General features: G+C 41.0%; 6 protein-coding genes across 14 annotated transcripts in view; 4 read left to right on the forward strand and 2 right to left on the reverse strand.

Moving 5' to 3' along the window:
• The window catches only part of LOC123017676 (lysosomal acid phosphatase-like), a 25,642-nt gene extending 11,961 nt beyond the window's left edge, over window positions 1-13,681 (forward strand). The window contains exons 5-11 of the mRNA XM_044419166.1: window positions 1,591-1,689; window positions 3,351-3,455; window positions 5,570-5,702; window positions 7,808-7,890; window positions 11,030-11,136; window positions 12,474-12,652; window positions 13,555-13,681. Of these exons, the coding sequence (XP_044275101.1) occupies window positions 1,591-1,689; window positions 3,351-3,455; window positions 5,570-5,702; window positions 7,808-7,890; window positions 11,030-11,136; window positions 12,474-12,630 (684 nt within the window). The 3' untranslated portion in view covers window positions 12,631-12,652; window positions 13,555-13,681. The remainder of the gene's footprint in view (window positions 1-1,590; window positions 1,690-3,350; window positions 3,456-5,569; window positions 5,703-7,807; window positions 7,891-11,029; window positions 11,137-12,473; window positions 12,653-13,554) is intronic.
• An 18,163-nt stretch (window positions 13,682-31,844) lies between these two features.
• On the forward strand, window positions 31,845-92,554 carry DNAJC13 (DnaJ heat shock protein family (Hsp40) member C13). 4 transcript variants are annotated; one of them, XR_006417166.1, is made up of 58 exons: window positions 31,851-32,042; window positions 37,201-37,281; window positions 40,593-40,668; window positions 42,625-42,774; window positions 43,348-43,389; window positions 46,495-46,695; window positions 47,172-47,378; window positions 50,333-50,428; window positions 50,709-50,800; window positions 51,616-51,782; window positions 51,900-51,979; window positions 52,062-52,231; window positions 53,351-53,450; window positions 54,008-54,115; window positions 54,417-54,572; window positions 54,985-55,041; window positions 55,932-56,053; window positions 56,538-56,613; window positions 61,316-61,411; window positions 61,583-61,726; window positions 63,097-63,111; window positions 66,546-66,628; window positions 66,779-66,932; window positions 67,684-67,787; window positions 67,872-68,031; window positions 69,060-69,122; window positions 71,254-71,355; window positions 72,108-72,212; window positions 73,786-73,988; window positions 74,367-74,451; window positions 74,624-74,778; window positions 75,577-75,622; window positions 76,233-76,387; window positions 76,586-76,787; window positions 77,105-77,220; window positions 77,709-77,787; window positions 78,424-78,559; window positions 79,109-79,293; window positions 80,035-80,109; window positions 80,687-80,806; window positions 80,998-81,177; window positions 82,169-82,336; window positions 83,125-83,238; window positions 84,194-84,310; window positions 84,772-84,949; window positions 85,199-85,290; window positions 85,778-85,877; window positions 86,318-86,392; window positions 86,511-86,623; window positions 87,192-87,361; window positions 87,570-87,612; window positions 87,881-88,054; window positions 88,625-88,804; window positions 89,429-89,569; window positions 90,196-90,339; window positions 90,574-90,673; window positions 91,137-91,251; window positions 91,707-92,554. XR_006417166.1 is itself a non-coding variant. In XM_044455905.1 (57 exons), the coding sequence occupies exons 2-57, from the start codon at window positions 37,214-37,216 to the stop codon at window positions 91,802-91,804; spliced, it is 6,738 nt and encodes a 2,245-aa protein (XP_044311840.1). In that variant the 5' UTR covers window positions 31,845-31,969; window positions 37,201-37,213; the 3' UTR covers window positions 91,805-92,554. The 4 variants fall into 4 exon arrangements, 3 of the variants coding, with proteins under 3 accessions (XP_044311840.1, XP_044311832.1, XP_044311848.1); XM_044455905.1 differs by lacking the exon at window positions 91,137-91,251 and having other exon boundaries at window positions 31,845-31,969; XM_044455897.1 differs by lacking the exon at window positions 91,137-91,251 and having other exon boundaries at window positions 31,852-32,042.
• A 418-nt stretch (window positions 92,555-92,972) lies between these two features.
• On the reverse strand, window positions 92,973-135,152 carry ACAD11 (acyl-CoA dehydrogenase family member 11). Of its 3 annotated transcripts, none has more exons than XM_044455958.1 (20): window positions 134,285-134,489; window positions 130,896-130,995; window positions 129,774-129,899; window positions 128,221-128,382; window positions 123,994-124,158; window positions 120,839-120,983; window positions 119,762-119,883; window positions 119,200-119,306; window positions 117,665-117,791; window positions 116,083-116,160; window positions 115,050-115,188; window positions 114,697-114,804; window positions 113,601-113,699; window positions 101,352-101,418; window positions 100,722-100,807; window positions 99,490-99,561; window positions 97,389-97,543; window positions 96,562-96,678; window positions 95,494-95,603; window positions 92,973-94,637 (listed from the first exon to the last, which is right to left on the reverse strand). In XM_044455958.1, exons 1-20 carry the CDS (start codon window positions 134,419-134,421, stop codon window positions 94,523-94,525), a joined length of 2,337 nt encoding a protein of 778 aa, XP_044311893.1. In that variant the 5' UTR covers window positions 134,422-134,489; the 3' UTR covers window positions 92,973-94,522. The 3 variants fall into 3 exon arrangements, with proteins under 3 accessions (XP_044311893.1, XP_044311884.1, XP_044311901.1); XM_044455949.1 differs by having other exon boundaries at window positions 117,665-117,830; XM_044455966.1 differs by lacking the exons at window positions 130,896-130,995; window positions 134,285-134,489 and adding an exon at window positions 135,044-135,152 and having other exon boundaries at window positions 117,665-117,830.
• ACKR4 (atypical chemokine receptor 4) lies at window positions 108,204-109,271 on the forward strand. The gene has a single exon (XM_044419015.1). It carries the CDS (start codon window positions 108,204-108,206, stop codon window positions 109,266-109,268), a length of 1,065 nt encoding a protein of 354 aa, XP_044274950.1. The 3' UTR covers window positions 109,269-109,271.
• Window positions 135,153-135,322: 170 nt separating the features above from the next.
• UBA5 (ubiquitin like modifier activating enzyme 5) lies at window positions 135,323-148,260 on the forward strand. Of its 3 annotated transcripts, XM_044455976.1 has the most exons (12): window positions 135,323-135,551; window positions 136,555-136,600; window positions 136,686-136,775; window positions 140,817-140,926; window positions 141,184-141,270; window positions 141,419-141,503; window positions 142,512-142,616; window positions 142,787-142,914; window positions 143,204-143,339; window positions 144,019-144,094; window positions 145,442-145,548; window positions 145,987-148,260. In XM_044455976.1, exons 1-12 carry the CDS (start codon window positions 135,400-135,402, stop codon window positions 146,068-146,070), a joined length of 1,206 nt encoding a protein of 401 aa, XP_044311911.1. In that variant the 5' UTR covers window positions 135,323-135,399; the 3' UTR covers window positions 146,071-148,260. The 3 variants fall into 3 exon arrangements, with proteins under 3 accessions (XP_044311911.1, XP_044311921.1, XP_044311931.1); XM_044455986.1 differs by lacking the exon at window positions 136,555-136,600 and having other exon boundaries at window positions 135,352-135,551; XM_044455996.1 differs by lacking the exon at window positions 136,555-136,600 and having other exon boundaries at window positions 135,487-135,551; window positions 136,686-136,770.
• Window positions 148,261-150,384: 2,124 nt separating this feature from the next.
• On the reverse strand, window positions 150,385-189,493 carry NPHP3 (nephrocystin 3). Of its 2 annotated transcripts, none has more exons than XM_044455930.1 (27): window positions 188,992-189,493; window positions 188,661-188,786; window positions 187,911-188,061; window positions 186,726-186,878; window positions 185,605-185,738; window positions 180,944-181,104; window positions 179,071-179,218; window positions 176,986-177,060; window positions 176,431-176,610; window positions 174,607-174,710; window positions 173,586-173,700; window positions 171,901-172,044; window positions 171,078-171,175; window positions 168,732-168,834; window positions 167,388-167,470; window positions 165,104-165,242; window positions 162,770-162,934; window positions 162,040-162,137; window positions 160,641-160,763; window positions 159,021-159,210; window positions 158,435-158,676; window positions 157,397-157,472; window positions 156,299-156,426; window positions 155,015-155,255; window positions 153,898-154,023; window positions 152,061-152,176; window positions 150,385-150,755 (listed from the first exon to the last, which is right to left on the reverse strand). In XM_044455930.1, exons 1-27 carry the CDS (start codon window positions 189,343-189,345, stop codon window positions 150,575-150,577), a joined length of 3,954 nt encoding a protein of 1,317 aa, XP_044311865.1. In that variant the 5' UTR covers window positions 189,346-189,493; the 3' UTR covers window positions 150,385-150,574. The 2 variants fall into 2 exon arrangements, with proteins under 2 accessions (XP_044311865.1, XP_044311872.1); XM_044455937.1 differs by having other exon boundaries at window positions 188,661-188,803; window positions 188,992-189,050.
• Window positions 189,494-229,430: the final 39,937 nt, after the last annotated feature.

Consider the following 229,430-nt stretch of genomic DNA (forward strand, 5'->3'; position numbering starts at 1 on the left):
TCAGATATGCAGATGATACCACTCTCATGGCAGAAAGTGAAGAAGAACTAAAGAGCCTCTTGATGCAGGTGAAGGAAGAGAGTGCAAAAGTTGGCTTGAAACTCAACATTAAGAAAACTAAGATCATGGCATCCAGTCCTCTCACTTCCTGGCAAATAGATGGGGAAGAAATGGAGGTAGTGACAGATTTTATCAAGGCGATCAAACCGGTCAATCCTAGAGGAGATCAACCCTGACTGCTCTTTAGAAGGTCATATAGTGAAGATGAAACTCAAATACTTTGACTACCTACTGAGAAGGAAGGACTCTCTGGAGAAGAGCCTAATGCTGGGGAAAATAGCCAAAAGAAGAAGGGGACGGCAGAGAATGAGGTGGCTAGATGGAGTCACTGAAGCAGTCAGTGTGAGCTTAAGTGGACTCCAGGGGATGGTGGAAGACAGGAAGGCCTGGAGGAATGTTGTCCATGGGATCGTGATGGGTTGGACACGACTTCATGACTAACAACAACAACAAATGGCAGGGAAGGGATGGGATAGATAGAGAGAAGCTAACAAATGGCAGGGAGGGGACAGGAATGAGTCCATTACCTGTTCTGAAGGGTAGATGTTTGGCAGTAGTCTCTTAAAGGGCAGGAAGGACACCAGAGGTCCACAGGCTGGAGTGCCAGGCCTACATTCAGAGCTCCCCCCCCGCCACTTCCATTTTTAATATCCCTGATCTTGATCTTCTTACTGTTTCCCTCTGACCTTGTCTCTATGGGAAATGTGGGATGTTCTCCTTGTTTCCTAGCCTACACTAATTGCTGGATAGGTGCTTGATTGCTGTTGATTACCTTATCTATTGTTATTTGCTACATGACCATGTCTATTTTAGTTCTTTGTGTTTGCTGGCTGCTGTTGCTGGGGCAATTTCCAGGTGTCTCTCTCACCTTTGGGTGACTCATGGGGCTCTCTGAAGACAGTGGTCATCTTCCTTGAAGGGTGGTTTGGCTTAATCTTTTAGGGGGAAATGTCTTATGTCTCAAGATCTGTGATCAAATGAATGGCCCCAAAACAATTAGATGCCCTTGAGGCATCTTGATATAACCCCATGCAGTTCCAATGCACTTCAGCCTTTTTTGATCCTGAAGAGAGAGAAGTGGTGATTCAGAGGGAGGCTCTGAGAGGAATGAGAAAACGGGGGAGAGAGACTGTGAAGAAAGATTCAAAAAGACAGACATACCCTTCACTGTTCCCAGTCAGTGGATGCTTACCTAACTGAAATTAAGTTATTTCAGAGTCCTGAACTCTGCAGTCAGAGGGAAATTGTATTTAAGAAATAACTTACCTTTAGAGAACTTATCACTATGAGACACTTGCCCCTCCATTTTATTTCCTTGTTTAAGGGCTTATTGCTCATTTGTTCATTCAAATGTTTGTTTTGCTTCCTCCTCCACTGTCCACTTCTTGTTAAATAAATTCTAGACCTTGATTTATAAGTTGTTCTTTGGTTTCCCCCTTCCCCCATAAAGTACATTATGGTCAGGGGACAGGTAGCAGAAAGTATTCAACAGTGTTTTGGATTAATGAATTTGCTTTATTTGTATTTTAGCTGTTATCATATCCTATTGAAGGATGTCCACGTTTTTATAAACTTCTAAAGGAAAGCATGGCAGAACCGTCTTTCCAGGCCACAGTGAAGAAGCAATTGGTAAGAAATGGAAAAACCTAATTTAAACATGTGATTGTATAACAAATGTATAAAAGACAGAGAAAGGAAAATCCATAAAAACCCATATGTAAGGAGCCAATTACACTCCCTCAATGACCCAGAAGTTTTGGTAATTTGGTGGGTTAAAAGCCTCATGCAGAGAAACCCTTTAGCTTTTTTCTTCTTCAATTTATATCCTGCCTTTTTCCTACAAAGGGCTCAAGGCAGCTTACATCATTCTCCTCCTCCATCTTATCCCCACAACAACAACCCTGTGAGGTAGATTGGGCTGAGAGTCTGTGACTGGCCCAAAGTCACCCAGTTGGCTCCATGGCTGAGCAGGAACTAGAACCCAGATCGTCTGAGTCCCAGTCCCATGCTCTTAACCACTACACCACACTGGCTCTCTCTCTTTAATACAAACAAGCCCCTCCATATGAGTTGAACTTCAACTCCCATCATCCCCACTGTGTTGCCTGGTGATGACAGAACTTATGTGGGATCCCACAAACACTGCAGCTCAACTTTGTTAGCAGAGTTTCCTGATATTCCTGGTTCACAGTTAATGCTAACCTCTGGTTTATTTAACCAATGGATAATTGAATGCTGGTTGTCAAGAAGTGTGAACCCAGCCACACTAAGCTATGATTTATTAATGATGAACAGGTGGGGAGAACTGTGAGATGGAGGGAGAGAGAGAGAACTACTGTTACTTAGAGCTGGATTCAAGATTGAGAGAGCAGAAGTAATACAACATTGCACTTAGTCTAATGTCATTGTTCCCATATTGTAGGCATGGTCAAATGAGACTAAAATATCATATCCTATAGTGTGGCTCAGTTTCATTATCAATTGGTAGTATATACCTAACAGCATCTAAGGCACCACAGTCACTTTTTTGTACAACGGTCAGACAACATACGATGCCATGAGGTCCATGAACAATTCCTGGCAAGTGTGTGTGTGTATGGGCAGTACAAGTTTGGACTGGAGAGCGACATTGCTAAGTTGATTGCAGAAGTGCTAGAGAAGGGGGTGATTTTGTGACCAAATTGTACCCCAGCTCCTCTTGAACTCACAGAGATACTCCTTGCCCCCAGTAGACAGGGGCATGGGGCAGGAGATTTCCACTCTTGAGAAAGGAAAGAGTGCTTTCCACTCTTAAGCACCCCTTCTCTCAGTGCCATTGCTGGAGCTAACTTTCTAACTCCTCACCCATTCCTAGTCTTACTTGTCTTACCTCCCACAAATAGCCCCACCAGGATATTGATTATGGATCTGTAGCAGCAAGGGAAGTGCTGAAGCTCATCCATTACATTTGCGGTTACCACAGCAGGTCTTGCATTATAGAATCAGTTACTCTTGGAATTTGGCCAGCTTTGCAACTGTGTTCAAGACAGATGTGTCTATTAAGTTCTTTCGTGGTTCATTCTTTGAGATGATTTTATTGCTTGTTATACACTACTGATCCTTTTATTCAGTTTATTTATACTGGCATTGCTTTCTATGTTGCTTCTTTCTTTGAGAATCCAGTACTGGAGAGCAGATTAAAAATATGCTAAATAAATAGCACATCAACTAATGCAGGAAAGGACCCTATATGTCCCTGCATATTGATTTGCATGTATAGACTATTTGATCCTATTGCTTTTATCTTTCAGAAATTCCTTTCTCGGTTGTCACTCAACCTGGGATATGACATGAAGACTCTGATGGATTTTAACAATCACAAACTCTGGAATGCATATGATGCTTTACGAGTTCAGGTACTCTAAGGAAACCATCACGACACATCCAGCACCAACAAAAAGTCATTTAAAATAATTGGCTCTTTCAGATGAGAGGCCTTCTTTGTGCAGTTCTCTGGTTTCTTTCACAGATTTTTATGAGGTGTCCTCGTGGCATCTTCCATCTATAACACTCCAGTGGTCTTCCATCTTGCATGTTACTACAAAAGATCCATTAAGGACAGATACACAGAATAACCATGCAATGCTTTTTGTTTGGTAATGGTAGGAGCCATTGGTCTGCGAAGACCATATGTCACATGATCACCCCCCCCCCAATAATGTTGATGACAACAGCTCATGTGGCATAGTGATTGGCTGGTTCCTCTGTCCCTTAGGCAAGTTGCATTAAACCACCTGCTTTGTGGCCTTCCAGGTAGATGGACTTTGAAGATAATTTGTCCTTTTTGCAGCCCACCCCTTGGTTCTGCTGTCCAGCAACACACAACAGCATAACCGGAATGCTTCTTTATTACTTCGAAACATAAGAAACAGTAACTTTTGAAAAACGCACTGAAGGGTAGAGCACACTGCCTCACCCTTCACTGAGAGATCTGCCTGTGCCTTGGCCAAATTGACCTTACTTCACTGCAATTCCATCTACATGGACTGTCCCTGAAACTTTCTGCAAATTCCCATTGCTGCAAAATTGTGTTATCTGAGGCTTGTTTTTCAAAACATGTAACTCTGGTTTTGTACTGTTTCCATACACAATGCTCTAAAATGGTCTGGGACCAGCACAACTGAAGGACTGTTTTTTACCCACACAGGTTGTCTTTTCCACTGCAATCTTGATGTAATTTTCAGTTGTAGTATATTTATTATTATCATTACATACAGATATAAAATACCCCCCAAAACATCTATGTTTCTTATACCATTCTTTAAAATAAATCAAAAGAAAACCTGATAAATTATTAAGCTTTATGAAAGGAATCTCTAAGCTTTGGGGGCAGTTTTGTAAATCGAAGAAGTTCTCCCAGGCACTACTACAACATGACTGCCACTGAGCCTGTTCACCAAGGACAAGTAATTTCCTCAAAAAACTAAATTCAAGGCAGAAGTTTTGTCTGAACCCAAATAGCAAGTCACTCATCTACCTTCACAAGTAGCTCCAGCTGCTTTTCCCAGACTCCTGTCAAAGATTACACCTTACCTCATCTTTACCAGACAGAGGCAGGGGGCCATTATCTTTCAATTAAAAAAAAGTTCTAGCTAGCTGGGCTTGGCAGAAAGCAGAGCTCTGGTCTCCAGCTGCCCTTTCTTCTTCCTTTGGTCTCTCGAGAATTCTCTGAGCCTGTTTGGCCCAAAGGCTTTCTGCAGTGAGGAAAGAAGAGGACAGGATGGCTGGACATCAGAGTTCTACTTTGCAGCCAACCAACATACTAAGAAAAATATTTTGTTAATTTGGAAAAAAAAAACCAATAGGGGCAAGAACACTCCTGTCTGGTTGGCACCATATTGCCAGCTGTAGAGTAAAAGCCTTACAGAAGTCAATCAAGGGATTCCATTCTATTACAAGCCGCTATTTACCGTCTCATACTTAGCTGTATGAACTCACTGGTTTTTGTTCAGTCTGCACTGGTTACTGATGTATTTCCATACAAACAAAACACTAAATTATTTACAGCACTAGGTTATTTGAAGGGCTTGTTCCTTCAGACAAGCTGGCTTAATCCCTCTCCTTCCTTCCTCAACCAAGGCCTTGGTCTTCTTGCCATCCAGAGATCAGCTCTGATGTGGAACTGCCTTTCTCTCTCAGGATGCCTGCCTGGGTTTTAATGTGCAATGAAGACTTTCTAATTTCACTGTGTTTGGGATTGATCTGAGACTTCCTTCATGGCTATTGTATGTTTTAACTGGCTCAGGTTTTAGCTCCTCCCTCCCTTTTTTACTTGCTTTCTTGCATTGTACTTTTTATTCATGCTTGGAGCTACTTGCTGGGCCCCATGTAAACCCCTAAAATGGGATAGAAAGGTGTTTGCATGTGTTCTGATATACAAATAAATGATGCAGTCTGGAAAGCAGTAGGAGAGAGGAATGAGGAGAAAGGGCATACCTTACAGAGTTCTCTTTCTTTCATTTTACTGTAGAAAATTCACAAGCAACCTGTACCATCCTGGGCTGGTATGCATCTCATGATGAGGCTTGGACAGCTTTTGGAGTATTCCTTAAATGTCTTGTTTGGAGGACCCAAAAGAGTAGAGAAATCACGATTACAAGGAGGTAAGCCAGCAAAACCAGAATGGCATCTTTCATGAAATGTATGTTTGTTTCTCTAAAACAATTTTCAGAAGCTTGCAATAAATGCATATTGGAGGGTATATTATCAATATAGCTTCATGCATTACACTTGACCTGTGTATATTTGAAAAGACATTCACTCAGTCCTACAAAAGGTATTTTTGTTGTTGTTTTCAAACATAGTTTTTTAACGTATATCATCTGAGTTAGAGAATCAAGGTGGGGTACAGCAGAAATAAATCTTTCATCCCAGAGACCATATCTATCTTGCCCACTGTAAAAGAACCTATCTTGAGCAATTAGCCAGTAAAAAAGAAGACATGACCAGCAGAAATGGCTGCCTGTAACATCTGTATGGCTTCTCTGTAGGTTTTTAAAAGTCTTCCATTTACATGAATAGTCTCTGGCATTCTGCGGTTGTGAACAGAAATGTGATTATCTGGGGCACAAATTCAATTCACATTTGTGTGGCCAGTTGCACATCCTCAAAAAGAGAGGCCAAAAGAGAATGCATATTTGAATATGCAAATACATATGTGTACAGATACAAATTCAGAAATAATTATTATAATTTAGAGTGTGTGTGTTCCAGGTCCTAAGGGTTAACGAGCCACTGCAAGGTCCAGCTCTCCTTTCATGGCATTCTTTTTCTCTAAATTGCACTTGGACTTGGCGGCCCTTCACAGAGTGGCCACCTGCAGACAGAGGACTGTGTTCCTCTGCAAGTAAGACACATGGCTTACTACCCTAACTCACAAGCCTTCCATTGCAGCATTACAGCCTAGAATGTATTTATTTCTTAAAAGAGAAAATTCTCAGATGAAAATAATTCACACTTACAAGGTGTTATTACAATATACACAATGATCTGACTTAGCCTATCCTCACACCTGCTTTTCAGCTCTGTGGCTATGAATGGACATAACAGATACGGATGATTATGATGACAATGACATAACATTTCTATACTGCCTATAGCCAAAGTTCTGGGAGGGGGGTGGTTCACAACATTTAAGTCATCCATCCAGCTTTCAACCAGACCAAAACCCAACTCTGCTTAGTTTCCAAGATTAGGCAGGATCAGGCACTTCATGCTATACAGAAACTAGACAGAGAATATATTTGCCTTAAGTCCTTATTTTTGCTGAATCTGAAAAGGGGATGGTGATAATAGGGCATGAAAATGTGCTGTTACCATGACCCTGGACACATACATCTCACTGAAATTGTTGTGACCTATGACCAGATTAAGTGTGCTTAAGATCACGGCCCTATACATTTAGGAACTGAAATTTAAGGCAAAAGCTTATTTATTTATTTATTAAAACATTTCTATGCCGCCCCTTGCCGAAGCCTCGGGGCGGCTCACAGCACAAAATAAAATACAATAAAATACAAAAATAACAATATAAAATTAACAATATAAAATAAACAACAATGTAAAAGCTGACAGAAAGCAAGCATTGCAACAACAGTTTCTGTTAGACAAGGGGAAGCCTCTGAACCAAACCAGCAGCTGCTCCTATTTCTCTAGCTAGAAAGGGTTAGCAACATTTAAAAGAGCCATCGGAACTGGAATTGCCAATTCCCAAAGCCCTACATCCGTCAGAGCTGGTGTTACCATGAGGGAGAGAAATAGCTGCCTCTGGCAGTGGCTGTTGGGAAGCAGCATTGAGGGGAAGAGTAGCAGTGAGGTGCTAGGAGGCCATAGCAGAGCAGGCCACCTGGTCTGATTTGGTAACCTATCCACAGCTGCAATCAGGTGTCCAATTCTAAGGTAAGCTTCAGCTGTCAACCCACTGAGTTCCTGCCTGTGGCACAGGCTGCAAATGACCTTGGGCCAGCATTGGCATTTACTGTTCATACTATTCTTTTTGACAGGCTGGTTATGATTGAAAGGTACTGTTCAAATTCAGCATTACTTTGATTTTTTTTAAAAGTTAGAACTTCTCAATCCTAGCTGCAGATTAAATTTTTCATTTCTGTAAGGGTTGTTGGATGAAATTGGAATATTCCAGTATGTTTTGAAATACATCTTGTTCTTGCCAGTATTCGTGTTCTGTATTTTTATATTTGTATCTATTAAGGTGTCCTTGTGAAGGCTATTCTGGATAAACTCACAAAAGCTGCTGAATCTGCTGATGCAACCAAAATGATAATGTATTCAGCAGTAAGTACTAATATTTTAAATTGTCCAACCTGCCACAGCTCCTGTCAATTTTTTGCCTCTCTACCCAAATTGGCCAATACAGGTTGTGGGAATTCTCCTTGTCAGTTTAGAACCAGTCAACATGGTATGTTAATCAGACATTTTACAGAAAGACAGCATGCTTAACTCTGCCATTTTTACATCCAAGGAAAAGCAAAGCACACACAGTACTGTGAGTGAGGAATGCAAGGAAGGCCTGCTTTCATTTGATTACATTTCTATACTGGCTGATAGCCAAAGCTCTCTGCATACCATGTCAGCTAGGGCTGGACCTTGGGGCTGAAATCCAGGGACCCACAGTGCAGGGGTGCTCAAACAACCAGGCAGGGAGCAGCGGTGAAGATGCCATACCAAGCCCTGCATCAACAGCTGGGGTACCCAGCAAAAGATGAAAAGAAGAAAACAGAACTAAAACCAGGCTGGTAAATCAAGGAAGGTTTGCTGAAATAATCTTTTCACAATGCTGTTAAAGCAGCACACCATCAGAGCCTGTCTGATCTCCAGAGGAAGGGCATTCCAAAGAAATGGAACCCCCAGCACTAAAGTCTCTTCTCCAGGTGGACTCCAATCAGGCCATAGGTGCATGTGGAACCACCAAGAGAATGACCTATAATGATCTCAGTGAGCAGGCAGGTTGGTAAGGGAGAAGGTGCTTTCTTGGGTATTCTGGTCCCAGGTTGTTTAGGGTTTTGTGTGTTAGTATCAAAACCTTAAACCTGTCCCAGTAGAAAATAGACTGCTAATGGAGTTCCCTCTTCGAAGGGGTTGGATGTCAAAAAAAAGGAGCAAATCCTTTTGTAAGCAATCCAGAGACTTTTCTAGTAATGGGATGGCATAGAAAAACTTTAAATAAATGAATAAATAAATTCCTCACAACAGCTGGGTAGCTGCATTCCTCATGAGCTCTGCCTTCTAAATCAGCCTTAAAGGGGAAGCCCCATTAGAGTCTAAGTAGGGCTTTCACAGCCCAAGGAAGGGTTTAGCACCTGGACATTGGACATTGGAAGTCTCCATTTTATTCTTGAAGACAGGATAATGCCAGGATTTTAAGTGAGTTTAAAATGCAAACAGACACATGTTTACAGTATTTTATTATTTCTCTTTTTAAAATCTAGGTTGAGTATAATTATGATTATATTAAAGCCACCTTTCTTTTCATGGCAAATAGGTTTTTAGTCTTTGGTGCTTTGCTGTAACTTATCGGGGATGCAAAATGAGTTGTGAGGTTTGGAATGGTGGGGAAGGGAAAAGAGAAATGTTTGTAATACTGACGTAATATGCATGGCCATCTGAAGGTTTTAAAGTCCGGGTTCAAAAAACTGCCTGGCTATACTACCGACTATGCTCTTGATCGCCATTGGAGCCCTGCACCAAAAACATGGTTGGGAGCAAACAGAAGCTGGAGAGCGGTTTTAGCAGGGAATTGATATGGTCCTCTGATGTAGACTGGGTGTGCAGATTGTGGCCCCACATAATTGCTTTTCATAAAAAGACAGACAATAAAATGGCAGCATTAAATGTTTTTTTCCCAAGTGGAATCAACATAACATGCATTTTATCTCTGGTTCCCAAGGTAATTGAAAGCAGCCTCAGTGCAATTCTCAAGTCACATGAGTATAGCTTTAGAAAACACAAAAGTACAGGATTCATAGTCAGGGTGAATGAAACCAGTAAACGCAAAACGACATATCAAAATATGTATTTTGACTTAAGATGTCCTTAGATATGTGTGTTTTGCAATTAAACACATTTAGAAATGTGTTTGTGAGAGAATGAATAAAAACACATATTTAAATACATATTAAATAATTATTGTCATGGAAGTTTTGTTTTTTAAGCATAAATTCATGTGGAAACAGAAGCAAAGGAGTTATGAATGAAAACTTGATACAGACTGAAATAGCCTGATCTGCTTCCTCTTGGACTCTTGGGTGCTGAACTTCCAAGAAATTTGCAGGGTTGCATTTTGGTGATTCATGGGGCTAAAAGCTACATACTATAGCATAAAACTCTTACTGCCAATAGCTAAGCCTAGAGAGGCATATTGATATTTCGGGATGGAGAAAAACTGGACAAAATCTAGGAAAGGGCCAAATGATGAGTGGTTGGGGGCGAATGGGGTAGAGCCACGGGAAGGGTCCTCAGCCTTTGCAATGTTGGCCTACAGTTGCTCTCCATGGTTACAATCAGAGCCTTTCCCAGTCCTGTCTGAAGGTCCCAGGGGCTCATCCAGTTAGCAGCATTGCTGTGTGCCAAGTGCATGTACACCTGAATGAATATAGATCCCATCTGTGCAAGCCATGCCTGGTTTTAATGGCAGATGAATTGTGTGAATGGGGTTCATTTTGTGTACAATGCACAAACACAGTCCTTGGTTCATACAGAGAAATGTGAGCAGCTATAATTGTTTTGTTGGGAAGCATGCACAGTGAATGAGCTACAAATGCTCAGAAACTACTTGTTAATTGCTGGATACTAAGACTAAAGGAACCCACCCTAACGAACTTATATTTGCATGGTCGTATGTTCCTCATTCAGTTCCTTCCTTAGATAATCTTTAAAAGTGATCTCCTTATTTAGATAGCAATGCTATGTTCTTATGGAAAGTGATTTTGGGGTCAACACATAGTGGGGATTTTCCTTTCTGAGGATGCAGATTTAGCTTCAGTCTCTGAGAGGAAAATCCATGTGTTAGTCTCCCCACTGAACCATCTCTATGATGCCTTCCTTTCCAAGGACAGAACGTCAACCTCAGCAAAGGAGCATGTTGGCAAAGAGGCATGCTGGAGATTTACCTATGGGTATGGAAGGAGGCTAGGATCTCCCTTGCAGCCCCCACTCCCTCAGCAACAGTGGGAACACTTAGCCCAAGCGTGGAACTAAATTCTAAATGAATTCATGCAATAGAAGAGGGGGCGGTTTTCCTATCCTTCCACGCTTGCAATCTCATAAGCTCCTGTCTGAGAGCATAAGAGATGGTTCTTCTACACATGCATACCAGGGAGTTAGTCTTCCACTAACTGAGTAATGCTTAAACATGCATGGCATTGCACGTGTCCTGTCATGAGAGCTTATAGTCTTATTTTCTTTCTTTTTACAGCATGATATCACAATAGTTGCCCTCCAGATAGCACTCAATGTTTTCAATTTAAAACTACCTCCCTACGCCGCTTGCCAATTTTTTGAGCTATACAAAGAAGATAGTGGGCAAGTATTAATTCCTAGATGTGATATTATTAGCAACTATTTATTGCAGGGGTGGGCACTCTCCAGGGCCCACAGCACAGCATGAGACCCCTGGAACCAGTGGGGCTGCAATCCTCCAAAGTGCATGGGGAGCATGTGCCTTACTTTACAGCAGAATTAGGCTCCTGATACTGGTAGACTGTCAAGATCCTCATTCTTCAGAGGCATAGTGTGTGATGGAAACTACCCCTGCACACCTTGTTTCTCTGCACAAACAGCAATTCTGCTTGGAAGTGGGGACCAGGCACCGTTTCCCAACTGGAATATTTGGTGTGGGGGTGGTAATAACCATGATAGGGACTAGGTGAGGGTCATGGAAATGGTCTGTAATGAATAGATCATATATTGCCTACCCCTGATTTCTTGCATGAACTTTGCAAGCCATTACTCTTCTCAAACTAGACAGAGCACTACATTTCCACCCATAGGTTGTGAGTGGCTCAAATAAAAACAAAGACATATTTCAGCTGAGTTTGAAATAAGGCCCAGTTGTTCAAAGTGCTTTTGCAAGTGTGTGTGCATGTGCCTTTGCAAGAGAGTAGATGCCTGAGACAGTTGATCAATGCTTCAGGAGCACTTGTATTTTACTGTTCAGAGTTTGGGCTCTGCCATAGAAAGTCTACCATCAATAGATGTGCAAAAGTCACCTGAGGTGGCAGGTGGGACTATTGCAAAACAGATATACCAGTTGCTGAGGAACTTGGGCAGGAGGGTGCTTTGTCCCATGGGCTGGAGGTTGGCTACTAGTTGAGAAGAATGCTGGACTAGTTAGACCCTTGGTCTGATCATGTATGGCTCTTCTTATGTTTTATGTCTTCAGATAGGAATATGTACTTTCAGTCTGTAGCACAGAGGATCATAGCAGAAATTTTGCCTCCATAGATGCAATGTACATTTGTATGTACTATATATGGGTTCATACTCCGTTTTGGCTCAGTTCATACAGTATCTGTTCCTGCAAGGACCATCATAATATGTGACAAACCATTGGGTGTTCTTCTTTTAAGTAAATTCAAGTAAAGTAAATAAGGTATTCAACTGAATCCCTGCAAGATTACTTGCATTTTATCAAAAAGATCAGAAAATCATCTTGAGCCTTCCTTTAGTTAGCAACATAGATTTCCACACATTTTACTCAGAGTTCTCAAAACCTTTTATTTCAAAATAAATATATGCTAACTAGCTCTCCTTAATATAAAGCTGCATTTATGCCAATTATTGTTCTGATAAGACCATGACCTAAGTGTCTTTTTTCTTTTCTTTTTTTCTTTTTTTGCGGGGGGGTGTCATGAAATCAGTGAATACACTGTGGAGATGCACTACCAGAATAGCACGTTTGCTGAACCATATTCACTCATTTTGCCTGGCTGCTCAAACGCTTGCCCACTGGAACAGTTTAGAAAACTGGTTTCTCCAGTCATAGCAGATGACTGGGACCAAGAATGTAAAATTTAAAGGGGCACAGGAATACCTTAAGGTGAGTGACAAAAAACAGAAATGATAAAGTTGTGCCATTACAGGCAGCAAAGTTCTATTGCTGAAACTACACCAGTTGAGTGAATAATTTCCACGTTCTACATATTGATATCTACAGTTATGCCGAATTTCAAACTGTTCTGATAAAAATGCAAATTACAGCTGGCAGTCCCCAGGTTACGAACATCCAAGTTATGAACATTTGTACTTTTGAAAAAACTTTCAATTTTTTTAAAAAAATGAGTTAACAACAAATGGTTCATAGTAACAAACAGAAACTATGGAAGTTTTGCAATCTTTTGAGTTTGGGGCTTAAAAGAATATAGTTCTACCTCTCACTTTGCCCCACCCTTGACAATCTAGAGGAGCACTGGCCTTCCCTGCACCTTTGCCTATCAACCCACTGGTCCTGGGTGGGTTGATGAGCAACAGACTACCCATGCGGTTCACAAGTAATCACAAGGCTTCAAACACATTGGAGGGGGGCCTATTTTCTCCTCTGTTGTGCCTGCAATCTTGTCACTCCACTCTGAGGAAGTTGTGGGGGGGTGGGGGAGGGAGTGAGGCAAAGCAGACAAGTTTCAGGTTTCTTCCAGCCTGCAAGTCTGCTTGGAAGTGAATGCCAGTTTGTTCGATGAGGCATCCTCCCAGCGCAGCAGGCACTGGGTTGTTCTTTAAAGTTTCTCCTCTTCTTTCAGTTCCACCACTTTAACAACCAGGGCGTTCTTTTTCTCTTTAAATGCCACATTCCTTCCAAAGTAATTTGTCACTCAGATACACCAAACTTTGGAACATAAGTCTAACAAGGATGCAAATACAAATATTTCTCAAAGATATATTCCAAAATGTTGACAGTACTTCTGGCCTACTGACATGTTGTTGTTGTGTTTCATCATCTCTCAGAATGAAGACCAAAGTCGAAGGAAGGTCAGAGTAGCAAGTCAGCACCAGGAGTGGAACAGGATGGCAAATGAAACGTAAAACACCAGGGGCACTCGATGGCACTTTCATGTGATCCTCACTATCACAACAGTCTTCCTCCCAACCAAATAAAAATATAAAAATCAAGAAAAAATGCAATAGCTGTTCTGGGGCTACACTATAGTGCAAACTCTTAAAAAGCTTGGGTGCATTTGGTCAAATTGTATAGCCTTCTTGATTTAAAATAGACTTTTAAAAATAAAATCTCCTGATCTATTGCTTATCTCAGGGTGGAATCCTATGCATATTTTGACCAAAATAAAAAATAATAATCCTACAGCTCCTAGCATCTCTACGTCAGCCATTTTAGTAACAGGTAGCATAGTAGGGCTAGCTCAGGGATGTTGCGAGTTGTAGGACCTTTTTTTTTTTGGTCAAAATATGCTTAGGACAGCACCCTTGATCACTCTGGTAGCTCCATTTATCCAAAATGTTTAGCATATTTCCCACTTTTCTTTTTCTAGCCATTAGAATATTCAGATGCTTTCACATCCCACAGTCCATCACAACATAATGAGAGTCACTTGTGTAGTGCATGTTGATCACTTGTAAAAGGTCCTCACATCTGAAAAAAAAATCAGACAAATAGCAAAAAATAGGAAAGGAAGAACACAAGGAAGGAAAGGTACTATAGCAACCACACTGGTTGCCTTGCTCAGACAATTTGTGCCCAATCTCAGGGTAACACTGCAGCTTCTGTTCCAAACAGTCCAAGCAGAATATCTAGTAAAAAGGTTATCCAATGCACCCTTCATAAATGAGGATGCTTTACCTGTGGGGTGGAGGAACCTTTTTTGTGCTAGAAAAGATGTAGGGATTTTCTACACAAGGCATTTCTCATCATACCCTACTCACGGTTGTGCATGGGATCTTTAGACAATGTTGTGACCAACCAGTTTTGCTTCTATGCTTAACCAGGACTTTAAGTGAGTTTTTTTCCAGAGCAGGGAAAATGCATGTAATTGTGAAAACAAAAGAAGTATGATTTCTTCATGTGCATTGGTGCTATTCTACTATACCAAAGTACCACCTAGTGGTTGTGTACTGGAAAAGCTGGAAAGGACAAGCTTATGTAGACCTGAAGATTCCATTTTATTTATTTATTTACATATATTTATAGGCCGCCTATAATTGCCGAGGCCTGCCTAGGTGGCTTACAATGCTTACAATTATACAAGGAAAGCAAAAGCAGATACAGTGGAGTAATAACCATTTTACAGACTTTTGTAGAAAAGCTCTGCATCCATCAACATCATTGGATTCACGGATCAGCAAGCTTATCACTATGACACTTTTTTATTTAAACACTTATAAACATTCAGAATTTAAAGCCTGAATCTAGAAGAACTTTTAAGACTATTTTTTAAATATAAGAAAAAAGGAACATTTTTCTTTAGTTTGAGGCTGTAATCCTATACATACTTTAGGATGTGTGAGGAATCCAGTTTGGAGGTGGGAATTCATCAGATTTCTTCAGCTGTGGTCCTCAGCCTGCTTCTTCTCTGCCCTAAGTCTGCTTCATGCCAAGAGTTCCTGTGGCATCCAGCAGGAAGCAACTTCAAGCGGAGATTTGGGCTTCTGCCTACTAACAGCCTTTGCATACTTTGCATATTACATGCAAAGAACTACATAATTTGTGTACTTTGTCCAGAGAATTAAGTATTTTGCATATTTTCTGCAAGAATTGCTTGTTTTGTGTGCTTTGCCTAAAGAGAGAGCAAGTCAGTGTGGCGTAGTGGTTACGAGCGTGGGACTGGGGCTCCCCACTAGTGTGTCTCTGGGTAGGTCAGGTGGCCATGGAGAATTGGCAGAAGGGGTTCTTTCTGAGCAGGCTGAGAGTGGGAGAAAGGGGATAAGAGCACAGATCTTTAGTTGTGAGGTCAGAGTGATTTTCCAATGTTGTAGTTAGGAACAGAAAAAAATCCTATGGCCATCCAGATGCCATCTAGTGGCCACAGGACTGCACTGTCAGTTCTGTTTAATTTCAGCTTTGTCATACTTAGTTTAGCTTTACTGGACAATTTTACACTTGTCACATCTATTTAGTGCTACATGTCCTCTCCCCAACATTCCAGATCTTTTTTAAACTTGACCCAGATTTAAATGATTTTAGAAATTTGAACTGAAGGGATCATTCAAAGAAATACTGTGAAAAATGTACCTATACCAGATTATACTAGCTCTGTCTCTACTCATGACCTTTTACTGAAACATCCTTTGGCTACAAGAGAAAATTTATCCCTTTTCTTCCTGTTGGAGCTGAAAATAAATCATGATCTAATAGGGCACTCATCTTCCATAACATTCTCCATTAACTGAGAGGGAGATCTTGCATATCAAGCATCCATTTCTATGCAGCTTTGCTATATGAAGAACAGTGCCAGGATGCTTGTATTGGCACCAGTAACACTTAGTGGCATCCAAGGCAGTTTCCTGGATCTCTTCTATGGCTGAGTTAGCTTTGGAGGCGGAGGCCTTGTGCATCTGACAGTCTCCTACCACAAGTGTTTCAGTACCACCCTGCTACCCCAGGATTTGATGTCTGTGACCACTATACCTTCAGCCATGTTCTAATACCAGATCTTGTTATATGAATGTACAACTTGGGATATTCTGATCCTTTCCACTGAGCAGAAACTGAATGGACAGAACTTCATCAGGAAAACCTACCTTACCCCACCTGCATTCATGCACACACAGAGAAAGTGGACTAACATGTCACAACAAGCATTTCTGGGTTTTTCCCATTCTGGACTTGTCGTGATACCATGGTATATCACCACAGCTTGTTTTGGGCCCAGATACCATGAAAAGAAACAATGTGTACGGTTTCTGCTTATTGCAATTATCTGTCATAACATTCTGATCCAGGTGCTCCAATTTTTCCATCTGTGGTGAAAAATACCATCAAGTCCCAAGGAAAGAGTGGCAACAGAAGGGGCAGCTCTAGGCATCCAATCTCTACTACTCATGGCATCCTAGCAACACATAAAATCACTTGTTTTGTTCCTGTTGGCTAAGTCTTGGGCCAATCACTGTTTACTTTCTGAAACAGGGAGAGAGCAGAAGAATGCATGGAGGGAGAAGGGGGAATTGCAGCAACAGCTGTTATTTTAATGTTAAAAAACATTTCTGGGGCTGGGTTTGCTAGGAAGTATTAAAGAGATGGAGAGTTTCTCAAGAGAGGAAACATGGGCAGCCTACCTCAAAATTGCTATAGACGAGTTAGGTAGATGGAGTACAATATATTAATGGTTTATTAGTATAGGCAGATGGGAAATGCTTCGTACTAATGAAGGGGATTTTGCTCTCGGGGGCTGCTAGGAAGTATGGCACAAACAGGAGGATGGGGGAGGAGTGCAGAATACTTCAGCTCCTGCCAGAATTTGTGAGTGTCTGTTGGGGGAAGTGTGCTAAGTTATCACCAGTCATGACACACCCCAGCCTTGCTTGTTGTGACATGTGAACCCACCCATTCACACACACAACTTCATGGAAGAAGAGGCTTTCAGTTGCAAAAGTTCTGGGAAAAGGCTGGCAACTGACAAGAGCTCCCTGCATTTGCGTTTCTTCTCTTCTTCACCGCTGCAGGCCGCCTGTTCACCTACCCAGACAATGGTGCTGGCAAGAAAGAGCAGAGGTTGAGGATAACACCGCTGCCTACATGCTCCAAGCCTGTCAAGAGAAGAAGCAATGCTGAGGAATATGGGGAGAAATGAGGGCAGGTGGGGACATAGGTGGTGCAAAGGTAGACTCCCTGAAGGGAGGGGCTTGTTGAGTGCCTTTTTGGAGGAGAAAGCAGAATATAAGTCAAAGCCAAGAAGAGGTGTTTTGCCTCAAGTGCACTCAAAAACCCGGTGCCAGCACTGACAGAGTTGGCCACTCTTGAGCCCCCAGCTGCTGTTGACCTGTCACTCCAATCATAAATGCAAACTGGTCGTGCTGGTTGTGGATGATGGGAACTGTAGCCCAACAATGCTTGGAGCTGCCAGGGTGGGAAAGGCTGTGAACAGGAGCAAGGCCAGCAAAAGTTCTGGCCACTAGGGGGCAGCAGGCACTCGTGGAAAAGCCTTAAGGGATGCCCTGTTCATGAGTTCTGAGATCCCAGATCCCCAAGGATTCATCAGGGGCTGTGCTTCTTTATTAATTACATTTGTACATCTCACCTCACCAAGAAAAATAGTGTTTCAGGCAGCTAATGTCAATAACCATCTAGATAAAATAGAACACCATAATGAAAACACAAAAGCAAATCAATTAAAAACACAAGTATAGTGCAAAAATGAACCTATCAGTTAAAACCTGCTTTAGCAGACTTCAGCAGAATAGTCAAAAGTCTGCCTGAAATGAAAATGTCTTTGCCTGGCAGTTAAAGGACAACAGAGGTAAAAACTCCCCGGCTTCCCTTGGCAGGGAGCCCTTTTGTGCGCATTAGGATAGCCAGGTTTTCTTTTGGTCTGATTTCAAGGCGATTGTTTTTCCCTGGCATTTAGCATAAGAAGCTTTTTCTTGAATGGAAAGCAGCAATAAGAAAATATTAAATTTCAGTATGTTGGATTGCTGTTAAAAACCTAGGAGCAGAACCAATAGAAAAGCTGGCAATCATGAGCATGCACTCACAACTTCACACAATACACAACAGGCCTCATGAAGTCAATTGATTACTGAGCATGCCTGGATAACACACAGCAGATTATGTTTTAAAAATATTACCTAAGCCAATTAGTTCCTGCCAGGGTTTCTCCCTCACCCGACCTTGACCTGTTAAAGTCATAGTCCAAAGTTCAACATCTACTGCTTTCCCCACTGTGAAAACATAGTGACATTTCACTTGCTGAATTTCCTGCTAGGAGAAGAAAACTATATATCTTTCCTCTTATTCAAATGCACTGAATATACAGCTGCAGGAAAAGTGATAGTGGGAGGAGAAAAGTTAACTGATCACAACTGCAGAGAAGTTTCTAATTCAAAGCATTATCTCAACCTTCCCCAACCTGGTGGCCTTCAGAAGTGTTTGGACTGCAACTCCCAGAATTCCCATCCAGCAGACCCATTCATTGGGAATTCTGGGTGTTGTAATCCAAATGTGTCTGGAAGACACAAGGTTGGGGAAAGCTGTATGATTATCTCAACAATCTGTAGCCCATGTTGTCTTGGGAGCAGAGCCTATGGGTTCAAGAGGCCCTACTCTGAAGCAAATGTAAAAGGGATTGCAGCCTTATTCCTTCATGTGTCATGGCCCAGGTGAAGTTGGTTCTCTTGGAGTCCACTTTACTTAAAATGCTTTTGTAGCAGGTGAATTGACAGGGACTGTCAGTGGTTTTCTATGAGTGAGTTTATAGAGAACTTATCACAGGCAAGAAAAAGGCTAGAGTGCATATATTAAAAGGCCAGTGTTTGTTATTTTGCTGTATGAGAGAATTAAAGCAAGCAGAATGTGGTGATCAAAGGAACTAGTGTTGCCCTTGTGATATCTGATTACTTTGGTGACATATGTTTATCTCTTGGATTTTTTCGAAGTATGCTCCAATAACTAGACAGCTGCAAAATTGAGTTATTCCTCCTGTAGGGCCATTTGATCCATCATCCTCCTGACTGCACTTATCTTGGTTCATGCCCACTTCTTTGCAATCTGTCACTGTGCAATGCCTTGAAGGTGAAATGGTAATAGCAGTCCATAGGGATTTGTGTGGAACTAGTCACTTGATCCAATCAACTGATCTCAGCCTTGGCCTACAAGCCTGCCTAGGGAAAGCTTTATTCTCTTTGAAGTAGAGACCCATGAGTATGGCAGCCATTTTCAGGTAATGTTGGACCCTTGTGCAAATGAGGTCTATTTGAGTTTCTTATTGGGGAATGTTTGGAACTATGTATAGGAAGGAGATCTCTTCCTATAAGCTTTAGCTGTGCTGTTGAATTAAAGCACACACTGGAGTTTTTTCTACTGTAAGAAGATAGAATATACTGTTGGGGTGGTTATGCCTTGCGCTGGTTAATACTAAGATCCTTGATTTTTTTAAATTTGTAATTTAAAACTGAGACTTCTTTTTATATAAATACTGATTATGTTAACTGTTTCTTTTATGGTCAAAATAGGAGATTTTATTATGAAATATGAGTTGGAATACAAAAGAGCTGTACAAGATGAGGCCAAAGTTCTATCTTGACCAGCACTGTTCACACAGTGGCAGGCATGCCAGCCACAAGTTGGATATGACAAATATAGTGCCTCTGATACTGGAAGTAGCATAAAGCCATCAGGACTAGTAGCTACCCATTGCCTTCTCTAGCAATTTGTCTAATTGCTTTTCAAAGCTATCCAAATTGATGGCCATCACTACATCATCTGTTAGTGAGTTCCATGGTTTAACTATGTACTGTGTGAAGAATCACTTCCACCTTCAGTCTCCTACCACTGGGGTGACTTTTGGCAGAAAATTGTCATAAGGCCCTGCAGCTGCTGCCTCTCCAAAACAAAAGTGGCCAGGTTAAGCAGATTTGTTTAAAGATGAGATTAACATCAGATGAGATCTAGCTCTGGAATGTAACACTTTTGTAACTGGAGGTATGTAATAGTAAGACTGAAGCCTTAACAATCTCTTTCAAAAATGGACTGATTCAAGGTAATGCTCCTTCCCCTGGTTCTTTCTTTTAACAGCCAGTTAAGAGCCTCTCAGAAATGTATTGAACCCAGTGCAAAATGAAGGACCAACAGCTAACATGCAACTTCAGATCCACTTTAACCTGCCTAAATATGACAATGCTTTATCCTTCCAGACAACACCGGATTCCCTGCATTACCCCAATAGCCAATATTTTAAAAAAAGACCCTGAAAACAACCCAATTGCTGTAAGAAACACAATAGTGGAGATCCCTATTGAGTGTCATTATTCCAGGTGAACTATAACTTGAGTACTGTCCAGTTACTCATTTACATATTTATTTAAATTGTTGTATCCTGCTCTCTACAGTGCCTCAGGGTGGTGATAGCATAAATAAGACACAGCATCAGAATAATATATAAAATCAATTTTAAAAACAATACTAACTTTTAAAATGCTGAGAAAATAAAAAGGTGTTGGCTTTAAGGAGCAAACTTCCTTAGTACTCTAAATATAGATATATGGATATATTTTTAAAAAATGCAGGAAGAGTGTCAATCCAGGCAACAGAGACACTTCAGGCATGGAACTACAGTTTTGAGCAACACATGCTGAACTATGAAACATGTAGTCAGCTTGCAGAGGCCATTATCCTTGAGGAATCTAACATGTATCATACAAAGTTAATAATACTCATAGTGAAGGCTGAAGTAGGAACATGTCTGTTTTGCAACCACTGTTTTCTTGAAGGAAGAGCAAATGGGGGCTTGTTGAAAGCTAAGAGGAAGTGTAGTAATTCAGAGACTACCTAAAATACAGCTCTGCCAGTCATATGTTCTCAGTGCAACCTAAGTGTGAAATCGTATGAGTAGCCACAAGGTCTGTAAATGCTAGCTGCCCTCTTGGTCCTGAAAGACCAAGTGTTCATACATCTCTTGCAATGCCTCTTTTCAAGTCAAATCTCCTGTGATAGAAGCTGTGGCTGATTCTGCAGTTGCATATCCATTTATCCTCAAAGCAGATGAAGAATTAAGATGGCTCTTGGGTTCTAATGAGGCTCTGATCTCCAATGGTAGGATTGCTTTGGAAGCTTTCTAATCAGCTACCTCTAAACTACCATTCACCTCAACTTTGCTGTAAAAAGTTAGCTTCAGAATCTACCATAACTAGTCAATATGGTATCCTAAAATGCTACACTTAGATATGGCATCCTGGGAGCTGTAATGCCTACGAGTGCTAAGGATATATACAAGCAGGTGTGGGAGTCAGTCTATGCTAGTTGTCGTAGGTCAACTATAGCCAACACTGTTTCCATATCCATTCACAAGCAGGGATGGACGAAGCTGTACATTTACATTTGTCTCAGTTTCTCATTTTTCAAATCTCAAGCTCAGGTTGCCTGATCTTTACAAATTTCTCTCTTCAAGGTTCTTCAAGTTTTAATTTTGGTTTATCATAGAATGGGAAAATTAAGTTTGCATTAAAATGTCAAAATTTGTGCAAATTCATTCTAACATAACATAGTCTTGGACTTTATTTCCCTTCTCTACACATGTAGTGCATTTTTTTTCTTGGAGAAATTCATTGAAAAATATGGAAAACAAAAATTGAGCTTTGGTTCACATGATGGTCAGAAAGTATGAATTTTGGGTAAATCTGCATTAAAATGAGATTTTTTTCCCATCCAAGATGCCCTTTGAAGGGAATGCTAGCATAAATCTGAATGATAAATATTACGTAGTCTCAGGAACTTTTTAATGAAAATAGTGACTTTGTTTTTAAAGATTCCCAAAGTGTTTCAGAAAGCCATTTTAAGCTTGCAGAGTTGTAATGTCAGAACTCCCTTGACTCTAGATGAGGTATTACACACGACATCTAGAGTTTGCAAGTGCCAAACTCCATTCTGATGGTGAAGAAAGTTCAGGTGATTCAATAGCATCTGTAGGAGTGGCCAATATGTTATTGCAAGGTATGGACATAGCTGCATGGAAAAGAAGAAAATGGGTGGCAGTATATCAGGAAGGATGGATGTTTTTGACTTCCCTTGAATTTTCTTCATTTTTAAGTATCGCTTCAGAAAAGGGTACTGTCCTAGGACTGCTCCTTACCATAGTGGCTGGAATTGGAATATATATGATACTTAACTTCATCTCTTAGTTAAATTAAATGTGCCTGTCTCCCAGCTTGTGTGTGTAAAGATAAAATACAAAAAAAAGCAAGTGCAAGCCTTTTCATCTAGGAAATTTTACTAGATAAATGCAGCCCTAGAGGAGCTGTAGTGTTTGTTGCATTAGCAAAGGCCAAGACCAGGTGGGTCATTCTGTAGATGCTATGAAGATTAACGATGATTCAAACAGTAAGTGACACAGTGGCATACTGGCTATCAAAATTCCAAGTCCATTCACTTTGATCTATCAAGTAATAGAAATAAAGCTATGCGGTATGAGGACAGGCTTCAAGAACAAGGTTAATTTGGACCAAATTGTTGTAGGCTTTAAAGGCACAAACACAATGTGTGTTTTATGTGGCATGCTTGTATCAGAATGTATCCTGTTTCTACCAAATGTCAGTTTTGCCTTGCCCTTTATGGGCACACATCCTTGGGCAGATTTTCACTGAGATAATATAGTCCTCAGGCCAAAAAAGGCTCTCACCTATACTAGGTTATCACTCCTTTGTGCTAACTTACTCTGGTCAATGAGGTTGCTGTACAGAAAACATCTCTCTTAAATTTAGAAAGTTTCTGCTACAATAAAGTTTAATACAGAGACTAAACTGTAGAGCTAGGATATTAACTAAATGGCTAAGGATGCAATCCTATGTGTGTTTGGACAGAAATAAGCCCTATAACTCTCAGCCATCCCCAGATACTGTAAAGGGTTTTTTCTTATCTATCTGGATGGTGCTGATGAACCTATAACTCCAGGACATGAACTGAAGGTTCAGCCACTGTCTGAAATTAATCCAGGCTAGATCTGGATGGGACATAGGCTGGGGAGCTTATCTACATTGTGTTCAGTTCCACTGTGGAAGGAAGATGCTAAAGCCAAGGCAGTATTTGGTATTTTGGGGGGATAGTGAAGGAGAGAGCTAGAGAAGGGTGCTAAATTCACTGTAGAACATGTTTTCTTTTTCATATAAACTATGTTGGGAAATCACGTCTATTCTGAATAAGAATCTCGTCCTTTGGTAAGTGCCTCTTGGGCAACATGTCAGCGCTTATACCTGAAAACAGGCAGAAGGTCTCCTTCAGTGCAACTTATGCCCTAAGTTGAGTGTTTGGGCTAGTTAATGGGAGATTTTTGGTACTGCTGTTGTGCAGGTGGGTTTGCAGCTGGGGTGGAAGGCTTAAATCTCCCACGCCATGCATTGTGATCTTATGAAAGATCTTAGAAAGACTTCTATGAAAGAAACACAACAGGAGCTGCACCCTACCCATTGAACCTAATTTGACATAATATTCAAATTATGGGAAAGTCTGACTTCCAGTGGAGGGATTGTTCTGCTCTACTTGTATAATTCTGAGACAGTCAAAAACCCTGCAGGAAAACCTCAGATGTGTCAATCCCTACCCCTACCCCTACCCCTTTTAATGGCTTTTAGTTGCTTGAGCAGCTGAGATTCTCAGCCTCAAGCCTAAACAGGAAAATAATGATGATAATCTGACAAGATTAAGTATATCTTGTACTGTGCTATTGTAACTTACAGTTAAAGCCAGCATAATTACTGTGTGTTGATAAGTTATCCCTGGGGCCTTTTTGGTTCATACAAATGTGTGCAATAAAAATTCAATGAATGAAGATTTCAATGTTTAAAGACTTATTTTCATAAATTCTAAGGAGCACTGAAATTTTCATTTTCCCCTTTCTCATGGACACTCATGTAAGAAAGTAACAATGGAATCCTCATATTTTGTACACTTGCTTGGAATCCACAATTATTAGAGTTCCACAATTTCTTTACTATTCTTCTGTTGGTATTTGAATAAATTATAGCTATTGATTGCAATGCAATGTATGGTACAGCAGATGCCCCTACTTCTAGTTGATTGGATTCTAGGATACTGCAGAAGCCAAGGACACCTGGATGTTGTATGCTCTGTACACTAAACAGTGTAAGAATTTTACATTGGCAATATTGTACTTATAGCTTTTAGATACTGACTGATGTTAAGTTAAATTCTCACTTTCTAATTAATCTGGAGATGGATTTCTAAGCCCCATCTTGTTGTAATTAACAAGAATACTTTAAAATATTAACATTTCACTCTCATCTTCTGGACTGAGAGAACTTGCTGATCATGAAAAGCATGCCAACTTTCAATACTGGAGCAGGGAAAGGATTATGAATCCTAATAGATGTGTAGTTGGTGCAAGCTAATAGCTATTTTCTTGCCAGTCCACAGATCTTAGAAAAGGGAAGATGAAAGGATGTTAGTCTATGCGTCTGATGCACTGGACAGCTGCCCAGTACTGAAGGAAACGGCATTACATGTGACCTTTTCATCTGAACTTGGAACTTTGGCAAGCTCTGGTTTCAATTCTGAGTCTGATCAGCAGAGTTTGTCTTTTGCCATTGTGTGAGAGCTAAACTGAAGAATCTGGAATTTGTTTGCTGACTCACCATTCCAAGCCACTGTAACATCCTGCATTCTAAGCTTCCTGCAGCTGCTTTGAACTGAAGTTGGAACAGCAAGCTTGACTTCATCTTTGCTTCTTATCCTTATCAAAAAGACCACATTTCCAGTGACCATTCTAATACTACTACTTTGTATGAAAATAACTTAAACTAAAACATTTCTCCTATCTTAGACCTGTCTTTGTTATTTTTAAAGTTCCATTCCATTTTCTTTTTTCTTTTTGCTGCCTTATTACCATAATAGGTAAGATTTTAATGGAGGATTTTGTAAGATTTGCTTAGACTATCCGTACAGAAGGTCAAAAACTTATCCTAAAATTTAGAGATGTTTTGAGTAACTCCCATATTCTGGTCATTTTGATGGGAGTTGTAGTCCATAGCACCTGGAAGGCACCAGCTTGCTATCCATGTTTTTACATGATAGGTCCACTGAGCTGTATTTAGAATAGATCCACTGAAATCAATGGGAGTTAAATTACTCATGGCACATTTAAGTCCCATTAATGTCAATTGATTTATTTAAGTATGACAAGTCTAGATCCATGCGACATACGTTTCCTTCAAAATAGCCTCCCTCAATGTGTTGCTTTTCAAATGTTTGGAGTACCACTTCCAATATTCTTGCTGGCTAGATGTGATTGGAGTAGGGGCCCAAATTATCTAGTGGGTACCAGTTTGATGAAAGCTGTTTGACCAGATCTTGGTACACCTAATGCTTAAGAAGAATGTTCAGCATTGTAATGCAGAGAGAAGTCCTCCTTACAGGACAAGAAAAGGAAGAAACTCCTTGGGAGGTAAACAAGTCATTACTTGTATAGTTAACTGTAGAACATTTTCCCTTACACTCATTTAAGGAAGAAAACTAGTTAGTACATCTTCTCCCTGCTTCCTTCCTCTTTTGTTTAGGAGGAATGGCCTCTCCTGTTTCACCTCCAAGCAGGAATTGGTTGGTAGGAAGCCAAGCACCACTCAGGAAACAGAAAGCAAATGGCATGTTCTGCATAATACTTCCGCACAGTCCATAATGTGGCAGTGTTTGCTCTTCCAGGGCCAGAGGCATGTGTTCACAAGATGCCAAAGTCTCCCATCCTCCCCATGTGCAAACTTCTAGTATCTTACTGATCTTCTCCCTTCCCCTTTCCATTTAATGCTCCTCCCTCTTTCTCTTTGATCATTGTTGTTTTACTGTACAGAACAAATAGTGCTGTTTTGGAATTAAGTGATGAGAGAGGATGCCTGTATCTTGTAAAATCCTCAGGGACTTGATTATCATATTAGACTCTTAGCTGCCACTGAGCAAGCCACTGTTCTGTCATTTGCTTACAGCTGAATGAAAACTGCTTCCATATGACATAATATGCTCCACAGAAAAGAAATAGGAGGATTAACAATGTTTGGTACCTATAAGTGTCTGGCATGTGGTTGTTCAGGAACATATTTTATAATGGGTGCAGGAGAAAGGATGGGTTTGTCATAACAAAAACAAAGTGCCTGTAGTTGGTCTTGCTTTTTGTTTTTAAGGAGAACTGAACAGAGTGAATCTACATAGGGTGCATTTCTTTAAAAATATTTAGCAGTAGGCATATTTTGAAATCATTCTGGGCTTTCTCACAAATGGTTGGATTACTTGAAGTGTGCAGTCACAACAAGCAGACCCATACCCTTTCAGCAAAGGTAGGAATATTGGTTTCATAATCCTGCCAGCTTTTCTCTCCACCTGTCTTAGCCTCTGCTATCAGCCTCCTTGCCACCTCATCAGCTTCTCTCTATTGGCTGATATTGTTACTGGCTGGATTGAGGCTTTGCTGAAAGAAGCCTCAGCTGTTCCTCTTCTGTGAAGAGGAGAGAAACTCCCCCAGGCCTGCCTGTAAATGTCTCCCAGCTGGGGTGGATGCCCAGCAGTCCTGTATCTTGCTGGATGAGGGGTGAGAAATTGAAACTCAGTCCAGACAAGACTGAGAGGCTGTCAGTGGACAATTCTGCTGATAGATGGAAGACACTCCACCTATTCTAGATGGGGCAGTAATGCCTTGGAAGGAGGTTTGTAGCTTCAGGGTGTTCCTTGAGTCATCTTAAATACCTGAAGCCCAGCTGGATCCAGTGGCACAAAGTGCCTTCTGCCTGTGTTGGCTGGTGGCCCAGCTATGCCCCAACCTGGACAGGGATAGCCTGGCTTCAGTGTTCTACAGCAGATTACTACAGTACACTCTATGTTGGGCTGCCCTTGAAGATTGTTCAGAAGCTGCAGCTTGTCAAAATGTGATAGCCAGATTAAAAATGGGGACAAGCTAGTCCAAGCATGTACCACCTGCCTGCATTGAATGCCTATGTGCAGGTTTTAACTTGCACACATTGAGACCACAATATCTGATGGAATGTTTCTCCCATCCTCTATCTATCCAGCCTGAACTTACAGGATTTGAGGCTAGCCTCTACCAGCTGAAAGGTATGGAGGAAGAGGAAGAGGGACTTTTCAGTGGTGGCTCCCCACTTATGGAGCAAGATCCTCACTGAGGCCTGCCTGTTGCAGAGTTTAAAATATTTGTGTCAGTTTAAGAGTATTTTCTACCACAGGGCATTTAATCAGTTCACTGTTAAATTGGAGCTTTGCCAGTTGCTTAAACAGGTCTTACAATTTAATTTATATAAGCTATTGCAGCTGCTTGCATTTATATTTGTTTTAAATTTTGCATGATTTTTAGGATGTTTTATTGTTGCCTTTATTTTTATTGTATTTTACTTGTTGTAAGTCACCCAGAATGCTTCAGCTATTGGGTGGCACAGAAATGAGCTTAATAACGATGATTACTTTGGCACTCTGGCATTTTAGGGCTAAATCATGCCTGATAAAAACATTTCACTTGGAGAGCATGGAACTTTTTAAAAATTGTAAACAGTAGCAACTGAGTTCCCCATGCATTGTGAAGGAGGACAGTGCATGCGCAGGGGATCAACACTTTCTTTCCGTGCCACAGTCCCAGTGAAAATGGCTCTTAAAACATTTAGGAAAACAGCAGTTTTGGGGGAAAGGGGAGATTTGTGGGGATTCTGAGGCAAAAGCAATGTAAGTCACCTCCAGCTGGACTGTAGTCCTGATCTCATACAGTGGACGTCAGCACTGATCATTTACAACTGAAAAAAGTTTTCAAGTAGCTTTCAAGTACCTTGTTTAACATCATGTGTACTCTGGACCACATGCAAAGCTCTTTCCTCTAGATTGTTGCTGCACCCTTCTAACTGGAGATGCCATGATGGAGATTAAACCTGGGACCGCCTGCATGCAATGTATGTGTGCCACTGAGCTAGGATACCACTACATAACTTTAAGAGCAGAACTTTTTCTGATAAATGAGAAATATTTGGTGCACAGCTGAAATCCCTCTGTATCCCCAGTAGTGAAGAAAAGAATGTACCACTGTAATCCCATGCTGTAATTCTATCCAGAAAAGCTATAAATCAATTTCAAACAATGGATTTCAAAGTGCACACAGAAATATGGACCATAGCATTACTCTAAAGCTGCAAATTCTGCAGCAGTGTTATGTTTACTGTTCACAGGAGCTTATGCAGGTAAGCTCAAATTTATCAATGATACAAAGTGAACTGACAGGATCATAAACAGTTGGCAACCATGTTAGTAAGGTGAGAACTAAAAATAATGCAACATACCTGCTTGCTATTGCACTAACCACTTGTTTATAATTTTTGCCAAATGAGAGAAAAATTAGTACCTTTTCCCTTACTCAAATTCAAACTATCAGTGCAACAACAGCTGTCAACAAATTCAGTGAAAGTAACAGTTAAGTAAAAGCCAACTTTACTGATTGCTCTGAATATTTTTTATTTTTAGAAAACTAAGATATTTTCTATATTTCTAAATCACCTGCAGAGATCTGACCTGCAGAACGGAGAACCAATGCCCAACAAAGGCAAGACATTAATCTTGTATGTGGAATCCAATTTGGAATCCATTAATCACTTCTCCAAAATTATTGGAAACAAATGGGAATTGCTGTGAGAAATCATCTCTCCAACTAGGGCCACAAGAAGACATGCTAGGGTTAGACACATTATGAAAGTTATTCTGCATGTGTTGATTTGCCGTTAACTGGTGAATGCTGCAGTTTTGCAACAGAAATGAATGCTATTAACTACAGGACTGGAACTAGAGACCCATGTTCAAATCCCAGTTATAAAGCTCACATAGGCCAGGCATTTGCTCTCAGCTCCTCCAAGGTCACAGGCTTGTTATGATGGGGGAGAAGAACTGTGTGCACCAGGCTGAGTTCCCTTAAGGAAGGGTGTGGTAAAAATGTTATAATACTTGCTCTGTTCCAGTAATTTTGTGTGCCTCTATCTCAGTAAGATGCTTCTGGATTGAGAATTAGAGATATTGTGTTGCAGCCTTTTTGCTCCTACTTGATGGATTTGAATTAAAGGAACTACAAGGTGAAGGATGGGTTCTTTAGATACTAAGGATGCAATGCTATACCCTGATGCACATAAGCTTCTGAACGCCGAGGCTTAAGTGCCCAGAAAACAGTGTGGCAGATTGTCACTGCTGTTGTGCCTTGCACTGAGTATTTTATCTAGGCAGCTGTTTTCAGCTGTAAGGAGGGGTCGGGAAGGGGGCTTGGACACCAATAAAAATCAGTGTCTATCCTCACTCTCAGCATGCCCCTTCCTCATCTTCTAGAGCTCAGTTGCAATTCTGGAACAGCTGGCATGGTTCTTTCCATGCTAGCTGCAAGGGAGAAGGTATGGAGGGTTAGCCTTTACAGATCTCAGGATCTTGGAGCTGGGATCCTGAATAATCTTATGGTATCCCAGATAATGTCAGAAGGCTGCACCTGAATGTCAGGATCAGAGGGTTGGACAGAGATTCAGGTAGGAAAATTCCCTTTGCTCACAGATTGGTAAAGCAGAATAAACATAGAAAATGTTTATTGCTCTTCCCATTGGATTCCTACCCCCGTCCAATGCATTAGGCCTTAATTTCCTGCTAAACAGGAAACTTTACACCACTTGATCTATCCAATATAAGTACTCAAATGACATTCTCCAAACAAATCCCACCAATTGTGCTGATATTGAAGATTATGGTTCCTTATTGTCACAAAGATTTACCCATAATCTACAAAATGTTCTGAATGTTTACAAACCAAAGAAGGAATAAATTAACATTGACTAGCAACTTCCAGTTATGGGATGACTTAATGGGAATTCTGGTCATATGCTCCTAGTGTATCTTAAAGAGTGCCTATGAGTAACCATTTCTACTGAAGGGTCTATGTGATAATTCATCATTTACTGCCTGATGAGTGTTCATATTTTCAGAAACCCCTCCCAAGCTTTGCTCAGACAGCAGTTTTCTGCCTTGCTGGCAGTATAAATTAGCATTAAGGAAGTACATGACCTTGAAGCAACACAAGAAAAAAGACAAAGAGTTCTTGTGGAACATTAAAGACGAAACAATTTATTCTAGCATAAGCTTTCTTGGACAGCATCCATTTCATTGATGGACACGCCATCATGGAGAAAGTCCACAAAACTGGCAGTGCTCAGTGCCAAAATGATCAGGCCCACAGGCCAAAAACAAAAAATGCATATGCCAATCACTTTTCTACTATATAGGCTCAATTTGTAAAAAGGAAAGGGTGGACAGGGGAGCGGAGGGCATTGACTTCAGAGGAAAACCTCAAGCAGGAAGATGGAGGGAGCAAAACACATATGGGCAAAAGGGAGATGAGATGCAACAAAAATAATCAGGGCTCTTGTACCTTTATTTTAGCAAGTGCTCAGAGACAGCAGCATGGTGGGCCAAATGGCCTCCCAGAAATTTGGGGCTTCAGCCCAAGTGTAACAACTGCTCTGTCATAATGCCAGAATAAGTGTGTTAATTTGTTTTGCTACAACACAGTAATGCAGCTGCGCCTCTGGAAAGGAAAAGAAAGCAGTGGAGCTCCAGCTTTTGGATTGCGCCAGTCTCTTAAGGTGCATGCCTATGCGTATGTTTGGACTACAACTCCCAGCGTTCCACAGGCAGCTATGCCTAAACATGCGCCCTTAGGCCACACTTTTACCGGTTCACTTCAGAGCACGCCCCACTGCATTCTATGTAGACAGGTAAACAATGGCCCTATTTTTTCTCCCAGGTCCTGCGTCTGGAGCAACGGGGATTCACTAATAGATTGCCCCAGGCGCGTTGAACATTGCAGAATGTGCCTACTCAGAGTGAACCCAAATACAAATTTCCCCCCATTGGTAATACTCAGATAATCCTGCGGGACTCCTGCTTATAATTTGCAGGAGTGTCGTCTGCGCACAAGTAGTAATATCTAGAAAATACTTCTGTGTGCGCTTTTTAAGCCTGCGACTCGGACAAGAGCATAAATATTAGCTCTAATCCTTACACAGACTCTATCCTGGCACGCTGATTTTCCTCAAGGAGAAGAATCTAAGCCTCCTCCGCAGCCTGCAATAGTACAGCCCAGAATTCTACCACGTCCTCTCTGTCTCCCGCTTCGTTCCACCAAGTGCCTCCACATGGCGTAGCGATGATATTAGTATTACTACTAGTAGTAGTACTACTACTATTATTATAGGTGGTGCTCGCAGAAGGATCGTACCCCGCGGTTTGCCCTCTCCGTCCTTCCCCTAAAAGCGATCTCTCCCTCAGAGATACGGGAGCCTCTTTCCCACTTCCCAAAGCATTTGTATCTCACCTTTTCCACCCCCGCCTCCCGCCTTTAGTACGTGGGCGTTCCCTCCCTGTCAGGAAGCCGTCGCCCTCTGCCTCTTCCCGGCTGCCTGCTCTGCGCATGTCCCCGTCGCTCAATAGGGAAGCGAGGTGAGGAAAAGCAGCGGAGGGAGGAGAGCGACGGCCGCAGCAGCGACAGATCAAATCAGCTGAGCCCGTCGCGTGACGCGCTGGGCAGCGGCGGCGGCTGCGCGTGCGCGCCGTGGGTGGCTTCCCTGGCCGAGCGAAGATGGCGGCCTCCAGAGCCAGCCTCTGAGGGAGGCAGGAGAGTTTGAGAGGGAGCGGCTCCAGCCCAGCCCGGGAGAACCCGCTTGGCAGCGACTGAAGCAGCTCCAGGTGCTGCTGCTGGCTCGTGGCGTGTCTTTGCAGCGAGGTTTGGGGGGGCTGGTTAGCGCTGCTCCCCGGGCAGGTAAACTGGTGGGATCGCCCCCCAGGGGGAGGGAGGGAGGGAGGGAGGCTGAGGGGAAAACGCCGCCGCTTTGCTAGCAGTGGGGGTGGGAAGGGGAAGCTACGGTGGGTGGGGATAGCCTTCCCCCATTGTCAGCTGATCCGGTGTCCCCCCCCCCCATTGATTCATCACACACGCGCGAGTTACACGCTCTCACCCGCCCTCACCTTGGAGGCTGAGAAGTGGGAAAAGGCAGCTATCGCTCTCCTCTGCGCTTTTCCCTCAGCCTTGTCTACGGAAGCTGTAGCTGAACTTGCAAAAGCCCTACTCTTTTGTTTCGCTTTCTTTTCCGTGCTCAAAGCAACAGGAAAAACATTTTCAGCAAGTTTCTTTTCAAGCATAAAAACATGCATGTTCTGTTCTTATACGCACCCATAAATGCATATTGGATTGGGGTTGGGACAAATTCGGAGTTGTCTTCTCCCGCTGCTCCTGCTCCGTTAAGCTGGCTCTAACCTTTCCCGAAAACTTTTGCATCTGTTATGCAGACATACAAAGCATCTCTTGCATGCTGTGTTTGGTTCTTGTGTATCGGACGCACTATGCATACGCCCTGTCTTGATGAAAATGACTTAACAGAGACGCTGAAACCTTTAAAATTGATAACATCTAGGCGTTTGCCTTGGAAATGTGCTGGAGTATGTAGTAGAAAATGTATTGAACAATGTGCATTATCCTCTACCTTTGTGTTTTCATATTAATGATGAATGGAATCTTTGCACAAGTGTCCCTGAATTTCAAGATGCTGTGATTGAGAAATCATATTCTGTTTAATTCTAGATGACAGTACCTTGTAGTGCAGTATGCATTTTGAGTCCTGGGCTGCTTCTAGAAAGGGATTTATGCCATTCCTCTCCTTTGATCCCTCCCCCGGTGGGAAACAGAACTTATTCTTGTTCACTGGAGGCTGTGACTTTTACAAAGAGAGCCTATTTAAGAGCTTCTGTTCTCACACAGAGGCAGAATGGAGAAAGAAGCTCTTTAGCAAGGTGTTAATGCATGTGGTTGTCTTTGGCATGAAAGAGTCTGTACAAAGAACCCTACAGCCCATCTGGGGTGTTTTGTATTGGCCTTGGAGATATATGGGAATAGAAGTTTTACATGTATAAGGAGGAGCTAAGTAATTTTTTTTTACTTGCCATCATTTAATCATTAACATCCAGAAATATACTGTCTTTTGTTTTAGGCCTTGCAAACTCTTATCTCTAAGTTGTACATTTTTCTGCTGTTGTTACTTTTTATGGTGGGGGTGGCAAATAAGTATGTTATCTTTAGAAATTAAACTATTTAGAATAGCAGTGAAATTTTCTATACACAATTTTGTGAATGCAAGTTCAGGAATGCCTATCTTCCCCCTAAGAAAGCATGCCAATTAACAAGTAAGAATTATAAGAGAAAGCACATGAAGTTCTGAATGCTGGATATTGATAAGCAAAATATTCCTTATGTATGCTCTGCCTTGAAGCTGTCAGTTAGATTAACAACTGTGTTGTTCAAGGACAGCAGAGCAAATGCAACTTACCAAAAACATTAGTTTTTCTACTTTTTCTTTATATTAGTGTTGACGGATTTTAACATCTTGTTGGAAGTGTGATTCTTGTAATGTGTAGTGCATTTCCATAAATGTCTACTAAGAAATTAGCCCATTGAATTCAGTGGAACTGACTGCCATGTAAATGTTTATGGAATTGCAGCCTTAATATCTATTGTTTTGAAACTAATAAGTGAAGAAATACAGTGTGAGAGAATCTTTTCATATACACTTCCCCCATAAATTCTCATCCTTGGTTTTGCAATTAGAGAGATAAATGTTACACATCTTGAATAGAATAATAATTTACTGATTTTCTAACTAATTAAATCAATAGACACTTGATAGCATCAATGAAACACAATAGCAAGATGTTTTACATGACATTTGTGACTTTGCAGTGAATGAATTTAACAAATTGTCCATTCTGAGGTGATAATTTTAAGTTTGAAAAAGCACACAATAGGTAAGTTATATAACTATGCATTATGAGGACAGTGATGGATCAAGAAATGAGTAAAAATCTGCACGTATTCCACTGTGCTTAAATATGATACATGATAATGTTCAAATACAGTTTCTAGGTGCTTGTTATTTGTACTGTAGAATTTTGTGAGTTGTCCTGGAAATATCTGGAAGAACAGTATGTTCATTCATAAAATAACAGTTTATTAAGGCCCAAAGCAAAGTTTTTTTTTAAGTTAATCAGCTCTTATGAGGGTCTTCAGTAGTGCCGGTGTCTTTCCATGGCTGTAGGTGCACCATGCACCTACTAATGGCAGTGTTTGAAGTATGCAGAACAAACCTGTTTTGATATCTACCAATAGATAAATAATGTATTAAGCTTAAATTTAAGTACAAGCTGAAGCATATTTTTTTAAATCACTGTTTTCTGACTTCACATGTTTACATATTGAGTCACGGCAGTTATTTTAGTATTTACTAAAGCTATCTATTAAAAGAACCTATAAAAAAGGACAAGATTACAGTAAAAATAGGGTCCAAAGGAGATTGTTTAGCACATATGTGATGCAAAGAATTCCATGAAGTAAGCAAAGAGATACTAGAACTAAAATTATTAATGTATGGATACATGCCTGTGGCTATGTTTTAGTATGTACAGTCCAAAGGAAAATTAATACGATTTTTTGTTATTAGATTACCTTTTGGCTTAATAACATTAGGATGAAAATCAGACAAGTCATTTAAAAATGATGAAAAATCATTATATTCCCCATGTCTAACAATGATTATACTGCAAAGCTTGGCTGGCTGTTTTACAAACAAGATTCTCTAAACAATAAACAATGAAGAATGCAGCATCTTGGAAGTTGAGGACTTGCAATAATTTGCTTTATCTAGTGCTGAGAAAAGATAGTATGAAAAGGGTGAAGCTTGTCTGTGGCAACAGACTGTATTTAACAGTACCTTCAGTAACTTAAGGTGCCATCCTATGTAAGTTTACATATTAAAAAGCCTACAGCTCCCAGAAATCCCTAGCCAGGATTCTAGTGGTTATGATTTACTCCCATATTAGCTGTATTCCTTATAGCTTCTATTTCTAAGCAATTTGCTTATTTAATTGTGCTAAAAAATCAGTCCAAGTTCGCACTTTGCCAAATGCATACCCCAGTGTGAGTTGAGTTTGCGTATAGAAAGGATATGAACTTGTAGGGTTTGAACAGAGCTGGCTTGTCTGGGAATATAACTTTATTTCTTGTAGAAAAGGGTGGTAGTTCTTGAAGCTTTGTGTAATCACAAAATAAGGATTGAATTTTGTTTACTATATGTCTTTCCTTCCTGTTTTCCTGTAAGGAACTCAAGGTGGCTTGTATAATTTCTCCTCTATTTTGTCCTCACACCAGTTCTATGAGGTAGGTCAGGCTGCTTCATGGCCAAACAGGAATCAGAACCTGGATCTCCTGAGTTCCAGTTCTGCACCCTAAGTGTTTTTATCACACATGTGGTCAAATCTAATCTACATAATCAGCAGAATGAGGTAATAGGATCGAGCTGGGGTAAGCCACATGGCAACTAGAGACACCAGCCCACCTTAGGACTCCTTCCATGACCAGGGCATCATATCTATTTCACTGATTTTATTTATTTATTTATTATTTAAAACATTTTTATGCCGCCCCCATCACAACGAAGCCTCGGGGGGGCTCACAGCAGGATGCAAAGTACATAAATACATTAATAGTAATAATAATAATATAACAATTTTTTAAAAATTGTTTAAAAGCCCCCGGTGCATCTCGGCTAAAAATTTAAAATCCTGTTAATTCAAATAATTTAAATTATTTAATTATTTTAAATTTATTTTAAATAAGTAAATAAATAAAATTTTATTTAATTATTTTAAATTAATTATTATTTAATTATTAAATAATTAAAATAAGTTTTAAATAAAAAGGTCTTAGCCTGGCGCCGAAAAACAAATAAAGATGGCGCCAGGCGGACCTCTCTGGGGAGCGCATTCCGTAGATGGGGCGCCACCACAGAGAAAGCCCTCCTCCGGGTACTCACCCTTCCTAATATTCACAGAGGGTTCCCGGAGAAGGGCATCTGTTGCCGATCTCAAGGGGTGGGAGGGCATATATGGACGCAAGCGTTCCTTTAGATATCCAGGTCCCAAGCCGTTTAGGGCTTTATAGATCATAACCAACACCTTGAATTGGGCCTGGACTTCATTCGGGAGCCAGTGGAGCTGACGGAGAACTGGGGTTATATGAGAACAACGCCCAGTCCCCATCAGCAGCCTGGCAGCTCTATTCTGCACCAATTGAAGTATCTGGACCGTCTTCAAGGGTAGCCCCACGTAGAGCGCGTTACAGAAATCTAATCGGGAAGTTACCAGCGCGTGTGTCACTGTTGCCAGGCAGTTGTTCTCCAGGAATTCATTTTAATGAATGCTTTCTCTGGAATTGCTTTGGAATGAATTTCTGTTGTTGCTGAAATCTGTGGGTTCAAAGGAAATGTTCAGTGTGTTGGAGTTCATACTCCTGCATTGCCTTGCTCAGTCTTTTGAGCAGGTTATTGCTATGCTTCTCATGGCACCTGTTTCATGTTGAAGCCCAAGAAAGTTTATCAAAGCATAAAATTTATCTAGTCCAAAAGGTCTGTGTACCCCTGAAATAGATTGAGTTAGATTGTGACTAGATGGCAAGTTATGCATACTTTTTAATCAGGATTTATTGTAAGTGGAAATCCAATGCAGGGGTCAAAGGGCTGAGAGAGAACCTTCCCTTTTGATAATGTTAGTTCTTAATTGCTATTTCTAGGGTTTTTTTTTTTAAATAAGGGGAAAAAGACAAAAGTGATAAGTCTGAAGTGATACAGTCTCTTGTAACACCTCATTCTACATCCTGTTGGCTCTGTAGACACAAATGTAGCTGCTGAAATGAAAGTGAGAGCAGTTCTAAAGTATAGCTGAAAGTCAGCATCTCTTAGTTTACTTGTAATATTTGGTAACTGCTTTAGCAAACCTGCACTAGCATACTCCTGTGTACAGAATATATTGATGCTTAGCAGCAGAATATGTTAAAGATAATAACTCTTATTAATGCAGAGCTTTTTTTGTTACAGATTCTGGCACAAAATGAATATCATTAGGGAAAATAAAGATTTGGCCTGTTTCTACACAACAAAACATTCATGGAGGGGAAAGTAAGTAGCCTGGCTTATTTTATTCTCCAATTTGAGGATAATTGTGGCATATTAAAACCTATCTCCAAAATCCAGCTGTGAACTCTCAATTTATTCAATTACAGTTTCTTTGGACTTGAATACTCTAATCATCCTACAGGCCCCCTATGTTTATTCATAATTTCCTTAATTGTTAGTCTGTTGCAACAAAAGTAGCAAAGCATCTTGTTGTACTTTCAAGACAAACACATTCATTATGGCATAGTATTTTGTGGACCGGGCCTATTCCATCAGATGCATGAAGTCTTATTGTCAAAATTGGCACATTTATACACACATGCTGACAAGGTAGGGGATATAAACTATGTGGTTAGAGGGAACTGAAATGCAAAACAGACAGTGGTAATTATATCAGATGTCATTTACAGCATGGTGTTAGTTGATAGAACCAACATAATTGCAAATGTGAACAGATTAACATGTAATTTGATTAAAAGCCCAACTCCTTTCCTTGTTCAAACCACAAAAATACTGCTGAGTCACTTGATGAACTGTACTTAAGAAATTTTGCATTGAAAGCTATCTTTGAAATTCATTTTTCAAGAATGTCTCTGTTAAGGTTATTTACAGTGTCTGAACAGAGTGAAGTGTTGATATTAACAAGCATTGGTATTGAATTACCAAAAAACAGCCTGCTTTCATGTAAAAAATATTTTGGCTGATTTCTTAGTTTGAGGACTAAGAAATGCAGTCTGTTATGTTGAATGGTCTGTTATATATTCTAAACTAGAAAAGTGACTATCCTGTATACTAAAAGCAAACTTATTTTATGGGCATGAATCCTTATATAACCAAAATGGCGGTATCCATGCAGAAAAGGTATCAGCAGACTTGTGGAGAATGCAAGGTTTGCATATGTGGAAAAAATCTTGAGCAAAAAAAAGTGAAAACAAAACAAAAACTCTGCTAAGGAAGAAAATTCCCAACAGCACAAAAAGGGGGATCTGAGCACGGTTGTAAAAATGCTAGTTGGCTGTTGAAGTGAGAGGATGGGGAGCAAAACTGGAATGGAATTTCCTGAAAGTGGACAGAACTGCCTGGCATTCTACACAGGAATATTGACACTACAGCATTTTGTTGCAGGACTCTTAGTAGGCAATTCCTTCTTATTTTTTCCTGATACATGTAATGTATAACTACATCTTATTCATATATAATTTCAGTAATGTGAGTTATAACATTGCAGTGATACAGCAGATTATGCAGGTCACTTCAATAATAATAATGATAATAATTCTATACCACCCATAGCTGAAGCTCACTGGGTGGTTTACAAAAGGTATAAAACAGTAAAATACAATTTTGATTGATTAATTGCAACATTTGTATACTGTTCATCAGCCAAAGCAGGCTTCCTGGAGAGTTCACAACATCAAAATATATACCAACAATCAGTAACATATACAATTATAAAATAGTACATCAGATAGAACAAAAAGGACAAGTGTAGGCAACTGGGTTTCCTCCAGATGTTTGGGGTTACAACTTCTGACCCTAGTTATGCTCCTTAGGGCTTATGGGAGTTGTGCAAAAAGCTGGAATGCACTAACATACTTACTTGAAACATGCTCAGGTGCACAGAGGAAACTTTCCTTACTCCAGTTAAAGGAGGGTCATGTGTATAATTCATATGAAAGAAGCTGTATGAGGATTCATGGGTTATTTGTAAAACAAAAATAATTTCCTCTACAGTTTCAGTTTTCTGATAGTGTAATTCTTGATAAAGTGTGGCTTCTAGTTTATCTTTCCTTTATGACATTATTGTGATCAAAATCAATTATTTTGTTATACCAAGCTGCATATATTACTAATCCATACAATAATTAGATTTCCATAACTTTTCAAACTATTTTGTTTGCTTTAATTTGTTTCATTGTTTTTTGATCTCCAAAACAATTTATATTGCATGTGATCGGCATTACTCAATTCAGTATTAATTAAATAATATAAATTATGTTATTTTGATATTTAATTATATTAGATAAAATTATAATTTAGCACTATGTGCATGAGAAAAAGGAAATCCTTACTACTTCCTTCTTCATTCCTGATTGTGGTTTAAAATAAACTGTAGTTTATTTAACAAATCAGCAAAACAATCCAGTGTTTATTGTTTGATTGTTTAACAATTGGCTAGAGTATTTTTTCAATCATAATTTCTGGGGCTAGGTCAAAACAGGAATCTGCTAAAATGAAACAGAATTCTAGTTTATTCCTCTTCCCAGTGATCGAAGAAGAAAAGAGAGTGATGAACACAAGAATCTGAAGCTTTGCTTGGGCTCTTTTCAGTCTGTGCACATAGTGCTAATCTATAGTTTAGCATGACATGCAAACACACCTATTGTCTTACTGCTGTTATCTTCAGGTTCTGTATTAAATTCCTTTTAAGTAAGGCATTTAATTGTTCCAATCATGCATACTGTTGGTTTATAACTTCACCTAAGATTTCATTTGGGATATTCTGGGAAAAAACTTGATGAGCTTGGCTTGTTTGGCTGTTCATTTTTGCCACTGAGTCAAAGGACAAATCTAATAGTTTTTTTAAATAATGTTTAGCAGATTTATTTCTTTATAGATAAATAATTGATTAGTCTTTTCTGACCTTAAGTGATATTACATACTCTTAATTCTTGCTTTACTTGCCTATAATACATGTAAACCAGTTATTTCCACTCTGGTCATATTGAATTGTGTAGCTAAATTATTAATTTAACTGCTTTCAGTAATTTCCATTGATGGGACAAAATTTAATGTATGTATAAATATTATAATATCAGTGCAGAAACTCAGTTTAATAATCCTGATTCTTTGCTCAGATTCTTCAGGTGCTTCAGTCATTTCTTTTCTCTGAACCCAGGAGTTCAGAAAAGATGGCAAGAGTGCAAAGTGGGACATATGTGTCTAATACCTCCATGTAGTAATGTTTAGATTAAATACAGCATTGTATATTGATATGACTTGTGTTCTTTCAAAAACTTTTCCGTTTTCCCCTCCCCACATACCAGATTTTCTACTTAACCATGGTTACATTATATTGTGTACTCTTTTACTGTAAATCTGTTTAATAATATTAATGTAGGATTGTGTAATAGCAGAAGCTTCAGGTTACCAATGAGATCTCAAAATTTGCATGTTAGAATTTTCCATCTGAGGATGAAACTCAAAGTTGGTAGTCCAGTAAAATTGACCTCTAATGTACAAATGTGCAGATGTTTTATTGGACTTTCAGCCAAGTGCTTAATTTTACATCCTTTTTTCTTGTCATGGTTTAGGTATAAACGAGTATTTTCAGTTGGAACTCATGCCATCACAACATACAACCCTAACACATTAGATGTTACAAATCAGGTAATAATATTTGCAGACTATTTTATATATTAACATAAAAAATAAATGTCTTATATGGCAGGTGCTGTTGGGAGAGAGAAAACTCAGAGAACTGGTATCAGTTGTGTAAAAAATAGCTGTTGGCAGCAGTTAAATTGCAATTAGCTTTATGTTTGCATAATCTGTAGAAGCTTTGCAGATTATATTGCAACTTAATGGAGGGGGAGAATAACATTTTAAAAGATAGCTAGAGTAGTCAGTTTCCTTGTGTCCGTACTGAGTTAATTAGCATCCCTGCCTGGCAACTATTGTTGTTAAGGAGACTGAAATCTGAAGGACTCCAGATTTAATTACAATATGTAGCTCTTGAATCTCTGATCTCCATATTTCACCTGAATGCCTGCACATTACTGATTGCTCTTTTTTGATGTCATGGCTTTAAGAATATAAGGAAGCCAGGCTGGCTCAGACCAAAGGTCTATCCAGTCCAGCATTCTGTACACATGGCGGCATACAAGCTGCCCACGGGATCCCTCAAGCAGGTTGGATGCAAGACCATCTCCTGCCGAGGCTCCTAAGCAACTAGTGTATGTAGGCATTCCACCTCTAATAAAGGAGGTGCCACATAGCCAGCAAAGCTAATAGCCATTGATAGCCACCTCCTCCATGAATCTGTCTGATCTCTTTTTAAAGCCATCCAGATTGGTGGTCATCACCACTTTCTGTGGCAGCAAATTCTATAGTTTAACTGTACTCTGTGTGAAGAAATAATTTTATCTGTCGCAAACCACCTACCAATTACTTTCATGGGATGACCCTGGGAGAAAAATTTCTCCCTCTCTGCTTTTACCACAGCATACTTTATTTTAAACACTTCTATCATGTCTCCCCTTACTTGCCTTTTTTCTAAGCTGAACAGTCTTAAGTTAGCTGTTAGAGGAGTAACCACTCCTCATAGGGGAGCTGCTCCAGCCCTCTGATCATTTTTGTTGTCCTTCTCTGTACTTTTTCCAACTCTCCAATGTACTTTTTCAGGTAAGGCAATCAGAACTGAACACAATACTCCAAGTGTAGTCGCACCAAAGATTTGTATAAGGGAAGTAAGATTTTGGCAGTTTTATCTGTCAGTTCCATTCCTGATTATGCGTAGCATGGTGATTGCCTTCTTCACAGCAGCTGAACACTGGACCAGCATTATCATCAAGCTGCCTACCACTACCTGAAGATCCCTTTCTTGTTTAGTCACTGCTAGTTCAGATCCATCAGTGTGTACTTGAAATTGGGATTTTTTGGCCCAACATGCATTACTCTACACTTGCTTATATTGAACTGTATTTGTCATTTTGATACCCATTCTGTACAGAGCAAATGGCCAGTATGAAATACCTAGGACTGCTGATGTCAGAAGGCCCTAATGTTCATAAATGAAAAATGTGAATCTTAATTTTGGAATTTTGCATGCTGTGCTCAAACACTTAGGGCACTGCTATGATATATTCAACAAATACAGATGGATGGATGGATGGATAGCACTATGGAAGGCATTGCAGAGGTTTTATTTGGCTTGTTTTTCTGTGTCTTGTGATTTTAGAATCAGTTAAGGCTGTAAATTTCAGAATACTGTTGGGAAAATGGAATTTGATGGACATTCCATTAGTGTAATTCCCCATCCTGCTGACTATTAATTTATCTATCTGGCTGTAAATCCTGTTACAAATGTCTTTTACAAGCAGTTTCAGTGTTTTTCAGTGTTTTCAGTGTTTTAATATACTGATTCCTAAGGCTAGCAGCCTAACCTTTCTTGTTTGTCACACCCTACATGTAGGGTGTCGAGACATAATTTAAGTTACAATTTATAATAAACTTTTAGTAATGTACCACCTGACTAAAATATTTCTAATAGTTTATCTCGGTAGAGGTATTCCTTTTTTATGGTGATAAAATGAAATATTCTCTGATTCTAATTTTTTGGTTTAGTGGCCTTATGGAGACATCTGTAGCATCAGCCCTGTTGGAAAAGGTCAAGGAGCAGAATTCAACCTAACATTTCGAAAGGGAAGTGGGAAAAAGTCTGAAACACTCAAGTTTTCTACTGAACACAGAACAGAACTCCTTACAGAAGCCCTGGTAGGATCTTTCTGAATAAAAAATTCAGAAATTCTTTGTTACATTACAGACTCTTCTGCTAACCATAGGGAAATAAGAAATGTGCATTTTCTGCTGAATGGCATACTTTACATTAAAATGTAACATAGTGTCATTTTTAACTAGCTATGGTTGGGGGCCAGACTGCAAAATGTAAAATAGCTATTTGGCACTCTTCTGCAGTCATTGAAGAGTTTTCTCGGCACCGCCCTTCTGCTTGTGCAACTGCTTGCACATGCAGAACATTAGAATTAGTTTGACTTTTCTTGTGCAGTGCTCTAATACAACTTTATTCAACCTAGTGCCCTTCAAATCTGTTGGACAAAAAGTCTCATAATCTTCAGCCTAAGTATTGTGGGAATCGTAGTCAACATATTTAAAGAGTAATGAGTTGAGAAAGACGTAAAATGGCCTTTTCTGCTAATGGGTGGTTCCTTCTATGAGTTGAAGGGAACCTTTGCATCCCATCCAACATGACTTGTAGTTGTCTTGTAGATACTAGAAACATAAATTGTTGGTACAATTAACATTAATTCTTTTTTTCTTTCATCCCAGAGATTCAGAACTGATTTTGCTGAAGGAAAAATCACAGGAAGGGCAAGTATTTTTCATCCCAATTGTTTAAGTCTCCCTGACTATTAGAAGCTTTCCCTTGTGTGCTGAACCTTGTACAGGTCACTTTGTGGGAGCTGGGAAATACCTTTTAGCCCAGTCAGATTGGCTGGCAAATATGTTGTTTGTGGTTTCTGTCTAATCAGCATGTCTCTCTTGACTGAATACTGCAGAAGGAGGATGTGTAAAGACACTCAACTTTGTGCCAACAGCCTGTGAAACCAGGACCACAGGGTAGCAATGTGTGAGGAATTTGGTTTGGGAATTCATCAGATTTCCTTAGCTTGGTTCCTCGGAACCAAGGAACCTGCTTTCTCTCTGCTCATGTCAAGCCTTCATGTGAATGTACAGGAGGAAGTGAGTCCAAGTACATCCCTGAGGCCAGCTTGTGAACACAGCACCTGTGGAGCTGCCGTGCAAGCAGAGTTCTGCTTCTGCTGAAATGACTTGCAGGCTTTACATAGTTACTGTTCTTCACCCAAAGAATTGTGTACTTTTCATACTTTGTGCAAAGAATAGCATACTTTCATGCAAAGAAATGGTTAGCATTCCCAAGTGATCACAGACTCTGTCTCAGTTTGGCTTACTTCCTGACTAGGGCTGAGTGCAGGAAATAAGTCTGGCAAGCACAAGATAGCTGTAATTCGACTTTGATTTTTTCAGCCCTATCATGAGGAAGTTTACTCCTCTCTCCTGAGAAGAACACTATGATAAGGTGAAGATCAGCCTGGCCCCAGTCATTGGCCAGAGAAGGAACAGCTACAGAGAGTTTGCATTACATCTACCTGCTCTAACTTTCAATTGCTCTGGGATGTCAGTATTGAGGGAAAAGGTGGTTCTTCCTGCTAGAACAGCCTTCACCAGCCAGAAGCCTAAGGGTAGCCTTTATATTGTTTTATTGTGTTATAAATTGCATTCAGCATTGTTGAATCAAAAAGACAAGATTTAAATATTAAACAATTTTCTTAACCCATAGTTATTCATTCATTTATTACATTTATGTACTGCCCAGTAGCAAAAGTTCTTTGAGCAGCTTACAAAGATCAAAAAGCTTAAAATATAGAATTTTGTATAATTTAAATGCCATTTACATAGAAACATATAATAAACACAGGCACAGACTGGGGTGGGCAGCCTCAGACTTGTAGAATCTACCTTAAATTTTACTTGAACCTTCAGACAAAATAATGACTAGGACAGGTGGGCATATGCTAAGATGTTTAGGAGCTGGCTCATTAATTCACAAAGGTTTAGCTACTGTGATGTAGTAATTAGAGTGTTGGACTGGGACTTGGTAGACCTGAGTTCTAGTTCCTGCTTGGCCATGAAGCCAACTGAGCAACTTTGGATCAGTCACTGACTCTTAGCCTAACCTATTTCACCCAGCTGCAAAGATAAAATGGAAAGCAGGATTAGTTAAACTGCCTTGGATTCCATGTAAGAGGAAAAGGCAGTATATAAATGTAATATAATAATTATTATCCCTGGGCACATGCTTTAAAACAGGAAGTTATGGTCCTGCTTTTACAAAACCTCAGTTCCTGGCATTTCTCAACACATTCATTTCAGAAACTTTTTTTGTGCTGGGTGGAGAGCTCACTGAAGCTCCTCCTTTGTTTCTGAGCTTCCTTCAGTTCCTTGCCCTTTATTCTCCCTGTGGTTACCCAGAAACTTCCTGGTTAATTTTTAAGCCAGCTGGTATAGGGACTATTCCTGGTAGCAAATCATAGAAAACAGTCCAGAAATCCAGGGTTTTGGTGTAGCTGTGATTGGACAGTAGTCTTTTCACCCCAAAGCAGAAATTAATGATCCTTCTAAGTTGAGAATTGCACACCCCACATTTGTAACCATTATTTTTTTCCCCTGCCGGTGCTGGTAAAGTTCATGGATACCCGTGTTACAGAGAGCAGAGCTATGGCTGAGAGAGCGTGACGTATGACATCCCTGCAGAGTAGCTCAGGATTAAATTCATTTTGCTGGAGGTAGAGGAAACAGAGAGATTTGTGACAACCCTGCAGTATAGACTACTGTTATTCAAACTCTTGGAATGTAGGGCTTTTCTTAGGGGTGATGGTGTTGATTTGTAGTGGCTGTGCAGTTAAGAGATGGACAGGTTAAACTTTGCTAGGGAAAGAACTGAAGGTCTTGGTTGTGGATGGCAAGGGATTTGGACATCCAGTTTACTCATTGATGGATGTCAGGTCCTCCCACTGAGAAGCAGTGAAGAGGCAAACCTCTATAAAAGTTTATGAAGGGCCAGGTCTACCAACTCAGACTTGATGCAAAGTGTTGCTCATTGAGCAGATCTTCCAGACGCAAGAGACCTGTATTCTGCATATACATATGTTTCCTCCTCAGTGCAAAAATCTACTGGGTGCCCATGTTTAAGCATGCTATCAGCTGAACTTACAGTAACGGAAACCATCAGTGGCTTTTGTGTTATTTGGCTTACATCCAGCTTTATTGAGCCATAAGCCACACGTATGTGAGAGAAAGGGGAAATGAGAACCTAGTCTGTTGAATTTTATGATCTGTACTCGTATACATGTATTTCACAGCGTTTAAATCTTGCTGTAAACTGCTTTTTTTCTTCACATAGAACCTAATTAATCCAACCTAACTATGACCAGCTTCAAGTTATATATTCCTATACAGAAAGCACATGTGTAGGAAATTATGTGAAACACATGATTGTTGAATTTGACGACTACAAATACAAGTATTTCAGAACTTGTACCTACTTTGAGAAATCCTTTTGATTTTCCAGAATGTACACATTTGATGTAGATGGAGTCCAATAAGTCTTGTGAGTTCATCATGCTACCAAATGCACACAATTTGAGCATTGCTTCCTATGCAGATGACAACTCTTTGGGGAAGAAAAAGCAGAGCCTTGGCTATTGGACAGTATAAATATGTAATAAATGAAAATATGCCCAGATATGTTTGTTAGATCCTGAAGCACTGAAAATATACTCAACTATAAAATCAGCCCTGTTGGAAAAACATGTTCAGACTTTTCACGTTAAACAACTTATATACTAAGGGGCGGAACTGGATGAATGATTTTTGAAAATATTGTTTTCACAGAGATACAACTGTTATAAGCACCACTGGAGTGATTCAAGAAAACCTGTAATCCTAGAAGTAACTCCTGGAGGCGTAGACCAAATTAATCCTGTAACAAATAAAGTCCTGTGTTCATATGACTACAGAAATATTGAAGGATTTGTTGATTTGTCTGATTATCCAGGAGGTTTCTGTATACTTTATGGAGGATTTAGTAGGCTAGTAAGTATTATAACACAATACTTCTCAAGCCTGCATCTAGAATCCTGTGGATTTCCTAGAATGTATTGTTTTGGTCTATTGAGAAAACTGCCTAGCAGTTGTTTGAGCTAGAAAATATAATTGATTATTGGTACTATATAATTACAACCTTTTATCTTGTAGTTGTATGGATGTTGGTTTAATTTTAGATAGAAAATGTAATTGCTTTTATTGTTTTTATTTTAGTATTTTATTAAATAAAAATGTTGAATAATTACATAATTTATAATTTATTAATTATTATTTTCCTAGTGATTATTCTTGGGTATGTTGACTCTGTTGTTCATCAAGCAGATGAGAGAAGAAGCTTGTTTCATTTAACAGATTTCAGTTTTACTGAATTCTGTTTTAGTCAAGATTATGAATTCTTGTATTTTTGCTGTTGTTCTTACTACATTCATGCCAAGAAATTTATGGAAGTCTCTTGAAATTTACAGCATTTATTTGCTTCTGAACAAAGGGAAGACATTATCAAAAGTGCAATAGACCATGCTGGCAATTATGTTGGCATTTCCTTGAGGATAAGGAAAGAACCATTAGAATTTGAGCAATATTTGACTCTTCGCTTTGGGAAATACAGCAATGATGAATCTATTACATCTTTAGCAGAGTTTGTGGTCCAAAAAATATCTCCTAGGCATTCGGTAAGAGCTAAACATTTAAATGTGTTGCTTGTGCCTTGAATTTGGCAGTGCTCCTTTTGTGCATGTGCTTCTCTACTACCACTTTATCCTACCCTGCCCAGAATTTTGATAATTGAATCAGGTGTGTTCATTATGTCACTATTTATGGTTTCTATAAAGTGGAAAGGACTCTGTAGTTAATGTGCACCCTTGTATTGTACATTAAATCTTTTTAGAATATACTTTGACATTTCACTGGTGCATGAAATGGCTAGGAACCAGTGAACAGAAACTGGTTGTGTGTGCCCATTTGAACAGTGGTCATCTATGTTACCCAGTATATAGAAAAGCAAATCCAAAGTTGTTTGTCATGTCTTCTAATCACAAGGAGATACAGAGTTACCCAAATGTACTTTATATTACACGATGTACACAGTAGCAGGCCAAAAGCCCAATTGTCCCATAATGCTGCTGTGTACTTTCACCAGCACACCATACCCAGATTTCATCCACAACTTATTTCTGGAAACATTAACATCTGCAACACAAAATAAGTTTATTTTGTTTATTTCAGTTCAGTAGCTGAAGCTCTTTGTCTGGATGATTTACAAGAGAAACTTTAAGCCTATTGAATAAATAACATAGTAAAATATAATATAAAATGATAATTTAGAATAAAGCCAAAGTATTAAACAATAAAAGCCAGCAGCAGTGCAAAAATCTAAAAATATACATTTGAAGAACTGAATGGCTAAATCCTCTCTAGGGTGGATTTCAGAGTCAGGGTGTCACCATTGAAAACACAGTTTCCTTTGTAGCCACTTTCCTCACCTCATTTGGTGAGGACATCTGAAGAAGAGTCTCCAAAGATGTGTTTGGCATCTGGGGGAGGTATATATTGGAAGGAGACAATTTTCCAGTTTTGTAAGTTAATAGCAAAACTTTGAATTTGGCTGGAACTGGACAAGCAGGCAGTGCATCTCAAAAAGCACTGGAATAAAGTGATCATATGGGCCAATCTCTATTAATGATCTTGCTGACCTATTTTGGACCAGCTGAAGTTTCTGAACTGTTTTCAAAGGTAGTTGCATGTATAAGACAATGCAGTAATCCAAAAGAAGTTACCAGAGTGCAGAGATCTAACTGGGCTCTCACTTTCCATTTAGGATTGTAGTTTGTATATCAGCCTAAGTTTCTTCTGGCAGTTTTGGATCCAAGAGCACCCCCAGACTACAAACCTTATCCCTTAGAAAAAAGCACAACCCATTTCAGAACAGGTTGAATATTATTATATTTGCATGCAACACCATATCCCAGGGAATCTCTGGGTGGCTCACAGGAAAACAGGATAACAACATCATAAAACCATAGTCAAAATTAAAATGATCACATCTAAAACCTCATAAGGTCCAATAGTATGTAAAATTCAAACCAGGGAAACAGATTACCAACAATAGAACATGCAGCAAATAACATAAATCATTCCTATCACTCTTCCAGGTGGAAGAGCCAGCCACTAACAGCATCTCCATCTTATCAGGATTGAGTCGTAGTTTATTGTCTCTTATCCAGACTTACTACAAGCAGGCCCTGGTTTAGTACACCCACTGCTGTCTCTGGACTCAGTGAAAAAGAGTAATAAGAGCTCAGTGCTATCCTCATACTGGTGGCACTTAAGTCTATGTCTCTGGATAACCACCTCTAGTGGTTTTATGTAAATGCTAAACAGCATGGAGGATGATGCAGTCTGTGGCATAACTACCAAAGGACAGAGCAATAATTCCCCTGCACCATCTTCAGCAATCAGGCCTCCAAGTGGGAGCAGAACTACTGTAGTATAGTGCTTTCAACTTCTACCCCAAAAGTGAGTGTAATGAAAACCAAGAAGTCTGGGAAAATCAACAGGGTCACATTCCCTCTGTCATCAGCCTTTCCTTGGCAAGCAACCAAGGCAATTTCCTTTGCAAAACCAGATCTTCAAGCTTGGTTGAAATGAATCTAAATCAGCTTCATTCAAGAGTGTCTGCAGTTGACTGGCAGTCACCTGCTCAATCAGCTTGGCCAGGAGGAGGACATTAGTAACCAGCCTGTGGATGTGAATATCTTCAGGGTCCCTGTTAGGATTTTTCAGGAGTTGCTCCTTTAAAAGCAGCCAGCAGCTGTACCTAAAATCTCTTGGTTTTGCCATTGGAATATCTTTATGATTTCAGGCTTTTTACCATTCCAAGTATATACTGGAAAATGGCTTGGGGTAGTAAATGCTCTTCAAAACATTGATGTGCTTTTTATGCATTTTGGATGGAGAGCAGGAGTCAAAATTGCACTAATTTCATGAGCTTATGTCAAACCTGGATCACAGCCTAGATTTAAAAGCGGATTGTCCAACAGAAGAATAATTTGGGCAGCAGGCAATACCTAAATGAATAAGGGCAGCAGAAATGCATAGTATAGAATGCACTTAAATTCTGTGTATTGTCCTTGTTGAAATGCTAGCTTTGGTTATGGTCTCTATTTATCATATATTTTAAAATTTAGCAATATTTAAACATGTAAAAATAGTCTTTACTGTTTTAAGGTAATAATACATAAATTTTGATCATTCACTTTTTATAGTTTTCCCCATGTACATTTACCTTTTTCCCCAAAGTGAAAGCATAAATATTTCTTTAATATTATACAATAGATTCATAATAATCATAATGCTTTCCCTAGGATATTATATTTTTATACTTTTATAATCAACTTTATCTAACTTGCCTCTGTCATAATAAAAATGTTGCAGTTTATGGACTATTACCTACTCTTCAAAATAATCTAGAAGCAGAATTACTGTCATTAGATTTTACAGTTGCAGCAAAGTTTATTTGACTTGCTTTTGAAGACTTTGTAGTGGGAAATTTCTCCTAAATATCTATATTCTTTTTTGTTTGTGTAACTCAAGGCACTAGAATATAATACCCTTTCCTGTTTTTAAGGAACCAATGAAAAGGATATTGGCTCTTACAGAAACTTGTTTAGTGGAACGTGATCCAGCTACATACAATATTACAACATTGAAACCCTTAGGAGAGGTAAGAGAAAAGCTTGCTCAGAGCTTTTGGGTCAGGATAAATATTAAAGGATACCAATCAAAGTAGAATTTGGAAGACTAAAGTCCCTGAATCAATTCATATTCCATCTTTAGGTAATGATTTTAAAAATGGGAGCACTGTTAAGCTTTTGGTTCGTATGTAACAAAAGGATTTGGAAAACATGGTTATGCTGAGGGTTGTAATCTCTCATATAAAATATAATGTGCAGAATGATACTAGGATTAGTGCAACTCCTATTTGACACACTCTTTCTTTAAAGGTATTTGCGCTAGTGTGTGATTCTGAAAACCCACAACTTTTTACCATAGAATTTATCAAGGGACAAATCCGAAAATATTCTTCAACAGAGAGGTAAATGTTCCTGAACTGTAAATTGCTTCATTGGGATGTCAGTTTAGATGTAATCTTAGTTAAACCTTGCAGCATTTCTATAGATGAACTTAATCTTTGTAACCAAGTCAACAATGCCTGTATTTCTGTTTGATTCGTTTGACAGGAATTGTAAGCTTTTGCCACATCAGAGGAGAAAGTGCAGTAGGTTCTTAAGTCTGCCATCAAGTCCTGCACAAATTAGTATTTGAACAGAATTTCAAAATAAGTTCCCCTACAGGGTGATTATTAGCTAGGTAGAAGAATTGCCCGTAGTGTTTATTTTCTAGAACCCAGTAGCACTATCAAAAAGGAAAAGTAGCCATTTGCACACAATCTGCAAAATGACTTTGCTGAAGTCCTTGAACCAGGTCTATGACCAGTGAAATAAATAACCCAATTTAATATTATTTACTCTAGTAAGTGAGTGCAGATGATGAAGAAATGCATGATGTTCTGGTTATGTCTGTCACTGCTGTGCAATAAGCTATTAAGTATATTACTAGTTTCTCTTCCATTATTTCACAAGCTATTTATCAAGCCTCCATAAGTCTTAATCAAGAATGCACACTTTCCTTCACCCCATTCCCTGGTATACTGTCATGCAGATTATGGTGTGATCTGCAGCACAAAGAAGTTGAAACTTTCTGTTATGAAGCTTTAAAAAAATGGCTCCATTGCACCAAAAGTGTTCCTTCTACATGCACTTAACTAGAATGAAAGATGATCGTTCAGGACTTCTTATGAGCATGTTTAGCTTTTATGGGCTGGAAGAACTGATTTACCATTTTTCCTAGGGATTCACTGTTAGCCAGTTTGCTGGATGGTGTGAGAGCCTCTGGCAATAGAGACGTCTGTGTGAAAATGACACCAACAGACAAAGGCCAGCGGTGGGGCCTTTTGAGCATGCCAGTGGATGAGGAAGTTGAAAGCCTGCATCTAAGGTTCTTGGCAGCACCTCCAAGTAAGTCTTCTCTTAAGTTGTAACAAGTGGAGTGCTTTCTAAGATCTCTGCAAAGAAATCCAAGTTGTGCTGATATCGTATCTGTATTTGACATATTTATCCATGCTCCCATTGCAGATGGGAACTTTGCAGATGCTGTCTTTAGGTTCAATTCTAACATATCATACAGTGGAGTTCTGCATGCAGTGACACAAGACGTAAGTTAAAAAGTCGGTCTTCTATCCGTTCTTCTAATGTGCTATCACTGACAAAAAGGCTAACATCTTTCCTCCTTTTTAGGGTCTGTTTTCAGAAAACAAAGAAAAGCTCATAAATAATGCCATAACTGCATTACTTTCTCAAGAAGGTGACCTTACAGCATCTACTGCAGAACTTGAAAGCCAGTTCCAAGCTGTTAGAAGATTAGTTGCCTCCAAAGCTGGATTCCTTGCTTTCACTCAACTTCCAAAGTAAGTCTTCAGCTTCCAACAGCACCCTTGTAATACTCCATGGATTGTTTACTTTCTGGCCTGGATTGTACATAATCAATGAGCTGTTTGGGGGTTCCTGGGAGCAGGTTAGCATGCTGCCTTCCATCCACTCACCACTTCCACTTCATTAGATGCAGACCCAGAACTCACCCCCCCCCCAAATAAAAAAGTTAAAGAAGAAACAACCCAAAATTTGAAACCATGATTTGTTGTTGGGCTTCTCATTCAACAGCCTAGAGTTCCGAGCTTGCACACTGGGTGTTCCTGGATTGTTTATAAACCAGAAACAAAGTGGAAGTGGTGAGCAGGCTGGAGACAGCACTAACGTCTTTATGGCCCTGAGTAACCATGGCTTAAACAACCCATTGTTAGTTTTGTATGCAACCTGGGTTGATATTTTTATCCGTAAACATGTGCACAAGTCAGAAAGCGGTTTGTTTGAGTATTAATAGTTGTTGCAACATAAAAATGTCTTGAAAATAAGCTTTTATGTCAAAATTTCCTGTGAATGATGGTAATGCTAGTTTTTAGGCTTCTGTTCAGTATGCAACAGAGCCATTCCACCTCTATTGGTTCTGTTCTTCTCTGCTTGTGGGACCCCACTTTCGCAACAAGGCTTTTGTGGTTTTCCCTATAGGATTCCCCCCATACCTCCTACCCAGTCCACACTCCACACTCACTCAGGTTCAGTAATGCTACAGCTTCTGTTTTCCCATACCATCCACTTAAACCTAACTTGAGTACTGCCTTGTCTTTGGCTCTTCAAAAATAATTTGGCAACTCAGTTGTATTGGTGAAAATGCTCTAGTTGTATCTTTTTGACCAGAAAGCATTTTATTTTACTGGCAGTCCATAACAACTATGCCATATTGTTAGACTTCTGTGGAGAATTTGAAATTTGCAAATAGAAAGTGGTGAATTGACTGATTTTAATAACATTCATATTTGCTGTTCTAAAAATATGCTAACAGGTCAGTTCATTGAACACCCTGTTTGAACTGAGCATCTGACACTGATGGGACAGTTTTAATTTTGCACTTTAATACTGGCTCATGTTACTGTTATTTGTTTTGATGTATTGCTATGTTCTTTTGAAAGATTCCGAGAGCGCCTGGGTGTGAAGGTAGTGAAGGCTCTTAAGAAGAACAATGATGGAGTAACTCATGCTTCCATTGATATGCTTTGTGCCCTCATGTGTGTAAGTACTTAAGTAACTAATAATGCTTGAATAGCATATTTATTTTTAGGGTTTCATAAGTTATAGCCAGTGATTCCTGTACTGAAGTATCTCCGTAGGAAAAGACCAAGCTATGGACCAAAGTGGAAGGCTGTTCATCATTCCTCATTTTGAATGGTGACTCTGCATCTTCCCATTTTCCTTTTTATGGTTGGAACAGGAGGGAGGAGTAAGGAAGTGAAAGAAAGGCACTGAAGGAAGCACTTAAGGAAACTTGTAGAACTTTTTTTTATCCTAAGAAGGCTCACTGACATCTTAAATCTCCTTTAGTTGAAAGAAATTGCAGTGTGTGTGCTTGTCAGTTTGGGTGTTGTCTGTACTTGTGACATTCAAGTAGACAACTTATCTTCAGTACTTTGGAAACAGTAAGAAAAGCTATGATCTTGAATCCTTTAATTTTTATCATGGGTGTCCAACTATCATGGATACAGTTTTAGCCTTAAGATCTGTTTCAAAGAAAGCTTTTTAAAGTTGTTTGGGGAAACTTAATTCTAATCAAATGCTGTCTTTATCCATAGCCTATGCATGATGACTATGACCTGAGGCAAGAACAGCTAAACAAAGCATCCCTTCTTTCTTCAAAGAAGTTCTTAGAAAACTTACTGGAGAAATTTAATTTGCATGTGGTAAGACATATCATTCAAATATTAAAAGATTCTGTTTTTGAGAGGGGACAAAGGGAATATTCTACTGCTTAGATAATTTAGAAGGACTTTTAGTTTTATCTCTTGGTTTTTAGTGGGCTAAGGATGTTGTTGCATCTTTGATCACATTACTTTGTTGACTATTATACATGTAGTGGCAGTTGTTTGAAGACAAAGTGTCATGGGCGTGTCACTTAATAGTTAAGAGCCATGGAAGATGTTTCTGCAAAGGCTTTGAAGAGAAATATGTTACTGTATCTGAAACCAATCTTTTTACTTTTAGGAATATGGAACAGGTGCCCTTGTTATAAGTTCACTGCTGGACTTCCTTACTTTTGCCCTTTGTGCTCCGTATAGTGAGACGACAGAAGGACAACAGTTTGATATGTTACTGGAGATGGTTGCATCTAATGGGAGAACCCTCTTCAAGCTCTTTCAGGTGAACTCGGTGTCAAGGAATACTAAGATTACAGAGAACAAAAGTTATATTAATGCTGTCTTAAAACCACACACACATCAGCAATGATCATTTGCCATAACTTGTGACCGTGTGCAGGCTTTCCTACATGCTTTTACAGTGTCTTGTTCTAAAAGAAATAATCTTAACCTGCTTATGAACTAGAAATATGCATTGTATAGGAAAAAGTGCAACTACAAAGCTAAGAGGCCCTTATGAGCTGAAACACCTATTAAAATGTTTAACCATCATTGAGATCCAGAATAGCAACTACACTTTTAGATTGGTCTGTTCATCCTGTCTTAGTACCAGAGATTCTTTCTGTTTGGAGAGGTCACTTAATGTTGTACTAGGAAACACTGACATGCTGCTTTCTTTAAATTGGTTTCTGCAGCACCCTTCCATGGCCATTGTGAAAGGTGCTGGTTTGGTTATGAAGGCAATAATAGAGGTAAGGCTTATGATGATTTTGTAATATTTCATATACTTTTTCTGTATGAATTTAGTGCTAACTTTTGAAGTCAATACTTTGCATAAAAGAGGCATCCAGAGAAGCTTTCTTTTTTCTTTTTGGAGGGGGGAACATTTTTCTAATTTGTCACAGCTGTTTTTCATGATTGCATCAAGCTGTTTCAAATGAAACAGGCCCATGAGCTAGGTTAGTCTTCTGTGCAGCTATAATTTAGTAATATGTAAAAACTTTATTCAAAAATGCACTTCTTTGGTGGGTGTTCCATCTGAAGTGAATAAAACTAATGTATAAGAAGATGTATTTTAGCATAGGGCTTCAGTTGACAATTTTTGTAAAAATCCAAAGGAAAGGAGTAACATAACCATGATCAGGATCAGTTAAACATCACAAAGCAATGAGCTGCTCTCCAGGTTTTCAGAATCCTTTCAGGCTTGATGGTAAGCAAAAAATATTAGGGAAGGGGATGGAAATTGCTACTAAGAAGCCTGGTATTTCTTTTGCAGTATGTTAGTCTCAAGATGGTGTTCCAGGAAACCCTTTCAGTAATTTGGTTAGATTGTGTACTATGTAATAGTTTGTATCAAACTATCCTAGTGGGAAAATACCATTTGCTTCTTGAAAATAGAAAACCAGCAGTTACTCAGATATGTCTGTAGCAGCGATAAGTGCTCTTGAGTGTTTTGCCCCAACAAAAAACAAAAGCAAGCAAAAATATTGTTCAGTGATGTATCTCAGTTTTACTTTCAAGAGCAAACTGTACTATGGGTGCAGCTGTGTTTCTACACATCCATATGCTTCAGTTAGTATTGTAAGCTGAGGAAGAGTAGTTTGACTTCTTTCACAGTTATTTTCTTGCCCTATTTCCAAAGGAGGGGGATAAAGAGATAGCAACCAAAATGCAAGACCTTGCCCTGAGTGAAGGTGCCTTACCTCGTCATTTGCACACTGCTATGTTTACAATAAGCACTGATCAAAGAATGCTTACAAATAGGTAAGTTTAGAATTATACTGCTTATCATCCTACTCACCTAATAGCCTCTTAATATCAGACCTCCCCATTTCTCTCTTGTACAGTACAGTACGATACAGGCTACTTGTAATATGTGGGCTTTCATCCCTGCTTCTTGCTTGCAGCCCTTCCACTACTGAATAGACTACCTAAATTGAAACTGACAAGGACACAGGTAGCAGCCTGGGAACTGAGAGGCAAAAGTATCAGCAAAAATATGCTGGAAACAGCTAGTCTATATTAATAACAATTGGAAAGATAACTAGCATATACTTTTACAGGTTACATATCTCTGTCTTTTGGGTTTTCAGTTCAGTATCATTGCCGTACCCTGAGACATTGGGGGATAAATTGTAGATGCCTAACACAAACTGAGCAAAAGTACTGCTCCAGAACAGTGACATGTTTTTTCATGAGTTAATTTTAGGAAAGTGGTAACACATTTCTCAGTCTTTTTATTTCTCAGACAGCTGAGCAGACATCTAGTGGGCCTTTGGACAGCTGAAAATATAACTGCTTTAAACTTGTTGAAGCGTATTTTGGTAAGTGGAAGTCTGGTTCAAGTATTGATCTAAATTGTATTAAATTATTATTATTATTATTATTATTATAACATTTCTATGCCGCCCCTTGCCGAAACCTCGGGGCGGCTTACAACACGATAAAATACATTGAAATACAATAGTACATAATAAATTACCATTAAATATAACAATACAAAAATACATTGATTTACAAATACAAAATTAAAATTATCAGTATAAAATAAAAATATAGGAGGAGAAAGAGAAGGAAGAAGAAGTTGCCCAGGCCAGATCATATGTTTTAACAATTGAAATGATGTTTAAATAAAAAGGTCTTTACCTGGCGCCGAAAAACCAGTAACGACGGTGCCAGGTGGACCTCTTTGGGGAGTGAATTCCATAGGTTGGGCGCCACCGCAGAGAAAGCCCTCCTCCGGGTACTTACTCTCCTAATTTCTTTCATGGAGGGTTCCCGGAGAAGGGACTCTCCCGCAGATCTCAAAGGGCGGTCGGGCATATACGGACGTAAGCGCTCGTTCAGGTAGCCAGGACCCAAGCCGTTTAGGGCTTTGTAGGTCATAATCAACACCTTGAATTGGGCCCGGGCTTCAATGGGAAGCCAGTGAAGCTGATGGAGGACTGGAGTCATGTGAGCATAACGCCCCGTCCCCGTCAGCAACCTGGCAGCTCTATTTTGCACCAATTGAAGTGTTCGGACTGTCTTCAGGGGAAGCCCCACGTAAAGCGCGTTACAGAAGTCTAGGCGGGAAGTCACCAGCGCGTGTGTCACCGTCGCCAGGCAGTCATATTCCAGGTAGGGGCGCAGCTGATTAATCAGCCGAAGCTGAAGGAAGGCGTTCTTCGCTACCGCTGTCACCTGAGCTTCCAAAGAAAGCTCCGGGTCGAGGAGTACACCTAAGCTGCGGACCTTATCCCTAAGAGGGAGTGTTGCACCATTCAGGACCAGGTCAAATCCACCCTCTCCGAAACCCGATCCGCCAACCAACAGGACCTCCGTCTTGTCTGGGTTGAGTTTCAGTTTATTGGCCCTCATCCATTCCCTTACCTCGGCCAAGCACCGGTTCAGCACAGCCACTGCCTCACCTGGATTAGTGGAGAATGAGAGGTAAAGCTGGGTATCATCAGCGTATTGATGATTCCGCAGCCCACACCTCCTGATGACCTCTCCCAGCGGTTTCATATAGATGTTAAATAGCAGAGGGGATAGAATGGAGCCCTGTGGTACCCCATGGCATAGCTGCCATGACGTAGAGACATGGTCCCCCAGCACTACCTTCTGGAATCGACCGTCGAGATAGGAGCGGAACCACTGCAAAGCAGTGCCTCCAACCCCCAATCCCGCAAGTCTATCCAGAAGGATACCATGGTCGATGGTATCGAAAGCCGCCGAGAGGTCCAGAAGAACCAACAGGGATGTACTCCCCCTGTCCTTCTCCCTGCACAGGTCGTCGTACAGGGCGACCAAGGCAGATTCAGTACTGTACCCGGGTCTGAAGCCGGACTGAAAAGGATCCAGATAATCAGTTTCCTCCAAGAGTGCTTGGAGTTGTCCCGCCACCACTCGCTCCAGCACCTTGCCCAGAAACGGGATGTTGGCCACAGGTCTATAGTTAGTGGCCATCTCTGGATCCAGTGACGCTTTCTTCAGGACCGGTCGTATTACCGCCTCCTTTAAAGGGGCAGGCACTCGACCCTCCCTCAGAGAAGCGTTAACCACTTCCAAAATCCAGGTCCCAATCCCGTGCTTGGAGTTATTTATTAACCAAGACGGGCAAGGATCCAATAGGCAAGTGGTGGGACGTACTCTTCCAAGCACCTTGTCCACATCATTGGGCCGCAATAATTGAAATTCCTCCAGTAATTTTGGACCAGACGGTGGCATTGGCGACTCCTCAGAGACCTCTGATTCATTAGTGGAGTCCAGCTCGTGACGAATCTGAGCGATTTTCTCCCTGAAATGCCTGGCAAAGTCGTCACAGTGGGCCTTTGAGGGTGGCATCGGATCTTCCTTAGGACCCAGGCGAACCAGGCCTTGCACCACTCGAAAAAGCTCCGCTGGACGGCATTGTGAGGAGGCAATGGAAGCAGAAAAAAACTTCTTTTTCGCCGCCTTCACCGCCACAGCATAGGCCCGATAGTGGGCTCTCAAGTGTGTTCGGTCAGATTCATCCCGTGATTTCCTCCACCTACGCTCTAGCCGTCTCCCAACTCGCTTCATTGCCCGTAATTCAGGTGTATACCAAGGGGAAGAGCGGACTCTGCCCGGTGGGAGAGGACGCTTAGGAGCGATTGTGTCCACAGCCCTGGTCATCTCTCCATTCCACAGTTCGACCAGAGCCTCGACAGGAGCACCAGTCTTGTCAGCCGGAAATTCCCCCAGGGCCCCCAGGAATCCATCCGGATCCATCCGGCTCCGGGGGCGGGCCCATACAATCGGGTCCGCACTCTTACAGAGGGAGAGGCCGCTCTCGAGCACAAACCTCACCAGGAGGTGATCTGACCATGACAGGGGAGTCAAACATAAGTTCTTCACCCTCAGGTCATCCTCTACCTGCCCCGTCGTGAATACCAGGTCCAGAGTGTGTCCACGTTCATGGGTAGGGCCAGTGACGTGTTGAGACAGGCCCATGGCCGTCATAGAGGCCATGAAGTCCTGAGCCGCCCCGGTCAGTCCAGACTCGGCATGGAGATTGAAGTCCCCCAGAACCAACATCCTGGGGGTCCTCAACACCAGATCCGAGACGGTCTCTGTCAGCTCAGATAGGGAGACTGCTGGGCAGAAAGGTGCACGGTACACCAATAGAATCCCCAATCTGTCTCGTTCGCCCAACACCAAGTAGAGGCACTCCAGCCCTGGTCTCAAAGGGACCGGAAGACCCGTGAGAGAGATGGAGGCTCTGTAAACCAACGCGACTCCCCCTCCCCTCCCTTCTGGGCGTGAACAGTGTTGAACCAGATACCCGGGCGGGCACAACTGGGAGAGGGCAACATCCCCTCCCTCTCCCGCCCAGGTCTCCGTTATGCAAGCCAGGTCAGCCCCCTCATCCACAATCAAGTCATGGATGAGGGAAGATTTATTATTGATCGACCTGGCATTGAGCAGCAGCACCGTCAGACCCGAGGGGTGGTTGACAAGGCTACCTGGCGCCCTCTGGTTGGGGGCAGGATCAGAAGGAGGGACAGGTGTCAGCCATCTGTCCATCCTTCTTCTACGTGGACACGTTAAGCCCCTATTGTTGTAACGACCATTGCCCGTGACCACGCCAATAGCAGCCCCCGTGGGTTCCCCAGGATATATAAACGTCGACATGGCCAGGAATGACTCAAAGCACTAATTAAAGCAGGGTAAGATTATAAAGTAGGTCGGAGGAGGAGAAAAAGAACGATAAAAAGAAAAAAAAGAAAAAGGGGATCCTTCCTCTTCCCTGAGAATCAGCAGTAGGCAAGCCTATTTCAACAAGAGTCCATGGCCATGATACTTTATATTTGATTCAGTAGGAAAACAAGTGAGTGTTGAGTAAATATGACACTTGGGTTCAAACAGACTAATCAGCTGTTGAGATCTAGAGTGCCCCTTAGGAGACATGCATGCACTTTGGCACAAAGTAGAACTTCAGGTGGCAGCTCTTTGCACTAACAAAAACCAGAGGCAGGTTGCAGGGACCTGAAGGGTTGTCTTTAGTATGGGAAATGCTTTTGAGTTCCCATTGCCTATATGAAATTACCCATTGAGCGATGATTTTCTCTAGCCCAAATATTGAGAAAATATCATGAACTTTGAGGAGTTTTGAATGTTTTTCTCAAGCAGCTGTTTGCTACACTGGAGGGGAATGCACTTTTGAATCGTCAGGTACTTTAAAACCCTGTTTGCCATATAGCACAGGGCCTGCTACACAAAGGAGTGGTGGTGGAGCATTCCCAAACCATGGACCTCTTTGACTTATTCTTTAAGATAAAGAACAAATATTTATTTATTTGGGATATTTCTAACCCGTCCAATCACTATGTGTGTCTGGATAGTTTACAGCTACATAGGAAGAATTATATAAAAGTATGCCGTATGAATGTAAGGGCCATTTCACTCCTGACAATCCTATATACACAGTCATGTTTGGAAAACAAAATGATATAGTGGTTAGAATGGACTGGATACCTGAGAGATCTGGAGTCACTGAGTGACCTTGTGTCAGTCACAAAGCCTAAGGTACCTTACAGGGTGGTTATTGTGAGGATGAAATAGAGTGAAGGAGAACCTTGGGAGACATCTTGAATTCCTTCCAAGAGGAATAAAGGTGGGGCAAAAATTTAATGTGGTGGTGATGATGATGATGTTTGAAGATATCATGAGCATCTATATTAAAGCCTTGTCGTAGAGGCATTAGGGAGAAAATAAGAAAGTCCTACATTCCATGTCATAAAAATATAGAAAAAGTACTGGAGCAATGAAGTGAAGACGGTGAGGGATATCTAAAAGGTAGAGAACTGTAGCAAATCTTGATTTATTACAGTATCTTGTAACAGTATGTACTGATCAAACTACAGGCTGAGCATAAGTCTCCTGAGGTTTCTGTTAAAAGAAGATTAAGCCTGTATATATTTGATTCAATAGGATTCAGTTCCCACCTTGTGATTTAGTTCTTCAGTTACATTCTACTTTGCTTTTGAATTCAAGGAACTTAAAACTTTTTTGTGGCTTTAGCCAGCAGGCTTGCTTTTATTCCTGGACAGTGATGAACCTGTTCCTGAAAAGGATTCTGATCGGATGCATATTAGGGATAACTTAAAAATTGCAAATGTAAGTATGATATTTTTTCCACCTTTATCTGGTCATGAATTCTGTTGTTGTACATTGTTGCTACTTAGTTCATGGTGCATGATTTTAGGGAAACAAATTGTGGAATGTACTAATTTAAACATTGTTCATGATTGCTTTTTACATTTCCATGAAATGAATTTTGTTCTACAGGATCAATATGGCAAATTTAATAAAGTACCAGAGTGGCAAAGACTTGCAGGAAAAGCTGCAAAAGAAGTTGAAAAATTTGCGAAAGAGAAAGTGGATTTGGTTTTGATGCACTGGAGAGACAAAATGGGAATAGCACAGAAAGAGGTAAGATATTCTGCTTAGTCTTCTGTCTTTCTGCTTTATGTATGAGTACAATTTCTTCTAAGTACTTCCCTGTAATTCAAGCTGACCTCAGTACTTCCCACAATTGAAGCCTACTTCAGTCTCTTCTTGAATTTTATCTATGTCATTATGTGTTAACTGGGTTTTGCATGTGTCCTTATACAAGGAGAAATTGGATGTAGCTTGGAGCTTATTGGTCTTGCCTAATGCACATCAGTATTCTCTGTAGCATCTAAACAGGGCATGCAACTGTGTAAGTGATACGGAATTCCTGCCCTGTCTGCTAATTTCCCCCTGCAGTTTAGGCACCTGGCATGTTCCACTTACAGGAATTTTGAATTTGAATGTGTGAATTGGAACCTTTCCTTCTAATATTTTCCTTATTGTTGTATCAAGAGTATTGCAATGATCTGTTCACTTTTGCTCTTTCCTACCTTTAATTTTATAGCAGTTGCAGAGTGTACTAGTTTTCTGTACTTCTGCGTGATGGGAAAATTTGCTGCTCTTTGTATATGCTGGGAAATTGTTTTTTTAACTGTTGTTTGCAATGGTGGTTCTGGAACAGTTGGATCTGTCTGAAGCAGCAACTGTATTTATGACAATAAATTTGTGCATATGCATTTTACATTAGCACATTTTACCAAAGTACATTGGTACATTTTACATCACGTTATTTTCTTGTGATGTGGTTCCTTTCGCTCTCTTCCACTTGCCCATGCTCTAACCTTTCATGTGTATAGTTTGCTTATGGCTGTCTTCTGACATTCAGCAATTCAGGGTGTTAAAGGAACCAAGCCTAAACTGAAATGACCTATCTGAAAACTATGCTGTCCTTTAGTGTGTGAGGATCTATCACTTTATTTGCAGTTGACTTAATCTCTGCAGTTCAAAATATTCAGTGGATCAAACAAATGAATGCAAAAGACATTCAGCTTCATATTGAATTATACTTACTATATGAAGACTTTAGAATTTTTTATAGGACAGGTAAAATGAGAAATGTTTTCTGTTTTGTTTTATAGGTATAGGAGTTGTGTATAGGAGTTTAGTTACAATCAATCAATCCTTTATTCGGTCATTGACCAGCCAGAGTTTAGTTACATTTTCGTGAACTAAGTATTTTACATTAGGGTGAACCAGTAATGTACTCCTGAATTAGTCTCTGTTTAGCTACCAAGAGCATACTGGATTTGGAGCTGTGGTTTAGATTTTTGCCTTTTCCAGTAATGATTGTTATTTTGAAAGCCTTGCTGTATGAGATTATTTTGGGTATTCAAACATTTGGGAGGCACTTCTGTTAAATGTTCAATTTTGTTTTGTTTTGTTTTTCCCTACTTTCCAAACACTACCAGGACAGAAACAATATGGTGAGTCTGAGTCCTTATTCCTTTCTGTAGACTGTCTTGGATTATAACTAGTATGTAGTGACATCTGTCAGTATACAGTAGTTTAGAACTATTGCTTGGCCAAGTTTTGCTTGTTATTTAATGTTTCAGCTTTGCAGGAAAGTATCAGTCTTCACTCATTAACTTTTAAACCCCAGTTCTGTTAAAGTGTGTGTTCCATTCCCGATTAACAGGTGCGATTTTCTGATACATCATAGACAACTATGGTAACACCTTAAAGAGGTTTCTTTTCTGCCCATAAGTTTGTATATAACTCAATAGGAACTTATGGTATTGCTACCTCTGTGCCTGGTAAACACTCTGGTAGTGAACTGGCATCAGTTTGAATATCAGTTTAGTAAAAGAAATAACTAGGGCAAAGGCAAATGCATAACTTCTATACATTTGGTTCATATCAATACAGTAGCTTTTTCTGGCTCTTTAATGTCCCTTCCCTGCATTCTAGTCCTGTTGCTTTAGCAAGGGGAAAATGTACCCGAGGTTTGTTTTTTGTTTTGTTGTTGTTTTTTGGGAGTGCAAACAGCTTCATCTTTGAAAGAAGACTATATAATCAAATGTAATTTTCCTTTTCAAAGTATTCTAAACACTCTTTTCCAACCATAATTTAGACTAAAGGCAATTTTCCCCTCTGCCTAGAATGGGTGACTTATTAAAAATAGTCCACCTATGAAGGCTGATGGAGTGCCCTTGGAGTTTTTCAAGCTGATATGGCTGGTGGTCCTGTCAAACCTGTGGTCAATTTCTGAAGTACAGGGATGGCCGGGGTGGTTGACAAACTCACTCTTGAGCACCCTGTTTGTAGTAGAGCTTGTACAGTTCTCCTTCGTGATCTCTGTGCATCACACATGTGGGCTGTTTCCATAGTATACTCTGGAGTGGTCAAACAACACAGGATATAGCCTGAGAGCAGATGGACAAAAACTATTAGTTAGCACAGTTGAGCTGAAATATAAGCCTATAGTCAGGTTGAGGGTGGCAAAAAAACAACACTTCAAGACCTTTATTCAGTCTTTTTTGCCATCCAGCAGAGCTGTTTAGGATAGTTCTGGGCCTATTATATGCTCACATAGAAACAAAGACGTAGAAACAAAGTGAGTCAGAAGGTGCCTCCCAGGCCATCTAGTCCAATCCCCAGCTCCGCTCATGTTATCCCCAACATGCGGTTGTCCAATCTTTCCTTAAATGCCCTCACTGATGGGACCTCAACCACCTCCCATGGAAGCCCATTCCATATCCTAGGGGGTCCTAACTGTCAGGAAGTACTTCCTGACATCCAGCCTGAAGCCTGGTTCCTTGAGCTTTGCCCCACTGGAATGTGTCCTGCCCTCCACCGCTGGAAGAACAGGTCATGGTCCTCTTCCATATGACATCCCTTCACATACCTATAAGTCGCTAAAAGATCCCTTCAGAGTCTCCTATTCTCCATGCTGTGAAAAGACCTAGTTCTCTTAAATCTCTCTTCGTATGTCATCCCTGGTTACCATTCTTGTTAGATCTTACTGAGGCCTACTGCAATAGATTTGCTTGGCACTTCCAGGATAAAATCTCTGATATCTACTAGGACTTAGATGCCATTATTATAGCAGTTGAATCAATGAGGCATCCACAGCACAGCCTAACCAGGTTTTACCAGATGAATTTCAGTTGTTACAGCTCTAGGAAGCTGACAAAGTGCTCAGAGATGTTTGTGCAATCATGGCTACACAGGATCCTTGTTCCTTCCTGGCTTGTAAAAACCAGCATGGAGGGAACAGCAGGATGGGCTAGGGGAAAAACTGTGTCTCCTTGCCAGACGGAGTGTTCCCATGCTGCCTGAAATGGGTGGCAGTGAGTCTACTCCTGAGGAAACCCTCTTTGGATATGGAAATTCTCAACAACCTTAGGCTGCTGGCAAAGGTTCTTTTCCTGGGCAAGGTTCTTGAGAAGGTTGTGGCCAGCTTGTTCTAGACTCTCTTGAATGTGACTGATTGCATCGATTCATTTCAGTCAGAGTTGAGGCTGGGTTTTGGCATGAGAAATGCTCTGGTTGCCTTGTATGGTGAACTGTGCTGGGAGAAAGACAAGGGCTTGCGCCCCTGTTGATACTCCTGGGTCTCAGTAGATTTCATCCATGATACCCTGCTGGGGCTGCGGACTGAATTGAAAGTAAGGGAGTACTACATTGCTGTGATTGTACTCATACTGGCTGGCCAGTTCCAGTGATGCTTGGAGAAATACTGCTCAGTTCTGTGGACCTTTTCAGTATGGGGTTACTCAGGGGTCAGCTTTGACCCCCAAGCTATTCAGCATCTACATGAAACTGCTGCTGAGAGAGGTCATCTGGAGTTTTGGAGTGTGTTGTCATCAGTATGCTGATGACACACAGCTCCGTTTCTTATTTTCATCTCAGTCAGGTGGGGCCATGAATGTGCTAAACTGGTGCCTGACTACAAAACTGGACCGGATGAGGGTTAAAAAACTGAAGCTCAATCCAGACAAGACTGAGATGCTGTTGATGGGTGGCTCGTCTTTACAGTATGGAGGGCGCTCAATTTGTTCTAGATGGCTCTCCACTCTCTTTGAAGGTTAATAGCTTGAGGGGTCCCCCTTGAGTCATTTTTGTTCATTGAGGTACAGCTTTGCCTCACTGCCATGGAGTACCTTCTGACAGCTCTGTCTAGTGGCCCAGCTATCTTAGCAAGGATAATCTGGTTTTCAGTACTCTATGCCCTGCTAGATTACTGTAGTGAGAGGCTCCCCTTGAATTCTTTTCAGAAGAATTTGCAGTTTGTGCAAAACATGGCAGCCAAACTAACAATTCGGACCAGAAGGTCCAAACATATAACACCAGTTCTGGCCAGCTCACACTGGCTGCAGATATGCTTTTGAACACAGTTCAGTGTGGTTATTTTAGGGTTAAAGGCCTACATGGACTGGGACTATAATACGTGATGGAAAGCTTCTCTCTATCGCAATCTGTCCAAACACCACACTCAAAATCTGAGGCCTTCGCTTGACTGTCTCTTCTGATGGAGGCTCAGTTTATGGTAACAAGGAAGAGGGTCTTCTCAGTGGCAGCTCCCCCAGCTCTATTATCCTTTTCATCCCTGGCAAAGACTGTTCTCTGTCCCAAGGCATTTAATAGATTACATGTGTGGGTTATGTCAGATCTTTCAAGATATCTATCTTTGTACTAACCTGTCTTGAATTTGGTTGTATTCTATAAAACTTCTATTAAATTTTATAGTTATTAAATTGTTTGTATTTTATACTGTATTTTATAAATGGCTGTAAACCACCCAGACACCTTTGGTTATTGGGCAATATAGAAATAAATAAAATTAAATTCTATATAATCTCATTACACATGTTGTGTTACTGATCTGGACTCAAATTTTGCTAATCTGCCTTTGCAGAATATTAATCAAAAGCCAGTAATACTGAGGAAACGAAGGCAGAGAATAAAAATAAAAGCAAATTGGGATCTCTTCTATTACAGGTAAATATTTGGGAGTGGGGAAGTGTTTGTGATGCTTTATCATTTTTCTTGATTAGACTGTTTTATGAGAACTGCTTGTATAACAAAATTTGTAGTTTCTAAACTGTCAGCAGACTATTGTGTAAAATCTTCTTCTCATTTTTTGCATAGATTTCTTCAAGATCATGCTAGATCTAATTTGATTTGGAATTTCAAAACACGGGAAGAGTTAAGAGATACCTTGGAGTCTGAAATGCGAGCCTTTCAGATTGATAGAGAACTTGGCAGTGCAAATGTCATTTCCTGGAATCACCATGAATTTGAGGTTTGCCTTCACCAATGTTTGTGCTTTGTCCTAAATGCAAATGGTTCCATTGATTTTGAACATACCTATATTGATATATGAGAGAAATACACCATAGTAGAAAAAGCAAGCTTCTGAATTACCTTGTGCTGTTATAGATCGTGTCCTTTAAATGCCCTTTCTAACTCTGGATGTTCCTATTAGCATTATTGGTTACTGGAGGAATCTAATAATTAAATTAAAGAAATCTAGTAATTGCTTGGGTTACTATTCTTGTCTTAAAGAAGGCCCATTCAGTGCAGTGCAGCTTCAGTGATCATAGCACTGCAGTCCCGCTCAATTAATGGCAAATTAACGTAATAGTTCTAAAGGAGGGAAAAGCAGACTTTGCTTTTAAAGATGCATGTATGTAGCTGAGGAAGTATCATCCTAGAAGATCCCTCTTTAATCTTTCTCATCATAAAACAGACCATGGGTTATGCAGGGGTTGTTTGACTCTCACACAGCCCACCCTCACCAGGTTCAGGTTACACAACAAGCTGCAGTGATGGCTTGAATATTGAAAATGGCAGTGCATGGACAGTGCAGTCTGCTATGACTTAAATAAGGTACAGTGGGCTTTTTGCCTTTGCAAACAAATCCATCATAAGAGGTTCTTTATAATATCTTTTTTGATTCGAAAACCTCATTCAAATGTTATGTTTTCCATTATGTTTTCCACTTAGCAATTATATGAGAAACTTCTGTTTTTTCCTATTTTCTTATGCAAAAGGTGAAGTATGAGTGCCTGTCAGAGGAAATAAAAATAGGGGATTATTACTTGAGATTGCTGTTGGAAGAAGATGAAAATGAAGAAAGTGGAGCAATAAAAAAATCGTGAGTTGCTATTATCCTAATATTTATTTCAATTCAATATCTAATCTGCACCACAAACAGCTGTGCTACCTTATCTTCCCACAGGTATGAATTTTTCAATGAACTGTACCATCGTTTCTTGCTGACTCCTAAAATAAACATGAAATGCCTTTGCTTGCAAGCCCTGGCCATTGTTTATGGAAGATGCTATGAAGAGATAGGTCCCTTTGGTGACACTAGATATATTGTAGGGATGTTGGAAAGGGTAAGCGATATCTTTAGTTTCAACACTTAATGTGGAGAAATTAACTTCAAGAGTATCTCCTAAGTGTAAATGCATTACTGTATCAGTCTGCCATAGTATTTACATTACTAAGTAATCTGATAATCACAAACTGTAGAACAGTTTTCTCTGAGCTGGTCTTCAGATGTTTGGGAGTACAAGTCCCAGAATAAATATATAAATTCTTGGCCATTTTATGGGTTGGCTAGGGCTTATAAGAGTTGAAAGTCCTAGACATAGTGAAGATACCAGCTTGTAGAAGATGATACACATAGCTATCAGAATAGCTAATATGTTTAAGAGAATTGTTACTGTTGGTTGCTATGTATCAGTTATATTTTATTTATTAATTTTTGTTTACCATGTTATATTTTGCTGTTCTAGATGCTCCACAGAGATCAGATATGTACATTGTGCTTGGTTTTATATGGTTATTATCTTGTGCACCCATTCTGAAAGCTTTTGCTAATTGAACAGTTTATGAAAACCATGAATAAATAAATGGTATAGAAACTGGATCTTTTTGATCTTTCTGTATAAAAATGATAATAAACTTGCCCTGGCCATAGGAACAGCTCTATCAGTGGACTGTAACCTAAGGCCCATGTTGATCAGTTTTTGAGAGCGTTTATTACCCTTCTGGCTGATAGGAGACTTTCAGGTGGGCAAATAGGGAAGCTAATACAGTGATATATACTTAGGGGCAACCCTCATGACTGTTTCAGCAGTGAAATATGGTTTGAGCCCAACCCTGTCTTTGTTCTAGTGCAGCCACATTTTACTATGCCATTGTACAAGTTATTTTCCAACACTTGTTCAGTAGCTATAAATGAAAGCTTCAGTTTTTATTATAACACAGAATTTAAGGATATAGGATACTTGTGATTATACAAAAAACATGTCTGTAACTGTTAGGCTAACCTATAGAAAAGCATAACGTGCTTAATAATGCATAGCACATTTCTCAGTCATATTTCCTATTAAAATCAGTTCATTCCACTTTTCTGCAGTGTGCTGATAGAGTTGAGCGGGACCGACTGATTCTGTTCCTTAACAAACTGATTCTTAACAAGGTGAGTCACCTTTTGTTGCAAGGTCTGTGGTTTTATGTAGTTTCAGTCCATGTAGAGCAGCTGTTACAGCAGCTGGAATGATCAGAAAAAAACATATTTTCTCCAAACAGCTCTTTATTAGAGTCTCATTAAACTCATTTTCACTTTAGGGATAGAGGTAGAGATACTGCTGTTTGGATTAGCAGTGACATTATTAGGTACAGCACAGGGAGTATATTGCATGTTTTATGAGGTGACACAATCTGGCAGAGTTAGTAGCTGCTGAGACATTTTGTTGTGGGGAACCTCTAGAACAAAAATAGAGTTTTTGCCCTTTGTATTTTTTTATTGTTGAACACAAATTATAAGGTGTTTATCCCATGCATTTATTTGTTGACACTAAATGAACGGAAATGGATTTAGAGCCAGATTTGTGGACTATTCCGTAACAACCTAGGTGTAGTAAAATACATTTACACAGTGATCTGCGTTTTCTCCCTGTGTTAATAAAAAGATTTATTATAAAAGATTTTATTGATGCTGTATGTCTCATAAAGTTGAATTTATGTGAATGAGAAATTCCAATTCTATTCATGATTCTGTGCATATTTGGAAGTGTTCAATTATCATTCTGAGAGGAACAAAATAAATTCTGTAAATTCCATACAGATTACTCAGTGCAATTTAGCTGTAGATCCACACGTCTGTCTAAATTAGGGTCTGTTGACAAGCAAGAAGACTCAAAGAAAAGATACTGTAGATTTGGAAAAAGTGCAGGAAAGGGCATTTGATATGATGAAGAAGCTAGAGTAACTCCCCTATGAAGAAAGGTTACAATATTTTTAGTAGAGTAATAGTAAGAGGAGACATCATAGTTCTATAGAATTATGCAGAGGGTAGAGAAAGTAGATAGCCATTTTAATCCCTTTCTCATAATATTAGAACCTGATGTAATCCCATGTAGCTGGCTAGTAGGAGATTCAGGATGAGTTAAAGGAAGTACATGATACAGTGCAGAATTAAGCTATGGAATTCACTTCCACAAGATATATATATACAGACAGACAGACAGAGACAGAAGCAGAGAGACACTGTGGTGTAGTAGTTAAGAGTGCTGGGCTGGGACTTAGGAGATCTGGGTTCTTAGTCTCCACTTAGCAGTGGAGTTCAGTGGATGACTTTGGGCCAGTCATACCAGTTACAGGATTGTTGTTGTGAGGATAAGATGGAGAGGAAGAAGAGAATTATATAAGCCACCTTAAGTTCCTTGGAAGGAAAAAGGGTGAGATACAAATATAATGAATACATTTATAAGTAAGCTATAGTGTTGGCCTCCCTACCAATTTGAAGGGAGATTTTTCAGAGGTTCCAGGTGCTGGAACATGGGTGGGAGGGTACTGCTGTGCACATATCTTACTTGTGGATTTCCCATGGCAGCTGTTTGGCTACTCTGTGAATAGCATGCTGGACCAAATGAAGCTTGGTCTGATTCAGCCCATCTTTTCTTATGGTCTAATAATCTTAAGAGAAAACTCAAATAAAATTATTTTTATTAATAGCAGCAAAACATACAGTAAAGACAATCTGGAATTAAGACGCTACCTAGTAATAGCTGTTATTCTATTAGATGGAAAACATTGAAAGCAAGCAAAAGCGTCAAAGTTTAAGTGAATGAATCATTAAAATCTGTTATATAGTAAGAACAAAATTGTTAAATCATATATGTGCAATTTATTTTACTACTAAATGAAAACAATGCATACAAATCTGTAATTAAAAATCTTTATTTCCTGGTCTGCCTTGCTATTTTAAACTATCATGTTTATGTTAGTTTGTGATATACTATACAGTATATACTGTACAGAATGTTAATTTGTGATATACTATACAGTATATACTGTACAGAATGTTAATTTGTGATATACTATACAATTAAGCCAGAAAGAAAGGAAGAAAGATTCTCCAGCAAAAATAGATTCTCTGACATGAATTGTTTCATGCCTTATGAATTACAAATGGTGTATTTTCTTTCATTAAGTGGTTAAGACATAAATGGTGCAGTGTGTTTATAATCATAAGTATTTTAAGTTATTTTAAAACTGCCTTTAAGTATAAAACTCTTGCTGTAAAAGTAGTTGTATGGTTCTTACAGAAAAATGTCAAGGAGCTCATGGATTCAAATGGCATCAAAATCCTTGTGGACCTTCTCACTCTGGCCCATCTGCACATGAGCAGGGCAACTGTACCACTGCAAGTATGAGTCCTTTTGTTTCTTACCACTTTTGAGCTGTATACAATAAAAAGGGTCTGTTAGGATATTGGTCCCTCATATTTAAAAGCTGCTTAGCCACTTTGGAGTTGTATGAAATAAACTTCATATTGAGCCAGCTCATATTTAGAGGTATTGGCACAGTTTGTACATAATGGTGACAAATCATGGATTAACTAATTCAAGCTCCAATCTTAGGTTGCTGTGTGCGTTCAGAACACTTTCAGTGGCTATTTGACCTTTGATTATGCTGATCAAGAATTACTACCTGACATCCAAACCCAGACTTGTGAATTCTGGATTAAACAGCTCATAGTTAACCTACAATTAGTAAATAGCTAAATGTGAGTTGTTTAACCCATGCTTTAATTTAACTAAGATGAAAAGTAGATAGCTACCTTCCATTGAGGTTGAATTTTCAAAAAGGCTAGGGAATGCACCTGGTATGCACTGTGGCAAATCGTGTTTTTTAACTCAGTTTACCTCCCTTGCATGTGAATGGGCCCATTGTGCAACTCCACACCTGTAGTCAAGGCATCTGCTCTTTCCTGTGTGGCCAAATGACACTCTTTGTGTCAAATTCTGGAAAAGGTTTCCAAGCCTTAGACACATGCAACTGTGTTTGCAAGGAATTGTACTTTACATTTAAGAGATACCTGCTTAACACTATTTTGAAAAGTCTGTTTTTCTTTACTGATTAATGTAATGATTAAGTTTGCTTTGATGTTCTTTTAAAGAGCAATGTCATTGAAGCAGCGCCTGATATGAAGAGGGAGAGTGAAAAAGAGTGGTATTTTGGCAATGCAGACAAAGAGAGGAGTGGTCCTTACAGTTTTAATGAGGTAACATTCAAGAAATTTTATCTGAGATTTAAGAGTAGTTCAGATTAAACTACAGTGCATTCGAGTATGTTCATGTAACACAGGCAAGGATGTGCATGTGGTGTGTTTGCTTCCCCCATGTTTGTGACCAGAAGCTTGAACATACGCAATTCATAGGCATGATTGTGGATTTCTCATGGCTGGATTTCTAATGTTTTGATTTTGGCATCCCTGCATACATGACTATGGGAATGTAAAAAGCCACCTTGAGTCAGACCCGTAGTCCGCCTACCACAGTATTACTGATTACTAGCAGCTCTCCAAGGTTTCAGCCACTTTTTCCATCCCTACTTGGAGATGCTGGGAATCAAACCTGGACCTTCTACATGCAAAGTATGTGCTCTGCTATTGAACTGTGGCCCTTGTTTGTTTGCTTAGGCATGAGAAACTGATAGAACCAGACACACAGTGACTGGCCAGGAGTTATACCCAGTTTTTCCACTGAGTAAGTGGGTGTGGGAAATGTAATTTTCCTTAGATCAGATTCAATAGTGACTTTGGGATGATGGTTTAATTCGTTTGATTTGTCCCTCTAGACCAGGGGTCGGCAACCTTAAACACTCAAAGAGCCATTTGGACCCGCTTCCTACAGAAAAGAAAACACTGGAAGCCACAAAACTCTTTTGACATCTAAAATGAAGATAACACTGCATATATCATTTTTTACCTTTATGTTATATATAAAAAACTATAATGTGTTGCATTTATGAAATCAATGAATGATACTTTTATATAATCTCCATCTGTGAATGGCTTCCTGTGCCTGACTATTTCATGAGCGGCCACAAAACTAGCATATGTAGTTGAATTTGCAGGCTTAATCCATTTCTTGCATGTGTTTTGCTCAGGTCACCCTGCCGCATCAGTTCCGAAATGGCTTTTTTTCTCTCATCTCCATCCAGATATTTTTCCGCAAAGGCTGTGTGTTTATTCTGGAAATGTCTTGCAACATTTGACTTTTTGTTGTTTGCCAATTTCTCACCACATATTAAGCATACTGGTAAACCGGTCTCATCAGCAGTGAAAGCAAATGAATCTGCCCACGTACCATTAAACGTTCTGTTTTCTTCTGAAACTTTCTTTTCTTGGATTCATGCATGGTTGGCCTACTGGGGGTCAAAAAGCTCAATAAATCCCATGCCGATGGGTGTCGCACATTGGCGGTTGTGATGCATATTTTGAGCAACAGAGCCACAGCAGAGGTATGAAAGAACCACATGCAGCTCCGGAGCCACGGGTTGCTGACCCCTGTTCTAGACCAATTGCTGGAATTATCAGGTGCTATTTGCATTGCAGGGATCTTCCCCTTGAGACACATTGGTCATGGATCTTTGGGCTGCTTGATGGGTTGTTTTTGCTTGAATATGAGGCTGTTAGGTTTTCTGGTTGTTTTAAAATCATTATTGCTAGAATGATTATTTTTAAGTGTGAGGTCGCCTCGTCTAGCACAACTGGTCAAAAACTCCATATTCCTCATGATGATTTTCTTCTTCTTTTCTTTCTTTTCCACTATGATAATCAATTTTTAATCTAGATGCAAGAATTGTGGACTGAAGGGAAGCTGACTTCAAAAACGCGCTGCTGGGCACAGGGCATGGATGGGTGGCGCCCTTTGCAGGCTATTCCCCAGCTAAAGTGGTGTCTGCTGGCCACTGGACAGGCAGTGCTTAATGAGACTGATCTTGCTACCCTTATTCTCAACATGCTGGTCACAATGTGTAGCTACTTCCCCAGCAGGTAAGGAATCAAGATCCCTTAGCCATTTATTTCTTCTGGTCGAATGATTTTACACACAAATCTTTATCTGGATACCTACATTGGCCCTGTCTTGATATGAGCACAGCAGAAACCTGTTCTTAAAACTACTTTGGGAAAATACAGTCTATCCCTCAAGGTCAAAGGTAGCAAAAGGTCCCAAAATCAGAAGCCAGAGGGCAATACTTTTCTTAATGACCTGATGTAGCAATTTAAACAGACAAATGGATACTAGACTGAAACTGCAAATGGTACATTAAACCAAACTGATAATTACGACTATAGAATAAGAAATGCTTGGGGTGAAAGTAGGTATGCATATGCTGTTCACACTGATTAGGAAAATATATTTCATTTTAGAGATCAGGATAATGCCATCATTAGGCCTTTACCCAGAGTAAAGAGGCTTCTTTCTGACAGCACCTGCCTTCCTCATATAATCCAGGTAAGGAGATCTGCTACATGATCTTTGAGAACCAGACTTACAACTTCCCCTGCAATGTATTTTATGCTCCTTTTGTTAACCTGGAAAGCTTGAGTTTAACTGGGTGGCAGGGAAGCACTGTAACTTTGAAATGCACAGTTTAACCAATGTTAGTTTTTTAATTCTTTTGCAGCTGTTGCTGACTTTTGACCCCATTCTTGTTGAGAAAGTTGCCATATTGCTTTTCTACATCATGCAAGACAACCCTCAGCTACCTCGTCTTTATCTCAGTGGAGTATTTTTCTTCATTATGATGTACACTGGTTCCAATGTACTCCCTGTTGCAAGGTGAAAACAAAAAGAATGTGTAGCATCTGTTCTGTATTTATAAAAAAAAAAAAAACAGCAGGGTAACTGGGAAGAGGTGCCGAGTCTTGGGGACTTGAAGGAATGGAATTGATTCTGGTGCTGCGATCACTGTTGGCTGAGAAAACAAGCTAGGAAGGCTTTCTGCTTAAGGTTTTTCCTGGTACTGAGACAAAACTTTGCTGAAAAAATGGTGCAATAAGTAGCCAAAAGCCACCAGCCATTTTAGGAATCTTAGACTAGCTGTTCATTCTGTAAATTCTTCTCCCTTTCCATTCTTGTGCTGTTGGTCTTATCTAGAGAGCTGAAATTGTTACAGTGTATAGAAAAAGACCACTCATGTGCTTTCAGTCCACTTGACAGAGAAAGAGTCTGCCTTGTGGTAGAAGTTCTGAGTGTTTCTGTGCATGTACTGATACGTGTGTGGGAAGATTGTGCACATTCATGTACAGCTCCTACCCACCAATGCCAGATGAGACCTTGGAGCTGAAATGGTTGTGCATCCCTAACTTGTATAGTGTATTAATGCTAGCTAACCTATTTGCATTATTTCTGAGATACCTGGGTTTAAATCCCGTTGCTATGGAGCCAGCTAATGGCAGTATTGTGGGATAGTACTAGTCAGGAAATCCATAAAAGATGCGACACTAGACTGCTGGTGAGACCCTTGAGATGTAACAGAGAACCCTTGAATTATTCTAGTATATTAATTTCTATGCCAAATGCATGCCACTGAATTGAAAACATTTCTTAACGGAATACATTGACCTTATCTTTTAGATTTCTGAAGTATACACATTCGAAACAGGCTTTCAAGGCTGAGGAGGTAAGGAGTACTTAATAATACAAAACAAATTTGTGTATTTTTGAATGTGGGCCAGTTCTCATTATTACCTCTAAGCATGTTATCTTTTTTTCCTTGCTGGTCTTGTTTGCTTAAGGTAGCCTATAAAACAACCTCTCTAAGTAATCTTTCCTTTTTTTCTTTTTTCTTTTTTTGTTAAATGACATTAGATAAAACAATATTTAGAGAGAACATTATTCTAGAGTCTAACATAACTGGAAATAAGTAGCTAATTTTAGTTTTGATGGGTAAGAGTTTGAAGATGCTCTTAAACATAAAATGCCTTATTGTGTGTTGTACATTGGTAATGGAGGAAGTCTCTAGCATGAGCTCAAGTATACGCCGCAATCCTATCCCCACTTATTTAGGAGTAAGTCCCATTCATCATATATACTAACCTAGGAGTAAGTTCAGTTGAACTTACTTCTGATCAGACTTGTGCAAGAGTGTACTGTATTACTGGCAAACATTCATAATCCAGCTTTCAGAAACTAAAAAACACTATCATTTACATGAAACACAATATATACAAACATGCTTATGTAGTATACACATATGTATGACTTGAATGGTTCCTTTTTTCTCATTTTAGACAAAAGGACAAGATATAGTTCAAAGAAGTATTCTTGGACACATCTTACCAGAAGCTATGGTGTGCTATTTAGAAAACTATGAATCAGAAAAATTTTCTGAAATATTTTTGGGTGAATTTGATACTCCAGAAGCTATTTGGAGCAATGAAATGAGGTGATTACTGTATATACTTTATGTAAAACAAATGGTTTGTATTACTCTATTGGCATGCATTTCTTTCTGTACATTTCTGTCTGATGAATCAGATGTCATCAGATGTCTTTGTGCCTTGCTGCAAATAACTGGATTTAACAATCTGGTGTCTTGGAAGAACTTTAGTATTTGTTTGAAGAACCCTTTTGCAATTCACAGGCGCCTTATGATAGAGAAGATAGCTGCTCATCTTGCTGACTTCACTCCTCGTCTTCAGAGTAATACAAGGGCACTTTACCAGTACTGCCCCATACCAATTATAAACTACCCTCAACTGGAAAATGAGCTGTTTTGTAACATTTATTACCTCAGACATCTTTGTGACAAGCTTCGGTTTCCTGACTGGCCAATTAAAGATCCTGTAAGTTAAGCTTCTTGTATTCTTCTCAATTTCTAATGCAATACAATTGAGAAATAAATGGGAAATGTCAAGAATCATTAGAGATGTGATTGCTTGGCTTCCATGCTGAGTATTGCCAAGGTAACAAGCTTAATTTAAATTTACACAATTTAAACTACTTAAACTATTGCTTGTTTAAAATTTGCTTAAAATAAGAAATGGGGAGGGGTTAGTCCAGATGAGGAGGTAGATGTCTCAGTAATAGCAGCTCCCATATTTTTTCCCCTAAGAGCCAAAAGTGACTCTGGAAGAACTCATTAGAAATTTTCTGTATTCAGGTTAAGCTCCTTAAAGACACTCTAGAAGCTTGGAAGAAGGAAGTGGAGAAGAAAGCACCTACCATGTCAATAGATGATGCATATGAAGTCCTCCATCTTCCAAAGGGACAAGGACAGTAAGTGATCTGTACCTTATTACAATGGAAGCTGACATCTAAAATGAAGACGCCTTTTTCATTCATGTTGTCTCAGACTGGATTGACTTCTGATTAATTCCAAAATCTAGAAGAGGAGCTAACATGGTACAGCCAGATTGTGGATTAACATAATTCATCTTAAATAGCTTACACTGGACTTCTTGCAGTGCTGAAGGACTTAGGGGTCTATTGTGAGTAGTTTCTAGTACATATATTGGAAATAGCCTGCTCAATCCCATTGGAATTGTGCCATTGCTGCTGCCGCCTGTATTCAGCATTTCATAAGAAACAGACAGATGCTATGCATCATATCTTTAGCAATTCAATACACTTATCCAAGTCCCCAGTGCTGCCTCTAAAATCTGCAATTCAAAATTTCTGTTGTTGGAGTGCAAAATATTTATTATTGTATAAACAGCTAAATTATATTGAATCCTAGATAAGCAAATGCTTTCTCTACCTGACAGGCATGATGAAAGCAAGATCAGAAAAGCTTATTTCAGACTGGCTCAAAAGTATCACCCTGACAAGAATCCAGAAGGTCGAGTAAGTACTATATATTAAATCCGTGTTATGCCCATAGGATGTGTCCTGCTGTCATCCAGTTGATGGATTATGAATAGAATTCTCAGTGTATACAGGGAGTTGCCTGAGCTGATCCATTGATGTGACCAGTCAGGAACTCCTGCATAATAAAAATATAATTTTCTATGGTGTTAACTTCCTCTATGGATCTATTAAACTAAATAGTTATTGGTCAGGTACTTGAAGTAGTGCTGTTTAGACTTTAGCTAAGATTGTACTTAGCTTTGATGTTAATGGTATAGACTTGCATGTGGATTTGTTGCAGGGATTTCCAAGAAAGATACATTGTAAAATGTAGTGGGGAAAGACCATGATCTCAAAAATAGAAAAGTGCCTCTGAAGATTATATAACAGAAAACAGCCGTTCTTTTAGCCAGACTTCCCCAACCTAGTACTTCCAGTTGTTCCAGACTACAGCTCCTAAGATTCCTGACTACCAGCAGTGCTGGCTGGGTTGGTGGACATTGTAGCCCTATGCATCTGGAGGGCACCAGGTTAGGGAAGACTTTCTATTATAGCCTGTTCCTTTGGCAACATTAACTAATTGAATTTGAGAGGAGATTCATATATACTCCTTCATATATATTTTATCTGCAGGATATGTTTGAAAAAGTGAATAAAGCATATGAATTTCTGTGTACAAAGTCAGCTAAAATAGTGGATGGCCCAGATCCTGAGAATATAATTTTGATTTTGAAAGCTCAAAGCATCCTTTTCAACAGACACAAAGAAGGTAATTACACTTAACATATATCTGAACGTATATTTTATTGCTTACTGCTTTACAAAAGAAACCTCTGTCATACTGAACACTGGTACAGTTCTGTAAAAATGTCCAAGACTGTCACTACTTTCTCTAACTCCATGTGACAAGGGAGCAATGGGTATGGAGGAACATAGCTCCTTCCATATGTTGCAAGAGGTTTCCAGATTGCACTTTGTTGAACAACTGTTGCTTAGCAGCTGTTGCTGGTGGCAGTATTTTTAATTCTGTTCTGAGAGAGAAGTTGGACTATCCTGAAAGTGGTGCTGGTTGCCTCATTTATGTTACGAAATAGAATATACTAAATGAACTAGTTACCTGTTTGTTTGTTTTTTAAAAGGCTTCCTTTATGGCTAGAACCTTCTAGGTTTCTTTTCTTAGACATTTGCTTGCTTGCTTCTCATATTCTATTGACCTTAGAAATAGCATATCTATTATGATTTAGCATTGAAGCATCTGTAAGTTTCTCATGATCAAGGTGATTCCTGTGTTGATTTCTGCCATTCTTTTTTTCCCAAGATTTGAAGCCTTATAAATATGCAGGTTATCCTATGTTGATTAAGACAATCACAATAGAAACCTCAGATGACCTTTTGTTCTCCAAAGAGTCTCCTCTGTTGCCGGCTGCTACTGAATTAGCTTTCCACACTGTCAACTGTTCAGCTCTTAATGCAGAAGAACTAAGAAGAGAAAATGGAATAGAGGTAGACTTTGAACCTTAAGAAGTACTTGGATTGTATTTTGCAAAGACTGAGCGTGCACACTCTATTTGCATCCTGCTGAATTCTTAATTTGCAAGATGCATCGGGCTTATTAGCTTTATAACTGACATCTCAACTACCGTTGTTGGCTGTTGTATAAACTACATCTGCATTTATCATGTATTCTACTTACTTTCCAAAAGAATAAACTAGAAACTTATTGGAAAGGAAAACCATGAATGTGTTTTTAAACATAAAATTATCACTGAATTTGTTCCAAGCTGAAAAGCTGATAAGTATGCTTATAAGAAAGCCAATGTGTTTTAGTCGTTAGCATTGGACTGGGACTTGAGAGATCAGGATTATAGTCCCTTACTGGGTAGCTTGGGCCCAATCTTTCGCTCTCAGCCTAATCTATGTCACAGGGTTGTTGCTGCTAGGATAAAATGAAGAGAACTTTAAGTCATCTACCTTGGGTTGCTTGCAAGTGGCAGAAAAGTGGGATATAAATGTAATAGTAATAGTGAAAAGAAATGCTAGTTTATATTGCTCTAACTTCCACATCATTGGTAGTCTAAGAATATTTGAACATCTGTTTACACAGCAAAGAAGCATTTTGAATATTACATTTTGGCTTGAAAATAGTTTTAATGGTTATAGAGAGAAACTTTTGCTGTGTGATACAGGTTTTGAGAACTTACCTGTTGACACTCTACAGAAAAAATATTTTATCCACCTCCACAGATTTTGCAAGAGGCTTTCAATCGATGTGTTGCAGTCCTGACACGTTCTAGTAAGCCAGATGACATGTCAGTCCAGGTAAGTATTTAGTGACACAAAGGACTGACCTCTGTGTTCTTCAGCTCAAATGTGAACTTTTGTTATACACTGAAGAAGCTGCCATGAATGGAATCAGTTCAGTGCTCTTATCTGGTCAGGTGCTGTCTTTATTGACCAGCTGTAGCATTCTGGAGTTTTAGGCAGGAGTCTTTCGCAGCTCTCCCTGAAGATCTTTACGATTGAATCAGCTGACTTCCTCATGCAAAGCATGTGCTCAACCACTGAGCAACACGGTCGCCTGCTCGGCCAGAAACCTGCAAGGTGACATTCAGCTTATTGCGTTGTGGGCCTCAGTCATACATCTGTGGGAACATACTAGCTGCTTTCCTGATGCAACATGAAATAATAAATAGTAATTGCATTTCACCATGTGGAGGACGGATGGATGGACGGCTTAAATACTTAGCAAGTGGCAGTGCTGTCTGTGCCTTCATGTAGCCATTTGCCATTCTCTTTAACTTCTTAAGAAAGCAAATTTGTTCTTTCAAGATAGCTTCTGTTATACACTGTCCCAGCTGCTTGTGGTTTATAGGAATTTGTTTTTCCCTATTTATAGGTGTGTGGACATATAAGTAAATGTTATAGCGTGGCTGCTCAGTTTGAGGATTGCAGAGAGAAAATAACTGAAATGCCAAATATCATCAAGGACCTCTGTAGAGTGCTGTACCATGGCAAGGTAAGTCCTTCTTTGGCTGTTGTATTATGCTTTGTTCCAGCTTCCTACATTCCAGAACTGAAAAACAATGCACTTACCTTGAGAAATATGTTTAGTTTGCATTCTTTGGTGTGTTACATCAGTACTTCCCTGCTGGAACCCATCATTCCTCTGTTGTCAACCAAAGCAAATAACTGTTCATTCCTCCTTAGAACCTTCCACGTGTGGCTTCCCTGGGAGTAGAATGTGTCAGCTCATTTGCCGTGGATTTCTGGCTACAGACACATCTGTTCCAAGCTGGAGTTCTGTGGCATTTACTAGGCTACCTCTTCAATTATGATTACACACTGGAAGAGAGTGGTATTCAGAAGAGTGAAGATTCCAATCAGCAGGTAATCATTAGGGACTGTTAATCGACGGCTATATTTTAAATGTATTCTGAACAGCATGTCTAAGATGAAGTTAGGAACACATACTTGCTATTTTAAAATCAAACACAGTACTTTAGGTAAAGCCTTGTAGCCTCAGAAGAAGCAACCGCTTATTCACTCGAGTCGCAGTGTTGCTGCAGAGGAGCCCTGGTGTAGCCTACCTCTGTGTTACTGCTCTCCATGCCAAGGCACAAGCCTACCCAGCCACACTGCCATCTCCTGTGCCTCCCTTGCTCCAGTTGTGTCCATGCTTCCCTGTGCGCAGGACTCACGCACACTGGAAGGGGCACTCCCCCCCTGCAGCCATGCACACGAAGGACATCAGACTGTGCCTCCCCCACCTCAGTCTCTGTCATCATGGGCAGAGGCAGCTGGCCCTGATCCCTCTCTCCCATGCCATGCCACGCCATGCCACACCACATTGTGGACAGGCTCATCTGGCACTGCCCGACGTCTATCTCCACCCACTCCTCAGTGAGCCCGTTCCGCCCAGTTGCAAAACATGCCTTTACTTCTACAACATCATGGGGCCTTGGGAACAGTGAGTGCAAGAGGGGAAAGCATTAGATGTTAACATATCTATTTTTTTTCCTTTGGTGCACAAACTCTGCTTTGCTACAGCTATGTCCATATATTTTGCCCCATGGCACCCCACTCACACTAATGTGCACCCACCTGCTTAGGTACCTACCAGGCTCTTCACTACACCTGGTACTGCCAAGTCACTGACTGCATGGCCATATGCCTACATGTCAACACTCATAGATAGCTTTCAGAAATGCAGTAGGGGCTCCAACAGCTGCTCACACAGCTTTGTTGTGGGAGGACAGCTACACTGTGACCTCATCCACCACCCCCACGTGTCTCTTTGGAGTAGGCAGGAGTATTCTCGTGCTTGTTTTCTTCCTGATTAACCTAAATGTACAACTGATTTACTATTTTATATTAATAGGAAGTAGCCAATACCCTTGCCAAACTCAGCCTCCTGGCTTTGAGCCGCCTGGGTGGATACCGTCTTGGAGAACAAGCTACACCTGAAAACCCAACCATCAGAAAAAGCCTTGCAGGCATGCTGACCCCTTATATTGCAAGGAAACTTGCTGTGATTAATCCTACTGAGGTATGAGAACGTTATAATATTCATATTAATGTTTCTTCTTCACTTCATGAATATCATTTAACAAATTACTACAGAGCATTTAAGGTTGGTATAGGATGCAATAGTGGAAAGGAAGAAAGTGGTTCGCACTGGAAAATTTTGAAGGAGGCACTTGAAAGTGGCTTACTTCTCCATGTTGTGGAGTGTTGTGAATCTCTTCTGTAGCCATCCTGCCATTTCCAACTTAGCACATACTTCTTCTGGCCATGGGCTAATAGATGTATAATAGGCCATTAGAGGCCCTTTATGCATATCACTTCCATGTGAAGCTGCTTGAAGGAACTCTGCATGTTGAATGGTGCATGTGGTAGACCATTGCATGTACCACAGATTAGCTCTCTCTTGTGTGTACATGTGATGCCTTCACACCTGTTTCTCTCTCTCTCTCTCACTTACTCTCCTAGTTGTGGCTTGAAGCACAGGATATAAAGAATTAGTCTGTGCAGCAAGACAGTAAGAACGTGTGTTTACTCACTCACTCTTACTTGCTATGAGCTACTGAATAGAGGCAGTTCTCGGGGGCTTCTGTTGTAGCCATATCACAAATATACCAGGCAAACCTGGTTAACTGGAGCTTGCCTTCTACAAGCAGAAAGACTCCAAATAGACATCTTTACTGAAGAGGAAAGTAACTTAGATGAGGAGGACTAGAAACCTCTCAGTGGTGTTAAGAACATCTTAAACTTATCAGAAGTAGAAGGAAGCAGTGCTGCAATAATTTTTTTTTGTTGTAACCATTTCTGATCTAGATTCTGAAAATGCTCAACAGCAACACTGAGAACCCTTATCTGATTTGGAACAATCGGACGAGAGCTGAACTCCTTGAATTCTTGGAATCTCAGCAGGAAAGCATGATTAAAAGAGTAAGGCATTTCTTCATATTGTTACCTTGGCTGTTTTGAGTGCGGGAAGCAGATGCTGAAAGAAGCAGCATGCAAACACAGTTGCTGCATTTTTTGCAATCTTAAGTAGATGTGTACAAAGGCTGTGTGGTTAACTTGGAGAGTTGTTTTCTCCAAACTGGGCCTTCAAGATACGTTGTACCATTGGCCATGTAGTCTTGGGGGTGCTACGAATTACAGTCTGGCACATCTGTTTGGTGCCACATTGGAGAACAGCTTACAAACTTTAATCCATTGAAAGTATATATTGACTCATGTTTCTTTTATTATCAAGTGTCTCTTCATGTTTGCATGTATTGTAATTCTTACTATACCAAACTAATTCTTCTGTTGGAACTCTTTGAGCTTGACTATTCTTAGTTAATTTGTTTTTCTCAAATATTTCTAATCAAATGATAGAGACTTATACAGTCCAGGATTTGGATCACTTTTCAGATATTTTTGTTGTTTCCCCCCACCCCCACCCAGCATTTTGTATGATACAAATTCAAATTCTTTACTTGCAATTTTAAAATTATTCAAAATGGCCTGCCTTTAGTGCAACACCATCTGTATCACAAGAACAAGGAAAGTGAAACTGTGGCTTGGAAGAAATAGCAACTAACAGTTCTAGGAAAAGAGAAATGTAACATTAAGTAACAGCCAGATCTTCTTCTGATGTCATTTGTTGGTACCTTGAGCCTTCTGTTGTGCCTAAAGTAAATGAGAGCTGAAATTCTTAAAAGTCCAATGACAGTGTCAACTTCATGGCTCCAAATTGTAAAAGTTTTAAAAAATATAAAACTTGCATTGGGGGTTGTACTTGTTTCATGTTTAGTCAGTAAATGTTGTTTCTTAGCATTGCAAGCTGCAGATGATTGTTTCAATCTGTGATTCATTGAAGGCAGATTATCAACTTAAATTTTACTTTCTAAAGGGCGACTGTGATAAAAGCTATGGATCAGAATTTGTCTTCAGTGATCATGCAAAAGAACTTATTGTAGGAGAAATTTTTGTTAGAGTTTACAATGAAGTCCCCACATTCCAGCTAGAGGTGAGATTCTGCTTTTGCTATGAGTGAATCTGTCTTGTTCATGTGGATGTGATATACGCATGTTTTTTTTAGCTGAAAAAGGAAGTGTACCAATTTGACCTCAGTAAATCATTAGCATAGCATTTTCTGGAGGTTTGCCTTAATCTCCTCTTACCTTTGCAGAATGTTTATCTCTTTGTTAAAGATTCAAAAGTTGGCAAAAGAATATTCAGACTGGAGTAATCACATTCTATAGAATTCCTTATGCTGTTTATGGAATATGGCCCTTATTATAATCTCCTACGGAATGTCTATCTAGTGAAGTTCAAAAACTATTGGTCGCCTATCCTGATCCGGGTTTTGATAGTAAATAATTATAATTCATTATGATTATAAACAGTAATGTGCTGATAGATTGTATTCTGTACAAATAGCTTTCTTCATATGGATCTCTTCTTATGGAGTATATTTGTTTTATGCAGCTTCCAAAAGCATTTGCTGCAAGTCTTTTGGATTATATCGGCTCACAGGCACAGTACCTTCATACACTGATGGCCATGACTCAGACAGGAAAAGTTGAGTCTAACCAACATGGAGAAAGACTCAGAAGAGTTGAAATGGCTTTGGAGGCTCTGAGGAATGTAATAAAACACAATCCAGGTAAGTGAGGCCTATCATGCAACTTAAAATATGCCTGCTGAAGTTCAGCATTAGATTCTGGATGTCTAGATGAAAATTCGGTTGTACAGCTTACCAAGGTACCTCAAGGAATATATAATTTTAATAGTGGGGGTAATATTCTACCCTAATAATAGTTCTAGAAAAATAAGGTGCTGTTTTCTTCAGCTTGCTCTGCTATTGTCTGCTTTAATGCTTTAGTAACTATAGTAGTTTTACTTCCTTGTGTAGGTTCAGAATGCGAATGCATAGGTCACTTTAAGTTAATATTCTCCCTTCTGCGCGTCCATGGGGCTGGTCAGGTGCAACAACTGGCTTTGGAGGTAAATAAATACATTAAGTAAATTGAATCAATTTGTTAAATGTTGCTTGATATAACAGCTAGCTTTGGGGGTAAATAAATGTGTTAAATATTGATGGATGTCATGTTGCCTGATGGAACAAAAAGTCCTTGACTTTGTGATTTCCTTGTTCTAGCTCTTTATGATTGATGTAAGTACATTATTTTACACTAAGACAGTAATGCTTGTTTTTGGTTTTGTGGTGGATATGGAGGATGTGGTGCGAGACAGCAAATAATGAATGCAGATTATTTTAATTTCCAATTGCTGGTTCATAGGGTTTATAAATAGGAGCTGTTAGGTATATACTTACAGAAGAATATGTGTCCACCAGGGGCTTGCTTTGCGCATGGCCTCTTTCTCACATGCACATCCTCCCCTTCCTCCATCCCATATTGAATGAATTGAATTGACAGCTAACTGCTCTTGTAGCGTTTAGCTAGTAATGTTGCTTTTTTTTCTTTAACAGGTGGTGAACATAGTGACTAGCAACCAGGAATGTGTAAATAATATTGCAGAAGCAATGGTTCTTTCCAACTTATTAGCTCTCCTGCATTCTCTACCTTCAAGTACGTAGAACACATGTCAGCTTATTCAGTGACTCAAGAATCAAAAGGAAACCTATAGTCCTTTTTATTCCCCATAGTTGCCATTGCCAAAATTGCCACTGCATATTGGCAATGCAATGGCAAAATAGTCACATTTTCACTTTGAAACAAGGGGCATGAGGCATGTGCCCTTTGGTTTAATACAAATTTGACTATTCCAGAAGTGCAATTTTACATTAAACAAGACATGTGCTCCCTGAGTGCCATGCTTTAAAGTGCAAAGGCATCTTCTTTGCTGCCACCATATTGCTGTTGAGAATTGGACCTTTCTGAAGTTGTCTGTTCTGACCTAGAAAATTTTACACATCCTATGTACACATGCACTGTTGTGTTTTATGTAGTATTTGTCAAATATCTTGTTATGAAAGCTGTGTTTTACTAACATTTAATAATCTTGGCAGGTCGGCAGCTTGTGCTTGAAACATTATATGCTTTGACATCCAGTACCAAGATAGTTAAGGAGGCCATGGCAAAAGGTACAGTTACCTGCATTGCTTTTGGCTGTCTTTGAATTGTAAGATTCTTGATGGGCCCAAAAGAAATGGCTTCAGATTGGCTGTGATTAGAGGCACCAACAGTTCTGTCCTTTCTTAGGTGCTTTAATCTACTTACTGGATATGTTCTGCAACTCAACACATCCACAAGTTCGATCTCAGACAGCAGAGCTTTTTGCTAAAATGACAGCGGACAAGCTGGTTGGTCCAAAGGTAAACAAAAACAGCTTCAAGGATTGTATAGGCATTTAACAGACACTAGAAAAGCGCCAAAGCATGGGAGGCTGCATTATTTTCTGTAGCATGCACTAAAATGGCAGAGCCTCAGGCCTTGCTTGACTAAGGCAATACGCTTCTTAAAAATGCTCTCCCTCCCTGTGCAAGGAGGTGGTACAGCCTCACTGTGGCTGCAAATAAAAAGCCCTCACATGGTGTCAGCTTTAAGTTATACATTATGGAAGCCATCACTTACCTGGAAAAACTTGCTGCTTGGAGAAACCTACTTTCACAAGCACCCACTCACCTCCCACCTATAAACTCCAATGTAGGTCTGAGGTCCTTTTCACAAGATTGGACAGTTCTGAAATAATGGCTAGCCACATGGGCACAGCCTGCACACAGTGGATTTAAAAACATTTCTGTGGAGACATGAAATTGCTTTCCAGAAATGTTTCTTAGTGCTTTGCTTGAATCATGATACAAGCTGTTTGTTTAATTCACTGGGACATGATCTGATAGCTCAACTGTGATGAAATGTTGTAACCTGTGTGTTGCTTTCCAGGTTAGAATTATCCTAATGAAGTTTCTACCTGGTGTCTTTATGGATGCCATGAGAGATAATCCTGAAGCTGCTGTTCACATTTTTGAAGGAACACATGAAAATCCAGAGTTAATATGGAATGACAGTTCCAGAGAGAAAGTGTCAACAACTGTTCGTGAAATGATGCTAGAGTAAGTCAAAATAATAAAATACTTGCTTACTTATATAATCATAGTCATGGTAAAATTATGCAGAATTTAAAAGCCAGGATGGGATTCAGTGTGGAATTCTGTGGAATTGCAGCATCGGGTCAGTTTCAGAGCATAACTAATACTGTTGTTGTATTAGCAGAAGAATTTGATGATGCTTTTCTTTCTTTTTTCTTTTCTTTTTTTAAAGGCACTTTAAACTACAGAGGGACAATCCTGACATTAACTGGAAGGTAAATAAACTATAATGATTTTATAAATTAGAGGAAATACTTGGTTTGCTTTAGTGTTTCTAATTGATTTATTTTTGCATTTTTTCTAATGCAGATTTTTTCAAATGTATAGTCTCCCTTCATTGCTTTCCATTACTGTAATGCCCAGAACTACAGTGTAGAATATTTTGAATTGACATGCTCAGAATACATGTTACTCATAGATGTAAAAAATGTAACTTTTTGATGAATGAACAATGATACATTTTCCCCTTTCTGATTGATCCAGTTGCCTGAGGACTTTGCTGTGGTATATGGTGAAGCTGAGGGTGAACTTTCTGTAGGAGGCGTTTTCCTAAGAATCTTTATTGCCCAGCCGGCCTGGGTCCTACGGAAACCTAGAGAATTTCTTATTGCACTATTAGAAAAATTCACTGAACTACTGGAAAAGAACAACCCCCGTGTAAGTGAAGCTCACTGATTTTATGTTAGGCTTGTGTTACTGTCAGTCTGAACTTTTGAAAGTGGGCACAGGGTCATTGAAAGCTGTATAAAAGTCTTAAAGAGGATATGAATTCTGGTTCTTTTTCAGTGTGTATTTGTTGAAGTAAAGGTGGCAATCACTCACTGTTACAGATGTTCACTGAAGCCAACATGATGCAAACTTGCATAGGATTAAGTTCTATTTATAGTCAAACTTACTTTGGAGTAACCTTGCATGAAGTTGTGCTGTTACGCTGTTCAGTGAAATTTCTTTGAGTACAGTGAAATGTTTTGTGTGTAATAGAAGTAAATTTCTCCCATACAAGATTCTTGTCCTGGAAAACCAGTATGGCAATGAGGTTCTTGGGGTTGTGGTCCTTATACTTTCAAAGGAATAGGGTAGGCCTGTACTGACACTAAATGAGTTTAAGACGTTCCATATACTCAACTTGTGTATCAGTAAATATTGTCTTGTAAACTGACTTCAAATGGTGACCTGTTTTAGATCTGGAAAGTTCACCGACTCCTCTGTGTGTTGTGTTTGAAACAGGGAGAAACATTAGAAACGGTAACGACAGCAACCGTGTGCCTCTTTAGTGCTCAGCCTCAGCTAGCAGACCAAGTCCCCCCACTTGGCCACCTTCCCAAGATTCTCCAGGCCATGAATCACAGAAATAATGCCATCCCTAAAAGTGCCATTCGTGTCATACACATACTTTCTGATAATGAGGTAAGCAGACTTAAGTTTCTCTAAACAACTGTATCTTTGCTAAGTAAACAGGTCTTGCTTACTGTTTGGCTGAAAATGCCAAGAGTTTCCTGGAACGCTTTGCATCTGATTTATAGGCTGCCTTGTCAGAGACAGGGTTAAGCTCTTTGGACTAGTAATCCTGGTTGGATTCAGCATAAATCAGTTTTCAGTTTAAGCACATGCACCCCCAGATTAACTTGCCTCCTGTTGTCCACTTAATGGCAGTTGAGGACAGATCTGTACATGCTTCTGCCCTTGTTCATTCCACATAGACTTTTTCTTCTTGTCTCACACTGTGATGCAAGCAAACCTGCTCTGGCTGTTAATAAGAAACTTTCCTCCACACTGGGCAAGCCAAGAACCACAAACATAATGTACTAAAACAAACCCTCTAATGAGACCTGAAGCACATTGCATAGCTGATAGTCTGAATTAATCCTGAGTATGGGTGATAAGTAGCCATTAACATTAAGGGATGCTATCTACTGTGTCTTTGTTTGTAGCATGCATAGCAATAAAGTTCTTGGTATCTTACGTAGAAATCCCTGTGACGTTAACAGTTAGACATGAATCTTCAACAGAACTGCCTTTTCCTTTACACAGCTTTGTGTACGTTCAATGGCTGCACTAGAGACTATCTGTCCTCTGATGAACGGAATGAAGAAACGACCAGATACTATTGGAATAGCTTGTGAAGCACTTAATCGGATGTTTCAGAAAGAACAGAATGATCTAGTGGTCCAAGTAAGCAAATTTTACAAGTGTTTCACAGCATGGTTTTTCAGGAAAGCTAGTATACAGTTACATTCCAATATAGTTGTGCTTGTTTCTTACTGTTAGGGAGTAAACAGTTTCCTACTGTTGCCAGAGTAATTTTCCCTCTGGCATATTAGGCCAAAAGGCAGCTTGGCAGAGCTATGTATAGGGAGATCATCCCTGTGTGATAGAATATAGCCCTATTTTCATTATAATATGGCTCTTTTAGTTTTTATGGATCCATTCTAATTTAACTAAAATTTTATTTTTAACCTGCATCTTGTTAGACGTTTGGGTGCCATTTTTTGTTGAAAGGTAGGCTATAAATACATACAGAATAGCTTGTGCAAATACTGTCTTGTTGAATAAATGATGAATTTATCCTTCAGCATTTGTGCTGCATCTCCAGATTGCCAATCATAAGCAATAACTTTTAAGGACAAGCTGTATCTCTGCATGTATGTTACTGAAATATTATCATTTTAAATTTGAATTGAAAGGTAATATATTCTTTCAGTGCTCCTGTAAGTCAAAAGTAACAGTGGAGTAAGATGTAATGGCCCACAATAGAATCTCCGGTTGCCTTTTAAGCATTTTACAAACTTGTCTTGTAGGCTTTGAAAGCAGATTTGGTCCCATATCTCCTAAAGTTGCTTGAAGGTGTTGGCCTTGAGAATCTGGAAAGCCCTTCAGCCACAAAAGCTCAGATTGTTAAAGCCTTGAAATCAATGACTCGTAGTCTTCAGCATGGAGAACAGGTAAGCATCCTATAATTGTCGCAAATTCCTTTATAAAGCATTTAAAGTAAGGTCTTGAAAAACCAGTGCTTCAGGATTATGCCATTTTAAAAACTGCAGCTAAAGGGAGCCATTCTTTAAAAAATGAAAATAGCTCTGGGCTGACCTTTACAACGACAATGTTTCTGTCACAACTGAGATAGATACAGCAAGTGAAAAGGACCATACAGTCCTTGGGCTTCCTTACTTTTTCAGGTGAATGAAATCTTGTCTCGTTCCTCTGTGTGGAGTGCCTTCAAAGATCAGAAACATGACTTGTTCATTTCTGAGACCCAAACAGCAGGATACCTCACAGGTCAGTGAACATCCTCAATTAAGCCATTTCAGTCATTATTTCCTTGTTTTGTGCATCAATTGGCTTGTTTTTCTTGGGGTAGCATCTTAATTCACTGCTATGTTTGGTTTGTTGATGTGTTCATAGTTGTTAACTAAAGGGTTAACAGGCTGCAATGACTCCTGGTAAATGAGAACTGTCTGTTCTGCTTCACTTCTGAAGAAATGGTGGCCAAAAGTAACAATTAGTTGTGAATTCAATTGAAAATCAATTGAAATGAATTCCCCTTTAAAAAAAACACCTAGCTTTAATTCTGAATTTGTAAGGTACATCCAGTCCTTCAGAACGGTAGCATAAGCTCATGGTTGTAAGTGATCCACTTCTCACCTCAAGCCTTCTCAAGAATTTGTGGAGTTGTGCTTCACTCTTGCTTTGAAGTGCTTTGCTCTGTACTTCCCTTGCTTCTGGTTTCTTTCTCCCTCAGGTATCTCCTCTCCTTCCCTTCTCTCTGGTAGCAGTCCCCTTCATCTCAGAAGTGGGCTTTAGATCTACTTTGGCAGGCAGCTTGCTAAACTTCTCTCTAGCACTCTCTAAAGCAGGTAGATACTATTTTGCTAAGTGCATGTTGCATCTGCGCTGTTCTTAGACTAGTTGCTTACTCCGTGCATGGCATACACTTGTAACAAACCATGTGGCTGTTGTAGAACATTGTGCAATGCTCTTTTCTGGCATTCAGCACATTTTTCAACAGGGACTTCAGGGTTCTAAATGATAGCAATGTAAATAAGTATGTAATTGTCTTTGTGGTTGACTTAAAACTTGTATCCTAGACAGCATGTTGGTACAGTGACTGATGATGGTGGAATAGAAACCTGATCCCCAGTAGTTTATAATCTGCCTAACTAGAAAGATGTATAAATGCGCACACGTGTCTGGCCATAGATAAGGCAAATCATCTTGGCCTGAGCTGAATTAACAAGCATTCATGAAGCTTAAAAGAAAAAAACAAACAAACAAACCCAAATCACCCCTCCCATTTTCTTCCTTGAAACAGGTCCTGGAGTTGCTGGCTACCTTACTGCAGGGCAGTCTTCGTCTGTTCTGCCCAGTGTCCCACCGCCAGTAGACCACGAAGCTGGTGATACTGGCTAAAAGATATGAAACGCCTGTGCAAGAGACTCCAAGGCAGATTGGCCAGTGATGAAGGAGCCCATTCCTTGGCTTCAAACCATTGGAACGAGATCTGCCTGCCTTTCCAATTTCATGACAGTGTTATTCCTTTTTCTATGAATATATTTTTTTTAGAAAAAAGTTCACAATTCTATCACATTGTAACATATGAAGAAAGTACTTTGTGGATCAGCCTAAAGGGTACACAAGAGTTTTTTCTTGCTGTACGTAAGCACATTTTGTTCCTTTATATTTTTGTTTACAAGACTGTGAATCAAAACTCTTTTCCTAGTTTTTATATTTTATGAACTAGCATGACTGAAGTTGAACTGCAGTCTCGAAGAATTGGGCTAAATCACTTGATCCTCTCAACTTTCGCTAGAAGATTCCCCCTTCTATTCTCCAAGTTGGACATGATCATTCTCCTTGAACTTGACAGACTTGGTGTTTGCCTATGTCCTCAATCATTAATGTTACCTTCACGAGACCTAACAAGATATTTGTATGTATAACTGGCTTTACCAAATTGAAAAATTAAAATGCAGCAAAAAACTATTTAAAAATGATGTTAACATGTTATATAAAAACATAGTGTAATTGTGATATGTTCTATACATTATCCAGTATATAAAACTTTCTATATTGAATGTACATTACACAGATCATTCATATGTACATAAAATTTTAAAAAATAAAGGGAACTGAAAGCCTTGTTGATGAGAAAGACGTGAACTTGTGCTGTGCTGTTCCTTTGTGAACCTGGAAAGAAAATTAGGATATTGTACTGCCTCATTTATTCTATTATGTCTTCTGCTGAAAAAGAACAGCTTGCTTTCTTTTGGGAGGAAACAGCTGAAATCTATTTCAGCAAGAAGGTCCTGCATAACACAACAACATTCCAGGGGTCTGATTAGTGTGTGACCTGCCTGCATCTCTCCAAGTCAGAGCTACTGGGAAAACATGCCACGTGTGTTTTAGCAGAGATTTTTGGGAATGATATCAAGTAAGATTATACATTTCTCAGAATAAGGAATGTATCAATTCGGCTTCCATCCTCATAATGGCAGGAAGCCTTACTTTTTACCACTAAATACTTAGAGCAGGACTCCAGATAGCAAAATAAAAAAAAAAGACACAGGAAAAGAGAAGGTACTCAGACTAACAAAAAGTTTAATGAGAGACTTTGCATTTTTAAAGCTTCGTTCGTTTTTAGGCAACAGAGTGGCCAAGAATTGGCACTGGCAAGAGAAAAATAAATCAAGTTAAAAATGGAATTTATTAAACAAAGTCCATTGGAAATACTTTAAAATGAACAGCTTTGATATTTATACATGAGCATACTTTGCATTCCTGTTCAATTAGCTATCCCCCACTGCTAGTAGGTTAAGAAAACTCTTCGTTTTAAACAGAATTTTCTTTAAAAAATAACATTTTAAATGCTAATAATGATGTCACTTCTGCCTAGATTATACTTGGTTTTTTGTCAATTAACTTCTGTAGTGGGGTATTCCAGTTAGTGTACTGAGCAAGATGTGAGCCTTCTGAAAGCTTGCAGCTGCATCTAACACTTTTAATTGCATGTCCCACCCACAGTAATTAAAACATTGCACTGGGACACAGTGAGATCTGGGTTTTACCCCATAATCCTATTCAGCCATGAAGTTTACTGGTGACTCTAACCCACTCATTTCTCTCAGCCTGAGCCACCTCACAGGGTTGTTGTAAGAATAAAATGGAAAGGAGGTGAAGCTTATTAGCCACTTGGTTCCTTGCAGGAGGAAAAAATGGTGAAATATCAATGTGATGTTGTCTTAATAGTGATCGTGCCAGTCTGGTTGGCATTAAAAGGGAATTAGACAAATTCATAGATTATAACTAGTCATTATACCTATACATCATTTCCAGCATCAGCAGCAGTATCCATGTTCAGAAACACAGGCAGGAGTGCTATTGCATTTATATCCTGCTTGTGGGTTTCCAGCCAACATCTGATTGGCTATCATATAAACACAATATTAAACTAGACAGACTCTGAGGCTGATCCAGTCTAGCTCTTAGGTTAACTTGAAATCAAGCCATCCAAATAGGTTTGGCACTGTAGCTTTTTGGGTAGTAATAAAATGGAATGTTCCTGTTAATGGAATCCTTTAATACATTTCAAATGAGATCAGCATTGTGATACAGTGGAAGCACACCTGTGCCTTTATCTTACTGAAAGCTGGTTAAACAAGTTACTTCACATTTACTGAAGCTTTAAACAGGCTTCAGTAAATAAACAGCTTTAAACAGCTTCTTTCATGTCAGACAAGATTTTTTTGAGTGTTGCAAATGGTCCACAAACCCCCAACTGGAGTATCTCATTCCTATAGGGTGAGTTACATAATATGCCCTCTCTTAGGTCAATTTTGGGATTATGATAATCAAGCTACATGGTTGTATTTTCTCTGTTCTTGGCCAAGCCATTTGGATAAATCAACACACTTAAGAGAACTAGCTGAGATGGTGGCTGAGTATTTAGTCAAATGAAAGCTCAGCAAAAGAATCAGTGCTTAGGTACTAGGATTAGTCAAGTTTATTCAAGCTATGGAGAAACAGAGAATAGTATTGGAACTTGAGCAATTTCCATTCTATTAGTTTTGTCATCTTCCGCTCTTTAGGCCTGAGCATGTGATGCCCTCATGAGTAAGCAGAAAAATAATATTAAAGATGTGCATTCAGTGCCTTTGCTTGGTCAAGCAATTCTAATTTTGCAATATTTGAGAGGTGTACTTCATCAGGTCCATCTGCTACCCGCAAGGTCCGAATATAGGCAAACCTGTGCAAGAGTTGGAAGATCAGTTATGGATGAGCGTGCCATTGCCGCACCACCAAAGAAATGCTCTTTAAGTTTGTTCCTTAATTCTGTTCTTAATAAGATTTCCTAACAAGATTTCCTAATTATTTCACTTTCCATTTCACTGAACATTTCAACAGAATGGCCAAAGTTCAGTTCGTTTAAGCTTCTTGGTTTTAACAGCACGTTTACTCCTTTACAGCAGTTGATAGTTTTAACAAATGTGTAACTTTGGCAAAATCACACTGCACATGCTTGTATGCAAGCACAAGTAGTTGGGTGCTATTATATGAAATTCTGACTGAGACAAGGTTTTCACACTAGAAATGTTCGCAAAGACTTCAGCATTGTGAAAAATAAAAATGGCAGTTCTGGGAGCTACCATTAGGGTTTCTCAAAATTCACTGGAGCAATAGCACACGGGTAGTAGCATCAAAATGAAGATAGCTACTGCCATTGCCAGCAGTCAGTAATCCTGCTGGGGTGAACAAATGTTAAGAATGGCTCAGAGGGGCTGTCAAATTAAGGACCAGCACAGATACTGTTAGCATTCAAGGAATTTGAATGTGATTCGCCAACAGAATGTGGTTCCATATTGTGGTCTTTTGCCTACTGGTGGTCTTGAGGTTCCAGGGAAGCAACAACAAACCAGAAGCTTAAAACGCAATCGCAGGAGTAAGCAATTGTAACCCTCTGGGTATTGTAGCTTACAACCCCCAGCAGCCCTGGCCCACATAACCAATGGCCAGGGATGATGAGCACTGAAAGTAAAACCATCTGGGCAGCCTCATGGGACGTGCTTGACCTGGTGCATCCTGTACCAATATCTTTTACTCACATTTCAGCCAATGGAAAGTCTTCAGAGAATCCAGCACCTCCACACACTTGAATGGCACAATCAATCACTTTAAGGACTGCTCGGGGTGCCACCACTTTGATCATAGCAACCTGTATAGAGAAGTGAGCATTTTTAAAGATTTGTATGGGAACAAAAGATGCTTCCCAAAAATCAAAATTCTGAATGCCCAATAAATAGGAAGATTGCCACAGCTGCACATGAATTTGCTGCTTGTAAGTGCCTCTCCCAGAGCTATTCTGGGTAAAAAGCAAAATGTGTAGCAACACTCAGCTGACTTCTTGGCGCAGCTGGCTAATGATATGTCTACTGTGTTTACAAAAGCTGACTTCTAAAAACATGAAAGAAAAATCCCAGTCATGAACCAAATCATAATGAGTCATGAGAAGCCAACTCAAACAAGAAGGTTTAAATAACGATTTCTAAAACACGCAACCTTTCTATTTGTAACTCTTCAGGAGTTCCACCGTAGAGGCAGCCACAAAGAACCTCTATAAAATTATATAGAGTGACTGGCTAGAGTGTTTAGCCCAGGACCAGAACGATTTGGGTTCAAATCCCCACTCTGCCATGAAGTTCACCTTTGGCCAGTCATTATCTTTCTTGGACTAGCCTACTTCACGGGGTTGTTGTAAGGGCAGGATGCATAGGTGTGAGCCATGTATGTTTCCTTGGGCATTGTGGAAGAAAGAAATTGCTAGATAGATCTTACTGCTCGAGTTTTCTTTGTTTCTTTAACCATTTCTTTGCAGGTGCAGCACTGTACCAATCTGCCAAGTGTATAAACTTACCGTGAAAATCACAGAGAGTTACTTTGTTTGATCCAGACTGTCCTACTTGCAATAGATGATCCAGACTTGGTTATAGTTAGAGTACACCCACTGAAATTTATGGGACTTGAGTTTCTTATGACTACAGTTACCAAAATACACCAAGATGGTTATAAAAATGTGCCTTTTTATTATCCGAAGGAGCAAGGAGTTTCTGATAAGTATATATCTTGGCAAGCTGTTCTCTTTCCCCATCTTTTGTACTAGTTCGTCCCATTACCTCTTTCCTGGCCTCCTTGTTGCCCAGTGTGTCTATTCTGCTGGCTGCTTTCAGTGTAAGCAGTCTTGCCTGCTCAATAGCAATGCGGCTTTCAGCAATCCAGTGAGCAACAACTTCCTGTAGAACCATAAGGTGCAAAGACAAAACAAAACAAAGGCAATGAAAACAGCCAATTACTGCAACTCTACTAGTGGTCTCACTGAAAGCTAGTAGGTTCCCTAAATCACTGATCTAAATAGCTACAAAATCCCCCACTACATTTGGAGATGCTTTGAATGACTGAAATAAGCCAACATATCAAAACAAAACAAAACCAAGCACCTTAGCTACAAGCAGCAAAACCAAGAAGGCTTGTTCAAAGGGCTCTTCTATGTTTACAGTTTCTTCTGCTATCAAATAGTTATGTTCATAAGGGTTACAGATCCTTAGAAAGGCAAACCACATTACACATGGGAACCCGGGACTCCCCTCATTGCAGGCACAGCTATAGCTTAATGGGGTGGCAACACCTTCATGAATGGAACTCTGCCCTGCAGGTCAACCCAATTCCAATCTGGTACTCAGAAAATATCCTCCCACTACCCAGGGCAGGCAAGGAACATGTAAGCAGGCTTTTGCCCTGTTCCTGCCTCCATGGCAACTCCAAACTAGTCTCCAACTTTATAGTCTCCTTGTACGAGGGTTTCAGGTACTCCATTGCTCAGAAGCCATCCAGCTTCCTCTTGTGGTACTGAAGTCCACCATCCAGGATCTGATGCACCCTTGAGCCAGAAAAAAGGGGATTATGCATTCGGAGGGCAATATAATGTGAGAAAGAGAGAAATCACATGATGGTACAGCTTCTTCCCAAATGCCACTCGCTGAGCTGAACGCTCACACAGGATCTGTAGAGCAGTTTCCGCTGCCCCTATTGATCTCATGCAGTGATGAATGCGGCCTGGTCCAAGTCTTCCTTGAGCAATTTCAAATCCTCTTCCTTCTCCTGTATTATGAAATGAGAGCACTCAGATCTTCCATATTTATTGTTTACCTTTCTGGAAAGAGGTTTTGCTTGAGTGCTGATAATTCTAGTATGTAACAGTCAGCACTGTTCCATGGGCAAGCACATTGGAATTTTACTGGGAACACCAAAAGCTGCTGTATACCCAGCCTTTCCCATTTCTTGCTACCTTTCCCCTTTAGAAGCCAATCCTATGCATATTTAGATAGACAAGAGATCCTACACTGTTCCCAGCATTCCTCAGCCAGCATAGTTGGCTAGGGAATGCTGGGAATTGTAGGATTTTTTCTGTCTAAATATGCATAGGATTATATTGAAAGATCAGCTATGCAACTTATGGCACTCCAGTTGTTTTGGGCATATTGCACAAATGGCTAGAACTGCCAAAACATCTGAAGGATGGTAAGTGCTCACTTTGGCTTTAGATGGAGATGCTTGGAGCTCAACCGACAATATTCTGCATGCAAACTTTTACACTGCGATAATGGGGTCTATTCAGACGTAGGCCTAATTGTGTTCAAGTGGGTCTTGCACCTCTGTCCTGATAAATTTGCTCCAAGCTTCACTGACCTCACAAACCTGGGTAGACAAATATAGGAATGCACTATCAGTCTATATCTTATACATTAGGCCAAATGACGGGACTGCTGAGCTCCCTCCGACTGCACTGCTAGAGTGAGCATTCCCACATCTTCCAAAAAGGGCTTAGTGTAACGGAGATGAGCTAGAATGGCAATGGATGCAAAATAAGGCAAAAAGGAGATCATGCCCACATTAGGATTACAACTCTTGCTGTTGCCTTTACAGATGAACTTCTCTCTTCCGTATTCAGAAAGGAATTTACAGCTTTATATGTTTGAAATTCCAGTTCACTTCATCCATTTCTAACATCTATAAGCATCATGCATCAGGACTTCTACTTAGTGTGCAAATCCACAGTGAAGGAAGTAGTTAAGTGATTGAGAAACAAAGAAGCCGATAACCAAGCCAAGAAGCCTGTTTGAAGGAATGTGGAGGAGAAAAAAAGATAATTGGCTTGAAAGAAAGTTTGCTACTTCCTGTCTCATCCTCCCAGTAGTTTTATGAGACATGGGGTCACAGGGCAAGGTGAAGTTAGAGAGGAGTGAACTTGTAGTTATAAGCACACAGACATAATAAGTTGATGAATAATAACTCACACAACCTGAATAGACAATGGGCTAATTATAATGCACATGTGATGTATGTACATAGATGTATATAGTGGGATGAGCTGGGAGATATGTAGTATTTGATGGAAAGACTGTAACCTCCTACTACCTTACCCAATGAGGGAAAAGGGAAGGACTTTGGCAGACGGCTTGAGGGGTAAAGGAGCTGTTTTGTGTGTTTGTACTTTGGAGAGATTCCGATACAGCAGGCTCTCCCTGTCTATTGCAATAAATGAAGGAATCGCCTCACTCTGTTGGCCATCTTGGTTGTTTAACTCGAGAAGTATTTTCGCAGCTTTTTGCATAACAGCAGCCAGAACGGCCCTTCATTGCCTTTAAACTGTTCCATGCCACCAGGATAGCAAATTGAGCCCCGCCTCCCCATTGAGAGGGTCAACCTGCCGAAGCTCTTCTGCCATGGCTGTGGTAGAGGGCTGGCCTAAGATGCTTTGCTGTCTGAGGCAAAGGACAGGATGGTGCCCTCCATCCAGAACGGGGCTGAACAGTGGCCACTGCTTTCCATTTGGCAGTCATAACTGTGTCATCAGCAGGAAGGAATTGCTGGCGGCCTCCAGGGGAATGACTGGGGGAGGGGGGGCTACAGTTTGCTCCCCACCACTGGGGGTGGTTTGTTCATTCTACCTAATGGTTGGCACTGTGAGCTAAGCTAGGCAATCGCACCAGCGAATGTTTGCAGGGCTCCTGGGGGTTGCCAGAGAACCCAAAGTTGTGACTCACCAAGTATTAGATTGGAGGCAGGCACTTGAACATTGTAAAAATGCACTTCAAAATGTCCACCATGAAAATAATCTGTAGAGCAATGAAAACAAGAGGGGGGCTTGTTAATGAGAGGCACAGTCAGCAACAATCATGAGAAAAAATACAGGATCTTTGCCAGCAGCAGCCTATTCTCTCCGTATAGGGTTAGAGCCAGACTTAGTCATGCTTGGAGTAGACCCAGTGGAATCAATGGGAATCTATCATGCCTAACTTAAGCTCCATTCCTTTCAGTGGGTCTCCTGTAAGCATCAGACAGATTGGGTCCAGCCCATGATGCACAGCAAGCAAACATCACAAAAGTAGGTATCTAATGTTAATCCTATTTAGAGGAGTCCTATTGAAATGAATGGTGTTTAAATTAGCCCAGTACTAGATACAGCCCCAAGTTGGGTGGTGGTGGTGGTGGGGAAATCTATGCTGATTGCCATCCTATGGGCAAACAGACAAAATGCAGTAAACAAAAAAACCACTACAGAGCACTGATGACTTTATTACAGTTTTTGACCTTAGGATGGCAATGAGCATTGATTTCTCTCCTCCTCCTCCTCTACCTCCTCCTTCCTCTGCTCTACCAGCCATGTTGCCAACAGAAGGCTAAGTTCCTCTTGCTAGAGGTCTGATCACTTGTAGAGGACTTTTGAAATTGGGCCAAGCGAAACCTAAAATTACACTGAAGGCTGTAGGCAGCCTACCCCTGTATTCGGCATCCGCAGGAAGCTACCCCTACAGTGAAGTGACGCGGTCTCACATTGCTAGAACCAGAAGTGCTGCCTTGCCTTTATAACCACCAAGGGGCTTAGGGGAGATTACCCATCCCAGGTGTTTTGCAGAACATTCTTTGTGGTTGTCTGTTTTTGTTGTTTTAACAAAACAACAAAATGCTTTTAATGCTTTTGCTGTTGTTTTTATATTTTATTGCATTTCAGTGGCTTGTTTAACTGCCCAGAGAGCTTCAGCTGTGGGGCTGCACAGAAATGAAATAATAATACCACCAATGGAGTTGCCCATTTTAAACTTTTGTTTTCTTTCTCTCTTTAAATATACAACACAGGGTTGGGATGGAACCTGGCAGCTCAAGGTGCAGGCCCAGTAACAGAAATGCTGCTTGGTCCAGCTCTAGGGAAGATGCCAGGCTCCCCTTTCAACAAGTCTGGCCAGTCAAAGGAGGCGTGTTCAGCACCCCAACTTACGAAAGTATCCAAAGACTGAAAGAGGCCTTATCAGTTGGACTCCTGGTGTATCCATCGGCACTATGATCATACTGTGCTGTTTGTACCTAATCCAAACAAAACAACAAAAAGGTGATGCTGAATGTCAAGTTTTCTTTTAAAACAGCACCTGAAAATAGAACAGCTATTGTCAAAAGGGACTTCCAGCAAGAGGAAGCCTTGTACTCCCCCCACACTACTGTATACCACATTCAGCAAGGTCTTCCAACTCTTTCTATAAAGGGGACTGAAGGGGCTCCTGTGGGGAGGAAGGCAAGGGAAAATCCAGTTCTATGCATTCATTTGACCCAGAGTAAATCTGGATCCAAACCCCTTCCATCTAGTCTGTTCTTGTTGCCCCACAGAGGCTGCCCAACTGCTTTAGGGCCGTTGAACCGAAGCAGTAGGATCCCACTCAACCCAGAATGCCGGTGGTGTAGGAGCAGGGTGGAGCATTCTACAAGATCTTGCCCTGCAGGCTGCCCTGATGCCATGGATGAAAGAGCACAGGTTGTAAAAGGCCATTTTAGGTGAAATAACATCGTGTAAGATTTCTCTGTTACTCTGTGCACTTTGTGCCACAGATTCCAAATACCACAGTTTGCTTTTTACCTGGATGCAGAGGCATTTTTATGTCTGGCCATCACAATAGCAAATTTGCAATCTGGACTACCGGCTCCTAAAAGATGAACACAAATGAGACATTTTGGTAAAAGGTTATAGCACTGGGGAAGATGGCTGACTTGGCAATCAGTATCAATCAGTAGAACTTGCTTCCAAGTCAGTGAGAATATTCTGTTTAAAAAAGCAGGTAGCAAAGTGATGTAAAAGATAATGGGTTGAATCCAAAATTATCCATAGTAGGAAATGATCCAATTAAATCATAGTTGGCTTAAATCCTATCCATTTCAATGGGTCTACAAGCCTCTAAGAACATAAGAACAGCCCTGCTATGTAAATCAAATGGATCAGACAAAAGGTCCATCTAATCCAGCACACTGCACGCATGGTGACAAACCAGCTGCCCATAGGATCCCTCAAGCAGGATGGGTGCAAGACCTCTTCCTGTCCAAGCTCCTCAGCAACTGGTGCATGCAGCCAGGCCACCTCTGGTGAAGTTGGTGGCACACAGCCAGCAAGTCAGCTGCTCTTCCTGAAACCTAGAAAACAGCTACTAATCAGGATAGATGATCCTGGGGGAGACCCTAACCTTGTGTATGGAAACTTCTTGTGAAGCCAGAAATCCACCAGATTTTCCTGCCTGGCACTGATACAGAGGGCCAAACTACTTGAATTGGCTTGAGTGAGTAGCCACTGGATTTGACAACTGGCACATGTGAACCTGGTGCTAATTTGAGACACACTTGTAAATACTGATAGCAGCTGGTTCAGCAAGGCTGGCATTGCAGCAATGGCAAGATGGGGTGCCCAATCATCGGGGAGCACATGTCAGGAAGAAAGACAGGTAGCATGGAGCAGCACCTCACTGCCAACAGCTCAGCAGTTGCTAGGCAGAAAGGGTCAGCACAAAATGGTGTCAGCGGCTGCTCCTGACTCACCATTGGAAACGGAAACTTTCATTTGTAAATGAAATCACTTATAATGACAAACCATGTTGAAGTGAGGAAACCTTACAGCAGACTGTTGGTTCTCCATGGGGATTCACAGTAACCAAATATGCTGCCCTTATCCATGCTGGCTGAATTCAAATGTAACAACAAACCACCCCAGCATGGCTTGTCATTATGTGTGAACAAACTCACTGTGATGCCTGAAGGCAGCCAAGTTAACAGACCATGGTGGACAACTCATAGTTCACAACCCAGCAACGATCAATAACTAGGCTCAGACAATACAGCTGCCCACGCTGAAAGGCTGAGTGTGGCTTGACATGGAACCATGGGTTATCAGGCTGTCCAAACCCAGTCATGCTAATAAACCATGGCTGGTTAAATACAAACTGTCCTGCACCACCTAGATAGTTTCAATTGTTTGGCAGTACAGAACTATAATAAATAAATAAATACTCATGGTTTACTAGCATGGCTGTAGTCAGATAACGTAAGCCGTACTTCAGAACAACCCACAGTTCAATGACACCCCTTGCTCCATACATACTCAACCATGAGTTTGGGTTATCCTGTATGAACCTGGGAGGGACATTTCATAATTTGCTTAAATTAAAAATTAGTGATACAGCACGGGAATGATCTGGGTTCGAGTCCCCGCTCGGCCATGGAGCCAACTGGGTGACTTTGGGCCAGTCACAGACTCTCAGCCCAACCCACCTCACAGGGTTGTTGTTGTGGGGATAAGATGGAGGAGGAGAACCATGTAAGCTGCCTTGAGCCCTTTGTAGGAAAAAGGCAGGATATAAATCGCAATATAAATAAATATAAATAAATAAATAAGGCAGTTGGACTTGCACTGCAGACTTCACTGATGTAAATGGTCATGCAGGGGACACGTCGAGGGGAGGCTTATGTGTGCAGCCACTCCACCTGAGAGCCAAACCAGTCCACACAGAGCAGCAGCACCTTGTTTTTTCCTGTAATTTTTACTCTAGAGAAGCAGGGAGGCCATCCAGTTTGGGATCCTAATATGGGGGTAGGAATCAGGATCAGGCCTGCTGTGCCTGCTCTGGAAAGAAAAAGACACAGGTAGCTCCTGGAGTGCTTTTAAGAAACGCCTTAATGGTCATTATGGGATTTCACAGGAGCTCCAGATGACAGTGCCTTCAGTTTGTAGAAATCTGTTTTCCCAGTGCTTTGTGCATCAATTTTAATGAAAAAAATTGCCATGGATGAAAAGATGGAATAGAGACACAATGCCTTTTGATTGCAAGAACAGTTAGAAAGCAGATCTCCCAAAGTTTTGAACTAGCTAAATTGCCAATTTTAATTATAAGGTTTCACTGTACTGTATTAATTGAAGTAAAACTGAACGTGTTAATCATGTCCTAGCACGTGATAAGCGAATTGTCACTTTCCACCTCTAATTTTAGCTCACAGATTTTAATTTATTTAGAAATGTGTAAAAACAACAATAAAAACCCATTCCAAATCAAATGTTCCAAAACTGCTTACACAAGTTACACTAGTAAAATAAACCAGAAGCCTAAAAGACACAAACATACAATGTAGCTATAAATTTTTTAAAAAGAGACTGAATTTCAGGGCTGAAACTCAAGGGTTTTCATGAACATCTGGGATGTGATTAAGAAAGTCAGTTTTAGTTTTGCCTAACTCCAAAAAGAGTCCTGTGTGCATGCTAGGTGAGCTTTCTGGGGAAGGCATTTCACTAATGGTGTCCCACCACTGAGAAAGCTGCTCCCAGTGGGCAGAAGCACCCAGAAAGATGTCCTCAGTCAGTGGGCAAGGCTGATGCTTTTTCATTAACAGAAAAACATCGCTATGTAAATCAAATGGAGTAGGAAGAAGGGAAACAACCAAGTGCTGCAATTCCATGCATGTTCAAACAGATAAAAAGTCATGCAATTCCAAGCACTCCCTAACCAGGGAGATTGTACAAGATTGCAGCTTAAGTGGATTATCTTCACCATTAAAGAAAAGAGTATTAAGCTCAATCCAACCAATTTATGCCTTTGTCTTCTCTACAGCAATCAGTGAGAGGTAGAGGGGCTATCATCTGGTGGGACTGTACTTACTATTTGTAATGTTACTCAGTGTATAAGAGAACTATTTTCTAGCGGAAGCCACATCTGGATTAAACTAGGTTTACAGCACCAACTGAATTCTTTCCTCAGTCCTGTGCCCACCACATCTGGGGATTCTACGCCAATATCTGGCTTTCCAAAAACAATTTTGCTCAGAGCTGGGGCAGAGAAACAGAGGTTTCCTGTGGCTCAGATGCAACTGCTGATTTCCAAGAAATCAACAGCATTGCTAATAAACAAGAGTTTAAAGGAAAATATAGCTGTGCACTGGAAATGAAAGGCGTGGTGGTGCTGGAAGGAAGACAAAAATCTTGAGTCAACCCAAAAGGCAGCATTCCACAAGGAGAGATCAAAACTGCAGCTCCTGCTACTTGAAAGAAGACACAGGTCAGTTATTAATTCTTCTTAGTAAGTCAGTACTTAATTTTGAAACTTACCAAACTTGCCAGCATTTGGAAAGAGGACAGGCTTTAACAGTGTGCATTTTGTGACCGATTAGTACAATGTCCACCTTAATGGTCACAGGGAGGGACAGATTATCAAGAACCCCTGTGAGCATCAAGGTGGGCATTTAACTAGCCAGTCACAAAATCAAAGATGGGTTGATCAAGTTCCATATTGTCTACACTAGATTATCCAAGCTGGTGCCCTGCAGACTTGTTGGTCGTGACTCTCAGCATCCCCAGCCAAATTTGGAGGGCACCAGGTTAGGAAAGCTCAGTTGGCAGCACCTTTCCAGGGTTTTTAGATACTCCCAGACCAATGTATTTTGCTGCCTAGAGCAAGGGAGCCTTACTGCTGCTCGCCCAGTGCCCATCTGCTCAGTTTCAAATGTTCAAAGCAGACAGCCACTGGCACTTAACTGGAATTAGTGGCATTTCTGCAAGGTATCCATTGCTTTATTTTTATTTTTATTATTCTTATTCTTATTATGATTATGATTATTACACTGCATTTATATCCCACCCTTTTTCCTTTTGCAAGGAACTCAAGGAGGTTTTGCGGAGACCTTCTTCATTCCATTTTATCCTCACAACAACAACTCTTACTAATCTTTTAAATGGTATGCTATCTCTTCTGCCCTAGATAGCAAAAAGGTAGCTTCACCCCAGTTCACATCACCATCATAATAAAAACTTAAGGAAAATATAGATCACAGCACACCGTTGTTAAAAATCTAAAAACCTTTAAGGACTGCCTTTTGTAGAGAGGGCTGGAGGGAGGCTGGAAATTCCCAGTGCATATACACACACTAAATCAGACGCAACCCTTTCGGTTCCTGACATTCGGATGTTGAAAAAAAGGGAACTGTTGATCAAGGGAAGAAATCCCATGGTCTACAATTAGATGGATGCTGGAGGCTGAACAGTGCTGGACAGTGGGACTGCTGCCTCTCCTAGTGGACAATTGGGAGTCAATCACAGGGCTTTGCAATGTTGGTTAAGGGGAGATTGCTATAAGGGGTAGCTCAAAGAAGTTGGTGGGGAATGGAAAGGAAGCTGAGGAGGAATACACTAGAGGCTGGAGAGAACCAACCTCATAGAAGAACTCTCCGCCTGGATCAGAGATACAGTAATTTTTGCGAGCACAGCGAGTTCCTGAATTCAGATTTTGTTTCAAGCAGCAAGAAGTACATTCCTTTGATTCACTGGTGCAAAACTGGGGAAGGAGCACTGTCATGCAATGACAGCCTTACAGGTGACCTGGGTAGCAGCTGGTGTGCTGAGGGAGTCCAAATATTGTGAGGTCAAGAGAGGGAGGCAAGTAGCATGCTGAGGCAATGCAAAGGTCTCCAGGTGGAACACAGGAAGGGATGCATGTGACAGGAACTCCTAACTGTAACAGCGTAGTAGCTGCTGATTCCTGAGAAAAGGATGGTTCGCACTGATCTTCCCATCTGCAGGCTCAGGAAAAGTAAAAAGAGCGGTCAGGAAGCAGAGCTGGGTTTCAGCCAAGCAGGCTCAAATTAGCTCCTTGGAGCAGGAGCCACTCTGAACAGCTTCAAGGACAAAACGTTGCTGGTCAGCAGCCACTGAGGACTTCCTGCTTCAGCCGATTCTGCACTCAGAGCTAAGGTTGGGACAACTCTGCGGCTGGTAATGCTGCCGCCTGAATCGTAACTGCTTCGTGTAACAAGCTCTCCTCTTTGGAAGTGAGGCTTCTTCTTTCAATACAGACCTCCTTAGCATCAGAGCACCAAAAACAACAGCCATGAGTCTAATGTCCACTCACTCCATTTAGCATAACTGGGTGCTAATGGTGCGGGGCAGGACAACCTGGACTGTCAGCAAGAGGACAGGGAGTGGCGGACATGCAAGAAGAACTACCCAGAGGGTCACAAGGCCAATGCAATGCCAGGGACCCCGCTGCTCCCCACTACACAGATGGAGTCCTGGGAGCAACGTCGCAGGGCCAGGACAGGCACCAACAGTATGCACGGGAGGGGAGGCAGGGCAAACCGCTCCTCCCCTGGACAGCTGTGCATCAAGCTGCTGCTCTTGTAGGTTGTCATACTGTCTAGTTTCTGCCCATGTGCAGATTACTTCCCATGAGGTCCAGAGTATAGACACAAGTTTTGGTGCTTGAGCTACTTCTCATTTATTTAGCTTCACTGTGGTTTTTATAAGGATTTACCAGAATGCATGATGTTCTCCATATGTGAGGCAAAAGGCTCTTGAGTATTTTTTTTTTAAATGAATGCTGGGGAAACCAGAACTGATTTGTCCTTCCAAGCCCAGAGCTTGGGGGGCTTTGCTCTTCAAAGTCTGGGTTCAAATCCATGTGTATTGAATCACACTGATGTGCATTAGTGTCATCACATCTTTTTTCTAGCAGGCTTATTTTCCATGGCTAGTGAAGAGATTTCCTTTTGTTTCATTCTGGGTCAGAATTTCTCCAAAAAGGACAATTTACTTCATATTGAGGACAGAAAGATTCAGGAGATTAAATCATCCAAATATGGAGCTAAGCTAAACTGGGAGATTCATCTGTTCATCAGTGTCGGGGACTCGAGGGGGGCAACTCGCTCCCAGGTCTGACTCAAATGGTGTCAGTGACTCGACTCAGACTTGACTCGGGAGCAACGAGCAACTGACTTGAGAGTTCTGCTGTTTTGTCTCCAAGTCACTCCAGGGCTTACCACCAACATCCAATGTATGGCAGGATATCCTGGGGCAGCCTTGGCAGAAGGCATCTGCTGGCAGGCAGGCATGAACCCTTTGGAGGCAGTGTGATATGGAGAAGCCAAGGCTTCAGCTCTTTTTATTTTGGAACAAGGAAGACAGTGAAAGAGTGGGACAAGGGGAGGGGGGGTGATACAGGAAAGGAAGGCAAGGTTCCAGCTCTTTTGGGGGGGGGGCGGGGTACAGCTTTCCCATCCCACCCACACACACAGCCCACCACCATCTCCCTTTTTTATGTTAAAGTTGACTCTTGAGACTCAAGACTCAACTTGAAATTTTCTTGCAATGAGCTAAGATTCGACTTGGACTTGAAAATAGAGATTTGACTCAAGACTTGGAATAAAGGACTTGAACACATCACTTTCATAGTTTAAAGCACAATACCAAACATGTGTAGACAAAAAGAAAAAGGATTATAGCTCTTAGAATTCCCCAGCCAGCCATGGCAAGGCATGCTGGGAGCTGTAGTCTAAACTTGCTTTGGAGCATCCCTTTAAAGTCTTTGATTCAAGTATTTAAATAAGAAAATTACCTTGTATTTCAAAACTTGGTGACATATGTTTCAAGAGGCAAATAACTTTTTGGTATTTTCTGCCAGCTTATTCCATGGAACCCTATCCTAATACTTCTGAATACTCCTACTACTACTATGATGAGTTTAATGGAACTATAGACTATACTTTGTTTGAACTGTTGTGTACCAAAGAAGAGGTGAGAAAATTCAGTAAGTCATTCCTCCCAGTGTTTTACTCTATTGTCTTCCTTGTTGGGCTTGCTGGGAATTCCCTGGTGGTGGCAATCTATGCCTACTTCAAAAAACTAAAGACCAAGACGGATGCATACATCATGAACTTGGCCATTGCTGATTTGTTGCTTCTTTCCACCCTTCCATTTTGGGCTGCAAATGCTGTAAAAGGATGGGTACTGGGCATTCCCTCGTGCAAAATCACTTTTGGAATATACACCATGACCTTCAGTGCCAGCATGGCGTTCCTGGCCTGCATCAGTGTGGATAGGTATCACGCCATCGTTAAATCCCAACGCCAGCAAAGGCCTGTGAGGCACTGCAGCTACACATGTTCATTCGTCTGGGCAACTGCCATGTTACTCAGCATTCCAGATCTAATTTTTAGCACAGTTAAGGAGCACCACAACAGAATTGCATGTCTTCAGATGTTTCCTGAGAGCTTAGGGAAAATAATTAGAGTCATCATTGAAATCCTGGAAATAACACTGAGTTTTGTGCTGCCTTTACTCATCATGTTAATTTGCTACTTTGCTGTGGCCAGAGCTCTCTTCAAGAGTTCCAGTGTTAAAAAATACAAGTCCCTAAAAGTTCTTGCCATGGTTGTTGCTGCCTTTATCATCACCCAACTGCCTTACAATGTCATCAAGCTTTGGAGAGCCCTCGAGATTATCCACCCCCTAATTACAAACTGCAGTGTAAGCAAAGCTGTCGATGTAGCATTGCAGGTGACTAATAGCATTGCCTTGTTTCACTGCTGCCTCAATCCCATCCTGTATTTTTTTATGGGGGCCTCTTTCAAAATGCATATGGTTAAAATAATGAAACGTTGTGCCTCGTGGAGAAGACAGCAGAGCATGGCGCCGGAAGAAATCTGTATGGACCCTGAAGATTCGACTGGACAAACAAGCAGTTTTACTATCTAGAGAAGAGGAGATCACTGTTCCCCAGTCCACCCTAACGTAATGTTTAGTTGTTCTGGACTGATTCTGTGATATCTGAAAGGCCTTGATCAGTGAGAAAGAATGGCATCTTGGTCCGTTGGGCTTCAACCAGCAGGTCTAAGTTCATAGCTGGAGCAATCTGTTCTCAAGTCCTCTTGGGTGTTTCCATTATTGCTTTATAATACAATGTAATCAAATCATATGATTCAGTAATATATGAATAGAGGAAATAGTTCAGCTTGTTTCTTGCAATATTCATCTTGAATAATTCATTTGAGGTACAAACATGTGGCTGTGAGCCAGTTCCGATCTTGGAAAAGCACTCTGACTTTGGAAAGCCCTCCTTTTGCCCTCATGGTCAATGTAGTACTTTTTGCAGCTGGCAGTAAGCCCCATTCAATTATGAGGGTAGCATTCAATGTAGCCCTAGCACTGGCAGTAATGACTTTGCACTAGTATAAAGCAATGCCTGTGCAATGTCACTAGCATTTGTTCAAGAAAAGGGAAAAGCGACTATTTGCTGCCTACTTCTGGTAGCAAAATTCTGGCAAATTAACCACGCATTAACACTAGTACTCAGTCACAATTGGCTACTACCCATTAGGACTTACTTCTGGGAAGACCTGTAGAGGCCTCTGCTGTTAAAGAAAGGTGCAAATGGGGTGGAGAAATGAGAGAGGCACTTAAAGTTTAAAGAAAGACTTGATTAAGGTGCAGTGATGAAAAACCCACAGAAGCTCTCATTCTCCAGGCTGACAGTTTTATTGGGAGGGTCTATGGATCTGACTGGGGCAGGGGATCTGGTGCACTGGAAAAAGGAAAGTCTACTGAAGCATGGATTTCCCCGCCACCCACTTCTTTTTCTGTCTCAGCTTGGGATATAGGAGAAAGTCCCTGGAATGCAATAGGAGATTAATAAGCCAGCAGGACAGGCCTTGTCTGGTCCTTAAAACAAAGGAAACAGTGAAATACTAACAAGACCAGATGACTTTCTACTGTTTTTAAAGGCATAGGACTGTATTTCTTCCCTCCAAGTAAAGGTGCCTGGTAGTGTTACTCCTCCACTAAAAACAAAGAGAGAAAATTGTGAGAGGGCCTTTCTTTGGCAAAATTGTTCCTGTTTTCTAATACTCAGGAACTTTTCCAGGGGGGAGAGAGAGAGGGAGAGAGAGAGAGAAGAGCTAGACTGTATACTACATTAATTGCATAGTGTGTAGGTGAGTCTGGCTTTTTACTTTCGAATAAGTAGCGTGATAACTTGTGAATCCGCAAAAAATATGGCATGCATCACCAAATGTGCAGATAGCAGAGATATTTGCATAAAATTTTCACATGCTGATGTAAATATTTCTATGCAAATATGGGAATATTTATTGCAATTTAAATAAAAGTATAGTGCATCTGGCCATAGTGTGGAAGGCTGTGACCAGGTGTCCTGGCGGGCCTTGCTCAGTGCAGGTGTTGCAAATGGGTAATTGCAAGACCCGGCATTCCTTTTGATGCTCTCCATCCTTAAACCAGACTTGGACGGGACTTTTCTCTGCCAGCCCCGTCAATGGAGGACTGCCCTCTGTAGAAGAGGACACATGACCATCTTGATCTAATTGGACCAATACATGCAGGTAGAGTTGATTTAAACCTTCTCAACCACCTGCTTTCCCCCACTAAATCTCCCCTTCCTGCACAACATCTACGAAAAGAGAGACAATCTCTATTGGCATGGAGCGGGCTTTTTCTTCTTTAGTCCCTGTAGGGGGGGTGGGTGGAGGTAAATTTCTACTCTGTCCAAAGGTTTTGCTCTGACTCAGCTTGGCTCTAGAGAGATGGAGAAATCTGTCTTTGATTTCTGAGCTTTCCAAACTCTCTTCTGCTTCATATTCATTTTTCAGTTTTCTTTTTGCTATAAGCCCTACCTTATTATAGCAATACCTTTTCGCATTTGCCCCTTGATATGCAACTCTTTACTTTACATTCTGACAGTAAAATGCCAGCTGCTAATCATTTGAGAGGAGGATTCAATCTCTTTTATTTTCAGTGATTTTTTTTTCAAATCTGAACATGTTTTAGCCATGCGTAGGTATGTTTTTGACTTAATTATATTCTCAGTTATATTCTTTTGATTTTTTGCTTCAAAAATATATGTAGTTAAAAGAGGTGGACTTTAGAATGTCTCAATGCAAAGTGCAAAAGGGAATCAGTGGGCAATTTTGGTATTACCAAGAATTTTTCAACTGCTGGTATAATGATTTTGAACTTGCTATTTTTGAATTCTCTGTATACTGGGTATTATACATACAATACAATATATAAAATATAGACAAAAGTCACTGTAGATATCGATCATCTTACCTTTTTCTTTGTTTCCTTTTTATATTGTTCTGTCTTATATTTCCTTTATATATTGTTCTGTTTTTGTTATTTTCATGAAAAACATGCATACACATTTACATAAATTCATATATATCATTGTTTTCTGTGATTTTCAACTCAATTTAGTTCACTTTCAATCTAACTCTGATCATTTGCCCACTGGGTCAAATAGATAGTGAGACAGATTTAATTTAAGAACTTGCTTTTAAAATGGCAAGCATGTTCTATTGCAGAAAATTTCTCCTAGCACCCTAGTCCTGCATCTTCTCTCACTCATCATATGGAACAGGGATCCTGAGAATACACAGAGCAAAGGCATCAGACTATGGGGCATTCTCCACTTTATGTTCTCGGGGGTGGGGGGAATGACACACCATTTTCAGTTGTTCCTTGAGATTGCTCCTTGCAGCAATGCAGATAATTAGCTAGAACCTCAGCATTAGTTCAGTCACAATTTATTAACCAGAATCTGATAGCATTAGGAAAGCGGTATGGTATTTAAGTAGTTGAATGATGGACAAAAAGACCAGAGATGTGTGAGGAATTTGGGGGTGGGAATCCATCAAATTTGCTAGACTGCAACTTGCTTTCTCTCTCTCCTGTGTTTGTTTTGCACAGAGCATTTGTGTGAGTGCCCAACAGGAAGTGAGTTCAAGTGGAGTTCTGTTTCCGCACACTTGGCTTTGTGAACTTTGCTCAAAAAATGACATACGTTGGGTATTTTGGGCAATTAAGTATGTACTTTGTGTATTTTGCACAAAGAAGCCGCTAACACTCCTGTGTGTTTGTGGACTTGATCTTAGCTTAGCTCCCTTCCTACCCAGCATGGGAAAGAATGGCAAGCACAAGAGGGCCAGATTCCAGCCTGGTTTTTGCATCCCCAAAAAAGACACCAACACAATTTGTTGCATCCCCAAAAAAGACAACATCAAAGTCTATTCCTTCATTTTAGAGTGGTAACACATCCTGATTCACTCGAAACAGTTTTGTATTTGTAGGGCTGCTCAATCCAAGCCCACTTTAAAAATAAAGATCCGCCAAAAGGGAGAGAAAGGAGAAAGGTCTTGAAACTGCCGATCAGCAGTGAGCACCCGGATAGCTGTGTGAGCGGGCACACAGCTCTCCTGATCATAGCCCTCCCCCAGTGGAGAGCTGTATTGTGTTTCCATTTAAATGGCAGGAATTACTTATACATTTGTACTCACATATATAGCAGGTATGCACTGTATGCAAATCTGTATCCTCTTTGCTACTCCATTCTGGTAAGGCATTGCCTCTCTTTTGGTGATGGATCAGTGGCATAAGTCCTACCACTGGAAGGATTCTGAAGCCTAGCACTTGGCGGATTTGTTTCGTGAACATGAGTGTCCACTGGTGTCACTGGGAGGGTTTTTCTTAGCTAAATCGCACTGCAAGGGTTGATTGTCAAGGGGAATTGCACCTGGGGAAGGAATGGCCAACTCTGCTTTCCCCACAGGCCATGACACCCTCCACCACACACAAAAGATCTCCCCCTGCAAGACAGTGAAGCTTAGGAAACACTTTTTCCATTGGCTTAGAATGGATGCAACTTAATTAAAGAATGTATCTTATTTGAGATTATTGAGATAAGGGAGCAATTGGCTAGGTTTGCCTCTTGCAAAATGTACATGAATATTTTAATAATTTCTGCATGTGCATATAAAGATATAAATCAACATATTTAAATGTTATATGGATTTACTGGGCCCTGAATCTTTTAAGAGCCTAGCAGCACCCACTCCATAGGTGAAGTAAGTGCTTATACTACAATCTGTAGCATAAAAGTGCAAAGGCTTGTCAGTCATGACACTAAAACAAACCTATGTTTCTTGTACTCATGTAGCAATTGCAAGAAACATGGGAGGCAGAGAGCGAGAGGCAGAAACAACCTGTGCTTCGGTCATTCTACACATTTCTACTCACCGCTGCTCCACCATTTCTTGCCATTGATTACGTAGCATTCTCCATCTCTCTGAAGGCTGCACTCCATATTGGCAGCATCACTGGAAGCAACATCAGGTTCTGTATCACATAGAAAGAAGAAAACAAACATTGGAACTGAGGTTAACCCAAGAGAAACTGATGGCATTTTCCTCTTGTATGAGCAGTGGTGGTAGAAGAAGCATCAGAAGCTCATCCCCATCCTTCTGCATCATCCTGACAGCAGGCAAGGATGCAAAGACTGGGCCACTCCAGTAGGTCTCCTCACATCCTTGCAGGCTACATGCCCCAAGGCCCTGCTACTCAAAATATCAGGCTGATGGAGAAAGAGGGAAGGCTTTCTCCTTTTCCCACTGCCACTTGGATAGGAAGGGGAGTGTGTGTTTGGGAGATGAGGGTGAATGGGGAAGATGTTTAGGATCCATGAGGGATGGAGGGCATCCGTTTCTGAGCCCTCAGACTAAATTGGGGTAAAATAATAATTAAAAGTTTTACAAAGGTTTATTTTCTTCCGGGAGACCTCCTCAGGTAATTTCCAAATTTACCTAAGGTGAACTTAGAAAGCATTGCCTTGGCTGGAAATTAAGACAGGGAGATATGCATGTATTTGTTATGTTTCATTATTGGCTTTGAAATGCTGCTTATGTTATTAATAGTTATGTGGTACAGAAAGATGCATGATGGTGAAGAAGGAAGAGATTATTGGAGACCGGGCTGAATTATTATCAATATTTTATAAGTATGGAATTTCTTAGGGATTCTTCTCTCTTAAATAGATTGAAGGCAATTCACATTATTAAATGATAATAAAGAAAAAAATCCATTTAAAATACTCAAATCTAATGAAACATCAGTACAGACCATAGGAAAGCAACTCCATTCATAAATAGTTCACTCTATGCCTTCAAACATTTGGAAGTAGAGGAAATTCTCGACCTGGTACCAAAAAGATGACAACATTGGCGCCAGGTAGGCTAGCCCAGGTTATCAGAACTCAATTTGTATTTTTAAAAAATGCGATTTGTTTCTCTCCTTGCTATATGTGAATAGCTGTAGTTCTAAACAAAGAAACAATTACCTGTCATGCAGAAGCAAGAACTGATTTTCCCTTCTAGGAGAGGTTCCAGCCATTGTTTCTTTTGTTCTTCTGTTCCATACAAGTGCAGAACTTCCATGTTTCCTGTGTCTGGGGGGCAGAAGAAAGGTCACTATTGCCATTCCTATTCCACCCAGTAGAAATGGATTGAAACTAGACTGTGTCATTCTTACTGCAGACCGACTGAAATCAATGGAACCCAAGTTACTTGTAAGAATGACTTACTTGTCCCATGGATTTCATTAGGCCTCTTCTAAGCACAACTATGCCTGGATCCAACCCAACATAATTGTTTTAAAATTTTGGCAGGGCAAGACAATAGAAATTTCACCAACCTGGTGCATGGCAGTTGAACACTTCTGGAGCGAAGTAGCACTTTCCCATCTCTTCTGCTATTAATGCATAGTCCAGCTGGTTGAGCCCGCTAACAGCTGGCAGGAAAAGGTTCCAGAGACCCTCTGCTCTGGCCCTTTCCTGAGGAAAGGAGGGAGAGGTGTGACTGCAGTTCTCAGTGGTTATTCAAACACAGCCATTGTCCAACCTGGTGAGCTCCAGATATCCTGGACTTCAACTCCCATGACTCCCAAATAAACAGCCCATTGGCTGTACGGAATCTTTTGTGATCCCAAAACTCTGGAGGCCAACAGATGGGGAAGGGTGCTTTAACATTTCAACCAGAATTCCAAACATATTTAAGCTGTACTGAAATCAGTTCAATTTCACATAACACTTCCCAGGAAGAGCAGCCAAAGGACATCAAGCTTATTTACTATCAGATAATGACCCAAAAGTCACTATAAAAGTGGCAGACTTTTGTGCAGCTGCAATGAATCTGTGTAAATTGAGACCGATGGGTATTAATAAATTGTAATAATTTAATCTAGTTCTGTGCTGAGATTCTTTTAATTCACTGATTGATTTTACTGCATGTTTAGTACTTATTTTTAATTACTGGTTTTGTGCTTTTATAGATTTTCTTGTATTAACATTTTACCACTAATATACTGCATGCTGCTGGCCTGTGACCAAAATAAAATAAACAACCATCTCTTTGTCCTGAGACTTTTTTCCTACTTCCTCCTTATATCCTAAACAGTAACTTCCGCCATTATCCCTACATGGAACCCGGTGTCTCATTATCTCATCCATATACACGGCTACCCAGGAATGAACAAATCGGTCACAGTCACTTTCTATAACATTTGCATTTTTTTCAATGACATTTATTCTGTTTCATTTCTGTAACAATTTGCAATATATAAATACATTTGCGCAACTTTAAGGAAGAGCCACAAACTATTCCACAAGTGATATTTGCAGGACCACCATCACATGAGTCTTTCCTGTTATTATGCTATGAATGAGTACCTTCAGTCTTTCAATCACGGCAGGTTTTTTCCATACATCTGGTGAATTTTTATTTCTGGTATAATACTCCAACATTGCCTAATAAAAGAAAAATACCAATAGAGAACACACACATGATAATATATCTGTACAAATGTATTTATCTACATAAAACCTCACTAGTTTACTATAATGCTCTTATTTCATTTATTTGTCTCATGTATTGAGACACTATGAGTAACTAGAAGGGCCATAAATATTGTGAACATATTCATTATTTTTATTGCATTTATATCACAGCTTTATTCTCTTGAAAGGAAACAGGAGCAGCTCACATGGTTCTCTCCTCTCCATTTTAACCTCACAACAACCCTGTGAGGTAGGTTAGTGTGATCAACACTGAGTGTGAATGTCATTCAGAGCTTCTTAGCACACTGGGGACTCACACCCAAATCTTCTGAGTCCAATGCTATCACTTGCTCTCAACTGAGGCACCTGATGTCCTACAGACTGGCTGACTTGCAAAAAGAGCACCATTATTTTGCTTCACAGCAAAAAGCTGATGAAAGCAGTTAGGAACTGATTGAATTACATATTGTACTAGTGGATGTTGTTCAAAGACATTACATATTCTACATAAATGTTAAATAGGGCCTAGTTTCACCCGAAGTGGCTTCACCCCTGCTGGCGGGAGAATGGTCTGGGGGAGAGGTGACATTATGCAAAGAAGGGCAGAAACCACTGCCCTGGGTGCATCCAACAGGAGGCTGTAGGAGCGAGTCACCATTTTAATTTCTCATTGAGGACTAATGCAACCCTGTGGGCATTGCACTGTGGGAAATCTATGGAATGCGCTCCCCAGAGAGGTCCGCCTGGCGCCATCGTTATTTGTTTTTTGGCGCCAGGTGAAGACCTTTTTATTTAAACGTCATTTTAATTGTTAACAATATTTGCTTATGTATCTGGCCAGGGCGACTTCTTTTATATTTTTTATTTATTTTATATTGTTAATTTTAATTTTATATTGTTATTTTTGTATGTTATTGTATTTTATTGTGTTGTAAGCCGCCCCGAGGCTTTGGCAAAGGGCAGCATAGAAGTGTTTCAATAAATGAATAAATAAATTAAAATAAATTAATTAAAATGGCCAGCAGCTGCCCAGTGAAGATCACTGTATTGCTGATTATTCCTCACTGGAGGGGGAGGCTTGTGTGAGGCAGCCCACCAAAGAGTGCTTTGCTAAGCGCCCAGGCCAGGGATGAGGCATTCACTTCTCTGTTTACACAACTAATTCCGATGTGCTTTTCCTGCAATCACCCCTCCTGCTGACACCACTTGCCAGGAATGGTGCAAGCAATGTCGGACAAGTTAGGCCAAGGGCAACTAAGGGTTAATATCAGTGTCTTCTAATCACAAACACAATTCAGTACCATGTTGGATTGACTGTTCTAAAAATTTGTGGCCTGCTTTGACCTTCTCTCTGAGCCTTTCTTAGCTTTCATCTTAATAAAACCAAACAAAAACAAGCCACATTCCTGTTCATGAAGTCATATCAGGATCTTTACTCATGTCTGCTTGCAGCAATGTTATTCGTATGTCTCACCTTTTCAGCTGGAAAAACATGCTTTTTCATAAAATTCTTCACCTTCTGGAGGACTTCCCTACCATAGTTAGATTGCCGGAACAATTCGCCTTTATTGCAAGGAGCAATGCCAGTGATAAAAGATGTTCTATGAGGAAAATCCAGAAGAGACTTTGCAGGCAGGTAACTTTAAAGAAAGAGCAAACCCATACACATATGTGTAATCCCCTTGAATGTGTTGATTCAGCCCTTATAGGGAGGGAGCCTCCATCACAGGAGAGCTAAAGGAGGTGAAAGACAACTAGTTTTGCTGGGAAGCTGAGTAATATTTCTCATTGTTTATTCTCTCTGCATAAGGCAGGGGTGGGCAAACTGTATGCCAAAATGTCCTGAGGACCACAGCTCCCATGATCCCGTACTGCTGCTAGGCTGCCATGGTCTGATGGGAAGTGCAGGCCACTTCATCTGGAGGACCACAAGTCCTCTCTCTCTGTTACATGTGTTACGCCCTCCAAGCTGTAATATATTTGCTATTATTGTTGTCCTATTGCTTTAGGACCAATATTGTCTGCAGAAGGGTAATTTTGAAGCATCCATCAGGTTGGTGAATCAGTATAATTGAGACGTTTTGCAAGACGTAATGAGACATTCCCCTTTGGGTAAAGAGTGTTTTCAGGCCGAGGGCACTTAGCACAACCAACAGGATGGCCATCTTTTTCTCTGTAACAAATTTCTTTGGGGAAAAAACAAAAGACAGGAGAAGCAGTGGGCAGGCAAGGGAGGATTATGAGCAGAAGCTGTGATGTTCTTTGAATGAATACAAGTGGGCAATTTTTGTCACTTGGTGGGCTGTGCCATTTTATATAACTGTAGTTCTAAGTGGAGTTTGTGAACCTTTGGGGCATGTGGGCACATCTGGAAATTTGAGAAATGGTCCATGGCTTAACTATGAAAAGGCCACCACAAAGAACAAGCAACCTGCTGAGATGCATTCAAGGGAACTTAATGCAGCCTTGAACTTAGCTAATTGAATAGCTAATATTTAAAAATACAAGAATATGTTTAAAATAAACATTGGGATGGGTGGGATGGCTCATTTGGCAGCAAATTAGGTTTCTGGGGGCACACTGGTGCTCTTCAGTAGCATGTTACTGATCCCTGTTCTAACTAAAAGAAATTCTGTTCGGTTCAAATGCTGGCCAGTTTTACTCCAACTAAGTCAGTAGGTTGCAGTTCTACGCATGCACAAACACACACAGATACTTCAAGCTCTGTTGGGGTGCTTTAAGAGGGCTGCTAGCATTACCAGTCAGAAGACATTGTGTAGCTACTCCATCTTTTTCTGCTCAGCAGATTTTCCATGGCAAGCAAACAAGAGGACAGAAGAAATGATAGGAACACACAGGTGGATTACAGGATATTGTCTGCCCCCCACCCCCATCAACATTATGGGAAAGAGGAAGTGCAAACTACACACTAAGAGCTTTGCCCAGAAGCACCTTCACTTAGAACAAACAAGTGATGTCTTTTACATTTTCCGAATAAACGGTTCTTACTGTTTTGCTAAGTGCAATCCAGTTTCTGCCAATGGTTTCACTAAATTGCCAAATTCAACACTGTTTTCCGCAGCGGAATTTCCCAGGAGGTATCTGGCATATACACCCTGAAGAACGAAAGAAAAATAGGTATCTGTAATTTAACTGGCAATTCAAAACAGTTGCCAGTTTCCACATGTTCAGTTGATTTGTTTGTGAAGATGTTACTAAAAGATGTTATTAAAAATGCAAAAGAAGGCTATAAACCCTTTTACTGGTTCTCTCCACCAAGATCTGAAGCAGTGACTGAGATTCATCTGTTGGATAATCTAGAAAAGATATTATATGTTGTGATTCCCTAAGGGCACAACAGTTAATGCATCCCAAACAAACAATTATTCCACTGAAATAACTGATAAAATATAAAATCCAGTGAACTGTCCTTAGCTAAAGGAATATACAATTATCTCAACTGCACATACAAAAGAAATTTCCATGACTTTACTGAAGATTAAGATGTACAGTACCTCTTCCTGAAAAAAACATTAAAAATGTCAATATATTTAAAGCTTAGAGATATTACCTGGCTTATTGAAGCTATTTTAAAAAATGAAAGAGCAAGAAAGAAATTCAGATTGGGCAAAGCAGAGCTTGTAGCCCTGCAGCGAGAATAAATGTTGACCATTTCTTCAAGTGAAGGAATTCCTAGGAAAAGCATACAGAATGATATGAACACATTGAATATACCACTTATGCAAGATTTTGCTTGTAAAAAATTAAGCCTGTGTTTTATTTTACATTTTGTATTGTTAAACCATCCCGAGACTTCAGTAATGGGATGGTCTAGAAAAGTTTTAAACAAACAAACAAACCCAGATAGCATGAATAACAGATATATCAGTACCTCTGGCAAGGGGCGGCATAGAAATGTTCTAATAAATAAATAAAGAAATACCTCCTTTCTCATGTTGCTGCATAGGTCTCAGACAACATGTTGCACACAATGCAGCATTTGTGCATGCACAAATTCCCCACCCCACATCCGAGGCCTTTCCTGGGGTGTCCGGTGGCCTTCTGGAGGAGGTTTTTGAAAGTTGCAAGGTTGTAGGACTGAACAGTTGACAGAAATTTCCCCTTGTGCCAGTGCTCTTATGCAAGCATATGGAGTACAATCCAATACAATTGGGATTTTTTAATTGTAAGTTAAACTGTGACACAATACATGGAAATAGAATAGGTTTTAACTGTGTAAACAGCATGATCCTTGTTATGAATATGTTTACTTTTAGAAGTAAGCTCCAGAGTGTTCAATGGCCAGTAAATGTATTTAAGAGAGCAGCTTAAAACACATTACTGTTCTGTTCCAGTTCTGCTTTATATGTTCTCTTTAACATTGGTATGTGCGAAATGCTTATCTCCTGGAAAACATTTCTAATGAAACACTTTCCTGGAACAAAATATACCAAATTATTCTCTGCAATCCACAAAGCACTGCTGCTACACCAGAGATTTCTTTGGAGCCTGGTAAAAGAACTAACTTTAAAAAATTCCAATTGCATAGGGTTTGGTTGTTCCAGTAAGAACTGTTAGTCACTTTTTTTGCATAAGTTTTGTTTCTTCATAAAAAGAAAGTAACCTGAACAGAAAGATGGATGCTTACCTGCATAATCTCTTAAATTCTCAAAATCCCCAAATGTTAAACACATGGCTTTGGGCCAGAAGTAGAAAGTAAGCATATAAGATAAGTCTGCCAGAGGATGACCTATAGTCGAAAGTTCCCAGTCCAGCACTGCCAAAACACAGGCCTTGAAACAGAGAAGTACAAAAACAAAACCTTGGACAGGTGGCAATAGTGAAGGGAAAAAAGCTTAGATTAACTATCTCCAACTAGTGATCCCAGCATATAATTTGTAAACAGTCACAGGAAACAGCAAGCCAGGACTCTGGAAAATCCTAGCTTACTTGGAATAAGCTGTTTGCTAATGTATCGGGGCCATTTGGTTAAGAACATAAGAAAAGTCCTGCTGGATCAGACCAAAGGTCCATCTAATCCAGCAAGCTGCACACACAGTGGCAAACCAGCTGTCCACAGGATCCCTCAGGCAGGATGGGTGCAAGATTTCCTCCCCCACGACTCCTCAGCAACTGGTGTATGCAGCTTGCTTTGGGTTCCTCCAGCTAGCTCAACTGGCTATAGAATGGGTGTGGAAAATTTTCCAGTGCAAGCACAAGGCAAATCCTGTTTAGGAGAAGCTCTTAGGGACACATTCCAGGAATGGGTGAGACTGAAGGCAAAAGGGATGTAGCTGAACAAACCAGCAGAGATTAGCCTAAAGTTTTTTCTGCTACTGACTGAGCCCTGAGACATGCATTTCAGTCTTCAAATACAGAAATCATCAAATGATCACTGGTCAAGGGAAAGGGCTAAAGCTAGAAGAATGTGGTATGGCCATCTGGGGTCCCCTGAAGGGTCAGGCTGGCCTCCAAGAAGGCCAGATGTGGCCACCATGCCTGAGGTTCTGCATCCCTGAGCTAAACAAAGCAGGATTTCCACACCAAGATCAAAACCTCATTTGTGATTCTGGCTTGTAAAGGGAACAACATGCCAGGATCCTGGGCTCAGAAGAAAGGTAAGCAGACAATTTCTGGGATGTTTCGCCAGTGATCCCACTGTGAGGGGCCAATGAATGTTAGTTCCTGCTGTTTTGTTCAAATTGGTAAGTTATCTTTGTATACCATATATACCATAACAGATGGTTAGTTCAGTGGTAATACTAAACTACAGGTTGTGCAACCCAAATTTTGTTGTTGTTGTCGTTTAGCAAAGTCATGTTTGACCCATCGCTACCCCATGGATAACATTCCTCCATGCTCTCCTGTCCTCCACTATCCTCTGGAGTCCACCTAAGCTCACACCAGCTGCTTCAGTGACTCCATCTAGCCACCTCATCCTCTGCCGTCCCCTTCTTCTTTTGCCATCTATTGTTCCCAGCATTAGACTCTTCTCCAGGGAGTCCTTCCTTCTCATTAGGTGGCCAAAGTATTTGAGTTTCATCTTTAGTATCTGGCCTTCTAGAGAGCAGTCAGGGTTGATCACTTCTAAGACTCACTGGTTTGATCGCCTTGCAGTCCAAGGGACTCGCAGGAGTCTCCTCCAGCACCACAATTCAAAGGCCTCAATTCTTTGGCACTCAGCCTTCCTTATGGTCCAACTTTCACAGCCATACATTGCAACTGGGAAAACCATAGTCTTGACCATATGAACTTTTGTTGGCAGTGTGATGTCTCTGCTTTTTCGTATGCTGCCTAGATTTGCCATAGCTTTTATCTTTTTGGATATCCTCCTTTCAGTTCCCCCACTTTAATGGTAAACCATAGCTTGCCAACAAACTAGGAATATAAACCTAGTTCAAACTCCTGTTAGCAATCCTGGTTTGCAGGTAGGCTATGGTTTACATATGTCATAGTTTGCCCAGTTCAAATGTAATGACCAAAAGTAGTTTGCTGCTAAATTGGAAATGAGGAAAATCTAGGCATGAAAATATAAGGTTCATTTTCATGGCATGAAACATTGGTTTGGTTTGTTTAAATCAACCTAGTATATTGTTGAATTACTTTGGAATGTGTTACATTGCACTGAAGAATGACATAATTATTTTGTAATGATAGCATAAAGAAAACCTGTTACCACTGCTAGTGCAACCTCTGGGCATTTGCCATGTATCAAACCCACTGAAATGAATAAAATACATACAAGACACAAATTTACTCTTCAGTAGAAGATTATTAGTGTCCTATTTCATATGCTGGTACTCCATTATCGAAGGGCTAATAATTTTCAGGAAAAATATACTTCTGTTTTGTAATCCACAGTTAAAATTTTGAAGCAGAGCCTAGATTTGCTATCATTATCCTTCTGCAGTGTATAAACAGTCTTTGACCTTATTCTGCAGGTATGCACAATCTGTTAATTATTCAAGAAAGGTTTACCTTTCACTCACAGGTGTATGCTGAGAGGATTGAAAGAACCTCTCACACAGTGATTATATTACTATGCGTATTACATTATAAGCAGGAACTAATATCTAACCAGGGTTTTTCATCCAGTTCAAGTGACAAGGGAGATACTCCTAGAAGCCCCAAAGAATATGTTTAGAAAATGTGTTTAGCTTCTTCCTTATTTTGTAAACATTCTATCTCACATCAATCTATTTTCTCCAGCATTGCAACACATAATTCAGGACAGGACAGGAAGATAGTCATTTATTAACTTGTTCGAAGACCCCATTCAATTTTGCAGTGTCCGTAATTGTGTATTGACATGCCTTGCCAGAGCTGTCCCCTGCAAGTCCATTAAGACAGGAGAAAGCCTTGTGGCTGTGTGTTTTGTGTGTGTGTGGAGGGGGGGGGTGTATGTTTGTGGGAGGGAGAGGGCACTGGATTTTGACCTAGATTGGGGGTGGGGGTCAGGCCGGATGAGGCACACAAAATAGAAACTGCCTTAATCTCAACGCTTCCTCCACACAGCACTGAAGATTGCCAGAGAAGGACCTGGTGTGCTGATGAGACTGTTGAATGGGGGCTCAGCAGACCTAGGTTTTAGTCACCAATTGGCCGTGAAGATCACTGGGTGACTTTGGGCCATTTGCTGATTCTCAGCCTAGCCTACCTCACAGGGTTGTTGTGAGGGCAAAATGGAGTGGAAGACTATGTAAGCTGCCTTGGGTTCCTTGCAAGAGAAAAAGGGTGGGATATAAATGGAATGTAAGAATAACAATAACAGGTGACACGCATACTTGATGCCATGTGCCATACCTTTCTTGGATGAAAGATGACATTATCTATTCTAAAGTCTCCATGAATCAATTTTTCTTCATTATCATCAGCTGGTAAGTTGTTCATTAACCACTCAGTTAATTCATTCATGGCTGGAATAAGAGTATGTGCAGCAGCTTGATACTGTCTGCTCCAAGTGGATACCTGAAAACAAACCCAAGGTAAAGTCAAGTATGACATGTTAAGGAGGTGCTTAAGATGCATTTTTACTGGAGTTTTTTTAAATCCACTTTGTCTTTTGATGTTTTAATCTGTGTACTGCTCTTGCAACATTTTACGATTCAACCACTATCCTATTATTTTTTAATAATTTCCACTTGACTTAATTTGTTCCAATGCTTAGCAGGGATAGTTTTATATCATGAACATGTTTCTAATTGTTACATTTACAGCTTCTGCACTTAACTGCCTGACATTTCTAAGCAGAAAGGCAGGATACACAGAAAAGCGGAGAAAGGATACACCTGGGGGATAAAACGAGTAAACAATGAATCCAGAAGAAGAAGCCTTGGTAACATGGAGGGTTAAAAGCTTCACAGTCAGGTTAGAAAAAGATGCCTGTCTCCCACAAGGAATCAGTTTGCTTGGCCAGTGGAATCTACAAGTTTCTTTTCCTTGAACATTGAACCCTCATGCCAAGAGAAAGTTTCACCATGAAGAAAAGGGAACGTTATTTTTTAAAGAATAACAAGTTCAGTCTCAACTGAGTGCATGGAAATGGTTGCAAATTTCTCTGAATCCTGGGCTACAGCCTGGTTTTAAAATGGATTTCTGTGGGAGTAAGTCCTGATTAATGAGCACTCACATGGCTGCTTTCCTCCCATACCTGTAAGTGCATTTGCACATGACCAGACCTGAAATAAAAGGAGCAGAGCAGGTGCTTACCTCTTGCCTGCACTGACTGTCAGAAGTGTGCCATGCTGGTCCCACAAGTACCCTGTCTACAGCACATGTGTAGATCTAACACAGGTGCGGGCAACTTGTGGCCCTTCAGATATTTTTGCCTACAACTCCCATCAGCCCTTGATATTGCAGGCCAAAGCATGTAGAGAATCACAAGTTGCCCACTCTGATCGAACAACTCAGATGGGTCCAAGATTCACATGGAACCATCTTTGTAACTGCTATGTAGGCAGATGTGTTTAGGAGGGTCACAGATGAAAATGTGTCCTTGGCATTTTGAACAACTGCGATCAGAGACGGATCTCAATTCTTCCACAGTGATGAATCAGTTTGTATGCTCTGTGTCTCTATTTGGAATGCTCAGTTGTTGTGACTAACTGATAACAGTTAGTGAAGAAAAGGATTATTATCAAAGGACTAGAGATCATCCCAGCATTTCCAATGTAATTAAATAAGTATCCAGCTAGTAAGAACACAAAGTGAAGGAGAATGTGTCAGTTATATATGGTAAAAACTTATTTGCCCATCATGCTAAATTGTGGGATGGGCAACTGGCTTCACGCTTGCTGGATCTATTCTGTTGCTTACTGGAGCCATAAGGTCTACACAGATCTTGTGCCAAGATCTTTCAATGCAGAAAGAATTCTGAGCCCAGGATGTTGTTTAGAGGACCAAAACAACATGGGATTCATGGTCCTTCTACAAACAAAAAATCTTCCTCTGGTTAGCCCAAGGCTCTTCATTTCAACACATGATTTAGAGCAGAGGGGAGAGGAATCAGAGGGGGACAAGGGGGCATTCTGGGGTCAGAGGGAGAGGAGGGTCAGGCTGCCGGGATACAAGAAATTCTGGTAGTACTCCAGCCTCCCTCCCTCTCTCTCCAAAGTACCTCATTCTGAAATGCAGCATGGGATGTGCTGGGAGGTAGAGACTATTCCTCAGCACTGGCTGCTCATAAACCTCTCCACTGTGCCTTCAGCCAATCAGTTTTCTCTGCCATCCAAACCAGGAACTGGAGTTAACATGAATTGAAGCGTGCAGCTTTGGAAATCATGGTTTGAAACTGGTTTATTTTAAACTAACTGTACTTCATCTCAACTACATTTTGTCACTCCGTGCTGTCACACAACGATACAGTTAGGGCTGGACTTGGGGGCCAAAGTCCATCGATTGTCACCCAGTGGAGGCCCAAGTGACCAGCAGGGAACAACAAGAGATGGGACAAGGGGCAAACAGGTCCAGCATGAGGACCATGGACAGCATGCTGCCCTGAGTGCCATGTTTGGTAGAAAGATGAGGTACCAATCCAGTAAGTCTTTTCTTTGTCATAAATAGTCAGTGGGTGCGTGGCCAGCCTCCACTTTATTCCTGAATTCATGTTTGTGCTATATATAAAACAGGCTTCAAATATAAAACTTCACATGTCAAGGGTGCTTCTTCCCTAACAAGGCTTGAAAAATTCTTTTCTCTTTCCTTGCTTGCCCTCCAGATTGCTGACCTGTGTCTCCCACAATCTCTCACCACTGGCTATACTGACAAGGGCTGATGGGAGTTATAGGTGAAAACATCTGGAGGGCTACATGTTACTATTGGTAATCTATCAGGAATGTCCTAGCAATTCTAGAGCACAGAACTGCAGGAGCAGGAAGAAAATAAATTGTAATGGTGTGTTTTACAATTGAATCAATATGCATGCCCATCTGGGGGATCCAGTACACTCATTAAGGCTAGGGCCTAAAATTACCTAGCTGTATCCATAACAATAAGAAAAGTTTTTGAACTCATCTTCCAATCCATAAAGGATGAGAAGAGTGCACACACCAAGGTGTTTCATGTACTTGATTCCTGCATATCATACTAAGACATGGTTTAAAGTAACAGCAGAACGCAGTCATTATTTTAACTGTGGCACCTCTCACACCCATATGCACACAGACACATGGACCTGGCTCCCACAAACATGATAAGCCAGAGTACAGGTTGAGTATGGGGTTTTGAACAATCATAGGTTGCATTGTATGAACCCAGCTGCACTAACAAATCATGGTTTGTTAACTACAAACAGCCCACAATTTATAACCCACCAAAAAAACCATAGGTTCTCTTTATGGGTTATGTAAGTCCAGTCACAGAGTAGGTTCAGACAACATAACAAACCAGGGTGTTTTTTACAATTTTAACCAGTGTTGGTCTGTCATGTTGTCTGAACTCAGTTTTTGTATTTCACCATGGTAAACTTGGTCTTCAGATGCCATGATAAGAAACAATGGTTTGTTCTATGATTTCCCTGAGCCACCAAAACATCTTGCTTTATCTAAACCCAGCATCATGGTTTCCACAGTTCTGGTATGCAACTACCACACAGTCTCTTAGAAAGAGTGGCAACTTGTAGGATCTACTCCAGCTGTCCAGCCTCTACGTGTGGACCAATGAGGTAGCAGCAGGCAATAGAAGCAGGGAGCAAGGCACCTTGGGATTGAATTTCAGGCACAATGGCTGATTAGATGCAGACCAACAGTGGGAGGACTGAGCAGGGAGGATAGAAACCATGATAACATAGAAAATTCTTGATAATCTTTTGGGTAGATCATGGTATAAAACCATGTAGGGTTGCTTGTCATATAAACCAAGCCACAGAAAAAGCCTAGAAAAATCTGAAAGGAAAAGGATGTGCCTGAGGGGAAATTGCAACTGCTGAACAAGGAAATAGAGATTTCTCTGGAAATCCACCCCACCTTAGTTTATAGAAATCCACCCCATGGGAACTCCCTTTGGTCTGCTTTTGCTCTTCCTCCTATTATTTTCTTTCCAAGTTCCACTAAGAGCACATCTGTCCTGGACAATCAGTAGTTTGGACAGTGACTAATCATTCTTTTTAGTAAAATAAAACAGACTAACTTTAATTCATAAGTCCACTGACACAGTAGGTAAAGCAAACATTACAACAACTTAACCACCAAAACCAATTTGTGCAAAATGAAATTAAGAGAGCAAGGAAACCTAGAAAACAGCAAAACCAGTCATCAGGCAAAATATTGACTAGGACTGAAATGTCTTTACTATCTGTCAGAAGCTTAGCAATCAAGAAGCTTCAACACTTTCCAGTAAGTCTTGTTGTCTAAAGAAATCACTTGCCTAAGAACATTGGGGTTTGTGGGAAAAAAGACATTCTTTTCTCAAGTTACAAGGAAGTTGTAAGTCATAAGAAAGAGTAGACTTTTTATTTATTTATTTAAAACATTTGTATGCCACCCAATTGTGCCACAGCACCTCTGGGCAGCTCACAACACAAAAGTTGCTTACCTGCCTCTTACAGTAACCTGGTCCTTTCCCATAGTTTTGGAGCCCCAGTGAACTCATGCTGAACGAATGCAGCTGGGCCAGGGTTTCTGCTAGGGCTACGTACAAAGCAGATCTTTCTGCTGGATCCACCCCAGGTAATGCAGGATTTCGGAAGATGCGGCCCTAAAGACATCATGAGTGAAGTATCAGGCAATAGAGAAGCAAATGGGGAAAATACAGCTATACTGCATGAGATGAAACAATGAATTCAGCAATCTATTTCTCTATATTGGAATACAGAACCTCAGAACTGGGGACTAAATTGGGTCCCCCAAAGTTCTACAGATGTTTGTGCCCCATTCCTTTGGATCTACCCTTTCTCTCTCAACCAAATCAAAATGCTGGTATTTTTAGTCCTGTCCCTTTGGCATTTGGCCCAATCCACCACAGCAATGCAGCTCCAGAGAGCTCTATTTTCCCCAATGGAATCAGGCCCTCAGGCTAGAAGAGGTTCTGCACCCCTGCTCTGTATTATTGGGATAAGACCCAGACCTGCACTTGCATGAACAGAAGAGCCTGCACTCTAGAAGGGGCTGAGGCAACTCACTGGAGGAAAGTTGGGTGAGATGATAGTTATGGATCCCTCTTTTTCCTTTGCAGATCCTAGAGAGCACCTGAACCCTCCAGAGCTGCTTTTACATGGGGCTGCAAAGGGGAGGCGGAATCAATAACAATTATCCACTTCAACCTCCTTTAGAAACATCCCAGGAGCGCAGATCCTCTCGCAGAAAGTTGGGATCTAACCAACCTTTGGTGTCCAGAAACATTTGAAACCTAGACATGCTATATTTCCCAAACTGAGCAATAAAGAATTATTACCATGTTGATAGGTACTCCAATCAGGAATAATCTGACAGTCACTATGCTTTGCAAGAAAAAAGAACAGAACAGAACAGAACAATTTCTAGAGAGAGTTTTAATGGTGTCCTGGAGAAATTCCATGTAGACTAACAATGAATGGAATCTTGAACAACATTTTAATAAGAGAAAAGTGGCTAAAACCCTAGACCTAATTACTTGGGAGTAAGTTCCATTTATTGGTACTTACTACTGAATAGTCATGCATACAATTTCACTATTAATGGAAACAGGCAAGGCAACTTATTTCAATAAAAATCTATTTAAACATATTTTTCATGTTCAGCTACAGAAACTCTCCCAAGCTGTTGCAACCAAGGCAGGGATCCACAGAGCTACTTTAAGCAAACCCAACAGTTTGCCATGCCAAGGGGCACTTCCATTTTTTCTCTTTTAACTGGAAATGTTCTTATTGGTTTCAAAAGCATCATGTTAGCTTCAAACCATAAAACATGGGCACCTGCTGCTTGGGAAAGCCCCTTAAAACATTATTTTATTTTATTTATTTCATTTTTATACTACCCCATAGCCAGAAGGTTCTCTGGGTGGTTTACAAACATGCAAAACTATTTTGGTCTTCCTAAAATGGATATCCTGCCTTTCAATGGCACATCAACCGCATATACAAAAATTGTCACTGCATCCCAAGTACTAACCTGCACATGTTTCATCACATAAAATTCTGTTCCAATTACAGAAACATCACTGCAGTACAACAGGGGCTCAGAAACTGGAAATCCAGCTTCAAATAAGGCTTTCTGAACCCGATATTCTCTGTCAATCTGAAAGGGATATGGTAGAATATACAGGGATGTGAACAAGAGATGATCAATGAGAAGGTAATCTCAACAGAAATGCAGGACTTATTTTATGTACTGCCTGCCTTCCTCCCCAAAAATGGTGCTAAAAACAACTAATAACAACACAAGGACTAAAAACCCTGGCTGGGTTCAGATGACATGACAAGACATCATGTTTTTTTACTATTGTTGGTTTGTCATGTTGTCCAAACCCAGTCATGATATGTCACCATGGTAATGTAAGTTTGGTCTTTAGAAACCATGATAGAAAATGGTTTAGTATCCACCATGGTTTGTCATGTTGTCTCAGCACAGGATCATGGTTTGCTCAGTCCTGGTATGTTATTACCACAGAAAAAGCAGCAACTGTAGGAGCCTCTATGGCCACCCAGCCTATATGTGCACAAGCAAGGAAGAGGCAGGTGACATAGACAAGGAGCAATGCACCCTGGGATTGAATTTCAGGCACAGTGGGAGGACTGAGTAGGGAGCATGGAAACCATGATACTGTAGAAACCATTTGATTGTCATGGTAAAAAAAAACCAGTAACCACGGTAACCACACATGGTTGCTTGTCATGTTGTATGAACACAGATACTTACTCGGTATCAAGTTTTATTGAGTTCAGCAGAGATTATTCCCAGGCAAGTGTAGCCAAGACTGCAGTTTTAAGGCTGCAATCCTATGCCCCATTTCCTGGTGGTAAGACCCACTGTACAAGTCAACAGCAACCCTGCAGGTGAATGACCTCCAGATAATCTACCTGGCTATAGTGTTCAAAATCCTTTAAATAAGTTCTAGGATTGGTTGGGGGATGCTGGGAGTTGTAGGACTTTTTCTGTCTAAATATGCATAGGAATCTGCCCTTAATCACAGTCTTTGGCTCTTTGATAATGCTGGTGGTGCTAAGTTTCCCAATGAAACCTAAGCAGAAACATATTTTATTAAAGGATTGGTTGCAACTAACTTTGACTGACCTTGTGTGCCTGAGGTAAAAGAGGGCCATGAGGTTTCTTTCGAAGTACATAGGTCTGAAGGCCTTTCTTCAGGTAAAAAGTTGGGTTAGATTGTCCTGAACTATGTAAGCAAAGATACATATTATTGATAATGGAGACTGGCCAGAGAAAGCTAAGTACATTTTTAAGTTTCTTTAGAAGTTTTTCCACCTGAACTTTATTTAGGTGGCAGAGACCCAGTAAAAACCACTTTCTGTACATGAGCAATTCCGGTTTCTAAACAATGTAGCAGCAGGTATGTTAGCCTCATGACTGGGTTGCATAGAGATTACTTGAACTTGGGCATAGACTAGGACAGAAAGCCCTGGCCATTGGGTGGTATAAAAATGAAACAAACAAGCAGGCAACACATAAATGTTCCAGGCCACAGGATATGTTGAAAGAACTGCGGATCCTGGGACATTCCCAAGGCTTGGAATGCTCTAATAGGCAGAAAGAATGAGCCGTGCAGAAAAACTCCAAAACATTTTGGGAGTTTTGGAAAACTGTCTTCAGGTATTGGAATTTCAGCCCTAAATTAGGGTTAGACTAAGCTCCAGCATAGGGTTAAGGATAGAAAAATGACAGTCCCCATAATGTTAAGGAGGCTTGGAAGGCCTGAGAATGGGCAGAAATTATGAGCTGCGCAGAAAAAAATGCAGAAACTCCACATTTTGGAAATTTACCCTCTGGAATAGGCTTTTCAGTCCTAAAATATATTTGGACTAAGGTCCACGTCTGGGTTAGGGGTAGCAAAACCACAGATCCCCATAACCTTGCCCAAGCTTGGAAGCAGCTTAGAATGGGCAGGAAGGGGGAGCTGCCAGGAAAAAAATGGAGAAACCCTGCAGTAAGGAAATCTACCTTCAGGTATAGTCATTCCAACCCTAAGGTTTGGCTAAGGTCTAGCTTAAAGTTAGGATTACCAAAACCATGGTCCCCAGAACCTTCGTCTGCCGTGGAATGGGTGCAGAATGGGCAAACTGCGCAGAAAAAATACAGAAACCCTACATTTTGGAAATCTATCTTCTGTTATAGGCTTTTCAGCTCTAAATTAAAGTTGGGCTAAGGTTCAGCTGAGGGTTAGAGATAGAAAAACCAGGATCCCCATAAACTTCCTGATGCTTGGAATGGGCTTAGAATAAGCAGAAAGGGTACAAAAACACACATTTTGCAAATCAGCCCTCAGCTATATACATTTCAGCCCTAAATCAGGATTGGACTAAACTCCAGTTTAGGATTAGGGTTAGAAAAACCATAGTCCCTAACCTTATAGAGGCTTAGAACAGGTGCAGAATGGGTAGAAAGGATCAGCTGTGCCAAAAAAAAAACAAAGAAACCCCACATTATGGAAATCCACCTTCAGGCATACACATCTCAGCCCTAATTAGGGTATAGGGTTAAGGTCCAGGTTAGGTTTAGTCTTGGGAGGACCATGGCCCATGGGATATTCCCAAGACTTGACATGTCCCTTGAACGGAAAGAAACAACGAGCTGTGCATAATAACATCAAGCCAGCTGGTATTTTGAGAATCATATTCCATGTACAGGCATTTCGGTGCTAATTCTGGGTTAAGCTTCTTGTGCAACCTACTATTAGATTTCAAAAAATTAAAATTCCTATGATCCTGTTGATGCTTGAAATGAGGGTTAACATCCAGCTTAGTGTAAGAAAAATCATTTTTTCTAAGTGTAACCCTAACCTCATTTTTTTCTGCACTGTTCATTTCCTCTGCCCATTCTCAGCACATTCGGAGCTTCCAGAATGCCACTAGGACCAGAGTTGTTCTAACCCTAAACCCAAACCGGACATTAATTTTAACCCTAATTGAAGACTGAAATGCCTGCACCTGATAGCAGAAAACCTGTGCTTTCCAAAATCTGTGTTTTCTGGATATTTTCTGCACAGCTCATTCTGTCTGCCCATTCTAACCACGTTTCAAGCATCAACCATAACATGAACCCTAATTTACAGCTGAAATGCCTATACCTGAAGGCAGGTTTCCAAAATGTGGCTCTTCTGGAATTTTGTAGCACAGCTCATTCCTTCTGTCCATTCTAAGAACATTATAAGCCTCGGGAAGGTCCCAGGGATCATAATCCAACCCTAATTTAGGGCTGAGGTGCCCATACCTGAAGGCAGATTTCCAAAATTTGACTTGATTTATTACATTGGTATGCCACCCCATAGTCCATATTGCTCTTTGGCCAGCTTACAAGAAGACAAGATCCAAAATCAGTACAAATACAATAATATGATAAAAAAATTGCAATAGGCAAAAATACAGAATTGGTAAAAATGTAATTGCATAATCAAAGCAAATACAAGTTCAAATACAATATTAATAATAGAGCAATACAAAATCAAAACAAATTTACTTAATACAATAATATGGGTTTCTCTATTTTTTTTTTCTGAGTAGCTCATTCTTTCCGCCTATTCTAAACATGTTTCAAGCATCAGTAGCTACATATGGACCTTAGATTTTCTATCCTCAACCCTAAGTTGGACCTTAACTCCCATTTACGGCTCAAATGCCATACCTAAAGAAAGTTTTCCAAAATGCTAGCTTTCTGTATTTTTGCTCCACAGCTCATTTTGTCTGTCCATTCTAATCTCGTTTCAAGCCTCAGAAGTTCCATAGGAACCTTGGTTTTTCAAACCCTAACCAAACCAAACTCAGGTAAGCACTGAACTCTTGGAAATTCTCCTCAGAGATTTGTTGTAACAGTATATAATATCCTCCTTCAACCTGATACCCACCAGATACCTTGGAATATAGCTCCCAGCATGGCTGGGGGATGTTAGGAGTTGTAGTCTGACAGACATCTAGAGGGTGCCAGGTTGGGAAAAGCTGGCATCTAAATTTAATGCTACATCTTGATGAACAAGGAGAGGGGAGATGAGAAACCAGAGAAAATGGTGCATTACTGAGATGCTCTGTACCACCAGTTGTGCCATTTCTTATTTTAATATTATTTTAAAAGTTTTTTAAATACTGTAAATCTTGATAAATAACCAACGATTAAGATATTCTTGGAACCAAGCAAGTCTCTCAAAGTTTGAAACGACGGATTTCAGAGGTTAAGAAAGGGTGCACAGCAGAGCCATGTGACAAAGTCCAAAAGGTTCAGCAGCTGCAGTCGTAGTTCTGGTCACTATCCAATTTGAGTGAGACTTTTGCGACATAATCTTTGCCTCGGGCAAACCCAGCTCCTGCTGCCGCAGCCTTCAGTCCTCTCCACCATTTCTCTGATTTCGGGAGTATTAAAAGCTGCGATCTACGCACCCGCTACCTAAGAGCAGAAAACCCCATTGAATTCAATGGGCACTGACTTCGGCCGAGCGGGGGTGTGCAGGGGGCTGGTACCTGTACTGCCTGACTGTTAGAGCTTGAGTGGGTTGCAGGGCAAACCCGGGCAGGTGGCGGTCCAGGTATTTATCCAAGGCGTCCTGGTTGAATCTGTGCCGCTCCCTCACTTCAATCGTGTCCGGCTCGCTCGCCATGGTCGGTTCCCCCTTTCCTGCCCACAAACAGTCCAGCAGGGCAAAGGCGACAGCAGCAGCACCCGCCCTCCTTTGGGGAATGGGAGAAAGAGGGAGGTTCTTTCCCACGCCGCGTCATCTCCGCACCCAGAACGGGCTCCCAACGCAAAGTGCGTACGCCCTTTGGAACCTCCGAGCCGTAACCGCGGGTACCTCGCGCGCACCTGCCGAAGCCAGAGGCGGAAAGGGCAACCTGAGTACTCGCGGCTCCAAAGGAAGCGCCGATAAGTTCAGCTGGGTTTTGTCCCAAGTAAAAGATGCGATCCTGTGCATCTTTAGACAGGAAAAAGTCCTATAATTCCCTGCATGTTCTATCCAGTTGGCTGGGGGATATTGACAGTTGTAAGGGGTTTTGATCGTCTAAACAAGCATAGGATGGAGCCCTGATCTGCTCTTTTCTATGGACAACGCTAGATACTCTGGCTTCGGATCTCCTGTTCTCTTTTCAATTCATTTTCAAGATTGCACATTTTTCATCACAGGTTGCCTTCCCCGCAACCTGGTGCTCTGTTGGACTTACAGTACAACAAATTTAGAAGCCGCCAGGTTGCCTTAAGGAGAAAGCCCACGGATGGGGACTTACTCTCCAGTAGAACTGTACCGGATCGGGGCTCCTTCTGTTTGGGTGTGTTGCGCCAACCTACGACTAGCTTCCTGAGACGTGCAGTACCTTGGCAGGTGCGGTGGAAGACGCTGCCTGCTGGCAAAGGAGCACTTGCCGCGCTGGTAAGTGCTCCTTTGCCAGAGTTCCGGCCGCACAACTGATCTTAGGAACAGTTTGTGGCCGGAACTCTGCTTGGCGGCGAGGGATTGTACCGGGAGGGGGCGACTTTCGCCGTGACTCCAGGAAGCGCCGGGAGTGGAGACGTGTCTTTGGCGCTGGGGCGACGGTGGTTCGGTGCTCGTCCGTCTTCTCAGCTGCCTTTCTAAGAACCCGCCATGGCCGCCTCGGCGACGCTGGTGGCGCAGCTGCAGCGCCGCGTCCGAGAGCTGGAGGAAGAGCTGGCCAAGGAGAGGGGAGGCGGCACGGGCCATCAGCGGGCTCGGATCGTGCAGATGAGCTCCGAGGTTACGGACTCCAATCCGTACAGGTGAGCGGGGCCCCTGCAGGGACCTGGGCGGAGGGTTCCGCAGGAGGGGCGTGGCTCGGTTGCTTTACTTGCTAGGTATTTCTTTGCTCGTTAGGTGTATGTTGTGCCTTTCCTCTAAGACGCTTAAGACAGCATACATAATTCTCCTCCGCTCCAGTTTATCTCCTCTACCCTGTTATTCTACCACTGGTTCCCTCCATATGTGTTGGATTCCAATCTCCATTGGCAACGTATCTAGAGAATGCCAAGATGAGGGAGACTGCTCTGTAGGCAGTCTCTTGCCAACTCTGTTGTACCTTTCCAGCTGCCCCCGAATCCTTGTCCTTTTTTCTTTTCCTCTGCTATCAGTATGCCACCTTTTATTGCAGCTTGTATGCTGGATCCTCAGTCCTCAGGATGATGTTCATGTGTGGCCACTGACTTTCTGCCTGACCCACCTCACAGGGCTGTTGTGAGGATGAGAGGAAATGAAATGCTTTATGGAAGCCATCTTCAGTTCCTTGCAGCAAAAAGGCAGGATATAAAATAAATATAAAGAAAACATGAGGTAGATTATTATTCAGTGGCTGCTTCTGACTGTAGCACAGACATCTGGCATTAACAGGCTTTGCAGTTTTTAAAAACGTTTAAAGCAGCTGTCAGGTGGCCTTAGGCAAATGGATGTTGTTAGACTTCAACTCCCAGGCAGCATGGTCAGGGATGACAAGTTTTGTAGTCCAAAACATCCCAAGGACCACATTTCCTGATCTTGAATATTATTATGGAAATCACCAATGAACCCACATGTGGTAAAGGTCATCACTGGTGATGTGGTGGTAAGAAACTGCAGGTTTGCTGACAAGGGCCTAAAGCGCCTAGGAATTTTAACACTGAATTTAGAGATTAACTGTAGAACTGTTAATTTCTCTTGGATTTCAAGTAGCAGTGCCATGTGAATGACGTGGGAAATCCTTCATGAACAGCCTGTTTTTCTTTTCTCCCCTACCCATCCCTCTCTCTCTAGTCGCCTGATGGCACTGAAACGAATGGGAATTGTGGACAATTATGAGGTGGGCTCCTGTTTTTTGTAGACCTTTGCCTTCACATTGATACTCGGAAAACAAAGTACTCATTAGCATTGGTTTCTTGTCCCAGAAAATCCGCTCCTTTGCAGTAGCAGTCGTGGGTGTTGGAGGAATTGGTAGCGTGACTGCTGAAATGCTGACAAGATGTGGCATTGGTAAGGTAATATACATTTTTTCCTAGAACATCCTGTTGCTTTGTAAACTCATCCATGCTTTGGAGAAAGGTGGATTTCCATTTGGCAGCTGAATGATCCCTGTATTGTGCAAAAGATGGTGCTCATAAGTGGTTTGGGAGCTATAATTTATGTAAGGCTCCTGAATACATGCTTAGCATGTGTTTTAGGACCCATGTTTCTTTTCATCTGTATTGTTACAGTACTATTCTCTCCTTCCAAAGTAGTATTTACTATTTTTAACAACCCTGGAATATTAAGATGAGAAGTGACTTGCCAAAAGCCTCAGTTTATTTCTCAGTGAGTTGTACGGCATAGGTGAGAACTGAAGCTGGGTTTCCTATATTTACTTCAGCAGTATCTCTCACTAACTTAAGTATGTCTGTTAGAGAAACCTTATCTTTCTCATTTCATGTCAAGGGACCTTGAGAAAACATGTTAATAGTCTCGCAAACTATGTTAATTGATATTTTAGATGAATGACAACTCCGGTTTGCTTTACAGAACCACAGACGTTATGGCGTTGGGGGTCTAATGGGTCAGCATAGAAGAAGGAGGGACAGATGGTTAACACCTGTCCCTCTTTCCGGTTATTCCCCCAGCTGGCGGGTTCCAGGTAGACTTGTCAACTGCCCTCCGGGCCTGTCGGTGCTGCTGCTTAATGCCAGGTCGGTCCAGAATAAGGCAACACTCATCCATGATTTGATCATGGATGAGAGGACTGACCTGGTGTGCATCACAGAGACCTGGGCGGGTGAGGGGGGGAATGTTTCCCTCTCACAATTGTGCCCGCCCGGGTACCTGGTCCAGCACTGACCTCACCTGGAGGGGAGGGGAGGGGGGTCGCTCTGGTCTATCGAGCTTCTATTTCCCTTGTGGGGCTCCCTGTCCTCTCGAGGCCGGGGCTGGAGTGCCTCCACTTGGTGTTGGGCGACCAAGACAGATTGGGGATTCTGTTGGTGTACCATGCACCCTTCTGCCCAACAGATTCCCTGCCTGAGCTGACAGAGATTGTCTTGGACCTGGTGTTGAAGACTCCCAGGATGTTGGTCCTGGGGGACTTCAATCTCCATGTCGAGATGGTTCTAACCGGGGCGGCTCAGGACTTCATGGCCTCCATGGTGGCCATGGGGCTGTCTCAACACGTCATTGGCCCGACCCATGAACGTGGACACACTCTGGACCTGGTTTTCTCAACGGGGCAGGAAGAGGGTGATCTGAGGGTGAGGAATTTAACCTTGACGCCCTTGTCATGATCAGATCACTTCCTCATGAGGTTTGAGCTCGAGAACGGCCTTTCCCTCTGCAAGGGTGCAGACCCGATTGTATTGGTCCACCCCTGGAGCCGGATGGATCCTGATGGATTCCTGGAAGCTCTGGGGGATTTTCCGGTTGACAAGACTGGTGATCCTTTCGATGCCCTGGTTGAACTGTGGAATGAGGAGATGACCAGGGCTATTGACACAATCGCTCCCAAGCGTCCTCTCCCACCTGGCAGAGCCTGTTCATCTCCTTGGTATACACCTGAATTACGGGCGATGAAGCAGGTTAGGAGACGTCTAGAGCGTAGGTGGAGATCACGGGGTGATTCTGACCGAACACACTTAAGAGCCCATTATCAGGCCTATGCTGTGGCGGTGAGGATGGCAAAGAAGAAATTCTTCTCCGTTTCCATTGCCTCCTCACAATGCCGTCCGGCGGAGCTTTTTCGGGTGGTGCAGGGGCTGATACATCCGGGCCCGAAGAAAGATCGTGTGCCACCCTCGAAGGCCCGCTGTGATGACTTTGCCAAGCATTTCAGGGAGAAAATCGCTCAGATTCGTCACGAGCTTGACTCTACTATTGAACCAGATTCTACTGAGGAGATGCCAACGACACCGTCGAGTCCACAATTAATGGATGAATTTCAGTTGTTGCGGCCTGATGATGTGGACAAGGTGCTTGGACAAGTACGTCCTACCACTTGCTTACTAGACCATGCCTATCTTGGCTACTTAAGAAAGACAAGGACGGGATTGGGACCTGGATCCTGGAGGTGGTCAATGGCTCTTTAAGAGACGGCCGGGTACCTGCCCCTTTAAAGGAGGTGGTAGTCCAGCCATTCCTAAAGAAGGCATCCCTGGATCCAGAGGTGGCCGCCAATTATAGACCAGTGGCCAACATCCCATTCCTGGACAAGGTGCTAGAGCAGGTGGTGGCGGGACAACTCGAAGCACTCTTGGATGAAACTGATTATCTGGACCCATTTCAGTCCGGCTTCAGACCCGGGTATGGCACTGAATCTGCCTTGGTCACCCTGTACAATGACCTGTGCAGGGAGAGAGACAAGGGAGTGCGTCCCTGTTAGTTCTGGACCTCTCAGCAGCTTTCGATACCATCGACCATGGTATCCTTCTGAATAGGCTAGTGGGATTGGGAGTTGGAGGCACTGTGTGGTGGTGGTTCTGCTCCTATCTCAATGGCCTATTTCAGAAGGTGGTGCTGGGAGACTATGGCTCTGCGCCATGGCAGTTATGCCATGGAGTACCGCAGGGGTCCATTTTGTCCCCTTTACTATTTAACATCTACATGAAACCGCTGGGAGAGGTCATCAGGAGGTATGGGCTGCGGAATCATCAGTACGCTGATGATACCCAGCTCTACCTCTCGTTTTCCACCAATCCAGGTGAGGCAGTGGCTGTGCTGAACCGGTGCCTGGCCGAGGTAATGGGCTGGATGAGGGCCAATAAACTGAAGCTCAATCCAGACAAGATGGAGGTCCTGTTGGTGGGTGGCTCGGGCCTCGGGATGGGGGACTTGGGCCTTGTCCTAAATGGGGTTGCACTCCCTCTGAGGGACAGGGTTCGCAGCTTAGGAGTGCTCCTCGACCCTGAGCTGTCTCTAGAAGCTCAGGTGACGGCGGTGGTGAGGAGCTCCTTCCTTCAGCTTCGGCTGATACATCAGCTGTGTCCCTTCCTGGAGAACTGCCTGGCGACAGTGACACACGCGCTGGTAACTTCCCGATTAGACTTCTGTAACGCGCTCTACGTGGGGCTACCCTTGAAGACGGTCCGGATACTTCAGTTGGTGCAGAATAGAGCTGCCAGGTTGCTGACAGGGACTGGGCATTGGGACCTGGGTATCTAAAGGAATGCTTGTGCCCATATATGCCCTCCCGCCCCTTGAGATCAACAATGGATGCCCTTCTCCGGGAACCCTCTGTGAATGATTTTAGGAGGGTGAGTACCCGGAGGAGGGCTTTCTCTGCAGTGGTGCCCCATCTATGGAATGCGCTCCCCAGAGAGGTCTGCCTGGCGCCGTTGTTATTTGTTTTTCAGCGCCAGGCTAAGACCTTTTTATTTAAAACTTATTTTAATTGCTAAATTATTGTATTAATTAGGATTTTAAAATTTTTAGCCAAGAATGCACCAGGGGTTTTTAAATGTTGTTGTTTTTTCTTCTTTTAATTGTTATATTATTATTATTTTTGTATGTTTTATGTATTCTTTGTGAGCCGCCCCGAGGCTTTGTTGCGATGGGGGCAGCATAGAAATGCTTTAAATAAATAAACAAACGAATAAATAAATGTTTTAGAAATCTGCATATTTCTCATACTAGAATATCCTTTATGAAATAGACATACTCTTCCAGGCACATTAGTTACTCACATTTCCTTAAAAGGTCTAAAGTTGTTGTTTTTCTCTGTGACTAGCATTTGGAAATGCTGGATCTGAAGCAGTGTTTGATGTGCTCTGCTGTTCCAGCTTGGGTCAGCAATGTCCTTCTGATCTTCCTGCTGAGACATGCCTACCCAGTTGGGACAAATGTTGGGGAGAAAATAAGACAGGACAGGAGGGCTTTAGCAACATGTAGGATAAATCCATCCAATTTGATCAGCTTTGTGTCAAAGTCTGTTCAATTTAATAGAAGCAGTTCAAATTGTATACAGTTTACATAAACATTAGCAATACCAGTGGATGTGGCCATATTTGTTTTAAATTAGAACCTGCACAGAAGGTGGTCATGCACTCTTGTGATCTTTCTTTTAGCTGCTCCTGTTTGATTATGATAAGGTGGAGCTCGCAAATATGAACAGGCTCTTTTTCCAACCTCATCAAGCAGGACTGAGTAAAGTGCAAGCAGCAGAGCATACTTTAAGGTATGACCATTTCTGTAATGGAATGATGTCCAATTTCTTGGAGTGTAGAATGCAACCGAAGACTTCAAATTGTATTAGAAAGTCAAAAACTAATCTTATAGGTGTTGTACAGGGCAACAAACTTCAACAGAATTAATTTTTCTGTTAGACTGTGTAGGATTGCTCCTTTACAACTTGCAATGCAAATGTATGGGAACTTCTTTTGTAGTTTTTCACATTAATCCTGAACACAACAGTGTATTTATTTTGCCCTTTAGAAACATCAATCCTGATGTCCAGTTTGAAGTACATAATTACAACATCACGACTGTGGACAACTTTCAACACTTTATGGATAGGATAAGGTAAAATATGCATTTTTTGTGTTAGTGGTCATAATTTGGTTTTTGTAAAAAAAAAAAAAAAGTAACTATTACAGAATGCATAAAATGACTTGCTTGCTTTTTTCAAAGCAAGACCCCTTAAAATGCCTGGTTTTGTTTTTCCTTCTAGTAATGGTGGATTAGAGGAAGGGAAACCCATTGATCTTGTATTGAGCTGTGTAGATAACTTTGAAGCTCGCATGGCAATTAACACAGTAAGTATGGCAGGAATGTTGAACCACTTTTAGTCCAAAGGGTTGAAGTCCATTTGCAAGATGCTTTCAGGGCCCACATTCCATTGGGAAGTGGGAAACCACCTACTTGGGGTCAACTGCAGAATCCCAGAAAAGCAAGATGTAGTTCTTTTCTTGAAATATGTTAAAAGCAGTGTTTCCTATACAATAATGAGTTTGTGTTATCCAGCTATGAATTGTACATTTGCTGCTAGAAGTCATGGATTTTTCATAGTGTCTAATGCACCGGGCTACTGTGTAGTTTTCAGTGCCAATGTCTGGAAGCTCTCACACAAATCTTTTTTTAAAAAATTGGTTCTGCACTTGGTACATGACCACTAGCTATTGTGAATCTAAAAATCAGAATAAAATGGCTTTACTGGTGAGAGTTTAGAGTACAGTATGATTTTAGATTTTAGAAAATTTTAGAAAACACAGTATGGTTCAAGCAGTTCAATTTGAAAATACTTTTCTAGCTTTGACGTGAGTGGGAATCTAACTGCCAAGTCTGTTTTGATGAATAAGATGAAACAATTTCTGATGTCCAGCAATGAAGGAACATCATTGCTATGTTGACATTTGTGGCAATTTAAAACCAGACCTATTTAAAATTTAAAACCTATGCAGCTTAAGGCCATTGTGGAAAACAGTGCTGTACTAACACAGGCCTTTGGTCCAGCTGGGCTCTCCTCACATTGTTTTTGTTTTCTCAAGTCACCTTTAACTTACAATGGTCCTATGAATGAACGCCCTCCAAAATGCCCCATCCTTCACAGTCTTGTGCAGCTCTTGTAAACTCAAGGTTGTGGCCTCCTTGATGAAATCGATTCATCTAATAGTTGGCCTTCTTCTGCCTTTGACTTTCCCTAGTATTACCATCTTCTCCTGTTGTTGTCCTTGCAGATGTCATCCATTAAAATTTTGTAGCAAATGCAACTTGTATACATTGCATTGTGTATAAATGTGGTGTGTTGTCATTTATTTTTTAAGGCCTGTAATGAGCTTGGCCAAATATGGATGGAATCTGGAGTAAGTGAAAATGCTGTATCAGGCCATATCCAGCTGATCAAACCCGGTGAATCAGCTTGTTTTGCGGTATGTGATATTCTGTTCACCTTCTTGTTCTATTGTGAGAGGAGGCAGGGTAAAAGTGGTTGGAATGTCTAGTTGTTATAGTTGGATTATTCTATTAATTACAATTACATAATGAGTTTTTGCCTCCATGTTCCTTAAAGGTTATAACATTCTTTTCCTTTTTTTTCCAGTGTGCACCTCCACTTGTTGTAGCAGCAAATATAGATGAAAAAACGTTAAAACGGGATGGTGTTTGTGCAGCCAGCCTTCCCACCACTATGGGAGTGGTTGCCGGTCTTCTTGTGCAAAATGTCTTGAAGTAAGTGAGTAAACTGAAGGTGCCATGATTTAAATTCTTAGTTTAGGGATGGGGGCCTTAAGGTCTTCAGGTACCAGTGGATTGCAGTTCCCATCAACCCTAGTCAACCTAGCCAAAGGAGAGGGCTGCTGGAAGCCACTGTCTTAACATCTAAAGGACTACATGTTCACCATTTCTGCCTTAGCTGGCAATTCATTCATTACAAAGGACCACTTTGAGCATATTGTGAACTGCAGTGTGGACTTTCATTTTGAAACATGCTTCTTTTATCCTTCTTACATGTCCCCAGATATTTATTAAACTTTGGCACAGTGAGCTTTTACCTTGGTTACAACGCCATGCAGGATTTCTTTCCTGCCATGACAATGAAGCCAAATCCACAGTGTGATGACAGAAACTGCAGAAAGCAGCAAGAAGTATACAAGGTAACATAAAAAGACCCAAGCTAGAGCCCTCCTTTAAAGGGGTGGGAAACTTAGGGGTGAGCTACTTACCCAGTATCAGATAGGAAGTATCATGTGTCCTTTTGCAGATGGTTTCCTTAGCATAGATTGGGACTATTTATTTCATTTTTATACTGCCCAATAGCCAAAGGCTCTCTTTTTAATTACCATTGGAAGGTAATTGTATAGGGGCGCAATCCTTCTGATTACACCCCTTGATGATCAGAACCCCTGGAACACAGAGGCTTCCGATCATCCAGTACAGGGTAGGAAGTATAGCGAACATTGTCTTTGCCTGCCTTCCTCCTTGGCTTCTATTTTTCGCTAGGTAACGAAAGTACCACAGAGTGAAAGAGGAGTCTGGAAAAGGCTCAGGAGTTTGTATCCTGAGCTTCCCAAGCACTGAAAAACCCCGTATCCCCCCCCCCCCCCCGATGGTTTTTTACCCTTGCAGGCCAGCCAGCATGGTTCCTTCCACGCTGGTTGCAAGGGCAATAGATGTCTGACTCTGCCTTGGGAGGACCAAGCACCAGACTTGGAGTAAGGAAGCCCCAGTAGCCTATGGCCCCTCAGATAACGTCTAGCTCCCTAAGTAACTTATGGCTCCCTAAGTTTTATTAAGTATTTTTTGTTGTCACTTATAGTACCTTTGTATTTCCAGAAAATAGCAGCAGCAAATCCTAAAGAAGAAATATTGGAACAGGAAGAAGAAATAGTACATGAAGAAAATGATTGGGGTGAGTACAGAGTTTTTTAAAAGTGTCAAGATGCCAGGACAATACAACTTACTATCTTAAGTTTTGAAACTGTAGTCCCCAAATAGTAACAAAATGCCCTTTGACTTACTGGTTTACTACTTTCTAGCAATGCAATCTTATGGCTACAAGAAAGGCCACCTAGAGGGCCACAGGGTTTTTCAGATACACAGCTACAAGGTTGGAAAATTGCTCCAACTTCATAGCTGAGCATTCATGCTTGTGGAACCTTTCCCTCCCTTGCAGTCAGAATGGAAAGAATTGTGACAGGTCCATCTCCGAGGTTGCCAGAGAAAGTATACCAGAATTCCAAGGGGGTGCAGGAGGAGGAAGCTGGCATTGCCAAGATATGAGGGATCCCATCATCCCCTCACTCTGCTTCCCTCCCACTCTGAGAAACGCCACTTAAGACAGCCAAATTTGCCTGTCTTGCAGGGTGAAAGGACCACAGAAATGACCTTCATCTCCACTCTCCTTTCACTCTTCATAGGATGTCCGTAATTCTCAGAGGGTCATGGGTATTTGGATTGGGTTGCGCCCTAACCCTACCTTCTTCCACTGACTTTTCCAGGGGCAAATAAAGAGAACACAGTCAAGGCAAAGAAACAAGCAGTCCTTCTGACACATCAGTGCTCCGTTGTCTAGCCAACCCGCCCCACCCCCCAAATTTTGTCCCCATTTCAGAAAATTCCAAGTCTTGCAAGCCAAGTAATTGTCTCTCACAGAAATCAGTGGGAGCTATTTACTATTAAGAGAGTAGGTGGTGGAATGGAAACCAACCCCTTGAGGAAGAGGATGGTCAGTGTGCAGATACCTGTTGCCTCTCGTTGCATCAGGTGAAATGTCCATCATTAGGGATGGACCAAGGAAATAACTGCATATACCACTGAGACACTGTAAATCCCTTGTAAGGGAACCTTGTAAGACTGCGAGGCAGAGTAAATTGATCCCTCTCCACCAGCTATCAGTGAAGGGGATGTATTAAGCCTGACCTCGCTACCATGACATCTTGGAAGTATAGCCATTAACTTTTCTCCATAGGGCTGAAGGGTCGTATCTAGGTGAATGTGACTGTCACATACTGTGTAAGTGGGGGGGTGGTGCAGTGGTGGTATGCACACATGAACTTGCCCTGGGGGTAGAGTGGTGCCCACAGTAGGAGATTCTAAACATTGCTTCCTGCCATTTGGATTGCCTGAACGAGAAAGAGGTTTGAGGTAGCAAAAAGATCTATCTAAATGTATCCCAAGAGTTAATGCTAGTAAGGTGCATTTTCTATACTTGCACCTATCATTAATCTGGAATAAGTGTTTACTTTCATATTTTTAGGTATAGAGTTGGTTTCTGAGGTTTCTGAAGATGAACTGAAAGCTGCTTCTGGTCCAGTTCCAGATCTACCAGAAGGAATCACACTGGCATACACAATACCAAACAAGGTGATAAGACATTCTTCAAAATTCTTTTCAACATTTGTAAACCACCCAGGTTATAAGTGCAGTTAAAATCATCTACAGTTTGTATTCAGGCTGGACATAATGAAGTTGTTATGGTAACCTTTCGTTGTGTAGTCTCATTTTAGTTTCCTCCAAGTGTTCATTTCCCACTTCTATAACAGCTGCAGCAGCAAAAGCAGGAGCAGCTTAGGTGTTTCGTGCCTCCCTGCTGGAGCAAACCCCCTTGTTTTCAGATAAAGATGGAACTGAAAGCATTTGGATTGTATATATGTCACATAAAAGCAAATTACTGTTTAATAATTTTTGAAGGAGGCCATGATGGCTATAATGTGTGTTATTTTGCAAGTGTAATGCATTTTTTGATTTGAGGAAAGCCAAGTAGTGTGTAAAGATACTGATCTTCTTTTCTAAAATTAACAGGAAGAAAATGCTGTAACTGGGGAAAGTGTTACAGAGTCAGAGGAAAGTCTAGAAGAACTTATGGCTAAGATGAAGAACTTATAGCACAGAGAACACTTCAAGAATACTGTACTCTCAACTCGTGAGAATGTGTTTTGTTACAATCTTTGTCTTCTGTGAATTGGTTCATCATGTCTTTGTTCTCGTAATTATGTAACTAAATTACTGTGAGCCAAGAAATTTTTTTGGAAGGTATGTTGGTCCAAGTATCCAGTTGAAAAGACAAAGTAGAAAAAAATAAACTTTAGTATATGAGACAGAATCGCAGCTGCCAAATAGACCAGTTCAATTGAGGATGAATTTACTAATGGCTAGCAGTTTACACTTTAGCATGACAGCACAAAAAAGTCAATAGAAAATAGTTCAACAGAACTCCTGATCTCCTTAAACTATATTCCTTAAACAAAGAAAGTATTTCAATAGTCACTGTAGCCTTACTTTTTAAAAATATATGACTGGGGCAGTTTACCCATAGCTTAAATTCAGCGCAGTCTTCCCTAGATTAGGTGCTCTAGATGTTTGGCTACAGCTACTGTAGCCAAAAATCAGGCATGGTAGAAGTTGCAAGCCAAAACTTTTAAGAAGACCCAGGTTGGGTAAGCCTGATTTAGACTTATGTGCACAAACTCTGAGAGTCTGGGCAAAGTCTCATGCTGGAGTGATCCCATGCAGCTAGCAGGAGCAATAAGCCATAATTCAGTTTAGATTTCCTTGCTTCCTATCTTGTTATTACATATGAACCAAGAATCTTGTTAATCAAGCCCATGGTCTGAGGTTAGGAGGGGTTTTTTTTTAGCAATTGTTTTGAGTTAATTTTAACTACAAGGTAGGATTGTGAAACAATCATGGTTTATTCCTCCTTCCAGCAGTGCAGGGTTAGTATTGCTGGAGAATAATATATCATGGTTTTGTATTATGTGTGAACCAGAGTTCTGTCTGTCCTTATTGCAACTTACATGTTTGTTACTTTGACCATGTAATTGTATAGATATGTTTGCTAGATCATAGCAACTCACTTCTGTATATGAAATTTGCTTGATTCCAAAACCAAAATTGGTCTGTACAGTCTAACAATGTGGGCTGGAAAACAAAGTATACTGAAAGCTAGGCATTGGGTTTTAACAATTTTCCCCCCAGACTGTTTGGGAGAAGGTAGGAATTTGGCAAAATTCACTCCTGTTGCCTTTATGAGGAAGAACTCTTGAATGGAAACCAACCATCTTCTTGTCTAACTTCATGGGAGACTACTAATTCAGAAATGCTTTTAGAAATCCTACCTAAAAAAACTGTTTCAAAATAAGGGAAAGAGCCAAATTCAAGCACCTGGAGCCCACATAATCCCGAGAACTTTTGAAATTGCTTCAGATTGTAGGAGAAGCTCTAGGACCTTGCTGGACCAAGAAGATTGCACCTCCTTGTTTGTTAGGACAGATGGTCCAGCTTAAATACTGTCACTTCCCAATCATGTTCAAGTGAGATTACCGCACACGTGCACTAAGCATTGTGAAATGATGAACCCTGAAAACTTACATATGTCGGAATTTCAAGGTCCCCAAAGACACACCCAACCTTCTAAAGCACTCAGCTGATCAGTCTCCATTATGAAACCAGAGCAGCCAACCAAAGGGAAGTAGAAAGTAGAGGGACCAGTAAAAGGAAGATCTAACTGCACTCACAAGCAACTTGTATGAACAAGTTATCTGCCAGTTCTTCCTAACTTTCTAAACAAGTCATTTTTAATATAAAATCTTCTACATTACAGATCTATTTGTTAAACAAGGAAGTTGCAGTCCAAAACACAAGTGTGCCTAGGATCAATGGGCATCCTAAGTGTATTTAACTTTGCTGTGGCCATCAATGTAAAGCCACAGCTTTGCAGGATCGAAATTTAGGCATCCAGACAGTATTTCTAAGACTGTTAATAGAAATGTACTTCTCATTAACTGAGGATTAATAAAGTACAAAATGTACTTTAAATTTTAAATTGAAGAGCTAGTCAGTGTTTTAATATTTAAAAGCTAAAAGAGTGCATGGGTAGGAAGAATGAAACTGATTTGCAAAGAAATGTTTTGGAACCTTAATACTTGAAGGTGGTATTACTGTTAATTGACTCAAATACTCCATTCCTATAGTGACTCATAGATTGCTGTTTTTGCAACAGAACTGTCTATTCCTTTTAATGACTTGGGCTAATAATTCTTGCTTATAAATAAATCTTACTATGAAGAAGAGTAATCTTCGCTTCTTCTAATGACAACTAATCAGTTCCATCCTCAGTGCCTTTATATAATGGAAACAATTTGCTAATCCATTTTGCTAAATGTTCTTTACTTGTGAAAGAGGCGGCTTAAATTTAGAAACCCACCATCTATGCTGTAGTCATTCCTCTTAGCCTTGTGTGTGTGGTGTTCCCAGTGGTAAGGCATAGCTCAAGAATTTCCTGTCTTTAAAGTTAGTGTCAAACTTCCATTAAATCTATTGCAATGGTTTTGAAGTTCAGACTGATCAGAATATATAGAGAATTCAGCTCCAGTGGATCCACATATTCCAAGTATATTGTACTTTGGGATCCGCTTCTTGCTAAGTTTCTCTTTATAATAATCTGTTGATTTTTAAATCTTGAATTTCTTACAACTTTCCTTCCCAATCTGCAAAGTAGGTGGAAAGGATCAGCAGGGCTTGCTGCCTCTTATTACATTCCCAAGAGGTTTAGTTTCATGGTCAGTGCTAGCAGCCTGGCAGGTTCTCTGCCTAGCCCAAATGACTAGGAAAGGACACCTGGCAAGGGAGGCGCCCCAAATCAGTGGTCACACGGGTTGACTCAATTGCCACTTTCTATTCCAGCCAAAATGAGCAACACCTGAAGTGGCTGAGGGAGGGAGGGAGTGAGGGAGGGAAAGGAAAGGGGGTGAGGTGAAAAGGAGCACAGGGGAGGGGTAGGAAGAGGACCCACAAAGAACCCACGCAGTAGAGGGGAGAGGGTGTGATTTGGGAAAGCTCAAGAAGAGGTAAGCATGGCTGGGGCATGGAGTCAGATTACTAGCAGTCAAGTCTGACTTCCTGAGGGGAGGAAAAATCTGTTGTTTTTACTGACAAATACTTGGTAGTATTAAAGAACTCACTTGCTAGCAGAGAGTCAGGAAGACATGGAGTTTGACCCAAAATATGTATTGACTGCAAACAGCCAGGAGGGGCCTCTGGGGAAGCAAGCAGTGTCCCTGGGTTTCCTACCAGCTATTTCCCCAGGAGTTACTAGAGACCATGGTTCTTGCACAGGGAGACAATTCCTGCCATGATCTATACTGTCTGCCATATTAGAGCTTTGGAGTGATAACTCCTCTTTTTGTTAGAGTTTAACCGGACTTTTGGTGCTTGTAACCAACCTTTTAAGTGTGCTCTCACTGATGGAGGCACTGGAGAGTTTGACATTGCTCTTCCTCCAGACCCAGTGATAGAAATAAACTAAAACCACACTGAAGAATTTGTTACCAATTGGAGGCTTGATACTGCACCATGAGCTTCTTCACACTGATACCCAATACAAAAAAACAATACTGCAGACTTACTTGTACTACAATGAAATCAAAAACTGCTGATCTCATAGATGTGCCGAAGGATGAAATGAGAGGAGGGTCATTCATGCCACACTAAACTCTAGTTTAGTGCAATACCCTAATTTAGTGTTAAATAAGAATGCAGCCAGCATGTATTTTTTATTTTAAAAATTACATTCTAAATTTGATTTTTAAGAAACAGATTTCATATCAATATTTTAAAATACTTTTTAAAGCAGCCTCTAATGTGACCATATTATACTTCATCCATTCCACTTATACAAGTGTTCACACAGTTAGATTTAAATGTAAAAGAGTAATAATAAGGTATTAATCTCACTGAGATCAACAGTCCTGCAATTTCTGGCTAAACAAGATATGTTCACACAAAGATGAAACGTGAAAAATGTAACATTTAACTTTTTAAGTTAAGGAGTCTTCTCACTCCAGTTTTTGCCCAGCACCCATTAGTTCCTTCAACAAAAGAAGGGGAAAAAATCTTGAGCCAATTGGTCATTAGGTGATAATGACATGTACATTATCATCTTGGGTAGATGCTTTATGTATTTACAACAGTTCTAATAATTCCAGTTGCTTCTGAAGGAGGTAGAAGATCGTTTCTGAACACCATAGCTGTGTTACAGTGCAAATGTTTATTAACATGGAAATAACTGTACCTAGCTATATTTTACAAGTTAAAGTCACAATTTCTGAGACAGAATAGAAGTCTGTAAACAAATGACTAACCTTAATCCAATCCTTAAAATCAATGTGATTTAAATCCACATAATATATCTTGGACTGGAGTGTCTGTATTACTAATACTACCTTAACTGGGTGGAAAATGCCATACAATATTCAGCAATACTGAAAATGAGTTCAGAGCTCCGGCCCTCCATTTTCCATTTCATTTTCAATGCAGTGCTCAGTTTTCCTCACCTCTTGTTAGCTTGGGTGACTAGTATCTCATGTTCCATGCCGCGTGCTACCATGCCTCACCTTTGACCATGTGGCAAAAACACATTGGGAGAGAAAGCACTTTTCAAACTGAGGGTGTCTCCACTTGATGAATGTCGGGAAGCTGCCTTTTCACCAATCAACAGGGTCTCTGCTTCTTTGATTTCCATGGCTCTCTTATAGAGTTCAGCAGCCTTCTCAAAGTTTCCTCCTTCATAGCTTTGTGCAAATGGAACAACAGTTTTACAAAATCAAGACCCAAAAACAATAGCTCACAAAATACGGTCAAGTTCGTTCATGGCTAAATGCAAGAATGGGAATTAGCCACTAGCTCAGAGGACAGCTAAAAGAGGTCTATAGAAAGTCTAGTAACTGGGGAATTCCCTTCAAGGCCCATCACACACTCCGTCTCTGCTTCAACATGGATATCCTGCACACTAGCTGCTGGTCAGGATTATAAGCATGTTTCTTAAGCTTCTCTTAGGCAGTTCACAGTGACAGCAAATCTGTTTCTAGGGTGGAGAAGTGCCCTGTCTGGATCTAGTCCAGGATCCTCCACATGCTAGTTTTTTATAAGCAGGAACCCATTCTATGCACTAGAGGAGCATTCAAGTCATGCAGGTTTCTACCTGCAGGGGAGCTCAGAGTTTTGCCACCTCCGTACAATAAGGACCCCCCATCATCCTCTTCTGTTACACAGAACCTGTCTCCTCTGAACTCTTCCCCACATAACCAACTTCCTTATTATATTGCCATATCTCTTGTTTTTATTACTGAATCACTTTACTTCCATGACATTTCACTGTATTTGTAGCAATTCATTTAACCATTTGGATTATTAGACTTAAATTTTGCCTTGACCTCTACGATATCCTTACCCTGTTATCTATGCAAGAACCCTAGTTCACAAAAACTATACACTTCACTTTTACTCTGCAAATGTAGAATTGCAATAAATCTGAAGAGACGATGCGGCCATAGAACATTATTCTCCTCAGAATTCTCTCCAAATGAGAAAAGAGATGAAAGAGGTTCAACTTCAACGAAGTTTTATTTACTTATTTATCATCTGTTTTTCTGTGAAAAATGGAGCTAAAATGGTGGCAAGCTAACAAATCCAGGTTAAAAACAAAATCCTAATAAAAACATGACATAAAAACAAGTAGATTAAAAAAGAAACTGCACCAACATGTTTGCCTGACGATGCAAGGACAACCAAGAGGGAGGCAAGCTAGCTTCCCTCTGCAAGGTATTCCAGTTTTCTTTGCTCTTCGCTGAGAAGTGGAAAGACACCCTTTGCTCTGATCTTGTTTTTTAAATGGCATGGGAGATCCAGTGTGCCAACCATATCAGCAATACACTTTTAAAGGATGTTGCAGCTCCATGGGTACAAAAAACCTGTGACCAGATCTTGTCCCCTCTGCTAAAGCAAACAGGGCAGCCTGAATCCATCTTAACGCTTACACAGTGTTTGGATTAGATTAACAGCCCGCACATTTAGACTAGTTCATTAGATAAAATTACCTCAGCACTGCTAAATTCTTCAATGTTTCTCCTACACGAGGATGCATACGCCCAAAGCTGTCTTCATAAATCTTCAGTGCACGTTCATAAAGAGGGAGGGCTTCAGAGTGTTTTTTCTAGAGGTAAGGTGTAAAAAGTAAATAAAAACAAAAATAGTTGTTCATTTTTGTTGTTTTTCAGATTCAGATTCATTGTTCAGATTCATCTTAAAAATGTGACTGTCCTATTTTCATGTAAAAATACACTCAATTTCTGTTGAAAACTTCAGCAGTCTAAGCCTAATGGAATAAGTTATTACCATTCCCATGTTTTAGCTAAGGTATGATGAAAACCACTGAGATGGAAGACAGAAAAGGGTGCTATAAATTATATAAATCAAACCATGGTGCCAAGCCACAGAACCTTATCAAGTGATGTTAGCACAACATACTTGCAACATAAACTCAGGCTACAATTCTAATCCTAGAATTAAGCTCTGGTGAACTCAGTCGAACATACTTCTGACTAGACATGTATAGGATCACATTGTTAAGGGTCTACTTAAATGTTAGTTTTATTTAATATGGAGCATGCACCTGTGACTGTCTTCTTTTAAGATGAAGGAACAGAAGCAGGATTCCCCATCCAGAATCTTAGCACATACAGAGTTTTAGTCCTCTCTTCCTGGCTCTGACCCACCCTCAAACTCTCCTACAGCCCATCCTGTGTTGCAGTTAGAGTGAGAAAATAACTCTCCCACTGGTATCCTTCCCCATGTGCTGTGATACCAATTTGGCTCAGAAAATCCCACACGTACTTTCAGGTCATCAACAATCACAGAAGCAACTGTATGCTACATATTAAAAGTATCATACTATGCCAAGTTCTGAAAAAGAAAAGTATTTTACTCATGAACTACTCTGATTTTGGAGCTGATCCAGTGGAATGTCCTGATCAGGAAGGAATGCAACTCTTTCAGCCAATCTTTGGTGCATACAGGGCAGCCTTCAAGATTTCAGTTTGTTTCAAAAACTTTGGCAGAGTAACAGAGATTGCCAGATAAGAACTACTGGCCACTATCTGCCAAGATTGTGCTATAAGAGCTCACCAAGGTAAACAGGAACTGTACAAGAGCATTAATGGAATGCCCTCTTAAGTTCATTATTGGAATGAGACACCATTTGGGTTCTCTGCTTTGGGCACTATTATGGCCTGGGTTGGCCTTCTGCTGAACTGGGAAACAGTCTCTTAGGTTTGATTCCAGAGTACAAGAACTGGCAGGGATTGTTCTAGTGAGCTGGCATCTATAAATCCCCCTAGCCAAGAGCAAGCACCCTAGCTCTCTGGTTCAAAGGATGCCCAGGAACACCCATCCTTTACTTTAGAAAAAGTTAACAGTAAGAAGCTGTTTCCTCTGTTACCCAAACCAGAGTGCACATGAGAAGAATCCATGTGTCAGAAGGGTCAAACAAGAGGACTAAATTGGTGGCAAGCACAAAGAAAGGCTGTCCAATGAACTAAGTCAATACCAGTGGGCTCTGCTAACAGCTTCTCAAGGAAAGATCTGTGCTGCAAGGCTGAGAAAAACAACCAGCAACCACACTTCAGATGCTTAGCAGTTTGTAGTTTACCAGTACTATGCCATGCTTCTATATCTTAAGACAAAAAAGCACCCTTAACCACAATGAACTTAATTCCTGCTGGTTCCAACTTGATACTTCCTATGTTCCTTCTGCAGTTGTAACATATTTGAACTTTAACTTATTTTTGGACTCTGCGCTGAGCTTTTGGGTAGATTGCATAGATCACACATCTACTACCTTGTGTAAAAAGTCTTAAAAGAAAATGGGGAACCTACCATTTGACAATAAAGAACTGCCAGGTTGACCAATGCAGTAGCCACACTTGGATGCTTTGGACCAAAGGATTTCTGCCTGATTTCCACAGCCAGCTCATACAGAGGTACAGCTTTGTCAAGCTTTCCCTAAGGAACAAAGCAAACGCAATCTTTTTCAAAACAGTCGTACATGTTTGTTTCAGCGTAGCAACGTAACAATCAGCGAAATACAGGCTAAGGCTAAAGGAAATGCAAAAGTGTGTATACCTCAAAGCTTTAAAATGCATAGCATTCTGCATGAAGAAAAGCTAAACTTAGATCTTCTAATTTATACATGTTTGTGTATGTCTGGCCAAATTAATTTTGTTTCTGATAGTCATGGGGGAAGACAAGGGGGAAGAATTCCAGCATGGAATTCCTTTCTAACCAGAGATATGTTGCTTCCTTTTCTACAGCTTAGTTCATTTTGGTATTTGGTGAAGACCTTCTTTTGAGCCATGCACTGAGCATTTAAATCAGTGGTGTTGTGTTTTCATTTTTCCTACTCATTGTTTGCTGGTTTGATATAGATGCTATGCTATTGTGTTATTGCTGTATTTTATAGTTACAGCTTGAACTATAGTTTCAGTTTTAAACTGAAAACTAAGTAATGAGGAGGTCCTGCCTCCTCATGGACGGAACTTACTGTACTATATCCCACACCAAAAAGCTAAAGGACAAGCAGTAGAAAGGAGAATGGGTGGGCTGAGAGTAGAGAGATGGGGCCAGTCCCAGTGGGACTTGTTGGGGGCATGGCCACGCCAACTGCCCACTTCCTTCACGTCCTCAAAGTGTTCGGCCTGAGTAGAGCTCATGTGGAGCAATATTTGGAAGGCCCTGTGGCAGTGATTGACCCAGAAGTATAGGGTCATGACTCACAAACAAACCTAGCAATACTACTCCACTGGCACTTAGATCTGAACTAGAGCTTTAATTTGTCAACTATCTCTCTTTGGTCTGAAAAGAGCTTTCCACTGTTGCTTTCCATCATGTCCTCCCAGAGCTTAAAAGCACACCACAAACTAGCATCTGCATTCTTTTATAGTCACCCTGCTAGAAGAGCTTCCAAATTCACAATGCATGCCTTGCATGCGCTTACCAATTTTTTGTACAGCACAGCAAGGTGCTTCACAGTGTAAGCCAGGGAAGGGTGGTCGGGTGCTAATGCTCTCTTCCGAATGTTCAGTGCCCTTTCGTACAGCTCCTCAGCCTTGTCATAGTTTTTCTTCTCATTGTTGAGGGCTGCTAGATTGTTCAAAGATTGGGCGCAATCAGGATGGTCGGGGCCAAGAACCCGTTCTCTCATTTCCAGGGAGCGTTTCAGAAATAGCTCTGCTGTCCTATAAGCAAGTTCATACAGCAATATGGTATCAGGGCATACTGGCTTAGCCATTCCAATGTGTCACCAACACCAAGAATGGTGAAAGTACCTGTGGAAGTAGATATTGGCTAGAGGGAAACTAGAAACGAAGCATTGTAAGTGATTTATGCTGCAACCCTATTTATGTTTAAACAGATAAAGGTCCTACAATTCCAGCTCTGCTGGCTGAGGAATGCTGGGAGCTGTAGGACTTTTTGTTCTAAAATGTCAAGTCTTGTGGCACCGTAGGACACAATCCAATCTACTGCAACCTTGATAGTAAGCCAATAAAACTCAGAGGTTTAGATCATCCTGCATAGGATGGAAGGAATAGCAGATGCAGCCTTCCCCATCCTCTACCCCTGCATTTTTTGCTAGTTAAGTTTCTTTCCCTGACTAGCAAGGGCATTTCAGAAGGGGAGAAAAGGAAGATGAAAGACATACAGAATCATTTGTATTGTGGCCTCTTCAGCCTCCTCCCCCCCTGCAAATTGTTCCCTTTCTCTCACCTTGAGGTCAAGCTCTCAGCCTTGGAGGCTCACCAATATTGGCCTCAGAGGGGAGACTCTGAACTATTCCATGGCTCCCTCAGATGCTTTCTAGAGGCCACAGGATTCCTCCATGAAAGACTAACACATTTATCTTGACATAAGCTTTCACTGACACTTGTGTCCACTCCATCAGGTGCTTGCACTAGAATCAATATGTCACCCTTTAAGGCTGCCACAACATGCTACTGTTTTCGCACATTGGCCGAGTTCAGACAATACAGGAAACCATGTTGTTTTTTACCACTCTTGGTCTGTTGTACTGTCAGAACCCAATTGTGGTATTTCACCATGGTAAGTTTGGTCTTTAGAAAGCATAGTAGGAAACAACAATTTTTTCTATGGCTTCTCTAGGCTACCATGGTTTGTCATGTTGCCTGAACCCAAGATCATAGTTCCCATGGCCCTGTAGGCAACTATCACAGAGTCCCTTGGAAAAAGCAGTGGTACAGAAATTAGATTGATTGATTCTTACTCAAGATTGTTTTGAAGATAGTAGAGGACTCCAAGTTCATTGAGCGTCCGAGCATTATCAGATGAGTCTTTACCCAGAGTGAGTTCTTCTAGTTGCAGGGCTCGTTGGCGAAGAAGAGCAAATCCATACTAAAATGGGACAACGAGAAACCTACAGCATTGACATTCTGAGCTTCAGGATTTGTATTTTCAAAATCACACTAGAAATGTTAGGTGGGAAAGGGTTAAGTAACATTAAAATGAGCACTTGACCTTATAAAAGAGAGACAACTCAACTCTGCTTCTGACCTCATTCCGCTGTAACGTGTATGCTGGGGGACTGAACAAGGACATTTATGCATGCAAAGCATATGCCCTCCCAACAGCAATGGCCAACCGGATGTGATATTTCAACAATAAGGGATTCTTATATCTGAATTGCAAATCAGACAGCAATTTCCATTACAACCAAAGGAAGGGAGGTAGAACAATGGGCAGGAAGATGAACACAACTTGTTTAATAACCTTTGAAGAAAAAATATGGAGGGGAAAGAGGGAAGCAGTGCAGTGATCAGGAACAAACAAAATTACAGAATCCACTGCTGAAGGCAGCAGCAGCCCTTCAAGTTATTCTTCACAGCAGAGGCACTCAGGATGCAGCTGGACAGCCATCTGCTAGGGACACGTTAACCGGGAGCAGGGGGTTGGACCATATGACTTTGCTGACCTTTCTGACTCTACCCTTCTAGGGTTCTAATCCATCTGGCACAGACACCCTTGTGCAAACTTACCCAGGTACGCTACGTTTTTACAACTGCCTCCATTTTCTTATCTTGTACCAACTGCCTGTACTTCATCTTCTCTACTTGATTCAGAACATGTTTTTGCTGAGAAATCTAATGCCATCCAAAACAAAACCCTTAAATAATTTTGTAAGTGACATTTAAATCAATTTACTGCAATTTCTGTATCTATAAGGCGAGAGAACATTTAGTGTAGAATGGCCATTCAAAAAATTGACAGAAAACTTCTTCTATTTTTATATTGCAGTGACTCATCTGAAACTAACAACTGTTACCACTGATTATGAAAACCCAAAAACCAAATTGTGCAAATTTACCAGGCTGCCTTTCCGTCTTGCAGCTTTTTGTTGAATTTTGAAGGATTTTTTTCTTAGATGTTCAGCTTGCTCATACCTAAAATAGATGGTACAGATTCAATTAACAACATCAATTAGGTGGTCAACAGGGGTATACAATTTTTTAAACCCATGATGCTTGTGGGAAATCTTGATTTCTTGGGCTGTAATTTTATGAGAAAAATATTGTCAGAACTAGTCCCAGTAATTAACTATGTATGGAAGATACACAGGTAATTAACTACATGCAGGTATGCAATGTGGGTTTCTGTACAGAAGTACATTTTTTCCAAACTTCTTATTTCATTAGACTCAGTTAGGATCACAGAAAATGGGTTCAGGGCCAAAGCTGTACATCACCTCTTATGTTCTATAGCACATTAGGTGCAATGCTACTTTATGCAGGGTGATCCTGGAAGCAAAAGTGCTTGCACTGGCTTCTTGGTGAAGGAAAGCACCACTGAAACCAAATGAAAATGATTTCTTAAAATCTTATTTTCAGAATATTCTCACTTTGACCCACAAGATGAAGGGTGCAGGATGCAAGTAAAGCTAGGTGTTGTTAGAAAATTAACCATGCTTGCTCTTTGTTCTACCCACAATCTCCTATTCCACTCCAACTGCTCTTGCTTGCCTTCTTTTCAGCAGCAGGAACAAGTTAAACCAATGAGGAACTCACTAGGAAAGATCTGTTTATCGCTGTGTTCAAACAGGGATTTCAGGATTGTCACTCCTCTAACAAGCTAGTCTGACACCATTGTTTATTCTGGGTTGTGACAAGCCAAGAACCCTCATTTGGACATAATGCTAAGCACATGGCTAACAAACCTGTGGTTGACACCATTCTCTTCACAGCCTAAAACCTTCAATGGCCGCCTTTTCAGTCTACCCACTTACTGTGCTCAAACCCAATGTCTTTGTCTCACAGATTTTCCAATCCAACCCTCCATGAATTCCCGTACTATTCCAAAGCAATACCCTTGCTAAAAACTGAAGGGAGCATAGGTGGTTTCTCCTTACTTGTTCTGTTTCTGGTACAATGTTGCAAGAGCATCAAGTTCACGAGCAACCGTGAGATGTTCAGTTCCAAAAGCATTCTCAGAGATTTCAAGAGCCTGCTTATATAACTGTTCAGCATTGCCAAATTTCTTCCACTGTACATAAACACCTGCCAACTGATGGAGTGACTGGGCTACCCTGGGATGATCTGGATCAAGGGCAGTCTCCCGAATTTCCAGAGAACGCTGCAGAGGAGCAATCGCCTATAAAGACAGACAGGAGGGATGCTCCGTGAAAAGATCTTTAGTAACAGAGTCAGGAAAATTCTCTACTTGTGATTCTGCAAAGAAGGGTCTGAGTCAAGTCAATTGCTGGTTTGACTCTATATAAAGTAGCTATAAATGCTGAGGAGGACCTCTTCATCTACAATTTTTAAATAACTCATGTGGTCTGGAACTCTCTCTTTTTTAAATCTGTGCTTGTACTCTGGGATTGCTGTGAAAGTCTTAGAGTTCTAGGAAAAGTCTGTGCTCGGGGAATAGAGAGGAGGCCTCCTGCTGTGGGAGAGAAAGAAAAGGAACTGGGGTCAAGCCAGAGGTGTGCTCACCTGACTGAGAAGTCCTAAGTCTTTAAGAAATCGTCCCAGGGTCTCATAAAGATCAGCCAGAGAAATCATGCTTTCTTCTTTCTCACAACTTTTCTCATATAGCTTCAAGGAACTGAAATATTCTGCTGCCATGGAGCTTTTATCTTTGCCAAGAAGCTGCCAGTAGCTCAATAGTTCTGCAAAATGACCCCTGCAGGCAATGAGATGTTCCAAGAAGCAAACTGCAATTCATTTTTTTTAAATGCCCATTTTGTAAAGGTTCTGGAACAAAAAGACGAGCCAACTGCTGCATAAAATTTAGGTTTGTCACATTGCTCACGGAGCAGCCAAGGTAGCTCATCTGCATTTACGGGGCTCTAGAATAAGCATTAAATGCATGACCACAGTCTTATAAATAACTCCACAATTATTATTAGCCTACAAAATGTTTAATGGCTTTCCATTTCCATGCTGGTAGCAGGAGAGACCCCCTCCTGAAGTCCAGCATGGAAATGAAGGCCACTAATCTTAAAACAGAAAGAGAGAGAGAAGTCTTCTGCCAAGTGATTTGGCAGAAAACAAATGGAGTAATCTATCTGTCTCTCCCAGCTACCTGTTTGGTTTCTGTGCTGGTGCAAAGGAAGAGGCTTTCTTTGCCATTTGACTAGCAAAGAAACCAAGCAGACAAGTTGCACTGAACTCATGGATCATTATTGCTAATAGTGCAGCTATATGGTAAGGCTGTGCCACTACGCCCTTACAAAATCAAGCTCTTGAGAACTATTGAAGCATCTTCACAGAGTTTATCATACCTCAAGGTTCTTTAAAAGGAAAATCAGAAGATACCCTCCCTCTATAGGTGTTAACATGAAAGTCCACATGGACTTCAAAGTTTCCATGTTTCCAAAGTCTCCATGGACTTTCAGGATAATACCCTTTTGTGCAAGTCCAGCAGTCCCAAAATCACATGAAAATCACATGTATTTTTAAATAAGTAGAATTATATATGGACAAATAAAGTGACCTAATCCAGGACTGTTTACTACTCATTCTCCAAGCTCTTAAGCAGGCCTTGCAAGAAATTGAAGTTCTTTAAAAAAAAAAAAAAGAAACTGCAGATGCTGGAAGTGGAACAAGACCACTTCTGTGAACTGTAGCTGTTACCCTAATTGAGCACAGGCTGAAGGACATGAAACAGTGGGGCTGCGGCAGTGGGCAGAATCAAGACAAAGGAAAAACCTCCTTAATTCCTTCTGTCCAGTTGTGAACAGCACCAGCTTCATCAAGGCCCTGACACTTTTAGGCACTTCAACTGCTCAGGGAGGTTCTAGACTTCTCAACGCTACCAGACAAGGCTTTGTATTCCTCCCTTCCTTCACCTATCTTCTGCAATATGAAAAACAAAAGATAGATGAAAGTGGTGGGAGTACATGAGATAGTTGAAAGTGAAAAATAATGACATCTGGATCCCCTGGAAAACTCTGTGGATAAGGCACAGTGATTGCCTGATAGAAAAACCTTCACCTCAAGATGCAGAGCAGGAATGTGCAAAAAAGAAAAGAGAAAAGAGAAAAGAGAAAAGAGAAAAGAGGAGAGGAGAGGAGAGGAGAGGAGAGAAGAGATCTCAAGCGTTTTTCTTACCTTTTATAAAGATTCTGTGATACAAAGAGATTCAGCAGACACTTGTGTAACTCCTGTTTGTCACCTTGTTGTTGGAACAACCATGGAAGTTCGTCTGCACTGCGCCAAGTCACTCTCTCTTCACTGATTTGGGGATAGTGGGGGAAGAGAGAAAAATGCTGCCTGAGTTTGGAAATCAAATTATCTTCTTTACAGCTAAACTTACAATACCTAATTTTCAAAATCACTTATGTGTGTATTGGTTTAAATTGTTACTTTTATGTCCTGGCTTTCTGTATGCAGCATCCAGAGTAGCTAACAGCAAGCAGTAATAAAAAGCACAGATTAAAACAGGTTTTAAATCAGCTAGAATGCTATCGTAAAAAGAACATGTAAACCAAAACCAAGAATCAAAGCAGCCAATCCACATAAAGCATTTTCTTTTGTAGTTCTATCCAAGGCTACACACTCATATGCACATGTCTAAGGGGTGACAAGCAGGGGCTAAGAAGGAAGTCCGACTGCAGATGTCCTGCCTGGGAAACATGAACAACTCCAACTAGTTCCGCAGTAATGACTAGGTTCTGGCTACACAGCAATTGTTGCTGAAACATGAATTACTGTGCTGTCTGAACACAGCTGAGATCACAAACAATGTTGAAAACTGCAGTTCACAACTCTGCAACAAATGGTTTTGTTGCAGAGCTGGGTTCAGACAATGCAACTACAACCCATGATCCAACAGCAATCCACACTCAACCCTGGAGTGTGGGACACTGTGTTTTTCTGAACCCAGTCAATATCTGAGTCCACCCAGACAGAAAATCTCTTTCAGACAGAGTCCCTAATTCAACAGAAACTTTCAGAAGTCACTTTCTGGTGGAGAGTGAGAGCTAAAACAAAAAGAACAGGGCCTAGAACACCAAATATGCCAGCATACTGCAGCTTACAGTTCAAACAGCCAGTAACTAAGCCTTTAGCAAAGTATCTGAGCCTTTTAAAATGGGCAAAATGCACAGGAAACTGAGTAGCCACCAAAGACTGGTGGTTGAGAAAAAGTATGGGCAGAAGAAGGGATATGGCCATTGGGGGCGGGGGGGGGGGATTGGTTTCCCAGTTTTGGTTGCTGGGCCTGAGGTTCTTCACCCTTAATCTAGTGAATTAATAACAAATATGAAGTTTGAAGTGGTGACTTTCTGGTTTGCACCTTAGTCAATTATGGTACAATCCTATGAGCATTTAGACAGAAAAAAGGTCCTACAGCTCCCAGCTTTCCTCAAGAAGCATGCTGGGAGTGTTTGGACTTCTTTCTTTCTAAACTTGCATAGATTGAGCCCTTATTTCCTAACTCTATTAAAAATCACTTAACTCGAGAAAATATTAGTTGAAACTTACTTGCCTTACACCCTGCAAATCTTACCTTAGCTGCTTGGTGAAATATTCTATCAGTTTTTCTCTATAAGTAGCAAGAGCATTCTGGTCTCCTTCCATATACTCCAGCTGCACTGTTTCCCATGCCTTAAAAAGGACATTGTTGTATTGTGTAAATCAGGGATGGACCACCTGGCTATTTGGAACTATAAGCCCACCCACCAGCCCCAGCCCCATAGCCAATGGTCAGAGATTATGGGAGTTGTAGTCCCAGACACCTGGAGTTCTCCAGGTTCTTGAAACAGATGTGTCATGAATAGATGGTCTATGAATTGCATCACAGGAGGCAAACAGAAAGATCAAATCTCATGTTCCAACACTGAGACTATCTGGGAAAAAAGACCTCCCATCATTGCTGCTTCAAACTCTTCCTTTTTGTTGCTGCAAGTGAATCACAGAGACTTGGGAGAGCACCCCCTGCCCAGAATTGTATATAGCCAGGAAGCTGTGGGTGCCGGGAATACAATTAGACTAGCATTAACAGTCTCTGTTGTTCTTTTTGGCCTATTAATTTGGGTTTGTTCACCACATGTTTCATGTCAATATTGAATTCCTTTCACATTTATTGAATTTCCAAGAAAGTTTGGAAAAAACTCATGAAAACAGGGGAACCATCTTTACCATGCCTTACAGTCAATCATTTCTGAACAAAGAACCCACTGAACTTACATATGAGTAGAAACCGACAGGAGAGTAATGTCTTTCCCAAAGTATTTTACCTGGAGGTGCTGAAACTTCAACAAGCCACAGCTGTATGTCAAAAAGTACATTTTGTGCAAACTGTAAACCAGGGAGGCCAACACTTCCCAGGAGAGTTCAGGACAGAGTTCCATCAGTTCTGATTCACTGACTCCATTGTGGCTAACACTGATGAGGGAGAGGATCTGCAGAACAAACATGTGAAACATTTAAACAAAGGCATGGGCATCTATTGCTTATTCAATCTATATGTAACCATCAAGACAGACATTCATAGAAAATACAGCAGCAGCAACTCAACCAGAATCAGATCATATCTAACATCCAGCTAGGCATCTTTCCACCAGCTGGTTCACCTGTCAAGGAAGAAGTGGCTACAAGTGGATGGGATCTTGAATTTAGTAAACTAGGTGCATCTGGTAAGGGGGAGAAGAAGCTGTCTGGGTAGGGTGGGGAGAGGAAGTCTTTTCCAACCAGAAGCTGGACACTGCTCCTCCAAAATGCTTCCCCAGTCATGGAGAGAAATTACAGGTTTGTTAGCTGGTTAGCAAATCAATAATTCTGTCTCTTTGTCTTGCCCATTTGTAAATCTTCTAAAAAAAACAGAAACAGAAACATGTCCAGAAAAGGGAAGCCAACTAGGTGCAGCTCCCTGCAGCATATTGCTAATAGGATGGTGGTGGGAGGACAGGAGCAGAACAAATGGATGAACAGCTGCAAACACAAAGATGATTCCATTCTATGGAAGCCAAGGAAAGTCATCACTGCATGACCAACACCAGTTCTGATTAAGGGTTTATCCACAGGAGGACTTTAACCTGCTGCTTTACTGAGGCTGCTGCTTCTGATTTTGTTGTGGAGGGAAAATACATCCTTTATACATCCCCAACCCAGGTTTGCATATCCCTGGTTTTTGATATACGCTATCAACCAAGGTGGTGTTTCTGGTATACCTGCAGTATAGCAGGCTTGTAACTTTTGGCCAGGCTTTCATCCAGTTCATTGCAATTTGAATTTTATTAGCTGATTTCCTTTGTGCTAAACCTCGCCCCACCATACATCTGGATAGGAAACACAGGAGAGGACATGAAGCATAGCAACACTGTGACATTCTCCTCAAACTTCCATGAATGAAGGCTCACAAGTGCACAATAAATGCCTTGTGCAGAGGCAGAGAAATTTCATATTCAGGTCAGCCTCTTTCCTCCAGCCACTGCGGAGGCCAAACCACAGTGAAAGAATCTGTTCTGCACTGACAGCAAAATCTTTCTTGGAGCTGACAGAGCGACTGGGAGGGAGATCAGAACCATGTGGAATCTGCCCTTCTCTTAGACTGACTCAGTTATAGTTCCACTATTTTTCAATGAGTGAAGTTTTCCAGATTTTCTTTTAAAGCAACAAGGATCAGCCAACACAAACATGAAAGAGCAGAATCAGAGAATCCCAACTGTACCCTTCCCTTGAACAATACTCAAAAAAGACAATGGTCTAGCAGTTACACATACTTTTTGTTAAGGGAATTTTTAGCTGCTGCTGCTTTTTAAAGAAACAACACCTAAAGCTTAAAGAGCCATTTAAATTAATAGGACTTGTCACACCTTACTCCTTTGATTTAAATGATCACAGTGGCCTATAAAGGACAGGTTTAGCTTCAAATTAGGGTTTTAAAGCTAAATTTGATCATATTAAGCCACCACTGTGATCTGCTGATGAAATCTGCCCAAGGGGGGAGTGTAGTCCTTGGATAGGCCTACCTAAAATATTACCTGTTGAAAAATATTGCAATTGTTAAAGGTTTGGTATCTTCAACCCAAACTAAACTCCAGTGCAAACTGAATTACACTGAAAATGCATCTGAACAGCGACTTTGAAACTCTGAAATTTTGTAACTTTCAGAAGGGAAAAATATGGCCAGAGACATTTTTTACCATCATGTACAAAGATTAATTTTATTTGATGAAACTGTAAGAATAAGATACTAAATTACAAGGCATGTCATGTCTCCATTATCTATGGAAACAGAGTGCTTAGCCCATGGCCAGGCTGTCATATGGGAAGGTCTACAGAGTTACAGAGATGGTATCACACTGCAGAATATATTATTATTATTATTATTATTATTATTATTATTATTATTATTATTATTATTTTAACATGGACTTCTTGCTCTGTGCAATAGCCTGAGGTACACCTGCTAGACTAGATCTGCAGATGGACAAAGTGTTTTTTGATTTGGGACCACAAGCCTATCAGCACTGCATCACCTCATGCATTTGCTGTGTAGATGAAAAGCCCTGTCTGTGAAATTATACACATTTCCCCCCACAAAAGAACTTTCAGACTTGTGAACTTGCCTCTTTCATGAGGCCCTTCTCCTTTTCACTTTTCAAGGATTCTTCAACGGATCTTAGAACAAGCTTGTACAGGGACACAGTATCCTGGCACTGTAAACAATTCTGAAGGATTGCATCAATATTTTCTGCATTTCTGGCACTAGAGAATAGGGTTAGGGGAAAGAGAGAGAGAGAATTTAAAATACAATCAATTTGAAATTTCACCTGAACCTAAATTCTTAAATTAGTATGGATTAAAATTGGGACAAAACCTTTTGGAATCCATCCCTCCAGAATCTGCAGACTTTCTCTCATGTTCAGCCCACTACTGTAAAGCAAGCTGAACCAAAAGGAAGCCTGCAAACCCTTCCCCAGTCACCATTCCCAGTGGCCAAACTTCTTCCCCACTCAATCCCAAGGGGAAAGTGATGCAGTGCGCAGGCACACGTGTGAATCCTTGCCAGGAACTCAGACTCCGGGCTGCTGCAAAGCAGACTAGATTCTGGGAAGCCAAAACCAGGGAATCTGGAGGATTTTCCACCCTAAACAGATTCTTCACACATCCCTAGCAGGGTTAAAGACATTTGTCATGAGTTTCCATAATCACAGAGCACGTGTATAATTAAGGAGTCCTACCAACTGTGCCACTGATGTTCCTGAGTCCCTGAACTTGGGGCCTACAAGTTAGACCCAGAGGGTTGGTGAAGGTGACCTTTCCCTCCCTGCTCTGCATCTTAGCTAGGCAGCCATTTTCAGTCCTCTGGCTAAGGCATTTCAGGAGCGGAGACTGTTTCTTCCCCACCCTGCTACCCAGAACACTCCCTTTACCCCTTCTCCAGAGAAGGGGCACCAAAGTGCAGATTCCCAATTCCAAAGTTTGCTTTCCAGTTTTGTGCCATTTGGAAATGAATGAAAATGGTATCTGGAAGTCAATACTTCCTAATTTGGCATGTAGCTATTATATTTCTGCTTTGAATCCCATCTTTAGTCTGGATAAGAGACAATTAAGGGATTGGTTATTTTGGATAGACTCTACAAATGTCCTGGAACTAATTAAAAACTCTAAATTCCCTCAGTGGTTTCCTCTTTTGAAAACAGAACTTTATAGAGCTAGATACCTGTCAAGATTGAGACCATGCTCTTTAAGAAATGCCTTTATTAAGTTGCGACTTCAAGTTATGCCAACCACAAGTTTGGATGGGTGATATAAGAAGGCGCCTCTTGAATGCAGTTTATGCATTTGTGATTTGTATCAAGTTGAAGACATTTTTCATTACATGCTAATCTGTCCTCTGTACACTGACTGCAGAGAGAGATTCTTGAAACCCTTGCTATCATTTGGATACAGGAATGCCTTGGCAGAAATAGTTTTCTTTTAAGTGATATTAATGCTTTGTTTGCTTTGGCAGCAAAAAATATCAGGAAGAATTAGACAAAATTGCCATAAACAGCATTGGAAGTTCAGAGTTAAATTAAAGATGAAATTCTGTTCATAGTACATTTTAATTATATTTGTTTAAATAAATCAATTTAAATACTTTTATTTTCTAAATAAATACATAAATAAAATGCATTTTATATGGTTGAAATTCTCCATTTTGTTGTCTAGGCACATTCATTTGATTTGTTTGTCATGGTCTTTGGCTAGTACAATAAACTTCAAACCACTACTAAAAAACCCCCCTTCAAAGTTATCACTCTGTTTCCTGCCACAGATCTGGGAAAGTGAAGTATCCTATGACTGCTCAGACAGTATCTAGGAGCCATAATACCACTCTTTAAAGCCCATTTTTTATGCTCAAAAACATCTGCCAGATGTTACCAAGAAACAGAGAGAAGGAGAAAGGAGACAAAAGCTTGTCCTGCATTTAAGTAAACCTTTAAGGTAAGTTCATTCCCCCACCCCCAGTGTTAATGTTTAGGCACACATCAAGCACAAAAACCTTCAGGTAAAAATATTTACAAATAAAATGCAGAAATTGTAAACCATGATTTGATCCTGGCTTGTTTTAACAACCATAGTTTAAACTAATCAAAGTTCCTGACAGATGTAATAATAAACCCTGGCTAGTTTAAAACAAGAAGATCTCCTTCTCATGGCTACATTGGAGGGGAGAGGAGGTACAGTGTGCAGCCCTAAGCTGTGCTCACAAAATGGTGTAAGATCACATTCAAAATGGGCCATTGTGAAATCTGGATCCGACTGAATGAAAGATACGACTGATTTTATATTTTTAATTCATAATAATGATGAATCAATGGAACACACGCAAAGCAGTACAGTTTCAGTATTCTTTCAACATACCAAGCCAGCATTCTGCCCCAAAGAGTAACATATAGGGCACTGCAAGTTGTAGTTGAATTACTGCTTTTCTCAAGCATCTTCTCCTAGAGAAGGTTTGAAAAAACAAATGCACAAAAATTTTAAATTAAACTTTCTGTAAGGAGTTGAAAACTGTACACAAATATACAGCCTTATGTACAGCACAGATGACACAACAACACATCACACCAGAATACAAACTACATTTGTGACAGTGTAATGCATAAGATTGACTTCTTTCAAAAGTACACACACACACACATATTTAAGAAGGCAATATAAGCACATTTCTGCAGCAAGTGGCATCATTATGGAAAATCTGAAGTTGACTGTCATCATATATGCTCAGTTATTTTTTCAATATCACAAAATACAATAAGAGCTATATTGAAAAGTAACTTGATTCCCTTATGAACTATACACAGATACATGGTGCATAACTTATTTATATTGTGGATAAAACTGTCAAACTACTTACATAGAAAGACCACTCACATGCTATGAAATTCATGAACTACTATCCTTACTGCAGTAGCAAGCTACCTTTTAGGAAAACTCCAACTTTCAAGAATGTAATAGTTCAATTCAGGCATCCAGTCAAATCATGGTTCTATGATTTGAAGTTTAGGATCTAAACCATGGTTTGAACTTTCAAACATACAGGCAAATCATGGGTCAAAGTAGCTTGCCCACTTTTGTTTTCCATCAGCTAAATGTCTATATCACAGAGGTCTTCTGAGGTAAAACAACAACCCTAACTATGGTTTGTCGGTTCAAGTCATTGCATGAACCACAACACAAACTATGGTTTGAAAAAATGTCTTGACAGCATATGGTTTCTGATTTTGGTTTGCTGCCTGATTACAAACCACGGTCTGCCAATTCAAACATACAAAACAACAGTTAAGGTGCCTTTGGCTTATTGTAATGTCTGGATTGAATCTCTCTTAATCCATAATTAGTTAATGCATAATTGGTTTACCAAAATTCTCCTTAATTACATACACAGCACTTTAAACCTTGAAAGATCATAAGTACAATCCAGAGAAGAGACAGGCATGCCAATCACATTCAGATTAATGAGACAAGTGAATGACGTGTTAATTCCAGTGGGATTCTATGCATGATGGATTGTTTCCCCTGAGTACATTTTAACTACACTGATTTACCAGTATTCAACATACAGCATTCTGCTTAATTAGAAAAGAAAAAGAAAAAAGTGACAGGTGAAGAGATTCTGGAATTTGCTTTCTAAGGAATGTCATCATGACAGAGTTTGCGAACCACCAGGCTGCAGTATTCACACCAAATGAAAAGCAGCAATACCTGTTCTTTGGTCAGTTTCAGGCCTGCACAGTTGCATTCTTCATTTATGAGCGATTTCACATCCTTAGCATTGAATGGATCAAGATGAAGTGTTGGCCACAACCTTTCAGTGAGATAGCAGAAATTTAGTTTCCTAGCTGATAATACAGGATGTGTAAACAAATGATTAACATATTAGAACAGAGTTTAAAAAAAAAAATCTAACATGGGCCTTTGAAGCCTACAGTACTATACAACGGATGATAAAACCATTTCACTCAATCAAATTTCACTTTATAAGGTGCCCAGACTTAATGCACAGAATACCATGCAGAGATGGGAGAAAACATATCTTTTGAGATACTGCCTGCATTTCAAAATAATGCACACAGAGGTGCTTCCTAGTCTCTTTTGAAAAGAACATGCTTTGCACATCCAAAGGGATTCTCCACCATGAGCACCTTTTCTATGCTGCTCAAGATGTTCCAACTGCACTAGCTGCCATTTCAACCTTGACATCACATTATGATGCATGCAACACATTCACAGTGACTGCACATTTTTTGCATGGGATCTAGAATGATACCACATTTCCCAAACACTAAAACCACAACGTATCATTTCTGGGAAAAGACTGTTCTTTTTCCATCCAATGTTGCAATGGAATGAGGCTGCAGGAATGTTGTAGGCAGAGTGCCTGTTGTCATCACTAATGAGGAAGAGTGTAAAGTCTACTTTCTGAGTGACTGTGCATATTATGGACTCATTTTTCCTTCTCTCTTAAAAGCAGAGGGAATTCAAAACAACAACAGTGGGTCAGATCCAGGACTTGCCTTCCACAAGATACTCTGCACACAGGAAAAATAACTGCACAATTTGGGAGGGAATCCTTCTCCCCTCCAGACCACAACTCAACCTGTCCAACAAGATTTCCAAACTCCTTGATATTTTCTAAGGGGCTGGAGGGACTACAGTGAGAAGGGGAGGATGAAGAACACCACTGCTATCAGCACAATTGATCCACGTAAATCTGGATCCATCCCATTCTGGCACACATGCCCACTGCCACTGCAATGCTTGTAGCTACCTCTGAATTAAAAGTAGTAAAAAGAGAATGGTTGCTCCCTTCTTCTGCTACATCTTGATAATTTTAGGGTGGTTATGGAAAACGGGAACTCTAAGATAATTCTAAGGACACCTTCCTGGGAATAAGCCCAGTGAACACAGTAGACCTGAATAAATATGCAAAGGTTTACATTGCATTTTAACAAAAGGAAAATAAAGGCTTTTAGTTCTTGGGATAATAATGCTTCAGAATACATGTAAGGAATTGCATGTTTGAATACAGTTCTACTTTGAACTCTTCTAGCATAGGAAAGAATGATTCTGAGCAGCTTTCTCCTTTTGGGGACAGCTTTATAAAGGCAGGGCACTTTTTAGCATAAGAACAAGAACTTCACCGTCCTTTGCCTGCATTCTGTAATGGTATAGCCCCAGGATAACATGGCTTTTCTGTATCACTTGTTAAGGTCACTTGTTTCAGGTCAGTTCATCCCCCTCTCTGTCCCAGGATGTCCTCAAGTTACAAACACTCAAGTTATGAAAAACCCATACTTACAAATGAACTTCCATAAAGCCTATTAATTTTTTTAAAAATTACTGAGGAAAATCATAATTACCATACAGAGAGAGGAAGCATAAGGGGAGAGAGGGAAGGCCTCCAAAACATCACCATAGAGGGAATGGAAATGGAAGGGTAGAGAGGGAGACCTCCAAAGAATCTCCTTGCTGCAAAGAGGAGGCACTGGAGAATTTAGGAGGTAAGAGGCCTGCACATATTTGCAGGTTTTCCACTTTCATGAGGGGTCCTGACCCCTGTGAATGTAGAGGCCCAACTATATGTGATCCAGCTTACATACATTTTTTAAGGCAAATTTCCATTTTTTCAGGAATGGAACTCATATATAACCCAGGGACTATCTGTATATAGCTGGAAAGGACAACATGGCAGAGCATCCAATGGGACTGGGCCACCTCCACCGATTCTATGGGGCTCTTCAGACCCACTGCTTTCGGACATCTAAAAATAACCAACAAGAAACAACAGAGTTCCCTTCTGCACACTCTGCTGACTGACCTCACTGTAGAAATGCTAGCTTCAGGTTACTTTTAGAATCACAAAAGATTCTTAAAAAGTGCACAGGTACAATAGCATATTGATTTTAGTTCTTCCCACGAATCTTTCTTTCTGTCCAGATTGAACTAGCTCTCAAAGGATCATAAATTAGGTTGCTGTTAATTTAAGAATTCTGCCAACTGAGCAACATAAACATGGCTTACTTTACAGCATCTCCACAACAAACATACCTCCATGCCTGTGGACAAGTTTCAACATTCACAGATACAACCACTCTTACGTTCACTGGCAGGGGATCAATCAGCCACTTCATGTACCTTTCAGCTTGCTGAAAAACAACCATTTAATTTGACCTTCAGAAGCTATCAACATGCCAGAGGTACAAGCAGTATTAACTCATATTTCCTCCCAATGAATTGCAGTCTTCCCATACCAGATTCTCCTCTTTCAGCTGCAGTTTTCCTGTACCTCCCCATAAAAAAAGAGACACAGCCATGAAGCACGAATCTTCCCATTTCTCAACAAGATGCCCATGGACTTGTGGTCACGGGGCTTGCAGCCAATGTCTTAGATCAACTGCACAATGGACCTTGCTGTTCTTTCCTTCCAGCTCCCTAAAAATGCTAGAGAAACAGGAGAGCCTGATGGTCTGTGGTATACGTGGAGAGGGAGCGGATCTCCCCAAAATGGGCAGAGGGACTTTCTGCAAGCTGTTCCCTTCCCCCCACTAAGGGCAGAACTTGAATCCAGTACAATCTGTAGAAGCAGCTTTTCCTGATCACTCTACATCACAGGTGCAGGAAGCAGTGCTGCCTCCCAGTCCCAGTCCCAGTCCCCCGTTTTTGTTTTTTCCTAGCTGCAATCTTCTCTCCCCAGCTGGAAAGTTTAAAAAAAAAAAAGCTCTAACCCATTTACAGGAACTCTGTTGCCTGTTTTATACCATATATGGTACATTGTGTTTAACAAGCATTATTCTAAAGAAATGAAAAGTCTAAAATAACTAGGACATCACATACTCAATTGTTTCAGCAGCCAAACACATTGCAACATTACCTGGATTCTATCAATAGAGTCAATAATTATGATAATACTGCCTTGGTGATGAGCAGAAAGCTTCTCAAGCCAACGAGGAAATTCTTCTAATAGTTTTGCTGGATCCAGTGTCAAGGGTGAAACTGACCAGGAATGCTGCATAAGCTACAAAATATTTGTTACATATGAACAAAATGTTTTATCTAAATTCTAATGAAACAGAGAGACGACTGGCAGTTACTCCCCATCTATGATCCCGTGACATTTCCAGTTAGCTGCCTTTTCTTTACTAAAAAAGAACACAAAAGTAAATTAAAATACGCTTATGTTAAAATTGTAATACTAAGGCTGCAATCCTATGCATTTTTAGACAGGAAGAAAGTACTAGAACTTCCAGCATGCCCCACTTCATCATTCTGGCCGGGACATGGTAGAGCTATAAGATGTTTTATTGTCTAAACACATGCAGGATTATGTCCAGAAAAGATTTTGAAGACTTCTTGCTAGAGATGTGTGAATGATGTTGAAATGTAAAATACGTGTGATGATGTGTAAAGCAGGAAAAGGCTTGTTTTCTTCTAAGCATATGCAATTTTGAGAATTAGGGAGCAATCCATAAGTCTTCTCAGAGTCCCACAACTCCTGAAAGCATCCACCCCGGCCCCTCACAGCTGGCTCAGAAAGAACTGTGCCAGCTGCCTGAGATTGCAAATGAGGGGGAAAGAGGGATGTTGAGGAGGGGAGGGGAAGAGACAGGGTCCATCTTTTCTCACTGATCCCTACTGGTGATCTCCTTCCCCCTTACTCTGGCCACTAGATGCATGTAAGCCTATAAATACAAGGCCCATTGAATTGTGCCCCATTCTCAACGTCTGACTATGCTTACAAAAGACTGCAACTAGCCTTCTGCTCCTTCATCCTGGCACATCAGACAAGTATTCTTTTAAATGTATACAACATGATGTCCTCTGCAAATTTCTTATGATGAGAAAAGAGATGATGTCAGCTTGGGAAGACCCACTTCTCTGAAACAGAGGTAGGATGCAGTGTCAAGGTGAGTGAAGAAACTGGTGCAGGTGCAGGGAAAGGGCTCTGCCATCATCATCATAACTACCTTTATGCCCCACAGAGGCTCTGGATTGGAAGATGACTCGGGGCTCCAAAGTGAATTCATGGTTCAATCAAAAAAATCAAGGACTTAAATATTTTTAAGCAACTGTTACCCTTCTGCCACCCAGAATGCCTACGTATAGTTCCCAAGGAGTCTCCCACCCAAGACCAGAATGACTTACAAGGCCAGAAGAGCAGAGTGCCTGTAGAAACTGCATGATGCGCTGTTCTCTGGATTTATAATTAAGCTCTTATTTTTCATGAATGTATCACATGGATCTACACCAAGAGAGACTAGCCCCGTGGCACAGCAGTGAGCTTCCAACTGGAAACTGCAGACAGGGCTTGCCTAAAGCCTCAAATGCCACCTGTCTTTCTTGGCCCGATGGCTGGAAATAGCTAGAGAAACGTATTACTCGTCATATATGCCCTCAGACTTTTCTTTATAAATGTTGTTTCTAATCTATATTTTTAGATATCCCAGAAATTAAAGGGGAAATTCAAGATCTATATAAGAGAGTCCTTGTTTTCTTACATACTTACACAGGCATTTAAGTCTTAAACATTTGTGCTGATTCAAGGTAAAATGGAAATACCTTCAAAGTGAGACGCCTCAGGATCAGGGCAGGCTCTGCACTGCTAGACAGAGGTTTCCCAACAAAATGATATAGGATGAGTGTATTTGGCGAATGCTTCTGTTGCAGCTGAATCCTAATGAGGGGTGGGAGTGAAAGAAAAGAGGGAGAAAAATGTTTTCTTAGCCTACATTTCCTGATGGGGTGTTTTGACATCTAAATGGTGCCAGACACACGCTGTAATGTCAACTATTAATATATTGTTGCAGTTTAAGCTTGTTGTAGTATTTTGATAGATACATAAATTGAGATGTAAACTAAAAAAGCAAGCAGGAAAAAGCTATTAGCTTCAGTACAGAAACATAGGAAGCTGCTTTAGTTGCTTGCACTCACCAGCATCTACACCAGGGCAAGCCGTTCTAAAGAATTTAACCCTCTCAGCCTCTTCAACATATACAGTGATCAGGAAGCTGAAATCCAAAATATCTAGAGCAAAGTGGTCTACACACAGCAGCAGTGACTCTCTGGTCTCTTACCTGGAGATTTGAAGTTAGAGCCCTCACTGCATGCAAAAGATGTGTTCTACAACTGAGGTATGGTCCTTTCCCCAAAGTCTGACCACTGACACCATGTATGTATGCACTTTCAGTGACCCTCATCTTTGAGGACAGATTTGGCTTCTGCCATCCTAACCATTCACTTTTGTTAAGTAAACTGCCTCAAGCAAGGGGAGGACAATCCGTAAAAACCTTCAAAGAAGCAAACAAATTGGAGCAGCCAACAAGCAGGACATGGACGGCATAAATTATCATTCAGGGATAACCAAGCCTATCCCAAAATGATGCACTATGATGGCACTTATCGGGCAAATAGTTTCTCCCAAATAGCACAAAATGCTCTTGATCCACTTTGAGGACACCAAAGAAAGGTGGTAAATTTGACTCTGCCTTTACTAGGCAGGTGGGGCATTGGTTTCCTCTTCCCCACTACATTTTCAGCTGCCACAGTGGTAGCTAGTTACTCTAGAAAAAGGAAGAAGCACCATTTTGATAGAAGAAGTGATTTTCCAGAGCCTGGTCCTCCAGATACAAGAAGGGGTGGAATTGGAGCTGGGGCAGCCACCAGGTCATTCAGACGTTCGTAATACTGCAAACAAAACAAGCAATAGAATCAAGCATTATAGGGTTAAGTTACAAAAGGGAGCCTCAAAAAATCCAAGCACCTATTTAATCTCAAAGCCCTGTATAATATAAAAATTACAGTCCTAATCTTATTAACTTGTAACTGTCCATGTTAGTATACTTCAGGGGTAACTATGTCCCTGCTGTTTCTGGAATATCCACAAGTTAGCTAACAAAGTGCGTCTCAGAAGAGCTGAAGCTTAATTTCTCCAATACGGTCTCACAAAGTGTAGCGAAAGACATGTGCTTGACATAAGGAGACCCATAAAGGTGCTAATAAGTGTGTGTGTGTCTGTGCGTATGTGTTTGTGTGTTTCAAGGATCTGGGAATACTTCTCTGGACCACACAATACTTTGAACTATATGAAACTGAGGAAGTGAGGAGTCATCCAATCATTAATTCAAATCACTTAGGAGTAAAAAAAAACAGGACAGGGGGATTTTTTTTAAAAATCTCTCATTTGTTAAAAGCTAAAATGCAACAATGTAGTGGGGGGAGTAGGATATATCTGGCCTCTGACACTGGGAAAAGGGGTTTAACACTTTCCCTAAGGGGTTTTTTTTTAATTCCAAATCATTCTCCACTCACCAGGCAATTAGAAGCTCCAGAAGTGCAGTCCAGATGGGAAAAAGAGTACAATGGGAAAGGATTAAGTCCCCTCTCAAACTCCCCTTAATCCTAGCCCCAAGGTGGTTTTTGGGCATTTCTAGATGAGGCTTTTAACCCATCATTTTAAGCACTGCTTCTGCATCCTCTAGGCACCACTGTGGTACAGCAGAATTGTACAATTACACTTGTGTTTCATTCTGCCATTTCCTCAAATGCCAGATTTCCTTCAGAAAAATGCCTGGAAAGCACAGGCAAGGCTTAGAAGATCAGGAGATCGTCTGAAGCAATCACTAATTGCTATGAGCTTAAACATTAAAAATAAATGTCTCCCACCATCCATCGAAATGGCCGAAGTTGTCCCTTCTAACCAGACGTTTTCTGGGCACAGTTCAAAGTTTCCATGCTTGAAGGAACTCAATAGATTAGAGCAATGGGGTACAACACAGAGAACCTCAAACATGTTTACAGTCCACATAAATTCAACAAAACTTCCACTGATTTGAGAGCAGGCGCCCTTGATCAGAATGGAAGTTATCTGTATGCCTAGGGATGATGAGAACAGTAGTCCAACACACCTGGAGGGCCCAAGGTGAACAAAAGCTGCACCAGAAGCTTGAATTTTGTTCAATCTGCCATTTGAACTAGCAGAGCTCAGCAAAGAGGCTGGAAAATATACTTGAAAAGCCCTCAGCTTAAGAGAGAAGGTTTCATACTCAAAATGTACTGAAAAATCCTGAAAGGATAAGATTTTACACAGGAAATTATTTTTCAAAAACCTTCAACTTGAAAGAAGAAGTACTTTTCATTATAGGAGGCTGCAATACTATTAATGTTTCCTCCACGACGAGTGAGGACCACATCTACAACATTAATACAGGCACTGCTGGCATTTGTCCCAGAACCAAGGGTGTCATCTGTGCCTAATACATATGCCCGCTTTCAGCCTAAGAATGGAAAGCCCCTGGGGGCTGTTCTCAAATCCTGCTCCTTCTGCAAAGCGGCAGCCTTGCTTCAAGGAAAGGAGAAACAGATGCAAACCTTTGCTTGCCATCCAGGGAGAGGGACACGGACTTACCTTCTCAAACCCGAGCTCGCAGGTTGAATTGGATGCCTGCTGGAAGGCTTCCATCTGCTCTTGTTCATCATGTGCGTTCCACAGCACATCGCCAAAGAGTTCCTCTTCAGGAAGGGCGGAATGGTTGTTTTCTGCCAAATCTTTCTTTTCTCCTTGTACAATTTCACAACCCAAAATATCCTGTGTGTGGATATAAGCAAAATCTGAGAAATGATAAAGAATGACTCACAGGAGGAAACTCCACGGATCTGTCCCCAACCAGAAATTAATGTTTCTAGGGTTATGTTTAGAGGCACAAAGGCCCTGCAATGCAAGTGGAAGTCTGGTGAAAGCAACACAAGCAGTGGAGGATAGCACCCTGTCAGCTTCTGCCCTTTATGAGCTTTCCTAGTGAAGCAAACAGAAACCAAGAATCTCACTCTGAATGTGCTGCATTTTTTTAAAAATACAGCATTTATATGGTGCTTTCCCACCAGACAAATGGCTCTCAAAGCAGGACCCTTTGGAAAATATTCATTTCTTTTCTAGACTACCCCATAGCTGAAGTTGTAATACCTGTTTTATGGTTTTCTCCACATAATTATAGACTTCGTATGCTCCCTCCTCTTGTCCCCCTATATGACTGATGATCTGTGGAGGGAGGGGTTGGGAGTAGATGTAGGGAAAGAAAGACATTATTTTGAAGGGGTTAGATCTCCAGAGAGTTGCTGAGCTTGAGATGATGGCCTGTCTGCTTGTTCATTCGTTTACCAGCCTTGCGTAAGAACTATCTCCTATTCTGAATGAATTTACATACTTTCAACAATTCAAACCAGTTCAGCACAACACTCCCCATACCAAGAAATAAATGCCTGAGTTCCATAAGAAGCCTAGATGAGCTACCATTTTTCTAACAACACAGATCTAATCTTAGGTGGGATTTTATCCTGTGTTCGAAGCATTTGCCCTTGATAAGCATAGAGCTTCTGTTCAGACCTGAGTCAGACATGGCTCTGTGCATTTCCAAAGCACTGTCCTTTCTAGCTGCTATTTGCATTAAACAACACCATAATGGGAAAATAGCAGAAAGCGGGAGAAGGAACTGATATTCCTCAGTCCTGATCAGAAGCATATACTGAAGTGTGGGGGCTCTGAAGTGATGTTATCTTCAAAATAAAAGCAACACACTTTTGAAAAGCATAAGGAAATGTAGCATAGCAAAACAGCAGCAGCTCCATGACAACTACTCTAAATTTATTCTACCTTATTATCTATTGCAGCCTTCCCCAACCAGCTCCCCTCCAGACCTTTCGGACCAACTTGCATTAGCCTCAGCCAGCATAACCTTTGGTAAGGAATGCCAGGAAGCAGAGTCCAAAACATCTGGGGAGCACCAGCTTTGGGAAGCCTTCTCTATTGAAACAATAATGATGATCATAAAGAGTTGGACAGAATATTGTTCTTGATATAATCCAAAAATTGTCTTTATATCATCGAAATTTTCTACACACAGCTGTTAATTGCTTTATCTTCTTCAGGTTTCTTTACAGAACTGGGATCAGAGTTTTACAGTTTTCTTTCTCCTGCTTTTCTGCTACATAACCTCTAAGTGGTGCTAGATGCTGCAAGGAAATAGCACAATTAATTATTTACTTGGCTTCAGAAGTGATATCCCAATTTCCAAGCACTAAAAAACCCCCAGGAAAATGCTTTTTAAAAACAGAGGATCACAGCATGAACTGTAAACAACCACAAGCAAAGAATCAGAAAAATACAATAAATATCTTGCATAGAAAAGCTTTTGGGGGGATCTTTAATTTTCGTGTCAGGAAAAACAAAAATATTGTGCCCATAGCATGGAGCTATTCTTTCACCATGTGATCAGCCACCAGACCAGTTATTCCCAAGCCCAGGTCCTCAGACCTGTTGGACTACAATGCCATGCGCTCTGTGTGCCGATGGCAATGGATGATGGGTGTTGTAGTTCAATAGCAGTTGGCATACAAGTTTCAGAAGGGCTGTGCTAGGCCTGCAGACTTCATGCATCTGCCAGCAATATTTCAGAAAGGAAAGTGGATGAGCATGGCACCCTAACATGTACTGGTACCAAAGCCATCCATACTTCGGATTTCAAGCACAAGGCTTCAAAGGGAAGAAATAATGTGAAAGAAAAGGAATTATACTAATTCACAGAAGAGCATTTCAAAAGATCTTCCCATTATGAATCAACTTCAATTTTGAGACAGAGGTTTAAACAAACTCTGCAAAACAAATGCAAACCCATGTTGAAAATAGCAAATCTTTTTAATCAGTGCCAAGACAGAAAAAGGTGCCTAAAATCTAAGATGGTTGCAAGCACAGTATCTAAACAGTGCCATCTCTTCTTGGATGTATCAGCATTATCTTTACTAGATCTCTTCCAGAATGAAAGGCACTTAAATCCCTACTGATACACAGTAGTACTGTCACTGAGAGAGCTTATTTGGGATTCAAATGAGCATGCAGCATTCAACTGCTTAATAGGTGCTATTCCATTAGCTTCCCAGATGCACCATGCTGCAGTGAATAAAGGTGACTTAACATTCAGCTGTTAAAAGTGTTGTGCTACAAAATGACAACCAATCAAAGTCAATGCACCAACCTTAGTCAACCTCTCATTACCTTTGCTTTGTTCACATAATGCACTTGTTCCATTAAATGCTGCACAGAATCTGCACTGACTTGGCCATCTTCCAGTCGGTGGTAAATCAGCAGGGGCTTTCCTTCTGGGTTTTTCAGAAAGGCTTCTTCACACTCGTCCAGCAGATAGCTAGATTGGAAACCAGGATTCTTGTTCTATACTATTTGGCTGCAGTAAACAGTTCGATCAACATCAGCCCCAAGGGTGTGTTTTTCTACAAAAGCTCCAATCAAAAGGTCAACTCTCTTTATTATGAAATAAACATCGTGTTTGAAAAAAATGAGAGCAAAAAGCCTTGAGTGAAAGGATGTTTAAAAACTTACCCTGCCCTACAGAGAACTAATTTGAATATTAGCCTACACATTGGCTGAAATCTAAAGACACCCTTCTGCACAAATGCAATTGCAGCTGGCTGCTTCTTTTTGACAAGAGTACAAGGAATGGTCCAAAACTACTGATGCACATCTGGAACACAGTAACATCCTTTGGTCCTTAGCCATGTACCTAGCCAACTGGGCTTTCACCACTCACACAATTATTTTTAAATGTTATAATATTTTATTTGCAACAATACTAACAACAAATGAACCAAGAAGGAAAGAAAAAACCCCAGAGGGAGAAGGGGAAAACATTACATGGCATTACACTCATGTGATGAGTACGGCCCGGGTGTGCTAACCATCTGTGCCCCATTGTTGACTACACCTCCCAAAATGAGGGATGGCATGAAGAGAGGAGCTGTCTTGACATGTGTAGGTTCTATATGCATTTTAGGACAAATGAGGGATGGCATGAAGAGAGGAGCTGTCTTGACATGTGTAGGTTCTATATGCATTTTAGGACCCCACTCTTGATTGTAATTGCATGAGGGGTGAATGCTGAAATGAGGCTTCTGTATCCAGTGTATCTATAATCTGGAAGGGATGGTAAGTATTAGGCCATCTTCCCATTCCCATTTTGCTTCTTATAGCTTAGCTATCATCCTCTTAATGCAGCTCCTGCTTATTTTAGATCTAAGCTTACCTAGCTCCCTCTCCTTAGGTTCTGGGAGTCCCCAAAGCAGCATAGCTACAAAACTCAGTTCAAGAATCTTGCTCTGAAGGATCAAGGTAGCATGAAAGGCTTTGCTGCAGAAGTAGAGACAGAAGCTTCTGGACAGGCTGCAGACCTTGTTCGCTTGAGTTCACTGCCAGGGCTCTACCCATAAGACCCCAGAGTTCATTTCCACTGTTGGAAAATGTTTTCCAAGCAAACCCACTGAAAGGAAGCCATGGTTGCTGGAAAGAAAGCTCCAGGGGCATTTCTGCCAGACTGGGTGGGTGGGGGGAGCCATACAAATCAAACAGTTATAAGAGTGCATTACCGAATGGCAAAAAAGTAGGTGTGTCTAATCACCACTACTCTCGCATCTGCAGAAGCAAGTCTTTGTAGTAGACAGTGAAGGGAGGGTGCAACTGACAAGGTGCAGCCAAAGCTATGTTTGTTTTGACAGCTTGCACAAATCCAAAACACCAGTATTAGGAAGACATTTGTGGCACCACCACCACAAAAACAGGGTTGGGGAAAACAAGTCAGTAATGCTTGGCACTTGGGCTTCAGTGCATTGGATACCATGGAGCTCCAAGAATTTAAATAAACTTGAATACAGGGTGGCAATCAGAGCAGGATGGGGAAAACAAGATGGATTCTGGTGCAAAGGACCCTGAGATCCCAGCTGGAGGGGTGGGGGGCATGAGATGGAGAAGAACCCCCAGTAAGTTCTATCATCTGGTGGGCATGCTGAATGGCTTATTTGTAGGGTGAGTTGCCATGTCATATGAACTTGTCCAATGATTTCCTAAGCCATGAACTCACCTTGGCAAACTTAGATGTAAGAACAAAATGACCAAAGAACTTTTCTCAATTTCCCATTTCCTTACAGCCTGGAAAGGACATTCAGGTTCAACTGCAAAGTGGACAACTTGGAAGAAGTATTCCATTGCCTCACAATACTTCCTAAGGTTTGGAGAGTATTTCTGAAATTTAAGAAGAAAATGCAGTCTGTTATGGCCATCAAGCAACTATTTATTTATTTATTATTTATTAAAACATTTTTATGCCGCCCCATTCGCCGAAGCCTCGGGGCGGCTTACAACATAGATAAAACAAGTTAAAATCCATATAAAATAATCTTAATTAAAACTCACATTATAAAATAAGCCGCCCTGGCCAGATAAAATTCAATTGTATTTAGCATTTAAAATGTTGCTTAAATAAAAAGGTCTTAGCCTGGCGCCGAAAAACAAATAACGACGGCGCCAGGCGGACCTCTCTGGGGAGCGCATTCCATAACTTAGGCGCCACCGCTGAGAAAGCCCTTCTCCGAGTAACCACCCTCCTAATTTCTCTCACGGAGGGCTCCCGGAGAAGGGCCTCTCCCGCCGATCTCAGGGGGCGACTGGGCAAATATGGATGTAAGCGCTCCTTCAGGTAACCAGGACCCAAGCCGTTTAGGGCTTTATAGGTCATTACCAACACCTTGAATTGGGCCCGGACTTCAATGGGGAGCCAGTGAAGCTGACGGAGAACTGGCGTCATGTGAACATAACGTCCAGTCCCCGTCAGCAGCCTGGCAGCTCTATTCTGAACCAATTGAAGTATCCGGACCGTCTTCAAGGGTAGCCCCACGTAGAGCGCGTTACAGAAGTCAAGACGGGAAGTCACCAGCGCATGAGTCACTGTTGCAAGGCAGTCGTACTCCAGGTAGGGGCGCAGCTGATGAATCAGCCGAAGCTGGAGGAAAGCGCTCCTCGCCGCTGTTGTCACCTGAGCTTCAAGTGAAAGCTCCGGGTCGAGGAGCACTCCCAAGCTGCGGACCTTGTCCCTAGGAGGGAGTGCAACCCCATTCAGGACAAGGTTCAGGTCACCTTCTCTGAAGCCCGAACCGCCAACCAACAGGACCTCCGTCTTGTCTGGATTGAGCTTCAGTTTATTGGCCCTCATCCAGCCCATTACCTCGGCCAGGCACCGGTTCAGTACAGCCACTGCCTCACCTGGATTGGTGGAAAACGAGAGGTAGAGCTGGGTATCATCAGCATACTGATGGGTCCGCAGCCCACACCTCCTGATGACCTCTCCCAGCGGTTTCATGTAGATATTGAACAGTAAAGGGGACAAAATGGAACCCTGCGGTACCCCATGGCAAAGCTGCCATGGCGCAGAGCCATAGTCCCCCAACACCACCTTCTGGAATCGGTCGTTGAGATAGGAGCGGAACCACCGCAAAGCGGTGCCTCCGACCCCCAATCCCGCCAGCCTATCCAGAAGGATACCATGGTCGATGGTATCGAAAGCCGCTGAGAGGTCCAGGAGAACCAACAGGGACGCACTCCCCCTGTCCTTCTCCCTGCACAGGTCATCGTACAGGGCGACCAAGGCAGATTCAGTACCGTACCCGGGTCTGAAGCCGGACTGAAATGGGTCCAGATAATCAGTTTCATCCAAGAGTGCTTGGAGTTGTCCCGCCACCACTCGCTCTAACACCTTGCCCAGAAACGGGATGTTGGCCACTGGTCTATAGTTAGCGGCCATCCCTGGATCCAGTGACGCCTTCTTCAGGACCGGTCGGACTACCGCCTCCTTTAAAGGGGCAGGCACCCGACCCTCCCTCAGAGAAGCGTTAACCACTTCCAAGATCCAGGTTCCAATCCCGTGCTTGGAATCCTTTATTAACCAAGACGGGCAAGGGTCCAGAAGGCAAGTGGTAGGACGTACTCGTCCAAGCACCTTGTCCACATCATCGGGCCGCAATAACTGAAATTCATCCAATAATTCTGGACCAGACGGCAGCGTTGGTGTCTCCCTTAAAACCTCTGAATCAATAGTGGAATCCAGCTCGTGACGAATCTGAGCGATTTTCTCCCTAAAATGCTCGGCAAAGTCGTCACAGCGGGCCTTTGAGGGTGGAGTCAGCTCTTCCTTTGGCCCTGGGTGAACCAGGCCTTGCACCACTCGAAAGAGCTCCGCCGGACGGCATTGTGAGGAGGCAATGGAAGCGGAGAAGGCTTCTAAATAGAAGCCTTCTAAATAGATTTCTAAATAGAAGGCTCAGTATGCCCATCTATTGTTTCACTGGGACCTTACATTTGGGACCTTAACCAGCATTAGAACAACCACAAACCACAGTCATTCACAAAGGAGTACTCTTAGTGGGATATGGAGTCTGTGATTCTTTTGACATGTTAAAGATCACTTCATGCCTGGCATGCATTTATCTTCTCTCCAGCAAACAACTATTGGTAATGGGTTAGATCCAGATTTGCACTGGAAGTGGACTTCCTCTTCCCACCTTACTGTAATAGCATCTCCAGACCCCTCAGAGGGTCAACAGACTCTGCTGAATGGGGTGAGCTTTGCAGAGGTAGAGTCTCCAAAACTCCGGCAAGAAGGATGTTCCAGAGGCCATCAAGGAAATCATTGATCTAACCCAATAATTTGACTGAGTCAAGAGCATTTTGAGACAGTCTCATTCACTGTTACAAATGTTTGTTTATTTAGAATTCAGAAGCTACCTTTTTTACCAGGTACACAGCAGTTTCTAAAAATGCACAACTCACTCAAAGGCTCTCTTGAAAAAATATTAACATCACAGCATAAAAACACAAAAAGCACTGACATATAACATCATCATCAAACATTAAAATCAAAGCAGAATTTAAAATAAGAATTAAAAACAGTCTAACATAAGCCCCAAAGGCTATGTTTTCATTGCCCCACAAAAAGTAGGTAGTGATGGAGCCAAGCAGAACTGCTTTAGGAGACCTCTCCAGAAACTTAGTGCCACAATGGATAATGCTTCATTCGTTGTGTCTACCCACTGTGGCAACAGAATCCACTGCTGAGACACCCATGTTAGTCATCAGCTGAGTTTGTCTCAGAGGAGGCAGGTCTAATCTGAAGGGACCTGAACGTTCTTTTCTCCACTGTACAACATGTCTTGTAAGTGGGTGGGTATGGAAATGAGAACCATCAATCTCAAAATAAGAACATTTATTTAACTATTTATTAAAATATTTTAGAGTGCCAATTTGAAACAAGTTTTTTGTGGGAATGTAAAGGGGAAAAGCAATATTAGTGGAACATCATTAAGTGGATGGAAGTGTATTTTACTATTGTAATACTTTCACTTTTGTTCTTTTTCATTGTTCTATAACACCTTGATGACCTTTTAGCGGAAAAGGCAGTATATAAATAAATAAGGTCTTATGCTTTAACCAAATTTAAACCCAGAAGGTACAACATCACATAATACTGAGTCATTAGAATATGTGGAATGGCTATAAAGTCATATTTTTTCACACTGATGCCATTCATTGTGTCACATACTAGGCCACCAATGCGCCATAAATCCAGAAAACCCAATTCTACAGGGCAAAAAAATGTTACATTTTTCCAAGTGAGATCCTACATCTTACTTAAGGTTTCAGGCAGACATCTTATATATTATGGTCGGTATATTTTACTCATCTATCTTACTCAGCAATATTACTTGACAACCTTTTAAAATGAGAAAACGCAAAAAAACTGAACGTAAAACTGGGGATATATAAGAATTCTGTTTCCGGGGTTTTTGAGTTCTTGAGTTCAACCCTGCAAATTTCATTCTTTTTCTTGTGCTTGATTTGTATTGAGTTCAGCTAATACAACACAGATTTGCTATTTTTCTCAATGACAGCAATTTACACAAAATGACATTTCTGGAATAATCAAACATGTATGTGGAGAGGTTGAAACTGTTATCTGCCATAGTCAAATGTGCCTCTGTGGAATAGGTAGACTTGTGATTATGTGTATATGTACAAGAATGTCATTTAAAAAAAAAGGCACTAATTTCAAGATGCCCACCACCACAAATTACAATTCATGACAATGGCAGAAAAGCTCCCACATCCACCTTTCCTGGAATCAGGAAAAAATCCACTATACTCTGCTATCACACAGAACAGAAGCATCATGGAATCCTGTAGGACTTAAATGGAATGGAATTTCCCAGCATCACATATCCCTATTTTTTGCTCCTAGGTTTTATACTTTTAAACTGTACCATACTGATACCTTTTTAGAATATAAGGTAGTTGCTGTTACGTGCTGCCAAGTCATCTTTGAGCTATGGCAACCCTATGAATGAAACCCCACAAAATGTCTTGTCCATAACAGCTTCATTCAGCTCTCCCAACTTCAAGGCTGTGGCTTCCATTATGGATTCAATTCACCTCATATTTGGTCTTTCTTTTCGTGTTCTGCCTGTGACTTTCCCTAACATGACTGTCTTCATCAGTAAATCTTGCCTTTTCATGAGGTGAGATAATACTATAATGAATACTACTGAACTATGGTCCTCCACTGAATTCTGAGAAATCAGAACAGCGTCTCGTCCATGGGGAAGAAATTGCATAGTTTTCTATCAACAGAATGAAGGACAGTGAGGAAAGGTGCATCAATCATTTGAGCCCCTCTTCTGTACACATTTTTCTTACCTGTATGAAGATGTCCACTTCTAACTGAGTCTCATCTGTATTGATAAGATACACCCTCACTGTGTTACTCCACAAGGAGTGGGAAAACAATGGGGTGACCTGCAACAAACTAGCAACAGCTGCATCCCAGTCATCTGTTAAACAACAAACAGCAGGATACAAAAGCATTTCATTAACCATTTCAGAAACAGACAACCAACTGGAGGTGTTGGAACGATTTTCAGTGCTTAGGTTACTTTTAAAATCACCTTCCTGGACAATAAACTAGTGGGACAGCTATAAAATACATAGCAAGACTTCAAAAATTAACTGTAAGAAATGTATTAAGCTAGCAAACACTAAATAAGAACAAGCATAAAGGTTGTATACTGCATGTTTTTATTACTATTATTTTCCCTTTAACTATTAAAATTCAATGTCATCTCAGCCCTAAACTCAGCCCTAAGCTCCCATGATTTAAATTTCAGTTAACCATTGGTAAAACAATGGTTAAAGTTTAAGAAAACTATTGAAAGCCATCTCAGTGACATCAGAAATAGTAGCTATTTCTGGATATACATTTTATTAATGAATCAATGTAACTGTTGCATGTAGTGCTGAACCTAGACTGCTCCTTCCAACTAAAGGTTTTCTCTTTCTTTCTCGGCCCATTAACTTTTGTTCGTTCATGGTAAAGTTTTTTTTTTCTTATCAGTACATCTTCAAACCAAATTCCAGTATGGAAGGAGAGAATGAAAACACCCTTTGCAACTGACTAGGACCTAAGTGATGCTTGTATTTAAAGAAGTCCCTTTGAAAAGCTTCACACAGAGTTCTAGAAAACAGACATCACTATATAAAACAACCCAGCATTCATCTGCTTGAAAGCACAGACAGGGGAGGTTCTAGAACCAATCTAAACTGTAATTGCCTGTTACTAATAAAGAAGCAGAAACTTGTGCTGTTAAGCTGTAAAAATGTCCAGCTCTTCATAAATATTAAACATCAGTGAAGAACTTTAGGTCAGCTGCACAGTTCAGCACAAAATAGCCTGGAAGGGCCACAATCTAAGTTAAAGTTAGCAAGATAGTGCATGATTATTATCATGACTAGCCTTGCTTCAGGAAGAGCTGATTCCTCACCTCTGTTGACATTTGCAAACGGCCCTTCCACATCTATGGAACTATGTGCAAACTCAGGGCCTCTAAAAGACTGTTGAAGATGCATCATACTGCCCATTGATGGCTCACTTCCCAGGGCTCCTCCAGTCCAGTACTCAGTCTGAGCTCCGGTAACTTAAAATAAAACAAGCAGATGCCAACTTAGAACAACTAAAATATAGTTAAACTGTGATTATGCTTCAAAGGCAAACAATCACCAAGTAGCAAGCGAGGAAGATGAGAAAATCATTGGCAAGAAACTATTGCAGGGCTACAGTCTGGATCAAAAGCACATGTAGTTTTCCAAAACAAAATTGTAAGTTTAGGACATAATCCCATGAACATTTAAACTGAGAAAAGTCCTGCACTTATTCCACCCAGCAGCCATTCTGGCTGGAAAATAATGGAAATTGTAGTTTTTCAGCCTAAATATGGGTAAGATTGCCCCTTTAGGCATGCTTTTTAAAAGCTGTGTTATCATAATGTGTAGTTTGATCCCTATCTGAAGAACACTAACCAGTTTGGTCCAAAGTAGACATGACCCAGACTTCTGTGCATCTTCTCTCACTCCAACCTCTGCTGGCAGGTAGAGGTGTGTGTGTGTGTGTGTGTGTGTGTTAATGAATGCAGTGAGGATGGTAGGACTGTCCAGCTTTCCCCCTCTAATCATTTGACCCCTAAAAAAAGAAAAACCTCCATTTTGCTTTCCCCACAGATTTGGAAAACTATTCTGCTTCTCGACTGGATAAGGGTCTTTGATCAATTTTGGTCCTAATGCTATGATTGAGGTATCACCTTGGATTAGCAGGCATATTTAAAATGAAATGGAGGTAGGGATTGGGGGAGAGGACTACTGACTCTTTACAAACAAAAAAAATTAGAGTGGACACAAGACTATGTATGTTTAGACAGCAAAAAGTCCTACCACTCTCAGCATTTTCCAGCCAGCAATGCTGGAAGTGCCAAAAACTTGTTCTCTAAATATGCATAGGGTTGCACATTTAATAGGTTTATGAAACATAACAGCATTTTATTGTTCATAAATCAATATGAAATTATCATATTCTACAAAGAATAGCAGCTAACAGTATTTTGTGTCTTTTATACTGTACAGATTGTCATTGCATTTGCTATATGATTGACAAAAAGAGTAGGTAGAATTCTTACCAGTGACCTCTGTACAGCTGTCATCTGAGTCTGATTCCTCAGGATCAAATACCTGGATGCCTTGAGCTTGAAGCCTCTGCAGTTTTGCTTCCAGCTCACGCTTTGCTCTCAGTAAATCCTGAATTTCATTTTCCTTGGTTTCTCTAAAAATCTTTAAGTGAAAGAGGAGGGAACAGAGGAGCATTCTAACCAGACAAATGTTGCCACTTGCAGCATATGCACCTCTTTATAAAACCCTGTAATATTTTGTGAAGACTCCTTCATACTGGCATGAAATTAATACATTCCTTCAATGGTGTCTAGCCATTGTCAGCCAACAGGTGTCTAGCCAACAGGACCCTAGGACCCCACTCACAGAATGTGAAAGACGGAAGGAAAACAGGAAGGCACAAACAAGACCTGCACCAAAAATTCCCACATGGAGTGCTTGTATTCAGGGATCCAGCACATTAGCCATTATTTCTTCAAGAATAGGCCACTCCAAACCCCAGCACCAAGCATTTTCATTTCATCATCCCCACCAATTAGCAAGCTTCATGCGCACTGAGCTTGCTTAGTCCTTATGGGGGATTTTGGGGGTTGGAAGTTACACGTTAGGATTTTTGTTTTTGATGTTTTTGTTGTCGTTGTTTTAACTTCTGCAAATCTTGGAATTCCCTTATAACATGGCAGTGCTGCCCTCTTTTTCCTCAGTAGCCCTATTTTGGCTTCACTCAGCCCCTAAATTCACTTTTAGAGGGAAAGATTTACCTTAAATTGTCTCTTCACTTTGTCCCGGTCATGTTCAAATGTAGCAGCTCTCTCCATGGCTTGATATTTGGCTTCCAAAGCACTTTCTTTCTCTCTGAGTATCTTTTGGTATGTTTTCTGAAGGGCCTGAAAAAAGAGTAGCACTATTTATTTTACCTAGAGTGAGAAAGTACAGTTAGCAAGCGCTCAGCTGCTAACCTTTAAGTGTCACAAGACTAAAATTAACAGTTTACAGAAAGCTCTCACTTCCAAATTACAAATCTGTAGTTTGATTACATTTGGCCTTGTAATTCTATGCCAGTCCACGGGTGCCGCAAGCCCTCCCAGTTACCTGAAGCTCTGCTCGCAATCGCTTGTTCTCCTTGTCCAGCTTGGCCTCCTTCTTCATCATAGAAGCCACCTCATTGTTTTTGCTGATGCGGAAGATCTCATATTCTTTTTTCAGCCGTTCGTATTCTGCCATACTTTCCAGTTCTTGCACTGAGGCGGTAGATTTGAAGCTGGCCCCTATAAGGCCTCCGGGCCGTGAGGTACCTACACGACGGAAGGAGCTGCGCAGAAGACGAGCTTTGGGTTTTACCTCCACGGGGATCTCACAGGCTTCACCACCACCTCCCTCATAGGTGTCTTCAATCACTTCCGCAATGGTGCCGGTCGGGCTCACCAAAGATGATGCTGTCCCCATAGCTGGGGAGATTTCCTGGTCAGCCCTGCCTTGATGGAAGGTGTTCCCTAACTCAGAGGCCACACTGAGTATCAGATGTTCACCACTCCTTGGTATTTTGGGCAAGACCTACAACTGCAGCTAAGCACTCAGCCCCAGCCATGCAGCCCTGGATTCTCCTCCCCCCCCCCCCCGCATCCCAATTAGCCACAAATGGACACTGGGCTTCTCTTTGCCCTGCTTCAGCTAGCCAACTCTTAAGGCTTGTTGCACAGTTAGCCTTTTATTTCTTGCTAGCAAACTTTAAGTGAGAAGAGACTATAGTTCAGGGGCAGAATACATGGTCTGCATGCAGAATGTTCCAGGTCTGAACCCTGTGTCTACAGGGTTGGGAAGATCCTTGCCTAAATTCCAATCAACAAGCCTGGACTGCAAGAACCAAGGGTGTGACTTGCTGTGTTTCTATGCTTTGTAGCTTATTAGCCTACACGGAAATCTTAAAATTTGCAATTATTTAATTCATGCATGCAAGCCAGCCCTGAAAAAAATAAATTAAGGAAACCACCACACAACCAACGCTTGAGTTTTCCTTCTATGCGTTTACATCACACAGGCAAGATCAAAGCCTCGCACTCCACGTTAGAAGGATCGCCTTGCTCTGGCCAGAACTACCACGCCCTGCTTCTGAAGGCACATTCACGACCATAGATGTCAATCTCCAGTCCACTCATAAACATGTACCGAAAACAGGCCAGAAAATCGTCCCTCTTTTCTTTTTTTTCACCGCACTGGCCCTCAGCATTACGCAGCAGAGGGGAATAAGAACTACGCTTCCCCGGGAGTCAGGCTCTATGGACGCAAAAGGGCTTACTTCTGAGTAGACGAGTACATCATTGCTGGACTCAGTGGGGCTTACACGTACATGACTGCACCGGGGCAATCCACATCAAGGATCAGTGCCCAGGATGCACTTACCACGGAGCTAGTCTTACCCGAATGTGTGGGACTTGCTCCGGGGAAAACACGCACAGGGCTGCTGGCCCTGGAAGAGATCTTTGCTGCACTACGTTGCAAGATTGCAAACTCTTCGAAGAAGCGAGCCTCTCCCAGTCGCTACTCTTTGCGCCCCGTCTGACCCTTCGTAAACGAAAAGCGCACATGGGGTGGGGGGCCGCCCTCAAAAAACCGGTGTGTGTTGGGAAGGGGGTGTTGGGTCTACTGCCCTGCACTTCGGTAAACCCGAACGAGGCGGGGAAGGGAAACTTGCAAAGGAAAGAGTCTCTCAACTTTCCTGGAGCCAACGCGGAGGACCACACGCTCCGTGGGGCAGCGAAGAAGATGCAGCCGTTCGCCCACCTCCTCTCCTCCCCGGTCTGCCTTGATGGGCATGCAGCATAGCCGAAGCTGCCATGAACAGTCTTGGCCGGCGCGGGAGGTCAGTGGGCAACGGGAGGAAGGGAAGAGGCAGTGACGTGGCAGCTCTCGTCCCTCCCTCCTGGCTCCAGCAGGGGACGGAGGCGCCGCCGGGGGGGGGGGAGGAGGAGGGAAAGGGGAGCGGATAGTAGCGGGAAGCAAGCGGTGCTCCAACTTTCGCGCAACTTCCTCCAGCCTGTTCTTCAGCTTTGACCGGCCGGAGAAATTAAAAGCCGGAGGGCTCGAATAGACTATAATCTCGGACGGTCTTCGCTTGGGCTGAGGGCGGGGAAAGGATAGTGCCACTCCGAACTATCTATGCACGTGAAGCGGGGGGGGGGGGGTGAATAGGCTATGACTTTGGTCATCCTTACTATAATTTGCCCATTAGCATTTTGGGCCTTTACCGTGTCAATTCCAGCATATTAGGTGTGTGGACCAAGCAGCCTATTAATTTACCACCTCCAGCGCACAACACGTGTGTCTGTGCAACTGTGTGTTCCACTCTGCCATACTACAATGCTTGGCTGACTAAGGAGCAGAACCCTGTACAGACAAAAAAAAATTACGATCACACTGATGGCTCTTTTCTCCACACCTTGCACAGGGGTTCTAAACAGGGACATGTGCTGGACATCTCCCACTACCATCTTGCACATACGGATACAAGTTGTGTGATTTGTACAACCGGAAGCCCTATGCAAATATTCTGTATAAAGGGTGGTTTGGCTTGCTGTTATGTTGCATTTTTATCCTGCCTGTTTTCCTCTTGTGAGGAAACATGAAGGCTTACATAACTTGCTTTTTATCCTGGCAACCAGAAACCTGTGAGGTTAGACTGAAAGTGAGTGACTGGCCCAAAGTCACCCAGTGGGCATCAAGTGGGAACTAGAACCCAGACCTCCCATGTCCCCAGGCCAACACACTCACCACCACTGGCTTCCACTCTTAAGCACCCACACCAAAGAGTAATCAGCCTGTCTTGAATGGAAATCCCAACAATGAAATGTGGTTGTTAGGATTAAGAAGGATGGTAGTCTTGGGCACTCATTTCCATGGCTGCTGGCTGCATCCAGAGGGTTTGAAATCAGAAAGTGAAGCACATTTTAGTGAAATTGGGGAGGATGGACTAGGTCAACATTCTGAGATGCAGGAGAAAGAGAAGGTGATTATCTCAAGCCAGGTGCTTTCCAGAGCCAGGCAGTTCCTGGGAATGGCCAAGGTGTCCAGCCAGTAGGAGGGATCTCTGAGAATGAGGGATTCTCAGATGCAGGCCAGGTCCCTCCTGCCATCAACCCTATGGCAAGGCATCAGCAGAGATGGGAGGCCCATTTGAATGAGCAGTGCACAGAGAGGAGGCGTGCTTACAGAAAGCTCCTTGCAAGAGGATTGTGCCCAGCCATGTTCGTAAGGAGTTTTCCTGGAGGTAAACACTAGATAGGCTCAACAAACTACTCTGTGCATGCTCCGTTCGGTTATTTGCAGTTAAGCAAATTGCAAGGAAAATGGTCTGTGGCTAACGATTGCTTGAAGGAGGAACCACAGCTTACAACTTAGCTTTCAAAGGAGATTAGAGAAGGAGGAAAAAAAAGGCACTGACAAAAGATTCCAAAAGGCCTTTCTGCTTGACAAGCAGAGCATAACAGGTTGAAGCCAGTCATCTATGGATATTAGCCAGATGGAGAAGCAAACCAATACTATACAGGAAGTGGCTAGTTTGGTTCTAATACTCCATGTGGGGCCTGCTTTCACAGAGTTTTTGCCTGCACAGGAAGTCGGAGGAATACATGGATCTGGGGAAGCTGGAATTGTCAGAACTGAAAAGCAGTGCAGAGCTTCCAAGAAATTTCTTTTACGGTAGAATAGGATTTGAGTAGAAATATTTCTGACCTAAGAGATTGGCAGTAGTCCAAAAGCATGCCACATTGGACTACCCTAAATGAAGATTTCCCACACCTTGATCTGCTACTTAGATTCTTTCAATGGACTGAAAATGAGTCACTTTACAATGAACTTTCCTGAAACAGAGATTTTCAAGTACCCTTTCACACTTAAACTTGCAAATTTGAATTGGCAAGAATTCATTATTCTCTTACCGTTAGTATAATTTAGCAAGGCAATCCAGCTGTTCACAGTTTTGCACAGCTGTTGCAATCCCAGCCTCAGAAAGTGTAGAGACAGGGTGATTTACCATACAAACAGTATTAAATGAGCCAGGCAAATGGAAAGTTTAGCCATTGGGCAAATTATGTTTCCCGCATCTGCCTCATGCCCAGATCACAGAGATTCTCCCATGTTGTGACAGCTAGTATGCTGCACTTGCCTTAGAGATGCTAATTTTGGAGACCTTAATGGTAACCCTAAAGTGCTAATCTTATTGTGTAGGGCAGAACATTTGTAAGAGAGAACTGGCATCATCCGAGAGGGAAACCTAACTTTTCCAGGGACTACTGATTAACTTCCAAAAAAGTTCCTCCTGTTTATTTTTCTCTGGTTGTGCTTATATCTAATCACAGAACCCAGCTGGGAAGAAAATGAGTTCAAAACAAGAGGGGGTTGCCATAGAAATCGCTGTTGAGAGTTTAGAACCTCCTGCCTAGGCCTGGCCCAAGACTTTATGCCCCCTGAGGAAGAATAGCAAATTCAAGGACTCTACCCTCTGCTGCCCCATGCCAGGGGCATAGAATGCAAAGTCCGCCAAGTTACTTGGGATGTGAGACAGAAAATCCCCAAGAGAGCCAGCATGGTGGTGTGGTTAAAGGTGCAAGACTGGGACTCAAGTGATCTGGGTTCTAGTCTCCACTCAGCCATGGGGCTCACTGGGTGACTTTGGGACCCAGGTGCAGTCTCCTGGGTCCCGGTCCCATTCCCCAGAAGGACACCTCCCCCTATTTCCTCTGATTGGCAATTGTTTGGTGGTTTCCCACCTTTTGTGCAGATTTTTCTCATTCTAAAACATTGACATGGCTCTTCTAAGGCTTAGTTCCTTACAGTAAGAATTTTAATCTGCACCATGTTGGTATATTTAGTACTTTGGGCTTCTCATCTAGTCAGTTTTGCCCCACTCACATGCAACCCTTGAGAGCTGCAAAATGAAATGTGGCCCCTGGATTGAAGAGGTTCTGTTTCACAGCTGTAAAGGTTTGAGGGCATGATTCCCTTGCTCTGTAGGCTAGGCTGAGGGAGTGACTAGCCCAATTAACTTCAGGCTGATAAGAAATGCCAAACCAGGAGTGGATCTATGCTAGCAAGCCTTTTGCTCATCAGGGAGGGCTGCTGCAGAATCTGTGCAGAAGAGGCTGAGCACCTGTAGGGACACCTGCTAATTAATATAGACCAATTTCTGTGACGTAGAAAGTGAAATACATATTTCACTTAAGAGTTCAGAAAAAAAATAGAATTTATGTAAGGATAATCTAGCTGATATATTTACTAATCAGCTATATATAGAATACTGCTTAAAACATTTTATGTTAAATGGAAAATCTATTATATATCCATTATTTAGCAATTGAGAATGTTACTATTATTATGCCTCAAATGATCAAATTAATATAATTGCTTTATGAATTCAACTCTTACACTGTTTTATCTGAGAATCAATTATTAATTGCTGGTGGGTTTGTGGATAAGTTATAAGTGAATTATTATTTACTTGATACCCATGTTAAAGGATTTTTTGTAATAACCATGTATTAAGTAAAATTATAGTTATAAAATTGATAGACATAATAATTATTGACTTTTTGTGTAATTTCCTATACTTAGCATTATGTGTGATATTTGTATGTTTATATATTTGTATGTTTTTAGTATGTTTTTTCCCCTTTTTCTTTATTTTTTCCCTTTTATCTGAAAAATAAATTGAAAAAGAAAAAAAGAAAATGTGATCTTGTATCACAAAAATGCAATTATGGGAGAAGCTGGAAAGGAGATGTGAGCAGGGAAATGGCCCTTTTAAAAAGGAGTTTTTTCCCCTATGTACAAGCGTGAAGAAAAAGCATTTTTTTAAAAAGGAAACAAAATGGACAACTGCTCCTGTTCTCTTGCGGAGGAGGAAGAGGAGGGTAGAGAAGGGGAAAGTGAAACTATGAGGAGGCTGTGCAGCTGCTAGGCAGCCTTCTTCCACCTCCCATGTTGTGTAGCCAGCACAACCAGTCCCCCGAAGAAACTTCCACCTACAGCAGTTCCTGAAAGCAAATGCAGCCCATCTCCCATGCTCACTTTCCCAAGAGTAAGTGCCACTAAAGATAATGCAATTTACATTTGAGTAGTGATGTAGTTGTTCCTTATGGGGAATGGTCTGGTAGAACCAAGATTGCATTTACTCTCTTTATCAGTGAGCAAACAAGGGAAAGCAAGAGAAGCTGTGGGAGTGGGTGAAGGAGGCAGGGAAACCATGGAAGGCCAGCTGGGCTTATCTCCCCCTCAGAGTTGCTACTGTTTTGTCAAGACTTGCAGTACTACCACAACAGGATTGCCAGTTTTCATGCTGAGCACTTCAGACTTTACTATTGCTCCACTGCTGTGCTATACATGCAATTTAATGAGAAGTGGAAAGAAAAGAATGGGAGAGTGTTTGCCCATTATGCACGGTGTAGGCTGAAGTGCCTCATCTTGCCTAATCATGAAAGTGCAGCAGGGTCGGGCCTGGTGCAAATCTGGATGGGTGACTTAAGCATTGAGCAGGTGGTTAGACCCAATGGCCCGCCAGGCCCCTTCCAACTGAATAATTCTATGATTCTAGTTTAATAACAGCCTTCATGTACTATAAACAATTATAAAGTGGCACGAGAGAAAATAAATGTTTTCTAAATGTGGCATGACATTAAGACTAATCTGCAGCATGTAGGAGCCCTGCCTGCTGCTTTTGAAGTACGGTGCAACTTTTGTCCGGTGCAACATGTATTATTCATTCATGCATGCAAAATTAAGGTAGATTTAGAGCTTTGATTATGCAAATAAAATTGCTGCTATCATTCACACATATCCTGATGCTGTTTGTTGCTACAAAATCAACCAAAGCCAAGAATTAAGCAGATGTTCGGTTTCCAAAACACACTAGTTCAGCAGCTGGCCACATTAGTATTTCAGAAGAATTTAGTATGAAGAAGTATGGAAATTAGAAAAGAAAGAATATGCATGTGAAATTAGCCTTTCAGAGATTGGGCTCTCATTACATTTGTGCAATGGGAATGCTTTTTTATAAAGATGCTGTGTGGATAAATTATGGTTGCAGGTACATCAAAATGTTTAAAAAAGACATGCATATGTGCACAAGATTCTCTATATTTCAAATTTAAATCCAGGACAATTCTGTACGCAGTTAAGCATTCTTGAGATCAGATGAAAGCAATGAGGGTATAATTACTTTTGTTAATTATTATGATTATGTACTTACATCACAATCCTAAATGCACTTGCTAGGAAGTAAAAGCTCACCAATTTCAGCAGAACACCCATATCTGTGGGGGATAGGTTCCAAGCCCCCCATCAGATGCCTGAAACTGAGGATAGTAGCAAACACTATATTTGCAAGGGTGAGGGGCACAGGATCCCCACAAACTGGAAAAAACCATGAATATCTCTAGTGGAAAAACACACATATCTCTAAGAGAAAAACCACAAAAATCTCTAGTCTTCGTGCCCACTGAGAGACAAAACATGTGAGTCAGGCTGGTTTGTACTAAGACAAAAAGTATGGCATACCCCAAACAGAGTGCATAATTCCCTATAGATATTTGCATTTCCCCCCTAGAGATAGTCCTGTGTTTTCCATTTTGTTGGATTCCCTCACCCCCACAAATGTTGACAGCCAATGGTCAACCTAAGTGAGACTGCAGTAATTGAGACAGTGGATACGGGGAGCCTTCTGTACATATTTCTGTCATTTTACTAAGTTTAATAATGCCAGTTTTTCACAACATGATGCATTAATCAATAAAATGCATATGTAAATAAGTACAGCTTTCATTTCAGCATTTTATTCATGGGGATTTTAGAAAACAACCCATTAAATGCTAACCTATTTGGCTTTTTTATTTAAAAAAAACTTTCAGAAATTCATTACAATATTGCAACTTTAAAATATTGGTTTTTTGCATATCTGAACACCAATACACATTTACTGTGTTCATACAGCACAGCAAGCAATACTGTGTGGTTTCCATAGTTAACATTTTTTAAACATGTTCTACCTGGCAGATGATCAAGAGGTTTCTATGTTGTTATGGTTTCCATTGTTCCCACTCAGTCTCTCCAGAGTTGGCACATATCCCATCAGCCATTGTGCCTGAAATTCTTTCCCAAGGTGTATAGCTCACTGCTTAGGTTACCTGCCTCCTACTCATTAGAAAGGGTCCAGACAAGGGCAACAAAAATGATCCAGGGTTTGGAAACACTTCCCTATGAGGAGAGACAGAGAACTGGGCATGTTCAGCCTTGAGAATGGAAGACTGAGGGGGACAAGATATCTCTCTATAAGTACCTCAAAGGCTGACACAAAGAGGAAGGTCAAGATCTCTTCTCGCTGATACCAGAGTGTCCTACATGGAATAATCAAGTTAAGATGTAAAAACCCAGATTCAGGCTAGACATCAGGAAAAGCTTCCTTCCTCACTGTCAGAGCAATACGACAGAGGAACCAGCTGCCTAGAGAGGTGGTGGGCTCTCCCACACTTGAGACGTTCAAAAAGAAACTGGACAGTCATCTGAGTGGGATGGTGTAACATGGTATCCTGCAACAGCAGGGGGTTGGACCTGATGGCCTTCATATGGCCTCTTCCAACTCTACTATTCTATGATTCATTGGCCTAAACACAGAGGCTGGATGGTTGGAGCAGCTAATTTTTGCCAATTAGTACTTTAGTGTCAAGTATGATATGAAATAACAACCAAGATGATATAGAGATTTTCTACATGAGACATTATCATTGTTTCTTACACATGGCTGCTTGTGGGTTTTTCAGATGCTGTTGTGACCCTCCAGTTTAATTTCTGTGTCTAACCAGGACTGTAGGCAAGTTTGTTTTTGTTTAGAACAGGGAAAATACAGCATTTAATTGTCAAAGTGAAATAAATGTGGTTTGTGTGTGTATTTGTTCTACACCACAGTGCCACCTAGAGGCTATGTAGCAGAAAAACAGGAAAGGAAATGTGCCTCACTCTTTTTATCTGCAGCCATGGGCAGTTTCTTTCCGTTTGGTCTTTACTGGCAGCTGCAACTACCTATTCATTAATGGACTCAACTGAGTACCCTCCACATGAGATACTAGTCTTTTCTCCCAGTAGACTGGGTAAGTGGCCAGATCTGGGTTAAAAGGGAAGAAGGAGAAGACGTCCCTCCCCAAAACAGAGGGCATTGTACAATATTTAAATGGTGGCTAGGGTCACCTGCCCAGCTCTGCATGGGGTCCCACTCCTGCCACTACAGAGAAGCTAGCAGAATGCACCAATGGAGCCCATCAGAGGGTAGTGTAACCAGAGACCTCTCAAATCTGGAGCTGCCCTTGACCATGGTAGTGGAGAATACAGTGAAATAATTTTGTCCTTCAGATTCATTCACGATTCTGGATGGTTGTTCCGGTATAGAAAATGACTTCCCTTGTTTAAAGCCTATCTGGATTGCTATCTGGATATATTTTAGCCGTATAAAGTGTCTACTTGTCGGCAGCTTTATGACATGCCTACTGCTACACCACTGCAGTAGCTCTTTTGTCCCTGCAGTTTATGATTCTTTTTCTTGTCTTAGGATGCATTTCATAGGATGCATCTCCTGGACCATGAATGCTTCTGCTACAATAAATGAAATAGTTTTTAATGAACTACTTGACTCTCATTTTGCCTACAACAGACTTCGGAGGGCTACCTCTCTAGAATCTATCTATTTTTGAGCACCCTGAGTGTTGTGTTTGGATTTCAGTATCTGGAAGTGTAAAGGATGTAGGAGGTTCAACAAACCATCTCTCTCAGAATCTATTGGAGGAGGAGGAGGAGGAGGAGGAGGAGCCTCCTGGGGGTAACACTTAATTCAGGAGGAGTTGCTCCATTAACTAATGAGACAAGCCCCTTGGGATATTCCCAGAGACATGATCTGAGTCTGGCAGTAGATCAAACTCTTGTTAATCAGTCACTTTCCAAGAGGCCAGCAGTCAGTATATATCTTTTACCTGTTGATGAGAGGTCCTGTAATGTCAAGATGTGTGACGAGTGTGCTTACCACTTAGGAAGAGGATGGAAAGAGAGTGCTTACCACTTAATAAGAGCATGGAAGCCAGGTGCTCCCCCCCCCACCCCCAGAACGGCTGCTAATAAATCAGTTAGTTAATGAATAACCTGCAACAGTACTAGCAAACTGTACAGGACTGCTTTTGTATTCTGCAAGGTCTTCAGAGTCCATATTTTAAACAGGGAAAATCAGAATTTCTGACCTGGTTTGTCTTGCTATACAGCAGCACAAACCAAGAAGCAGAAGCGATCCAAACCACACTGACATGGGAGCCTGTTCCACTGAACTTGGGGGATTTACTGAGTAATAATGCAAAGGCTCTCATTTTGTAAGACCTAGAGGGCTGCAAGCATCCTGAACTTGAAAGTGTGCAGCCTGTACCAGTAGAGGGCAGCAACACGTAGCAAATACATAAGGAGTGCCGCTGCTTTGTGGAGGAACAGGACAGATGAAATGAGCATGGGTTTCCAATCAGCTTTGCTTTGTATGTGACAGGGTGGTGGAGAAATAGAAGCAATTCGTGGTTTCTCTCCTGCTGGCCTTGCTCATCACCCAAGAGCTCTTATTTCCCCATTTGGCTGGGATCACATTTCCTGCAAGACACACAAGCAGAATGTGCCAGCCAAGGATACTGAGCATCAGTGGTCAAAGATTGTGCTGCCACTGTGCTACATGGACAATCTGATTTGATCTTGTGATAAAACAAAGCCAACTGAGAGTAAAGACACTTCTTATTGGTTAAGAATCACCTTTGCACTGCTTGGGAAGACACGCTGTCTCCTTTCTGCAGTGGTCCTCAGCCACCATTGTAGGGAAGCATTTTCCACAGCTGCCAAAAGTTGTCATAAAAAGCACCAACTCTTTCAGCTCAGCCCTGCACCACGTAGCAAAAATGTTTAAGACATATGATCATATAGCCTTATTTACAGAAATATAACAAAGCCACCACAATGCCTCCGTTTTAACAGTGGGAGACAGGGAAAGGTGCACTAATGTGATAGGGGTTATGGGTCTCTGGCAGTGGTATGGATTTAAGACAACTTTGTTTGACAATCCTAACAAATTAATGCCATTGTCTTGTACTTCTAATCTCCTAGCTTCACATGTTGGACTGAATAACAAAATACAAATGTTTAGGGAGCCATATCTGCAAAAAGATGACATATTTGTATGTTGCCATTGCCTTCCTCCAGGTGAATTACACAGCCTGAGCCAAGCACACCTCTGTGGTTTGGGAAGATACTAGTGCATCTAAAATTGCTGCCTTTAATGTGAACATAAAATAGTATTCGGAGACCCATAAAAAGAATCCACAGCTTGATAGGGAAAAATGGGGGAATAAGCTGTAGGATCAATCCTGTGGTCCCTAGACATTATCTGAGGAACCATGTGAAAGTATGACTTCCCAGCTCCAAGACTGGTGACAGTGCTCTGACTTTGTGGCTGGAAACTGGAGTTTCAACCCTTCTGTTCAGACCCCTTGTAGCCAGTGTAGAAGATCCATGCCAGCTGCTCTCTGAGGCCAGTAACTCAATCTCATTGAGAGAGAAGAGAGGGTGTTTTGGAGGGTGGGGAGAGGAGGAGAATGAAGAAGCTGGTATAGGAGCTATCTTGAGGCCTCTGCAGCCTCCTTCCCCACTCTCTGACACTTTCCAGCTGGATGGTCAAGAAAACCATTGAGCAAACATGCTGGGCAAGAGGATGAAGATGTGAAGATCACTTTTGCCACTCCTTCCACCATGCACAAGATGAGCATAAGTCTCCAGGTTCGGGGGCGAATGCCCATCTCCACAGGACCACATCCCTAGCTAAGCTATTTTGTACTTTTTCAAATTTGAAGCATTGAGAGCACAAAAGCTGCAATTTGGAAGTATGAAGGAAGCTTGCTGACCAAGGAGGTTAACTCCCACTCTTTACTCCCAAAACTAAACTGGAAAGAATTACAAAATCTAGATGTAACAAAAGAGCACATCCAGGATCCAAATAACCGTGCACAGAAATGTTGGGAGAAGTTAATAAATCTCTTTCACTTAGGAACTTTTCCAACATGATTAATAATAGCTGAATACACATGGATGGGTTGTGGTTTTAGTAAGATCCAGTCATGGTTAAGCAAACTAGGAGCATCACTCAAGGCACCGACTTTATCCAGGGCATGCTCAGGAGAGCACTATTGATCCAAATAGCTCAGCATTGCTTCCACTGACTGAATTTCAAATGCGATTCTTTCCCAGCCCTATCTGGAGATTCCAAGAGTTGAAACAGGGCCCCTTTGCATGCAAAGCATGTTTCCCCACTGAGTTGCAGCCCTTCCCATCATTCTAGGTGGCTGGTGACAGAGAGAAAGCCACTTCTCTGCTTCTGCTGTGAGTTCAACCTGCCTGCAGATATTCATGAGTTTCCACTTATTTGCTTTAATTGTAACTGATGTCAAGCACAAAAACACATTTTGATCTGAAGAGTTACAGTTCGCTGCAGACAGAAAATGAGAGCCAAGTCGATCATTTTGGCAGCTGCCAAATGTCACGCAAGACTTGGAATCTTCACTCTATCGCGTGATTCAGCAATCATGCTCAATTGTCATTGTGAATGTGTCCCTACAGCAGCCGTGTCCCACTGTCATTCTTTGGAGAATGTTCGTCCATCCAAAAGCAAGTCAGAATCTCAACAAGCAAAACATCTATTTCAACATTTATGTGCTACGAGTGACTTGCAAAGGGTCGTCACTTCATCCTGGCTTTGTGTCATCTCCTCATGAAAACCATATTTACAGTATAACCTTGTATCTTATTAGACTTAGAATTTGTACAACCTCAGTACTGACCTGCTGATTAATACCAATACAATCAGCCAAAAATTTGCAACTCTCTGCCTCAGCCTCACTGTAACTGTAACATGGGGTTAAAAATACTGGCCTACATTGTTGTAAGGATGGTTGAGATGGATTTAAAAATCGTAAGAGGAGTCAAAGCTAGAGCAGAGCAAAGAACCATCTAGTTCAGCATCTAGTTTCCAACACTGGCCAACCATATGTTGTGTGTATTCTAACAAGCAGAACTTCTCACAGCTGCTGTTTAGGGTTATTTTGCTTCTGAAGCCAGGCATTGCATTGCTAGCAATAGACACGGATTTGCCCATATTCTATATCAGACATCCCCAACCTGGTACCTTCCACATGTGTTGGACTGCAAGCTGAAGTGGAGAACATGAGCTTTTCAAGGAGATAGTTCTGTTGGTGATGCCCCACACAGAACCTAAGGGAACTTTGCAGAGTGGGGAGAGAGGCTGCTGCCAGGAAAGCAGTGGGATTGCTCACAAGTGGTCTTTGTGCCAGCTACAGTGATCAGATAGGAGTGCCAAACATGGGTTTCTCCAAGGTGGCTGCTGGAGGTTGTGTGGCTTGCTTCTCTGATGCCACCAACATTCCAGTAGCACAGGTGGGCATTTGAAGGACAGTGGAGAAGCCAGAAGTGGAAGGGCAACCAGCTGGAGCGCAGCTGGAGCTGGTGGATCAGCTGCTAGGCAGATATGGATAGCGGAGCATGCAGGCAAGAGCATCTCCTCCAGCAGCAGCTGCTCTACTGGACTCTGTGCTATTTGCAGGTCATGGTGTAGCATGGAAACCATACAACAGACCATTGTTTCTCTCCATGGAAACCACAAAGTAAATCCCTGACAGGCTGAGACAATGCAACAGACCATACTATGGTGGTTTCCCCATGGCTTGTTATTATGTCTGAACCCAGCCACACTGTAGCCTCACAGAGGTCACACAGCAAGAATAACAGTTATACAGAGCATTTTCACTTCATTTTGTGATCACTCAGCACACGCAATCTTAATTGGGCTATCTGAAGTTTTAAAACCCCCTAGAAACTCATTCCCTTTGTTTAGTTTTTTCCTCTTTCTGTTAGTATATGCAACGTTTTTGGTATGAGAAAAGGTGATGTTGATTGATCATCTCTATGTGTGCACGTGTGTGTGTTTAATCTCAAGTCTGTGTAGAATTATAACAAATCTATTCCACCTTGTACTATGCAATGCTGGATGTTTTTCCTTAGTTTAATTTTGTTTAGTTTGTTAACTGCATTTCATGCATAGTTTTGTTAATGTTTTTAATACAATATTACCTACATGTCTGATAATGCATTTTCCAAGCACTAAAATTGCAGGCACACTTCATTCTTTTATCTGAAAATGTCTACCCTTTAGAGTGGGAGTACAGATTAGCTGTCCATCCCATTGGGACCCTGAATGTATATCTGAACTTGAAGTGACTTTGGATTGGTAGGAGGAAAGCTGACAGTGAGGATCAGATTTAAAGAGCAGCAACCACCAGAACTGCCAGGTTTTGAATGAGGAAGACTATCATTAACATATTAGGGCTGTTGGCTACAATAATACAGTTGAAAGCTGGTCCACCCATGTTGATACAGAGCTTGATTTCTCAGTGTCTGTCCCTTCCAGTTATTCTTAAAATGAAAATGTTTAGGGGAAATAAGTTTGTTCTTATTGTCTTATATATGAAGTGAATAAATACAGATTTCTAAGTCCACTTGTGCAAATCAAAGTCAAGAGGTGAACAACACATGCAATGAAACAAACAAACAAACAAACAAGAAGGTATTCAGTGGCTGAACAAATGGAAGGAGTGTGCCAAATATGCTCTTCATCTGCTCTGCCATTTAGTCTAGGGCCACTGCTATCCACAGTCATGACTCATGCAGAAACATACAACAGACAACCTCTTGTGAGGCCCAGTATTCATGTTGCATCGCTGCATTGATACAATTAAATAAGGTGTGGGATAGTTTGGAGGGATAGTTTGGCCTAAAGCTTCCACTGGCTATGTGGGCTAAAGATGTTTGGATCTAGAGGATCATACATTGTCCTCCATGATTACATTGATATAATCACACCTAGAGTAGGGATGAAGAAGAAATGTTAATGATTTTCATTTAAATATGAACCGAACTAATTTGTACTTCCTGAATCATCACATTAACAGTTATCATTCAGTATTTGCACTGGTCCAAATTTTCCAGCATAATTCTTCAGTCAAAAATATGTACAAAAATTCATCTTTTAGAGCAGAAACACAAAGCCTTTTGCTGATTCCTCATCCAGCCCACAGAACCTCCTTGGGATCCAACAGGTGTTGGGGCTTTATGATGGAGTGGATGACATGAAATGTGCACAGAATTTAAATGACATGACTGTCTCTAGAGCAAATAACGTATGTATTCAGTTTCGTCCAGGAACAGCTGGCTGGTTTATAACTAGGTAGGGTAAGACCTGTCTATTACAACAAATGCTTGGAAATAAATATTGTTTTATTCTTCCGATCAAGTATTGCAATGTAAATGTGAATGGTCAACAAAAATTATTACAACATTTTTGCATGAAATAGGGATTTTAGATATTACTAAAATATAGTTCAGTATTGAACAATAATGCATTCTGCATTTTGGGAAATTGCATTAGGGAATGGGGGAGGGTAACAATTGGAAAAGGCCCACTTGATTTTTCTCCAAAACATTTGAAGCAGGCCCTTGCATTAAGTCTGCTGGGAGAACCTTAGATGGAAAGTGGAAAGGTCTATGATTACATTCCAGACTCCTGCCACAAGACATTTTACTTCTGAAGTATTGTAGCAATGAACTGTGACCACAGAAAATGGGAAGTTGGAGGGAGGAAAAGTAGGTATAAATTAAAGTAGGGATTTCAGCTAAAATGATACTTTCCTCTCCCATCTCAGAGGTGTTAAGAAACCTTGAATACCTTCAATTCCTGAGCTAAACTGCCTAGGAATTATTAATGCAGTACTTGCAAACTGAATGTGGTACAACTTGTTACTAAGCACAACCATGACTAATTCATCACAACTGCAAGCAAACAATCAAATGCCCAGGAAAGGCTTATGAACAAAATGACAAGAGTGTGCCTGAATGTTTTAATCCAGTTTGAATATAATGTTCATACTACACCAGAAATGGACCCCCAGTGATTCTGAGTTCTGTTCCACAACTCCCTATTCATCATAACAAAAATATAAATCAGGTACAAGTGTTTTTTTTTAATTATTGAATTCTTTTTTTTAAGCCAGTATACCTGGTTTTAAGGGGGTGCATGTGGGTGAGGGGTGGCTATTTGTAGGCTAATTCTTGAGCTTCTGTATAAAAATGAGATCACTGCTTTTTTGAGCAAGGTAAACTAATCTATAAAATAGTAGAGCTCAGAACTGTCAGAAGCTGCATGAAGGAATTCTTTTCTCTTCAATTTCATAGGAATACTTAAATCTGTCAGGAAGGGCCTACATGGCATTTAAAATGTTAAACACAGAGAGTAAGACTTTTGTTGTAGTGAAAGCAAATTATGAAAGATAGCACTTGAATGGACTTTATTTAGAAAATATCTTATTAGCTTTCTGCCTCGATTCTGTTAGAATAGGTTACGTGAAAGTAAGAGAAATGTCAGAAAGAAAGATGCTTCTGTCCATTGATGTGAAAAGCCCCATTCAATATCTCCTCCCCTTAGCAATCTAGGTAAAAAGGTTAGGAGGTGATAGGATGAACATTCTAGGTTTGACATACAAAGTTAAATGTGCCAGAAACATTTATATTGTGTAATGCTCTGACAATGTTATCCTGGTTGGCTCAGAAGTAAGTCCCACTGAGTCTAATGGGACCTGCTCCTTTTAGGCCTGGGGGCTGGATTGTCATGGGGGACCCAGGGGCTTCCTGTTCTCACTTAGCAGGGTCAAAGCTTAAAATGAGTGTGCCCAGGGCCCAGAGGATGCCACCCCACCTTCTCTCACACAATTCACACACCATTTTCACTATTCTCTCTATGCACACAAAAGAGGCCGGTGGCTCCTATGCCAGGGCGCTCCATATCCATTGCAGCCTTTGTTGTGAGCTTCGTAGGATGCTATCCACGGTGCTGCATGATGGAGGAGCTATTTGGAGGAATGAGTTCAGCACCCTGGATAGCTCTGATAAAGCCACAAATAAAGGCTGCTGTGAATAAGGAGGCCACCTGGCAGAAGAGTCGCCACTCGTTTCCCCACTGAGGCAATTCATGTAGACGGCTAAGGCTTGGAGTTCATCCCTCCTGCAGCACCATGATGGGGCTGAAAACCAGCCCCTCTCGCCTCTTCGTCTGATTGGTGCCTATCAGCTCAGGAGTGGAAGGCCCCCAATTTTCTACTGCCCTGGGAGAAAATGTCCAGTGGAGCCATGACCTCAAGAAGCTCTATTTGAAGCCACCTTTGCTCCTTGTTTGCCATTGCCAATAAGATAAGGTCATTCTGGGTGCAGGGGTGAGGCAAAGCAGACTGAGTCACAGACTTGAGGAGTGAAGCCTCCAGTCATGATAGGTCAAACTAGTTGCTCTGTTCATTGTGTAGTATATCCCTGAGTTAAAAGACGTGCTCAGATATTTTAATGAGAGCAGATGTGATTATGCTTAACAAAAAAAAAAAACTATACAGAGTTAGGGAAGCTTCGAAAGAGCAGAACCTTGGTACAGAACTTGCTGTAGAAGGTGCTGTGCACCAGCCAGGATCTTTGTATCTTTGGGGATCCTGACAGCAGAAGAGATGTAAACATTGTGCTCTATATCTATTTTGCCTTTATCAACTCTTTTCTATAGTTTGCTAATAAAGCTCTGGAACCTTTTACCCACATGTGTGCTTATTGGCTCTGGATCCCCCAAAAGAACCATTGGCCCTAGCAGAAGGGGGGCATTCAAGTCCAATGTGATACACAGACCTAACAACGGTGTAAACAGAATCAGAATCTGCCCGTTAGTCTTTCATGTGTCTCATTTTGGGCACTACTGTATGCCAATATTTTCCCGCTTGCTGTGAAACTTGTTCAGTTTCCCTTTCTTTCATCATCATATCAACGTACTTGTTACAAACAGAGTAACAAGTAGGAGTGTAGAAACCAGAACGCTCTTAAGACTCATCATCTGCCATACTCCCACTCACCTTAGCAAAAACATTCTTTTGTAGCTAAGGATATCTGCTGTTTCTTTGTAGTGCAGCGGTTATTTTTAAAGTGAGAGCAATAACAACAACAACATATTGCTGTCTGGGCACTTTCGTGGGGGAAGAGCTTTTTTTTCTCAAGCGCAGACTGAAGCAAGATCTTGCTATTAATTCTGTGACTACTTAGGTGATCCCCTTAAATAAATGGTTGTCTCGAGGCATCTTCTGGCATTCTCCAAAGAGGAGTGAACTGCATGGGATCTTGGCTAGCTCTGACTAATCAAGATCTTGGGGGGGTGATGGTGGACAGTTTGATGAACATGTTGCCCCAGCACAGCTGGTGAGAAAAAAGGCCAAATCCATATTGTGCATAATTAACAAAGGAACTGAAAATAAAGCTACCAACATAGTACTTCTCTCAGACAAATCTTTGGTGTGACCACACTTAGAATATTGCATACAGTTCTGGCCACCACACTGGAAAAAGACATTATCAAGCTGGGTGATTGTAAAAGGGGATTGGACAAATTCATGGAGGGGGAGGCCATCTATGGCCAATAGACTTCCTGGCTATGTGCTGCCTCCATTACCAGAGGGGGCGTGCCAATTGCTGAGGAGCTTGGGCAGGCAGAACTCTTGCACCCATCCTGCTTGAGTGATCCTGTGGGCAGCTAGTTTGCCACCATGTGTACAGAGTGCTGGACTAGATGGACCTTGGGTTTGATCCTGCAGTGCTCTTCTTGTGTTCTCCTGGAAGTGGTGATAGAGACATGGATTTGCAGTCCCTTGGAAACTTAGCCACAGTTCTCCTGGCCACGGTTCACAGTCATGTGCAGCAGGAGAAGTGTGCCCAGTCCGATGCATTTACACTGTCCTTATCCTTTCAGACCTTTCCAACCAACCAACAGGAGGGTCAGGAATGAGGGGGGCAGGGCCAGAGCATCTCAACCTGGGTCTCCAATATGATGCACTCTTGGTACCCACTAGGCTCCCCACCCTTTCTGATTTTTAAAGTATTTCCCAAGATTTTGAAATTATTATTATAATTTCAACACCACATACTGCACTGAATGCATGCTGCAAAGTGAAGTGTCACCCTTTGGCGTCATTTTAAGTTGGGTTCAAAAGAATGGCTTTGTGTTTTGGTACTCAGACCTCACGTCCTCTGCTTTATACCTAGGTTCTTCAACAGGTTACTCTTCTCTTAGTGCCAGCAGTTTGTCTTCAGTGAGATGATTGTTTCATGACTAGCCATGCCCAACATGCCAGCCATTTTGTGAGAGTACCCATGAAACTCAAAATTCCTAATGTGTCCACTAATGCAAAGATGTTGGGGGATACTGTAAACTGTAAATTGTAATCCTTTGGGGTACTACATGACTACTTCTCTATTTTAAATTGCTCTCACAATGCTCTTGCTGCTGCATTAATCAGAAGCAGGCTATCTCTCTGAGCTTTATTCTGGTTACTTTTCCTTTTACAAAAAGTGCCACAGATCTCCAGCATTTCAACAATATGTGCCTCCCCACGTACTTTGCTATAAACCATAATGTGCCTTTCTACAATAATTACTTTGTGTCTTGGCATGTTCAGAAAGCAAGTTTTTCTCTGTCTGACAGTTTGTGGGTGTCTTGCTGTCAGATGTAAGTTTTGTTTTCTCTGTTTAAATGAAGGTTTTCCATTTGTAGTAAAACGGCGTGTCATTCTTCCCATGATCTCTTAGCTGCTGCATAAGCAGACAAAACACTTCAACAAACATGCCAAAAAATTAAAATGTGCCACTTATCTGGCCAAATGCCTACTTGGCGTACATGTCTTTGCACAGTGGAAGAAGGCCACCAGAGATGAGACAAAACCAATCTCCCTCAACAGAAAGTTCAATTCAGGGTGGCCCCTCAATTTATCAAAGGACATGAGGCCGTGAAAGGATTACCTCTTCTTTGCCCACATGGGATCTTGTGGTGTTTTACAATCATGGATGTCTTGCATTCATCTTGCTTTTACATTAGGCTTTTATCTAGGGAGCTGATTAAGTCTAAATCCATGTGACCATGCCCAGCAGTGCTGCGACATTAGGCATTCCCAGTGTTCAGTGGCTTTACACTTAATCTTAGTCTGGGAGAAGCCTCCCTACTAAATCTCAATTTGGATTTGTGAAATATTGAAGCAGGGTAAGTTCTTCTGTTGATTTTTAAACCTGCAAGAGCCATTTTACATTGCTTTTTTTCAGCTGCTGTCATGGAATGCCCTGAGGAAATTCAGAAGACTTCTAAGAGTCTCACTGATTAAGGGTGCAATTCAATGCATATTGAGGCAGAAAAAAGGCCTGGCCAGTAACTGGCTGGCTAGAGAATGTTGGGAATTACAGAATTTTTTTTCAAGACATGTAAAGGATTGGTGTATTTTAGGCACTGGCTCCCTTCTCTGCATAAGTCAGCTCTCCCCATTTGTAAGCATTTACTGGGGAAGTTTGGAAAACTATTCACTTTGTCCTCAAAGCCTCACTATATTTCAAAGACTTCACATTCTTGTTGAATTACATCCCAGCTGGTGGACTTTACCACCTGGTCATGTGGGTGCTAGGGTCAGCTGGAAGGAGTTGTTGTCTCCCATTCAGCAATAGATTAGCAATTTGTACTCCTTGCCCTTATTTGAACTGGCAATGTATCACCCTGAGTGCTAAGAAAACAAATGCAAGGGCATCTGCTCAGCTTTTTTTTTGAGACAGACGCGTCTTGGTCAACATACCAGGAGACAGTGTCTTTCCAAATAGATATCTTAACCCATTTTTGCATGCCTCCTCTTCATACTTTAACTTCCCCCTTGTAGTTTCTGGCTGAATTTTATTTTATTTAAAGGCATTTGTTTGAACGTATTTTATAAGTCAGTTGCTCACCCAGTGAATTAGGGTTCTTCTAGATAGTTCTAACACTAGCTGTTAGGAGCCATTTTGCTGCTATTCCATCTATTGGTTCTTAATAGAGTATCTGGGATAAAAAGGGATGGAAGAAACAGCAGGAAAACACAGGAAGGTTGAAGTGGACAAGAACAACGCTCCATGGATGAGGCCAGATCATTCATTCATTCATTCATTCATTCATTCATTCATTCATTCGAGAACTTCTATGCCGCCCCATTCGCTGAAGCCTTGGGGCGGCTTACAGTCATAAATAAATAACATAGTATAAAACAGTATAATTTAACAGTATACCGTATTTTTCGCTCTATAAGACATACTTTTTCCCCCCTCAAAAGTAAGGGGAAATGTCTGTGCATCTTATAAAGCGAATGTGTGTGCCCGACGCCCGGGACGGTACTGGCCGCCTGCACCTCGTGGTACCACCTGGCCGACACGCCCTACTCCACCCCCCCTCCGGCGCAGGTGAGAGCTGTGCCGCCCAGGGGGAGCAGTGCGGAGGAGGAGGAGCTGCAGGCTTTAACCCGCCGGCTGCACGGAGAGACGGACTGCTCACCCCCACTGCCTGGAAAGACCTGCTGCCACTCCCACGTGGCACCACCTGGCTGGCACGCGCTCAGCCCGCCCTGCTCTGCCCCCCTCCTCCGGCGCAGGTGAGAGTTGTTAATCACAGGTCGGTGTGTGTTTTCAAATGGCAACCCGTCTTTTAATGAAGCCCATGGGGAAGTGATGGGGAATGTGCCTGTGATTATCAGGAAGCTTTCCATGGATCAGTTATCTGTTAGTTGATCAGACACATTTTTTTTAGGATCAGTGAATATTTGAACAGCATTACCTTCGTGTATAAAGTTTATTCTTCAAAGGCTACTTAGTCTGCTGTGTGTTTGATTTACCGTGCAATATCTCATTTTTTGTCAGGAGTTTTTTTCTATTATTTACTAGTAGGGCAGCGTGGACATTACTGGCTTTTTTAGATTTGTTATTTAATTGTCTGCAGCAGCTCTTGTATAACTGGTGTAGATTGTGGATTCCTTCAATAATTCCACTACTGACTAAGAAAGTGATGTCAGTGATTGTGACCAACAGAGCTTCATAAATTCTGACTCGAGTGATGATGAGTTCTATGGGTTCAACGAAAACTAGAAGAGTACTCGAACTTTAAAGTCTCTCTTTTGTTAATGACAGTGATGATGGTTCTTAATGCCACTGTTGACTGCTGTTCACTTTACAAGGTTGAAATACGGTATTACTGTATTCTGTTATAGTTTATTAAATAGTTTAGTAAACCAGTTGATTCAGAATATTTTTTTTCTTGTTTTGCTCCTCTAAAAGCTAGGTGTGTCTTATGGTCAGGTGCGTCTTATAGAGCGAAAACTACGGTAATTTAAGTCACCCTGGCCAAAGAATAAAATAAATAAATAGTATTAACAATTAAAATAACATTTGAATAAAAAGGTCTTTGCCTGACGCCGAAAAACAAATAACGACGGCGCCAGGCAGACCTCTCTGGAGAGCGCATTCTAGAGCGCATTCCATCATGACACTATAAAACATTTCTCTGGAAGTTAGTAATGACTAGGGCTATTGCACAGTTTGCCAAATAAATTTGCTTTGATGAACATGAGGCTGGGGACAGGATGTGCAGTTCTGACCCTCAAACTGATTGTGATTTGAGGGCCAAAAAAGGAAATGAGTTTTTTCAGGTGCAGGTAGGAAAAGCTGAGTTACTTATCCATAATTAGGCAGCCCAGCAAGCAACAGTGATAACAGCTTGCCACTGTTTTGCTCTTCTCATGGGTTGGGAAATTATCACTGTTGCCCAGTAGCTACCAGCCAAGCTTTTATCCCTAGTTAGGAAGGAGGGAAATGAAAGGTTACTGATCACTATGACACACCATAAAAGTAACTCATCCTGCAGCTTTCCCTCTAAACTCTTGAAATAGGTCATTTATTCTTAGCTTCCTCCAATTTGCCTTCTGTGAATGGGGTGGCAGGCTGTGGGGAGGCATCTAATTACTACATTGGTAAGTTAATTGTACATTACCTTCCACAATGCAGTCTTTTCACCTTCTGTGATCCATCTTTTAGCACCACTGAAAAAGTTGTTTATTATGCTTTTTTCAGTTTACACCATGAATGAATAAAGACTTTTTGGAATGGGTTGGAATCTAAGGTATGTAAGGAAGTGGTTAATTCTATTCATTCGGACATGCAGTTGCATTGAGGTTTTGTCTTATTAGGAGTAGATCTATTGAAGCCAGTGGGATTTAAGTCATGACTGTAAGATTAATATTAATCATGGCATTACTCTATGATTAAATCTGCTTTCAATCCATAGTATTCTCCCTCATAGTGGTGTAACCTCTAGATGTTCCATTGGTGATTTTGTATAGTAGCCTTCCTTAACTTGCTAGCTTGGGGATGATAGGAGCAGTAGTCAAAGGGCACTGGGTTGGCGAAGGCTGGTATATAGGATTGCAATGTAAAATAGTAATACAGCTCAGGGTGGATCTTTCTCAGGAAGTGCTAAAAACTTTCAAAACCTGTAATCTGATAATATAAGAAAAAGGAAGCATTCAGAAATGCATTCGTTAGGAGGAGTTGAAGAAATTGTAGTAGTTTGAAATTCTAGGTGGGAAAGTACATGTTGAAGAACTGTAGATGTAGATGTGAAATGTATGCACTAAAAAAGAAGACTGGAAGCTCAACCAGAAGCTGAGTTATATTATGTGTGTGTATGTATGTATGTATAAAAATGTTTTAATAAATAAATAAAATAAATATATAGATAGTGTTAGTTGCACTTATGACTTATCTTTTTGCATTGACTCCGGTGGGGCCTAATTGCCACTAACAGACTGCAAACCTAAACACACAAGGGAGTAAACTCCACTGAACATCACAGGATTTCCTCCAGAGTAAATATGTATAGGATAGCATTGTATCATGTCTGCATCCAACCTTTAGTCACCCTATTTGTGTTTGAAATAATTAAAATTATCTAATTAACTATTCATTGTGACTAATTATGAAGATTTCCAACACCCATTCTCATCTATGAACTGGACAGAATATCTTATTGGGTTCTGGATATAATGGCTACTAAAGTCTCTTGGGTTTGGATTGGGAAGGCTTTCCTCATTCAAAAAATTTCCTTAAATAGCCATGATTTGGGGAACTCATACTTCTGCTTTGCTTTGTAATCAAGACCATCCCTGAGCTTAAGTTTTGTACATCTATGTATTCTTCCATCCCCAGCTTGCATAATAGGAACACTGATTTAAAAAAGGAACACTGGAGGTGAATTGTTCTACTTCCTAAGAAAATGAAGCGAAACAGGAATGGCAATGAAAATAACAGTTAAAACTGTGGAGAACAGAAAACAGATGCTCAGAAAGCTTAAATGTGTGAAATCATTCAGTGTCTACAAAAAGGACTATAAAAGACGGAAGTGAAAGGTGGTGCTAGGATCATTTTCTTTTTTTTCTCCATTCCAGCGGCATTGAAGGGTTTGGCCACACAAGAAAGCCTTCAGTCTCTCTGTTCCATTTGTTCCCATCCTTTTCTGTCTTCTTCTGACCAAATGAAGCAATCTAGCAAAGGTCCTGTAGTCACAGAAGGCCATGTTTGTTTGCTTATTGCTTAATCAGCGAGAGCCAGTGTGGTGTAGTGGTTAAGAGCATGGTGGGACTGGGACTCAGACGATCTGGTTCTAGTCCCCACTCAGCCATGGAGCCAACTGGGTGACTTTGGGCCAGTCACAGACTCTCAGCCCAACCTACCTCACAGGGTTGTTGTTGTGGGGATAAGATGGAGGAGGAGAATGATGTAAGCTGCCTTGAGCCCTTTGTAGGAAAAAGGCAGGATATAAACTGGAAAATAAATAACATAACATAACATAACATAACGAGCAGAAGCTGTAAATACTCTGTAATTCTTATCATGGGATAGGATAAAACTGGGAACTCTGTAACAGTGTCTGCTTTATCTTTTTACTGTCACATTGTGCTACATTACAGTGGAAGATTAAGTTATAATACGGAGCTTTGCCTAATGAGGCTATGCATATATTCAGTGGAGGAGGCCCATCAGGCAAGAAACAGATTATTTTTTCCCCAGTTTTGCAAAGCAGCCATCTGATTTCTAGGTGAAGAATTTGCAAAGTAAAAATGACAGTGCCAGATTTTTTTGCAAACAGAAGACTCAAATTTAAGTCTGGGTTACAAGCAGAAGACTCAAATTTAATCCTTATACAAATTGAGGAGCAACCTGAGGATAATGCTGCTGATTGCATTTCTTAATGACACAGACTCATATGATTTCATTTATCCTTGGCTGTCGATTACAGGAAGGAACACTGGAAGAAATATAGCTGTTCAATCAACAGTAGAAATGTTAACTTGAAAACTGTACCTCTGAAAAATTAACAAATAAAAATTCCAAATGACTAAGAGCTTCTTATTACTTTGTACACTTATTTTTAAATGATTATGATAATTAAGCCCCCCCCCCCCGCACTAGAAGTATTAATGTGTTCATTTTGGACTTAGTCATGACTAAGTCCCATTGCTTTCAATAGGTTTACTCTTGGTATGACTAAGTTTGCATCCAATCTGAAAAAACCTATATTAGCCCCATTACTTCCACAGATAATGGCAGTGACAAACATGCTAACTCTAGTTAGTACTGCACAAAAGAAAGCGCACTGACCGGCCATGTGAAAGCTCAGACGAGTTGCTGCTAATGAGTCATAGCTCGTGATGTCATTGCCTGACGCAGCTATTCCTTTCCGAGCGTGCACATGACTCCTATGTGCTCTGTTATCTGATGCTTGGCTGCTGGGGCGATGCTGGGGCCACGTGGCTCATGTGCCGACAGAGAGGGCTCTGAGCGCCCACTGCGGCATGCTGCCATAGGTTCACCACCACTTCCCTATATGGAGAGAGAAAATCTTAACTTTCAGGCAGGATTCTGAGAAGAGGCACATTGCAAATAAATTCTGGCTACTAGAGTTCACAAAGGAAGTTCACAAGATCAGTCCATGCTTTATGGGCAAGAGCAAAGCCTTTGACTGTGTGAATCACAAGAAGCTATGAAGGGTCCTGAAAGAAATGGATGTACCTCAGAACCCTGAAAAGTAAACTGTATCACGGACAAGAATATGGGAGAAACAATGGTTTTCTATCTGCAAAGATGTCAGACAAAGGTTGTTTTATCTTGCTATTTGTTTAATCTGTATATTTTATTTATTTATTTATTTTTCAATTTATATCCTGCCTTTTTTCCTACAAAGGGCTCAAGGCAGCTTACATCATTCTCCTCCTCCATCTTATCCCCGCAACAACAACCCTGTGAGGTAGGTTGGGCTGAGAGTCTGTGACTGGCCCAAAGTCACCCAGTTGGCACCCAGATCATCTGAGTCCCAGTCCTATGCTCTTAACCACTACATCACACTGGCTCTCTTGAACATACACTTGAACATATCATAAGGAAAGCTGGATTAGGATCAGTGGAAACAGGAAAGCAAATTGACTACAGATGCATCAATAATTTAAGATATGCAGATGATGTCCTATTAGTGGCAGAAAGCAGCAATGTACCAAAAGGACTCCTGATGAAACTGAAATAAGAAAATGCAAAATCCAGACTATAGCCGAGCATAAACAAAATATACAGAAGAATTCCATACCTTTACTGTCAACAATGAAAAAAATGAAATTATGAAAGATTGTGTATGACTTGCCTTAGTCATCAATTCAAAAGGAAATTGCAGCCAAGAAATATGGAGAAGACTGAGGCTTGGAAGGGCAGCAATGAAGATAAAAGGAAACATTGTGAAGTGTAAGGAAATTTCACTGAAGATCAAAGCCAAGATCACTCACACAATTGTATTCCAAATAACTACATAAAGCTGGTAAAAGCTGAACAGTGAAGAAAGCTGCCAGGAAGAGAATTGATGGATTCAAAACACTGAGCTAGAGGAGAGCTTTGCAAATACTTGGGTCAGAAAGAAAAAAGAACAAGTGAGCCCTAGATCAAATCAAGCCAGAAAGTTCCCTGGAAGCAAAAAGCTGAAGCTGTCATACTGTGGGCACATCATGAGAAGGCAAAACACTCTGGAGAAGACGAACATGCTAGGGAAAATCAAAGGCAGAAGAAGAAAGGGAAAACCAAATATGAGATGGATTGATTTAATAAGGGAAGCCACAGTCTCGAGTTTACAAGAGCTGGGCAGGGCTGCTGAGAACCGGACATTTTGGAGGGCATTCATGAATAGGGTTTCTGTCAGAGACAACTGACAGCATACAGCAACAACAACAACAAAAAACCTGTTCAACTAGCATGAAACTGTGTGTGTGTTGGGTACAGGATTCTCAACTTGATGTGATAACAAACATAATTACAGGCACCATAGGAAACAGAGAGGGAATAAACTCTTCATGATCTTGAAGGCCATAATTTCATTAGTTCAGAGGGATTATCTCTGTGGATCCTATTATGAAGCACTGTTGAGTAGTTTTAATTCACATTAGTGGAAGGCCACTACATGCTGTTGTCTGAAGTGGCCTCCTGGAAAATGTTCTTCCCTCCCTCCACCGTGCTGTCTCTTTCAACAGTCAGCATGTTGCAAACAAAACAAAACAAAACAAAACAGCCCATGTATGGCAGTCACACACATCCTCAATGTGTCTTCCCCATCTGGTATAGCAGGGCTGAGAAACTTCTTTCAGCTCAAGGGCTGAATTCAATTCCTAAGAAAATCTTGCGGAGAAACATTCTGGCACTGGGCAAGGCCAAGGCAAAAGGGAACAAGCCCAAAATGCAAACCAACCAGCATATTTTAGCTTAATGGCCTTAGCTTTGAACTGTTTTGAATTGCTATAATTTGGAAATGGTTTGGTTTTTTGACAAAAAATTCTTGCACCGCTCAATCAAAAAAGCAAACTGCTTGGATGGATCCAAGCTAGTTTAGTTGCATGTGGGTCTGATTGTAATCAATGTGAAATATTTGTCATGAATATCTTAAGGCCCATTGTCTTCAGTGGGATGAGCTATGGTTGAATCCAACCCTGTGCAAAGGACATGTATGTAAGAAGGAAAGACATATCCCAGACAACAGGTCTTTGCTCTACATGTTTAATATTTGCTCTACATATTTAATGTTTACACAAGAAAGCATTCAAAAGCATGTCCTTCCATCTTTAACCTATAAATAAGGAATGAAGAATCCTGAGAAGCTCTCAGGGGCCATATTTCAGTGGTGGGCAGGGCCAAAGACAGAAGGGGCAGAGCGAAATTACAAAAGAATAAAAATGCTGCCAGCAGAATGTGACTTAAAGTTCTTACTTCCAGTTGCTAAGCCTTAGACTAGTCTTCTCCAACTTTGTGCCTTCCAGATACGTTTGGACTGCAACACCCAAATGGCACTGCTGAATGGGAGTTCTTGGAGTTGCAGTCCAAATGACTCTGAAGGCCACCAAGTTGGGAAGGCTGCCTTAGATGAAGCATTTCAACCTTTCAGAATAGAGAAGAAATTGCACCGGAGCTTGAAATCCACCCTACAATCAATGGAGCAGCAAAAGTCGGGGGCGGGGGCAAGGGGCAATATCATGTGGGGAAACACAGAGGTACAGACTGGGACCCCTGGAGCACCATTCTTGCCCATAAGTTCAGTACAATGTTGTGATGCTATAGACTCTCACCAGTATAACGGGATGCTGGCATGATTTTGAAAGCAATGGAAACTGGTCATCAGGTTGGCTTTCGTTCATAAGCTAACTGACTCTTCCAGTCATCATTTCTCATTTTTGTCCACATTCCAACAATGGCGACCTTACCAGCCCAGTCCCTTGCCTCTATCATTGCTGCAAGACTTCTGTCCAGAGGCCTGGACCTCTTCTTGGCGGCACTGAGGTGACACACATCAGTTGAAAGAAACACTTTTGGTGCAATGTGCTTTAAAAATAAAAGTCAAAGGTTTGTGTTGCCTGGTAACAATGGAATAAGGATAATTGTTTTTAAGTTCTGTTCATATTTATTTGTATTATGGTTCTGTTTGTGGTTTATACTGAGTTTGGCTTTTTTCTGTTTTGTTAATTAGGGATTTCTGTATTGGTGTATATAAGAGATAGAAGCTTTGAGGCTGCGATTTGCACTGGGTAATGGTGCATAAACTTAATAAATAATAATGACAATAAGGTACTGATAACAAGCCATTTTATATCTGCATTATTGACAACACCACTGCCCCATAAAGGATGACCTGGATAATATTCATCCATTAAAATAAGCCTTTTTCAGATTCAGATAGGTGACCTTGTTGGGTTTGATGCAGATGCAGTTGAGTATAGTTTAAGAAGACTCATAGAGCAGTCCCATTGAGGGTTAGGGATAATCTAAATTAGTCTGACTTAAGTCCCACTGGTTTCAGGGGATCTGCTGTAGGTTCTACATATGACAATCTGGATTCAACCCTATAATAATTCCCACTCTTCATGTACTCCTAATCAAATCAATAAAGTAAAAAAGATTGGTTGTTTTTAGCAACATATTTAGAGAAATTTACTGTAAATATCCAAGAAGAACATGTGTTATTGTATAAAAAGCGACCTATTTACCCCTATGTAAATATCTGCCCCATTAAACATTCCACATTGAACTTGGAAATGTCAGATTATTTTTGTTCATGAAAAATGCATTGAAAATTGTAAGCTTAATTATTTGTATAAAAACAAAGCAAAAGGGAACCACCTTTTACCCTTTGAAAAGAACATTCTTGATGTTTCTGTAGTACATTCATCCTCGGAATTCCAGGTGGTGAAAAAGAAATTTACTCATCTTTGGACATCCTTGCCACTTTGGAATTTGCAGAAAAATAACATTATTAGAACACCAAGGGTAGCGCCGAGTGTGGCTGTTTTAATGAGCATGCGCTCCTTTTACCTCCTTTCGTCTTCCCGAAGCAAGATTCCCTGCAGTGAGCTGGAATCCCGTGGTGACAAGAATAAGTTGCCATTATTTCTGCTTACCAGGCTAGGGGGTTGAGTCCCAACTGACATGCAGATCCATTATAATTAAAAGTTTCTGTAATATATTTCCTTTTCTGTTAGAAATGAGGGGGAGTTATAAAATATTTGGTACTCCTTTTTGCACCCATTAGGCTGTGAGGTGGGCATTACAGTTAAACAAACGGAAGAAGGTGTATTTTTATAGAAGGTTTTATTTTAGCATTTGTAAGCCACCCAGAGAAACTTTGGCTTATGGGGCAGCATAGAAACGGAATGAAATAATAAATATGTGGTCAAAATGAAGCCAGTTTTTATTAATTATGCATCATGTGGGGTATTTGTTCCATGTTCACATGCTAAGCGTCCTTATGTATTATTGGTGATGTATACATTCTATAGGGATAGACATCATTTAGAAGAGTATTCCAGATCTGTCTCTGTCTGTCTCTGTCTCTCTCTCGCATTTATACCCTGCCTTTCTGTCATTTTCAATTTAATGGTTTATTTTTAAAGTATCGCATAAAATGAAGAAACAACTATTACTTCAGTTCACAGACATTAAGACTATCTCTCTTACAGATTACATCATCTTGAGGTAATACAAAAGAGCATCCATTAAACAGTTCACAATCCACTGTCAACTGTTTCTAGAAGGATCTTTGATCATACCTTTCTCTGAAATATTTGAGATGGTTTACAACCAGAGTAAAGCCACACCTACTAATATAATCAAAATAGCAATAAAACCAACAAGCATGCAAAGGCTGTGTTCCCATACTCACTTCTCTGGTAACTTTACTCACTCTAGAGTAAACATGTAAAGGATTGCACTGTAAAAGAGCAAAACTGTTTCAGATGGCAAGTAGCAGCATAAAACAACTTCAGAGTGGTATCCCATGAAATCCCAAGGTAATAAAGGATGTAACCATATGCATGATTAGCTAGAAAAAGGTATTGCAACTCCCAGCATACCTCAGCCAGCCATGGATGTTGAAGGACATTTTTCCTCATTTGAATGTATAGAAGACCGTCCCCAAGACTACCTTTACTGCCTGTCTGAAAGTGAATAGTGATGGAGCCAAGTGGACGGCTTTTGAGGCAGGATGCTCTAGTCTTGCATGTTGAAATGAAATAGGCCTGATACTGTGTACCCACCCAATGGATTTCCAGTGATCAGAGAGTCTCACAAGATACATACAGTTGTGAGGCAAATTCATATGGAGGCAGGTTATCCATGAGATAAGTTGCCACCCTGTGCATTTGTTCTCACATGCTTCTGAATCTACTCTTGAAGAAGCATCTTACAAGTTTCCTACTGAAGTTTCTGCTGAAATATGAATCTAGTTTTCAGTTATTTATTTAGTTAGTTAGTTTTTAAAGCATTTTTATTATGTCCTTTACAGGGGTCTCAGGAGAGCGATACAGAACAAAACAAAGAAGCAGCATACAATGAAATATAAATCTGATGAAACCCAATATTACAATCTCAATCAAGTCTTAAAATGCCAGGAAAATAAAAAGGGGTTGGCCTGGCACTGAAATGCATGAAGTGTTGGTGTTAGGCACACTTCTCTGGGGAGCAGATTCCAAAGTTACCAGATTACCATTGGATTATTTCAATGTTACTACTAGTAATAGTACCATGTACAGTAGTCCAAACAAGAGGTTACCAGAGTGTGGATTATTGCAGCTAGGCTCTGTCTGTCCAGAGGGTGCTAGTGGATATATCAGCCTTAGTGGATAAAAGGTGTTCCATGCCACTGAATCTACTGGTGATTCAAGTGACAGTTCTGGATCTAGGAGCACCCCCAAACTGCAAACTTACCTTTCAAAGGTTTGCCTACAATCACACCATGGTCCTGTTTATCAGCAATAATGTGTCTATGCATGCTATTTGTCATAAACCTCATTAGAAACCTCTGTGGTTATTATGAAGGCCTCACAGTGAAATTTATCATAGCACTGCTCTCTAGCTGCTACTCTGAGGCAAAATCTACAGACAGAATTTGATCCTTAAGGTTCACATTGTGGTATAGTTAGAGGCATTGTGAAAATGCTTAATTACCGAGGAAATTGCGCACTGCACTTTCCTGTTCTCAGCCTCTCGTCCATCATCATACTTGGGACTGCATGAACCCATAAGAGCACAATCCTCTGCATGTTTAAACAGAAAAAATTACCCCAGCATTTCCCAGCCATACATGCTGGCTGGGCAGTGCTGGGTGTTGGGGGAAATGTTCTGTATAAATGTACCTAGGACTGTGCCCTAGGACTGTGCTTCACCATTTGGGTATATAAAGCAATCACTTAGGTTTCCTGCCACATTTCCCCTGTGGATCGATTGGCACAAATCTAATTCCTTTAAGTGGCTGATGATTTCATCAATGCTATGTTGGAATTATAGAGAAAGAATGAAGCTCATCTATGCATGTTTACTCAGAAATAGGGTGGCCATGTGTCCTCCTGTGCAGAAATCAGTCCTCTATTTAAAGGGCTGGCAAAAGGGTCTATTCAAAGGGCCACCCAGTTCAAGTTTGTTTAAGAATAAAGAACCCATAAGAAGAAAATGCAGAGGATGGAGGTTACACTGAGATATCAGACTGAGCAAGACTCCTGGTCAAAGTCTTCCCTACTATGGTTAGATATAGTGTATTTCTATTTCACTAATTATATCCTACATCTATCTATGTATCCACCCACTTATGCAAATTCTATGCAAATCCACTACCTCTTTTGCCCCCTCTATTGTGGATGCATTTCTTCCTTTTTGGCAAGTGTAAGTGGCCAATTTCTCAGAAGCAAGACCTGCCATATTTCATTGGACTAACTCTCAGGTCCATGAATACAGCCTTAAGTCGGCATAAAAGCAAATAATGTATTTTCTGAGACTCCTGTGATCGGATCAGTGCAAGAGCTGAGCAATTTTCCTTTATCAAAATGGACACAGACAAGATATGTTAAGTTAATGCTTTTTCTGCTCTGTACCCTTCAAAGACCTCCTCTAATGAACCGTTAAATATAAATTTTGTCTCTGCTGAGACTCATTATTTTATCACACTGATCTATTCATTAAAAAAGTAGTAATAGTAATAAGAACCACACTTTGCACACATCCTCGAATAAATCCTGTTAGAACAAGGTAGGCTCTTAGGTTTACAGAATGCATTTATTTTATTTATTGTACAAATTTCCATACTATTTCTTCATCACCAAAGGTACAATCTTAGGATGCTACACATAAAATTATAGAAACTATGTAATATAACTGTAAACAGTAATAGAGGCATAAAAGACCATAAAACCAGCAAATAAAAAAGCAATCAATCTAAAATCAATTTATATTGTACACTTAATTCCATTTCAATTTATCCTCAAACACCTGGGCAAAGAGGAATGTTTCAGGTAGGTGCCAAAAAGAATAGAGTCAGATCCAATTTTATCTTGAGTCAGAAATTTCAGAAGGAGTGGGTTTAACTCAATTTCCTCAGTGGACATGCATGAGATTGTGCTCTTGATGTATCTGTAAAAAGTTCAAGGGATCTTTATTAAACTAGGAAGGGCTAGACCTGGAGGTCTGCCTCTGAGGGGATTAATAAGCCTTCCCACTTATTCCACCTATTCACAGCTGAATGAGCCCATGGCTACATCACAGTTCAGCTGTAGCAGAAATGCAGTGATTGTAAAAGGGATTGAGTGGAATACCAGCTGCCTCAGAAAGTGAGAGGAATGACCTGACGTGGGGAAAACTTCCTCTATTCAGCTGGGGGGTTGTGGTGGTGCCCCTTATCTTTGCTTAAGACCACCTCTGAGTCTATAGATAATTTCTCTTATTTTTACATTTTTCAATTTATATTCCACTCCCCCCTTCCCATGTCAAGCCATTTGGCTCCAAGTTCACATGGATACCTCTTGAGGTTCTGACAGACTAAATCACCAGGGACTGTCAAACCTTGCTCCAATTCCCCTTCTTCATTAATGCGGGAGGGATTGCATTTGGATTCATGAGGACATTTGCCATATGTTCATTAAATATCGACGATTAAAAGTGCTTTGAGATTTGAAAAGTATGCGAGATAAATCCAGACAGCAAGTAATTGCTTCCAAATTAAATGAGTTATAAAGGCTTCACTGCTTAGTAAGGAGCATATTAAAATGCATGGAAATACTGAGGTGTTTAAAAGGTGGCTTAAAAAAGATGCAGGTACCATCCAAGATTTTATGGAAGAACAAGATGGGTGAGTTTTCATTGTGGTAGGAACAACACTCCTAGCATTTAGGCCAGCTCCAGGCCCAGATGCAAATGGTTGGTAATTTCAGTGGTGTAGCAGAGGAGAAATGCAGAGGACTTTGGCTCCTACTTTGAGCTTAGAGATCCCAAATGAGGCTGATCCTTCACAGAATAGTAGAGTTGGAAGGGCCATGAAGGCCATCAGGTCCAACTCCCTGCTGCTGCAGGAACCAATTTATACCATCTCACCCAGATGCAACCCTGATCCAGTGCATGGAATGTTTAATTCTACATGTATTCCCATTGCCACCATTTGTTGCCCTTATTTACTGTGGTTATATCCCAACTTAGACTTTTAAAGGTGTCCAACATAGCAGACATGCTTCTCCTCCTCTCCATTTTCCTTATAACAAACTTGTGAGGTAGGTTAGGCTGGGAGTCAGCACAAAGTCACCCAGAGAGCTTCATGGCCAAGTAAGAACCAGGGTCTCCTGACTGCCAGTCCAAAAATCTTCCATGATAGGATATAAGGCAGTCCACATAGGGTTCCCAGGAAGTCTCCAAAACATCCAGGCACCAAGCCCAGATCTGCTTAGCTTCCACAAAACTGTTGTGTTATGTCCCTTCGGCACCTGCCCTTCCCTTTGGCTGATGACATTTCAATAGAGGAAATTGTAAGCTATGGATCCAAACACACTAGGATGAATGAACTTTGTTAAATCTGCTCTCCCTGCATTTCACAGATTTGCATGCTTCTTTTGTTCTGTGGTCCACTCATTAGTGAGCTCAAATTTTGTGCACTTCTGAGATTGTACAAATCTCCCCAAAATGAACAGTTCATTCCAGAAGATGCATCAGTCTTTGAGGAGACATACACATTTGCTGACCATTCCTAATTTTTAATTATTTTTCTATAACTACACTTGCATCAAATGATGGCAAGTAAAGAAGACAAAGAGACTACAAGGCCACAGAATCTGAGAAAACTGGGGAAAGCTATTATGTTGCAGAATTTTGGAGTCAGAGTCATAAAAATGTGAACCCATTGTGTCCATTGAGGATTTCTCTGACACCAGAAGCACACAGCATGCTATTAAATAGTATCACACTGAAAAAACTGGGTTTTATTGCCAGCATCCAAGTTGGACAAACCTTGTGGGTAACTACTTGGCTTTAGGTGTGTGCATATGATAGCAATGTAACAGTGCAATCCTGTGTGTCTACTCAGAAGTAAACCACACTGACTTAAATGCTATTTACTATCAGTTAAATAGGTATAAGATTGCAGCCTTAATCTGGTATATAGAATTGGTATTCAGAGACAAAGTATTTCCATTTATTTGCATTGATTAAAAATAACATTTATGTTTGAATATGCACAAGAAGTTTTGGAAAGTCACAGCCATTCTGACATACAAGGACAACAAATGCTTTCCCCATATTTTATGAAACCATTTTACAACACCAGTTATAATAACATTTCATCATTTTATAAATATAATCAAGCAAACATCTGGAGAGAGACAAAGGGGGATTCGCATGATCAAGAAAATTAGGGTAGGCCACTTTTCATTCTAATAGAATAGTACAGTAATGATAGAAAAAAATCACATTAATTATTAGCCTGATCTTGTGGGGGGAGGATTAACAAAACAAAATAAAACATAGATTGTATCATCTGTATGGATTTTATTCTTCTATATAGATCCAAATACCTTCTGAGAATTCTGAATAGACAGAGTTGGTTGCTGAAGCTTTCAGATTTGGTTGTATATAAGATACAGCTGACAGTTGTGTAAAATCATCTGTTAACGTCAACTCCCCATCGACTACACAGCAACATCTTAGTTCCATGTTCCTGTGCACTGTTTTAATTAAGGTTATTTATTTCTTTATTGTGATGATTGTATTTTAATTGCCTGTGAAGCACTCCAGAGATGGGAGTTAAGTGCATTATGCATAATTTATTACTGCTCGGAAGAAGAATATATGACACCATTTTGGAACGTGGGAGTAAACAGTTTATTAGCTTGACACATCCCTGCCTTGGTCTTAGATTTTCATTGGCAGATAAACAAAACATCTAATTTGAAATTCTGATTCAATTTCTAAGCATTAAACCCCCGACTTATTATTTTATTCTCTCATACATTTCTCATTCACTTCCAAGAGGCCATGGTAGGACATGTTGTCAATGGATTGTGTTCTGTGCTTCTAGGAATGATGGTCTATTCTGCATTATTTCCCCTACTTAATGACTTCTCTTTATTTACAAAATTTACAGAAACCAAAAGAAATCCTGAATCATTAGAGTGGCAGAAATTAATCAAGAATGAATTTGAGGTCCCTGCCAGCTCTGGAAGGTTAGTAGCAGGCATTCTCAGCTGGATCTCCTGGACTGGGGTAGTGGAGGTGGACAGAAAAGTTGGCAAGATGCTATAGGGTCAGAAGTGAAGGCAAAGTAGAAATGGATACCCTAAACTTTTTGGACTCGCAGATTCATTTGGGAAATTGAGAAACTGCTGTGGGTACCATCGCAACATGCCTAATCCGTGGATCATTGTTTTAGCATCTATCTGTTACATATGTGGATCTTGGGCTGTGTCCTGTTCAACAAAAAAAAAATAAAAATGTGTGTTTGTGTCTATTAGACACCACAGTGGCATTGTTTAATTCAGCTAGTTGTTGGTGGCACAATGCAGCTAAAGTGTCTTTTAAACATATGATTTGGCAATGTTCACAAGTCAATTCTTTTGGCATGAGGTTATTACAGAGATACATTTTGTACCAGAATAGTCTTTAATGTTTTGAACTGGAACAATCTTAAATATTCAGTGATGTGCATGCTCTTTTAAATTGTTTACCTGTTTATCTATTAAAAATAGATTTTCTGTGCCCTTCTCCCAGCTAAAAACTGCTATTCCAACATTGAAAGGATAAACTTGCACCTCCTATGATACAGTAGATTTCAGGACTTACAAAACGCTCAACATGTGAATCAATGGCATATAGACACCAATTTTAAATGGATACTTATTTGGAGATATGATCCACTTTTGCTGAAACCTATGTAAGATTACTAGAAAGTTGTATGCGTTACATACAGGTCCATGTACAGACATTAAAGATGGAAAGGTTAAAAAAAATGGATGCCTGCAGGCACCATGTTGGGTGCCCCCTTGTGGGTGTCACTGGTAGTGGGGACCCTGATATAGGGCAGGGTGTCATCAATGGATGAGTCATCCCAACATGTGGAAGGTGTTCAAACTTTAATCCCTGATATTGTTATCCTAACAATGTTATCTCTTGAAAACTGAGGCAGGAGGATAGATGAAAAATAAACTAGGGGCAATGGAAAGGTTTAACAAGAACCTGGGCATACTTGAGATTTATGTTTCTGAGAATTAGTGATCTAATTGGGGCAACTCAGAGTAGGAGGGAAGGAAGCTAAGGTGCCACCAGGAGACCTTCTATCCTATAGTCACCTGTTTCCTCTCCCTCCCATCCTGCAGAACCTCTTCCCTGAGGTTACTTTTGCAGCCAGATCGGAGAAGCAGCTGGCTGAGATTCTTTCTGTTCTAGCGGTTAGAGGAGATGGCATGGAGACCCCGCTATGAAGTTGAAATGATTTGTCTATACTAGCCAAGTCTCTGAAAAATCCTATGGTTATTTATTGTCTAGCAGCCACAGGATTGCTCGCCAAGTGAATCCAGTTAAAGAAGAAATATCTGAAACATGTTGATTGGTGTTATACAGTGCAGGTAAGAGAATTCAGCCATATCTTCATTATCAGAATTGTTCATCCAGCACTTTCCAGTGCATGTTAAGAAATAACCATGCCTGCAGAAGCATAGAGTTACTGGTTTTAGGATTCAATTGGATCAACTTAGCTAATCTTGCATCTTTTATTAGTAAAGTACTCAGTTTAATATCATTTGATTAGATTTTTGGTAGACTGAAAAATTAATATTGCATTGATTTTTATGTAAACATATAGTACCTACACACAGGGAAAAACAGTTGCTAGGAAGCAAGATAGAAACAAACCCCAAAATGGGAGCAAGGGGACTAAATAAAGGCACTTCCACTTGATAAATAAAAATATGACATGAATGCACCCACTGCTAATCATGTTAAAGGCCCATTGATCTCTAAGGAAGAGTTTTAAGCACGAGCTCAGCTCTTCTACTACAATTGATGGACTTCACTGTTCACTTTGGGGGTATAATGTCCAGTTTCATTAAATCAGTAACAGATTTCATGATAAGTGCCCACTGAACTTTTAAACTGAAATCAAAATTATCGAGACCCTCAAGAATTCTAATGATGCTTTCATTTTCAGGAAATTGTGGCTGCATACACAGACAATTTCTTGGTTCAGCTGTGCATAAATTGCCTCTTTAAATTCTCCAGATGAGCTGTGCACATGAACGTTTCTTGCAAATTCTCCTGAGGGAGAACTCAGTTTCTTGGGTGTGCAGGCCCAACATCAGCAATGGCAATTTCAGTTTCTTTTCCCATCTCCAAAGCTCCCCCCATCCACCCACCAGTCCTGGAATAAGGACCTTGCTGGCACCAGTTTGCATCATTCATGGTGCTGTAGTCTCCTTCAGCCCAAGAACAAAATACCTTTTTCAGAGAAGCTTTGCATTCCATTGGTGGATGGCACTGAAGGCAAAAGAGGCAGGACCGAAATATCTGTATAGTTTAGCTTAAAGCTCTTGCTGCCAGTATCTAAGCCTGAAGAGAGGCATGCCAACTGTACCAAACAAGGAAAAGCTGTACAAAAGTCAGGAAACCAGCACCTAACAAAGGGAAAGGGGATAACAATGGGGAAAGAGGGCACCTCCTTGTGATGAACCCAGAAGGGCTAGATCTGGGGCACCGGAGGACTGGATTTGTCCCCCTGTCCTAGACCCAACATTGTCCTTCTGCAGCATTGTGAGTGGAGAGAGAAGAGCAGCCACTACAAAAAGTACCTGGAGAAAGTTCTTCAAAGTGGCCTTTTTTTCAAGCAAGGGGAGTTGAGAAGAAGGAGGATCTCAGAATTTTTTCTCAGAAAAGTATCTCCTATGAACATTGTAAAGTTGCCTGTCTTCTAAACTTCTCATTTGTTTCCTGGAAGGCTGTGCATAATGTTGAACAAATTGGCTCATAGTATAGTTTCCCATGATGTACTCCTTTTTAATCATACTGTTTTTTATCATAGTGTTCAATCAGCCTCTGGGGCAGGTTGAAATATTGAAGAACTGTAGCAGCAAGCTTTCCAATATGTTACCCCTCCCCACCTTCATCCCCATGTTCTAGGAATCTAGAATAACAAAGCATAACAACCCAATAGCTTGAGGACAGGAGACATGTGACAGTCCAATGTTAAAAGAAGAAAATCAATAGGTTAATAGTGTTTAACCTCATAAAACCCAGTAATGGAAATGTTTTTCAGTAATTCTATTCAGTGGTCTCTCATAGACAATAACTGGCTCAAAAGTTATCCATTCCTTTAACATTTTGAATGACAGGTTTATAAGAGTAAGAGAACTTCCATCAATTCATCAATCAGCCCATAGAACTGCACTTGTAGCTTGCAGAAGTCATAATAATAATAAAAAGCTGTTACAGATATAATGGAAGACTGACTGCCTTTATTTTGTTTACTGGAGGTCAGAAAGGTGAAGATGGCAAGCAGGCCTTACTTTGAGAGAGTTTTCTAGTAGAATATGTAAGATTTATAAGTCAGTCTTCTAAACAGATAATTTATATTTTTGTTTGCTGCGTTCCCAAAAAGCAACTCAGAAAAAGAAAGGAGTCACAGGCACTGTTTGTTCTCCAACAGAGCAAGAGATTGAGAATCCTACTAATTACAGCTAGGGCTGTGGGGATAAATAGTTCCATCTTAGTGTGAACATTGAGCTTTGTAGGAGCTACCCATAGTACTGAACTCCATCTTCAAAATAAGTGGAAGCAGAAATACGGAAAGAGACTCCTGGGTGCAAGTTCCCTGATGGAGCATACAGAGTGTGCTCACGTACTTTGCTTGCACACGGGCTCTTATGGAAGTTCTGCAGAACACACAGGGGTGTGAAGTGGAGCCAGAAGGCCAGTCTCTATGTGGGCTGATATTGTTGGAAGGCACCAAGGTGCAAGTCATCTAGTCCTCTGCTGCACTGCAGGTACCTCCACCCAATCCTAGCACACCCCCATATCTACTCTGTCCAGATATGATGTAGCATAGCAATGCTGTAAATAAATATCTACTGTCACAAAATAAGCGAAGCACAGAAGATTGTTACAGAACCAATGGCTCTGCTTGACACAGGGGA

This window comes from Varanus komodoensis, unplaced genomic scaffold (assembly GCF_004798865.1).
Source record: "Varanus komodoensis strain SLA01 unplaced genomic scaffold, ASM479886v1 scaffold10, whole genome shotgun sequence".
NCBI classification, from domain to species: domain Eukaryota; kingdom Metazoa; phylum Chordata; class Lepidosauria; order Squamata; family Varanidae; genus Varanus; species Varanus komodoensis.

What these genes read in the sequence shown, in the direction of transcription:
- UBA5 (XM_044455976.1), top strand. Translation starts at nt 135,400, where the DNA reads ATGGCCGCCTCGGCGACGCTGGTGGCGCAGCTGCAGCGCCGCGTCCGA. An exon ending in AGCAGCAAGAAGTATACAAG is followed by an intron (nt 143,340 to 144,018) that starts GTAACATAAAAA and finishes TTGTATTTCCAG; the next exon opens with AAAATAGCAGCAGCAAATCC. An exon ending in ACATGAAGAAAATGATTGGG is followed by an intron (nt 144,095 to 145,441) that starts GTGAGTACAGAG and finishes TCATATTTTTAG; the next exon opens with GTATAGAGTTGGTTTCTGAG.
- DNAJC13 (XM_044455905.1), top strand. Translation starts at nt 37,214, where the DNA reads ATGAATATCATTAGGGAAAATAAAGATTTGGCCTGTTTCTACACAACA. An exon ending in TTATGAAGGCAATAATAGAG is followed by an intron (nt 55,042 to 55,931) that starts GTAAGGCTTATG and finishes CTATTTCCAAAG; the next exon opens with GAGGGGGATAAAGAGATAGC. An exon ending in ACAAACTGATTCTTAACAAG is followed by an intron (nt 69,123 to 71,253) that starts GTGAGTCACCTT and finishes TGGTTCTTACAG; the next exon opens with AAAAATGTCAAGGAGCTCAT.
- NPHP3 (XM_044455930.1), bottom strand. Translation starts at nt 189,345, where the DNA reads ATGGGGACAGCATCATCTTTGGTGAGCCCGACCGGCACCATTGCGGAA. An exon ending in AAGTGAAGAGACAATTTAAG is followed by an intron (nt 188,062 to 188,660) that starts GTAAATCTTTCC and finishes TTTCACTTAAAG; the next exon opens with ATTTTTAGAGAAACCAAGGA. An exon ending in CTGTGCTGTACAAAAAATTG is followed by an intron (nt 154,024 to 155,014) that starts GTAAGCGCATGC and finishes TTTGTTCCTTAG; the next exon opens with GGAAAGCTTGACAAAGCTGT.
- ACKR4 (XM_044419015.1), top strand. Translation starts at nt 108,204, where the DNA reads ATGGAACCCTATCCTAATACTTCTGAATACTCCTACTACTACTATGAT.
- ACAD11 (XM_044455949.1), bottom strand. Translation starts at nt 134,421, where the DNA reads ATGGCGAGCGAGCCGGACACGATTGAAGTGAGGGAGCGGCACAGATTC. An exon ending in GGATTGCACTTAGCAAAACA is followed by an intron (nt 117,831 to 119,199) that starts GTAAGAACCGTT and finishes CTTTCTTTAAAG; the next exon opens with TTACCTGCCTGCAAAGTCTC. An exon ending in ACAAGGAGGCCAGGAAAGAG is followed by an intron (nt 95,604 to 96,561) that starts GTAATGGGACGA and finishes TTCTCTATACAG; the next exon opens with GTTGCTATGATCAAAGTGGT.